We start from the raw sequence: 288358 nt of genomic DNA, 5'->3' as shown, positions 1-288358 counted from the left end.
ATGTGTAAGGGAGGTGGTAAGAATCGCAGTACCCTCAGGGGTAGGGACCTTTGTCTATATGCCAAATTATACAAAGTTTCATATGAGGAAACAAAGCTGCCTTTACTTCAGTACAAGCATTACCTGGAGAAGGGATAAGCCAATCATGGACATACACTAGTTGGGAGGCTAAGTAGTAATATCAAAAATCTGCAAAAGCCAAACCGGTCATGTGTGTAGGGAGTTTAAGGATCTCCAGGGCTACTCTGGGATGTTGGTGTCGCCACAGAAAGTCTCGACAAATAGAATCCAGCTGTTTGAAAAAATTTAGAAGAATTCTACATGGGGAATTAGCCACAGATAAATGCATATTTTTAAGATCGGATTAGTTTATCATTATGGAAGGGTGTTTCTGGACTACATAGGGTATGTATGTTTATTATAGGTGAACTTACCCTTTAAAATAATGAAAGAACAGCATTTATATACAACTACATTCATATTCAAATCAAAAAGTCATCATTTTATTGTATTCCACACCCTCCAGGAGATTATTACATCTGGCATGGATATAACATTTCAGCAGCAGATTGTCCCTTAAGATTATTTTAAGATGTTGGCAATGGTGATAGAAGGTGCTGAATCAGCACATTTTACAAGCAGCAAATAAGTCTTGAAAGTCCTAGCACACATATCCGGATGACTCTGTACATATCATACATGGAGATATAAAAGGGTTTAGGAATCCCCTGTGTGCACCCAGCACCGTTCCGTTATACAGTTCCCAGCTGTTCATATTTTTGCTTTGTTGCTCAAAAATGTGGTTTCCTGTCTAGATTTTGATAGAGTTGTTGGAGATCAGTTTAATGGTCACATCCTGTTACATTTGTTTACGTATTGTTAGCATGTAGTTCAGTTTGTTATATAGAATGGATTGAACTGGTAACCAAGAGTAACTATGGATCATAACAAATCTTTCTTATGGATTTATCCAGACAAAAAACACATTACAGGGCTTATTCCAGGGAGATCATCCACAGCTCATTCCTTTATTAACTAGAGATTTGCTTTCCCAAACCCACATCAACTGTACTGTTCCTCTATTCATCACCTTGCCAGACTGTTTTTTTCATTCTGACACAATTGCTATTTATTCTCTCAATATGTACTTTCTGTTTATGTCATCAATATAAAAATGCAAGCTTCATGGGAAATATGTTAATGATTTAAATCAAAAGGTCCCAGCATACTAACTTGTAGCATATGTCTACAACTAGGAAGGTTACTGAAATCAGTTTCATTTCACCTACACATAATTTTTCTAGTATGTAAATCTGTATTTTCCAGTGACCAGAATGGCTGTTTGTTGACAAATTACACATGTACAGCAGTGGCAAAGAAATTCTATCACCCAGAAGACCACTATCTCGAAAAATATTCTATTATAATAAGTGAATATGTTTAATATATATATAATGGTAGCATTAATGATATGAATTCCTTTTTTTTTGTATTTCACGTGCCTTTGTTTACAGTGGCAGAAAAAAATAATATGAATGCCAGTATTATAAAGCTTAATTTTATTTCTGTAGGCAATTCATCACCTCTCCTTGTAACTCCTTGTACAAATATGTGAATTCAGAACCTTTTTTTTTTAGAATGTATAAAGCCTGATGAAGAAATCTGAATGATCCTGTAAGCTTGGATCTTTAATAACGTAAATTAGCCTATAAAAGGTATCACTCAAGCTCCAAACTTTCTGCATTAATTGATGGCTAACAAGGTGCAAGACTCTGCTACTGGTTTTTCATTTTTTAAGAAACAGGGTTTTCAGGATGAATATTGTATTCTGCTGTCAATATTGCTACCGTAGCTCTGCGTTGTCTGTCCACAATTCTTATTCTTGTCATTCTGTTTTGTTTTTCAGCCACTATTCCTCTTCACCAGGGATGAGCTTAAGGTCTGGTCCAAACTTTGGCTGTTTAGGTATTCAGATGTCATGTATAATAGCATTATTACCTTGGCCCATATACAGTGAAGGAAATAAGTATTTGATCCCCTGCTGATTTTGAATGTTTGCCCACTCACAAAGAAATGATCAGTCTAAAAATCAAATGGTAGGTGTAACACTGAGAGACAGAATAGCAACAAAAATTCAAAAGAAATGGATGTCTAAAAAATGTTGCACTGATTTGCATGTTCATGAGAGAAATAAGTATTTGATCCCCTTCACAAAACATGACTTAGTACTTGGTGGCAAATCCCTTGTTGGCAATCACAGAGGTCAGACGCTTCCTGTAGTTGGCCACCAGGTTTGCACACATCTCAGGAGGGAATTTGGCCCACTCCTGTTGGCAGATTCTCTCCAAGTCATTAAGCTTTGGTGACTGACGCTTGGCAACTTGAACTCGACGCCCCCCCCCCCCCCCCCACCAAATTCCAGACTCTTCTGTGTGGATTATACCATGCAAAAAAGTATAGGCTTAATTATGCAAAAAAAGGGTCTAGTATAGAATTTAGAGGACCATTTTTTTTCTCTTAAAATTCATACCAGATGTGAATGGTCTGGTATGAATTCAGAGGGAAACCCCTAGCCGTTATTTTTTTGGGAGTTATCCATTAACATTTATATCAAACCCTCATCTAGGTTAAGGGTCTAGTATAGATAAAGGAAATCCTCAGCTACTTTGTTAACAAACAGAATGAATTGGCTGAGAGCTGTCATTTTAGCAGCAATTTTAACACACTTTTTTCTGTTGGTTTAATAGGCTGTGTACATCACACTGATGTGCCCCTTCACAGGATTCACAGGTTAGGACATTCCCAGGTATGTTATTCAAACACTTGCTGACTGCCCACAGTACATTTACTGCAGACAGGCGGCAGGTACAGGTAAAGAGACATGTGGAATGTGGATCTCTGTACCATGTGATTAGCTGTAGTTAATCACAGACCTTTAGTATTCTGAGCTGTCATGAACTTAAAGTGGAGTTCCAGCTGAAAAAATAAAAAAAGTCAGCAACTACAAAAACTGTGGGACTTTTAAAATACAGCCACTTACCTGTCCCTCGGTTCAGCAGTGTCCTCACCACCGCTGGTTTCACCAGCCGTCTTCTCTCCCTGGCGCCAGTATCTTTAGTGTGGGTACCTGGCAGCTTGTGGCTTCACAGCTGGGTGCCCACTGCGCATGCACAAGAAGCGTTGTGCTTTGTGAATGGCCCCGTAGTTGTAAGCTGTGTACCAGGGTGGGCTCCCCAGGAAACAGTGAAGTCACGAACGAGGAAAGCAACCCCAACACCAGCTTTTGCCACAACAGAATTTTACTTAGATGTGGCAAATAAACACAACCACAAATGCTGAGAACATACAATAAATTTACACACACCCAGTCCAAAGGCTGAGACCCTTGTGCTGCACAGCACGGCGCCTCCTGATGGATGAAGGTAGAAGGTGTAGTAATTTACCTACTGGCGGGCACAACTAAGCTGCCACACCTTACCTGTTATTACCCTAAAAGAGCAGGAATCAGTGTATGGGTGTACGGTATGGGCTAGCCTGCGGTGCAGCACAACAGCTTACAATCTTACACAAATCTACAGTATTCCCCCTCTCATAACTGGTCCTGTAGCATGTGCCTGAGTATTCCTTCTGAGCAAAACTCCAGTCTGGCTTGAGTTTGTGAGATGTTATCAGCTCTCTAATGTGAAATGTCACTTTAAGTTATGGAGTCCTTCCAATGATCAGTAATAACACTTGTGGCCGGACACAAACAGAGACCCTAACTAACTAACTATAGGCCTGGACTTGGTCTCTAGGCGCCAACACTGAAATGAGGTGCGTGCACGATCTTACTGACCCAGGTCTGCTTTGCATCCGCTGGTGACTCTGAACAGAACAAATGTCTCTCCAACAAGCATGCGGTAACGCAGTGTATGTTGCTTTGTTCCTCTTCTCTCATCAGATTTTCCTGGCAGCAATCTTCCTTTCTCTGAACAGGATCAGGGTCTTGGACACAATCAGCTTCACTTAACTGCAGCTCTGGTTACTGAGGGATGTTCTCACACCTGGATGCCATCAGATTCTCTGCTCACACGGCTCCTGCATTCACCATCCTCCAAAACATGGCTGCTGTCTCTCTCCTTCCTGTTCTCTAAACTCTGTGAAAAAACCCCACCTCTTCATGAATATAGAAATATCTATGCAGTCTGAGGCTGTGTTAGGAAAACAGTGGCATCTTGTGGCTAAACCGCAGAATGTCACTCCAGAACATTTAATTTACTCCACACAATAATTTACTGCACACAAACAGTGTTCAAACAATAAGAGCTGTTTCCCCATCTCACATAGTCTTCTGGGACCTGTCATGTTTCCCAGAAGACAACGGGGAGGGAGGGGGGAGAACCTAGGTGATCACAGCAGACGTCGGACCAGGTACCTGTCAAATTCGGGTACCCACTCCCCCCTGCTCCCCAAAGGTGCCAATCCTTACTGGGGAGCGGGGGCCAAAGCATTAAAGTGGAACTTCCCCTTTTGGGTGGAGCTCCACTTTTCAATTTATTCATGAAAGTTCAAAGCATTGCTGGTAAAATGATTTTCATTGTACCAGCAATCAAAGTGTCAAAAAAGTCCCTGATCATCCTCCCCCCAGAGTAGTACAATGTTACTATGGTAACATTGAACTACTCTGATGAAAATATAAAAAAAATAAAAAAATAAAAAATAATGTTAAAAAAAAAAAAAAATATTTAAGTATTTAAAACTTTTTGCAGTCTTTCTTTTAACATGCTGTCACCAGTTAGTGTCCAGGATCACTGCCCCACCAGTCATATCATGACGCTGTGCTGTGCTGATGACAGTATGTAAAAAAAAAAGTATGAAAAAAACTAATTTTATTTAAAATCTTCATTTTCCAAAAAAGTGTGACAAAAAATTACAACGTCAAACAACTCATCATACATCTTACGAAATACTTCAGTAATGGGATAATAAAGCAAGCGCTAATGCTAAAACCAAATATATAAAGTAAGCAGCTGAACACACTAAAAGGTAAACCACACGCCTTCAAATGAATCAATAAAATAAATATTGGTGCAGCGCTAGAAATTTATAAAAATTACCAATTTCAGTCACATAAACGCATGTATGTGATGAATGCATTTTGCTTATGACATGTAATAAAACAGCAATTGTGGTCTAAAAATGAATGAATAAATAAAGATATAGGTGTCTATAGGATACGCATAATCGTGACATGCGTAGTGATTGTATAATGTCCAAAGTTTTTTTAAATCTGGTGTGATCTTCACATGACTTCAGTAATGTCCCAGAATGCTTTTTCTCCTAATCAACATACAGAATGCGCACTAACCAGATGTGCTAATAAAAATCGTGTTTTATCATGCCTGTCAGGCATACCCCTTTTGACAATGAATGCTGAGTTCGAAACGCGTTAAGGAGGAGCCCTTGCAAGCCGTCGGATCACGGGGATCCGACAGCCACTTAATTTTTCCAGCTGGTCAGTTATCCATGCGCATATCTTATGCGATTTGTATTGTGGCATTTTCATTCATTACTGCAGTTTTGTACGTTCTTTCAACCCATTTTTAAAGTATCATTAATAAAGCAATTTCTAAATACTACACTATGGGATACCCCTAATTTTTGCATTGAGCACCTTAAATCCCCTAGCACCATCTCCAGTGAATGTCCCAGCATCCTGAAGAAGTTGAGCTATCAGTACGGGCCATCACAACCTAGCACCCAAAGGGAGACCATCTACCCCCCAGGCTACATCCCTGACTACACCTGAGGGACCCGTGAATGACCAGGAGTACATGATACAACGTGCTTTTTATTAGCGCATCTGGTGAGTGCGCATTCTGTATGTTGATTAGTACACCCACCTAAGGAGAAAATGCATTCTGGGACTTTACTGAAGTCATTTGAAGATCACACCAGATTTAAAGAATTTTTGGACATTATACAATCACTACGCATGTCACGATTATGCGTTTCCTATAGACACCTATATCTTTATTTATTCATTCATTTTTAGACCACAATTGCTGATGTATTACATGTCATAAGCAAAACACATACATGCGTTTATGTGACTGAAATTGGTCATTTTTATAAATTTCTAGCGCTGCACCAATATTTATTTTACGAAATACTTCAGACTGTCTGCTTTTTAAAAAGGGGTAATTGTACTGTCCTGACATTTTAGTGACCTCAAGAAACAGAACGGCCATCAGTACATTTAAATTGATCAATTTTCAAATATATACCCCATAGTTTGTGGATGCTATAACTTTCCTACAGACTAAAAAATATACACCTATTGGTATTTTTTTTTACCAAAGACATTTATTTATTTATTTCAGGTACTTATATAGTGCTGTCAATTTACGCATCGCTTTACATATATATTAGACATTCACATCAGTCCCTAACCATGTAACAGCATGCATTTTGGCCTCAATTTATGAAGAAATTCGATTTTTTTTAATTTGGTTTTGTTTTATAACAAAAAATAGAAGATATTGGGATTTTTTCTGGTCTATTTTTGTTTATATATTAAAACCTAGTGGTGATTAAATACCACCAAAAAAAACTCTATTTGTGTAAAAAAAAATATATAAATTTAATTTGGGTATAGCGTTGCACAACCGTGCAATTGTCAAGTAAAGTAGCACAGTGCCGCATAGCAAAACATGGCTTGGTTAGGAAGGGGGTAAAATATTCCAGCATTCAATATCCAATTGCCTCTCGGGGGATCAGGAAGGAATTTTTTCCCCTTCAGGAGCAAATTGGATCATGCTTTGCTGGTTTTTTTTGCCTTCCTCTGGATCAACTGTGGGTGTAGGAATATAACTTTTTTTTTAATGGTTGAACTGGATGGACTTTTTTTTCAACCAGACTAACTATGTAACTACAGTTGTGTTCAAAATAATAGCACTGTGTTGAAAAAAGTGAATAAAGCTCAAAATCATTCTAATAGCTTTTATTTCCATACACACAAATGCATTGGGAACACTACACATTCTATTCCAAATCAAAACATGAAGAATAATGTATCAAATTTGTGTTGTTCCTCTAAAAAAATTGAAGAAAAGTGAATATTAGTCAGTTCAAAAAAATAGCAGTGTTTGTATTCTTCTTTACAAACTCAAACATTCACTATATAAACTGAAAAATGTTTGAAGATTTTGCTTTCCTTTGAATCACTTAATTAATATTTAGTTGTATAAGCACTGTTTCTGAGAACTGCTGTATATCTGTGTTGTATGGAGTCAACCAACTTCTGGCACCTGTGAACAGGTATTCCAGCCCAGGATGATTGGACTACATTCCACAGTTCTTCTCTATTTCTTGGTTTTGCCTCAGAAACTGCATTTTTGATGTCCCCCACAAGTTTTCTATTGGATTAAGAGCCGGGGATTGGGCTGGCCACTCCATAGCGTCAATCTTGTTGGTCTGGAACCAAGATGTTGCTCGTTTACTGATGTGTTTGGGTCGTTGTCTTGTTGGAACACCCATTTCAAGGGCATTTCCTCTTCAGCATAAGGCAGCATGACCTCTTCGAATATTCTGATGTATTTAAACTGATTCATGATCCCTGGTATGCGATAAATAGGCCCAACACCGTAGTATGAGAAACATCCCCATATCATGATGCTTGCGCAACCATGCTTCACTGTCTTCACAGTGTACTGTGGCTTGAATTCAGTGTTTGGGGGTCGTCTGACAAACTGTCTCCGGCCACTAGACCCAAAAAGAACAATCTTACTTTCATCAGTCCACAAAATGTTGCGCCATTTCTCTTTAGGCCAGTCAATGTGCTCTTTGGCAAATTGTAACCTCTTCAGCACGTCTTTTTTTCAACAGTGGGACTTTGCGGGGGCTTCTTGCAGATAGCTTGGCTTCACATAGGCGTCTTCTAATTGTAACAGTACTCACAGGTAACTTTAGACCTTCTTTCATCTTCCTGGAGCTGATTGTTGGCTGAGTCCTTGCCATTTTGGCTATTCTTCTATCCATTCGAATGGTAGTTTTTTGCTTTCTTCCACGTCTTTCAGGTTTTGGTTGCCATTTTAAAGCATTTGCGATCATTTTAGCTGAGCAGCCTATCATTTTCTGCACTTCTTTATATGCTTGCCCCTCTCCAATCAACTTTTTAATCAAGGTATGCTGTTCTTCTGAACAATGTCTGGAATGACCCATTTTCCTCAGAATTTCAGAGAGAAATGCACTGTAACCAGCATGTACAACATTTGCTGCCTTCCTTCCTTAAATAAGGGCAATAATTGCCACCTGTTTTTCAAAGAATGAATGACCTCACTAATAGAACTCCACACTGCTATTATTTTGAACATGCCCCTTTCAATTAGTGATTCAATTACACAGAATCAGCAGCATGCATGTCATGACTGTTGGGTCTGTTGGATTTCTATTACTCTACTACACCTGCTAGTAAATCATTTGCCATTTAGAAATATAATTTCTACCAAAAACAGTGATTGATCAGGTTAGTGATGTCTGACTGCTATTATTTTGAACACAACTGTATGTCAAGTGGTTAATGCAATTTTGCATTTTTAATATTTAACTTTAGGCATTAAAAGAATAACTTCTTCCTGTCACACAGAATTTAAAAAATATATACCTGTATATTTTTTTTTCTGCTTTGGGACATGTCCGCCAGGGCAGTGCCCAATCCCCCCACTCCCCCCATCCACCAATTCAATTTGTTTGACAATCCCAAGCATATTAGCCTATAAAATGCCCATAACTCTTTTCTATGGAGTAAAGATTAGGCACCTGAACTACACGTTTGACTCATCACTATTCTTCCCCAAGGAATTCTTGCCATACTTTTTATACTTTACAGTTATAACCACAGAAACCTCTGCTTATGAAACCCCAAACAATGTGTCTTGTATGGTTACAGATCCTTCAGCTAAACAGCCACTAATATTTTGTTATCTTTGCAAGTTTGACAGGTCAACCAATTTACTTTTCATTCCATCATACTTACTGCTGCTTAACACACCCTGTGATAACTACCATACTATCTACACAGTATAGACAAAAAAAGATTAACACAAGACAATCGTAGCTATTGTTTTTGTAAGTGTAGCCTACACAAATAACATTTAAGCTCTATGATACTAATGTTAACATTATTTTATCCTCCCCCTGTATTTTTTGTCTATAATGTACATGCAGACCAAGCTGCTTTGATTGTTTATATGTGGTCAGCCTATAGTAGAGTTGACTCGTTCATGATTTGTATTCTTTATAGAGACCATTGTCATCACTTCAAAAAGCAGAAAAAATGACATCATGTAAAGAATTGATAACGGTTTGGACTTTTCCATAGATGTCAGAAAACCTACTAAATTCTGTAGGTTGGAGACATTCATTCTTAGACTTCATTTAGACTTTTGCATGGAAAACTGTGGGTCAAAAAGGTGCACAATTTTCAAAGCATAGTTTTGATGTGATGATAGACATCCCATAACTATGCAGTATTCAAACCACTCCTAAACTCCATTCTAAGGCCACATTCTCAAACGTGGCTGGTAATTTAAATACATTTTCCAAAGGAATACAATTTTTGGGAAACCCATATAGGTCTCAGTGATCCCTTAACGAGTAGTTGCAGCAAATGGAAGTATGCTGGCTAGTATATTGTGAAGAAACATCAGGACTGTTCCTCTCATAAGGCAGAATGATCATTCTTGAGGCATCCATCCAGGATTTTTACCCACTAGAGATCCCTTTACATGGTAGAGACTTGATAAGCAGCACTGTGTTGACGATTCTACATAGAGTATGTCCACCTTTGATGATGAGAATGGGTGGGGTTATATGCAGTGTGGCTATTTAGAAGTCTTTCTTAGGGATGACGATTTTAGAAATGCACTTGAAGAGGTGGACAAAGGGCCCTCCACAATCAACTAATTCTCAAGTAAACACTTATTCACTGTGTAGGCTGTAGATAGATACAGATTAGGAGCAGCTTCTGTGATGGCCAAAGCTTCTGATAGCCCATAATGTAAAACTAGGGTCAAACATTAAAAATTCCCTCCACTTCCTGTTTAAATGGAGTCAACCAGAAATTGGAGTAACATTTTGTATGTTTCATTGCCAGTCAGGCAAGGAGCAAAGAAAATGTTTGTTGTCCAGCAGCATTTACAGTATATTAAAAACCAGGAGCAAGATTAGAGTATCATCTTATAAAATGCCCTAAACACTTGCATTTTCTGTATATTGTTGATGAGTCTTCTAGTCTTCAGTAAATAAATGCATGGTCTGCTGGCTTTGTGAAAACAATCTTGCCTGCATGTGCCCCATTTCCCTTCTCCTATGATAACAGGCTTAATAGCGTTTTCCACTGAATTGTGGATTTACTTATGCTGACAATTAGAGAATACAAGACTTCCCGTTCTCTGTAAATGGAGTAGATGTGAACACTGCTGAATGACTTTGCCAGTCAGCCAACTTTGAAGTGCAGCTTCTAAACATCTTGATTTCATTTGACTGTAAAAACTGTTTAAGTGGATGCTGGATGCCTAGACAGGTACAGCTGTTTCACTATTTCACACCACTGTATATGCTCATTCAAATGTGTATATGATAGGGTTACAGCGTCTATAAATGTTAACTCATCTTGTGTCTGAAGACTATAATGATGTTTAAGTGGAAACACAGAGTGCATAGTGCATGCTAAAAAGATCTGCAATTTAGATTTGTGGCTGCACCTGTAACATTCCAGCCATTTTCCTGGCAAAAATAGACTAATTTTCATTTTAAAATGGGTCATCGCGTATTTGTCTGTTCTTATCAACACCTGCCTTATGACAAAACCTTTTGTTTTTCATGGGAAGCACCTTTATGTGTTGGCTACATTATTTTCCTTTTGTGTTGTTTTCATAACTCTGATTGCCCAACGTTCCATTGAACACCTTCTAGAATATATACAACCAAAAAAGTATTTTCCAATTTGTATGATTTGTGGAACATTTCTGTAGGCTTATTTAAAACAATATGCTTGTACAAATGAGCTCATGTTAATTTATTGCACACATGACATTTTTATGTATGTGTACATGTGTTTGTTGATTACCTCTGCAGGTGTGGTTTCCAGGTTGTAATTTTTCAAATAACTGCAAAGCAATTACAACGAAGCAAGTCATCTTTAGCCATATATATTTCATTTTTAATAATGTTCTTCTGAAGCCCAACAAAGTTTGAAATAGTTATAAAAAAGGGACACATGCCAGGATGTGTAGAAAAAAACAAGGTAATAACATGATTGCTACTTTGTAATATACGTTATTGCACTTTATGTTTAAAACAGATCATCGCAGGATATTGTCCATATGATACTCATGTTCCTTTTTTGGGTGGATGTTAGTGTAATGAAGATTGCTGCTTTCTTAAAAATGTTGGGGATTTGGGCAGAAAGACATCTGCAACTGAGATCTCAGGTGTGCCCATTTGCAGCAGCCCTTTTAAAGGGATGTCACTCTTCCTGTTGACTTTTTTAGTTTCTTTCCATTATGGAAATTTGAGGAGGGCAAGGAAGGTTTAATTGAGTAGTTTATCTGCAGTTCTCAGGGGATGAACAAATCTAAACATCACTTATAAGTGGGGTGACATGGGCTGTAATTTTTCCTGGGTGGAAGGGGTTTAGCCCTGGATAGGTAACACACAGAGTGCAGTGGTCAGGAGTAAATAACACACAGAGTGCAGGGGTGAGGAGTGCAGAATGCACAGAGCAACAGGGTTAAAAGTGCAGAACCAGTACAGATCTCCTGCCCCTAGTACAGCATCTCCTGGTAAAGATCACCTTTTAATACAGCTTCCCCCCTGTAAAGCTCAACCCAGTACAGATCTCCAATCCCAGTATAGATAATTCACCCAGTACAGATCTCCAATCCCAGTATAGATAATTCACCCAGTACAGATCTCCAATCCCAGTATAGATAATTCACCCAGTACAGATCTCCACTCCCAGAATAGATAATTCACCCAGTACAGATCTCCACTCCAAGAATAGATAATTCACCCAGTACAGATCTCCACGCCCAGAATAGATAATTCACCCAGTACAGATCTCCACTCCCAGAATAGATAATTCACCCAGTACAGATCTCCAATCCCAGTATAGATAATTCACCCAGTACAGATCTCCAATCCCAGTATAGATAATTCACCCAGTACAGATCTCCACTCCCAGAATAGATAATTCACCCAGTACAGATCTCCACTCCCAGAATAGATAATTCACCCAGTACAGATCTCCACTCCCAGAATAGATAATTCACCCAGTACAGATCTCCACTCCCAGAATAGATAATTCACCCAGTACAGATCTCCACTCCCAGAATAGATAATTCACCCAGGACAGATCTTCCCCCAGTGCTGATTTTCCTACCCTTAGTAAAGTTCTCCCCAGTACAGTCCCTCCCCCACCACATATCTTGTCCTCCAGTACAGATCTCCCCTCCCACACACTCCCCTTGCCTCCATGAAACATATTCACTAACCAAACCAGGCAGTTCAGAGTGAGAGTAAGTCCTCCCCTAGGTATGTCTCAAGTGACCAGAGCCAAAGAAAAGAAAAGGAAATCTTTGCTCCTTCTGAACTGCAGCTGCCTGTGTCAGACAGCAAGAGCAGCAGCTGTATTGTATAGTGCCTTTCAGCTCTAGCAGACAGCAGCAGCTGCACTACAGTTGTGTTGGGGGGATTTGGACTCCTTATCACTCTCCTTATCTATACCCCTGGTCTGGCACTTTTAAAGTAAAGTCCTCACAAAATTATTGGTGAGAATTTATTTAGGAAAGCGCATATTGCCATCTGCTCTTCCTTACAACTTTACTCAACTCCACAATCTACATTTTTGCCGCACATTCATAAAATTCAAGCCACAATATTTAACCTTTAGTACTTCATGGAGTTATCTCTGCTTAGCAAAGCAGTGATTGGAGGAGAGCTGGTCACATGACTTTGACAGATTATATGGTTACCTCTCTTTAATGACTTTTGAGAAAGGCAATAACCCAATTAAACAGGCTGTAGCTTGAGAACACCTGCTGGTCCAGACCACTGCTGTCAGGTACAGGAATCACTTTAACAAGTCCAAGATTGGCTTTAGCCTAATCTCCTCCCTTAGACCACACCCCTTTTATGCATTTCACCCTGATAGGGCTTAATCATAGAGGACCTATCAGGGTAAAATGCATCAGAAGGGCGTGGTCTGTAGGAGGAGATTGAGCTGAAGCCAATCCTGGACTTGTTAGACTTGGTTGACACGAAGGGTATGCAGCCCCCCCCATTCCTCTCTACATTGGATGACTACAAAATACTGTTGCCTTAATTGTAAAAAAAGTTGAAAGTATTGTTCAGTTTAGGAAATCATAGCTGGTTGCAGATTTTGATTTTTTTTAAATTAAAGCTTTAAAAATGGAAACGGTCTTTTTAATTAACAGTAAATACTTTTTACTTACTAAGGCCATACATTTTATAGGCAGTATATAACATGATTTTTTTTCTTTACTATGTAAAAATGCAGGCATATGGCCTGTTATTACCCCATTTCAAACATGGACTGCTCTACAATACACCATGTAAATGAATGCAATCAGCGAAATCTTTAGACACAGTAGACTTGTTTTACCAGTGTGAGGACATAAAGTGAAAGTGATTGCTGTCAAATCTCCTTGCTGAGCTAGAACATTATTCTGAAAACTCATACTGAAAACTCTCTATCTGCAGATTCAGTGTGACAGGTTAAAAGTTTGTTTAAGGGGTCATAATTGAAGCTCACATTTCACAGTGTGAGACTAACAGACTCATTCCAGCCTTATCTTAAGTTTGCTATAAATGTATGAAAATGTGTGTTGCCTCACAAACTGGAATGCTGGTTCAGCTGTTTAGCTTTTAATATATGAATTTATGCTGAGGTCTGAGTTGGGAAACACTCTGTGCTAGTTTTCGCCAGAAAAATAATAATTGATAATTTCGTAACTGGATTTGAGGAAAGCCATGTAAAGACCAAAGCAAGCTGTCACGAAGAACATTATGTAGCATATTGATTATTTAGCATTCTTAATTGGGGGTATATGAACCCCTGGAGTGCCTTCAACCTAATGCTGTGGGACCTCAGGGGCTGAAACTAGTATGGCCAAGCCAATCATAATACCTCCTTCCTAACTCCTCCCCTTTAAAAGATCACAAAAATTGTCCTAAAGGCCAGGAGCATGGGATTTGTTTCATCTCATATGTAGGAGAGAAATTCTTATTTATACATGTGTACAGAGATTGTTACCCTGAATAAATAACTCCTTTATGCTGAGAGTCGACAATTGTTGAAATATCCAAGTGGTCATATTGTTTGTGAAGCCACATTTCTAATGATATATACTGGGACATGCAGGAACAGTCCAACAAAATTTGGCCTGCACTTTTATTCATTAAAGCAGAGCTCCACCCAAAAGGGGAAGTTCCGCTTTAAGCCTTTGTCCCCCGCTCCCCATTAAGGATTGGCACCTTTGGGGAGTAGGGGGGGAGTTAGTCTCCGAATTTAACAGGTACCCACTCCCATTACCACTGTGATCGTGTAGGCAATCAGAAGCGGAAGTTGTCCTCCCCCCTTCCTCCCCGTAGTCTTCTGGGACACGTGACATGTCCCAGAAGACTATGGGGCCATTCACAAAGTGCAGCGCTTCTCACATATGCGCAGTGGTCAACCGGATGTGAAGCCACAAGCTGTCACAGCCGGGTGCCCACACTAAAGATACATACAAAATGCATCCGGAATGCATCCAGACTACATTTCTATGGTGTGAACCGGCCCTAATTCAGTTTCAGCTCAGGAGGACTTTGTATAGCAAATCCATAGCATAAAACAAACCAAGCATCTGCTCATCCCAGTCACTGACTAAACTAAGGTCAGTTCCTGACTAACAAGCTCTTAACGCAGCCTTACAAATGGAATCTAAAACTGCCTAGACCTTCTGTAGGTCGGAATTCCAGTTAAGATGAAAAATCACGTTATCTACATATTCCAAAGCAATTGCTTTGTGGGGACTTAGGAATACCTCCCATTAGTCTTTGGTTACCCTTGACAATATACTTGATCTGTCAAAATCTCATAAGGATCACCTGTATGAAAAAACACGTGGAACAGCTTTTTTCACTATAATCTCAGATGATGTGTTTCTGAGAGGGATTGCTTTTGGCAAAATTACCCTCTGTGCTCGGTGGGTTGGCCTTAACACCAAGCATCCGCATATATCTGGCCCTGTGTAAACTCCCTGCACACTATCATCATAGTAGCCGGCAGGGATCTGTAAGCACCTGATGCATACTTGTGATCGGGAGCTTTTCGATCATGTGACTGCTGTGTCACATGACCCCAATACCTACCTCCACCTCCTGGCTTTTAAAACTCTTAAAGGCCTGGAAGGTGGTCGGCAAGAAGTGGTTAAGGAATAGCAATATGTGTTGTGCCCCAGTGGACTTCAGCATTGGCCCCAACCACATCAATAACAACCATCTCAAAAGGCACATCAGTTCTAGGAAAGGGTACAGTTGACTTTGAAAATGTGTTTGGGCTTCATTAATATTGCTTCCTCCATTTTAGATTCAAACTCTTGAATCCCCCCCACCATGTAAGACACCTGAGTACATATACACTATCCACAATTCTGCCATTATATATCACACACTATATTGCCAAAAGTATTGGGACACTCCTCCAAATCATTGGATTCAGGTGTTCCAATCACCTCCATGGCCACAGGTGTATAACATCAAACACCTAGGCATGCAGACTGCTTCTACAAACATTTGTAAAAGAATGGGTCACTCTCAGGAGCTCAGTGAATTAAGCGTGGTACCGTGATAGGTTGCCACCTGTGCAATAAGTCCATCTGTGAAATTTCCTTGCTACTAAATATTCCACGGTTAGTGGTATTATAACAAAGTTGCAGCAACTGGGAACAACAGCAACTCAGCCATGAAGTGGTAGGTCATGTAAAATGAAAAAGCAGGGTCAGCGCATGCAAGTGGAAGCAACTGGGAACAACAGCAACTCAGGTTACGTAAAATGACAGAACGGGGTCAGTGCATACTGAAGTGCACAGTGCACAGAAGTCACCAATTGTCTGCAGAGTCAATAGCTAAACATTTCCAGACTTCATATGGCCTTCAGTTTGGCACAACAGTGCACAGAGAGCTTCATGGAATGGGTTTCTATGGCCGAACAGCTGGATCCAAGTCTTACATCACCAAGTGCAATGCAAAGCGTCAGATGCAGTGGTGTAATCCAAGCCAACACTGAACTCTACAGCAGTGGAGAAGTGTTCTTTGGAATTATGAATCAATGGTAGCTGCCTGACTGCATTGTGCCAAGTGTAAAGTTTGGTGGAGGGGGAATTATGGTGTGGGGTTGTTTTTCAGGGGTTGGGCTTGGCCCCTTAGGTTTAGTGAAGGGAACTCTTATGATGTCAGCATACCAAGATGTTTTTGACAATATCATGCTCCCAACTTTGTGGAAACAGTTTGGGGATGACCCCTTCCTGTTCCAACATGACAAAGCAAGGTCCAAAGACATGGATGAGCAAGTTTGGGGTGGAGGAACTTTGTCTGGCCTGCACAGAGTCCTGACCTCAACCTGATAGAACACCTTTGGGATGAATTACAGGCTGCGAGCTGGGACTTTTCAGTACCTGACCTCACAAATGCGCTTCTAAAAGAATTGTCAAATATTCCCATAGACACACTACTAAACCTTGGGAACAGTTGCCAGGAGAGTTGAAGCTGTTATAGCTGGAAAGGATGGACCAACTCAATATTGAACCCTACGGACTAAGACAGGAATGCTATTAAAGTTCATGTGCTTGTAAAGTGTAAAGGCAGGTGTCCCAATACTTTTGGCAATATAGTATGTATGTATGTGTGTATATATGTATATATATATATATATATATATATATTTTTTTTTTTTTTAAACATGTTTGAATTATACTTTCTCATACTAGTCTGATGTGGTAGTTTGATGTGGAGTTAGGTAGTATCTTTTGGGTTTTTGGGTAATCTGCTTTCTAATACTCATAAATCAAATATCTTATCTAATAGTCTCGTGAATTTTGTTTGACATATCTTTTTAGCATGTTAAGAGTGATTTAAGGGGGTTCTTTTCTCTATAGAATAAGAGAGAAACCCCAGGATTCTCTACCCTGTTATGATTTTATTTAGCTCCTAATTGCAGCAAAATTGATGAAAAATGCAGCAACATGTCTTTGATTATATGTACTGGAGAGGTCAATTTATTATTATTTTTTAAATTTTGGAGCGTGTTATCTTTTTTACATTAGATAATAAGACAATTAAAATTAGCGTATAAAGCTTGGAAATGCAAGAAAAATAAATTAATACTGAAAAATAAGACTTTCTTTTTCTATAGGGTCAAAGGTTCTACAAGCACATACTTCTATGTGTCTGCAACCATCAAACATTTCAGGCATAACGTACTATGAACATATTTTTTGTGCTACCCTCATAGATTGCCCCTGGATTTCACAGGTTTTTTTCCCAAAACAGTGCAAGGCAGCCAGGCACACAGCAACAGTCCATTCACTCAGTAATCAGTCTAAGGGTTATCTTTTTTTGGACATTTATTTGCTAGTAGAAACTTGGAAGGGGACTTGGGGTGATGCGAGATACTCTAAAATGGAACTGTATTGCTAGGAGAGGATGCTACTTAGAAGTAGTAGCACTAATGTAGGTAGACTGGAATAGTCCACGGTTTATGGCTAGGGACCATGAAGCAGTATGAGCATAGGTAAAGACAGACTGGAAACGTTCACGGATCACAGCTGGGGACCATGACGCAGCTTTAGCACAGATAACAGGCTTTACTTATTGGATCCTAGTATAAAGACAGTCCATAGGTGCAGCCTCTTGCAATGTATTCCAGTATTCAGTCCATAGGGCTCCACAGCAACTTTCCAGAATGGATAAGAATGTTGTTAATAGATGGCTCCAAAACTGACTCTCTGCTACTAACTACCCTGAGGTGGTGTCAAAAATTCTTGCTGTAAGGTTGGAATTTCACATGCAATTTTTGATTTTACTGTCTTAACAAACTTACACAATTCATGGCTTATATTGGAGACTACAAGCACCCATTTGACAAATTCAACCCTTATTACACAAGTATAATTCCATTTTTGTCACCATCAGGGAACTTGCATTGAGAAATGGCATGGGCATCTCTGCTGTAGCGAGTGCTTGTAGACTGAAAGTGGTTTAGAATGAGATGGCAGAAGATAAGCAGCACTGAGATATGACAAGGGATGAAAAAGGTGAAAACAAGTATTTTATTACAAAAAATACAATTTTTTATTATACATACCTCTTTAGCAATCTATGGGATTGATTTACTAAAACTGCAAAATCTGGTGCAGTTGTGCACAAAAAACCTGAATGCTGATTGTTTATTACATAGAGCTGCAATAAATTTTGCACTCTCCAGTTTTAGTAAAGCAAACCTTAAATGTCATTCAGTTAGTATTTGCATTTACTTTACATTTGGTTATGGATTAATACACATTCTTTTTGTTTTTTTTCACTACTTCAGTTCCAATTTAGTGCATATACACTTACTCAATAGGACAAGTACAATGTTGATGTCAAAGTTGAGTAACTCATAGTAAAAAATCAGAAATATTTTATTAACTTATTTTACTGCATTGATCATAACAACATTGCTTTTTTGTATTGCCTTACTGGGAAATGCTGAGCATTGGCATGCAATGTCTTATTGTAAATAAATATTTTATAGGTTTTCCCTCATTTTAAACTAGAATCAGAATATTTAATAAGATTCAAGTTGCAACTGAGAATTTTGTTCGGTTGTTAAATAATACATGAGAACATCTACTAACTGTTGCATTGTAAAATGTTTGTCTCTGTTACAGATTTTATGAAACACGGATATTTTTCAGTGAGTCTGGATGAAGCATCAATCATCTGGTTCAGTCCATTTCTCAGAGGGACCTGTTCTTAGGTACTTACAATTATGTACAGATTCACCTATCTCTAAATCATATTTGGGGGAAGAGTTTTGTTCTCAGTCCTAAACTCCAGCATTGCTAGAGATTCCACTTCACGTCCCAGGGTAATGTGTTCCAAGTCTTAACAACTATAACAGATCCACCATATGTCATGGAAATCTCTCAGGTTACTAAGCCCATTGCTCAACTTTTTCTTAATGGGGCTGTTGAATGATTGAACAATGCTCCCACTAAAAAAACTATAACTGTATAGAAGAACCACAGCAGTGATAACATGTACATATTCCACATATTACATTGCTGTCATAGCCTGATACATCTAGGAGGGAGAACACACCCTGTGGATCCATTAGTATCTCTACTTATATAATTTAATGTATTTTATTTCTACACCATACAGTTATTATATCCTGCACCCCCTCCCCCTTCCATATTCTCTGCTCTTGATATTGCTCTGTGTGTGTATTATCAGTACTCTACATCTGTTACATATCACCATGATACACCAGAGAGTTCATTAATACATAGTTTACTTTAGATTTATATTTATAACACATTTCTTACATCACATGTGCCTCAGTATAACCAAAGATCAGCTACTGATTCCACAGTAGTACTTACACTGCTAATAGAAGTATATGTCTTGGCAAAATGCCATTGACATGATTTATGGGACTCAGCAGGAATCCGTCCTTTAGAACTTGTACCCTGTGAAGGGTGTCAATGTATTGTACTAGTGATAAAAGGCCTTTCATTATGATTTTAGTTAAAAAATGTATTTTTTAAGTATAGCTAGAACCAGATCTGTCTGTCCACCTATTTGTGTATTTGCCAGTAAGGATGAGATTCAAGTTCGGGTCAAGTATGGGCAAATCTAACCCATTCACAGCACAGGGAACTAAAGATGCTGTTTGATTCCAAAGCAAATAACTACCAATATTGTACTTCCTTGCCTTTGAACATTTGAGCTTTGTTATATGCCAGTCAGCTCACCATAAAAGGCTAGGTACCCAGCAACCATTTGTCAGTGTGTGTTTGTGTATCAGGGATAACTGACAATGTGTTAATAGGAAGAGACATTGGTTGCTATACAGTGGTACTATACAGTGCTGTAGTGTGCTACATCACTGTGAATTGTGAACATGGTGGTTTACATATTATTGTGTACTCCCAACCTACCCTTCCCCAATAAATGTTATTGTTGGGGTTTAGTGTTTCATTTTTTGTTTTCTGAGGTATATTTTATTTGATATTGCTCAAGCCTTTTCTTTTTTTTTCAGGGTCCACAGCTTGAACTTATTACTGACACAGACAAAGCTGCCCTATGCAGTACATCACTGCATACTTGAGTGGTAAAGTACTGTACACCAAATCACCACATCCTCATCCCCCTATTGTCATAACTGACATGAAAATTAGACAATCCCCTTTATTTCAAAATGGCAGGTCTAAAGGGAGAGGCAGAGGTTCTGCATGTGGAGGCAGTTGGTGGCAAGCAGGTTCTACAGGAGAAAGCAGTGGTTGGGCTGTACCATTGCGTGGCAGAGCACATCTGCCTTTTCTTTTCTGAGAGTGGTCATGGTTTACAACCATTGCAATCAAAGGAGGTATTTAAATGGCTGACAAAGCCTTTCTCTTTTTCCTCTTCCTAGGTGCAGAGCAGCAAGTTGTATGCAATTTCTGTAAATGCACCTTCTTCTTCCCCCCTCATCCTTCTCCTATTCTTTTCAAATCTTTTTATTGAATTTTAACAAATATATCAAAATAGAAATGATATCAAAATAGAAAATAAGTACAAGCAAATCTAAGTACAACGATGACAGCACACTCATATTCCTGAAAAAGCATTCACATATTCCATCAACTTTGGTATGCTTGGACATAACAAATCAGCAAAAGCATAGTTAACATTAAAAAATAGTAATAACAATTTAGGCATATAGTACCGGCATACTGTACACAGTCCATCACAAATATCTCGGGAGCGTAGACCCGGATATAGTCCGGCTCCCAGATAATATCGACTCAAAAAAGAGAAAAAAAGGGAGGAAAAGAGAAGAATAAAGAGTTGAGAGTTAACAGAACACAAATTCGAAAAGATATTTGTTCTGACTAATACGCCATCATCCGTGGTTGTGTGAATGTTGTAATCCAATCCTATATATTCACATTATGTAGCATAAACATATCTTTCCAACAAGACCATCTTAAGTCAAATAGCCCCATGTTCTGGGAGGAAATGGCAACAGCCCTCTCACAAATGTAATGGGAATGCACTCTGTGAATAGCATCAGATATGGTAAAGGTTTTAGATGATTTCCAAGCAGCAGCAATTAGAAGCCTGGCTACAATTAGTATATGGCCAATTATTGTTCTGAATTGCACGGGAAAAAGGTTTAAGGTGAGATTTAGTAGTGCCAGGTGGGGAACTGGACTTGTAATCATCCCAGACACCTGAGAAATTAGCACGAAAACGTCTTGCCAAAATTTATGTAAATAAGTACATTTCCACAAAATATGTAGTAGATTGCCCTTTTTTGCCACAATTCCTCCAGCATAATGGTGATGCATTAGGGTACATCTTAGATAGTTTGTATGGGGTAAGGTAGCTAAGGTACATGCTTTTTAGACAACAGTCCCAATGGTTTGTGTATTTGGTAATACTCATATTATTGCTCATAGCAGCATTCCATTCATCTCGGGTAAATAATTTTTATAGATCCCTTTCCCATCTACCTATGCAGTTCAGGATGGAAGTGTAATTTTCGTATGGAAGAAACTTGTAAAACCATGATATACCTTTTTTTAACCTAATAGGTTTAGATAAAGCATGCCAAATTTTGGAATCTATATCTATCCACTTCCTTGGATTCGTTAGATGATAGTCTCTAATTTGTAAAAAGGGGTACATGCCACTTCCCAGCACAGTACCACCTATGTCAGTAAATTTATTATATTTCAAGTCCCTTAAAGGACTTGTATTAAGATTGGGAATAAAGTGTTCATAAGCTATTAAAGGGATATCCATTCTAAGCTTGGGAGAGGAAGGGTTTAGTTTGTTCAGGCCTATTGTCCATGCTTCAAGCGTTGCTGAAATAAAGGGAAGAAATGTATTTAAAAGTTTAGGCATAATGGTTCTGGCTAACAGTAGGACTTGAAGGTCTTTATTGGGGACTGTATTCAGTTCTATTTGTACCCATAATCTATCCAAAGGGATAAACCAAGCTGGAAGTTGGTCTAGAAGAGCTGCATAATAGTAGGTAGAGAGTATTGATAAGCCCATACCTCTGTTAGATTTATGCTTAGTGAGAGACAGAAATGGAATCTGTGTTTTTTTCCCTTTCCATATATATCTTTTTAATGTCGCTTCCAACTTCCTGAAATAGGTATGAGGTATAATGATTGGAATTAGAGATGAGCGAATTTCTCAAAAATTCGATTCGGCTGATTCGGCGAATTCCAGTATGAAATTCGATTCGATGCGAATTAATTCGCTACGAATTTAACTTATTAAAAGGGTTTCTAGGCTTCAGAGAGCCTTTAAATTAGTGCAGAACACTGTACCTTTAATTTAAATGCCCTTGGAGATGAAAACAAATGGAAACAAATAGATACAATGTTTCAACCGCTGTATGGAGTGAGTGTCCCAGAACTGTCATAAATAGTCTATTTCTGACAGTTCTATGACATTCCCTCCATACAGCGGTTTCAACCGCTGTATGGAGTGAATGTCCCAGAACTGTCATAAATAGTCTATTTCTGACAGTTATGGAACATTCACTCCATACAGCGGTTGAAACATTGTATCTATTTTTTTCCATAAATGACATTCTGCAGATACACTTAGAGGAGCGCTGCAGATACACTTTTTGCCGGCTTGGAATTATTCTTATTTTCATCCTACTTCTTCTTCTTCTTCTTCTTCATCCTCATCCTCTTCTTCTTCTTATGAGGATGAGGATGAAGAAGAAGTAGGATGAGGATGAAGAAGAAGAAGAAGTAGGATGAAAATAAGAATAATTCCAAGCCGGCAAAAAGTTATGATTATTTATATGTTTAATTAAAGGATTTTGTTTATATAGTTATTGTATTTGATGGTGCCCGGCCCGATTACAGCACTAGTGACATCAAGTCAGAGTAAAAGGGTGTAAATTTTGATAACATAATATAAGCAATATGTCCTGGATATATATCCTTTAAACAGGTTTTAATGTGTCTCCTGACAATTGCACACTCACATTGCCAAAGATCAATACAAAGCGTTTTTTTAAAATTATGTGCCCGCGCACAAAGACAGTACTCGCCGTTCCTCTGATGTTGGCGTCGTGACGTCAGAGCCCCTCCCCTACGCGTTACGCCACAGGGTCACGTGGCTTCCTCAGGGGGATGTGATACGACGCCATGACGCTGTCGCCCTTATATAGGCCATTTCAGCGCCATTTTCCCGGAGTCCGCACGGAGGCGGCCATCTCTATGGGGCCAAATACTTGTTAATAGTCCTGCGATATATACATCTATCCCATTAATAATAACCAATTATTAATGGGATAGATTCAATGACATCTAGGTTAGGTGAATACATTGATATCCACTTACAGCCATTAGTCAAAAAAACCACAGCATACCTTAAAGATACAAGACACATAATTCAGTTGACTCAAAATATGAAGGCAAATAAAAATAAAATACTAAGCACAGCAGATGTCTCATCCTTATACACCAATATAAACCACGAAGGAGCAATAGAGGCAGCCAAATGGGCACTAAAAGATGACTCTGCAACCTCTAATAGGCATAGAAGGTTCATCATCAAATGTCTCAAATTTTGTCTATACCATAACTACTTCTGGTATGGTGATGAATATTTTTTGCAAATAAGAGGAGTTGCTATGGGCGCTAAGTTCGCCCCTAGCATTGCCAACCTATACATGGCAAAATGGGAGGAGGAATACATATATAGGAATCTAAAAAAAGAAATACAAATATACAGTAGGTACATTGATGATATTGTTCTAATATGGGATGGTAAAAAGGAAGACCTAGAGGATTTTTATGAGAACCTCAATAAGAATGAAAATAACATAACCCTAAGCTGGAACATAAATGAAGTGGCTGTAAATTTTTTGGATATACTAATGGTAAAAGAAGGAAATATGATATATACAAAAAACTCCTTTAAACAAACAGACCGCAATGCTTATATACCAACCACAAGTTGCCATTATCGTCCCTGGATTAACAATATGCCTAAGGGTCAATTCATAAGGCTTAAAAGAAATTGTACTAAAGAAATTGACTATAGAGCACAAAGTGAAGTACTAAAACAAAGATTCATAGATAAAGGATATGCACCGGACAAAATAGAGAGTGAAAGAAATATAGTAGGCCATATGGATAGAGACATGATGATAAGGGATAAACCCAAGATAAGCACAAAAAATATTGAGGTACCAGTAGTCTTGGGTTACAACAAACAATATAAAGCGGTACAAAAAATCATTTCCAAACACTGGAAAGTTCTAAAGCTAGATAAACATCTAAAAGACATAATACCTGATAAGCCGAAATATATATACAAGAAAGCACCAAATCTGAGAGACAGACTAGTAAAAAATATTTTGGAACCTCCCCATTCTAAGATTACCAGTTTATTTCAGGGTGTAGGTTTTTACACATGTGGACGTTGCTACAGCTGCAGTAGGGTTCGTAATAACCCCAGGCGAAGATATACATTCAGTAATACCAATAACAACAAAGAATATAAGATCAAACAATTCATTTCGTGTGATACGAGAGGAGTCATTTACGCTTTAAGATGCCCTTGTAATCTCATATATATAGGCAGAACCAAAAGAGCTTTGAAAGAAAGGATTAAAGAACATGTATACAACATAAACAGAGGTTACAAGTATCATCACGTATCACAACATTTCCGCTTATTCCATAACTCAGATGCTTCCCATTTACAATTCTGGGGAATAGAAAGGCACATTAAACATTGGAGAGGGGACAATATAATTAGAGAGATTAGTAAGAAGGAGTCAAAATGGATATATGAAATGGATTGTTTGGATCCAAAAGGCCTGAATAAGGAATTTGACTTATCCTGTTTCATCAGTAATTATTAATGAAGAGTACATCACTTCAGGAGACTTAGATAGATACATAATATTAATAGTATGCCGGGACGGCTGTGTGTTCATGTCCACGCACATATCTATTTTTATGTGGGCGGACATGCACATACAGTTACAACGTCATTGCGGCAGTAACTTTAGTTAAGAGTGGTGCAATTGATGGTAATGGCTTTTTTTAGATCAACTTGAAATATAAAAATATCTTCTGACATCACATATTTTCCATATGTAGAGTGAAATATAATTAAACTATAAAAACATAGTATAACATCCACATATGTATTGTGACAGGACTGAATGACCAAATAGTAAGGGGATCAAATTTTTATTTTTATTTCAATTTTATTTCATTTTATTTTATTCTATTTTATTTTTATTTTTATTTTATTTTATTTTATTGTATATTTATTTTTACTTTTATTTTTATTTTTATTTTTATTTTTATATTTATTTTTATTTTTATTTTTATTTTCATTTTTATTTTTATTTTTATTTTCATTTTTATTTTTATTATTTTTATGGTTTATATTTATTTTTATTTTTATTTATATTTCTTTTTATTTTATTTTTATTTTAATTTTATTTTTATTTTTATTTTTATTATTTCTATTATTTTTATTTTTATTATTTTATTTTATTATTATTTTTATTTTTATTTTTAATTTATTTTATTTTATTTTATCTTATTTCTATTTTTATTTTTACTTTCATTGCTAATTTTTTAATAAAAACATTCACACATAATTATTCACATTATTAATTTTCCCCTATAATCTATCTAATTAGTTCCTTCTTGCAGTTATATTTTAAAAGTACTGAATAAAAACTTTTTTAAATTTAAATGGTGGCACTACAAGTGCCATGATTATTTATATGTTTAATTAAAGGATTTTGTTTATATAGTTATTGTATTTGATGGTGCCCGGCCCGATTACAGCACTAGTGACATCAAGTCAGAGTAAAAGGGTGTAAATTTTGATAACATAATATAAGCAATATGTCCTGGATATGTATATATCGCAGGACTATTAACAAGTATTTGGCCCCATAGAGATGGCCGCCTCCGTGCGGACTCCGGGAAAATGGCGCTGAAATGGCCTATATAAGGGCGACAGCGTCATGGCGTCGTATCACATCCCCCTGAGGAAGCCACGTGACCCTGTGGCGTAACGCGTAGGGGAGGGGCTCTGACGTCACGACGCCAACATCAGAGGAACGGCGAGTACTGTCTTTGTGCGCGGGCACATAATTTTAAAAAAACGCTTTGTATTGATCTTTGGCAATGTGAGTGTGCAATTGTCAGGAGACACATTAAAACCTGTTTAAAGGATATATATCCAGGACATATTGCTTATATTATGTTATCAAAATTTACACCCTTTTACTCTGACTTGATGTCACTAGTGCTGTAATCGGGCCGGGCACCATCAAATACAATAACTATATAAACAAAATCCTTTAATTAAACATATAAATAATCATAACTTTTTGCCGGCTTGGAATTATTCTTATTTTCATCCTACTTCTTCTTCTTCTTCTTCTTCATCCTCATCCTACTTCTTCTTCTTCTTCTTCATCCTCATCCTCATAAGAGGAAGAAGAGGATGAGGATGAAGAAGAAGAAGAAGAAGAAGTAGGATGAAAATAAGAATAATTCCAAGCCGGCAAAAAGTGTATCTGCAGCGCTCCTCTAAGTGTATTTGCAGAATGTCATTTATGGAAAAAAATAGATACAATGTTTCAACCGCTGTATGGAGTGAATGTCCCAGAACTGTCAGAAATAGTCTATTTCTGACAGTTATGGGACATTCACTCCATACAGCGGTTTCAACCGCTGTATGGAGGGAATGTCATAGAACTGTCAGAAATAGACTATTTATGACAGTTCTGGGACATTCCTTCCATACAGCGGTTGAAACATTGTATCTATTTGTTTCCATTTAGGATACAGATGTTTCAACCGCTGTACATGTGAAGAAGCTGTCAGAGAACTGTCAGAAATAGAGGAACTCTGCACATACACTTTTTGCCGGCTTGGAATTATTCTTATTTTCATCCTACTTCTTCTTCTTCTTCTTCATCCTCATCCTCTTCTTCTGAGGATGAGGATGAAGAAGAAGAAGAAGAAGTAGGATGAAAATAAGAATAATTCCAAGCTGGCAAAAAGTGTATGTGCAGAGTTCCTCTATTTCTGACAGTTCTCTGACAGCTTCTTCACATGTACAGCGGTTGAAACATCTGTATCCTAAATGGAAACTAATAGATACAATGTTTCAACCGCTAAACATGTGTTCCTTCTGTCAGAGAACTGTCAGAAATAGCGGAGCTCACTGCAGGGACACTTTTGCCGGCTGATCGGGAAATATTCGATTCGCGCACCCGAAGTAGGCAAAATTTCGGATTCGACGCGAATCGAATATTTCCTGAAATTCGACTCGAATTCCGGTTCGCCTGGTTCGATTCGCTCATCTCTAATTGGAATCATTCTAAAATAGTACAATAATTTGGGAAATATCAACATTTTGAAAGCTGCTATTCTACCTATCCAAGAGATTTCAAATTTTTCAAGTCGATGCAATTCCACTAGGATCAACTGGTACAATTTTTCATAGTTATCTTTAAATGTGTTAGAAGAAGGGGCAGATATACATATACCCAAATAATCTAATTTCTTATTGGTCTAGCTTTAAGGGAATTTATATTTAAGGTATTTCAAGGGGCCTCTTGCCACAGCTACTGGTAGGACGCAGGATTTTGTGTCTAGATACTTCCAGTGGACTCTATCGAAGGCTTTTTCAGCATCCAAAGCTAAGGAAACAGCATGTGATCTACGGGTTTCAACAATCTTCATCAGATTAAGTATTCTATGGGTGCCATCTGCTGATTGTCTATGCTTAATAAGGCCTACTTGATCAGCTTTAATGAGAAAGGGGGTTATATTTAATAGGCAGGTTGCTAAGATTTTGGCATAGATTTTAAGGTCCTTGTTTAATAGAGATATGGGCCTGCAATTTTGAGGGTGGTCCTGAGTCTTCCCTGGTTTAGGTAAAGTAACAATGATAGCCTTTAACATCTCAGGGGGAAAGAACGCCGTGGTCACAGCTTCAACATAAGTTCTTTTAAGATGAGGCAGTAATGTATCTTGAAATTATTTCCAATGTTCAGCAGAGAAACCGTCTGTCCCCAGCGATTTCCCTTTTGGTAATGCTTTAATAGCGACTATTATCTCACTCTCCATAATAGCTCGATTAAGCTCCTGTAATGTTTGGTGGTCTAGTTTAGGCAGTGGTAGATTCTCAAAGAAACGTTTAATCAGGTCTAAAGTAGGCTGAGGAGTATTTGGGTCATCTTTAAGATTATACAGTTGAGAAAAATAGGAGCAGAAGGCGTCCACTATTTTGTTGGGATGATAAGTTAGTTTATTCACTATAGGATCCAACATAGAGGATAGTTTAGATTTAGATTGTCTAGCATTAAGGTAGTTTGCAAACATTTTACCTGTCTTATTTCCCTGAGTATAATACGTAGCTTTAGCCCGCTTAAGATTTTTCCGATGTCTTAGCAGTAGGAGATTCCTAAGTGCAGGTCTATTAGTTTGTAGTTCCCGTAAAATATTAGGTGATAAGGATTGTTTGTGTTGGGATTCCAGCCTAGCTATTTTATCTATATTTTCAGAAAAGGCTCGATTCCTTCGCCTTTTTTCTTGAGAAGCCAATTTCAACAACAAACCCCTACAATAACCTTTGTGAGCGCACCACGTGCTGAATACGTTTGTATCGGGGAAAAGATTCCTGCAAGGATTTAGTGAGAGGCAGAATTAATAAACATAGAGGTATCATTATGCCATAAAAACACTGGAGAGAGAATTTTAAGGTCTTTTCTATACTCAAAGATATAGGCGTGTGGTCCAACCACATCACTGGGTGTATTTCCACTTTAGAAACATTTTGCAATAATTGGATATCCGTTAGAAAACACTAAATTCTTGAATAAGATTTGTGAGGGGCTGAATAGTATGTGAAGTCTTATTCAGATGTGTGAAGACATCTCCAAGCTTCTTTTAAGAGAGGAGCCAAAAAATGTCTCAGGCTTCTGGAAGGGCTCGAGATGTCCAACGCTTTGTTTATGATAGCATTAAAGTCACCACAAAACAGCAGAAAACCCCTCTGGACTTTCGCAACTTTTTTTCTTAGAGAGTTCAAAAAAGGAATTTGGTTGACATTGGGAGCATAGATGTTCACAATAGTATACAGAATATTATTTAGTTCACAAACTATAATTAAGAATCTGCCCTTACTATCCACCACCTGTGAGAGCAATGAAAAAGCAACAGAATGTCTAACAGCAATAAGAACTCCGTATTTCTTTTCAGGGCCGTTAGCTGTAGAAATATGTGGAAACAGTCTATGTGAGCAACGCAGTGCTTTAAGAGAAGAAAAATGCGTTTCCTATATGCAAATCACATCCCCACAAAGCCGTTGTGCTTCCTTCCACATCATCTGGTGTTTGTAAGGGCTATTGAGACCATGGGCATTCAAAGAGACACATCCTTCTCCTATTCTAATCACATCATAGTTTTGAAAAATTACATGGAGGAGTCAGTGTAAGTCATTCATCACACCATTAGTTGCTAAGATCTTGGTCATGCGCAGGATTTCCTCATTTTAGATGCTGAGGAATCTTTTGCCAGGTGGGAAAGATGAAGGATGAGGCACACTTGTGGAACACAGAGTGCTGCCCTATGTGGTGTCAGTAAAAGCACAGTCACTTCTATTCCTTTCTCCTTAGTAACATCATCCTCTGACTACTCAGAACCACTAGTCCACTCAAGCTTCCTAGAGCCTGTGTATCAGGTCCTGGTTTGCCGACTGGTGGCACTGTGCCTCCCTGGGCAGAAATCTGTAGTTCTAGTGTCCACCGGCAGGTGTCTCCTAGCAGTCAACAGATTCCAGCAATTAGCTCCACCTTGCCCCAGCGTCAGTGTTTTGATTGCCTTGTTTGCTGCCAGATTGACATGCCTGTTTATCCTGCTCTAGTCTTGCACCCTGTACCCTTAATGCTGTTCCCCTTGTTCCTGTACCCAGTTCTGATTTTCCCATTTTCCCTGCATTGCTGATATTTTCCTGTTATTTTTCCTATATTTTGTACATATTTTACATAATTAGCTTATTAGGTTTCTGTTATTTAGTTAGGCATTTGACATTCAGTTATGCTATGTTTACTGTTCACTGGTGTGTGGTTATCTTTTTTTTTGCTGTAAATAAATCTCACTTTAAAGATATATTTATATGCTCTGATCCCAGTTTCTTTGTGTAGCTTACACAGACCTGATCATCTCAGCTGCTGAATCCTGATACTATGCAATGGCCCAGACAAAATGCTGCTACATTGTCTTGCAGCTGGTATGCCTGGGGGACAGGAGCCATATACTGTAACACAGGAGTCTCCAAACTTTTCAAACAAAGGGCCAGTTTATGGTCCTTCAGACTTTAAATGGGCCGGAGTGTGGCCGGTGGGGGTAGAAAATGTTTTGGGCCCAGCATCAGTTAGAATAAACATGGCCTCAGGGGTGGGGGTCAGTAGGAGGAAGAGTACTGCCCCATCATTGGTATTAATGGGAGGAATAGTACCCCATAAGTGTTATCAGTGGAAGAAATAGCGCCCCATTGTTGGTGTTAGTGGGAGGAATACTGCTTCATATCATTGGGAGGAATAATGCCCCAAGAGCTGGATAAAGGCTAGCAAAGGGCCATATTTGGCCCTCGGGATGCAGTTTGGGGACCCCTGACATAACACACTGGGCCAAAGATTCTGGCAGTCCTCCAGGGCAAGGTTGACAAATGGATAACCCCACACTATCTTCTACCAAGCAAGGTCATGTGTGAGAATGACACCAGACTGCTGGCTGCACTTCAGCAAGTAGAGTTCAAAAATATACTTAGTCTGTTACATATTCTTAAGCTGGTAGTGCAGTGGTTCTTGGTTGGTTCCCTGGTTTCCATGAGGTACTTCATCAGGCCAGTAGAGTGTGTGACAATTTTAGGTGGTCATACCCTGCAAATGTTTGCCTGGCAGAAATACAGTAGTAACACAAGCTGCCTTTTAACCACATATCATCACATAATAACATATCATAACATCTCCACGCACCAGAACTCACCATTGGCCATGCTGCAGCAGCTTCACTGGCAGCAGCAGTCCCTGAATGTGTATCTATATGAGTATAGTATAAGGCTTTTGGGAGCTAGGGCTCTTTTCATCATGCCAGTGGCTTTTGATTCAGGATGCATGCAGTATCTTATCACCTTCTGAAGAGGTGACCAGAATGGTGGGCCACAACGAGGTAGTAATTTGTGACACAATCCCTCTGGTGTTCCTCCTGAAATGCAGGACTTTCTGCTGTTTCAGACCTACTAAGGCAGAGGCAGCAGTAGGCAGAGGAGAAGTACAAGGAAGAAGATGGTTGGAGTGGTGGCAGTGAGGAGGACAAGAAACGGGACAGTTTTCCAGGGGGCTGTTTAACCTCTCCCACAAGGAGTTGTATGTGAGTAGGGAAGATGGTTAAGGATACTGTTGTCCTTTGTGACACTGATAGTGCGGTCCCCTGCTGCTGGCTGGGAATTGGCTAATTCATGCCAAAATGCCTGTTCAAAGACCCCAAGATTTATTGTGCCACTTACAGTTAGTGCTGCGGAAGAACTTCTTTTTTGCATTTTCTCATAGTGATGGTGGCTGGCCCAGTGATGATTTTAAGACATTTTATCAACCACAGAAGCTCAAACTGAAGCTCTCCAAAACCGAGTTCCTAGTCTTCCCCCCTGGCCCGCGCACCCCCCCCCCCACTGACTTCTCCATCACATCCAACAATGCCACCATCAGGCCCACCCCGCAAGTCAGAGTACTTGTTGTCATTCTTGACTCCAATCTATCCTTCCAGCTCCAAGTCTAATCGCTAACAAACTCATGCAGACTCCACTTCCGCAACATCTCCAAAATACGCCCATTCCTAACCCCAGAAACCACTAAGCAACTCATCCACTCCCTCATCATATCACGACTTGATTATTGCAACTCCCTCCTCACTGGCCTGCCTCACCACAGGCCATCCCTGCTTCAGTCGATCCTGAATACAGCGGCCAGACTCATCCACCTTACCAACCGCCACCCCCCTCTGCCAATCCCTCCACTGGCTTCCGATTGCCAAACGGATCAAATTCAAAATGCTAACACTGATGTACAAAGCTGTTCATAACTCTGCCCCAAACTACATTACTGACCTAATACCCAAATACCACCCAAAACGCACTCTCCGCTCCTCACAAGACCTCCTTCTCTCTAGTTCCCTGGTCTCCTCCTCCCATGCCCGCCTCCAGGACTTCTCCAGGGCATCACCCATCCTCTGGAACTCCCTACCCTAATCCATCAGACTATCACCTACTCTCCTCTCCTTTCGGCGCACCCTGAAAACCCACCTCTCCAGGGAAGCCTACCCCGCCCGCTGTTAATTGCCGATCTCCTCCACTCTTCCTACCACTCCATCCCCCACAGCTTTTCCTCCCGTACCACTATCCCCTCCCTCCTAGATTGTAAGCTCCAAGGAGCAGGGCCCTCGAACCCCTCATGTATCGCATTGTATTGTTATTGTACTGTCTCATCTCCCATTGTAATGTACAGCGCTGAGCGAACTGTTAGCGCTATATAAATACTGTATAATAATAATAATAACCACAGCAGGCAAGCCTGGCTGTGCCTTAACCATTCTTCGAAGTGAGGAAACCGTGGACTATTAGGTGTCCAGGCTGGACCACTGGACAGAGCTTGCAGAGTACATGCTGGAGCTTCTGGCTTGCCCCACAGCCAGTGTTCTACCAGAGAGAGCATTCAGTGCAACAGGAGCGTGTTACAGAGAGGTGAACCTTCCTGTTCCTTGACACTGTAAACTAGCTATAAAAGCCTTTTTTTGAAGTTGTAATGAATCACATTAAAGTAAAAATAAAAGCAAATATAAAAAGGGGAAAAAAGAGGGGAAATGTAGGGAAGCCGGGGAGTCCAGTAGAATACAAGAAAAAATGATGAGGTACCTCCAGGACAATTGGGAAGGGTGCTACCTAAGGCAATACTATAGAAAACAAAGGAAAAAAGAAAATAGTCTACACACCTAAAAGTCTAACCTCAAAACCTATTTATTCATAGAAAACATACAAAGTAAAATCACATTGCATCGGGGACCTGGTGCTCATTCCCAGGCATCAAGACTCCCCACCCCCGGCATGGAGGGATCCTCCCTCAAAAGAGACTCACTGATGGTGCATGTTTTGTGTTTTTTTTCAGGGGTTAGGAGGGTTGTTGAGGGTGGTTGCGGTACTTGGGAGGTCCATTTGGGGGTGTTTGTGTTGGGGGGGTGAGTTGGGTTTCCATCGGGGAGGCGTGGGTGTGGTATGCACACAGGGGACACTCTTTGCACCATCAGTGAGTGTCCTTTGAGGGAAGTTCCCTCCATGCTGGGGGTGGGGGGTCTCGATGACTGGGAGTGAGCACCGATTTCCGGATGCAATGTGATTTTACTTTGTATGTTTTGAGGTTAGCCATTTAAGTGTGTAGCCTATTTTCTTTTTTCCTTTGTTTTCTATAAAAATAAATCAATTACTTATCCAAAAAAATGTGATGCTAGACCACAATGTTGCTGATGCTGTTCTGTAACCCAACATACAGCTTAAAGTGGTACTAAAGGTAAGACATTTTATTACTTCATTTCATTCCCCGCATTAAGGTAAAAAGTGTTCCAGTACGTATCACCCCTCACCTTGCTTTATACTTGCCTTTATTGATCCAGCACTGTACAGCCAGCCATTCCCTCTTCACACAGGGACAGAGGCAGCAGCAGGAGACATTGGCTCCTGATGCTGTCCATCAAATCCTGTGAGGAGGGAGTGGGTGGAGAGACCAAACCATGCTTTGTGTATCAATTGAAGCACTCAGCTTGGCTTAGGATCCAGCCCGTAGGTGTGCCCCCATAGGAAGCAGTTTCCTATGGTGGCGGACTGAGAAGAGGAGGAGCCAGGAGTGTGAGCAGGCAGGACAGGAATAACATATTCCCCTGCTGGAGGCAGAACAGAAACTACAGAGTAATGCAAACCCAAGCCCACTAGTAATTTGGTAAAGTGGAGCCCATTACTTACACCATTTGGTGTTTAGGTGAATTAGAAGAAAGTGCTCTAGATATGCATTGCCCCCCACCCCTGAAAGGAAACCCTTGAAAGAGAGCATTGTCTGCTTTACGGTACAGTAATAGAACCTAATAAGGAAGCATACTACTTCATTATAAGGCCAATGATGCTCAAGGAATGGGAATTTTCACCCTATATTCCCTTGCGATATTAAAAGCTAGATCCCCAATAAATCCTGCCTGTTATTATTATTATCATACAGGATTTATATTGCGCCAACAGTTTGCTCAGCGTCTGTTGATGCTTTGGGCATGTTCCTCCTATTGTGGAAGCTTTGGACCATTTTACTAGTTCTCTGAACAAACTGGTCTTAGAGAAGTGTGGATCAGCTGCCTTCCCTGAATTTACGTCTGGAGGTAACTGACCTGATCAACGTGAGTTCTCATTTGTTCCAGAGTCTGAGAATGCACAGGGATGCATTCCTGTGCATGACAGTAGCAGGTCCTACTTTCATCTCTGCTATATTTGAGTGACAGGCTCATTCATTCATAGAGTTGAATGGAGCCTGGCACTGGTGGAACAAATACCCATCTAGCTGCCGAGGAAGAGCAGAGTAGGGAACTGTGACTGCAAAATGCAGCTGCATGCTCTTTTTGATTAAGACTTTATTAATCTCATAAGCCTTCTTACACAGCCTTCATACCATATCACTTTGTCATTCTCAGGCTTCGTAACAAAGTTGCCTTCCGCTAGTAGTAATACAGCCATCCATACTTAACATACGTGCTACAGTGTAGTCAGAACAAAACTTACATATTGCAAAATGCCACTTATGCTGGTGAAAACTGGCCCCTGTTTTCACTCACAAAAGTGTGAATCAACTTTTAGGGCCAGTTCACACTACATGTGTTTCAGTGTGCTTTTTTCTGCATCCAAGACGCACAGAAAGTAGGTTATATGGTTGTCAATGTCATAATTCACATCAGTGCTTGCAGTTCCAGTACGTTCCGGATGCAGAAAAAAAGTAGAACAGGCTGCATTTTTCCTGCACAGAACTGCACTGGAATGCGGTAAAACGCATAAAAAATGCACCGGAACGCACCAAAAATGCACTAGAATGCACATGTCCCCATTTAAATTGAAGAAGAGAGGGGAAAAATTACCTGGAATGCATCAAAAATGCACCAGAACGCATCGAAAATGTACAAAAAACGCACCAGAATGCGCCAAAAATGCATAAAAACAGCACACGGGGAAACACATCCGGAACGCATCTGGACTGCGTTTCTATAGTGTGAAGGGCCCTTAGTCTGATATCATGTACAATTCAGAGCTTATCCAAATGGTTAACAAAGCATTCACAGGTCTGGTTCCAGCATAGATAACTCAGAACACAAAACTGGTTGCGCAATTGCTTGTATTGGTACAGTTTCAAATTGGTCTTAGGACCAGTTCACACTACATGCGTTTCAGTGTGCTTTTTTTTACATTCAAAACGCACAGAAAGTTGGTCATATAGTTGGCAATGTCATAGTTCACATCAGTGCTTGCAGTTACAGTGCGTTCTGGTTGCAGAAAAAAAAGTAGAACATGCTGCAGTTTCCTGCACAGAAATGCACTGGAACGCATCAAAACTCACCAAAAATGTACTGGAACACACATTCCTATTTAAATTGAACAGAAACAGAGGGGAAAAAATGTACTGGAACGCATAAAAATGCACGAGAACGCATCAAAAACGCATAGGAACATGACAAAAATGCACCAAAAACGTGCATGCAGAAACGCATTTCAAAAAGCATCTGGACTGCATTTCTATGGTGTGAACCGATCCTAAAGTAAATGAAGACATTTTCTGGCATATGGCCTAGAGACCTGGAAGTGATTTATGTGATGTAGAACAGATATTGCCTCAGACTGGTAGTCTATGATTGTTTTTTCTGTATTACATATGAAGTATCAGACTTCCTCATGCTGCTACTAGAAATGGCTGGAAGAAATGTATAAGGACCAGTTCACATTAGGAATTGCAGAGGAATGTGCTACATGTTCCTGTGCGATTTACATGCAGTTCAATGAGGTACAATTTGAGCCCATTCATTTTTAATGGGCTCAGATCGCACCACACTGCACCAAAAGTAGTTCACGTTATTTCTGTTCCATGTGATTCCTTGCAGACAAACACATTGTGTTTGCAACCTATGTTCGGGGTGTCGTTAAAGTATTACTAAACCCACAACAGTAAAATCAGTCTGTAATTGCAGTAAAGCATGCTTGTTATACTCGCTCTGGCACCTAAGGGGTTAATACTCTGCATTGTGTAAAAAGGCTGTTTGATCCTGACTTCTCTTATCGCCCCTTCTTTCAGTGACCTCCTCTTATCTCCTGATAAGACATATCATGTGGAGACACTCTGCACATGCTCAGTTTGGTGTGTATTGCTAGAGAGTTTTTTTTTTTCTTGGGAGGGTGCATGTGATCAGCACAAGGCCAATCAGCACTGTCCAGACAGAGGGTCAGGAGTTCTGCATCCTCCTAGAGCAGAATGAAAACTCCTCTTACAAGCTTTAATCAGTGCTCTGCTGAACACTGATAGAAGTCACAAGACTGCTCTATTTGCTGATGAGAAAAGGTATTTAGCATTTTATATTTCCTAAAATATTTGCATTTCCATGTTCTGTGTACTTTGGGAGATCAGACATAGTGAATGGGTTTAGTAACACTTTAAGTTAATATTGACATCTGCTGAAGATCTCAACTGCATTGCATTTTGAATGTGGTACAGGAAACATGCATGGAACATCGGGTTCTGGTGTGAATGGAACCTAAGGCCCCTTATGCACGGACATAATAGTTTACTGATATTTATGTGCAGGGTTTTTGTGGAAGAAATACCCTTAGTAGAAAACACAAGTTATGTTCTGTAAAGACCTTGCATACTGTGTATGTGCATACAGGTGCATGTGGGCTGCCTGCGGGGTTATTGATTTCTTCTGTGGGCCGGTTGACTCACTCTGCACATGGAGTACCTTTGCTGTGTCGTGCCCATCAATGGTCCTCCAACTTAGAAATGGACCATTGAGTGAATAAACCGGACTCCAGTTAACCCTCTAGACCTATGGCAATGTACACCTTAACTGTATCTGCTGTATTTAGAAGGGACATCCAAGTGACAGAATGGGGTCCTGCTGTGCACCTAGCACAGACCTCATGTGTGCACTCAATTCTCCTTACTCTTTAGTACCTGGCAGCTAAACGCTGATCTGCTCCTGTTGCTATAAGAGGCAAACTACTGGGGAGTGAGCTCCAGAAGCAACCCCCTCACTACTGGAGGATACCTCACCTAGCATAGGTAACATGCTTCATGACAGGCTGCTTGTGGTGGCTACTGGTGTCTAGTTTCTCTCGACAACCACTTTCTTTTCTCCTGAACCATGTTGATTATGGAAGAGACTGACTTCATACCCCAATGTGCTTTAACTGACTCAAGCTTCAGATGTCTGTGTGTAGTGTGCCGGTTAGTTTCATACACCCCTTTAGAATGACTTCAGACCAGGCAAGATAATGGTTCAAACAACTTTACTGATAAATTCAGCATAACAGTTTAATAGGCAAAGAGACTTTTACCTAACTAACTCTAACTGTGGCTGCCCCAGCATAACTACATGGGTAGAGTTCATAAGTGGTTAGTCCAAAGTGGCAGTAGTCCATGGTGATCGTGTCCTGACGAGATGGTGTTTTCAGGGTCCCAGCAAATCCCTCAAATAGCGTTGCTACTGCGACTTCCAGGAAACTATCTGAAGATCAAAAATTAGGGAAAAAAGGGGAAACAGGGAAGCTCATTCACTCACTAAGCATATAAATGAGGCGCCACCAGAATATATGGAAGGGTGTCACCTAAGCAACTAGCAAACAAACGAAGCAAAAAGGCTACACACCTAATTGGCTAACCTCAAATAAAGTTTATTGTACAACAACCACATAATATGACATCGGAGATACGACATACAGATCCAACATCACAATGGGCACCACCCCCCAGAGATGAAGGGACCCTCCATGTGGGACATCAAAGATGGAAGAGGTGTGCACTGGGTCTAACCTACCCTGATGGTATAATCCCCCTATGAACCAACCCCTACCAACCCCCACCCTACCAACCTTCCCAACCACCCACCGAACCCCCCTAAAAAATTATCTGAAGACCCTCTCTCTCCATTGAACCTCTCTGGGATCCAATACCCCTTTACTTTTATAAACACACAGGACAGGAGGACTGGGTGCAGAAAAGCCTGCAAACTAAGCTTTGGGAAGGTGGCAAATGACTTAACCCCTTCCCCCTTGCTTGGACAGCCATAACTAGCTATCCCCCAGTAGGCAACCTGCTTACACACGTAAACATACGTATGCACATAAGTGCTTCATTCATCCTCTTCAAGCTGCCAGTGTTGCAATTTACACTTGTGCACGCATACATACTTGCATACACACACACATACAGTACTGTGCAAAAGTTTTAGGAAGATGTGAAGAAATGCTGTAAAGTAAGAATTCTTTAAAAAATATGTATTTGAATTGTTTATTTTTATCAATTTACAAAATGAAAAGTGAGCGAACAGAAGAAAAATCTAAATCAAATCAATATTTGGTGTGACTACCGTTTGGCTTCAAACTAATATCATTTCATACACTTGCAGACTTTGTACACTTGCAGAAAGTCAGGGCTTTTGTAGGGTTAGAGTCAGGGGTATGATTAACCAATTATACCAAGCAGGTGCTAAATGATCATCAGTTTTATATGTAGGTTGAAACGCAGTAATTAACTGAAACAGAAACAACTGTGTAGGAGGCTTAAAACTGATGTGAAGAATGGCCAAACTTTGCTACTAAAGTGAGGTTGTGATAGACAGCTCCATGTCACAGGTCATACACCATTGCAAGACTAAGCACAGCACAAAATACAAGGTAGTTATACTGTATTAGCAAGGTCTCTCTCAGGCAAAAATGTCAAAGCAGACTGGGGTTTCAAGATGTGCTGTTCAAGCTCTTTTAAAGATGCACAAAGAAATGGACACAGTAGTCAGCCAAGGAAACGTAATGCAACAGATGAAAGACACATCATGCTTACTTCTGTTCAACATTGGAAAATGTCCATCAGCACAGAACTGGCAGAAACCAGTGGGACCCATGTACACCCATCCACTGTCTGTAGAAGTCTGGCCAGAAGTGGTCTTCATGCAAGAATTGTGGCCAAAAAGCCATACTTCCAACTTGGAAACAAAACTAAGCAACTTGACTATGCAAGAAAACATAGGGACTTGGGTACAGAAAAATGGCTGCAAGCGCTCTGGATTGATGAGTCAAAACCTAAAATATTTGGCTGTATCAGGAGGCAGGTTGTTTTCCAAAGGGCTGGATACCGTACAATAATGAGTGTCTGCAGGCCACAGTGCAGCATGGTGGAGGTTCCTTGCATGTTTGGGGTTACATTTCTGTGTATGGAGTTGAAGATTTGGTCAGGATCAATGGTGTCCTCAATGCTGAGAAATATAGGTGCATACTAATCCATCATTCTATACCATCAGGGAGGAGTGTAATTAGCCCTAAATTTATGCAGCAGAGCAATGACCCCACACATACAGCCAATGTCATTAAAAACTATCTTCAGCATAAAGAAGAACAAGGAGTCCTATAAGTGCTGGTTTGGTCTCCACAGAGCTCTGATCTCAACATCATTGACTCTGTCTGAGAGTACACAAAGAAACAGAAGGATTTGAAGCAGCCTACATAGATAGATCTGTGGTTAGTTCTCCAAGATGTTTGGATCAACCTATCTACCAAGTTCCTTCAAAAACTGTGTGCAAGTATACCTAGAAGAATTGATGCTGTTTGAAGGCAAAGGGTGGTCACACCAAATATTGATTTGGATTCCTCATCTGTTCATTTACTTTTCAATTTGGTAACTGATAAAAATAAACCATTAACACTTATTTCTATAGCTGTCTTCATTTATTTCTTCACACCTGCCTAAAACTATTGCACAGTAGTGTATGTGCATACATTACTGCACTCAAATGTAATTTTTTATGGTTCTGAACTCCATGCTGAATTATGGATATTAAAACAGCTGTGTGCATTGTCCCATGGACCACAATGTACCTGATTTCAGATCCATAAACAGAAAATCCTACATGGTTTTAAACATTGCATTTTGTCTGTGTGCAAGAAGCCAAAACCGATCTTCCTAAAAAGCTGCTTTTTACTTTTTTTTGCAGAACACACACACTAAAGATATAAATAAGTATATCTGTGAATATATTATTATTAATATACTGGAGTGATATAGCTCCACCAGTTTGCGCTGCACTTTACAGAATAAAGGAAGACAGTACTGTTAGCATGTAATTCAGTCTAATTCAATACTTTTTCTTCACATTTTTTGTTCTTCACATTCACTTTTTGTTCACATACAAACTATTGAGCAATGTGAATAAGATACACTTGAAGAAAGAGAGCATGCAAATAGACTTGGTGCAGTATGTGGGTGGTGAAATAATAAAATCATAAAACAATAAAATAGTAACAATATTTAAAACGGTATCAGCATTTCCTAAGGGCAAAATGCCCAGAACCTCTGAGAACAAAACAAATAATGCTGAGCTGTGTTAGATTTCATCAATATCCTTCATGTTCAGTTTTACCACCCATGAAGCGAATGCAGTGTTATGTAAGAAAGTCTTCTAATTCCTCTGTTCAAACATTAATAGGAACCAATGCATTTTGGAAAATTTAACACTGTATTTGATGATGGGATGAGTTAAAACTGAAGACCAGGCAAATATCAGAAGAAATACATACACTCATTAGCCATTTTATTAGGAACACCTTGCTAATGCCAAGAAAATATCCCCCACACCATTACACCACCACCACCAGCCTGAACCATTGATACAAGGCAGGATGGATCCATGCTTTCATGTTGTTTAAGCCAAATTCTGACCCTCCCATCTGAATGTCGCAGCAACCAGTCTGCCCATTCTCCTCTGACCTCTGACATCAACAAGGCATTTTTGTACGCACAACTGCCACTCACTGGATATTTTCTCTTTTTTTGGTCCATTCTCTGTAAACCCTAGGGATGGTTGTGTGTGAAAATCCACAGTAGATCAGCAGTTTTTGAAATACTCAGACCAGCCAGTCTGGCACCAACAACCATAAAAATGTTCAAAGTCACTAAAAACCCCTTTCTTCCTCATTCTGATGCTCGGTTTGAACTTCAGCAAGTTGTCTTCACCATGTCTACATGCAAAAAATGCACTGAGTTGCTGCCATGTGATTGGCTGGTTACCAATTTGTGTTGCCAAGCAATTGAACAATTGTACCTAATAAAGTGGACAGTGAGTGTATATGAGAGCTGTTTTGCCTTTCTAAATGATTTGTATTTCTGTCTATAAATTCTTGAGATTTACACAGCCCCATTACATAGCATAGCCCTAAGGATGGCACCATGATCTCTGTTAAATTACAGTAAGATAGAGTGGTGTCTTTTCCCCATCTCCAGCGTTCGGACTGGACAATGAAAGACCAGTGGCAGATGGATGAGGTTATCTGTGTGCCCCCTCCTCCTATCAGTTTTTTCTATGTCAGCTCAATTGCATTCAGCCCACTTTATTAGTTTTCAGTACTGCCCCCACCCCCCACCCCCTTGCCAGTCTTGGTGGTGCAGTATACGGAATATCTAGAGGCTGATACCAAGTCAAATTCTGGCACCAAAGCCAGCCATAGACAGTTCGAATCTCAACTGGCTCAGCAGAGACCAACCAAGATTTGAACCATGTATGGGTAAGCTGAATGTTTGCAAGTTGATAGATCAATCAACTTGGGTACAACCAGCCTGTCGGATTTACCATACAATAATTGCTAGTGGCTTATATAGCCACTATCAGTAATGACTGTATTCTCCCAGTGGGAATGGATCCCCCTTCCTTTCCTTGAACGTGAGGGATTTCCCCATCAACACTGATTGTTTTCACAGAATGTAACAAGTTCTGGGAATGGGGGAGAGGCAGATGAATGGCAGGATCTTCTTCCCCTTTTAGATCTGTCCTTGAGATGTGTCGGCCCTCCAGTCATGTTCTGCTCTTTTTGGAGCGGTTCATCTGCCCCTATGTATGTTTTTCAAAGTCATGTGACATGGATTGAACCAGTGGTGAGTTTTTTTGGGATTCTTATTTTTTTGTTCTTTTTTGTTTTGTTTTTTTTATATAACAACCTGGTCTCTCCTCAGATAACTTTCCAGATACCATACCTTCAAACTTTGTCATCTCCTGTAGAAGTGAACATTGCTTCACGAAACGCATTGAGATGTTGTGCAGAGAGCTTGTGCTATGCAACTTATAAATCACATAGATGTAGCTTCATTATTTGTTTACACTTTATGCAAATTTGGTATTTGATGTTTAGCAACTTTCTGGAACATTTTAATATGTCTTTTTTTCTAATAATAACAATAAAGAATGTGACTTTTTTAAAATTACACCTCAGTGTGCCTCGCAAAGACCCTTTGGCAATTTTTCTTCTTTTTTATACTGTCCTTAAGATATGTTCATGTAATTAATATATATATATATACAGTGGGGATCGAAAGTTTGGGCACCCCAGCTAAACATTTGTATTAATGTGCATAAAGAAGCCAAGGAAAGATGGAAAAATCTCCAAAAGGCATCAAATTACAGATTAGACATTCTTATAATATGTCAACAAAAGTTAGATTTTTTTCATCATTTACACTTTCAAAATAACAGAAAACAAAAAAATGGCGTCTGCAAAAGTTTGGGCACCCTGCAGAATTTATAGCATGCACTGCCCCCTTTGCAAAGCTGAGACCTGCCAGTGTCATGGATTGTTCTCAATCATCATCTGGGAAGACCAGGTTATGTCAATCTCAAAGGTTTTAAATGCCCAGACTCATCTGACCTTGCCCCAACAATCAGCTCCATGGGTTCTTCTAAACAGTTGTCTAGAAAACTGAAACTGAAAATAGTTGACACTCACAAAGCTGGAGAAGGCTATAAGAAGATAGCAAAGCATTTTCAGATGTCAGTATCCTCTGTTCGGAATGTAATTAAGAAATGGCAGTCATCAGGAACAGTGGAAGTTAAAGCAAGATCTGGAAGACCAAGAAAAATATCAGACAGTACAGCTCAAAGGATTGTGAGAAAAACAATTCAAAACCCACGTTTGACTGCACGATCCCTTCAGAAAGATCTGGCAGACACTGGAGTTGTGGTACACTATTCCACTATAAAGAGATACTTGTACAAATATGGTCTTCATGGAAGAGTCATCAGAAGAAAACCTCTTCTACGTCCCCACCACAAAAATCATCATTTGAACTTTGCAAATGAACATATAGACAAGCCTGGTGCATTTTGGAAACAAGTTCTGTGGACCGATGAGGTTAAAATTGAACTTTTTGGCCAGAATGAGCAAAGGTACGTATGGAGAAGAAGGGGCACAGAATTTAATGAAAAGAACCTCTGTCCAACTGTTAAGCATGGGGTTGGATCAATCATGCTTTGGGGTTGTTTTGCAGCCAGTGGCACAGGGAACATCTCACGAGTAGAAGGAAAAATGGATTCAATAAAATTTCAGCACATTTTGGATGGTAACTTGATGCCATCTGTGAAAAAGCTGAAGTTAAAGAGAGGATGGCTTCTACAAATGGATAATGATCCTAAACACACCTCAAAATCCACGGGGGATTACATCAAGAGGCGTAAACTGAAGGTTTTGCCATGGCCTTCACAATCTCCTGACCTCAACATAATTGAAAATCTATGGATAGACCTTAAAAGAGCAATGCGTGACAGACAGCCCAGAAATCTCAAAGAACTGGAAGACTTTTGTAAGGAAGAATGGGCAAAGATACCTCAAACAAGAATTGAAAGACTCTTGGCTGGCTACAAAAAGCGTTTACAAGCTGTGATATTTGCAAAGGGGGCAGTGCAAGATATTAACTCTGCAGGGTGCCCAAACTTTTGCAGACGCCATTTTTTTGTTTTCTGTTATTTTGAAAGTGTAAATGATGGAAATAAAATCTAACTTTTGTTGACATATTATAAGAATGTCTAATGTGTAATTTGATGCCTTTTGGAGATTTTTCCATATTTCCTTGGCTTCTTTATGCACATTAACACAAATTTTTAGCTGGGGTGCCCAAACTTTCGATCCCCACTGTATATATATATATGCACTAGGGTCGCTGGTTTGAATCCCAACCATGACAATACCTACACGGAGTTTGCATGTTCTTTATGTGCCTGCATGGGTTTCCTACAGGGACCATTTTTTCCTCCCACACTCCAAAGACATGCTGGTAGGTTAATTGGCTCCTGTCTAAATTGTCCCTAGTATGTGTATGTATGAATGTGAGTTAGGGACCTTAGATTGTACGCTCCTTGAGGGTTAGGGACTAATGATGATGTACAAAAATATGTAAACTGCTGCATAAATTGACAGTGCTATATAAGTACCTATAATAAACATACAGGTAAATAAATTATACAGTATATGTATTTTTCTTTTGTCCTGAAATTTGTAGGGGTTGATTAGAAAGTTATGAGTTGCTCTGAGCAGTTTTATGAAGGTTTGAGAATTCTAACAGAAGAAACAGCTGAGTGCCAAATTTGAGTTCCATTAAATTGTCACACAAACTTTATATATAGACAGTGAAGGCATAAACGATGGATGTGACATTACTAACTGCTATTAAAATGATATAGACTAAATGTTTCTGGACACTAAGGAATAAATGACTTAGCAGCTGACTGTGGAAGGGTCTTTTCTTACATGCCTGTTCTTAGCCAAGAATCTGCTTGGAGCACTGCTGGGGACAACATACAGCTCTTAATGAACTCTTTTGTACAGACATTTTTTCCACATTTTGGTAATTTTTTTTTAATATTCTTTTCTCATTGAAGCTGATTTTTCTTTTCTGCAGCTGCAGTCACATAACTTACCTGTAATGATGAATGTCCTCTTTACAGTCCTGAACTTCCGGCACTGTGGGGGTTAATAGTTTGAGGTTCAACATTGTAGTACTGTGACTTGGAATGGACCTTTATGACTAAGCCCAGGTGGGCAGGGCAAAACATGTCAGAGGGCGTGGTTTGTGAAGTAGTGATGGCTGTGGCCACCCAACACTTGTACTACATTCGGGTTGGGCTGGGAGAGCGGCTTCCCTGATGTTGTACATTGCAGTACATTGAAAAAGGTCCAGACAGGCAGCCGATCCTTTCTGTCCTCCACTGAGGAAAGACCTTGCATTGTTTTCACGGAATGTAACACAGTGCTGTGTTATTTTAACTGACAATTTGATCACCTCTGCAGTTTTTACTTTTTGCTCTATAAACAAAAAAGACTGACAATATTTTGCAATAAAACACATCCAAAAAAAAAAAATCTAATTTCTTTATAAATGTAGGCCAAAATGTATTCTGCTACATATTTTTGGTAAACAAATTCCAATAATTGTATATTGATAAGTTTGTGCAAAAGTTATAGCGTCTACAAACTATGGTACATATACTGGAATTTTTTTTATTGTAATTTTTTTATACTAGTAATGGTGGAGATCAGCAACTTATAGCGGGACTGCGATATTGCAGTGGACATTTTTACAATAACTTACACTTTGTGGGAACCAGTGACACTAATACAGTGATCAGTAATAAAAATATACACTAATCACTGTACTAATGACACTGGTTGGGAAGGGGCTAACATCTAGGGTGATCAAAGGGTTAAGTGTGTGCCTAGCTATGTGCTTGGTGTACACTAGGTGGTGCTTTTATTATGCGAAGTGATGCATTGTGTTCTCAGTTTTGCAGAAACGCACAATTCATGACTCTCCCATCACAACAGAACTGTATCTATGTAAACATAGACACAGCTCTTTTCTTCTTCCCTGACCAACGATCTGCCGGTGCCGGTGAGCAACTGCTCGCCGGGACTTGTAGATTGGTTTGTGCTGTGACATTTCACAGCAGAAGCGATCCTCTGGTGGCACACGCACGGCCTTGTGTGGTGGAAGTGCAAATCGTGTGTATATATACAGATGAAACTCAAAAAATTAGAATATTGTGCAAAAGTTCATTTATTTCAGTAATGCAACTTAAAAGGTGAAACTAATATATGAGATAGACTCATTACATGCAAAGCAAGATAGTTCAAGCCGTGATTTGTCATAATTGTGATGATTATGGCTTACAGGTCATGAAAACCCCTAATCCACAATCTCAGAAAATTAGAATATTGTGAAAAGGTGCAATATTCTCGGCTCAAAGTGTCCCACTCTAATCCGCTAATTAAGCCATAACACCTGCAAAGGGTTCCTGAGCCTTTAAATGGTCTCTCAGTCTGGTTCAGTAGGAATCACAATCATGGGAAAGACTGCTGACCTGACAGTTGTGCAGAAAACCATCATTGACACCCTCCATAAGGAGGGAAAGCCTCAAAAGGTAATTGCAAAAGAAGTTGGATGTTCCCAAAGTGCTGTATCAAAGCACAATAATAGAAAGTTATGTGGAAGGGAAAAGTGTGGAAGAAAAAGGTGCACAAGCAGCAGGGATGACCGCAGCCTGGAGAGGATTGTCAGGAAAAGGCCATTCAAAAGTATTGGGGACTTTCACAAGGAGTGGACTGAGGCCGGAGTCAGTGCATCAAGAGCCACCACACATAGATGGATCCTGGACATGGGCTTCAAATGTCACATTCCTCTTGTCAAGCCGCTCCTGAACAACAAACAACGTCAGAAGCATCTTACCTGGGCTAAAGAAAAACAGACCTGGTCTGTTGCTCAGTGGTCCAAAGTCCTCTTTTCTGATGAGAGCAACTTTTGCATCTCATTTGGAAACCAAGCACCCAGAGTATGGAGGAAGAATGGAGAGGCACACACTGCAAGATGCTTGAAGTCCAGTGTGAAGTTTCCACAGTCTGTGTTGATTTGGGGAGCCATGTCATCTGCTGGTGTGGGTCCACTGTGCTTCATTAAGTCCAGGGTCAACGCAGCCGTCTACAAGGAGATTTTGGAGCACTTCATGCGTCCTTCCGCAGACGAGCTTTATGGGAATGCTGACTTCATTTTCCAGCAGGACTTGGCACCTGCCCACACTGCCAAAAGCACCAAAACCTGGTTCAATGACCGTAGGATTACTGTGCTTGATTGGCTAGCAAACTTACCTGACCTGAACCCCATTGAGAATCTATGGGGCATTGCCAAGAGGAAGATGAGAGACATGAGACCAAACAATGCAGAAGAGCTGAAGGCCGCTATTGAAGCATCCTGGTCTTCCATAACACCTCAGCAGTGCCACAGGCTGATAGCTTCCATACCACGCCGCATTGAGGCAGTAATTGCTGCAAAAGGGGCCCAAACCAAGTACTGAGTACATATGCATGCTTATACTTTTCAGAGGTCCGATATTGTTCTATGTACAATCCTTGTTTTATTGATTGCATGTAATATTCTAATTTTCTGAGATTGTGGATTTGGGGTTTTCATGACCTGTAAGCTATAATCATCACAATTATGACAAATCACGGCTTGAACTATCTTGCTTTGCATGTAATGAGTCTATCTCATATATTAGTGTCACCTTTTAAGTGGCATTACTGAAATAAATGATCTTTTGCACGATATTCAAATTTTTCGAGTTGCACCTGTATGTATGTATATATATATATATATATATATATGTGATTTTGCACAGGAATGCCACCCAGTAGCAGTAGCTATAGGGCGGAGTGAAAGTGGTTAAAGTGCACCTGTGCCCAGACTATGGAAATTATAGTACTTATATATTCTTCTGCTTTCATAAAAAATTGCTGGGTGAAATTTGAAGATTAATTTCTCCACAATGCACATAGGTACAGTGCTAAACAAGGGCTTTTAACGCACCTTAACTGATTGCATCATGTTAATATATTAGTGTGCATAGTCTGGGCACAGGTTCACTTTAAAGGAAACATGTACTGTTAGGGAAAGTGCACTAGCCCCCCCAGGTAAACTACCCAATTTCCCCTCCTCAGTGACCTACTTGGGCCAATGTCATATTAGTGATCCTGCCTGTCTCTGGAAAGAATTTACCAGGATCAGGATTGCTCTGCAGGACACAGCAGGGCAGTGAAATACTCATCTACCTGTATATGTCTTTTCCTTACTGACTGGATGAGCAAAGTGTCACTCTCTCGTTGCCAACTTACATTCTGCAGAGTTTTTAGGCAAGTGAGTGTTTTTCGTAAAGATTATAGTAATTCTGTCACTGGCCTTTTTTTCAGACATCCACTATCTCCTGCGCTCAAGGACTCTGACCAAAGGAAGATTATTTAACGAACAGTGTGTTCATCCAGTGCTGATCAAAGGTTGTGCAGCTCTATCATGAAGCTGGGGAAGCTTGATAAAACTGTAGAAAGGGATAAAAGAAAGAGCGCACCAACCTTGCGTATTACCTCAGTAAACAATGGATAATTTTATTGAAGAAATATACTCAGAGAGTAGCGAGAAAACAGGCATAAAATAACCATAGTCCACACAGGGTTACAAGTCACATGCAAATTCCATCCAAAGGGGAGATACAAGCTAACGCGTTTCGAAGGGTAATCCCTTCTTCATCAGAGCTGGGTTTGACAGATAGAAGACCTCAATTAGGCAGAATTCATATAGCTAGGAGGCATTCAGCCACTGAGTGTCAGTATTTCAGCCTGTTTGGCCCACTCACATAGCTGAATGCCTCTTAGCTATGTGAATTCTGCCTAATTGAGGTCTTATATCTGTCAAACCCAGCTCCGATGAAGAAGAGATCACTCTTCGAAACCCCTTGCCACCAACAGGATATCTAGAATGACACGGGCCTTACCTGATTATTGCAGCTGCAGCCTTCTGTATAGTATACATCCTGTATGGCTACAATCTTCCTTGCTGCCAGCGTTACCTGTATAGTGAGACCCTACAGACTTCTGCAGGGCCATTAGCTAAATGTCTGTAGTCTCAGAGCACAGCCCACAACTTCTGATGTGCATGCTTAAACTGGCCATAGACTGATCGAAAATAAGCAGAGACCGGATGAATTCCAATCATCCAGTCATCATCCAATCCATTCCCCCTTGACAGAAGTCGATTGTTCGATTGACATGTGTCAAAGGGGCATGCTGTAAAACTCTTGTCGATTAGCAGGTGCAGCTGTCAGAACACAATGTTCCGGCAGGGGGGATTCCTCCATTCACTTTATTTATGTGGATGGAGGAATACTTTTTTTTTTTTTTTTGTGTTCAGCCTCCTGACTGAATAAAAAACAAAAAATGACCCGTCTATGTCCAGCTTTTTTCTGGGTCAGTAATGCAAAAGGTTTTGAAGCCCCTGGATCAGCAAGCAACAGCAAAATCAAAGGGTGCAGGGGTGAGAAAGCCAGCATATACTAGGAAGACCCTATAAGGAAGATATTTGTCCATTGCACAGTGCTGCCTGCCTCATCCAGCTTTGAATATTCTCTGAAACGTAACCAAGAAAAAAAGTGCCATGTGGGTTTAATGCCCTGGGATGTGTGCTTTACATTAAGGCAAATGATTTGGAGTTTGTCTATGCATGGCTGCAGAAGCCAGATGCATGTCTCATTGGCAAGAAATGCTTTCCTGTTTATGCAGCCCAGTCTATAACTTTATTCCAGGCAGATATTGTGCTAATTGAAACCAGGGACAGAAGGCAGGGGAACCTGCAGCATCTGAGAATAGCGATGTGAAGTTGTTTCCAGACGTAGAATACAACTGCAAAAAAGCAGGAAAATCTGAAACAAATATAAGAGTTAAAGTCCTTCCATGAGAAGACTATAGCATGAGGAGAATATAGGTAATCTAATAAGATTTTAAAAGGTAAGTTTATCCAAAGGTAAAAATAGATGATTGATTTATCTTCATTTTAAACCATTGATATATATGAAGTATGTGTGAGTGTGTATAATATATACTGTACATATATATTTATTTATAATGTACAGTATATACACTATATTGCCAAAGTATTGGGGCGCCTGCCTTTACACGCACGTGTACGCACATGTACTTTAATAGCATCCCAGTCTTAGTCCCTAGGGTTCAATATTAAAATTTGGAGGAAGAATGGTTATGTTGGTTTGACCTCTATCTTTAGGCAAATTGATACATATAGGATCCCCATTTGAGGGGTGTACTCACTTCTGTGAGATACTGTGTATATACAGTATATATATATATATATATATATATATATATGTGTAATATTTCCTCCTCCCCAATCCCCCACTCGTGACTTTACCATTAAGATCAACACCACAACCATTGGTCCTTCCCCTCATGCCAGAGTGCAAGGTGTATACTCTGACCTCTCCTTTGGGCCCCACATCCAATCACTGGCTAAATCCTGCCATCTCAACCTTCACAACATTTCCAAAATCCACCCCTTTCTGACCAGTGTCACCACAAAACAACTTATCCACGCCTTGGTTATATCCTGCCTTGATTACTGCAACTCCCTCCTGGTCTACAATTACACAGGCTATCCCCCCTTCAGTCTATTATGAATGTTGCTGCTAGACTCATACACCTTATCAACAGATCAGCGACTGCTGCCCCTCTCTGGCAATCCCTTCACTGGCTCCACCCAACGTATAAAATTCAAAATACTAACCACAACATACAAAGCTATCGACTGCTCTGCTCCTCAGAAGACATCTTGCTCTCTAGTACCCTCGTCACCTCCTCCTACGCTCACCTCCAGAACTTCTCCAGAGCCTCTCTCATCCTCTGAAATTCCCTACCCCAGTATGTCCAGTCAGCCACCACAATGTCTGCCTTTAGGTGATCTTTCAAAACTCACTTATTCAGGGAAGACTACCCCACCTCCGCCTAGAAACCCTCCGCCTAGGAACTGTACTTGAGTCACCTCCATCAAATCATCCCCTGCAGTTAGCATCTTTTGTACCACCTCCCCCTTCCTTTAGATTGTAAGTTCCAAGAGCAGGGCCCTCCTATTCCTTCTGTACTGAAATGTACTGTAATTGTACTGTCTCCCTTTATATTGTAAAGCACTGTGCAACCTGTTGGCGGAATATACATCCTGTATTATAATTATTGTAATAATACAGGATGTATACAGGTATAGATGAATCAGAGTGACTTGCGAGCCACAGGTGTGATAATTACTAGAGGATCGCAAACATGAAACACATAACTACAACTGTGTTGGAAATATCTACAAATATATGTTGCGCTCCTAAATACTTCTCAATAAATAATAATTAAATTATTACCATTAAATTAATTCAAATTATGATACAAATAACTAATAAAAGTGTATAAATACCAAAAACATTTTAAATAGATAATTTCAACTAATCAATCTCCTCCAAATAAATATCAAAATAATTCCACATGAAATACTCCTCTAAAAAATATTTTACCAAGTGCTCATAAATCATCTATTAGTGACATGATGTACTTACTAATACCCTCAATTTCATTTATATTCATAATACCCTCATTTAATATAATAAAAATAATAAACCAACTAGTAACCCTCAACTAAAACGCATTTAAATGATCCCCCATAAATAAAAATAACCAAATGCTCATAAATAATTAGTAGTGATTAGTATGAATCCAAATATCATCAAAATAATAGTCCCATTGAATAAACAATTGTTTATATATAGTGACTTGGTGCTTGTTGTTCTTCAATTTGTGACTTTTGTGAATCCTTCAAATAGTGAAGATGTGCGCTCACCTCCTTTGATGCCTGCAATTAGGCTATACACGCTTTCGGTTCACTTTCCCTGGAACCTGCTGGACATATACTTTTGCTGGTAAAATTGTGAGATCCTTCCTTTAGGAGTAATGGATGTATCCTCTGGTGGCTGATTATCCCCTCAGGGATTACACACTCCTTTTGTTATCTCAGACCTCCTAATTATCCTCTCCTTGTGTTACTCCGCATGCAGGAAGAAATAGAGGACATAGTGCTTTACCTTTTAAAAACTTTTTATTCCCACCATCCAAGTATTAAACTCACATTAGACAGGTTTAAATAACGCAATATCCCATTGGAAATCCTCTGCTGGCCTCTGAGTCATACACCTGCCGTCTATCGTGTTGTGCAGCTCCTCTCCGAGTGATGACGTAGCCCCTCCCCTACGCGTTACGCCTCCAATCACGTGGCTTCATCAGGGGGTTGTGATAGCCTATCTAACCAACTAACCAATTTCTAATCAATGATGGAAGAATTGTGGGAGAAATATAATTGAAAAAGAAATGTGCATGAGCTGTTATCTGGAAAGAAAAGGAGATTCTCAGACACAAAATTCTTTTCTCAGGTGAAGTTAAAAGTTGGTTGGTCGCATTTCAAAATCAATGGTGGCACCATCGGATTACAAAACACACAAAATTTCAGATTTTTTTTTATTGAAAATTAGTTCAGAATTTGACCCATGTATGGCTTGCATTACTGTTCTCCTATACAGAATTTCTCTTCAGACTTTTCCCTCATGTTGGTGAGTAGGTTGATCACATTTTACCTGTAACCTACAAGAACTTTTAGGAAGTTTACTCGATTAAGCAAGTCAGCAATATTGATTATTTAATCAATCAATCAATCAATATACAACAGTGCCTTTCAGTGTGCTAATTAGCATAAAATAAAATACATATACCCACACTGACTGAATCATATTGTTCACTATTTAATACCAGAAAAACCCTAACAGAAAGGATCAACAGTTTGGCTGTGAGAGACACATGGTTTTAGAACAGGTGATGCTGAGAAAGGCCCATGTTTAGTGCTTTACCTAGTACATAAGAAATGGCGTGTGTGTCATTTATCTTATATCTTCTTGGGATTTCATCTGCTTCCTCAGTTCAAATTACCAACTAGGACATTACCTGTATTGAGTTTGCATGTTCTCCCTGTGCTCTGGTTTCCTTCAATACTCCAAAGAAATGTTGGCAGGTTAATTGGTTCCTCTCCAGGTAGGGACCATAGATTGTAATGTCCTTGACAAAAGGGACAAATGTTAATGCACAATATATAAAGCACTGTCATAATTACAAACAGCAATTACATAGCGAAAAAAGACACAAGTCCACCCAGTTCAACCAACTATATAAGTCCATCTAGTTCAACCAGTGCTATATGATACCTATAATACATAATTTGTAAGTAAGTAATTAATTATATAAAGTGGTAGCTTTTTCTCTTTTGTATTGTTTCATATAAGCTGGAATTCTCCTTTAACTGTAGTTAGTGTATTACGGTCTTCTTAAAACCAGTGTACCCAAATTGGAAATACAGCAGCACCAGGAATAAAGTTTACATTGTATTCCTTATATAACATACACTTAGGGCACAGAAGATGCCTAAGTAACAGTGAGTGTTATTACGGTTGTTTAAAATCTATACTAACAGAATAATATACTGTAATACTATATCTACTACCTGCGTAAAATGCCACACCCTAATCAATTGTATAAGTGACTGTGAAAATGCGACCCAGTCCTCATTAAGAACACATTGATACTATGCCAGCCGCCCACCTTCTGCTGATTCTGATCAACTGGGCTTATGATCTAAAACATCTTTCTTTGCTTTATGTTTCTGCCTGAGATGTCCAGGTTCACATAAATACGTACAACAGTGATTCTGTGTGTTGCCAACATTCCTACAGGTAATAGAGAACAGGCTTATTTAAAATTCCAGCTGGACAGTAACTGATCTGAAAATGACTTTCAGATGCATACTACCAAAATGTTTTGTTCTATGAAAAAGATAAAAAAGAAAATTACCTGTTTTTCAGAGAGAACCTTCATGATGGTGTAATGTACAGTATATTGCCAATGTAATTTTACATGTTACCATTTAAATGAATCAGTCATTTTTAGAGACACCCAGCTTGGAAAACCCAAACAGTTATGAGGAAGTGGTCTTCCAAACCCAGGATATAGTGGAAGGCTAGACAGAGGACTCATTATTTTTAGTGCCCAGAACTGCAAGGTTTGGCCATAGACAGACATATTTTCCTGGTAAAGGAAGGAAGGATACATCTGCTCATCCTTGGTTGTACCTACTACAGCTGCTGTCATTAGCACAACTTACCCAGTGAAATGTGGCACATGTCCCTTCTCTGTTTTGGACTGTTCAAGTCAATCTCTGATGCTTTCTTATATCGGAGGTGCCTTATACTGTATGCTCCAAATGTCTCATTGTTATTGGCCATATCCTTGCCGAAAGGTTGCACTCGGCATGTTTTTGGAAGTATAATTTGGTGTTTATGGCCAGCTAAATTCTTACAAGGTTTTCCTAGGTGCCATCAGCATAAGTTAAAGGTAACATACAGAGCTTTACAGATATTTTACTTTACTCCACAATCTATCATCTTTCTCTCATAACAGATAGGGGGTCCCTCTTTAGTGCTTCATAAGTGTTGGCATTCTGTGGGAAGAATGGTAACTGTAGAATTATAATTGTGTGCATTCATGATCAGAGTGCATCGCCCCTTGTCTGCTAGCAGGATGGTGGTAACGTCTTCAGCGTTACAGAACAAGTCCAGTTGAATGTGACTAACTACCACTAGCTATTTTCCCAAAAGCACTGTAGTTTTCCATTTAATTATTTATGTCATAGAAACAGGAAACAAGGAACAAAACAACTATTATATGGCCTAAGTCCTGACCCTGATTAAAGAAGGTTTGTTGCTTCTTCCCATTGTATCAATTATCTTTTTTAATGGTACTTTTTTTTTGCTGGAGGAGTTTTTTTTTAAATTATATACTGCTTTTATGTGCTTGTTAGCTGTCATAAACCACAAGAGGATGTCATCATAATATGTTTCTAAGCTTCAAGAAGGTTTAACAATCACAGTTTTGTGATGACATACAGTACAGTTTTGTGTATACATAGGATTTTAAAGTGGTAGTAAACTCAGCCAACACAAATGCAAAAAAAATATTATATAAAGAAAAGTCTTGTATTATAAGTATTTTCTCCATTAGTTTCATTTCTGCCTTTCTCAGCCAAAGCCTGTGCCATCTTGGTACTTCTTTTCCACATCCAGCTTCCATCCCTTCTCTAAGAAGATGGCCATAACCTCGCACGTGCGCAGTATGAATTAGCCAAGCCTCGCTTTCATTCTCAGTCACTATGAGAACATAGCCCTGATTACTTGATTTCAACTGTACCTGCTTTACTTTTCACCCCCTTGTGATGTAGCAAGTCACATTGGGTTTTTAGGGTATGTACTCAATGCTGCTGAAAGTGGAGGACCTGGGCATGGCATGGACTAACAACACAGAGAGTATGCCGTGAATCACAGCCTACAATGTGCATGTGCTGGTGATGCCATTAGAATGAAGGTCGCTTGAATTGTGTTGAATGACACAGGATAGACAAATTGTAAAGACAACACGTGGTACATTGGTTATTAATTATTTCAAGAGATGAAAGTAGAAATGTTGAGTTTACTACCACTTTAATAATATGTCCCAGGTCCTTGTTCAAAATTGGCATTTGATGCACAGTATTAAAATACGTTTTCCCTAGGAGATAAATCAGTGCATTGCTTCTTGTTCCCACAGTGGCAATATTTCCCTCGTTTAACAGGACAGTGCGCACACTATAATGCTGGTGCTCACCACTAATTGGAATTCTAGATGCAGTAGACGCAAACTGTCCTGGGTGACTTGAACAGGTGATGGCAGGGATGTGATTTTATCTTTGCTACAGTAAAGATGGAAGTGCCCTGCAGTATTTTTTATGGGAAGCTTGTTCAAAATTGTCACTGGGGCCACAGGAATTTTACCTTAACTCCTGTGTAACATGAGAGGTAATAAAATAGAATACCTACAAATTTTTAACAGACATATTGAAGTTTATTGCCTCAAATGCTCTGGTTTCAGTTTATGTGTATATTCCTCTGGAATTCCAATGCTCTACATAAAGAACTCAAACTCCATCTTGCAGTTGAACAACCATGTTTTCCATTTTCTACAATAGATCAAGATTAACATACAACAGATTGTAGAATTTTTGTGCTTTGCTCCATGGTTTTCAATGTAAATTCCATGTACTGCTTTAGCCTACATGACTGTCAGCTCTGGTTTCCTTCAGAGGACTTGGCAAACTATACAGTCATTGAGAGCAGCCTTGCTTAAAGTTTTGAAACGATTTGAGTTACCAACTGGACAGGTATGTTTTCATATTCATCACTTTTAATTATTCCATGCCAGGACTTGTGCACTAATCTTGAAATCTATTCTTTAAGGCTTCACAGACTACCGGCGTCATCCTATACATTTAAGTTTAGTTTAATTTATGTCTGGCAAACGACTGAGAAAGCAATATTTTACAGCCTTCCCTGTGGCTTCAGGATTGATCTTAATTGCTGGTAAGGTATTCAGAATGTTTTAGCATACAGTACGACAAATGTAGCTAAGATTATGTAAATTACATTAGGGAGCACACAAAATTCATTGATACATGGTGAAGAGATACATATCTATGTATGTATATGAAAACATAATACGTTTCAGACAGAACTGAATTTTTCCTGTTTTTTTTTATTTTAAACAATTCCACAAATGTTACATTTCTTTGGCTATTCTTCTGAGGATTGTAGAACTAGTACAACATGCAATCAGATATCTGAATTGACATTGATAGTATTTACTAATGAAACCATTGGCAATAATTCTAACTTCTACCAGGAAATTGGAATAAAAATATATTATGCCCTTCTAGTAAATAGCAACACTTGCAGCTGATATACTGTAGATGAAGGAACTTCAGGTGGAATTACCATTCAGGTGGAAAGGGGAGCTCCAGAAGTTACTGAATTTCTGAAACATTTATTCTAGTCCAAGAGTGTACACTTTCAGTCTGCACGGAAATGATTTTTGGGCCCTGACTAATACTATTGTTACATATGCTGATTGAATTGTAAGATCAAATAAAGATCTTTGAGGAAGTGCTAGTTTCATGCTAAAAATAAAAAAGCATAATGATATCTATGTTTGTAATTTGATAAAAAAAAATTATTAGGAGATAAAATAGCTCATCCATCTTGCACTGACCCTAATTTGTCACTGTCACATAACCATACCACACACACTAAACTGTATCATAACATTACAGCAAATTACATAAATCAGACTGTAATGGCAAATTACATCAGTCAGCAGCTGCACATTATATCACCCAACAAGAATATAGACTACAGTAGCCTATTAAATTACTCTCCAAAAACATTTACATTTATATTATCTAAGGCCACCAGCCTCTGTAATGGAGGTTACTATAAATGCCCTCATTACACTGGTGGCCAGTGTAAATGTATCTGTTACATTTGTAACAGTGTAACTCCTTGTTACTATGGGGGTCAGTATAGATTCCCCTATTACATTGGTGGTCAATATAAATTCCTTTGTTTAATAAGAGGTCAGTATTAATTTGTAATCATTATACTTGTACTTAGCATAAATGCCTTCATTTCATTAGTGTTCAGGGGCATTAGGGCTGTTTAACAGTGGTTCAATAAAGTTCCCTCAATTATTGGTGTTCAGAAGAGAAGGCCTCATTATACCGAGTAAAGGGCCTATATGCTTTGTTGGTGGTCAGTAGCTACTTTACCTGAAACAGAAGCTTCTCTTGATATGCTGATTCCTGCACCCTCTGGGCCAGTACTTTGAGATACCATTAATTAAGGCCCAAAGACCTGAAGCCTGGCCAGGATACTTTCATTAACTGAAAGTACTCTGGCCATCCCTCCAACCCCGTTCCCCCTTACTCAGCTACCCCCTCATCACCCCTCTCCCACGGCCCCACCACTGCTCTGACCCCCACTTCCACCCCACCCTACATTCCTCATACTGAAGCCCCCCCAACACTCTGCACCTTTAACCTTACTACCATCGAGGAAGTCTCCAAGATCCTCTCTGATGCCCGCCTCACCACCTGCCCCCTCGACCCTATCCCCTCACAACTCCTACAACCTCCCTCCCCCTCCATCCTACGCTCCCTCACCCACATCTTTAATCTCTCCCTCTCCTCCGGCACTTTCCCCTCCCCTCTGAAACATGCACACATCACCCCCATCCTTAAAAAGCCCTCCCTTGACCCCAATGACCCGAACAACCTCAGATCCATCTCCCTGCTCCCATTTACATGTAAACTCCTCGAGCGCCTAGTCTACACCCGCCTAAGCTCTCACCTCAACGACAACAACCTCCTCGATCCCCTACAATCCAGCTTCTGTCCCTTATACTCCACCGAAACTGCCTTACTCAAACTCTCCAACAACCTGCTAACCACCAAAGCTAATGGCCACTATTCAGTGCTTCTACTCCTTGACCTCTCTCTGGCCTTCGACAAAGTCGACCACCCCCTCTTCCTCAAAAAACTACACTCCCTCGGCCTCAGAGATTCTGCTCTCGCCTGGCTCTCATCCTACCTGTCACAACGCTCTTTCAGCGTTACCTATAATGCTACCACCTCCCCCTCACTCCCCCTCTCTGTTGGGGTCCCTCAAGGCTCTGTCCTCGGGCCCCTTCTCTTCTCCATCTACACCTCCTCCCTTGGCCAACTCATACACTCTCACGGCTTCAACTACCACCTCTATGCCGACGACACACAAATCTATCTCTCAACCCCCAACCTCACCCCCTCGGTCTCCGCCCGAATCACACACCTACTGAGCGACATATCAGACTGGATGTCGCTCCACTTCCTTAAACTGAACCTCTCCAAAACCGAGTTTCTTGTCTTCCCCACAGCCCGGACACCACCCCCCATTGACTTCTCCGTCACACCCAACAACGCCACCATCAAACCCGCCCCGCAGGCCAGAGTAATTGGTGTCATTCTGGACTCCAACCTATCCTTCCAGCCCCAAGTCCAATCTTTAACAAACTCGTGCAGACTCCACCTCCGCAACATCACCAAAATCCGCACGTTCCTAACCCCAGAAACCACTAAACAGCTCATCCACTCCCTCATCATATCACTACTCGACTACTGCAACTCCCTCCTCACTGGCCTGCCTCGCCGCTGGCTATCCCCGCTTCAGTCGATCCTGAATACGGCTGCCAGACTCATTCACCTTTCCAACCCCTCCATTTCCGCCACCCTCCTCTGCCAATCCCTCCACTGGCTTCCGATTGCGCAACGGACCAAATTCAAAATCCCAACACTGACGTACAAAGCTGTCCACCATACTGCCCCGTACTACATCACTGACCTAATATCCAAGTACCGCCCAGCACGCACACTCCGCTCCTCACAAGACCTCCTTCTCTCTAGTTCCCTGGTCTCCTCCTCCCATGCCTGCCTCCAGGACTTCTCCAGGGTGTCACCCATTCTCTGGAACTCCCTGCCCCAACCCATCAGATTATCACCTACTCTCCTCTCCTTTAGGCGCACCCTGAAAACCCATCTCTTCAGGGAAGCCTACCCCACCCCCTGCTAACTTGCCGACCTCCTCCACTCTTCCTACCACTCCATCCCCCACAGCTATCTCCTCCTGTGCCACCATCCCCTCCCTCCTAGATTGTAAGCTCGAAAGAGCAGGGCCCTCGATCCCCTCATGTTTTGCATTGTATTGGTATTGTTCTGTCACATGTTCTGTCCCCCTTTGTAATGTACAGTGCTGAGCGAACCATTGGCGCTTTATAAATACTGTATAATAATAATAATTTGGCTGCTGAGACTCTGGGGTCCATTACAAGCAGGGGCAGCCCATACTTGAAATAGGCCTCAAGACTCAAGAGGCATGTGAATAGATGGTATGTCTATCACTGGACACTTTCAAGGAACGAAAATACTTGTACTCTCATTAACAATACCACAAGCACTCACAAAACAAATATGTACAGTATCTGCAGTTTATTTATTGTGTGTCCTGAATATCTGGCCCTTAACTCTCACTGGCTAGTCCCAGAGCATGGACTACAAGAAATGCATATGTTGTTATTGTTGACCACCTTCTAAAATGTTAGCTGCCTGGCTGTCATGCTGATGCAAAGGCTTTAGTTTATTTTATTGGATAAATAAGTACAGTTATTCTTTATTTACCCCTCCCCAGCAATTCCCAAACTGCTGTACTTACCCTTGCTCTCTCCTACAAGATCTTTGATGTATGACACAGAGGGAGCCACCTATCTACCACCGTAAACTCTTTAGCCATTTTCTATCTTCCCCTAAGTATACGTGGGTAACATTCCATTAATCTCTAAGGAAAGACTGTCTATAGTTAGAATGCATAATAGATGTGGCTAAACCATGCACAAAAAAGAGTTATTTTTTGAGTCTTGACAAGCGACAAGTATGCAGGCTGTAAGCCATGAAGTTCACTCTGACTTCATGTACCATAAACTGGTTCTGGGTCAGTGATTCAGAAAAATTTGAAGTCATTGATTCAGTTTGACAATTAGGCAGCCAGCATTTTGTAACTGGAAGACAGCAATTGCAGCCTACATACCCTTCTCTCAGCACAGGTTTCTTTTTTCCATTTCTGGTCAATAGAATTGAAAGGGTCAGACCCCTAAATACTGATATTTCAGTTTTTAGAGAATTAAATTACTGACAATTTATTATATCTCTCAAAAACTGTTTGTGACATCTCCCAGTAGCCATTATGGGGGAATCCCACTCTCTCTGTTGAATATTTTATTTATTTTTTTATTATCACAAATTCAACAGAAGAAGCTGTAAGATAAAGTAGACAGCGAAAGCCAAAACTCCCAAGTGGATTGGAACTCTATGATTAGGTGCGCTTCAGCATGAAATGTGTAAATAATATCACTCCTCATTCTGTACTCTGGGGTTTATGGATTTATGCTCCCTGGACAGGAACAGAAGCCAGGAATTAGGGCAGGGAGTTTTTGCAGTATTCAGGGAATATCAACACATAAAGCTCCACCTATAACTAAAATACATTGTTTTAAACTTTAAAGCGTAGCTCCACTTTTGTTGAGAAAAAAAACCAATAGCCTCTGGGTGATCAATGTGCACTGCCTGGGTTTGAACAAACTTTGTTGCAGATTCCTACCTGTTTCTGCTCTGAAGAAAAAGCTGTTTATCTATGTCGATGCGCAGAGTGAATGCAAATGAGGATGACTTTTTCATTATTTATCAGCTGATGCACACACAGTGTTGTAATGAGCAAACTTACAGTGTCAATATTCCTTTAGCAGAGACTAACCCTTTGGGAGTACCTCATCAAAATTAATTTTTTGGTGCAGATGATGCCTAAAATCTGAATTGTATCTTAGTGTAGACTGCTGAGAAAATTAGTGAGCCAATCACACAAACTGTTATGATAGTTTTAAGTGCAGCTTGTTTCTGCATTTCTCCTGCTGCCTCCATTATCAACAGCGATAGTACAAAGATTCCAAACTGTCTTCATAACCATGTCAGTTTTGTGCATGTCAAGTTCCTCTTTGAAGAAATGCTGGACTGGGATATAGTATAGAGTATTTGGGTCATTATGAACAGCCTTCCAAAGCTACTGGACTGGGCTGCAGAAATACTGGTGGGTCGGTAGATTGTGACTTCTTCCAGGGGGGGCAGAGATTGATGTGGTTTAATGTTGCCTATAAAACACTGCAGCAAATATGATATAAATAAAAAAACTCCAATTCCAGAACATTACAATTAAGAAAACTTAATTATATTATTTGATTCTTCCACATTTCCCTCTTTTAATTAAAATAATATGGATACAAATGAGAGGAATATCTACAGCAGTTTATGACCCCCCCATATGTGCACATCAGTTTGTGAAGGATTCTTTGGGGCCAATTTAATAATTAAAAAAAAGAAAAAATAATGTGCAGTGTGGTGTAACTCTCAGTGACCAATAATTTATTATTAGTTTACTGTTGCCATGTCTGTGAAAGCTACATTCTATATTACTTAGTATGTATTACCTACTGGACTTTATTATATGAGACTAGACAAGTAATTTGTCAATATTATCATGGATTTTGTCTCATTCAACAATGGTATGATCAGGTTAAGTAAAGAAAAGGTAAGGTAAATAAAAAAAATCACACAACAGGGGTTTTATAGAAAGGGGCTTGGGGGGGGGGGGGTTAAAATATAATGAAGACATTCAGAGAAATGGGCTTTAATAAACTTTTAGAAGTTGGAAGTAAATGTTTTTCCTACAGAAAGCCGATTTCCTAGCCGATTAGGAGTATGTGTATAAAAGAATTGCTTAAAATGTATCTAATGTATAGCAGTTAATTCTCATAAATGGTTAAGAGCAATAAAAACCAACTGTCGCTTGGCTATGCTCACAGCCATTGGATCATCGCCTGATCTGACAGTTAATATTCCCCTCTATTGCTAGGAGGAGATGATACTTAAACCCTCACACTCTTTGCTACATAAGTGTACCAAACAAAAGTGATAGCAATCTCCATCACCATATGAATGAAATCTGGATTTGTACTAGTTTGAGATACAGTCCGTTAATAGCAGGAGACATATTTGTACATATGGCCAAAAAAAAGAAAAGAAAAACTGTGCCCCCATAATATGTGTTATCCAGTGACCAATCACCCTTTTACCTTCTTATTTAGCATACCAATCCCACCATGGGTACATAATACAGTGGGGCAAAAAAAATATTTAGTCAGCCACCAATTGTGCAAGTTCTCCCACTTAAAAAGATGAGAGAGGCCTGTAATTGGCATCATAGGTAGACCTCAACTATGACAGACAAAATGAGAAAAAAAATCCAGACAATCACATTGGCTGATTTGGAAAGAAATGATTTGCAAATTATGGTGGAAAATAAGTATTTGGTCAATATCAAACATTCATCTCAATACTTTGTTATATATCCTTTGTTAGCAATGACAGAGGTCAAACGTTTCTTGTAAGTCTTCACAAGGTTGGCATACACTGTTGCTGGTATGTTGGCCCATTCCTACATGCAGATCTCCTCTAGAACAGTGATGTTTTGGGGCTGTCGCTGTGCAACACGAACTTTCAACTCCCTCCAAAGGTTTTCTATGGGGTTGAGATCTGGAGACTGGCTAGGCCACTCCAGGACCTTGAAATGCTTCTTGCGAAGCCACTCCTTCGTTGCCCAGGTGGTATGTTTGGGATCATTGTCATGTTGGAAGACCCAGCCACGTTTCATTTTCAATGCCCTTGCTGATGGAAGGAGGTTTGCACTCAAAATCTCACGATACATGGCCCATTCATTCTGTCCTGTACATGGATCAGTCGTCCTGGTCCCTTTGCAGAGAAACAGCCCCAAAGCATGATGTTGCCACCCCCATGCTTCACAGTAGGTATGGTGTTCTTTGGATGCAACTCAGCATTCTCTCTCCTCCAAACACGACGAGTTGTGTTTCTACCAAACAGTTCTATTTTGGTTTCATCTGACCATATGGCATTCTCCCAATCCTCTTCTGGATCATCCAAATGCTCTCTAGCAAACTTCAGACGGGCCCGGACATGTACTGGCTTAAGCAGGGGGACACGTCTGGCACTGCAGGATCTGAGTCCCTGGCAGCGTAGTGTGTTACTGATGGTAGCCTTTGTTACGTTGATCCCAGCTCTCTGCAGGTCATTCACTAGGTCCCCCCGTGTGGTCCTGGGATTTTTGCTCACCGTTCTTGTGATCATTTTGACCCCACGGGGTGAGATCTTGCGTGGAGCCCCAGATCGAGGGAGATTATCAGTGATCTTGTATGTCTTCCATTTTCTAATTATTGCTTCCGCAGTTGATTTGTTCACACCAAGCTGCTTGCCTATTACAGATTCAGTCTTCCCAGCCTGGTGCAGGTCTACAATTTTGTTTCTGGTGTCCTTCGACAGCTTTTTGGTCTTCACCATAGTGGAGTTTGGAGTGTGACTGTTTGAGGTTGTGGACAGGTGTCTTTTATACTGATAACAAGTTCAAACAGGTGCCATTGATACAGGTAATGAGTGCAGGACAGAGGAGCCTCTTAAAGAAGAAGGCACAGGTCTGTGAGAGCCAGAAATTTTGCTTGTTTGTAGGTGACCAAATACTTATTTTCCACCATAATTTGCAAATCATTTCTTTCCAAATCAGCCAATGTGATTGTCTGGATTTTTTTTCTCATTTTGTCTGTCATAGTTGAGGTCTACCTATGATGCCAATTACAGGCCTCTCTCATCTTTTTAAGTGGGAGAACTTGCACAATTGGTGGCTGACTAAATACTTTTTTGCCCCACTGTATGTATTTAAAAAGTGGAGTCTGATAATAGCATAGAATGTATGAATATGCGTTGAACATAAGGTTCTCAGTAAAGCAACATTTGTGCATAACTAAAGTATTACCCACAAGTATTTAATGGAGATGGTACCATAAATTTGGGCAGAACTGGCTTTACGATAATGGCACTTGTACTATATTGTTGTCCAGTCATGTACAGTGCTTTCATTCATGGGTTACTGTCATTTGTAAATAAATAATAAACATTTTAGCCCCTTACTACCCTTATTAATTTTATTAACTTCATTCCCTTCATCCCTTAGCATTTTGTTGATTTTATTTTTAATCATTTATTTATAAATATTTAAAATTTGCATTGGTTCCTGTTGTAGAATCACATTTTAAAAAATTGCCTTGTACTAGAAGTTTGATTCTAGTGCCTTTATACAATTGCAGAATATAGATTGTATTTACCTCTAATTAGTTTTTTTTTAAAACCTAAAATGTATAAATACATTTTTACTTAACACATATTTTCTTTTTTTACTCCCTTCCCTTTATTTTCTTTTATTTATTTCAAGCTCTGGAAAAAAAAGGGTAAGATTAGTTAAATGTCTGTCTCAAAAAAAAAAAAGCAAAGTACTTGACCTATGATTTTGGTTAATCAGTCTGGTGCTATGAACAGGAATGCAACTTTGCAGATTTTTAACTGTGTTATAATGGTCAGACATATGTCTATGACTAACAGACTGAAAGTAATCATCATTGGGGCACATTAACTGAGCAGTAAACTCTACACACGTGCGCGCACGCGCACACACACACACACACACACACACACACACACACACACACACACACACACACACACACACACTAAGCTTCCACAATGTTCTGCATCCCTAATTCTAACTTTTTAAAAAATGACTATTTCACTAGCTGCCACACCCAGACAAGAATGTAACAGAGCTTTATATTAACAGAGCTAGTATACAGAGATTCACCTTAATAATTTTTAGGATACAGGAAATTAAACAAAAAAATATTTTTACAAAATAGACATAAGCAAATGTCAAACAAAGGGAATTAAAAGTGAAAAAATACTTAAAGCTGACCGACCCCACCAAACTGCAAGGGTTAAATGTTTGTTTAGTCTAGGTGGGCATAGATAGGATGTAATACCTTATTACTAGCAGCTTTCTTCACCCATGGTACTGTCACCTCTCTAAGGTGCTCTCAGCTATGGGTCTCATGCTTGCCTCTTCCACGTACTGTGCTGGGTTAATAATCCTGCACTGTTTGTAATAAAGCCAAGGGACTGCCCACAGCTTTGGGTAGAAGAGAATAGTGCTGGTGCAAGGAACAGGGTAATTAATATATTTTATCCCTGCACCAATACTCTTTACAATTATTTAACCTTTGCTGTGTGTAGGGGCCCCACTGCAAGGGTAGATTTTGTCTAAATCCTAGAGCTCAATTTTAGGTAAAGTTTGCCTGGCATATTTTATGTCCAAAGAAAGGGTATTACAGAATTAGCACACCAAATCAATAGGCCTGAGGAGTGTGATGTTGAGGTGCTGGAGTGGTTTATTGTGCTTCAGAGGACACACCCTTAATGCCAATTATCCTAAGTACATCCAAAGTTTCACAGTCAGACTAACAGCATATTATTTATCATAATGAAATTACAATTTATTACACACCAAATTTGATATATTCCTGATGTATGTTTATCCAAATAAATCTAATATGACTTTCTAAACCTTGGAATATAGACATGTATGGTGTCTATCAAATTGGTATCTTCCTATACTTTTGTGTAGCCACTTTTTACAAAGGTAATGCCATCACAGCAGGAATTATGGATTGTGGATAATGTTTGGCTCTGATATAAAAAAAACAGACCTAGATTGTGTATGGCTTAGTTGTTCTGACAGACTATTTGGGACTGGGCCATTTATGACAGTCCTCATTAGAAGTCTTTTGAAGTCCTTGCTAGTATGGGTTTATGGCATTTCTGCATTATTAATATCAAATGCCTATTAGACTGGGCTGTTTTTTGCCAACTCCAGTATACACACTCCTCAATTCACACATTCATGGTAATAGTGAGTTTTTCACCCCAGGAAACGCAGTTTTCTCCCCAGTATTCAAAGCACCACTGAGATCTGCTCTCAAGCATACATACTCCTCATTTCCCAGTTTTCATCACAGTAGATCTGCATTCCAGTTGACAGACTCCTCACTTCCAAGTATTAATTGCACCAGTGAGATCTGTGTTAAAGTGGTTCTAAGGGCTGAAGGTTTTTTAACTTTATGTATTCTATGAATGGAGGTAAAAAACCTTCAGTATGCATCTTCCCCCACAGCTACCCCCCCCCCCCCATACTCAATTGAACCCAATTCTGAAACAGTGATGTGCATGAGAGCTGAAGCTCTTCTGGGCCTCTGCCTCCTAATTGGCTGAAAAACAGCAGTGGAAGCCATTGGCCACTGTCAATCACAGCCAGTGAGGAGGGAGCGAGGGTGGGGCTAAGCCATGCTCTGTGTGTCTCATACACACAGAGGTGGCTTGGGAGTGAGCAAGCGTGGATGCTCCCTGAGCAAGCAGCTTGCTATGGGGGCGCTTAGCAAGGGGATGGAGCCAGGAGCGCCAGCAGGAGACCCGAGAAGAGGAGCATCGGGGCTACACTGTGCAAAATCAATGCACAGAGGAGGTAAATATGACATGGTATTTCTTTTTTTAATCTGTACTTTTACAATCACTTTAACACCTTCTTGCCCGGCCTACAGCAGATTGACGACCGGGCGGGACACTCGCTGTTGTGACTGGGAGTCATATGACGTTCTGTCAAAACACGCAGCGGCGCGATCTGTGTCCATGGGACACAGCCGATGACATATCATTACACCGGCCCATTGCCAGTGTCATGTGACTGCTGTGACCAATCACAGCAGATCACATGTCAATTGTATACAATGGATGGCTTCCTGCACTGCCATCCATTGTATACAATTATGTTGTTAGCTGTGACTGGTCAAGGCAGTCATATGATACAGACAGGGCCAATCACAGCCCATCTGTATCATGTGATCAGCTTTGCCCAATCACAGCTAATCACAGCAAAAGACTGTATGAATCAGTTTCATTCAGTAACAATAATTGCAAATATTATTATTATTATTATACATTGGTATTAGCAATCATAACGTGTTAAAAAAAAAAAAAAGAAAATCCTGATCACTTGCCCAGAGTAGTTCAATGTTTCTATGGTAACATTGTATTGCTTTGGTCACAGTGTGCTGAAAAATAAAATAGTAAAAATTTTTTTAAATGTAATAAAAAATAAAAAAAATAATAGAACCATTTGGAAAAAAAAAACAAATTCAATTATTATTATGATTTTCACCAAAGAAATGTAACAGAATACATTTGATCTAAATTTATGAAGAAATGTTATTTATTTGCAAAATTGTATAACAGAAACAAAGAAAAGTGAGTTTTTTTTTCAAAAGTTTCAGGGTTTTTTTTTGTTTTATTTAGCAAAAAATAAAAAACTCAGTGGTGATTAAATACCACCAAAAGAAAGCTCTATTTGTGTGAAAAAAATGCTAAAAATTTCAAATGGGTACAGTGTTGCATGACCACGGAATTGTCATTCAAACTGCAACAGCGCTGAAAGCTGAAAATTAGCCTGGGCAGGAAGGGGGTATAAATGCCCTGTATTGAAGTGGTTAAAATGAAGTTAATCATTCTACAAATGTTTTTAACAAGACTCTCCCTGTAAAATCAAACTGCTAATAAATGGATCCTGCCCAAATAAAATCAAATGCTCAGCTCTTTAACTGCTGAACACCACTGTCATGCAGAGAACTTGCTACCCAGAGACTCTCAGAAACTGACACTTCTAGGAGTGTGAAATTCCTCTTTGCTGTGGTTCCTCCTGCCAACCCTCACTTCACTACAAAACACAGTAGTCACATAGAATCGGATGGAGTAGCCACACCGTGCAGTGGTGTTGAGCTCTAAAGAGTGCCCAGGCGGTAATTTCTCTGTACCCATAGACATGTTAAGTGTTTATATTCTCAAAGAATATTAAAAAGACAAAGGTTTGCTTTCCTTGGGAATTCTTCATAGACAAATGTGTATGTTTCCTTATATGAAAGAATGATACATTCTGTGTTAATAACTGGGAAGTATTTATTATGTGAGTGTGAGGTAGGTTGCTTACAGGCATAGTGTGGATCAACGAATACTGCATATGGCCAATTCCTTGTTTATAGTAGGAATGTCAGCTGTTTTACTGGATTAGATAAATTTTGAGTAACATAAATAGACATGAAGCCATCAAGAGGTTCACAAGCACGAACCAGCTGTGATTCAAGCACACAATACTTTGTATATAACAGTCAATCGCTGCTGATAAAATTGACATGTAACATGTCACAACTTAATGATACGAGATTAGGTGGCGTGCGCTTTGTTTTATTAAAATACCACCATGGGATTTTAGAAGCAACTTCATCTGTAAAATTCTATATTTTTGGGATAAACCTATTTGAGAATGAACACATATTGTACATTTAAAGGTTTTATTACTGAACTGGTATGAATTGGAATTTTTGTTATTTAAATACACACTCTTTTAATCAGAATATTAGATCACAAAAAGTTCGACTAATGGAAGTCAATCTGTAGGTTTAGAAATCAGAAGAAATAAAACAATTTTTTGGAGACCCCCAGATCACCCTAAACATTTGTATTTAAAAAACCTTAAACTGAAACTCCAGGAATTATCTTTATCACAAAATTATATGGTCCATCTTGGCTCATGGTAGGCCTCCATATCTAACATCCGGAAGGCCAGAGATAGCTAAGATCTCCTGCGACTTCCTCTTTGAAATGCACACAGGCAGTCACTTGCTCACCATTCTGCTCCCAGAGAATGACATACTCTCATGGGACATGCAGAAATATCACAAGATTATTGAACATTTCCAAACTCATCGCATGGAGAACAGGAGGCCAGGCGTGATTCAGGCTTAGAAAGCTTCAGGAGACTTTGTTAAGTTCCCCAGGGACCATGTTGAAATATAGGGGGACTTTCGAGCATCCAGAGTAACTTGACAGGCCTGCATCAGTTCTGTCCATAAATCCAAATATCAGTTAGTTCTGCTCACCATCTCAACATCACTGTTTTCTTAAAGTTATACTTAAAGCTATTTTTTTTTGTTTAACCACTTCCCATCCGGCCCATGTATATAAATGGCCGGACGGGAGCAGTGCAGGGGCAGGTGGTCGTTTATAAACGTCCTTCCCACTCCCCGCCTTTGCGCGTTGCCTGGGAGCACACGGCGCCGCAATCCAGTGACTACTGTGTCCAGAGCAACGATAGCTGCACGGGACCTCTGTGTGAGGTCCCGATCATGTGATCACTGATTGGCCAATCAGTGATCACATGAATAGTAGTAAGCAAGATGTCACTTCTGACATGATTGCTTACTACGTGTAAAATCTGTGAATAATCACAGAGATCACATGGTACAGGGCCATTCACAACAGCCATGTACTATGTGACAAGCTGTGACCAATCACAGCTCTCACAGTATTTCTCAATGGCTGCAAGAATGCAGCCAAAGAGAAGGAGAAATGATTGCTTTTACAGTAATTTTGGGTGTAAAAGCAATCAGTGTAAAGAAAAAAAAAAATCTTCATCACCCCCCACAAGTAGTACAGTGTCATCATGGTGACACTGTACTGCTAGCGTGACTGTATGTAAAAAAAAAAAAAACATAAACAATAATATAAACATGTAAAAACAAATTTAGAAAAATTATAATTAAAAAAATTTAAAATTAAGAAAAATTTGTATAAACTAATTTGATTTGTTTTTTTTTTACTAAAAAAGATAGCCGAATACATGTTGGCCAAGATTTATGAAAAAAAGATTATTTATTTTGCAAAATTTTATAAGAAAAACACTTTTTTTTCAAAATGTTTGGACTTTTTCATTTATATAGCAAAAAAATAATAATCCCAGTGGTGAATAAATAACATCAAAATAAAGTTTTATCTGTCTCAAAACAATGCTAAAAAATTCATATGGGTACAGTGTTGCATGACCACGCAATTGTCATTCAAAGTGTGACAGCGCTGAAAGCTGAAAATTGGCCTGGACTGGAAGGGGGGTAAAAGTGTCCGGACTTGAAGTGGTTAACATAAAATAGAAATAATACTTGCCTGCTCTTTGCAATGATATTGCACAGAAAGGTCCCTTATCTCCTCTTTTGGAAGTCCACCACCAGCACTGTCATCTCTATCCTTCAGGTGCCTCCTTAGCAAACTGTTTGCAAAAGAATGCACCTGTGCATGTGCACGTCTGAGCCAGGCTGTGTGCATCCATAGACACGCACGGCCCCAGTAAGCCGTAGCTCCTTCACAGGAGTTTGATCTTCAGTGTGTCCTGTGAAAGTAGGAAGTGAGAGAAGTAGTGCTACAGCTGGGACAGCGCAGGAGTGGTGACATGAGTCAGGTAAGTGTTTAGGGACGGGGGTAGATAGGACAAGTAATGGGACCATTTTTACCTTAATGCAGAGAATGCAATAAGGTTAAAACAAAACTTTGGTCTTTAGAATCATTTTAACTTCTACATGGAAGGAATGGAAAACATAAGGGTTGACAGATGAGAGCAGCTATGTGGAGGTCACCAAAGAGATCATAAAAACCTTGTTAGTGCCCTGCTGGCACTGGCCTACAAAGGAGCCATGATGTCTATAAAAGTAATTAGGATAAGTATGTCTGGTGCCATTTTTAATAAGTCACAATATGAAAACAGTTCCACATTGTGTAAAGTGAATTCATAACTCACTAATATTTTATCTGAAAATCAATCTTACAGGTCTGGAATTTGATGTTGTTTAGTTAATTCAGCTGAAATGTAAATATGTGTGCATATAGAAAACAGGCTGAGAGGTGGCATGTGACTTGGTGTATAGACAAATGTATGGTGACATTGAAACTTGAGCCGTGCCAGCCCCGGTATCTGACTGCCTGCCATAACCAGTATTTACCAACTAATGATGCTGACAGCTTGGCACAATTTCTTTAAATATAAAATGAAAGATGTAAGTGGTTTATATGAATGTATGGAATGATTGCTTTTATATTCTGCTCTGCGTGTCCTCATTATGGAGCTGAATTGGGATATACTGTATAGCAGCGATCACTAAATGGCGGACCACGGTCCGAGAGCGAACCGAGCAGCGCTCCCGCCCGGACCACCAGCCCGCCAGACTAGAGAGACAGATCTGCTCCTCAAGAGGGCGGTCATCCCGGCAACCAATGCCATCACGCATGCGCCCCGCCCCTTGCAGCTCACTGTCTCTCCCGACTCCTGCTCCCTGCCTGCCCATAAGCGCGCACCCCACCCCCTTCAGCAAGGATCCTGGCAAGTTCCTGCCTCCCGCTCTTGTCTACCCTCAAGGAAGGGTGTGTTCTTTCTGAGGGACCTTTATGGGCACATTTATATTAAGGGGCACTCAGATGGGCACCTTTAATGTTAAGGGGCACTCTGATGAGCACAACATAGAATGTGCCCATCAGAATGCCCCTTAACATAAAATGGGCCCATCAGAATGTCCCTTAACATAAAATATGCCCATTAGAGTATCCCTTAACATACAATGTGCCCATCAGAGTGACCCTTAACATAAAATGTGCCCATCAGAGTGCCCCTGAACATAAAATGTGCCCATCAGCATGCCGCTTATTTTATGTTAAGAGGCACTCTGATGAGCACATTTTATGTTAAGGGACACTCTGATGGGCACACTTTATGTTAAGAGTCACTCTGATGGGCCCATTTTATGCTAAGGGTCACTTTGATGGGCACATTTTATGCTAAGGGTCACTCTGATGGGCACATTTTATGTTAAGAGTCACTCTGATGGGCCCATTTTATGCTAAGGGTCACTCTGATGGGCACATTTTATGTTAAAGGTCACTCTGATGGGCCCATTTTATGTTAAGGGGTACTCTGATGGGCACAATTTATGGTAAGGGGCACTCTGATGGGTATCTTTTATGTTAATGGGGCACGTTATGTTAAGGTGGCACATATGGGCACATACTGTGGAAAGGGGCACTCTGATGGGCACATGTGATGGAAAGGGGCACTCTGATGGGAAATATGATGTAAAGGGGAACTCTGATGGGGAAATATGATGGAAAGGGGTACTTTGAGTGTAAGGGGGCACTCTGACGGCAATACCTGATGTAAGGTGGCAATGTGATGGGGATACCTGATATAAAGGGGCATTCTGATGGGGACAACTGATGTAAAGGAGCACTCTGAGGGGCACACCTGATGTGATGGGAATACATGATGTAAAGTTACACTCTGATGGCAACACCTAATGTAAGGGGGCACACTGATGGGCACACCCTATGCAAAGTGTCACTGTAATAGGAGAACCTTATATAATGGGGCACTGTTATGGGGACAACTGATGTAAGGGGGCACACTGATGGTAGACACCAAATGTAAAAGGCCCTTCTGATGCAGAAACCTGATGTTAGGGGGCACGTTGATGGGAATGCCTGATGTAAGGGGGCACTCTGATGGGAATGCCTGATGTAAGGGGGCACTCTGGTGGGAATGCCTGATGTAAGGGGGCACTCTGATGGAAATGCATGATGTATGGGGGCACTCTGATGGGAACACATTACTTAAGGGGTGTTCTGATGCAAATGCCTGATATAGGGGGGTACTCTGATGGTGGCAACTGATTTATGGGGGAAGTCTGATGGTGGCACCCAGTGTAATAAATTACTCTGGAGTGGAAACCTGATGTAATGGGGAACGCTAATGGGGACATTTATTTTTGGACCTCGGCCAGAAAAAGATTTTAGTGACCGTACCTCCTTGAATTTTAATTCAATACCCAAGCTGTATAGCAACCACTGATTTTTATGTGCTAAAATAGAACTAAAGGCAAAATTTTTTTTACAAATTTTTTAGTAATTTGGGATATAGTAAGGGAGGGTTGCCACCAGTGTCCCATTGGGGAAATTTCCCTGCACTTCTTGTCCCATAGCCAAAACAGGGAGTTGGAGGAAATCCCTCCAAAGTGAGGGAATCACAGGTTGTCACCAGGGTCACAGGAACTAGTGTCCCCATTGAAGATTAACTGTCTGTTTCTGTTCTGATGAAAACCCCAATTTTGTGATTTTCAATGTAATGGTAAAAAGGACAAATAGAGAGGGTGATCCTCCCTAACAAATGCACAGACAGCAATCAATTCCTGACAGGTGTTCTAATCCTTCTTCCCTCTATCTAAAACTAAAAAAAGGTTTACCTTTAACCTTTATCTTACAGTTCTTTTTAGTAATATGGTGCAAAGAACATTTATGTGCAGTAAACCCTATCACCAAATCAATCATTTTCCAGCTACTTTGTGCAGTCAAAGCAACGGAATGTGAGATTTGAATATCTAAATTCTATATTTGTCTATTGCACTAAAGAATGACATTCCATGGTGTAATGGGATGTATAATTATAGCTGGTGTGCTATAGTAAATTGGACTGCCTATTACTAACTTGTTAACTGATAGTGAAGAAGCTATGAAACACTAATGAGGTCTGCCTTGTGCTATCCCTTACTATGAGCCAGCTACCTGGGTACTGTGCAATAAAGTTAATCCTGTGTTAGGAACAAGATGAGGCTTATACAAACACTGACTAAGACTTTCTCGAATTTTTTTTATTTAATTAGTGGTTGGATGGGGTATATTTTGTCCACCTACACTTTTGATTTAAACAAAACAAAAGACAAATAAAAAAATGTACGGAGTAGTAAAGTGGTTTTAAAGGAAATACTTTTTTTTACTTTTCCCTGCATTAAGGTAAGAATTGTTCCAGTAGTTGTTTTGCCCTCCTAGCCCCCCCCCCTTTATACTGTACTTACCTGAGCCTATCTGTGCTCGTCTGCAGCAGGGCTGGTCTCTGTTCCTCTCCTTACAGGACACAGAGGCAGCAGTGGGAGCAATTGGCTCTTGCTACTGTCAATCTAATCCTGTGTGGAGAGAGAGGAGGGCAGAGCCAAACTGCTCTATGTGTCTATGAACTCACACTACTCAGTTCAGGAGCGAGACCACAGGTGTGCGCCCATAGCAAATGGCTTGCTATGGGCACACACAGAAAAGGAGGAGCCAAGAGGGGACCCCAGAAGAGAAGGTTTTAGGGCCACTCTGTGTAATACCATTGTACAGAGCAAGTAAATATAACATGCTTTTTATTTTAGGAAAAACTGAGCTAAGCCTTTACAACCGCTTTAAGTGCCACAATCCACATTGACCAGATTTTAAGTTGACTGTAATCACATTAGAGAAGAGTTACCTGTATTTTTCGTTCCATTAGACGCACCTGACCAAAAGACGCACCTATGTTTTAGAGGAGGAAAACAAGGAAAAAAATAGTCTGAACCAATGGACTGCAGACATAGTACAGGAAATGACCAGAGACTGCGGACATAGTACAGGAGATGACCAGAGACTGCGGACATAGTACAGGAGATGACCAGAGACTGCAGACATAGTACAGGAGATGACCAGAGACTGCGGACATACTACAGGAGATGACCAGAGACTGAAGATATAGTACAGGAGATAACCAGAGACTGCGGACATACTACAGGAGATGACCAGAGACTGCGGACATAGTACAGGAGATGACCAGAGACTGCGGACACAGTACAGGAGATGACCAGAGACTGCATACATAGTACAGGAGATGGTCAGAGACTGCAGACATAGTACAGGAGATGACCAGAGACTGCAAACATACTACAGGAGATGACCAGAGACTGCGGACACAGTACAGGAGATGACCAGAGACTGCATACATAGTACAGCAGATGACCAGAGACTACGGACATAGTACAGGAGACGACCAGAGACTGCGAACACAGTACAGGAGATGACCAGAGACTGCGGACACAGTACAGGAGATAACCAGAGACTGCGGACACAGTACAGGGGATGACCAGAGACTGTGGACATAGTACAGGAGATGACCAGAGACTACGGACATAGTACAGGAGATGGACCAGAGACTGTGGACACAGTACAGGAGATGACCAGAGACTGCGGACATAGTACAGGAGATGACCAGAGACTGCGGACATAGTACAGGAGATGACCAGAGACTGTGGACACAGTACAGGAGATGACCAGAGACTGCGGACATAGTACAGGAGATGACCAGAGACTGCGGACATAGTACAGGAGATGACCAGAGACTGTAGACCTTTGGGGAGCGGAAGGGGGGGAGCGGGTACCCAAATTTGACAGGTACCCGCTCCCACTTCCGCAAAGTTGTCCTCCCTCCCCGCCTTCTGGAACAGTCCCAGAAGACTGCTGAACCATTCACAAAGCGCAGCGCTTCTCGCACATGCGCAGTGGACACCCGGCTGTGAAGCTGCAAGCTGGCACAGCCGGGTGCCCACACTAAAGATGTTGGCGCCAGGGAGAGAAGATGGTAAGAACACCGCTGGACCGAGGAACAGGTAGGACCAAGGAGCAGGTTCTGCTGCACAGAAGAGCCGAGCGTGCAGCCCGATATTCTAACACGGCAGCGGTGGGAATACCGGGCTGGCCGCTCCATATTCGCTCCATAAGACGCACAGACATTTTCCCCCTTTTTTTGGGGGGGGGAAAGTACGTCTTATGGAGTGAAAATACAGTATATTAGGTTGGTTGCTTAGTATATTGCGCTTTGTACATGGTCATTGATCTCGAGGCTGGATTTTCCTGAAACACATTTCTACAGAAGTCATCTTGTAGTTTATTAATATTAAAATTACCTTTCCATTTCAATCTGCAGCTGCTTTAATTTTCTGTAAAATTCAATGCAACATGACAACCTGCAGGTGTTCTGTATGATGTCAGCATACACAGTAGAATGCCATCAGAAATGTCACCTCCTGCTTGTGTGATTGGCTCACTGATTTTCTCAGAAGTCTGCACTAAGATACAAGTCCGATTGTAGGCCCCATGCAATAGGAATTTCAGCTTTGGTGAGACACTACCCAAGGGTAAATAGGAACTATGGTCTCTTTTTTAACAAAAAAAAGTCAGCAACTACAAATACTGTAGCTGTTGACTTTTGATAAACAGACACTTACAAGTTCAGGAGTCCAGCGCTATCTTCACCTGGGCCAGTTCTTCACTGGCTTTTGGATCCCCAGCACCAACATTTTGGCCATTGGAATCCTTCCTGCTGTTTCACAGCTGGCTCCCCACTGCACATGTGCACATGGTCCTGCAGCTTTCTGGGACATGTGAGGGGTCTTGGGAGCTTCTGGGCGAAGAAGGCGGGTCGAACTCAGTTAGGTGAAAAATGAGAAAGTGGAATCAGCAACCTGTTAGAAAAAGATACCCACTTTTATGTGAAGTTCCACTTTAAATGCTTCTAAAGTGATGCTGACCCTGCAGTTATTCTCATTAGAACACCAAGAGTGCACCAGGTGGTTATAGTAAACAAGACCTTCCCAATCAGATTCAGTCTGCAAACAGCTATTTCTTCAGAGCAACAAAAGGTAGGAATCTGCTTCTAAGTCTGTTAAAATCTCTGCAATGCACATTCATCACCCAGAGGGCATTGTTTTTTTTTTTTCAACAAAAGTGGAGTTACTCTTTGATTTTTGCTCAACAACGCTTATCTTTGCATCTTCATATAAAAATAAATAAATAATTATTCCCTTTGTTTCCAGTCATGATTCAGTCATTTTTTATATTGTTTTCATTCTTTATCTTCGCAGGTATACAACAGACAAACATGACAAAGAAATGAAACAATGTGCCAGTCTCAGCCTACGCTCTCTCACTAATCCTAGCCTCTTTTCTTGCCTTCCTGAATAAGCTGCAAAACTGAGCAGAGTCAGATACAGCATTTTTACTGCTAAGCCTTGTATGTCCCTGTAGGATGATGTAGATCTTTCAACATCCCCTTCCATGCTAATCCCCTTCTATTCCAATATGATATTGTTCTCTGTTAGCAGTTATATTCTGGATTTCATCACTTTCATGTTCTTGGATTTCCAGACTCCATAACTCAGACTTTACCGTCTAATATGCAAAGTGCTAGAGGGAGCATATACTGAGTCAAGACTAGAGTATTGTTACTCGAATATGAACTGATGTGTGCAGTGAACATCCTTGATGATGATTTTTGACATTCTCTAGAGCAAATGGCTGTTTGAAGGGACACTCTAACATATTTTTAAAGACCAGAAATTAAGATGTTGAATTCAGCATCCATTCCTAACAACTGCTGAGATTAAATCAAAGGATAAAATGCCCAAAGACTGTATTTTGTGCAATGATTCATTGTCTAAGATGATTTAAAGCCTTGGGTTGGAAATCTTGGAGATGCTTACCATTGCACCTTCTCAGTTTTGCTTACAATTGAACGAACTGAAACTTGTTGTATTTTGTGTGCTCCTATTCATTGAGCTGACTTCATAATTCTGATGATGTCTATGATACTTGCCTAATTATGTACTTGTATCCTGCCATAGCTTTGAACTGGTTTGTACAATTGTACAACTTATATTTAACAGCTTTCCCGCCACCCTATAGCACAAATATTGCTACATGGCAGCAGTGGTGCATTTCCAGGTATTCACGACCTCGGCTGTCAATCACCGGGTCCTGGCCAGTACTCTCCCCTGTCAACTCCTGCACACTTCTTTGTATGGCTCTGCTTAGCAGAGTCATACAAAGCAGCGTGCTTACAGTTGAAAGCACAGACACAGCTTATTGTGAAACAGCACACAGTTAACTCTTTGATTACCCCACATGTTAACCCCTTCCTGCCCAGTGCCATTAGTACAGTGTCAGTGTTTTTTTATTAGCACCGATCACTGTATTGGTGTCACTGGGGATGTTAGTGACACCAAGTCAGTTCCCTCCAGTGTCAGAATGCCAGCTGCAGTCCTGCAGTTCCTCTATAAGTCGCTGCTCGCCGCCATTACTAGTAGAAATAAAAAATTCCAGTATATATACGTCCATTTGTAAACTCCATAACTTTCACGTAAACCAATTAGTTTACACGTATTGGGATTTTTTTTAGCAAAGACATGCAGCAAAATAGCAGAATACATTTTGGCCTAAATTCATGACAAAATTAGATTTTTTAAATTTTTTTACTGGACATGTTTAATAGCAAAAACTAAAAAATATAGTTTTTTTCTCAAAATTGTTGGTCATTTGTTTTTTCATAGCACAAAAAATAAAAAACACACAGGCGATCAAATACCAAAATAAAGCTGTATTCATGGGAAAAATGGCGTCAATTTCATTTGGGTGCAGCGTCGCATGACCGCACAATTGTCAGTTAAAGTAGTGCAGCGCCGTAATGCAAAAAATGGCCTGGTCAGGAATGGGGGTAAATGCTCTGGAGGGCAAGGGGTTAAATAAAGAAATTACAACAACAAAAAAGCCTTGCAGTGTGAAATCACTGTGCTGTGCATTAAAAAAAATTATTTATGCACATGATTTATATGTAGTAAGCAAATACAGCTGCTGCTATATAAATATACAACTACAAATTTAATACAGGAGAAGGCTTATATACTGTATATTTTATATATATATATATATATATATATATATATATATATATATATATATGTGTAGGTGCCAACTGTTGTCACTGTTTCATGTGTATGTTGATGTATGGCAGCTGTGGGGTTAACTTTGTGCAGTGGTGCGTCAACCGGAGTCTAAGTTGCATCTCCTAGGAAGTAGTAGGAAGACCACAAATGATGGATGCAGAGTTGCAGACTACTTGAAATTGGACCTGAAGCTGTGAAAGTACACAGAGATTATCATCAGAGCTAAAGGTATTTATTTATTTATTTCAGGTACTTATATAGCTCCATCTATTTACACAGCGCTTTACACATATATATTGTACATTCACATCAGTCCCTAACCCTCAAGGGGCGTACAATCTAAGGTCCCTTACTTACATTCATACATACACATATTAGTACACACACCTTTTCCTCTACTTAAGCCTTGTCACAACCTAAACCCTAATCTCAAGTATGATAATATGCCTGCAATGTGATTGTAACAGGAAAGGTGTTTATGCAAGAATGCCTCTGGTACTGAACTGTGTATATGTGTCAAGAGATGATCTTCAATAAAGAGATTCAGTTTATTTAACCAAGTCTGGTCTGGTCACTGAATGGAGAACAGTATTGAATGTAACATCTATATACAGTAGATAGAAAGAGAAGCAGCCAGTTTGGGACAGGGTGGTGGTGACTGGTGAAGAAATGTTTCACTTGGAAGGGTGGTTTGGTGGTTTTCTAAACATGCCCTTCTCAGTGGTAGGACCCTATCCTAGGGCCACAGTACAGAGCTTTTCCATGGACTGGGCCTAGACCATGGTAAAAGCAAGACCTCACAAGTGAATGGTGTCCCCTTCCATGACTATGAGTGAGTGGTGAAGCATGACAAATGCATTATGTCAGAGAAATGAGGAAAGACAGCTAATATTGTGTGCTGTAAACCTCAAAATCTCTCTGTAGTCTAGTGCCAGGACAGGTAGGAACAAACCGATGATACCAGCTGCAGAGAAGACACTATCCTTTGGGTGTGAGGTCTGGTAAAGTGATATGGCCTTTGGCCTCAAGATGGCATTGACCCACACAAGAGTGAACATAGAATTTGGTCATGTTGGTTGCATGCAGTTCTTCTTGTGACCACCATACCAACAATCATATGTATGTGAGCCGCTTTACCTGTCAAAAGATTTGTAATTACTGTGTTCTCTGCTCCAGTAAGCATGTTTACTTGTTTGACCTGAAACAATAAATGTCCTGATCAGGGGCGGACTGACAACTCATGGGGCCCCCCGGGCAATAGGGAATCATGGGGCCCCTGTGTCCTTGCCCACACTCAAACCACACCCAAAAAAGCCTATGAAAAGGTACCAGGGGCATCTCATGGGGTCCCCTACTGACCCCAGGCCCTCGGGCAGTGCCCGAGTTCCCAAGTGGTCAGTACGCCCCTGGTCCTGATAGGCTTTGGGTGCTTCTGTGTATGTGATCATAAATCAAGTTGGAATCTGGAACGTATACTAGTTCTGTGTATAGTATCATTGTAAGTTCAGCCAAAATGTTATTTTTATTGTTGGTAGGGTGGGGAATGATTGAAACCTTGGTCAGGTTTTACTGCAATATAGGGCTCTGTTGGAGATATAGTATTACCCTGTATTCATTCTCATGGTGCCAAAGGTTTCATCAGAAGGAATGAAAGAAAATTTCCAATAGAAACACATGCAGCTATATACCTTTCCTAACTCACATAAAAAAGGGTTTTTATTTATATATGTGTCCTTCCTACAGATTTTCCCTGGCTGCTGAAACTGTTGTGACAGAAAGTAAAGGATCGGGATAAAACTCTAATGGGGCCTCAGATAGCAGTAGCACTAGCCAGAGGTTCTACCTTTATTTAAGCCGGCCATACATGGGTCGAAATCTGAAAGAATTTTCTTTATAAAATCTTTTCTAAGAATTTTCATTCAAATTTCGTACCATTGGTGGGCCATCGTTGAAGTTGAGTGATCGGGCATGTTGGAAATTTTTTGAAAAATTAATGAATTTCTAATCAATGATGGGAGAATCGTGCAAGAAATATAATTGAAAAAAAAATGAGCTGTGACCTGGAAAGAAAAGAAAATTCTTGGCCACAAAAATTCTTTTCTGTAGTAACATGTGAAATTGAAGGCTTGGTTGGTCAGATTTCAAAACCAATGATGGCACCATCGGATTACAAAACGCACAAAATTTCCGATTTTCTAAAGAAAATTTGTTCGGAAATCAACCCATGTATGGCCTGCATTACTCTATCTAAGGGCGCTTGCACATGGGCCAGCTGAGCCTAATCAGTTAAATTCTCAGAGTATTTTCTCTGTCCTAGAAGCCCAGGTGCAGCATACAGCCTGTCACTGATTTGAATGACTGTAGGCTGCTGTACTTGTGTATCTTGGTGCTTTTATAAAAACACAAATATAGCGTACTGGTAGATGAAAAAAAATTAGAACATTTTTGGTTGGATAGAAAATTTTAATAAACACATAACTTAATATTATATTTGTGCTTGTATTTCAGCTGGAATATATTACTAAAAATAACATTGTTTATTTGAGTAGAAAGCACAACATGTCTTTCAGTATGATAGAGTTTGTAGTTTTATTCACCACCAATTAAGGCTACAAAGGGGCTTTCCTTTATTTAGCTCTGTTAATAATTTATTGTTTTGTTCCCTCTTGTAATATTTTACCATCTGACATCATTCTTTAAGGAATAAGCATTTTTCTTTGTATTCAATTGCTTTAAAAAAATGAAAGCAGAAAAAAATTTATTTTCTTTTTACTTTCTGGTCTGAGGATTTTACTACCCACAACTTTTATTATCTTAGGCTTTTGCCCAACATTCGGTTTCTAGAAAACAGTGTCAGCTGTCAAGTAATTATTTTGATGTTTCAGGCTGTGCAAAACAAGCTTCCTTTATGTGATCACATTCAACAATGAATCATGTTGCAAATATTCTCTTAAACAGAGGAGGCAGGCAACCCGAGCCTTGCTTACCTTTCTCTGTGAAAAAATTCCGTAAATCACATTTGATAAGGAAAATTATGGAACAGTGTGCCTATGTACACATCACTGCAGACACTTGGTTGGGGTCATTTAAAGGAACTCTAGACCAAGTATTAGATACATACTTGGAGTTCATTACTATGTATACTTTGACTAGTAGGTGAGTAGTGAGCACTACGTTATAGTGGCCACCATGCTACCGAAAGTTTACCTTTAAGTAGGCAAAGTAGCACATTTTCTGTCCAGACTGCACCATACGTTGTCAGTATCTACTTTTCCTGTTCTCCTGTGTCATCTAAATCCATTGCCAGACCTTCCCCAAACCCCCCCCCCCCCTTCCCAGTTGTCAGACCTGGCAAATGGCTGCTGGGTTTTCCTTGGTGCTTTAGTGGTGGGTCAAAAAGGATGGAGCATGAGATGGGGAAGTACAGACAGCTGGTACAGTTCTTAGGCAGTGGCTCAACATTTTATAAAATGCTCCCATTCTATTGCACAACTCATACCTTATACCCAAAGACAGAATGGGTACTAACAGGGTATATTGAAGTGTACTGGATACCCAAACAGATTTAGATTGATTTTGCTAATTTTTTTTCTGTAATTTTGTTTTGTTATGGGTTGCTGTGGAATGAACATTGGCTGTATTGTTATGTAGACTAAGCTTTACCTGTATTTTCTTCAATGGTGTGAATGCAGTCCAGGGATTTATTTTTTCACACAGATGTGTTACTTGCTACTAAGTAATTATGGATTGAATTTTGATTTCCAGTTTCTCTCTATATATTATGAAGTGTGTATCTTTTTTTCATTGTTTCTTGCCTGCAGAAGGGCAGACTGTGCCCCAAGCTTGTATAACACTGTTGATTTATATTTTTATATTTTGATCTTCTAATAAATCTTCCTGTATATGTATGGGTTGTCTAAGTCCACCTTGTTGAAAACTACCAGCTTCATAAATTGCATTGTTATAGTGCTGTTTGCTTTAATGAATCAGTATACCCTCCATCTCCACATGCATGGGAGACAAAAGTAAATGTTTTTCAGCCTCTTACTTTTTTTTATATTTTTTGCTTAGCTCTGTCTGTTTTCCCCAGAAAGACAAAACTGCCACAGTCCCAGCCCCCCTGCTGGACTGGCTCTCCCAGTCACTGGACCTTAAATCTTGCACCCATTCTAATGCAGGCCATAGATGGTTTGTTTATCGGCCGATTTTTCGTACGAGAAACAAAACATCGGTCATTCTGTTGCCACCAATGATTGCGAAAATCATCAGTTTTTCACAAATTTTCCAGCATGACCGATAAAAGAAATGAGGAGGAACCGCAAAAATCGGCCGATGCCATTTCCCCACTAACAGTGCGAAAATCGGCCGATTATTCTTTCGGACAAAAAATCGGCCGATAAACGAACCGTCTATGGCCTGCATTAGACCTCAAACACACTGGCATTTAGTCTCGGTGCATGAGGCTCCAGCGTTCAGCCCTCTGACAGCAGCCTGTCAAACTCTGAGTGTCTGACAGCTGCTGCAGTTGGGATTGTACCTAATAATATATACATTTAGGGTAGTATGTGCCCAGGAATTAATGCTGGAAGGCCAGCAGGCTACTCTCATGAGTGGGCAACAAACCTATGTCTTCTAATAAAATACATTCTTGAGCTACCTGTTCTGATAGCTCAAGCACCTTTTAATTGTCACAACTATCAACCATCCCTTTTGTGATCCCAATTGTTGTAATAATGACTATCTTTTTCCTGAGACCTCTATGCCTGGCTTAAATACTGACAGACTTACTGATGACAACTTTCGTCAGATAGCTGAACTTACCAAACATGAATGTCTTTATTGTATGCAGAATGCTGAGGCAATACAATAAGATGCTGTAAAGTTGACATAGTCTTTTAGGCGGTCAGAAAATGAGTATTGGCTTTCTCAAACCCAATGTGTGTCTTGAGAGAGAAAAGGATTACAGAAGCCTACACAAAGGAAAGGGAAATGACCTAACAAGAAGGGGAAGGGAAAACAAAAAACAACATGCAATACAAAAAATGTACCAGAAAATAGCACAGGCTGTATACTCAAATACAACTGCATTGTCTCGGTGTTATGTATTGCATTTTCACAGTGACTGCAAGGGTATGTGTGATACACACACTCACACACACATATATATTTGTTCCAAGTTGAGTAGCACAGCAGGCTAAGTAGCCTAAACTATACCAGCAACTTGATTGCTTCCAGGTCACCAATCTATTGTCTACTCTAAAAAGGAGTTGCAACAACAGATTAGACATTGCAATGCAGAACCAATTTGGATCTATTCTTTTCAAATAATGTAACATTGATCAAAGTTTTTGGCATCCTTATTTCTTTCAGAGCTGGAAAAAAGAACAGAGGTGCCTGAAGCTGCTTTCATTTACAGCTATAAACACACATGTTCATGTACATAAACACATGTGTACATGTACACATATGCATGCACTTTCACATGCAGGGGTGTTGCTTTAACAGATATGAATAATACAGTCTCTCCTACAGAGTTTGCTTACCATAATTAAAAAAGCTATAAATCTGGATTTATACATTGGTGTTGTGTTAATGAATTTTTATTAATTTTTATTCATGGTATTTTCTAAATTGAAAAATCAGCATCGAATTTCTGTTTACCATTTATTGGAGTCACCATTTGGCATAATGTACAACCATGTCCATTTACTTACTGTATACATTTCTATTATTTTATAAATCTTAAACATCCATTATGTTATATATTAAAAATATTACCCTTGAAACATGTTGATAGATTCTTGATAGATTCTTTCATTGTAACAATCATAAATCATACCTGGACTGATCCCTATGGCTTGGCCTTTTCACCCTTTTTAGTTACACAAATTAATGGTGCCCTATAACGCTTGCATTGACCAACCATGGCGCACCACAGTGTGTTGCTGTGTGGTGTAAATCCAAATAAAAGGGTCAAATGGAGATTCTTGCGTGCTGAGATATGTTGGCTGCTTTAAGATAACACACAATAATGCATGACATTACATGCTTCAATGCACTGCACACGTCTGAAGCTGACTTACAGCAGACTTCACTATGGAATACTGGGAAGCTGTGGCTTTAACACACAAAGGTAAAGGATCGACGGCATTCTTATGAATATACCGTCTGTTCACCACATGCTTTGCAAACAACAGCTGCTCAGAGTATTTTGTTTAATATCAAGAAGATAAATGAATCCTTTGCAATTTGTCAAATATTTACTTTCAACATCCAAAAAAATTGGGTTTTAAAGAATGCTGTTCTGGAAACAAGTCAAAAAAATCATCGGAGACATTTTTTAACTGTACATCTTTATTTGGACTTCAACTTAACTGTCCTTGAAAAAATGTTTCAGAAAAATGTAATAAAAAACATTACACCTGTTATCAAAACACAAAATGTGGAATCTATAAAATCACGCGGTCACCATTCTTCACTAGACAAAGAAATGTTACTGCACTTTGAAACAGAGATCCTTTTTCCTGGATCAACAACAAATCTCTCTTCTAAACCCAAGGCAAAACAAAACACAGATTTTATTTAAACATTAAGGGTATTTTAAAGCAATTAGTGAAAGTACTTGCTATACAAGGGTTGGACAAAAATATGGAATTGCTACATGATTTGCAGGTGTCAAAATGACAACATGTTTTGCATTGAAAGCAGAAGTGATGCAACATTCTTTTGCCTCTGCTGTGTGATGAGACACCTAGCTAACATCATTCACTGCATACGTTGCTAGTGATAAAAAGCCATGTCAGAGCTTACTGAGCTTCAAAGAGGGCAAATTGTTGGTTCCTGCTTAGCTGGTGCCTCTGTGACTGAAGTTGCAAATTTATTTGCTGTGTCACGAGGTACAGTATCAAAGGTTATGACGGCATATACAGTTTCTGGGAAAACGTTGTCTAATAAGCATAAGCGTCGTTGACATTGTCAACTGATCGAAAGAGACAAAAGGACATTGCGCAGGATTAAGACGGGAATAAGAAAATAACTGCTGCAAAAGTGACTGCAGAATTCAATCTCAGTCTTCCAAAGCCTGTGCCACAAAACATGTGCGAAGGGAACTCCATAACCAAAACATTCATGGGTGAGCTGCAATTGCCAAACCACTAGTGACCAATATTAATGCTCAGAAGAAGAGAGACTGGTGCAAGACCCATAAATCGTGGACTATCAATCAATGGAAGACTGCAATATGGCCTGATGAATCAAGCTTCACACTGTTCCCAACCACCGGATATGTTTACATGTGGCAAACACTGTCCCAAGCTTACAACCAGGACTGTCTTGTGCCAACAGTAAAGCATGGTGGCGTCACAATCATGGTTTGAGCAGCCATATCTTGGTATTCTGCAGGCCGCATCATCATCTTGAAGGGTAGAGTCACTGCCAGTGACTATGTACAAATGTTGGCCATTCATGTGCCCCCCATGGTGCAGACAATGTTTGCTAAAGAAAGATTGTTTGACGAGCATGCAGACGAAGTCACGCACCTTCCCTGGGGTTGCAGTCACCTGACTATCATAGGTCCACTATGGTCAATTATGTAGAACAAGTTTTGGATTCGTTTTACACTTCTGGTATCTCTGCGAGAACTGGAACAATGATTGCATAAAGTGTGGTATCAGATTCCATTATCCACCAACCAAGAGTTATATTTGTCAAATCCCAGGAGAATTTAGGCCGTCTTTGATGCCAAAGGCAGTCCAAAACCACATCAGGTAATGAATTCCTTCTTTTTCCTGGGGTTTCCCTAATTTTGTCCAAATATATATATATATATATATATATATTATTTTTTTTTCACAGATTCACAGCTCAAACTAGAAAAGGGATAAGCAGCCAAGGAACACAAGGAAACCAATCACTTGTGCTAACAATGAACATGCTGAGAGGAGGAGAGAGAGTGAACTGGGCTCATCAATCTCCCTTTTCCCTTTCACTCACTGTCCAATCAAAGACTGAGAAAGGTATAAAACCTAATTAAATTACTGCATAAAAGAAAAGCTAGATCGCTAGTCTGGTTCTGCTGTCATAGCTGTGAAAATCTCAGGAATCAATGGGCAAAACTAAAAGTTTTTTGCCATATAAAGCAGCTATTGAATTTCATCTGTGTGTGTAGCTGTATGCCTGGAGTTTAGCTTTGAAGGGTAAGACTAGGCATACAGAACAAACGCTGGACTAAATACCAAAGATTTGATATCTTTCCATTAACATAATTAATCTTACCAAAATACTTCTTAAAAGAAACCATGAAAGCTGCCGCCTGACGTGAAGTAAAGATTAGGGGTGCAGGTATTATGACAGGAAAATATTATTATTATTATTATTATTATACAGTATTTATACAGCGCCAAAGGGTTTGCTCAGCGCTGTACATTAGCGAGGGGGGACAGAACAAGAGACAATACAGTACAATACAATACACGAGGGGTTCGAGGGCCCTGCTTTTTCGAGCTTACAATCTAGGAGGGAGGGGATAGTGGTACAGGAGGAAGTGGCTGTGGGGGATGGAGTGGTAGGAGGAGTGGAGGAGATCGGTTGTTAGGTGAGGGTGGGGTAGGCTTCCCTGAAGAGATGGGTTTTCAGGGTGCGTCTGAAGGTGAGGAGGGTAGGTGACAGTCTGATGGATTGGGGTAGGGAGTTCCAGAGGATGGGGGAAGTCCTGGAGAAGTCCTGCAGTCGGGCATGGGAGGAGGAGACCAGGGAGCTAGAGAGTAGGAGGTCTTGTGAGGAGCGAAGGGCACGGGTAGGGTGGTATTTGGGTATCAGGTCAGTGAGGTAGTTTGGGGCAGCGTTGTGAATGGCTTTGTATGTCAGAGTTAGTAATTTGAATTTAATGCGTTGGGCAATCGGGAGCCAGTGAAGGGATTGGCAGAGGGGGGTGGCAGATGTGGAGCGGTTGGTGAGGTGGCTGAGTTCAGGATAGACTGGAGTGAGGATAGCATTTGTTTGGGTAGGCCAGTGAGAAGGGAGTTGCAGTAGTCCAGGAGTGAGATAATGAGGGAGTGTACGAGTTGTTTAGTAGTGTTTGGGGTGAGGAACGTACGTATCTTGGAGATGTTGCAGAGGTGGAACCTGCATGACTTTGATAGTGATTGGACATGAGGTTGGAAGGAAAGGTTTGAGTCCAGGGTGACACCCAGGACTTTGGCGTGTGGGGTGGGATTGATGGTGGCATTGCTAGTCGTGATAGAGAGGGTGAGGGGGGGGCGCGGGCTGGGGGGAAAACTAGGAGCTCGGTTTTGGACAGGTTTAACTTGAGGAAATGGAGCGACATCCAGTCTGATATGTCGTTCAGGAGGTGGGCGATGCGGGCATAGAGAGAGGGGGTGAGGTGAGGGGTGGAGAGGTAAATTTGTGTGTCGTCGGCATAGAGGTGATAGTTGAAGCAGTGGGAGTGTATCAGTTTGCCAAGGGAGGAGGTGTAGATGGAGAAGAGGAGGGGTCTGAGGACAGAGCCTTGGGGGACTCCAACAGAGAGGGGTAGCGAGGAGTGCAGTTTAGTAAGGAGGAGGGGGTGGTCGACGGTGTTGAAGGCCGTGGAGAGGTCGAGGAGCAGGAGGACTGAGTAGTGGCCATTAGCAGCCCATTAGTGATTTTAAGTAGGGCGTTTTCGGTGGAGTGTAGGGGACGGAAGCCAGACTTATTGATTAAATATAATCAATATCCTTTTACAGGCAATGATTTATTGATTGATTGATTGATTGATTGATTTGAAGCAACATGGTCACTTGAAATGACTTGAGTGCAACTTGTTAAGTAAAAACACAGTGAACTATATAAAAAGTACAAACTACTACAAAAACTGTTATCTATTAACAACTATAGACATATGTACACAAATAAGTATTGGCACAAACTGGAGCCCAAGGGTGTAACTCTATTGAGGTTGCATATGGAGATGACGTCATCACAGGTCTAGCCCGATGAGATCATCATAAAGCAGGGGATGCTCCTTCATCACTCAGGCATCATACCCATAAGCAGTGGATGCAGAGGAGAGCCAAACATCTGTGTAAAATTCTGTCATTGGGGTTGAAAGTTTGAGACTATATCCCAGGCAGGGAGCCTATCCAGGGGAGAAATACAAATGAACAGGACTACTCATAACAGCTACCATGCATGATCATTTTAAAGAGGACCTGTAATGTAGAAACTGGGATCAAAAGAGCAAAGGACTAGTTAACAGTAATGTCTGTAAGATCCTTGCAGCTTATCTTTTTCCCATTCCTGATTTACTATGCTTTGTCTCACACTGTGTCTTTTTGTGGAGGTGGCCATTTTGATAGAGGAGCAGAGCTTTGCTTCTTCATGTCAGAGTTGTCTGCCCTGATGACTAGTGCAGAAGAAGCAGCAGGTGGCAAAGAAATCACAGATCCACATAATAAATGAAGCAAAAGCTGGAACTGGAAGTCCTCAGGTACAACATTCTCTCCAGCAACGAGAACAGTACAGTAGTAACATTACCAAATCTCAATCCAGATCTCATGTGATTACCGGTCACAGGTACAAGTGCCTATGACCTCACATTGCAGATATACAGCTATAAAGCTATTGCTACAGGAGTGCCAAGGCACAGTACATGTTAGAACGTGCTATCATTTTTCAAAAGGAACTCAAGGCAAAAGGTACCCTTTCGAGGTACTGCTTAGGCATAATTAACTATATGTTTCCTGTAAGACAGCAAACCTTAATTTTTTGATTAGGTCTATTTCAACATCATGATGGAAAGCCCATGCAATTCTGAGAATGTTTGTGTTCTGAGCTATTTGTTCCAATACAACATTTATACATCAGCCATCAGGGACTACTAGGTGGATATCGGATGTAAGGCAATCTCCACATTTTGACGCCTTTGTATAAAAAGTATTATACCTAAGTGCCGAACATTGTATTATAGATGTCATATTATTTACAGTATTGTGGTGGTATAGTGTGGCAGTATTTTGGTGGTATAGTTCATACACCTCTGCTTCATAGTCGGTTTTACTAGTAACAGGGCTAAGAATTGGTAAGATAAATGTTATACCAAGCAAGTTTGGAAACCCAAGAATGTACTTAAAGAGAGAAAATATAATTAATACATCTTGGAGGCAATGTAGCAAGTAAAAAGGTTGTCAGAAAATAGACATCCACTGAAAATGCATAGAGTACATGAAACATAAAAGGCCATGTAAAAAAATGAAATGAAACACATGTAGAATATGCTAATAGGTACAATGCACAAGCGTAACTGCAACTTTCCACCCAGAATTATGCAGAAGTCAGAATTTAGTCTGCAAGACATATAAAAGGGACATTAGTTTTACATAAAACTTTGAATTGCATGATTTTTAGGAAATGCCTACAACAGTTTTCATGATGTACAACTTGGGTGGTCTTATGGACAAGAATTTATAAGCTATGTTTCCATCCACTGTTCTCTGGATCTTACATAAAAGCAACCAATCTGCTAATGATAACCATTTAAAGTAAAGTTCAGATGATCAACATGTGTAGGTGAAGTAATGCAGTCGTTGTAGATATGACTCAGCGCTAAGCTCAAAATTTCTTTCTTCTCTTTGTAAAACCTCAGCTCTCTGCCAGCTTTTCTGGATTCCTCTAGCTCTCGAAGAGCAAGCTGAAGCTCCTGAGATATGACTCCTGATGTCTCTTCTTCCTTCATGATCCAGTCCAATGCCATGTGGCTTCTCATCCGTTCATCTAATGTGTACTGGGAGTAGTAGGCAATAACCTCCTGTATTATAAAAACAAAATTTGTTACTCAAACACTATGCTGGGTTATTATCAATATGTAAGCAGGGCATGCAATCACAATTCACTGAAAGTTTTCCTTGGCCTTTTACAGTGTACCTTGGGAGAGCTTCTATGTAACATTCATATTCACTTCCAATAAAAGCAGTGATCTCTTTATGTATAGAAAAATGTATCTGATCACCAAGTAATAATTAAAATGGGACTCCAATGAAAACTTTGTAGGAACCTTGTGAAGTTTTTATTGTTGTTTTCCATTAGGGAGATTTCCCTTCCCCTCTTGTTTCAAAGACAAGGAAGTACTTCTCTTTCTCAAAAGTGAGGGAAAATCCCACTATTAACAGTTGGTTCTGATACAAGTATCCACTTGGAAAGATATCTCCTTTACTTCTGGCCAGGTGACAACCGTAACATTTTGTTTTTCTCAGCCCTACCTTGCTGGTACCAATAGTCAACCCTTTCCCACTATCCAAAACTACATTAGTAAAGACATAACCCTGATATCAAAAAAGATGACAAGAAAAAGTAATTGCACATAAAGTGACAGTTGTATCACAGGTTTAGTTAACAGTAAAGTCTCAGAGAAAGAGACCTTTTGTGAACGTATTACTACACCTAGTACGGATGACTATGAGAGTAGTTTGAACTGTAGGGACTCCAACAATAAGGACCAGGCTAAATAGAACTGCAATATAAAGCTGTTTATTAAGCTTTGTGCAGTAAGTAAAATGATGTGTGATTGGTGGCTGATAGCCCTACCATCATAAGCCATGGTTAATTTAGCTATACAATATAATTATAATATTTAAATAGAAGGAGAGCTGCATATCTCCAAAATTTCAGTTTTTCAATAAAGTATAGTTTTATTTCACTTGAAGAAGTCTTGTGAGCAATATATTTCAACAGTATTCATATGTAATAAAGTTGATATAGTCCTATGCAAAATGTTCTAAAATTCCCAAATTTTCCTGGCCATATTTATAAGCTTTAAGGTATCTTTTCCTAGGAATCTATCTTGCCCATTTTAACGTATCTGTGTTTTATATTCATTATTTTTTTATTAGGTTTTCAAAAAAGAATATTATCCATTCGCTTTCTTTGGCTACTCAATGAGCAAGTGAATTATTGGTTAAAACATATATATAGGTGAATTCTGTTTAGTTAAAACTGGCAATATGACAATACTGTTAGAGCAGACTAATAGACTTCTGAAACATCTGCATTCTTAATTTGGTCTTTCATGTTCAAATAATAAACAAAGCGAACAGTGAATATATTTTTAGTTACAGATCTAACTGAAGAAAATTGAGACCGTGCCGTCTCCGACACATGGTTTGTGTAGGGCATTCTTCCACAGCACACATGGAATTTATTTCAGATTTTCAAATAGATCCAAAACAATGGTGATTCAGTGACTGAAATACAGGATATGCTGCAAAGGTTTATTTTATAAATCCAGGACAAGAATAAAATAGCATACCGAAGTTTCGTTAATTAATTAAAAATGCATGTTCTCTGTTCGATAAATGGTGGCAAGGCTTTGGAGCCAACAGTACACACACATAAACACCGCATATGATAATGTGATGCTGAGCGCACACGTCAAAACAACAGCCCAAAGTAAACGAAGACTATTTAGTTCCTCCACTTTTAGTTGGTATACTGTAATCTGAAAGCTATAGAAAGACGGAGAGTGCACATTAGACTTAATTTGTAAATAACAAAACTGGCTCAAAGGAGTATAATATATGGACATATTAATTGCGGTTAATTTGGGGAATGACTATGATGGGTTGGATTGTGCAATATCCTTAAACATTTCATTCCTTTCCTACAAAGTCTGAACAATAGTAGTCTTTAGTTATTGTTGTAATGATCATTTGGAGTAGATGCCCAGAAAGTATTGATGGGACACTGCTATTGTGTTAGGTCGAGCTGAGAGTTTTAAGCCCAACTCAAGCCAAGCATGTTAATTCATTTTGGATAGAACAGGGATGGGTTTGAGTCTGTTTCCCTATTGGGTAGATTTCCCACATTTTCAATAGGAATAGAAAATAATGAAAAAAATCCCTTTAAGGATAACAAAAACACACTTTTAGTATATTAGGGGAGGGTTAAAGGATAAGTTCACTTTTTGTAACAGGTTACATGTTACCCCCATATTCAGGGTGTAAAATGTAACATGTTACAATTGTACCGGCCCCTGCACCCCCCCCCCCCCCAATCCCCTGTTGTGACAGCTAGCGGGGGATCTTTGCCAGCCCAGCTGCACTATCCATTCACAATTCACAGTGGTCTGTGAACGGGAAGATTGCAAATCCCGACAGCCTTTATGACTGTCAGCTTGTAGTGCTCAATGAACTACCACAGTGCTGTTGAACACTGTGGGAATTCATTGATTCTTCCTGTCACTGTAAAACTGTCTGCCCGTCTGAGGTACAAACAGACGGGTTACATTGACAGTCTGCATTTATTATTGTTTGTTTAAAAGAGAACTTATCCTTTAAACATTTGACAGTTGTTTTATAGCAGTATCTTTCTGACCAGGAGACATTCACCCTGACGATTTCTTGTACAAACTCATAGGAAAAATTAGTGTGGAAAATGTTCACAATGGGGATCACAGACAGAAATAGAAGGTCAGGAGAGGAAGTAGAAAGCTGACATGCATTTTTATTCTTCCCTACATGATTCAAAACTAAACAAAAAATTAAATTGGGAGGAGGTAAGAGTCAGGGGTGTCAAACTGGCAGCCCTCCAGCAGTTGCGAAACTACAAGACTCATCATGCCTCTGCCTTTCGGAGTCATGGCGTGTAGTTTGGCAACAGCTGGAGGGCCGCCAGTTTGAAACCTGTAAGTTAGTGAATAAATCTCTACAATTCAAACATGATATTATGACAATAAAGTATAAACAGAGCTTACCTTCAGTTAAGACTACAGATATCTAATATCTGTCTCTCAGTGTCACAATACACCTACCATTCAATTTTTAGACTGATTCTTTGTGCGTGGGCAAACATTCAAAATCAGCAGGGGATCAAATACTTATTTCCTTCACTGTATATGTACTTATTTTTTAATGTTTTATATAGCTGTATCTGCAAAAGGGGCTAGCCTGAAGTGATCTAGCAGGACTTACATTTCTGACTAAAGTTTCACTTTAAATATTTTTTTTTATTCCTAAAGGTTCAATAACTAGCCCATCTGGGGGAATAAGATCAATGCATACAACAAAGCATACAGAAATAACATTGAACACAGGAAACGTTGGCTTAGTGTTTAAAGCCACTATACAAAGTTGTTGGTTGCTCACTTTCAGGGCTGTAGTTTAGCATGGGCTGCTACATGGGTCTTTAACATGGGTAGAGGAGAGAGTTTGGGAAGCAGAGGTAAAATACAGAAGATGGGGAATAGAAGAAGAAGAGGAGGTGGAGGAGCAGAATACAGCCAAGGCAACAAGGAAAGAAGGGGGGGGACCAGGGGAGGTATAAGGAGAAGAGAAGAAGGGACTAGGGGTTCCTCCTACTGTGGCTCATTTCCAAAATAGAGAAATGCACTACATATAGCTAAGGCTAAAAGAATTCAGGGATGAGAGGGCACAAGTAAGCCAGGGATCCCAGATTTCAAACATTTATACTTAGAGTCCTGAAGAATACTGGACATCTTGTTGATAGGCTATGGTTTGTTTAGCTGCTAAGAAAAGGTAGGTGGCCAATTTCTGCTAGGAGGCTGTGAGCTCAGAAATTGAGTGATGCAAAAGGGCTAACCTCAGGTCTCTCCAAACAGTAACATGTAAAAAGGTCTGAAGAAGGCCAAAAACTTTAGGCCAAAAGCAAGGACATTTTGAGCACAAACACAAGTGTGTAAGAACTGAAGCATCTGTCACTGTAGAATGGAACTTCTTTCATAATGTGTGCAGGAATCCAATACCATCTCAAGAGCATCTTATAGGCCAATTCTAGGATTGTTGTGTTGAAGGAGCAGTTAGGGATTCTGGACCATTTTCCCTTGCTTTTGCATTTGTTTCATCATATGCCAAGTTTGAGCTGCCCATGTTTGTGCCAGGTTTACTTTGAAACTCTGGACAGCTTTAGGTACCATGGTCTGTGAAAGTGTTACATTGCTGATTTGCTGGAGGCTTCTAGTTATTTTCCTTCTTGTAGGTTCAAATTCAAGTAAACCTGTGAGTTTAGGTGGTACAAGACCCCACTTCTCACTTCTTGCCCTAACATCACAGACCAGTTAAATAAATAAAAGTTAAAGTTAAATAAATATTGCATAAATGTACTGACTTTACAATACTAGATTTCTTCTTACCACACAACCCTTTTTTTCCTTTTTCATAGACCCATGTTTCTTCTTACCTCAATAAATTAAAAAAGGTTTCACAACTAATGTACCCTACATTTTTCATACAGTAAAAGTACCTTACCTCAAAAAATATATATCCCCCCCCCCATGCTCCCATTCTCAGAGTATCAAGATCATGGGCACACCCCAGAACTTTCTAGGCCTCATTAAGCTTCACCTGCTATGACTACATTCATGTTGGATTGTATATACTTTGGAGTTTGCTGTTTAAATTACCGATACCTGTACTTTGACCTGTTCTTTATTGTTGCCAGTACATTGCTCTTATTGCCAGAATTTACAAAAAAAAAAAGGGGGGGGGTCATCTCACCTTCTAATATGTTCCAAGTCCATAAAGCAAATAGCGAACACAACTACTTTAACAATCTGGGTTGTATGGATTCACACAAAGATTTGGAAGGGCTAAAATTGTGTAGGAAGGGCTTAAATGGTGTAAATAAAATGGTTTAAATGCTGTTCCGCCCTATTTCACGTGCTGGTTACTTGACCACATATTTAAGTATTTGGTCACAAGATAGGTGGTGATATTCATAACAGTTTTCCAATCCTTAGTAATGGTCTATAGAGACCTCTCTTCTCAGATCCTCCCAATCTCTTCTCTACCTCTGTTCAAAGTGCTGTATTTTACAGCTTGTCAGACAGTTAAGAAAAAAAGGGGGTGGAGAGCTGAAGTTACACACTGCAGGGAGGGGAGCTGATTGGAGGAAAGGGACATATTCTCCTCCACACAGCTCACAGGACCAGACTTTCGGTTGCCAATCTTCTGGAGATTCCTCCCGTCGTCATATTTCTCTTGGTGTCACGAAAACTTGTCAGAAGAGATTCACGCTAATAACAGAGGAATGAGCCAGCAGACAGAAATGAAACTTAGTGCACTTAAGTGAGACAAGTACACTCTATAGAGGGATATGCTTTGTTCACATTTCATGTCTGAGGTTTACAATCAGTTTAAGAGCTAGATCCGCACCCTACTGGTTGGATTAGCAACGCAATAGGAAGAATAATTATTCACTCCAGAGTTGACTAGATCTATGCAGAAATTTGGGGCACTTTAGAGTATTAACTGTGAAAATTATATCTACTTTATGAGAGTCCCATGTATGATCAAAAGTTCGTAAACCAACTCGGGTTTAAAAAATTCTTTATTATGTTTTAAATGTAATATACAGTATGCAAATAAAAATTATATGTTTAACAAAATATTTGGCTGTACATCTATGAGTAGCACATGAAAAGTCCCATAGTTCATTTTTCTTTGTTGTTATTATTAACAAATAATGAATAAATTAAGGGATGTGGTACAAAATTATCTACCGTGCCAATTATTTGCTTTACTACATAGCTCTAAGTTACCATTTGAGTATGGGTTCTATTGTCAACAGTCCAGTTACATCAAAGATAAAAACTGTTGATTACCTGTTAGGTTTTCAATTTCTGAAGTTGAATTATCTTTTCAATATATTTTTAAGACTCATTATGCTGAATTCTTAAAGCTAAAAGCATGTGTTATTTAAAATGATGATTATCTTCAGCTCTCACTGGCAGTAAATGTCAAAAAAGAAAGGACAATATAGCAAGTAAACAATGTTTGGAGAATTGTACCTACTATTTTATATCTTGGTCACTTTGAATTTGGAATGGAAGACTTTGTCAACAAGGTATTAAAAGAGCAAGTCCTTTGAGAGTTAATGAGTGGAACACAGGGAGCTGTTGTTATTATGAAAAAACATAGACTAGCTTTCACAATTCTGGGTCAGAAGCCATAATTATAGCAGGTGTTGTAGTGACAAGTTGCTTGGTGCCATCCCAAGACAGGATTTATTATAAATAAATAATTTGCGCTAGTAAATGTGTATAAATATATAAATATATATAAAGAAATCATCAAATCATAAGTCCAGAAAAAAATATATATATGCCAATACCACAAAAAAAAAATATATAAAAAAACTTTTAAGTGCAAAAAACTTTTGTGCAAAAAAAGTGTCTAAATATGAAAAATTTCACCAAAAAACCTTGATAATATAATGGCAGATCATCCATAAATATATCTTCAGAAACGGAAACTCTGCAACACACCGATCCTCATTGATCGAAATAACAGGATGAAAAACTTTGTAGTTAATCGAAAATCCACTTCTCCAATAGATAAAGGACCACCTTCAAACGTATCCATGGGGGGAAATGCCAAGCACTCGAGAGAAACAGAAAGACTTCATGGTGCAATATTATAAAAACCAATTCCTTTATTAGGTACTCATTGCACTTACTCAAGAGGTGTCCCAGCCGACACCAGCATCAACAGCATAACAGCAATCACATAAACGAGCCTGGCTACTCAGCACATGCGCAGTAGCTGGCAGCCAAAAACGTAATGACTTCACATCAATCAAGCTCCGCCCTACGCGTTTCATCATCGACGTCCTCCGCTCCGTGAGGACGTCGATGACGAAACGCGTAGGGCGGAGCTTGATTGATGTGACGTCATTACGTTTTTGGCTGCCAGCTACTGCGCATGTGCTGAGTAGCCAGGCTCGTTTATGTGATTGCTGTTATGCTGTTGATGCTGGTGTCGGCTGGGACACCTCTTGAGTAAGTGCAATGAGTACCTAATAAAGGAATTGGTTTTTATAATATTGCACCATGAAGTCTTTCTGTTTCTCTCGAGTGCTTGGCATTTCCCCCCATGGATACGTTTGAAGGTGGTCCTTTATCTATTGGAGAAGTGGATTTTCGATTAACTACAAAGTTTTTCATCCTGTTATTTCGATCGATGAGGATCGGTGTGTTGCAGAGTTTCCGTTTCTGAAGATATATTTATGGATGATCTGCCATTATATTATCAAGGTTTTTTGGTGAAATTTTTCATATTTAGACACTTTTTTTGCACAAAAGTTTTTTGCACTTAAAAGTTTTTTTATATATTTTTTTTTTGTGGTATTGGCATATATATATTTTTTTCTGGACTTATGATTTGATGATTTCTTTATATATATTTATATATTTAAAAACATTTACTAGCGCAAATTATTTGTTTATTGGTACACTTTATATATGGTGATTTTTTGCAGCTGGTACACTATTAGTAAGTTATATAATTTTGACCATAGGCGCTATTATTAATTTTTCTTAGGATTTATTATAAACCTATACTTGTCACAGGACAATAAAACCATTTGGGAATGCACAGTGACGACTATGTATTTATAATAAATCATATCTTCATGCAAGAATAGGGTGTAATGGTGAGAATCTTTTAATGTATTATAAAAGAATCACACATCCCTTTACCTCAATGGGTCAGTAAGAAATGTCGAAATCTTAGTGTGAGATACACAGAAGGAATGCCCGTTCCAGCCTTTCTCTGGTCAGGTGTCTGATACCCCCACACCCCATTCATGGGACCCAAACTAGTGGATCCAAAGCATGACTCTAGCCAAACAGCATTGGAAATGGCTTGGACTAGATATTTACTCCATGAATGATCAAAGACTGGTGACAATCTTTATTGCCGGTTGTCTACCTTCAAGATGGAAAAATACTGTTTATTTGTCTAACCCAGTGCTTCTCAAATTTTTCTTCAGTCAAGGAACCCTTTAATATTCTTCACAATCTTGAAGCACCCTTTAAAATTCTATACAATATCGAGGAACCCTTTTTAAATTCTGCACAATCTTGAAGCACCCATCACAAAATGCAAAAAAACGAAACTAACAGTTTTAATAACACAGCAACATTTGCACATGTAGGACACCCAACATTAGATACGATTTGTTCTTCCAAAGCAAACACACTTTTGCACACTGGCACTGACTAGTATTCCATTGTTTTTCTTCTCTCTCAGTTTCTCTCACTCAGATAGTGTGATCCCAGTGCTCACTGAGAGGGGCAGGAAAAGGGCAAGCAAGGATGCTGTGCAGGTGCCCAATGTCCTTCTTATCAACTGATGACATAATTGGCTGATATGTTGCCAGCCGCTAGAAAGTTGTAATGGTGCACAATGACCTGTGGATTATGTGTGAATAATGGCAAGCTTGGTCCACCTATTGGCTTGTATAGAATGTTTGGGCAATTTTTGGTCATTTTGTCAAGGGACCCCTGAAGAAACCTGAAGGCACCCCAGGGTGCCTGAGCACCCTGGTTGAAAAAAGCTGACTGAAAAATTATCATTATTGCATTATAACCCATAAATGTTGTAAAGCTTTAAGAAGTCTATTGAAATCTACAAATTGTTTTTCAGGAAGTTATAGCTTTGTTATTAGAGATACTTTTGATTAATTTTAAACTTTGCTTTTACAATTATTTTTATTTGACTATCTCAGCAATAACTCACACATACAAACCAATGTTCTGTATCATATTTAAACTACAAAGCAGATCTTAAACAAATATAATCATTGCCATATGTTGTTTAATCACTTTCCAGTTTTTCTTAGCTTTCTTCTTGGGTCCAAATAAATCCAATTAAATATGAACATAATCCTCAATTGATAATCTAATCACTCTATTTATGCATCAAACCCATCTTCAGGAACAGTACTAAACCTTCTATGATCTCTTGCTAACACGTTTCATATGTATCTTTAGCCACATAAGGAGTCAGCACTGAGATTAGGGGTATCACTTTCTATGTTTTTAATGGACACATGTTCATGGACTTTCATCAGTGTTGTAACTATAAATGATTGTGTCTAAGAAAAATATTATTATAAGGTTCCCAGATGTTCTGCTTCATAGATACTGCAGCGACTTGTTTACTCTGATTCGCAGATTCCAGATAATGAGGATGACCCTATTCTCAGACAGTAACAAACTTTGCAGCAAACTAATTAACGTTATAGATTTGAGCATTCTGTAGGAAGAGTAGATTTTTTATGTCAATGATGGTGGCAGTGGGGTGCTAAATATTCAGGACAAGAAAAGGCAGGAGGGTCAGCTTGTTTTGGCAAGAAGACCTATTAAATGTCATCAAGTCAGGTGCATTCTGAGCATGTCTGGATTAATCATTAAAGCCGAAATCTGAAGAAAGTAAAAATCTTCCCTAGCAATGGGGTTGCCCCCAAAGGTTAAATGCTCATTTAGGTCTAGGGGACTAAAAAAAAAGCAGTTTTATATACCTAATTCTCCAATCCTGCAAGCTCTCTCCACACTGCTAGACCTGTTCCACCAGCCTCTTCTCACCTATGCTCTGGTTGCTGCAGGTCCACTGCAGTCATCAATTACAATACAGATCCTATGGCTTTGCATTAGATGTGAGCACACTGAAGAACAATACACTCCCAGAGCGTAGGGCAGTAGATGAGCACTGCTGTTGCTGCTGCAGGGGTAGTAGAGGATCAGGTGAGTAAAACTGCTTTTCTCTGTTCCCTAGACCTGAACAAGCATTTAACCCCTGCAGTGTGGGGGCAGCCCCCTACAAGGGTGGAATCTTACGTTCCCTGGAGATACGCTTTAAAGAGCAACTCCACTTTTGAGAAAAAAAACATTTCCCCCCCAGGTAAACTTTGTATCTACAGTATATCTAAGGATTTTAACAAACTGTTGAAAATTCATACCTGTTTCTGTTCTGAAGGAATGACTCTGAATGGGAGTGAATAATTAATTTTATTCAGCTTTCGTGTTATGCTAAGAAAAGTTGCAGTATCTGCATCCCTTTAGAAGTTATTAACCCTTAGGAAGTTTCTTGCCAAAAATGGCATTTTTCTTATAGAGAATGCCTAAAATCTGACCTATCTTAGTGCAGAGTTCTTTACTCAAGCTGGAAATTAAATTCCTTTGGGTTTTCTGTACACCAATGGTGTATAGAATGCCTTTAGGTTGCAATATTGCATTGAATTTTATAGAAAATTACAGTGCTGCAGAATAAAATGGAAAGTTGATTTTAATAACATTATATTACAATATGGCTTGTGTAACAATTGCATAAGCTATATTATTTTGTATTTGCTACATTTTTTTCCATGAAGGGAAGTTGCCCTTTAAGCAAAATCAGCACATGCTTAGGGCACCAACAGAAAGGGGCACCACTGAGTTTTTCTCTTCGCTATCATGCCCCTAAAGGATAAGTGCACTTTAAAGTGCTTTTATTGTTTTTGCTCGCTGGCCGTGAGCTAACCGATTACACCCTCCCCTTTCATAGATGTACGCTTACCGAGTTTATTTACATCCCATGCTGCAAGTCCTCTCTCTCCTGACCGTGAAGGGACATTGCGACTCCATAGGCTTTTATGGGGTTTGTTTACCTTTGTCTCCTGGACAGGATTTTTCATATTTGTTAAAATCAAAGGGAGAATTGTTAACTTAAAAAAAAGAAAAAAAAATGTTTTATTTAATAAAGTTGTGTGTCTGGTCTGGGACTGACCTGAAATAAAATTGAAGGTTTATACACTTTCAAATTTTTATTTTTCTTGGAGAACTTACTGTATTGGGGGGAATTCATTAAATGGTCTTCGCTGAGAGTTTAATTAGGAAATCACCAGATTAAGGTAGTTCCTATCTCTTTTACTTTAGGAATCTGACCACAAATGGGTGGTAGTTAAGATCAATTCTGATTTGGTGTACAAAGAGCCAGTGTGGCATTTTGTGCTGGGAAGCTGTTATGAATGTGATAGCTTCCTGCACAAAGTCACCTGGTTGCTTTGAAGCTGACTTCATAACAACCAATGACTCATTCCCAGCCCCATTCAGCTGCTGGCTGGAAGAGGTAAAAAGATAACAAAGGGGTGGGATGCTGGCTGACATTTGACCGTATCCAAGCTAGCATGGCTAACCATGCACTGAGGCCAGAAGGTCTGTGGTATGGATAATTCAAATTCAGTGCTGCCTCTGCCCCCCCCCCCCCCATCCTGCTTCCCCCATTGCAACTGATTCATGTAACTCTTCTGACTTTTGTCATGCAGAGAAGCAATGGAGTTCTAAAGAGTGCCTGCAACACTCTTTATTAATTCCAGAGATTCCAGAGAGTCCTAATGTCTTTTCAGTTAAGCAATATAGTGGCTGAGGGGAGCACCATGGTTGGGCTTTGCTTGGGGAATCAGTCTATCAGTGGTGCATTGCCCTACAACCAGGATTGATTCCTAGGTTTAAAGGAGACCTATGGTTAAATACTAAGAACTTTGCTTGGGTGGATAGCAAAGAGTAATACAATGACTAAAATATTGAATTATTCAGAAAATGCTGCTCCAGGCTTCCTTCAGGGCTGTTGACCAAAAGACTAGGCATTTCATTATGTGATTTCTGCTGAATGGGAAGTTAAAAGTTCAGATTAGTTGATTCTCCCCCTCAAGAAAGAAGACAGCCAAATGCTAGGCACATTAGATATGGGACCTGAAACTTTAATATAACATCTTAGTATGGGTTCTCTTCAAGTCGGAATAGACAGGACGCAATCTTAGATCTTTCCTTTGCAGGGTGCTTGGCAGGTTTGCAAGGATCCGAATCATTGACATTGAGAACCTGATGATATGCTAGGCATTAAAGTGGAAATCCTGTAATATACTCTTCAGTAATAAGCAGTGTTTGATTGTCTGTGATATGTATCTCAAACAGTAATGAACAGTAATGAAAAATCACTTGTATTCAAGCTTTGTGAAAGCAGGACAAGGCATGTTTCTAGCCCTCAAAGCAGAAATCTGGCCATGTGAATTTTTAAAACAGAATAATATTTACCTTATCAATTTTAGATTTATTTTGATAATGAAAAGGTTAAAATCATGTCAGTTTTTTTTGTCTGTGTGGTGCTTTCCCTTCAATTTCCATGTTACAAAGACACAACATGAAGCAAGAGGAAAGGAAGGTGACAGTCCCTAAAAATTTGTGTTCTCAGCACTTTTTGTTCCACTGATAATGGTTGCCAGTTCAGTTAAAGAGGGTGAATCTCCCCAATGGAACACCTTTCCCCATGCTATACAAAACTACAGAAAATAGTTTTGGCCTCAGATGTACCTTTGTATTCTTCATAGCAGGGGCGGACTGACCATTTGGAAACTCTGGCACTGCTTGAGGGCCCAGGGTCAGTAGGGGGCCCCATAAGATACCCCTGGTACCTTTTTCATAGGCTTTTTTGAGTTTGAGCAAGGACACAGGGACCCCATGATCCCTTATTGCCCTGGGGCCCCATGAGTTGTCATTTCGCCTCTGCTTCATAGTACATTACATTTACCATACAGGTTTAAATAAAGCTGAAATTGTAATTCCCCTTGAATATACAGTACATTCAATAAGATATCTAGGACTTTACATTTGTATCACTTGGTTCTTGTTGAGCATGAAATGAAAATATGAAAGCTTGAAAATAAGAAACCATGTAAATGCTTTTGGAAAAAAAAAACAAATCAAAGGGCTCAAACACATATATTTTAATATCTTCACAATGCTTTGATTTGTTTGTACATTTGTGTTCTGCAGTTTTAATAAATGATGGCTTTTTCCAATATCTTTTTAGTAAGATCTGAGCCAAACATTAGGGATTTTTACCACCATTGCCAGTAACTATATTTTTCCATGATTTATGTACTTAAATGTAGCATCTGTTTTAGGAACATGTTTCATATACTTTTCCCTTAAGAGAATTCCTAATTACAGCTTTGTAGACAATATCAGCAGGGACAGGCTGCAATGGAATTATGCCATACCATGACAGCACAGACCTTCCAATAAGTAATGTTTGCAGAACGCTCCATGTGCCATTCTACAGGTTCAGTAAAATTCATACTGAATTAGAAACAAGCTATTTATTTGTGAGCAGTATATTAACTTGGCACACACATTATTTTTGTTAGGTGGATACCAAAGGGTGTGAATTTCACAAATATATGCCAAATCTCTACAAAATAAACTGATTGGGAAAGGAGCAGAAAAACCTGATGTAAATTATATTAGTGATTTTCTAAAAAAGCTGCAGCTAGTAAAGTATTGGTAGCCAAAGCGTTTTAGTTTTATGACTAAGCCCTGAAATGGGTGAAATACATTTGAGGTGTGGCCTCGGGTGGGAGGTCTGCAGTGTGCTCCGTATATTATTTCTGTATGCTCAATAAAATCCACTGGACTTTAATATCATTGGCACTGGCAAAATGTAATTGCTGTGTGGCCTGCTTCTTTGGACTTGAGTGCAGCTTGGACCAGGTGTGGGCTCATGGGCTTTGCCCAAAACTGTATTGCAGGACAAAGGAGCATTTTTGGGGTGCTTTGAGGTGGTGATACATACATTGATCATAACATTTTGGTTTACTTTTAGAGAAGTTTGACTTTTAAGGTGCTACTGGTATGTATACAACATGCACATCAATGGATTATTGTTTGTTCATGCATCTAGTTCAGTTTTAGACAAGCCTAAATAATGGTTGAAAACTGCGTTAGTTCTTCTCTTTAGAAGACAACAAGAACTGAGAAAAAAAATCGGTTTAAAGTGAGGACAAACCACCTCTTCCATAGTTGTCAATGGAGGAGGTGTTTCCATATCAAGATTTTTCTCACCTTCTGTTGGTAGTCATTACCAGGATAAATAGAGAAGGTGAATTTCCCCAGCAGTCCCGAGGTGTCCTGTACATAGCAATAAAAATCTGGCAGAAGTTCTAGTCCCTCACCACTCTATAAAAGTCTAAAGCCCACAAAAAAAAAAAAACTTTGGTGTTGGTTATACTTTATAACCACTCTAAGCATATCTAAATGCTGTGACATATTGTTGAATAAACCTGTATACCTGTCATAGCAGCTGGCATTCATTTCTGATGACACCAATGAAAACAAATGTATCAAACATTGCTTTACAATAGTGTACTTAAAAAGAAAATAAAGTTTTTTTGAGAGGTATTGATGGTAGAAGAGGCTCTGTGTGTCTCTTCTGTCATTAAATAACCTCCACTGCTAGTACTATGCACATATGTGGAACTTCCATCATCCCAGCCCAGCCAGTAGATAGGTTTGAAGATCCCTGGCCTAGAGGAGCTTCTTATAGCAGAAGGAGCCCATTATAGCAAGAGCTTCTGGGGGCCCTAAACATTTATCTGTGCTTTAAAATATTGTGCTGTGTTGGTAAAAAACAAAACTCTAAAATTTACTGTTTAACAAGTCAATTACTTTGTGCCTATTTAAAGGAAAATTGAACTGCGAGAAATACATGCAATGTATTATGTGACCTTCTCCTAGTAATGATAGTTACCTGGCTGTCCCAGACTTTGATACTTTGAGTCACTGAAATGAAACAAGCAGACTGAACTCAAAATTCCTGATCTGCATACATGTTCCAGGTGAGCACCTCAGAAAATATTGAAACCATTGAACTACCGGTAGCATGACAGCCAGGCGCTTAACATTTTCAGTAGGAGTGGTCAATGACATGTTATGCACTTATTCAGTAGTTACAGTATAACAAAATGTTTTCACTGGTAAATTTATCAAAACAAAGGAGACAAAAAAATTATATATATAACTTAACAGATAATTAGGGTTTACACACACTTAAATAATTTAGAACAAAGAAAGGTATATATAATATTCTTATGAATATAAAACACCCCAATACTCAGCCCTGTAACCATTAAAGGGGACCTTCTAATTCTGCGATTTTTCACATTTACAATTACTGTATATGTAAAGCTGTATGCCACACCAAGGTTATTTTATTAAAGCTGATCTCCAGTTCTTAGACTCCTCTTTTTCTTTGTCCGTAAGCTTATTGCTAGGAGGTGGATTTATGACGAGTCTATAACTTTGGAAATGTGGAAGAGGTTGGTTAACTTAACTCTGCCTTTCCACTCTATAGGATGACAGATGAGACCCGTGGTTGTTCGAAATTTTTTTTACAAAGGTCTGGTTTCGCAGGGAGGACTCCTTAGCGACCCTGGCTGGGGAGCCATCTGATTGAGTACGTATAGTGTGAGTCAGAGGGAGTGAGAGGGTTCATTTGTAGAATATCAGATGGGCAGTTGTATTCCTAGGACCTATGTATAGTTTCTACACAATTTTCTGTCTTGTTTCTTGCTTTTAACATCTACTCTTGGCTTAGTTAAAGGTTCAATTTAACTGCTTCCCATCCGCCCTAGAGCATAAATACTGCTCCATGGCACGGATGCGCAAAATCACGTATATAGTATACGTAGGGGGTAGGGGTCACGCGCACGCCACCATTTTCAGCCTCAGCTGTCAATCACCCTGTACTGGCTGGTGATTATTACCAATGGGGGAGAGAACTGTATTGTTTACAAAACAGTTCTCTCCCCTGTCAGCTCCTGCACATTGCTTTGTATGACTCTACATAGCAGAGCCATACAAAGCAGCTGAAAGCACACACAGCACATAATGTGAAACAGCACATAGTTAACCCTTTGATCACCCCACATGTAAAACCCTTCCTGCCCAGTGCCATTAGTACAGTGTCAGTGCTTTTCATTAGCACTGATCACTGTATTGGTGTCCCTGGGGATGTCAGTGACACCAAGTAAGTCCCCCCCCCATTTCAGAATGTCTGCTGAAGTCCCACTATAAGTCGATGATCGCCACCATTATTAGTATATAAAAAAAAATTCCAGTATATACAGTATACCGCCATTTGTAACCACAATAATTTTCACGTAAACCAATTAATTTACACGTATTGGGATTTTTTGTAGCAAAGACATGTCGGAGAATACATTTTGGCCTAAATGTATGATGAAATTAGATTTTTAAATTTTTTTTTATTGAACATGTTTAATAGCAACAAGTCAAAAATATTGATTTCTTTCTCAAAATTGACAGTCTTTTATTGTTTTTAGCGCAAAAAATAAAAAATGCACAGGTGATCAAATAAAACTAAAAGAAAGCTCTATTTTTCGGAAATAAAGGACGGAAATTTAATTTGGGTGCAGTGTTGCATGACCGTGCAATAGTCAGTTAAAGTAACGCAGTGCCGTAGCGCAAAAAATGGTCGGGAAGGGGTAAATCCTTTGGAGGGCAAGTGGGTAAAAATGTTTTATAGACTGAAATGTATACCTGAGCTGTGAGCTCCTTTCTGAGCAAAGACCTGTTACGATGTCTGCTGATATGTTTGTCATTCTAAAGATCATGTTCGTCTTACTCTGTGTAATATGACCTTTACGGTTCTGGCTTTGTACCTAACTTTGTATAATATGTTTGTACATTTTTTTGTCTGGCAACAATAAAAAAAAAAAAAAAAAAAAGCTGAAACCCAGGATAGGTACATATTGTTGACATGCAAGCGGCATGCGTATTCTTACTTGTATCTTGGTGTGTTTTGTGTATTTCTTCCAGATCTATGTGGATATCCACTTTAAAATGTAGTGTCTGTACAGCGACCAACCACTGCTGCTTTGTCTACTTGTGCAGGGTGACTGGTCTTGTCTCCACCCCCTCCAGTAATTTTCTGCAGGCAGCCTGTAGTGGGTAGGACTGTTAAGTCCTTCCCACAACACAAATTACAATCAGCATGATGATGTCACTGCTACGTTTCCAAGATAATATTTGGGTTTGTACAGGTTATTGGTGCAAATACATTATATTTACTGTAGTTATATTTACTGGAGTTCAGCTTTAAGCATTCTCCTAATCTATAGCATCTATAGCGGTGCCATTGCACATGCAACAAATTAGCCTGGGTGTGGTTTTTCAGCCATTACATTATTTTCTCGTGTCACAAAAATATGTATGAGAAGATATAAAAAAACAGAGCAAAGAGAAAAAAATTTCATCTAAAATAGTTCTGATAGAACTGTACAAGTTACAGATGCTTCTCAGTAAAGCTTTTGGATTCGAGATCATTGAACAGATGCATTCTGGGTATACTTTGTAGATGAAATGTATGCACTGTGTGGTGTATTCTTACCTGACGGGAGCACTTTGTGTCTCTGAGTGCTTTAAGACTTCCGTTCCAGTGAAGAAGCTGGAAAACGATCATAAGTTCCTAGAACAAAGAGAACTTATCAGCACATTTATCTGTATTTTTGAACAGGATTAGTCACTTAGGTTACATCTACTTGTGTTTTATTGTATTGTGTAATAAAAAAGAAATCCTCCCTGCTGAGTTTTCAGTCTAAGGCTCCATGTACACGGGATACTTCTGAACAATGGAAACTGACTGCTGGAAAACGTAGGTTAAAAAAAAGTCTACTTAGCCGCATTTATGAGTGTTTGCATTTAGAAGCGTTTTTTAAAGATAACCTCAGGAGACGTTCCAAAATGCCCAGAATGCACTGAAAAACAGTAAAAAATTAACTATCTCAGACAGTTTGAGAAAAATAGAGAGCAGAGGCATAGAGACCAGTATTTGTTGAGATTAGCTGTCTTTTTTTTTTTTGTGGTGTTTGGATGTGTTCCAGCTCATTTCTGTGCAGACATTATTGCAGCAGTGTCTAATATATTTTCTTTCATGTGAAACCTCAAAGTATGGTGTACCAGATCCATTTGAGTACCGGGAAAACGCTTTGCATGCATTTTTCATGATGAAAAAATGCTCTGGACAGCATCTGGAAATGGAAGAGTTAAAAAAAAATTGCAAACGCTTATTAACGCATTTACACACGTTTGAAAAGCTGATAAAATCTACTCCTGAACACAAGTTTTCTGCGTTCAAAAAAACGACTGTAAACTCAACTGCCTGTAAATGACTGTAAACGACATAGTGTACATGGACACATAGGAAAACATTAGGGAGAGTTCAGGGGCTGCTGAAAAAAACTCTGAACAGCTCCTTGTGACGAACGCAGCATCAGACCCCTGACCTTCACACCAAAATTGTGACAGAAGGACCAGCAAATCTAAAGCCGCGATGTCACGTGCGTAATAATGCCGCGCCCAGCTGCACCCTGCACAACGATTTTCCAGCTAATTGGACCACACTCGATGTACCGGCAGCCTGGGAGCAATTGTTACTGGGTCAGGTTAATTACGCAATTAACCCTTCACACTGTCACCACCTCCTTTTTGTACAGAGAAAGAGGAAACTTGGCAATATCAGCAATAACACTGTGATGGTTGAGATAATCGTCTGTATAACACTGTCACCGCAGACATGTTATACAGAGGGTTAAACAAACACAGTAGCGCTCTTTTAGAGGCACGGATTCGTAAATTGCATTAAGGAGCTTTAGAAACAGTTCAACACTTTCAGAAAGAAAGATTTATTACTAAAAGGTCAAAAGGTTGCAATAAAAACATTTACAGAAAAAAGATGTAACCAATATGTATATATATATATATATATATATATATATATATAAAAATACAGAGAACACCAGCACAGCAAAGAGGTAACAGAAAGGAGGTTAAAGGGTTACAGTACTTGCCAATCAGCCTTGGGTTTTCAGATCAAGTTTCAGAGCAAAAGGGCTGTCTCCTAAGTTGGTTCTGATGTTAAAAAGGGAGAGATCTTCAACTTAACTCTCTTAGGCCTGACAGCCCATTTTGTTGTTCCCTAGCAGGGGGTGTCTCTGAAGTCAAGGACCAATGCCCCATTTAGGGAGGGAAGGTCTGGGCAAAGACCTAAACTAGAGCCAAAATCTTTCATAGCTCATATTTTTGGCTCATAACTTTCCCTAGGTACAAGTAACACTTCGCCTGCGGGTAGATTAATATGCAGACGCATTTGAGGAATGATTAGATATGAAATATGAAATTATACACTGAATGGTTCAAGTGATGTAATTTTCTGCTTTCCTAGGTATTCCAGTCAGGGAGTGTGACCTATCAAACTGTTTATCTTATCGTGGGCAGTCTGAAGATAGGCCTGGTTTATATGTACTTCTCTCATATTCCAAGATATGAGACATAGGGGAAAAATGGATTTTAAAAGTGTTATCTGGTTTGTGCTCCTCTGGAACGTCTTTGAACTCCTGGGAAGGCTTGCATTATCTTTTACGATGTGCTAGATTGCACAGCTTTCTTAGACAGCCAGGCACTCAGCTCAGAGAGTTGGTATAGCTCTGGGCTCCCTGCTGGGCTCTGGCCTGCCTGTGACACTTCCAACACCCACACCGACCAGATGTCACTGTGGCTCTCAGAGAGGGAGGGGGAGAATGAGGGGAGACATGGAGAATTCTTAACAAAATGGAGGTCCACGTCTGTCTCTGTGTGTACGCTTGCTACACTCCTAAATGTGAGTTTATCAGCTGCAGTGTACATGAGCCCTAACACATGATTCACAGACATGGACAGTGACAGTGGGGTTGGTTTACTAAAGGAAAATAGGCTGTGCACTGCAAGTGCACTCCAAGTGCACTTGGAAGTGCATTTGCTCCTGCAGTTGCTTGAGATCTAACGGGAACATGGAAGGAAAATAAAAAAAATTGCATTTTTGTTTGCACATAATTGGATGAAAGAAATCAGCAGAGCTTTGCATCATTTCAGAGATTCCCCTCGGATCTAAAGCAACTGCACTTGCAGTGCACAGTATATTTACCTTTAGTAAATCAACCCCAATGTGTGTAATGTGTGTGAAATTCACTTAAAATGCACTGCATGCAAAACTCCAACTTGGGCCTAACATGTTTCAAAACTCAAAAAAAAAAATGGAACACGTTAAAGTTTACTAATCTTTAGATGTGGTAGTTTTCTTTTCCCCCCATGTTTTTCCTTTCTTATTTTCACCAGGTAACAGAAGTTATGTCCGAGGGTGACAATGCTCGCTCGCTGCACTTTATCGACTGTTGGGAGTTATTGTTGTCATCCAGGCTGTGCTCCTGATTTGAACTACAAACATGTCTTTCTCTCATCACCCAAATAGTAGGTAGTGGAGGAATAAACAGTTTACAGAAGATAACTTGGAATTAAGATGTTTGTGCTTTTCATTAAGATCACAGGAAGTGACAAGGACATGGCTTTTTTGTAAAATCAACAGATATTTCTGTACTTGAAAATATTCTTAGCCTGGAAAATGAATGCAGCCACTCCATCTAATAAGCTGCAATATATTACATTGTTGTTCTTGGGTTTAGATGTGCGAGCCAGAACTTTTTTGCTGTGTCCCAATATGGAAAATTTCTTAGAAAGAACAAGAAGTCAGAAAAAAAATGTCTGCTCACTTGCATATTTCATAGGTATTATGAAGAGCAAGAAGCATTTCAAAGTTGCAAACATAAAAAGAAAATGGTGTTGCGCTTCTATACACAGTACCTAAATACACTTAAATGGCATAATTAGTGCATAAATATCAAATGAATTCTAACAAAGAAAATATATAATCAAGAAAGAACAATATCATGTGATAATATGCAACAAATATATATATATATATATATATATATATATATATATATATATATACACCGGTATGTAAACGAGAAATAAACATCACAATTTTTTCACCTATATCACCTGTATTACTGTGGAATTTTTCACTTGTTTGAAGAGTTCACATGGGGACATTTGTTGCTTATCATTATTATATTATTTAGTGGCACATTATTTGTGGCATTACGTGGCTAGTAGGGGTTTTTTATGTTTTTTATTTATTTATTTTGCAGCACATTGTGATATATTGTCTTGACACTTTTTTGTGTTTGTGTTTACACAAATAAATCCCAATTAGGGATTTGATCACATGAGTTATATATTGTTTATTTTGGTCACTTATCACATTTTGTAACACATTCATGTGGAAGGACTTTGTGTGGTCCAAAAGGTTTGTTTTAAGTCAGGCCTTTATCCTGACAGTCTCACTGTATATTATTCAAGCCAGTTGTGAGTCTTCTGGTCACTGCACTTTTTTCGGGCATATTTTATGCCATTTATTTATCACTTTATTTGTAAATTGTCACTTTTTTCCCCCTGATTTAAGGGATGCATGTATATTGTCTCACCATTTTCGTCAGTGTGTTATGTTTATTTCTCCTTTACATATATATATATATTTATTTATTTGTTGAATATTATCACATGATATTGTCCTTTCCTGTGTTACACTTTAAACTCAGAGATTTTAACCATAGCATATTTTTATGATAGTGCTTAGTAATCCACTGTGATGTTAAATATCCACCTTCCACTGTGCTTATTGCAATACAGCTCACCCATAGAAATCTGGAATTAAAATACAAAATTAAAAGTCAGCAGCTACAAATACTGTATCTGCTAACTTTTAAAAAAAGGACACATATCTGTCTAGGAATCCAGTAATGTCCCAAGCCGAGCCAATTCTTCAGCTGGCTTCAGGTGCAGGTGCTAGCATCTTAGGTAAGAGAAACTGGCAAAGAAGCCTTCTGGCTTCACAGCTGGTTTCCTACTGCGCATGCGTGAGCTGTACTATGCATTGTGAATGGTTCTGCAGTCTTCTGAGACCTGTGATGTGTCCCTGAAGGCTGTGGAGGGAAGGAGTAGGGGGCGATCTGACCTGGAAGTGAGTGTGGGTACCTGTCAAAACTGCTCCCCCCCTAAAAAAAGTGGCAAATGTGGGGAGAAGGATGCAAACAAGTGGAAATTCCACTTTTGGGTGAAGTTCCGCTTTAATATTTCTTTGCATATTAAACAGACTAACAAAATTGTACCCATTCCAGAACAGTGATGTGTTTAAGCAGGCAATAACTAGCAGAGGAATGGTCAGGGTAAGATAGAAGCCAGTCTGGGGGATTCATAAAGGGTGTTCTAGAATTCTGTTGGGGCAAAGGACCTCAAAAGTGGCAGTGCTTGTGCCTGATTCATGTACCTCTCAAAGGCAGGTACATCAATATCCATACTGGATACTCCATCCTTAGTATACTCACTCCACATCCACATCCACTGTGCCCATCACACTCACAGGTGCATGGCTGAGTAGTTTTGAACTAGAGATGGGTAGAGCTTGATGGAGAACTGGGAGACATTGCTTTTATTGACAAAGCACGGCAGTGGGCAGATCCATAGCCACTATTTAGTCCAATTGTGGCTTCAGGATCTGCCCACTGCCACATGCTGTTAGTTACAGGTAAGGCAGAACTGATGAAGAACTAGTCTCAAAGTTCCCCATCAGGCTCCATTCACCAACAGGTGTAGCAGCCATGAATTTAAAGTGGTTGTGAAGACTGATTTTTTTTTACCTTTTTGCATTCTATGCATGAAGGTAAAAAACCTTCTGTGTGCTGCTCCCCCCTCAGCCCCCCCTAATACTCACCTGACCCCCCTCTCGATCCAGCAATGTGCACGGGAGCCTCAGCTGTCCCAGGTCTCTCTCTCCTCATTGGCTGAGACACAGCAGCGGGAGCCATTGGCACTGTCAATCACAGCCAGTGAGGAGAGAGCGAGGGGGTAGGGGCTGAGCCGTGGTTCTATGTCTTTTATGGACGCATAGAGTGGGGCTTGGGAGCAAGCAGCTTGCTACTGGGGGCACTGATCAAGAGGGAGGAGCCAGGAAAACAGGAGGCAAACCTGAGAAGTGGAGGATTGGGGCTGCTCTGTACAAAACCATTGCACAGAGCAGATACCATGTTTGGTATTTTAAAAAAATCCTTTAGTATCACTTTAAGTTGTTGGGTGGGCACAGGCTGATGGGGAACTCATAAAAAAAAAATACACAGAATGCAGGCGTCAGGGGTGCAAAATGCACTGGGTAAAGGGGTAAGGAGTGCATAATACACAACGCGCAGGGGTTAGGAGTACATAACACACAGAATTCAGGGGTCAGGAGTGCATAACACACAGAGCGCAGGGGTCAGGAGTGCATAATGCACAATGCACAGCAGCCAAGAGTATGTAATAAACAGATTGCAGAGAACAGGGGTGCAGGCATCAAGACACAGAGCGCAGGGATCAGGAGGGTAAATTGTACAAAGTGTAGGGGTCAGGACTGTGTAATGCACAGAGTTCAGACATCAGGACTGCAAAACACAAACAGCAGAGGGGGCAGGATACAGAGTGCAGGGGTCAGGACTGCATAACACACAAGAGCTCAGGGGTCAAGAGTATAGAATGCTTAGAGTTATGGGGTCAGGAGTGCAGAAGCAGTTCACATTTTCCCCACAGCACAGCTCCCTCCAAGTACAGATCCATCCTCCTAAGTACAGCTCCCACTAGTACAGACCCCCCCCCCCCCCTTTTAGTACAGCTTCTTCATAGTACAGATCCCGCTCTTTCTCTCTTTATACAGCTCCCTCCAATAAAGATCTACCCCCAGTACAAATCCCCTGAATAAAGCTTTCCCCACCTCCTTATTAGTGCAGTTCCTCCAGCACAGATTTCCCTCCCCCTTAGTATAGCTCCCTTCCTGTACAAATCTCCACCTTCCCCAGTATAGATCTCTCTCCAGTACAGATCTCCCCCCAATACAGATCTTCCTCCCTTTAGTACAGTTCTCCCCAGTAATGACCCTCCCTTAGTATGCCTCCCAGCACATATCTCCCCCTCCAGTACAGATCAACCCCCATTACAGATCTTCCTCCCTTTAGTACAGTTCCCCCCGAGTAATGATCCCCCCTTAGTATGCCTCCCAGTACATATCTCCCTCTCCAGTACAGAGCTCCCCCCCCTTCATGAAACACACTAACCAGTCAAACCAAGCAGTTCAAAGTGGGGGAGTCCTCCCTCAGCTGTGTCTCATATGACTGGAGCACAGGAGGAGGTAAGGAAATCTCTCCCTCTGAACTGCAGCTGCCTGTGTATAGAAAGTATAGGGTAACAACTCTATATCAGACCTGACAGACAGTAGGAGTAGCAGCTGCAGTTTACAGTGTCTGTCAACTCTAGCAGACAGCAATTGTTGCATCACATATGCTTTGGGGAGGGAGTTGAACCCCCTTATTCCCTCTTATTTATGCCCCCAGACATAGAACATAACCGATAACATTGTCTGTTACAACTATAAATGTTAAAGAGTATCTAAGGAGTAGGGGATAGCTAAAGTCCTAGTTATTTTCTTTTTTGCTGTCCATATACCTTTGGTGTGATTTCCCTTCACTTTTTGTCCTGGAGACAAAACTGGAAGAGACACGAGATCCATCCTTAGTTGTCACCAGAATACCAGTCCAAAGCTAAGAAAAAGTTCTGGATTTAGATACTCTATTATTTTTCATATCTACATTAGGTTATCATCAATCTTTGCAGGTATAAATATAGATTATTTCTATAGTCCATTTATTGGCAGTAAACTTGCTATTTGCGATTCTAAGTACTCCTCATAAAATGTCCCATTCAAGTGTCATTAACCCCCACATCATATAAAACTATCAGTAAATGCTGTATTACGTGCTGGTCATACTCACTCATTCACTATGGCAGTGTTTCTCAACCTTTTTTCAGTCAATGCACCTTTTAGAATTATGGACAATCTCGGGGCACCTTCTAAAATTATGGAAACTCTCGAGGCCCCTTCTAAAATTATGGAAAGTCTCGAGTCACCTTTAAAATTATGGAAAGTCTTGAGGCACCCTCTAAAATTATGGAAAGTCTCGAGGCAACCTTTAAAATTATGGACAGCCTCGAGGCACCACATTCTGAAATGTAAAAAACTGTTCTAATAGTTTTACATAATGCGTCAACATCCACACATGTAGGACACCCAACATTAGAGGTGATTTATTCTTCCAAAACAAATACACTTTTGCACACTTGTACTGGCTAGTGTTACAGTGTTTCTCTTCTCCCTAAGTTTTTCTCCATCAATCAGCTACTGTGACCCTAGCACTGACGGACAGAGTCAGGGGAGGGTCAAACAAGAATGCTGTGCAGACGACCAACATCCTCCTTATCAACTGATGACGTCATTGGTTGTTGGGATGCTGACGACTAGAAGGTTGTAATGGTGCACAATGAAAACCTGTGGCTTTGTATAACTAAAAGGCAGGCTTGATCCACCTCTGGCTTGTATATCATTTTTTGGGATATTTTAGGCATTTTGCCAAGACACCCCTGAAGAAACCTCAAGGCTCCCCAGGGTGCCTGGGCACCCTGGTTGAAAAAGGCTGCACTATGGGATTCGTTTTCTCTATTCTGCATAAAACCTGGCTGATCCTGCTGTTTTCTATCTCCCCCTTTTGATCATGTCCCCAATGCAGTTGGGGATTTTGTAGAGCAGTGTTGACAGCTAAAGTAGTTCACCAAAGTTTTCAGCAAATTTCTATGCTGAGTATTTCCTCCCTATCACATGTGAGCAGCCCATGTGACTTTAAAGTCACACATGTGGGCATATACACACAATGGTAAATGACTGTCCACTCTCTAACGCCTCCTCTGTATCCACTACCCAGCTAAACACAATGGGGGCGGGATATTACATCTTGATTTATGATGGCTTCATCTCCCTGTTATTCTAAGACACAGGCTGGAGGAGTGAGACACAGCCTGTGACTGGCAGACAGCTCGCCCCCACACCATGTTATTGCAAAAAAAAAATAAAGATTTGATTATATATATACTGTATATATATATATATACACACACACACAATATCTCACAGAAGTGAGATCAGCAAAATCAGCAGAGGATCAAATACTTATTTCCTTCACTGTATGTGTGTGTGTGTGTATATATATGTATACACACACACAGTATCTCACAGAAGTGAGTCCACCTCTCACATTTTTGTAAATATTTTATTATATATTTTTTGTGACAACACTGAAGAAATGACACTTTGCTACAATGTAAAGTAGTGAGTGTACAGATTGTATAACAGTGTAAATTTTCTGTCCCTTCAAAATAACTCAACACTCAGCACATTAATGTCTAAACCGCTGGCAACAAAAGTGAGTACACCCCTAAGTGCAAATGTTCAAATTGGGCCCAATTAGCCATTTTCCCTCCCCGGTGTCATGTGACCCGTTAGTGTTACAAGGTCTCAGGTGTAAATGGGGAGCAGGTGAGTTAAATTTTGTGTTATCGCTCTTACTCTCTCATACAGGTCACTGGAAGTTCAACATGGCACCTCATGGCAAGGAACTCTGAGGATCTGAAAAAAGGAATTGCTGCTCTACATAAAGATGGCCTAGGCTATAAGCAGATTGCCAAGACCCTGAAACTGAGCTGCAGCATGGTGGCCAAGACCATGCAGCAGTTTAGCAGGACAGGTTCCACTCAGAACAGGCCTCGCGATGGTCGACCAAAGAAGTTGAGTGCACATGCTCAGTGTCATATCCAGAGGTTTCCTTTGGGAAATAGACATATGAGTGCTGCCCCATTGCTGCAGAGGTTGAATGGGTGGGGGGTCAGCCTGTCAGTGATCAGACCATACGCCGCACACTGCATCAAATTGGTCTGCATGGCTGTGGTCCCAGAACGAAGCCTCTTCTAAAGATGAGGCACAAGAAAGCCTGCAAACAGTTTGCTGAAGACAAGCAGATTAAGGACATTGCTTACTGGAACCATGTCCTGTGGCCTGATGAGACCAAGATAAACTTATTTGGTTCAGATGGTGTCAAGCATGTGTGGCGGCAACTAGGTGAGGAGTACAGTCAAGCATGGTGGTGGTCATGGTCTGGGGCTGCATGAGTGCTGCCAGCACTGGGGAGCTACAGTTCATTGAGGGAACCATGAATGCCAACATGTACTGTGACATACTGAAGCAGAGCATGATCCCCTCCCTTCGGAGACTGGGTCACAGAGCAGTATTCCAACACTATAACAACCCCAAACACACCTCCAAGATGACCACTGCCTTGCTAAAGAAGCTGAGGGTAAAGGTTATGGACTGGCCAAGCATGTCTCCAGACCTATACCCTATTGAGCATCTGTGGGGCATTCTCAAATGGAAGGTGGAGGAGCACAAGGTTTCTAACATCCACCAGCTCCATGCCCAAGAGGGTTAAGGCAGTGCTAGAAAATAATGGTGGCCACACAAAATATTGACACTTTGGGCCCAATTTGGACATTTTCACTAAGGGGTGTACTCACTTTTGTTGGCAGCGGTTTAGACATTAATGGCTGTGTGTTGAGTTATTTTGAGGGGACAGCAAATTTACACTGTTATACAAGCTGTACACTCACTACTTTACATTGTAACGAAAATGTCATTTCTGCAGTGTTGTCACATGAAAAGATATAGTAAAATATTTACAAAAATGTGAGGGGTGTACTCTCTTCTGTGAGATACAGTTTATTGATATTAAATATTTATTTTTACTCTGTATCCTGATGGCTGTTTTTGTGACCAATTTAAATATTTAGAATATTGTGGCGTCTAAATAACCAAACTATAAAAGGTGTTGCCCGCATTAAACCAGGCAAAAAAGTTGTCAGATGCCCCTATAAAGTGAAACACACTTAAACAATAAAATATGTGAATAGGTAGGCACTATAACAATTACAAACAATAAATTATTAAAACAAATATGAATGATGCAGTGAACTCTCTACATCATCTTTTAGATTATGTTCCTATATAAAAAACAATGTGTAGTGAACTTTATAGTGACAGTCCCATGAAGATGTAGTCCCGTAGACCAAAAATGTGCTCTTTCACCACGTGCAGACAATAAGTGAATGGCTCACTCACCAGAAAAAATAGACCCTGGTTAAGGTGGTTAGATACGCTTTGTTATCATAGATGTGGATGACCAACAACAGGGTCTCCTAAATCAGACCCCCCAGTCTCCTAGTACGGGATAAGGATCCAAGAAATCAAGGATAACTGCCCCTGGTTGGATGGTCATATACTTCTGGATATGTTAACAGTAGATAGATTCAAGAGTCTCCTCAAAGTTAAGGTGGTGCTCCAAGTAGCTAAAATAAACTGTAGTGGTGCCCTAACAACAGGCAGCAGTTTATGCGGCATGTGTAGATGTAAATACCAATGATATTGCTGGCGTGCGCTCCAAGCCTCGCTTTTGATAGGCCTGATCTGACGTCACGGGAACCCGGACATGACAGGATCATACTTCTACGTACGTTTCGCCCGGCGGCGTCCTCAGGAAGTGATGTACCGCCATCACCACAATATTTGCGACAAATTGGTAATAATATATTATAGCCGCATAAACTGCTGGGGTTTTACAGAAATTGGGACCCTTATTAAAATATAATTGTGTACAAATTCTATAAAATCAATAATGGATAAAAACATACATCTTTATTTGTATATGCACTAAAGAGTCGTAATGCATCATAGACAACCACTGATTGGGAGTGCACCCTAAAACACAACCAAAAATATTACCAAAAATGGAAATAAAGAATAAGAATAAATAAAAACTCGTGAAAAAGATGAAAAATAAATATAAAAATGAAAAATAAAAATTGAAATAAAAATAAAATAATAAAAATTTAAAAATAATAATAAAATAAAAATAATAATACAAAATACAAATTGAAGGATGAAAAATTAATAATCATATTAAAAAAAAGAAAAAATATATAGGAAAAAAGGAAAATTTAAAAAATAATAATTTAAAAAAGTTGGAATAATGAAAAAAAAATATAGAAAAAAATGAAAAATAAAAATAAATAAAAAAAGGAAGAGGAAAAAATTAAAAATGAAAGTGAAAAAATAAAATAAAAAAATATATAAAATAAAAAATACATAAAATAAAAAATACAAATACAAATGAACAACCAAATATAAATGTGTATATATGGAATCAAAATTATTTAAAATTATTTTTAGAAGGAATATAAATACTATGTATATCATAAGTATGAAATTTAGGAGAAAAAAGGGGAAGGCCTTCTGGATCAGTCCATGAGCAGATAATATCATATGTAACTTAAGTATTATAAGTACTATATACCCATGGTGCCTGGCACTCAAATAAATGGTACAATGAACAATGATACTAACAATCTAACGGATAGGGGCCATATGTAGGAGGAGTAGAATTGTATGTAGGGCAGTCCAAAAATGGAAAACCCTAGGTCTAGATGGAGATAGAGAGCCAAATGGCATTGGGGGCATGTTAATTATATTGAAGATTAAATATGTAAATTAAACCCTAGGAGTTTCCATATATAGACAAAAGGGCCCAGCCTAACTAAGGGTGAACCCTAATGGTGGACACTGTCAAAAGGATTACCACAATTGGTATACCCCTAATAATCGGTAAGAAAACAATTAAGATCTATATCTCAATTTAATCCATTCGGGCCTAATGTCTGCAATCTATGAATCCACTGGGTTTCCATCTGTGAAACCTTTTTAGTCATATCAGTACCCCTCCAATATTTTATTGATTTTATCTATTCCCAAAAAATTTTAAATTCTGGAGTCCCTATTATGTTTCAGTCGGAAATGGTTAGATACACTATGCTGTTTGTATCCATTCTTAATATTCGTAATGTGTCCTCCTATACGAGTGGATAATTTCCTAGTTCTTCCAATATATTGCAATTTACATGGACATGTAAGCAAATAGGTGGCATATCTTGAATCACATGTGATGAATTTCTTGATGTCAAACCTTTCACCTGTTACATGTGATGAGAAACTGTCAATCCTTCTGCTTTTGTCTATAATAGTCCTACAAGCATTACATATCCCACATGTATACAAACCTGTAGCATCCAAGAATGTGGAAGGCCTCCTAGGTGGTTCAATCACATTCTTGGAGATGATATGACTAAGACCCAAGGACATTTTGTATATAAATGTGGGTTTCTGAGGTAGAATCTGTTTTAAAGTATGGTCCCTCAATAAAATAGGCCAATGTCTACCAATACTCTTTTCCAGTTCCCTATACTGTAGATTAAAGCCTGTGATAAATGCCAAATCTGCACTAGGTGTTTTCTTGGGTTTAGGTACCAGTAGTGTGTCCCGATTCATATTTCTTACTTGGTCTCTTGTTTTTTCTAACTCTGTTTTCTTATAACCTTTCTCCAGAAATCTTAATAATAGTTTCATTGATTGCACCTTAAAATCTTCCCTCTTACCACAGTTTCTCCTAGTCCTCATAAATTGACCTTTAGGAATTGCTCTCAGCCACCTCAGATGGTGGCAACTTCTTTTTCAGATGTATCCATTTCTGTCAGCATCTTTAAAATATGTTCTAGTACCCATACTTTTCTCACTTTTAAAAAATTTCCAAATCCAGAAACTGGATAGCCTTCCTTCCTATGTTACCTGTAAACTTAATACCAAAGGCATTATTTTTCATGGAAGATAGGAAGCTCACGAGTTCCTGCATTTCTCCCTCCCAAATTATAAATATATCATCGATATACCTTCTGTACATTTTTAATTGTGGTATTTCTCTACAAAAAATGTCTTCACATTTATTAAAAAAAATGTTCGCAAAACACTTGGGACATACCTTGCTCCCATCACTACTCCTTTGATTTGGTTAACCATTTCCCATCCGGCCTATGTATATAAATGGCCGTACGGGAGCAGTGCGGGAGCGGGTTGCCATTCATAAAAGGCACCCGCCATTTTAGCCTTTGCGCGCTCCCTGGGAGGACACAGCAGAACACTGATCGCTGTACAGGACCTCTGTGTGAGGTCCCAATTCATGTGATCAGTGATTGGCCAATCAGTGATCACATGAATAGTAGTAAGCAAGATGTCACTTCAGACATCATTGCTTACTACGTGTGAAATCTATGAATCATCACAGAGGTCACATGGTACAAGGCTATTCACAACAGCCTTGTACCATGTGACAAGCTGTGACCAATCACAGCTCTCACAATATTTCTCAATGGCTGCAAGAATGCAGCCAGAGAGAAGGAGAAATTATTGCTTTTACAGCCTTTATGGGTGTAAAAGCAATCAGTGTAAAAAAAAGAAAAAAAATCTTCATCACCCCCCCAAGTAGTACAGTGTCACTATGGTGACACTGTACTGCTAGCGTGGCAGTATGTTAAAAACACCCATAAATATTGATATAAAAAAATAAAAAAAAATGTAAAAAACATTTTTGAAAAATTATAATTTTGGTAATAAACTAATTTGGGTTTTTTATTTTTTACTAAAAAGATAGCCGAATACATTTTGGCCAAGATTTATGAAGAAAGATTATTTATTTGCAAAATTTTATAAGAAAATCACTTTTTTCAAAGTTTTTGGACTTTTTCATTTATATAGCAAAAAAAAAAAATTCCAAATATATATGAACAAATGCCACCAAAATAAAGTTTTATCTAACTCAAAAAATGCTAAAAAATTCATATGGGTACAGTGTTGCATAACTGCACAATTGTCATTCAAAGTGTGATAGCACTGAAAGCTGAAAATTGGCCTTGACAGGAAGGGGGTAAAAGTGTCCAGACTTGAAGTAGTTAAAAAAAAATCTCCATTGTACCAGAAATAATTATTGGCCATCTCCAAGGCCTCTAATATAAATTCTCTCTGAGGGGGTGTCATATTAGAATAACTGTGGAGTGCCCATTTGGTTGCATTATGTGCATCCAATTGTTTTATGTTTGTGTACAGGGATTCCACAGCTACTGTGACCTACAGGGTTTGTTCTGTTATATCAATGTCCTTCAGTAGATTAATAAGATCCCTACTATCCTTGAGATAAGCCTTACCCCTCAAGCCATAGGTTGGAGAAAGAAACCCAGATACTCTCCCATTCTGGAGTAAAGTGAATTAATGCTACTAATAATAGGTCTTCCCTGGGGAGTAGTTTTATGTTTATGTATTTTTGGGGCCTGGTATATAACTTTGGGTACTAAATATCTAGCCTCTTTTTTATCTATAATTCCATGTTTGCTTCCTTTTTTTGACCAGTTTTGTTAATTTACCCTTTAATGTTATATAATTTGTACACAATTATGTTTTAATAATGGTCCCAATTTTTGTAAAACCCTAGCTGTTTATGCGGCTATAATATAGCATTAACAATTTGTCTCGATTTGCCCAATCAGCCATGTTTGTGGAGTTGTCCAATCAACATGCTTTTGTTCCTATTTAATCTGCCCAGTGATTGCGGTACGGTACTTCCTGAGTGGTCTGATTTAGGAGATCCTGTTGTTGGTCGTCCACATCTATGATAACAAAGCCTATCTGATCACCTTAACCGGGGTCTATTTTTTTCTGGTGAGTGAGCCATTCACTTATTGTCTGCACGTGGTGATAGAGCACATTTTTGATCTATGGGATTACATCTTCATGGGACTGTCACTATAATGTTCACTAAATATTGTTTTTTGTATAGGAACATCATCTGAAAGATGATGTAGAGAGTTCACTGCATCATTCATATATTTTTTAATAATTTATTATATGCAATTGTTATAGTGCCTGTAATGGAAGCGGCGTCAGACCCCAGCCCTTCTTGCCAAAGTCGTGACTGAAGGACTAGCCAATCTAAAACCGTGCTGTCATGTGTGTAACAATGCCACGCCCAGCTGCACTCTGCGCAAAGATTTTCCAGCTAATGGACCACAATCTGTGTACCTGCAGCCTGGGAGTGATTGTTACCGGGTCAGGTTAATTATGCAATTAACCCTTCACACTGCCACCACCTCCTTTTTGTACAGAGAAAGAGGAAACTCGGCAATATTAGCAATAACACTATGATGTTTGAATAATCGTTTGTATACACAATGTCACCGCAGACAAATGTATGCAGATGTTTAAAACACACAGTAGCGCTCTTCAGAGACAGGGGTTCTTAGTTTGCATTAAAGAGCTTTAGAAACAGTTCAACACTTTTCAGATAATAGGATTTATTACTAAAAAGGTCAAAAGGGTGCAATAATAATATTTACAGAAAAAGATGTAGCCAATATATATATAAAATACAGAGAGCAATAACATAGCAAAGAGATAACAGAAAGGAATTTAGAGAGGTAAAGTACTTGCCAAAAGTCCTGGGTTAAGCAGCTTTCAAGTTTCAGAGCAATAGGGTCCCTTATCTCCCAAAGTTGGTTCCGATGTTAAAAGGGAGAATTCTTCAACTTCAACACGACCTACTCAACGTAACTTAACTCTCTGCTCTAAGCATCACAGCCTTTCTAGGAACTCAGCAGGGTGTCTCCTTGAAGCAGAGAACCAATCGCTTCATTTGGGGAGGGTGTTGCAGGCGGAGACCCAAGCTAGAACCAAAATCCCTTGCAGCTTATATCATGACCCATAACCTACCCTTGGCGCATGTAGCAGCCTAGCCACTAGTAGATTAATATGCAGAAGCATCTGCTGAACGTCTAGATATGAAATATGACATACCTGCTTGAGACGGTTAAGGAGATATCATTTTCTGCTCTCCTGTAGATGTCAGCTAGGGGGTGAAATATATCAGGTGACTTGTATTAAAGTGACCGATCTGAATATATGCCTGGTCTCCTTGTAAGTCTTCCATATTCCAAGATATGAAATCATAGGGCAAAGTGGATTTTGAACATGATGTCTGTTTTACGGCTTATCTGGAATGTCTTTGAAGCCCAGCGAAGGACTGGTTTATGGTTTTACGATCCTTTTCCAAGCAAGAGTCTCGCAGACAATTGGGGTTTATTACCATGAAGCCCTCCCACTGTGCTGTCTGCCTGTGATCTCTGCATCATGCAGACCACATTCCTGAGGCAGGGGGGAAATTGGAGGGAGGCTGGTTTGGGAGTAGAAATGATACAAGGACGAGGCCTTTGGTAAAATGGAGGTTCGCATCCATCTCTGTATGCACAATTGCTACAGTGCCTACCTATTCACGTGTGCTGTGTGACAGCTGTATATTGATTAGGAAAAAAAGGGAACTTTTTTTTTTTAATTAAAATAATTACAAAGCGATCATTCATATACAGAAATAGAATGAAGAATGTAAATTAAACAGTGTGTGTTTAGTATCATTTTAAGCAACAATCTGATTGGCTCATAATATTCATATGCTATTTAGTGGCACAACTCCTACAATGTTGCTTAAAATCTAATATTGTATAGTAGAGAAGTATCTAACAAAGCATTCAGGAGTATCATTCATCATGCCTCTTCCCAAACCATATTCTCCAATCATCATAGTGCAGCAGGGTTGGCAGGAAATACAAAATCCTGTCAATCAAAAATAAACATTCTTGCCAGTAATCATTATTTTCTCCTGAGGTCTATGCAAATACCATCATCTGGCAAACAACACGAACTTTCTCTGCTTCCTCAGTTTCTATCTAACCTTTCCATACAATGCATTCATTGTTTCACATTTATAAAACATACTAAGTTACTAGCAAGCTATACTGTCCAAGAATGCTTTGATTTCTTATACGTCCTCAGCTAATACAAAAAACAATTCAATTACCAGAGATTAAAGAAGAAAATGAACATGAAATACCACTGGATGTCAGGGTAGATTTCAAATGAAAGTTTTTTTTTCTTTTATTTCATTAGAAAAATCACTGTAGCCGCAGAATTCTGGTTCTGAAACCTACCACAGTTTTTCCTGAAAATAATACTCTTCCTTGGCCCAAACTGTGAATTTCTGTGTGATGAGATGGTGGTCTGTTATTCTTTCACATCTAATTGTGTTTTCTTTAAGACTGTCAGTGCTAGTGCCAGTGAAGGGATTGTATAACATGAATAATACATTGCCTTAATGCAGCCATTATGATGCACACTGAGTAGTTTTCATATGGTGATGAGCTGCAGCTGCCCCTATACAACACATGCTACACATCATGGCATTTCAATAATGTCATCTCACCACCTGTAAACAATGCTGAAAGGTATTTAACAAATGCTAGATATCGTTATGTTCAACCAATACTCTAATAATGCCATTCTCTGCACTCTTCACTGGTGGTTTGAAGAACATAAAAATAAGTTATTGAGCTCGTGGGTGGCCCTGCGAGTAAGGAAGGAAGTGACACATTTATAACTGAGAGCACAAACACATTGCAAAGTGATTCTTTTATTGCAAGCATTAAGTGGTTAGACCTTATCTGATGCATATTTCTGAAATCAAGAACTATACTTACTGGTTTACTTAATCCGTACTGGCTAATGGATAAATATATCTGCTCTTAAAAACTCAAGCATAAGGTTTTTTGTTTTTTTGTTTTTTTTGGGGGGGGGGGAGGGGGGGGGGTGCTAAATCCTTTATTTCAATAGCCCATAAGCCCAATAGCCCATAATTTGCATCATACAGTTAGATGTGTTTTTTATGTATTCTGTATCTATACATTTACATGATACAATTAGACATCTTCTGATTCCATTTAAGCAACAGGACAGTAATATACAGTGGGTAAAATAATTATTTGATCCCCTGCAGATTTTGTAAGTTAGCCCACTTACAAAGAAATTAAGGGTCTATAATTTTTATTATAGGTGTATTTTAAACGATAGAGAATATCAACCAGAAATCCAGAAAAGACACACGATACAAATGTTATAAATTGAGTTGCAGTTCAGTCAGTAAAATAAGTATTTGATCCCCAAGCAAAACATCACTTAGTACTTGGTGGAGAAACCCTTGTTGGGAAGCACAGAAGTAAGATGTTTCTTGTAATTGGTTACCAGGTTTGCACACATCTCAGGATCTTACAGATCTTTTCTAAGTTACTTGACAACTCGAAGTTTCATCTCCCTCCATAAATTTTATATAAGATTAAGATCTGGAGAGTGACTCCATGACCTTAATGTGCTTCTTTTTGAGCCACTCCTTTGTTGCCTTGGTGGTATGTTTTGGGTCATTGTCATGCTGGAAGACCCATCCACAACCCATTTTTAGTGTTCTGGCTGAGGAAAGAAGATTCTCATCCAAGATTTTACAATCCATGGCCCCATCCATTGGCCCCTCAATGCGGCAAAGTCAGCCTGTACCTTTAGCAGAGAAACAGCCCCAAAGCATAATGTTCCCACCTCTATGCTTGACTGTAGGGATGGTGATCTTAGGGTCATAGTCAGCATTTTTCATCCTCCACACACCACGAGTCGAGTTAATGCCAAAGAGCTCAATTTTGGTCTCATCTGACCACATCACTTTCTCCCAGTCCTTCTCTGATTCATTTAGATGTTCATTGGCAAACTTCAGACAGGCCTGTATATGTGCCTTCTTGAGGAGGGGGACCTTGCGGGTGCTGCAGGATTTCAATCTATGACAGCGTTTTGTGTTACCAATGGTTTGTTTGGTGACTATGGTCCCAACTGCCTTGATATCATTCACAAGCTCTTTCCGTGTAGTTCTGGGCTAATCCCTCACTTTACTCATGATCATCCTTACCCCATGAGGCGAAATCATGTACGGAGCTCAAGACCGAGGGCAATTGATGGTTATTTTGTAGTTCTTCCATTTGTTAATAATCGCTCCAACAGTTGTCTCCTCACCAAGCTGTCATTAGGAGCACCTTCTTAAATTGCCAGGACTTATCTGTGTACCACATGAGCACATAGCCAGTCTGTGGGAGCCAGAATTATTGTTGGTTGGTAGGGGATAAAATACTTATTTTACTCACTGAACTGCAACTCCATTTATAACTTATAACATTTGTATTATGTGTCTTTTCTGGATTTTGATGAATACTCTATCTCTATCATTTAAAATACACCTACAGTAGGATAAACATTATAGACCCTTCATTTCTTTGTGAGTGGGCAAACTTACAAAATCTGCAGGTGATCAAATAATTATTTTCCCCACTGTAGCATGATGATGTATTTTGCTCTTTGGATATATTCTATTATCTTTGTGACAGGTATGAGATCTGTCTTATCCATGTATGAAATTATCATTTAAAGTGGAAGTCCTGTCAAAAGCTAACTAAGGCTCAGCCTACTCCCAGTCCGATTCTAAGCCTATTAAAAGAAGATCTGTATACTTACCTATTCTGAATCAGCTCCAGTCTCATGATCTCTCCAGCAGTGGCTTCTGTGTAGAGGAAACATTTTCGACAATGGCTTCAAATGCTTAGGTATGGCATCAACCATAGGCCTACTATGGAGCATGCAAGGCTGTCTCTCCTTTACACTGAAGCTGCTCCTGACAGCTTGGAACTGGATCAGAGTGGCTTCAGAATAGGTAACTATGCAGATATTTTCTTTACATGACTAGATAGAATAGGTTTAGAATGGGGTGCGAGTAGGTTTAGCCTTAGTTAATTGTTGACTGAACTTCCACTTTAACCAGTTCCACACCACCCTATAACAGAAATACTGCTACAGGGCGGCATGGGTGCACGAAATCATGTATATATACGTGATTTTGCAGTTCCCTGTAGGGGGCCATTCGTGGCCTCGGCTGTAAATCACCGGGTCCCAGCCGGTGATTACTCGCAGGCACCCGGTGATTACAGAGTATCTCCGACGGGAGAGAGACCCGTATGTAAACAATACAGATCTTTCCCCTATCAGCTCCTGCACACTGCTTTGTATGGATCTGCATAGCAGAGCCATACAAAGCATTGTGCTATCAGTGAAGCACACACCCAGCCCCCACAGTGAAACAGCACACAGTTAACCCTTTGATTGCCCCAGATGTTAACCCCTTCATGCCCAGTGCCATTAGTACAGTGTCAGTGCTTTTTATTTGCACTGATCACTGTATTGGTGTCACTGGGGATGTCAGTGACACCAAGTCATTTCTCCCCAGTGTCAGAATGCCCTCCGCAGTCCCGCGATAAATCGCTGATTGCCACCATAACTAGTAAGAAAAAAATAAAATTCCAGTATATATACCGCAATTTGTAAATGCTATAACTTTCACGTAAACCAATTAATTTACATGTATTGGGATTTTTGTTTTAGCAAGGACATGTAGCAGAATACATTTTGGCCTAAATTTATGATGAAATTAGATTTTTTTTTTTTTTTTACTTGACATGTTTAATAGTAAAAAGTCAAAAATATAGTTTTTTTTCTCAGAATCGTCAATATTTTTTTATTTATAATGCAAAAAAATGCACAGGCGATCAACTACCACCAAAAGAAAGCTCTATTTGTGGGAGAAAAAGGATGTAAATTTAATTTGGGTGCAGCATTACATGACCGCGCAATTGTCAGTTGAAATAATGCAGTGCCGTACAGCAAAAAATGGCCTGGTCGGGGGGGGGGGGGGGGGGGTGGGTTAATCCGCTGGAGGGCAAGTGGTTTAGTAAAATCCATATTGTATATTCTGCAGAATGTTTTGTGGTATATAGTTGTACAGGGTATGACAATAGAAACATGTATACAACCATAATTCTCAACTGTCCCTCATTTCAAGGGACTGTCCTATATTTTAAACACAATCCCTCTTTTGTCCTCTTTTGTCCCTCTATTTGGTCTAGACCTCATTAAACAATATATATTTTTAACAACCAATATTCTATTATGCCAAATCTTTCAGTCATCCTCTAAATTCTTACTTTTGTTGATTTGGACAGCCAGTATGAAGGCGAGATAGTGGTTTTATACATATTCATTCTTTACAATCTATGTAAATTGGGAGCATGGCAGGGGTGTGCCTTTTGCCTCCATACAAAGGTATTCCTTTCAGAAAGTTTGGAGGAATGATACAACGTACAACAAAGAGGGATATAGGACATTAATAGGCCTATTGTATCTCATAGATGAGTTAAGTAAAGCATAAGGGGTAGTTGAAGCAAGAATTTGACATATTTTAATGTACGTCAAATACGATTCTAACATCACTAACTTCAGGGTAGTTATGTAGTGATGTCATTGGTTAATTGCAATGGTTAGGTTTAGAGACTAGCCCATGGATAGGTAAATAGGATACATGGGAGGTTACATATGGAGTACAGCTTTGCCTAGTAGGTGAGGGAACAGTGCATCTAGGCTGGTAGCAAAAAAAGTATTCATGAGTACTGTGATAGTAGTATGATATTGGGTGTAGGGTGGGTTAAGAAGAGAGGGATGATGAGAAAGGGACAACAAGGGAAATATTTTTGAGAGGGTGGAGGGGAATGGGAAAGCGGGGGAGGAGGGGGGGGGTCTCCTTTCTGCCTCGACTCTGCTTGTAAGCTTCTAAAGTGTATTGCTTTCATACACAGGTAGTTAGAGAGGTGCTGTCATTCAATGTCTATCTCAGAGTTTCCTAATTCTAGAGAAGGCGCAGGTGACTCGGTGACCATATACCAACCCCTACAACTGATATACTAATGAAAATAGTGAGTGTTATCATTTGACGTTGGTCTCTAACCACTGTTTCCAACTTTTGTAAAAGGTATAGGCGAGTCATTGATTGTCTACCAAGCCATACAACCAATATACAAAAGGTAGTGAAAGCGGCACCATCATTCAGTCTGACTCTTCCTACTCTTTACCAGATCTATCTATCATCCACCTCTCACCCAGATCTCCTGCTGTACCTACATTGTAAATAGGTTACACAAAAAAAAACTATGGTCACAGATAATCCAGTGAGTATTTCTCACCAGTGCTTTATATACAATAAATGGTTCTAAAACCACATATTTTTTCCTAATCACTTAGGTTGGTTACTAAAAGGATTTTTTTTGACAATACATTTTTCCTCCTCTACCTGTGTAAACTCAATCTGTAGATCATAATTATATAAATACCTAGGAAAACAGATAGTAAAGTCCTGCTGAAAACCAGCAAGCTGAATCACTGTGCAAGTAATTTACAAATCTCTATTACATTACAAATACTGGTCCCTTTATACATCAAGGCCTAGTAGTAGCATAAGGTCCTGCCCTCTGTGTCTTCACAACAGTAGGAAAACTATATCCAATGTGAGTAAAAGTAAAAGGCGTTGGCTGGACTTTTGAGGCACACCATACACGCATAATAATAGTTTTAAATTACATAATTCTTAATTTGTGTACATGGATAATTAACCACTTGCCTACCAGGCACTTATACCCCCTTCCTTACCAGGCCAATTTTCAGCTTTCAGCACTGCCGCACTTTGATTGACAATTGCGCAATCATGCAACATTGTACCCATATGAAATTTTGGTCATTTTTTTCTCACAAATAGAGCTTTCTTTTGGTGGTATTTAATCGCCACTGGGTGCTTTACTTTTTGCGCTATAAATACAAAAAGTGCAAAAAATTTGAAAAAAAAAAGTTTCTTTGTTTCTATTATAAAATTTTTCAAACATGTAATTTTTCTCCTGTGCGTTGATGAGGCAGCACTGATGGGCACTGATAGGCGGCACTGATGGGCACTGATAGGCAGCACTAAAGGGCACTGATAGGCAGTACTAATGAGGTGGCACGGATAGGCGGTACTGATAGACAGCACTAATGAGGTGTCACGGATAGGCGGCACTAATATGCAGCACTGATAGGCGGCACTGATAGGTGACACTGATGATGGGCACTGATAGACGGCACTGACTGGCATCACTGCTGGGCACTGACTGGCTGCACTGACTGGCACAACCCCTGGGCACTGACTGGTGGCACTGACTGGCAGCACTGGTGGGTGGCACTGGTGGGTGGCACTGGTGGGTGGGCACAGGTGGGTGGGCACAGGTGGGTGGCACTGCTGGGCACAGGTGGGTGGCACTTCTGGGCACAGGTGTGTGACACTGCAGAGTGGCACAGGTGGGTGCACTGCTGGGCACAGGTGGGTGATCTGCTGGGCACAGGTGGGCGGAGCTAGTGGGCGCACTGCTGGGCACAGGTGGGCGGAGCTTGCGGGTGGCACTGCTGGGCACCGATCATCAGGGCACTGATCATCAGTGCCCTGATGATCGGTGCCGATCCCCGCTCTGACAACTGCCGGTTCTCGGCAGTACTTTCCTCACGATCTGACAGCGTGAGGAAAGTGCAGCCGAGAACCGGCACTTGCATTTTCCTCTGATCAGCGTGTCATTGGACACCGCTGATCACGTGGTAAAAGGCCGCTGTGATTGGCCTTTTACCACATCACGTGATCAGCTGTGTCCGTAGGACACAGCGATCACGGAGATCGCCGGGTGCGCGCCCCAGAGAGTGCGTTCTGGGAGGACGTCATATGACGTCCACCCAGAACTGGCCGGCCGCAGTGTAGCCGTCATTCGGCTATCTGCGGTCGGCAGGTAGTTAAAATGATACATAAAATGTACAGTATCTGTATTGACCCATTATTAAAATTACCTTGCTATATTATCCGTAAAAGTAACCAAAATTATGTCAGCTGAAGTGCATTTTGTGTATCAAACAGCACTGTCTGCATCTGAATGGACAGAGACAGGGGACCCAAATTTCAACTGATCAATAGTGGGAGACTGTTGAGAGAGAGAATTAGTTTTTGTGTGAACAGACAGAGTCTGAGACAACAAATCAGAAGTGTAATCTAGAGATTGAGAACATCAGTCTGGCTGACAATGTACAGGGTTGCACAACAAATAGCCAAGAGGCTGGAAATGTTTAGAGATGAGCGAATTATTCAAAAATTCGATTCGGCTGATTCGCCGAATTCGCGGAATAAATTCGATTCGAGGCGAATATATTCGCTGCGAATTTAACTTATAAAAAGGGTGTTTCTAGGCTTCAGAGAGCCTTTATATTAGTGCAGAACACTGTACCTTTAATTTAAATGCCCTTGGAGTCTGCTGGGGAAGAGAACTAATACTGTCAGTCAGTATGACATGCAGATGAGTGCCGTCGATCTTAGAATCACCGCACACTTCACTCATTTGGGCAGTCACGGGGCCAAAACCCCCGATTGTGGAGCCACAGTGTGGCGGTGGAGGCAGCAGCAATGGGAGGCCATACAGCACCCTATGACAAAATGGAACCCACCAGCAGTGTGAGGAGACCTGAAAGTGGCACATGGCAGAGTGTGGCGATGGAGACAGCAGCAATGGGAGGCCGTACAGGGACCCATGACACACTCTGGACCTGGCAGCAGCATGAGGAGGTGGTACAGGGGCCCATGACAGATTACGGGCCTGGCAGCAGCAGTGGGCGGGCGGTGGATGCAGCAGTATTCGGAAGCCAAACACAGGCCTCGGTTAAAAAGCGGAAGCCGTCAGCAGCGTGAGCAGACGACAGAGGCACATGGCGCAGGGTGGCGGTGGAGGCAGCAGTATTCGGAAGCCATACACAGGCCTAGGTTAAAAAGCGGAAGCCGTCAGCTGCGTGAGCAGACGACAGAGACACATGGCGCAGGGTGGCGGTGGATGCAGCAGTATTCGGAAGCCAAACACAGGCCTCGGTTAAAAAGCGGAAGCCGTCAGCAGCGTGAGCAGATGACAGAGGCACATGGCGCAGGGTGGCGGTGGAGGCAGCAGTATTCGGAAGCCATACACAGGCCTCGGTTAAAAAGCGGAAGCCGTCAGCAGCGTGAGCAGACGACAGGCACATGGCGCAGGGTGGCGGTGGAGGCAGCAGCAATGGGAGGCCATACAGCACCCTATGACAAAATGGAACCCACCAGCAGTGTGAGGAGACCTGAAAGTGGCACATGGCAGAGTGTGGCGATGGAGACAGCAGCAATGGGAGGCCGTACAGGGATCCATGACACACTCTGGACCTGGCAGCAGCATGAGGAGGCGGTACAGGGGCCCATGGCAGATTACGGGCCTGGCAGCAGCATGAGGAGGCGGTACAGGGGCCCATGGCAGAGTGGCGGAGCGTAAGCAGCTAAAATTGAAGGCCATACAGAGGCCTATGTTAAAAAGTCCCCCCAGCAGCAGCGTGGGGAGACGACTATCAAGAGTCCAATGGCAGAGTGGCGGAGCAGAAGCAGCTTCAATTGAAGGCCATACACAGGCCTAGGTTTAAAAGTCCCTCGCAGTTAATTCCAATAACGAACTCTACTCCTCCGTGCAATCTACTTACGAGACCCTGGGCAGGTCTGGGTCCAATTTGTGGTAGAGACTGGTTTTGTTCAGCCATGCTTGAGCGAGTAATAACAGGTCTGTGCTGCCCTTTGGTGTCTGGCTTAATGCGCACAACACTGAACGTCCCAGCGTTTGTCAACAATTTGCCGTTAAGTGATGCAAACCCGCTGAACCACGTTCATGAGGAGCCGGTACAGGGGGCCATGAATCAGTATGGACCTGGCAGCAGCGTGAGCAGACAACAGAGGTACATGGCGCAGGGTGGCGGTGTAGGCAGCATTATTCTGAAGCCATACACAGGCCTAGGTTAAAAAGCGGAAGCCGTCAGCAGCGTGAGCAGACGACAGAGACACATGGCGCAGGGTGGCGGTGGAGGCAGCAGCAATGGAAGGCCATACAGCACCCTATCACAAAATGGAACCCACCAACAGTGTAAGGAGACCTGAAAGTGGCACATGGCAGAGTCTGGCGATGAAGTCAGCAGCAATGGGAGGCCGTACAGGGACCCATGACACACTCTGTACCTGGCAGCAGCAAGAGGAGGCGGTACAGGGGCCCATGGCAGAGTGGCGAAGCGTAAGCAGCTTAAATTGAAGGCCATACAGAGGCCTATGTTAAAAATAATAACATGTTTGGGGCATGATTCATGGCGGATTTAGTCAGTTGTGTCAGGAACTGGTGGTTTGAAATCCAGACTAATCCACGCCTGATTCATTTTCACAAAAGTGAGTCTCTCCACACTTTGGGTGGACAGTCGTGTCCTCCGCGGAGTTACAATACCTCCTGCCGCACTAAACACGCGCTCCGATGCCACGCTACTGGCCGGGCATGACAGCCTTTCAAGGGCAAATTCAGCTAGTTGGGGCCAAAGGTCAAGTTTCGTTGCCCAGTAGTCAAGGGGATTGTCTACCTCGGTTGGCAGGGTGCTGTCCAAGTAGGCCCGAGCCTGTTGTTTGAGGTTCTGCTCCAGGTCCACCTGATGCTGCTGCTGCTGCGGCTGGTTAGTAGTTTCCTCACTGCGCTGGTGAAGAAAGCTACTCATCATCGACTGCAGACTGAGGCAGCCGCTGCTGGTGGAGCTGCCACTGCTCCTACCACCCCACCCCTCCCCTGCTGCCATGGCAGCGGAACGCGAGCACACAGGGCCCACAGTGTCTGAGGATGGACGTTGGCGCAGAAAGGCAGAGACCAACTGACTACATAGGTGGTTTTTATAGTACTTTATTTTGGCCTCCCTCTCAGCAGGTGTGAAAAAGGCCACCATTTTTGAACGGTAGCGAGGGTCCAACAAGGTGGACAGCCAAAAGTCATCCCTCTGTCTGATGGTTATTATTCGGCTGTCGCTACGCAAGCAACCGAGCATGCTATGGGCCATTTGTGCCAAGGAATGCGAGGGACTCCCTGCCTCCATCTCCACAGCATACTGCCACGGTGCGTCTGGGTCCTCTGTCTCCTCCTCCTCCTCTACCAGATGCTCCTGCTCCTCCACTCCTGTCCGCTGAGTGGAAAAACCACCCATTTCACTCAATAATTCCTGAGCACCAATGTCCTCCTCTACCTCCTCCTCTTCTTCCTGTCCTGCCCCCACAGGGGTCATGTGGCGTTGAGATCTGTGCGCCACGTCTACCGCACCCTGACCAGCCATTGTTAACAGCATTTGTTCCAGGACGTGCAACAGAGGAATGACGTCGTTCATCCCATAGTCCTGCCGACTCACGAATAGCGTGGCCTCCTCAAAGGGCCTGAGCAAGCGGCAGGTGTCACGCATGAGCTGCCAATGGCTGACATCTAAGTTACACAGGGGAGTACCTTTATCCGCTTGTAACATCAGGAAATCGGTGATGGCCTTTCGCTGTTCGTAAAGGCGGTCTAACATATGTAGAGTTGAATTCCACCTTGTTGCAACGTCGCAGATCAGGCGATGCTGTGGAATTCCGTTCTGCCTCTGCAGCTCAAGGAGGGTGTGCTTTGCGGTGTAGGAATGGCTGAAATGCATGCAAGGTTTACGTGACATTTTAAGGATGTCTTGCAGTGGGATGGTGGATTTTAGGAACCGCTTGACAACCAGATTGAACACGTGAGCCATGCATGGCGCATGGCACAACCTTCCTTGACGCAGAGCAGACACCATGTTCTTTCCGTTGTCGGTCAACATGGTTCCGATTTTCAGTTTGCGCGGAGACAGCCATCTGTCGATTTCTCTGTTCATTACACTCAGAAGTTCCTCCCCTGTGTGACTACGTTCGCCAAGGCATACCAGGTGCAGCACAGCGTGACACCGTTGCGCCCTGCACATGTGATATGCCGGTCGGGTAATGGGACTTGGCACGGGGGTGGCGGCTGAGGACACGGCGGAAGAAGAGGTGGTAGAGGCGGACATCTTTGCTGGACCAAGGACGTGCAAACGTGGAGGCAAAAGCGGCGTGACCTGTCCAAGTTGCTGGTGCGGCTGTGCCGGCACCACGTTCACCCAGTGGGCCGTAAATGACATGTACTGTCCCTGACCGTAGTTACAGCTCCACACGTCGGCACTGCCGTGCACTTTGGCAGAGACCGACATGCTCAAAGACTGGCCCATCATCTCTTCTACATGTGAATGCAGGGCTGGCACTGCCTTTTTGGCGAAGAAATGCCGGCTTGGCACTCTCCACCGCGGCTCGGCACAAGCCATCATTTCTCGGAAAGGTGCTGAGTCCACCACTTGGAAAGGGAGGGACTGCAGCACCAGCAACTTGGACAGGAGGACGTTCAGCTTCTGCACCGTCGGGTGCGTGCTCGCAAACTGTTGTCTCTTGGAAACGGATTCCAAGAAAGACTGCTGACGGAATCCGTGAAGAGGAGTAGCAGGAGAAGGAGCATCTGAACGAGCGGAAGATGCCAACGAGCGACAATTCCCCTCAGCAGAGGTGTTGGAGCCTTGACTGGCTGATAGAGGGCGATTGACGTCGGGTGACGGAGCAAGTAACGGAGCGGGTGATGGAGCGGGGGCTGGGGCAGGCAGAACCGCCGTATCTTTATCACGGTTTTCCCAGGCCACCGAATGGCGACGCTGCATATGCTGACGCAACGCTGTAGTCCCAACAAGGGCCCCCTGGCCACGCTTGACTTTCTGGCCACATAGTCGACATACGGCTACGTTTACTTCCTCGGGCAGCTTGACGAAAAATTGCCACACCGCCGAGTAGGAAACTTTGCCCCCGCTACTCCTCACTGGCTGACTGCTACTTCCTCCGTGCACACCGGCACCACTACTGGCCGTGGTGGTAGGCTGCAGTGGAGCTGGTGCTCTACTCCGTGGCCGTTTGCCTCCACTGACACTGCTGCGACCCTGCTGCCTCCTGGGCAACTCACCGACTGTTTTGCTCGCTGGCAAGCTGGCACCCTCTTCTCCTGATGATGCGGAAGCAATAGCCTGATGACGACGAGGCTGCCAAGTGCGATCAGCCTCATCATCATCAATTAGGGTCTCCGCCTCACTACTAGCCCCCTCGGCTGCGTGTGGGTCAGGAGACAGACCTGTCTCTAGATCGGCTACCGAGCCACTCTCCTCGCCAGTACTTCTTCGCCTGGCTGCTGAAGAGGCGGAAGTCTCCCCCCGTTCCTGACCGCCCTCTGTTAGCTCTTCCTCACTGTACAGTGGGGCTGAGCCCACAGCATGCGATACTTCACTTGGTGAGGGAACACCAAAGGACAGGGGCAGGTAGAGGACACGTGATTTCAGTGGGCTTGCTCCCGGGCCATGCCAACTAACGGTTGTGTCTGACGTACCCACCGACCGTTGGCTGTAGGTGTCAGAGGTGACCAGGGAAGAGGAAGACGACCGAGCCAACCAATCGATGACGGCAGGGTTGTCGGTGGAGACACGACCGCTGGATGACACCGGGAGCACTGGCCTCTGGCTGCGACTAGTGCTGCCTCGACCCCTTCCTCTGCTGCCACGTCTGCTCGCTCCTGAAACATTGCCTCCTCTGCCACTCCTCTGCATGTTGTCTGACATACTCTTTAATTCAATAAGCACCCCAAACATAAAACAGGATTTAACTCTTTGAACGTACAATAGTGGTTGTGAAGCAGAAAGTAATGATTCTGTGTCCCTGAGTAACAATTCTGTGTCCCTGAGTAACGATTCTGTGTCCCTGAGTAACGATTCTGTGTCCCTCAGTAACAATTCTGTGTCCCTGAGTAACGATTCTGTGTCCCTGAGTAACGATTCTGTGTCCCTGAGTAACAATTCTGTGTCCCTGAGTAACGATTCTGTGTCCCTGAGTAACAATTCTGTGTCCCTGAGTAACGATTCTGTGTCCCTGAGTAACAATTCTGTATCCCTGAGTAACAATTCTGTGTCTGTCCCTGAGTAACGATTCTGTGTCCCTGAGTAACCATTCTGTGTCCCTGAGTAACGTTTCTGTGTCCCTGAGTAACAATTCTGTGTCCCTGAGTAACGATTCTGTGTCCCTGAGTAACGATTCTGTGTCCCTGAGTAACGATTCTGTGTCCCTCAGTAACGATTCTGTGTCCCTGAGTAACAATTCTGTGTCCCTGAGTAACAATTCTGTGTCCCTGAGTAACACTTCTGTGTCCCTCAGTAACGATTCTGTGTCCCTGAGTAACAATTCTGTGTCCCTGAGTAACAATTCTGTGTCCCTGAGTAACAATTCTGTGTCCCTGAGTAACAATTCTGTGTCCCTGAGTAACGATTATGTGTCCCTGAGTAACGATTCTGTGTCCCTGAGTAACAATTCTGTGTCTGTCCCTGAGTAACGATTCTGTGTCCCTGAGTAACAATTCTGTGTCCCTGAGTAACGATTCTGTGTCCCTGAGTAACGATTCTGTGTCCCTGAGTAACGATTCTGTGGCCCTAACTCTGTCCCTAATACAGACAGGTCTGTCTCTCTTGAATGACCGGAGGCTAATGGAGAATTCTAAGATGGCCGCGATTTATAGCTCCACCATTACACAGTGCTGGCTGGCTGGCTGCTGATTGGCTAATGCGATCACATGTCATGAATGAATGCATTATGGGTCAGCGCGCCTTGTCTGCGCGCCTTCCCAGAGATCCCCGCTCCGTCGCCACACATGTCGCCGCCATTTTTGGGAAAATTCGATTCGTGCATCCGAAGTTTGCTAATTTTCGGATTCGGCGCGAATCGAATTTTTCCTAATCTTCGAAACGAATTCCACTTCGTCATGTTCGATTCGCTCATCTCTAGAAATGTTCATTGGTGAATTACTCTTTAGCATCCCCTGCGTGAGAAAATCTTATATTATTCTTCATTGTTCACCAATAAAAGTGAGCTGGAAACTTTAAAACACAAGCTGGAGAGAGCACTAAGTTCTTGAAAGGTATCTGATCCTTACAGTATGTAGAATAGAATAGAATATTTGCAACAAGTGTTATAGAAACAATTAATTACTGCATGGTTCATTAAGGAGAAGATTTTCCTGCACAATTGCCTCAGTCTGCATGTATTCCCTTTTTCTACTTTCTTTGAATCTGAGACTTATTTATAAATTAGTATTGCCATGCAGACTTCAACATTATTCAGCTCCATGAAAGTGACCAAAAACATAAGAAGCCAAAGGTTCTTTCATAATAACAGAAGTGAATTTTGTTTTGTGTAGATTAGTATTAAGGTTTAACACACAAACATATTAGTATACAAAATATACCATATCCTACTTTCAAGATTTCAATGATATTAAAGGTCACTCCTATTTTCATTTTACAATTTTCCATTTACAGTTACAGGGCTATTTTAGTTTAAAGGGAAAAGTACTTTCAAATGAATAAAAGTAAATATTCCACTGAGTAATGGTTGACTAAAGTCAACTTTAATTACAGCAATATAAAATCCATATATCTTCATGGACAGATGGGTGTGGGCAAAATGTGTTCACTATACCCCCTGTTGGGTTTCATTTTCACTTTTCCCAAAGGGAGAATTTCATAGTATATTTTTGGCCACTCACTGTACTTGCCTATTAAGGCTTCAAGGTGAGGAAAGAACTAATTTCCTGCTAGAAAAATAACACGGAAGGTTAGTTTACCTCAGAGTACATTTTACATTTCTTTCTGTTGTGTTTCATTCATGGGCATTAGATATTCCAACTTCAACTTACGCACATTAACAAGTCCTATCGGGACACAGCCATCACACCTTACATAACCAGAATCCGAGCTTTGGAAATGTTTATTTAAACTGCTCTGATAATTGGCCAGTGCATTTTTGGATCTAGATTTCTTCTCCTTTACAATCATCTGGTGCCTGTGTTTAATGCTGGCACCACTTGCGTCTCTTTTATGTGGTGTGCAGAGAAATGTTTAGTATTGGGACAAAGTGCACAGCTAAATGGTTGCCTTGAATTACATTTGTTATACTAACTGCACAATTATTCTTTTGCATCCTTATATTTCCCAAACGTATAGGAACCTTTAAACTATGCTTGGCCGAGTTTAACATGATGTCTTGAGTTTCATGACTGCCTTGTAATGGGTTCTTTGACATGGAGATGTCTCCAGAAACCAATGATTTTTATTGGGTTGGATTTCTATTTTTGTTTTTGCTAAACAAGGCATGGTTAAGGGGTTACTGGACCCCAAGCAATAATCCTATTACTGAACCCCATATTTTCCAGAAAACATGAACAGCATTCACAAATGTATTTTAGAAGTAGTGTGTGCGTTTTTGTTGTATTAGGACTTGTCACAGCCTGAGCTTCAGCAAAAATTAGCAAGGCATTAATTCAATACACAAATACATTGCCACTATACACAATGTCTGATCATCAAAAATTTTGGATGTTGTAGGGAAGGGTTAAATCCTCTATCAGGTTTTTATTTCTCTCATTGTTTATTTATTTATTACAGGCACTTATATAGTGCCGTCAATTTACACAGCGATTTACATAAGCACACACATCAGTCCCTAACCCTTATGGAGTGTACAATCTAAGGTACCTAACTCACAATCATACATACACATACTAGGGCCAAATTAGACAGGATCCAATTAACCTACCAGGATATCTTTGGAGTGTGAAAGGAAACCAGAGTACCTGAAGGAAACCCACGCAGGCACAGGGAGAACAGGTAAACTCCAGGCAGGTGGTGTTGTGGCTGGAATTTGAACCAACAACCCTAGTGTTGCCAGACGGAAGTGCTAACCATTTAGTCACTGTGATGCAAAGAATTTCTCTCACTTCCTGAGAGATGCACACAGAAATAGAACTGTCAGGATCTGGATCTGAACCCAGGAACTCTGTCATGCCTGGCAGTGGTGCCTCCTACTGAACCACCTGTAGCTCTGGGTAGCTCCGTCCCTGACCTCTTGGTCAATCTTCTTTGATACCCAGTTTATTGCTGAACCTCTTGCTCCTCCCTTGAAATTTCTATTTAAGCCATGTTTCTGCACTTCCTCCTTTGGACACAGCTGATCACGGATCGGGTAAAGGGCCAATCACAGCAGCCCTTTACCATGTTATCAGCTGTATCCAATCACAGCTGATCACATGTAAACAGATTTGCAGGTTATCAGTAGTCTTTTTCTCACACAATGTGTCTATGTGAGGAAAGGAGAGCCGATAACCAGCAAGGCTGTCAATACATTGTTTACAATGATAATCAGAGCACTGAGCATTAATGCCCTGATTATCAGTGCAGTCTTATCAGTGCCTATCAGTGCAGATCATTGTGGCTTATCAGTGCTCATCAGTGCCGCCTCATCAGTGCTCAACAGTGCAGCTTCATCAGTGCCCATCAGTGCAGCCTATCAGTGTCCATCAGTGCAGCCTCAACAGCATACATCAGTGAAGAAGAAAAAGTACTTATTTGCAAAACATATGTATCGCCTCCTGATGATGTCAGTATGATGAAATGTACGTTGAGGCGGAATTACAGGAAGGAACGTTGGTATGTTGGAGACACTCAGCTGCGGTGAGAGGTCCAAGTAATCGGAGGCACTAATAGGGTTTGCGCTTGTAATGGTGAAGCCAGTGTTGTATGATAAAAATGCTACATAAAATCTAAAGGTGCACCTTCCACCTTCTAATTCTGGCCACAAATTGAGACATTTTCAACTCAAATGAATCTTTTCATGTTTAGAACTTTCTGGCATTATAAAGATTCTCACTGTTTTCCATGTCTTACTACTAAAACCATTTCATGAAAATCTTTTTCTGGGAGAGTTCTTCCACTCCCTATATCTATTGATGTACATGGTAAAAACAAATTTGTGGTTGAGAAAATTGCTGACTCCAAGATGTTCATAGAGAAATCACAATATGTGGTTCAATGAAAAGGATATGGGCAAGAGGAAAATTCTTGGGAATCAGAAAGAGAGTTCATGCTCCTAAGCTGAGAATTTAATTACAGATTTCATAAGACATCCTGTGGCTGTCATGGGGGGAGGAGGGTAATTTCAGGATCTAGATCCAAACTCAGAGTCTCTATTGTGTACGGCAGTGGTTCCTCCTATTGAGCCACCTGCAGCTCTGGGTAGCTCTTTCAATGATCTCTTGATTAATCTTCGTTGATTTCTAGTTTGCTGAATCCCTTGCTCCAACCTTTGAAACGTCTTTCTTTCCAGTTTATGTGTGCTTATGCTAGTATCTTGCTCTTTCTTGCTGCTGATACTCTGTGTCCTTATTTAACACTACTTGTGTACCAACCTTTGACTAAACATTCATCAGCCACTCTTTATATTTCTCCACTTCTAACCATTAACTACCAACTTGTCTGGCTTGATCTCTGAGTATGTATCTGCTTGCTCCTATACTGCTACTGAAACCTGTTATTAACCACAAACTTGCCTTATGTTTCAGGCATGACAAGAACACTTTTATTGTAAACTCTGCCAAACCTTTATTGGTTTCTTTGTCCCCACTAGTGATATACTGCTTAAAGGCTGGTACATACGGTACACACAGGCCGAATACTGACCAGTATTGGCTGGTTCATCCTGTCCGACAGAAGCCGGTCTAACGTTCCAATCAGTGCTTGCAGCCATTGGCGGTGGGGGGGGGGGGGGTTGTTAGTCCCCCTGTCAATACACAATTGCTCAGCAGGAGAGATCGCCAAACTAACATCACTTAGTTAGTATGGCGACCTCTCAGTTTTTTTTATTTGTTCAGCCCGCTGGTTTGAACCAAAAAACTTTCTGTGTGTGCTGTAGTATTACTTTCTGTCTTTGTGACACTATTTGTATGAGAAAACGTGACAGAGTGGCACTGGGACAATAAGTGTGTGTGTGGGGGGGGGGGGGGAATCTCTCCAAAAGGAAGGGTACAGATGAGAATAAAATGGCATATATATATCCAGAACTACAAAGAATACATTTAGGTTGTAGTCAGGGTTAAATAATATACATTAATATGAAAGTTAAAACAGAAGATCTTTCCAATAAAGATGATATACACTGCTCAAAAAAATTAAAGGAACACTTTGAAAACACATCAGATCTCAATGGGGAAATATATCATGCTGGATATCTATATTGATATAGACTGGGTAATGTGTTAGGAACGTAAGGATGCCCCATTGTTTGATGGAAATTAGAATTATCAACCTACAGAGGACTTAATTCAAAGACACCCTGAAAATCAAAGTGAAACAATGATGCAGCAGGCTAGTCCATTTTGCTGAAATTTCATTGCAGCAACTCAAAATGATAATCAGTAGTTTGTATGACCCCCACGTGCTTGTATGCATGCCTGGCAATGTCAGGGCTTTCTCCTAATGAAATAACGGATGGTGTCCTGGGGTATTTCCTCCCAGATCTGGACCAGAGCATCACTGAGCTCCTGGATAGTCTGAGGTGCAACCTGGCAGCGTTAGATAGACCAAAACATGATATCCCAGAGGTGTTCTATTGGATTTAGGTAAGGCAAGCGTGGGGGCCATTCAATGGTATCAATTCCTTCATCCTCCAAGAACTGCCAGCATGCTCTCGCCACATGAGGCCGGGCATTGTCGTGCACCAGGAGGAACCCAGGACCCACTGCACCATTCTAGGGACTGACAATGGGTCCAAGGATTTCATCCCGATACCTAATGGCAGTCAGGGTGCCATTGTCTAGCCTGTAGAGGTCTGTGCGTCTCTGAATGGATATGCCTCCCCAGACCATTACTGACCCACCACCAAAACGGTCATGCTGAACGATGTTACAGGCAGCATAACATTCTCCATGGTTCCTCCAGACCGTTTCACATCTGTCACATATGCTCAGGGTGAACCTGCACTCATCTGTGAAAGGCACAGAGCACCAGTGGCGGACCTGCCAATTCTGGTGTTCAATGGCAAATGCCAATCGAGCTCTATGGTGCCTGGCAGTGAGCACAGGGCCCATTAGAGGACATTGGGCCCTCAGGCCACCCTTATAAAGTCTGTTTCTGACTGTTTGGTCAGAAACATTCACTCCAGTGGCCTGCTAGAGGTCATTTTGTAGAGCTCTGGCAGTGCTCACCCTGTTCCTCCTTGCACAAAGGAGCAGATACCGGTCCTGCTGATGGGTTAAGGACCTTCTACAGCCCTGTCCAGCTCTCCTAGAGTAACTGCCTGTCTCCTGGAATCTCCTTCTCCATACTCTTGAGACTGTGCTAGGAGACACAGCAAACCTTCTGGCAATGGCACATATTTATTTGCCATCCTGAAGGAGTTGGACTGCCTGTGCAACCTCTGTCGGGTCTAGGTATTGCCTCATGCTACCAGTAGTGACACTAACCCTAGTCAAATACAAAACTAGTGAAAAACAGTCAGAAAAAATGAGTAGGGAAAAAAATGTCAGTGGCCTCCACCTGTAAAGCCATTCCTTTTTTGGAGGTTGTCTCATTGTTGCCCATCTAGTGCACCTGTTGTTAATTTAATTAACACCAAAGCAGCTTATACTGGTTAACAACCCCCTCTGCTACTTAATTGATCAGATCAATATCCCAGGAGTTTAATTGACATTATGCTATACTCTGATTAAAAAATGTTTTTTTGAGCAGTGTAGTTGGGAGCAGCAGTCACCAGTAAACAATTACCATGTCAGCTTCTGCCAATCAGTTTTTTTGTATTGCCTAATCTATATCTTTGTTATTGATTGCTGCTTTATTACTGTATAACCAATGCTATTCGATTTGTTTGTAGTTTGTCACTCATAATTTGTGCATTTGGTTTTAAAAAGAAAACACAAAAATACAAATATAAAATCTTTTAAAAAATGCAAACAGTGTAAGTACTAAATTTGACTTAGTATCAGCCTGTAATAGTCCCTATATATGAGGAAAATTCAGCACAAGGAGACAAAAAGTGATAGAAGTTACAAGAAAAATCAGCTCCCCTGTTCTGTCAAACAGGACTGTGCTGTTTGGCAGAGCTTTGTAATCTCAAACCTGGACGGATAGAAATATAAATCCTTTGGAAGGTAAAAAATCTCTCCCACAGTTTTGCTCTTAGCTAAGAGTTGGCTACAGTATTTGTGTTAATTAAAGATGTCAGCTAACACTTGGCATTTTTGTTCATTTTAACAGTCACTGTTCCCAAATTCAACAATGATTTTATAAGCAAGTTTAGATTGTTGAATTGCAAATGTATGAATTTGGTAAACTGCAGATAAAAATAATGATTGGATCCCAAGGTAACAATTTTCTAATTCACTTTACAGAATCACAGCTAAAATAGTTTTAATACTAACCTGAAATTCCAGCATTGTTTTGCCAAGGTTTGTCTCCAGCATGTAATGGTAGGCACCAATACTTGTACTTGGGTCATCAGCATCATTTATATTCCCCTGAAACATAAAACACATGAACTGTCAGGATGTCTGTTCAATTTATTCTATGTTTTCTATGATCTATTTAGCCAGATTGTGCAAGCTTTTCATACCACTCCTCCAAATGTTTGCCTCAGTTCTAATCAGTGTCAGAAACATATTTCAGCATTTATAGCCACACAGGTAACTCAGACCACCTTAATCTAATCACCATGGTGTCATACAATGTCAGGGAAAATGTTGATTGTTCAAGATTATGATGGGGGTGTGAACAGTTGTGAAACCACTCAGATCTCATTTACATAAACTATCACCATGCCACCTTTCACACACCTGCTGTGAACTAAAGAAGGCACTTGGATGAGTGGTAAATTGCCTTCAATGTTACAGAACACGCTCAGTTGAATGTGACTAACTGCTACTAACTTAACCATGACCTGGGTAAATGAATACCTTCACAGATATCAGGTTCGTTCCACAAAGACAACATACCATAATTATGATCCTTATTTTAAAAAAGTGACCGTTATTTTTACCTGAGTCCAATGAGATAAAAAAATTATAGCCACTTATTCTAATGGCTGTCAAACAAATCTTAGCCAAAGAATGGGAATTAGCTGTGACCAGTGTGGCACAAGTCAAAATGTCTTGATCCATGTCAAACAAGAAGCTTCCAGCACTGCCATGCACAGATTCTATAAGGTCTGGGTGCCCTGGATAACACATTATATGTCTGTGGATTTTGACCATACACTCGTGACAGTTTAGGGGATTATGGCACAAAATGTGACCTACCTCAAATGCTCCTGTCTCCCCCTCCACCCCCTGTACCTTCGTTCTCTTTTCCTTTTCTCCATCCTTTTCTCTATTATCCTTACGCTTCTCTTTCTATCTGCCTAAGTACGGATGTCCTGTTCTCTCAATGCCAGGGAGCCCAACATTTTTAAATTGTACCACCATATGATCAGGGTTGTTCAACTATCCAACGATGGACCAGATTAAAGATAGGTTATCGATAAGAGTGTTATCAGTACTTGCTGTGTAAAAGCTAACAACTGTACTGCTACTCAGCCTTATGTACCTACTTGATTTTTTTAGTTGCAAATGTTTCTTTGATGGCTTTTTTATTATGTAATCTTGTACATAGTTGTACTTCCTATGTAAAAGCAATAATAACCTTTAAAACATAAATTTTCAGTTATATGGCCAGAAATAGAAATCCTTTTCCTTCTGGTAAATTTTTTTGAATTGAGCATATTGAAAGGTCTGAGTAACAATGGTGGAAGGCCTTGGTTATATCTTGTAAACAAAGTACCAATTGGTTGCTGTGGGTGCAGAATGTAGCTGCGGGCTTATTTCACTTTTATAAGATGTGCCAACATCTTACCACATTTGTCCCCATGCTGGTAGACCACACACAGCAGGGAGTCTTTATGTTTCAAGTAGATTTGGCCTAGCCGATGATGTAAGGCAGTGCAGTGTTGGACGAAAGCCAGGAGTGGTGATGGGTCCCTGGTGCACTTATGAATCACCTCTAATGTGTGTATATCAAAGAGTAGAACTGCTATTTTGGCCATTTGTTCCTTTTCATATGTGTGGCTTGGACAATAAGGGTGCCTGGAAGCACACATTTAAGAGCTTTCACTTTAGCTGGGGCAGCCTAGGGATCAGCAAGGTGATCAGCTACAAAATGTTGAATGGCTTGGGAGATAGCTATATGAACAAAGCGGCCTTTCAGTGAGTTTGTGGATACTTCAGCAGAGGAAATTGTGGGACACAATAAGAATGTAAATTTGGAAGAAAGAAGGATGATATTTAGAGCATATTTGTGGGCCAACATGGGTTGCCAATCAAGGAGACAATGAAGAACTATGAAGTTATCAAGTCTATTATACAATGAATGTGGATGGGAGAAAAACTCAAACTCCTTAGCTGTATTATATATATATGTATGAAGATTCACCAAAAATTAACTAGTTAAAGATAGTGAAAATGTTTACATAGTATGTTGACAGAGGACAGGGAAGCATTAGGTCTCTTAGTAGTGGCATCTATCTGCTATGTACTATGTAAGTGAAAGCCAAGGGCAAAGTAAGAAAATCATGTATGTACATAGTAAAAACAGATGCAAAACCCAAGTTTAAAACTTGATAAATCAAAATAAACAAATAATATTCTTCCAAAGGCAATAAATATATATATATTTAAAAAAGAAATTGTATTGTGTTTTTGTCACAAATCCAAGGAGCAGGGCCCTCCTATCCCTCTTGTATTGAACTGTATTGTTGCTGTATTGTCTTCCGTTATATTGTAAAGCGCTGAGCAAACTGTTGGCCCTATATAAATCCTGTATAATAATAATCATGAAATGAACCAGTGGGTCTCTTGAACCTAAAAGTACCAAGGACTGACGTTGTTATTAGGGCAATTTGTAGATCACAAATATCTTTGCCAAGAAAATTGTAATTTTATACAATTTTAATGCATTTTGTTCTGGAAGAACTGGATGGATAGCAGCATAACAGCAACAAAAATACGGTGGGCTGCCAGTGGTCCATGGAGGTACTTGGAAAACACTGAAGTGGAACATACTATGACCACCACACCCCTGGGAAGCATAAGACTACCACAAGAAAGTATATGTAATCCTTGACTGGATGATTTATACTGCAAAAAAAATGCTACTGCTAGGGAGACTGGCTCTTCCCCTGTGGAGCTGGTGCAGGGTTCCACGTTTTGACTTATCACGAATCTTCCAAAATGAGACACACACACACATGAATCACCAGGTACAAGAGTTTTGAAATTACAGTATTGTGACAATTTTTTTTCAAATTCCTTTTTAAGAGCCACCTTTTTCATTGGAGTACTGTGCTGTCTGTCTAATCATACACAGTGGCAGCAGCAGGCAAAGGAACTTTGCATTTGGGAGCAATAGTGATTTATTATAAGGCCTGGGAACGGCTTGTTCTTCAACATGAAAAGAACTTTGTTACAGTGGCTTTATAAATTCAATTCTACATTTGGAAATATATTCCTGGCAACATAAATAGAACATAAGCCAAACTGTAGAGCCATTAACCAATAATGGCAGCAATAAGAAAACTTATTTTGGAACAACATAAATTCGGTCTTATAATATGTGCTGAGAGAGGTTGCATATACAGATTCTCTCTCCCTATCTTTAATCTGGTCCAGCACTGCCTAGATATTTCAAACACAATGCCAATATCCAAAACATCGAATGTTATTTCTGAAGGGTGCTTTTGTATAGAATTTGGAATACACCCTGTTTATAATTATATTCTGTTTATACTGAATAGGCAATAAAACAGCAACTGGCTTAGTTTATACTGTTAGAAGAAATCTCTCCTAATTTATTTGCTCAACAATATGTGGAATAATGCACTCATTGCTTCTTCCTGGACATTACTATCAGATGTCAATACTTACTGTTGTGTATAATAGCACTCTGTGCTTTTTTTTTTTTTAAAGTGGATTACAGTGCCAATGTCTTAGGAAGAGGCATTCAAAACTTATAAATGTGTGTCTCACCTCGTTAAATAATTGAAAATTTGAATGCATTTAGTTTCTTATTTTAGGATAGTAAGGATTGACAACATTTTTGTACTAAAAAGATGAAACAATAGATTCTGGTGGTAGCCTCCCTGGCGGTATTCCCGAGTGTAGCTCAGGGTACAGTTTCAGTACCACAAGCGGTAACCCCGAGCTACTTACCAGTGCTGCTCCGGGATCTGTTCTTCTCTTACCTTGTCCTGCGCTCCTGCGATGTCCCTCCTGCAGTGTCCCTGGCAATGTAATCCGGCGGATGTCGGCATCTGTCATCTGGGTTCCGTCCTCTACGAACGTCGAGACGTACGGGGGACGGAACGGCGGGAAATTTGAAAATGACAAAAAGTGACATTCACAAAAATCACTAAAACCACATAGTAAAACTTTACTGTACCAAACCATTTCACATACATTTTGTCCCTAGTGCTTTGTCCTGTGCCCTGCCTTCATTTTTACTGTTCTTTCTGCCTGGAAACTGAAAAATGTCCATGACGTCCAAAAAGCGTCCTTTTAGGTCAAAAGCGGTTTTAGACCAGCTAGAGAACAGCGATAGTAAATTAGAACTACTTGCAGAATTGAGTGATAATGATTTGTGGGGAAATTCGTCATCAGACACTGAAAATTATTTTGCGACTTTGCTCAGTGATGTGCGAACTTGGCACTATATTTTAAATTTCAGTGTTTTTGGTTTGATTATATTATTGAATTAAATGTATTATTATTATATTATTATTTTTTATGATTATTTATTAAATTATAATTTATGATTTCGTGTTTCAAGTTTTATCCTACTCGGGATGTTTACTAGACTCTTCTTCGGACAGATTTCAGTGAGTTATTCCTAAGAATTACAGGCCTACAATACAAAACGCCAAATTTCCATGCAAAGTAATGGTACCACTTTCAGCACCAAATATCTGAAATAATCATACCGCTAGGGAGGTTAAAGGTCTTTGTCACAGAGTATCCCAATACAAACAAGGAGGTAGGTTTACATTGGAGAGAGGGTTCGAGTAACAGGGAGGTTTATTGTGTGGATTAGTGGGTTAAGGTTACAGGGAGGGTTAGTGGTAGAGGTACATGAAGGTTAATGCAGAGAATAGTGTTAGGGTTACAGAAAAGGCCAGTGTTATGGTTAATTATATATGATACAGAAGGTAAAGATAAGTATTAGGATTACATGGCCAGATAGTTGTTAGTGTTGCAGGAAGGTTCATTGTTATGATTACAGGGAGGGTTTGTGTGAGCAATAGCAGGGAAGCCATCAGAAAGTTTGGGCCTCTCACACAGCTTTTGGCCTGGCTAACTCCCCTACCCCAGGCCTGACCACTGATATATTCCCATATAGCAAAGAGACATCCCCATCCAGCAAAGAGACATCTCCATATAGTAAAGGGACTCCCCATATAGCAAGGAAGCAGCCCAATCCAGCAAAGAAACATCCCCATCCAGCAAAGAGACAGCCCAGTCCAACAAAGAGGCAGTCACAGCACAGGCCCACATCCAGCAACATTGTCAGTTTATTGTGATGTCTACAACTTGTATCCAGACCAATCCACAGTAAGCACTGAACAGTCCTGCAGGCAGCTCCCCCACACTTATACACATTCAGCCCTCCCCCACACCTGTACACACTCAGTCCCCCTTCACACCTGTATGCACTCAGTCCTCCTCACGCCTGTAGGCACTCACCCCCCCACCACACCTGTATGCACTCAGCCCCCCTCACACCTGTACACATTCAGTCCCACTTTACACCTGTACACATCCAGCCCCCCTCACACCTATACACTCAGCCCCCCCATCACGCCTGTACACACTCAGCCCCCCTCACACCTGTACACACTCAGCCCCCCTCACGTATATGCACTCAGCCCTCCCACACCTTTACACACTCAGCCCCCCTCAGATTTGTACGCTCTCAGCCCCCCTCACCTGTATGCACTCAGGCCCCCTCACCTGTATGCACTCAGCCACCCTACACCTTTACACATTTAGCCCCTCCTCACACGTATGCACTCAGTCTCCCCTCACATCGGTATGCACTCAGCCCCCTCACACCTGTACACAATCAGGCCCCCACACACACACATCTGGAAACACACACACAGCTCTGGCCCCCCTATACACAAACAGCCCTCAACTCACTTATACACACACAACCTCTACTTGTAAAGGAGGTCTTCCTAGTTCCAGCTCTTGCTTACACAAAGCTGACAGGTTACCTGCTGGGGTTGCTTATAATTGTCTACTATATTGATATGGTTTAAACCTTATTTACAAAGGAAAACAAACCTTTTGCTGTACCTGCTTAAAAAGTGTTAGCTCAGGTTGGGCTGTAATTGCCACTGCAATGGCATCATTGTCATTGGAATAATGGTCATGAGTGTATTTAGACATAATTATGCCCTATTCACATCTGAATGATGATTCCCTATTGTACTATCTATCCTCTTTGTTAATTATTTCAGAAAAAGAACCTCAATAATATGCTACTGGAGAGAGCATACAGTTTCATTTAAATACGGAACTACTTTTTGACCGCACAGGCCTCCAGGAGAAATAGTTTTATGTATAATGAAATAAAGCTCTTTGACTCTTCTCAATATCCCCTGCGTTATCCTACCCTAAAGTTCTTTGGTTGAATTTTTATCTTTAATTGTTCAGAGATGCATAGTAGAAGGAAATTGTCATGCTCTAACCATTCTGTCCCATGCAGTGACCCAGAAGTCCCTTATGGTAAATACAGTTTTGGTTGTAATGGTTGTCACCACTCTTAGTAAACAGGGTAGGGGGTCAAAGTATGGCTGTGTGTGACAGTAATTTAGAGTTATAAGCCATGCCAAAAAATGTATAGACATCTTACAACCAAGCACCCATCCATCCAGCTGAGTAAGGTGCTCTGTACAACCATGTAAGTTAAACATGACCATACTCAACAAACACATTCAAATCTGTTTGGAAAATCTCCATTAAATCTCCCGACTATTTAGGGCAAGGGACTGACTGGATACAAATTGAATGGATACTTTAAGTAGTTCCTCGTGTTACATATTTTTGGTAAATCTAAAGGAGACTGCACAAAGATTTTACAGTCAGATATAATGTGTATGGTGAGCTTTAAAAATGAGCTCTGAGCATAAGTATTCCACTTATAATTGGGTGAGGACAAGAAGCTAGATAGGCAAGGAAGTGTTTAATTTACTGTACACTCCTATGCGCCTGACAAATTCAGATTCTGCTTTGTTTCTGAGATGTGTCTTATTTGTAATCTTTAGTATGCATCAGGGTCCCAGGACATTGTTTTCCTCTTGAGTGCTGATAGTGCCTCTTCTGGGAAGGCTTTCCACCAGATTTGTGAAGTCAAGTACTGATGTTTGATGAGAAGACCTGGCTTGTAATTTATTCCAAAGGTGTATAATAGAGTTGAGGTCAGAGCTCTGGAAAGGCCTGCCAAGGTCTTCCACCAAACTCGCAAACCATTTGGTTGATTTACTAAAACTAAAGAGTGCAAAATCTGGTGCAGCTCTGCATAGAAACCTACCAGCTTCCAGGTTTTCTTGTCAAAGCTCAAATGCACAAGCTGAAGTTAGAAGCTGATTGGCAACCACACGCAGCTGCACCAGATTTTGCACTCTCTGGTTTTAGTAAATCAACCCCATGTCTTAATGGACTGGACTTTGTGTACAAGGGAAAAGTCATACTGGAACAGAAAAGGGTCTTTCCAATACTGTTGCCAGAAAGTTGTAAGTAGATAACTGGTTAAAATGTCTTTTTATTCTGTAACATTTACAAAAACCTCTACTGAAAAACACCTGAACTCGGTAGATTCGAGACGTGTCTTTTGTTCATCCACTAACCTTTACAACAATTTAAATCTCATAACAGTTGTACCCACTTCCCAAGGTGTTCTATTGTTTAATAAAAGGTTTACATATAAACTTGATTTAAACATTGCGTATGATATGTATATATTCTCATATCATAATTTAGCCTTGTAAATCACAAAAGAATGACTTAAGGGAGCCATAATACTGCATGAAACCAAATGTTACACTCAAGGTTTGTTTTGCCATTGATTTATTTTCACTTGATATTGGATGGTGATTTCAAGTAATTTATCATTTTTATGGTGATTTCCATGGTTAAATGGAATAAACTTTGTAGACTCGTGGGCGCGACTTTCCTCTGGGATATCTAAAAGCCAGCATAAATATTTCAGCGGCACAGTGTTAATGTGGCTGGATTGAGATGCTATAAATTTTCAGATGCATTTTGAGCTGAAAAAATACTGGCCAAAGGGTGCATGACCTAACAATATTTGCAACAGCTGAGTATATATTCTACAAATCCATTGTAGGACATTGTAAGAAAAGTTGTAAAGGGTGCTGTTGCCAGAAACTGATCTGCTACTAAGCAATGTAACATATAACTTAATTGTTATGCTACATATAAATTACATCATTGCTTACTGCACATCAAAATTTGTTCTGCTTGGTCTATAACTTCTGAGATAAAGTGCTGAGTCGGCTATTTAATGTAATATACTATGTACTATAAAAGAAATTAAAGTACTGAACCATGTGATGTGTTCAGATTTATTTACAGGACCACAATCATTAAAAAAATTGTATTTTGATGACTTTGATAAATACATGTAATTAATGTAGGTTTACAAAAGCTCCCAATATTTCAGACTTTCAGATTTTATTATGTGCTGGTTTATTTAAGTTCTATTTTATTGAGGCTGGCTCTATAGACCTATGACAACCATACCATGGCATTTTTTGGTTGGTTACAAATCAGCTTTAGGCTCCATGCACACTGGGCGTTTTAATAACGCTGGTAACATTAGCTGTGTAAAGTCACGTTAAAAAAGTGAGTTTTTCAGCGTATTTTATTGTTTTTGCATTAGCTTTTAGTGGCATTTTGCCGTGTTTTTTGTGTTTGCGGTTTTAGCATTTTTTAACCCAAAAAAAACAAAAATGCCGGTTTGCCGAGATTTACTGCGTTTTGCAGCATTAGAGCATTTTTACAGCTACAAAACTCCTCTAGAAACCCACTAGTTCTGGGGGTTTTTTTCCAGCCAAAAAATGCTGATTGCAGTCCGTGTGCATGGATACATAGGATAACATGCTGGGGACTTTACTGGCTGTAGAAAAAAATGTCAAAAGCCAAAAACAGTAGCTGTCCAGTGTGCATGAGGACTTAAAGGAACAGTTTTAGTCTGGGAGAAGGTTAGGTATCAGGTCATGAGTTAAGAACAGGGAAAGGATTGGCTTAACTGTTAGGATTAGGTAAAAGCCCAACTTCAGCCACATTTTTAGAACAGAGTGAAAAAGGGTCAGAACTCCTATTGTGTTTATATGGCTTTTTGAGACTCCATAAGTGAAATTTCTCTTATGCCCAACTCCAGCCAGAGTGAGAAAGAGTCAGAACTTCTATTGTGTTTGTATGGCTTTTTGTGACTCCGTAGGTGGAAATTCCCCTCACTTTGGGGTTGATTTACTAAAACTGGAATGTGCAAAATCTGATGCAGATTTGCAGTGAAACCAATCAGTTTCCAGGTTAACATGAAAATATATATCTGATGCTAAGTCCACTAAAATTTGATACTTTGCCCCTTTGTCCTCAAGACGTGTCTACCATTTTTCACATTACAGTAGCAGACTATATACATCTGGCCTTATGTGCACCAGCACAAAACCTCCATCCTATAATTCACTTTGTGGTTGAATTTTGTTTACACACCACCCACAAGTTAAATACAATCTTGCAAACAGTTAACTATCCAACAGTTATTACTGCAAGGTCAAATTACTTCAATGCAGAAGAAACATAAAGCATTGCCAATTCCTTATATGAGCTGTAAACCTCACAGGAACTGCTTAACAAGGGAAGGATTACAATGGCTCCTCTCACTGCATTGATCATTACGATACGGTGATATAGAGAATGTGAACGAAATAAGCAAAGACTCTGCTGGGAGGCTTTAACTGTAACCGTTAACCTAAGAAAACATCATACTGAAGCTTTGAACATTGTCCTCTAAACCACAGTACTTAATTAGGCATTTTTAGGATGACGGTACACAGAATGAATTAAGGGGTATACTATTCTGTTGACACCTTACAAATCCAAGATATGTGTTTCCTAAACAGAGATTGGCAGGAACCCCTGATAAAACTTGACCTGATTTTGTTAATGAGAGGGATTAAATTGCCAGAAATGTTATCCAACCTTTTTATTATTCAGTTTTGAGTATATACTTTCCTCTGATTTAGAGAGAAGGTCAGTAAGTTTGACATGGATATGTTCAGTGTTATTCTTATTCTGCTCATGGAAGGATGAGATGCAGACTTTTAAAAATCTGTCAGAATCACGGGAAATATGGTTTTGTGCATAAACCTGACTTCATTTCTGTCTCTCCTCAATTCTTTATTCAGATTCAGGAGATAAACAATGGCTTGTACAGAGGTTATTGATCTCTGTGTAATAAAAGTCTCTTGTTTACATAGCTGCAAAAAAACAGATGTCTACAAATGAACATAGGAAGGTCCATTGTGGCTTACATGTTATTCAGTTTATATGCATACTTCCATCCTTCCTACATTATTCAGTGTAAACTTCTTCTTTTTTGTTTAATGCTTCTAGAAGTATGACCTATGGGGTAGCAGGATGACCCATATTTAACTTTGTATGGTCATGGAAATGTTTCCAAGATATTCAAAAGCAAACTAAGAATTATAATTTGTTAAATATGTTCCGTGTCTGCTCCTTTAACAAGACAAGAATACAAATTCAGCCAAATACCTTAAAAAGTTCAACTTAAGGAGGATAAGGGTTGAGTCACTCTACCTAAAGTGGTTGTAAACCTTGCATATATCCAGTGACGTGATTGGCCTCAGGTGATACACAGAGATGAAACAAATCCTCCTACAAAGGTTGTACCTGTTTATCTGCAGTCTTCTCATCTCAAAATATGTTCAAAGCACAGAATTTATAAAGCTTATATTAGCTTTCAGAAATCAGGGAGCGGAGAACTGAAATTAAACACTGCAGAGCTCAGCGAGGAGAGCTCTGAGAGCTTATTGGAGGGAAGGGACACATCCCCCTTCACATACCACAAGGGAACAGAGTTGAGGCTGTCAGTCACAGGCTGTATGTTGGAGGTCCCTCCCCTGTCATCTTTGTTTCTGTTGGTGTCAGGAAAACTTGTCAGAGGTGAATCAATGGAGCAGCAGGCAGAAATGACACTTAGGAGAATATGCTCATATGTTTATATTTCATGTCTGAGGTTTACAACCACTTTAGAACTTCTACATGTACAGTATTCAGGGGAATACCCATGCCCACAAAAATCTTTACAAATAGTAATCCCAAGCAAAAGAGATCTTACTGACACTGTGCAGGCCAATAGACCAAATCTACAGTATGCAGTGCAGTGTTCTGGCAGCAGTACTGCAACTTCCCATTAGCTTCCAGAACAATATTGAGTTAGGTTGTGTTTCTTAGCCATTCAGATGAAGCCTTGTATTTTTATTAATGAATACAAGGCTTCCTCTGATTGGCAAAGGTGGAAGAGCAGGCAGATATTGTCACATTCTTTAATTCAGCAGAAAAAATACAAGGCTTTCTCTGAATGGCTGACAAGTACCCAGCTTGAATGGATTTTGTCCAGGCAGAAGATGGGAACTCATTCATACTGCTACAGGACACAGCACTGCATACTGTATGTAACTGATGCTGATGCCAACTCGGCCCAAACAAACTATTTAAAGTGACAGGAAACCTGGACTGTGTTTTTATTTTGCTGTGTACTGTCTCTGTGTGGGGGTGGCCATTTTGGTAGAGGAGGGGCCTTTACTTGCTTGTGTCAGAGCTGCCTCTTTGAAGACTGATGAGCTAATGACTGAATATCAAAGAATAATCAAGCAGGAACACATCACGAAAGAAGCAGATGGAAGTTTATTCTTGCACAGGACGTTCTGAGGTACAGCTTCCTCTCCAGGAAAGACCCCCCCATCTGCACACAGCTGACCCCTCTCTAATTCCATGCTGGTATAAAAAATAAGAAAACTTACCTGAATACCCGGTTTACTCACCTAAATCTGTAGTCATGAGTCTTCTCTCTTTTTCTCTGCACAGAAGTAGGGTCCTTGCTTGGGTGTTCACTCTCTACCTGTATGACAAGGTAACTTTTTATTGGCTGTGCAGCAGCGGGGTCCTCGGGAGACAGATGGGAGTAATGATATTAGATTGAGAAGACCAGCTGGTGCAGACACAGCTGTAGTGCTGAATCACTGGTACCACTGAACTCTGAAACTATGGATTTGGAGCAGCTATAAAAGTGCATCACAAGGCATTTTTCCAAAAATACATATTGAATGAGAAAGAGGGGGGTGAGATGGGGGGTTGGAAGAGGTGAAACTTTGCCTGAAGAGCTTTAATGTCAGAACACATTTTAGAAGCCATTCATGCAGATATCCTGGTAATTAAAACTGGTTCTCAAACTTCTTCTTTGAATTGTATATGTCCCAACAGAATAGAAAGAATATTACATTACACTGGGGGAGTTAAGGAAGTGATCTCTATGAGAAGATACAAATATATATTGCAAATGAAACTTATTTTGGTGCCAGGTACACATCTCTTTAATATAGTGAGCGCCAAGACACCTCTTATAGCCCAGAGTCAAACAAGACTAGAAGTTCTTGTTCTAGCAGATCTGTCAGTGTCCAGTCTCTACTGCCAGTAACAGGATCAATTTTCTGGTTTTGTAAATGTTTCTTTAATATTGGTACAATTATCACAGGCAAGTTCTCACACTAAACTTTTCAATCATCTGGCCAGTGCTGATGAAAATACAGAGTAGTTGCCAGAGTATAAAAACCACTTTAAACATATCCTTATATTTGTCTTGGATTATATACCAATGGTTTTTCTCAGCTTCCACAAACTAATTTCAGAACAAACCCATTTGAAATAATCCACTCTGTCATTTATCAGATTCAGGAAAGTTAAGATGGTACAACATTTAACAGTGAGGAAAAAATTAATACATTTGCCAAGTCGAAATAAACAAAATATCATTGTAAAGATAATGTTAACGCAGACATCCATATTATTCATATTGACCCTACCATGGCCTCAAAGATGAGGAATGCCACAGAACATTACTTGGAGGAAAAATATAGTTAGCCCCAGGGGCGGACTGACAACTCATGGGGCCCCCGGGCAATAGGGGATCATGGGGCCCCTGTGTCCTTGCCCAAACTCAAAAAAGCCTATGAAAAAGGTACCAGGGGCATCTCATGGGGCCCCCTACTGACCCCGAGCAGTGCCCGAGTTTCCAAATGGTCAGTCCGCCCCTGATTAGCCTGTGTCACCTCCTCCCATGCTTGCCTCCAGGACTTCTCCTGAGCTTCTCCCATTCTATGGAACTCCCTACCCCAATCTGTCCGACTATCTATCTACCTTTAGATGATCCCTGAAAACCTTTCTCTTTAAAGAAGCCTATCCTGCTTCTACCTAGTAAACTGCCATTTATTTCCTCCATCAGCTCACCCCCCCCACAGCTATTACCTTTTGTATCACTCAACCTTTCCTCCTAGATTGTAAGCTCTAATGAGCAGGGCCCTCTGTTTCCTCTTGTACCAAATTGTATTGTAACTGTAATGTCTACCTTCATTTTGTAAAGCGCTGCCAAACTGTTGGCGCTATGTAAATCCTGTATAGTAATAATTTAAAAAAAGTTAACGCAGGACTGATAGGAATACTGTCTAAATAAAATTGTTCACTTATGGAGAAACTACTGCCACATTAGCAGCAATTGCTGATCAACATGCAGTTGTACATTATAGATACATTATAGATGCAGTGGTGAGGAAACAGTAAATTTACCCTGACTTCCACGTGTCTTAATATTAATATAGCAAATGTATTAGCCAGGATATATTTACTAGATAAATTGGCGTACAGTATAGAGAATACGGTGTGGCTTCTTACAACCTCTACTAAGTACAGTAAAAAATGTATCATCCAAATATCCAGGAAAAACGTATTTCAGTGCTAAAGTCCTATTAATATACAAAAAATTACTTTGAGAGGGGCTTTAGTTACAATGCCTCTCCAACACTCTCTGCTTTTGGGATACAGAGCTAGGTGTATCCTATACACTGCCAAAAACTCTTTCCTCAACAAACAGATAAGTGCGTTAACAGGCAGCAGGAATCAGGCAGTTTCTTCTGCAATTTCTACTGAGAGACAATTACATGTAATTCAGTTAAAATGGAATTGTGATCAAAATTACACATATGAAATGATGCAGTCTGTACTCCTCCACGTAATAGAGTTTTATTGCCTGCTGATGCTGCCATTAGATCCATTGATTTTCCACTTTCTGTAATAGGATAATAGCACTGTTGGTCCTGAAGTGATATCATGCAGCAGCATTTTTACCCTGGGGACAGGGTAGGCTTGGATGGCCTAAATCCAGCTAACATTTTTTAAGCATTTGCAACAACAGAATTCTTTTAACTATCATTTTAATTGGACAGCTTGGCCTACATGTAAAAGTGAAGGAAAAGTATAATCCCAGTTAGCAGAATAGAATATTTTCTTTATTATCCATTGAGGGACAACATTTGAACATAATTAAGCAGTCTAGGATTATACTGCCACCTAAAGGAGAATTGGACACTAGGCACTAAAAACAGAAGGCCAGCCACCTAGATATTGGAAAAGCTGGAAGTCTCTCCAGTTAGCTGAGTGCAGATTCCGAAAAAGCATTAGGTATATTGGTGCTCGCTCAGGGGCAAACCTGTCTCTGTACCAGTTAGCACAGGACTCCATTCTTCAGGACAGGCCAGTGTATCTTGGGATCTCTTGCAGAATTTCAGGGCCAAAACCTCAGAAGTTCAAATGTCTCCATCTCTGAAGGCTCAATTGTTGTAAGTGACTAATGGAGTTCTTTGCTATGTGCTATTTGAGACTGAAGCATATGCAGTTGGCTGGGGGCTGTGTAGGGACTTAATAATGCAGCTGAGTAAGGAGCCACAGGCCATCTTTTCAGCAGCACTTCTGCCACAGGGGCATTGCGCCCTCCCCCTTTGAACAGCTTTCCCAGAGAGGCAAGATGTGCAGAGGATTTGGTGTGAGCTTGTTCTTGTGGTCTGACAGCAGGTACCTTTTGTCTGCACTGATACGGCACCATGCTTGAGAGCCAGCTGCTCACTGATCCTGGTAACCTCCAAAGTATTTTATGGTAGTGTGTCATAATATAATACATTGTACATGGCTGACTCTGCACGGTTATGTGTTGTTTTCTTGCAGGAGTATGGAAGTGCTGTGGGACTAGTCTTTCTCCAGCTTTCATGCAGACAGGGACAGCTGTCTCATTTTGCTTAAAAGAAACCTGGTTACTACAACAGCAAACCTCCCTGACCTTGAACTCCAAGGTGTCAATCAGGCTGTGGGCCTTGGAGTACTTTGGATGGATCTTGCACATCAAAAAGTCATCTCAAATTTCATCACAATGCTTGGAGTGCTTGGGCCTCCTCTTTCATCCTATGTCTTCTTGCCTTAGGATACATTGATGAAACTACAGACTCAGGTTCAGCAATTTCAAACCCTCCCTGGAGAGTAGTGATGGTCTACATATTCAAGTCGAACGTTGACAGTGCATTGTGATTTCCCAAAGCATAGCACCTGGCCACAGGTCAGGTGCTATGCTTTGGCCAACCACAGGGCATGAGGATGTCACAAGGGCAGGGGTTATCCCGCAGCTGTCAGACGGCAGGAGCCAACATCGAGGGCGTTGCATATTTTTTTCTCTTTTTCTTTTTATGGGTCGACGGTGGCAGCGGGCATTGTGATTGATGTTGGATCTACTTCAGGGGACATTCTTTTTCTTTTTCTTTTTTTAATAAAGGACTTATCAAAGACTGTCTACTCTAATTTTTTACACTACACTATTTTTTTGTGAATAGGTAGCAGTACCATGTACCTCATACTCATTTACATGGGGGGGCGGATATGGGGGCCCCCTTGTTAAAGACACAGACCCCCACAACCACCAGCCAGGATTGTTGGGAAGAGGCCCTTGTGGTCCAAAGGGTCTGGTATAGATAAGGGGGGGACCCCGTGCTGTTTTTTTTGTTTGGTTTTTTTTTATATAAAATGTCATTTTTTACAAAATGTCAGTCCTGCTGCAGCAGGTTCTATACATTGTACAGATGTGCAACTTTGCAGGAAGTTTAAGAGGACCCCCCAGGCATCATATTTAAAGGGATTTTTCAATTATTTTTTTTTTAATTTAAGCAATGAAAAATGACTGCTCTTTAAAAACATTACTTTTTTTAAAAAAAGTTCACTGATTCATGTCCCTCAGGGCAGTGCCCGGGTCTCCATACCCCTTTTATAGCCAATAACTTGCATATACTATAAGCCTTCAAAATGGGTACTTTTGAATTTACAAGTTCAAGACCCATAGACTTGCATTATGTTCGATGTTTACGGTATAACTTTCTTTAGGTTCGAATGTTCTATCGCGAACTGAACAGGGGAGCGTTCAGACCATCACTGCTGGAGAGATGCATGCAAGTGCAGGGATTGATGGTATCCTCTAAAATGGTTCCCTTGGCTCTAGTCCATTCAAGGCCTTGCAACAAAACATTCTCAAAATGTGGGTCAAATTCAGTCTGTCTTTGTACAAGGTAATTTGGTTACATGCTCTAAACAAGTCTTGTTGGATTCTGTGCTCAGCGTTATTGGAGGGAAGATTTTTTTCTCTCCATTAAAATGGGTGATTGGCATGATGAAAGCCAGTTTTCTTGCTGGACCAGAGTCCTATGCCCTCAGTCATATCAGGGTTGTTGTTCTCCAGAGCAACTAATACTTTTAATCCAGTGTTTCTCAAACTTTTTCAGTCAAGGCAACCTTTAAAATTATGTACAGTCCCCAGGCACCCTTTAAAATTATGGACAGTCTTGAGGCACCCTATTCTAAAATGGGGTGCCTGAAGACTGTCCATAATTTTAAAAGGGTACCCCATTCTAAAATGTGAAAAACTATTCAAATAGTTTTATATAACGCAGCAACATCCACACATGTAGGACACCCAATATTAGAGGTGATTTAGTCTTCCAAAGTAAATACACTTTTGCACACTGGTACTGACTTGTATTCCAGTGTTTCTCTTCTCCCTTAGTTTTTCTCCATGACTGAGCTATGTGACCCCAGCACTGACGGAGAGGGGCAGGGGAGAGTCAAACTAGGATGCTGTGCAGGCAGCTGACATCCTCGTTATCAACTGATGATGTCATTGGTTGTTGGGATGCCATCAGCTAGAAAGTGGTAATGGTGCACAATGAAAACATGTGGCTTTGTGTAACTAAAAGGCAGGCTTGTTCCACCCACTGACTTGTATACAAGTTTTGTACATTTTGCCAAGGCACCCTCTAGAAACCTCAAGGCACCCCAGGGTGCCTGGGCACCCAGGTTGAGAAAGGCTGTTTTAATCAATATCCTGGAGTTTCAGCATTTCATTACTTTACTAGACCCAGTTCTGACAATTCGTTCAGTCCAAAATCAAATCAGACAATGCAACAACTATGGCCTATAATAATAATCAGAGAAGTACAAGAGTGCTTTGGCATCAGTGAAGTAGATTCTATGCTGTCTTGGGCTTCACATTCCAGCAGTCTCTGCAGTACACAATTCTGGAGTGGAGAACCGACAGGCAGAATTTGTCTACAGATGTCAGAACATCGGACAATGGTCTTTCCATTCAGAGGCATTCCGAGACATACGTCAGCATTTGGGGGACACAAGAAGTGGACTAGATTTCTCGGTTTAACAAGAAGCTGGAGACATTTGTTTTCCAGAAGCAGAACCTGATGACTGATACAACAAAAGCACTGATGGCTCCTGGTAATCCTTGCCGTTCCTCTGCTGTAGATTTTGCCTCATTTACTTCAAAGTATTTAGGCTGTGAGCATTCTAGTCATTTTCATAGCTCTGGATTGAGTGCGGTCCACCAGCCTTATTTGGCTGTTAGTTGATACTTGGTGACAGATCACCATGATACCAGATCGCCAGATCTATTATCAGATAGATCTTCTACCCTGCATTTGGATTCAGTTATCCTGATGATGTTTAAAAATCGAAAGGAATTTTACATTGAGTACAAATATCCTGTTTTCATTGGTGAACAAACTCTGGGGTCCAGAAGCATCTGTGCCAAGGCCAGTAATGGCAAAAGCTGGGGAACAGTTATAAGATGATTATATGTGAAATTTAAATTTCTTAGGTAAATCCACTTTAAATGTGTAACTCAAAACCTTTAACTTAATACCTGCAAAATGGTTCCTGTCTATTATTTTGCAGTTTGTAAGGGATATATAGTATGTGCTATTTATAAAAGAAAACTATTGCCAAACTAATGACTAATCTTTTCAGTGAGCATTGTTTTTCTCAGGTTACATACATGACCGAGAACTATAAACCCGGAAATTCCTCACCATCTAATGAGATCTTTAGATAATTACTCCAACATTTTTGGTATAATTACAATTTATGTTTATGAGTAATACCTTTTTTATGTCATTCCTTCAATCATTACCATATTTGCTTTTTAATACTCCTAGGAGAGTAAAAGCTAGTGATGGACAGAATGTCATTAGCAATCGAATCTGTATATTGTTACTTTATAGACCATTGTATGTCCTACACAAACTTTTAATTATCTATGTGTGGGTTCCTATAGTCCTATAGTGGATAATTATAAAATTAAATGAAGAAATTGTTTCTACTGGCAAACGTGAGAAGCAATAAGATGAAATGATTAAACAGAAATGTATTATGTGGTGCCAGTCAATAAAGTGGATCTAAATAGAATTAAGTTTATTCTCAGTATGGCTTGTTAGTAGTAATAACAGGGTTATTTGAACAGCATGTTTAATCCTTTCACAACACAAATGGGTGTGACAGGATCCTAAGTGAATACAAGGCAAAGGGAAAATTTTGCTGAGGTGACCCTGCAGCAATGGTTTCATGGGAGTCAAAATAGCCATTAAGTACCTGAAAAACTCTCAGTGGCACCAACCTTTGTAAATATAATGAAATTTTAAAAAAAGAGGGGTCCAGTTTTTAGAATGACTATCCAAAAAAGGAATGGGGAATGCAGGAGCCTCTGCAGGTGATTACATAAAATGAATTAGAAACAAAAGGGAAATCTTTACTATATATTTTTTATAAAAGTCATCTAAAACTAACATTATACTTTACATACATAAAAGCTGATGATTAACCTTTTGCATGCAATTTAACTGCCAAAATTTAATTGGAGTTAAGCTTTCCTTACAATGTAAACAGATTAAAAAATATATTTAGGATATTTTATAAAATAATCTGATAAAGACTAATATGGGAAGCTGTTACTTAGAACACCACTAGCTAGACAAAAATATGAAAGTAATCCAGGACAATTCAAACTGACTTTTGATCAAAAATATATAAACAACGGTTATCGTCTGAGAAAAATAATTGCCAAATCAACCAGTTGATCAAGACTTTTAGGCAGCTAAAGTTTGCCTTTCCCAGTACAGACTAGAAATGGACCTGTCACCTACAAATTTCTGAGCATCCCTTGTGGTTAGTAAGACTACCTATCACATTAAATAGACCAATAGAGAGGCTGAAGATGTGGTAGAGGGCAAGGTCAAGGCCAAGGATAATCTTCTCAGGAAAGGTAAATATTTTCTTATACGCTTCCACTACCTACACTTTTAGATTAATTTATTGTATTGGCATGTAGTGTTCACAGAAATAAACATCTCTTTATACAATTTTTTTATATTGATAGAAAAAGAAAAACAGGCTTCTAGTAAGAAAGGGGTATCACCTAATTCTAGAGGAATTTAAAGAAAGCAAAAAATGCACCAAGCTGACTTTTAAGGCACCCACACAGTGATATATAAAAAGTTTATTGTTTTATTGTACACATATTCAACTACAAGAATAAAATTATAACACAACCATTTATAGCATCAACAATAAATTAAACTTACCCGTATTTTTTTCTCCGTAAGAAGCACTTTTTCCCCCCGAAAAAATGGGAGAATATGTCTGTGCGTTTTACGCGAACATGGAGCTGCTGGACTGGTATTCCTGCTGCCGCTGTGTTAGAATACAGGGCCAGCTGCTTGGCTCTACTGTGATGAAGAACCTGCTCATTGGTCCTACCTGTTCCTCCTTTCAGCGGTGTCCTGCTTTCACCAGCCATCTTCTCTCCCCGGCGCCAACATCTTCAGTGTGGGCACCCGGCTGTGACAGCTTGCGGTTGCACAGTCGGATGCCCAATGCGCATGCACGAGAAGTGCTGCTCTTTGTGAATGGCCACCTGTAGTCTTCTGGGACCTGTCACGTGTCCCACAAAAGAAGTACGGGGAGGACAACTCCACGGAAGTGGGAGCGGGTACCTGTTAAATTTGGGTACCCGCCCCCCCCGCTCCCCAAAGGTCTGCAGTCTCTGGTCATCTCCTGTAATATGTTCGCAGTCTCTGGTCATCTCCTGTACTATGTCCACAGTCTCTGGTCGTCTCCTGTAGTATGTCCACAGTCTCTGGTCATCTCCTGTACTATGTCCACAGTCTCTGGTCATCTCCTGTAATATGTCCACAGTCTCTGGTCATCTCCTGTACTATGTCCACAGTCTCTGGTCATCTCCTGTACTATGTCCACAGTCTCTGGTCATCTCCTGTACTATGTCCGCAGTCTCTGATCATCACCTGTACTATGTCCACAGTCTCTGGTCATCTCCTGTAGTATATCTGCAGTCTCTGGTCATCTCCTGTACTATGTCCACAGTCTCTGGTCATCTCCTATAGTATGTCTGCAGTCTCTGGCCATCTCCTGTACTATGTCTGCAGTCTCTGGTCATCTCCTACAGTATATCCACAGTCTCTGGTCATCTCCTGTACTATGTCTGCAGTCTCTGGCCATCTCCTGTAGTATGTTCGCAGTCTCTGGTCATCTCCTGCAGTATATCCACAGTCTCTGGTCATCTCCTGTAGTATGTCTACAGTCTCTGGTCATCTCCTGTACTATGTCTGCAGTCTCTGGCCATCTCCTGTAGTATGTTCGCAGTCTCTGGTCATCTCCTGTACTATAGTAAACCTTTTCCTTCTCCTATATTCCAAAACCCATATATGAATAAAAATATACCCTATTCCAATCAAATCAAATAAATGCTCCAAAATATTAAAAATATTATTACAATAATGAAATAAAGTAATAAAAGTCCAATCAATCAATAGTTCACCAAAAATATCGCAATCCAGTGTGTTGAACTTTCAATTTCCATTCCAAACCTCGTGATACCTCAAAGGTAATACTTAGAAGGTAATACACTATTGTAGTTTATATTTTTTTCGAGGTATCATAAGGTTTGGAATGAAAATTGAAAGTTCAACACACTGGATTGAGATATTTTTGGTGGACTATTGATTGATTGGACTTTTATTACTTTTGGACATTATTATTTTATTATTAGAAATATTTTTAATATTTTGTAGCATTTATTTGATTTGATTGGAATATGGTATATTTATATTAATATATGAGTTTTGGAATATTGGAGAAGGAAAAGGTTTACTATTGTATCTGCTTTCAAGGATGAAAGTTTTACTTTTCTTTAGGGGTGATTGTAGTGGTTATTTCACTCATTTTAGGGTTTGCCGAGGGATTATTACTATCTCCTGTACTATGTCCGTAGTTTTTGGTCATCTCCTGTTCTATGTCCACAGTCTCTGGTCATCTCCTGTACTATGTCTGCAGTCCTTTTGTTCAGAATATTTTTTTTCTTGTTTTCCTCCTCTAAAATCTAGGTGCATCTTATGGTCAGGTGAGTCTTATGGAGCGAAAAATGCAGTACTTGGAGGATGTGTCACACTCTCAGTACATATAACCATATATTCATATAAAGCAGTATGTACAATTTTGTAGCATGCCATTGTAATCGCTCACGTATGTCACAGGTTTACTTTTTAGCCAATAACTTGTAGACAACAATAAGTGATCTTTAGGAAAAATTTGACAATATCTATCATCTCTTATTCTGTTACAAAACATGCTGATCTATGCAAAGTTTACATAACAGCCATCATCAAATGGAAACTGGGTTCGCAGATTAGGTCAATAGCTTCTGACAGCCACCAAACAATATGTTTTAATACAGAATTGCAATGAAGCTCATAAGAACAGTGTCCACAAAGCCAGATCTTTCCAGTTGAGTATTCCTGCATTTTCTAGAAAGTCAGGTGTCCCCGAGGAACAATATTTGTGAGGATCTGTTGATAGCTACAGTGCAAACCATGGCTGAGTTTCATTTTTCCAGCTATACTACATTTACGTGGTTGCTGTGTAAGTAAAGTCTGTAAGTAAATGTGTCACAGACTCTGTGTCTCCTCTGCATAATAATCTCATGCACACTAACTTTGAATAAAAAAGGCAACACATTCCTACTTTCCCCCAATAATGGTAGGAACGCCCTGTAAAATAAAAAATGTTTTCGCTCTACCAAGTTCCTGAAAATGTAGTTACCTACAGAAATTTGTAATAGGGTAAGTTGCACAACCCAGAATAACTAAGTTACATGTCAAAATTTCAGGGCGTACAAGGCACTATAGGATATTGAACTAACTTTATTAATGCTGAATGTTTACAATTGAATTTTGGCAAACAAAAAAATCCCATGTAGTAAAAAGAGAGACGCAACTCCCTGTTTTAGTCCTGGAAGATTAGGAATAGGAATAAATTTACCTACACACAGCAGGCTCCATCTCAGAGTTAGTTCACTCTGCAGAGTATACCCAACCTCAAGAGACATCCTCACCCTTTAGTATTCACACTTCAATCACCTACACTGCGTTTTGAGCTGTGTCCACACTCACTGGCCACTTTATTAGGTATGCCTTGCTAGTGCCAAGAAAATCTTCTCCACAACTTTACACCACCACCAGCAGCCAGTTGGTACAAGGCAGGATGGATCCATGCTTTCATGTTGTTTACGCCATACTTTGACCCTACCACTTGAATATCACAGCTGAAATCGAGACTCATCAGACCAGGCACAGTTTTCCCAATCTTCTGTTGTCCAATTTTGCTGAGCCTGTGCATATTGTAGCCTCCATTTCCTGTTCTTAACTGAGAGGAGGGGCACCCACTATGGTCTTCTGCTGCTGTAGCCTATCTGCTTCAAGGTTCAACGTATTGTGCATTCAGAGATGGTATTCTGCATACCTTGATTGTAATGAGTGGGTATTTGAGTTATTGTTGACTTTTTTTCATCTCGAACCAGTCTACCCATTCTCCTCTGACCTCTGACACCCACAAGGCATTTTCGGCACACAACTGCTGCTCACTGGATATTTTCTCTTTTTGGGAGCATTCTCTGTAAACTCTAGAGATGGATGTGTATGAAAATACCAGTAGATCAGCAGTTTTTGAAATACTCAGACCAGCCTGTCTGGTACCAACAACCATGCCACGTTCAGAGTCACTTAATCCCTTTTCTTCCCCATTCTGATTCTTGGTTTGAACTTCAGCAAGTCCTCTTCACCAGGTCTAGATGCCTAAATGCATTTGAATAGGTATACCTAATAACATAGGCTGGTTATAATGTCAACAGTGTGTGCACCAATTCACACTATGAATACCTGTATCCAACTCTCTCTGAATAGTCTGCGCTAGCTTTTGTGCGTCTGTTTTTCCAACACTTTTCAGTACTTGCCTATTAATATGTTCACACTTACAACTGGTGTTATTTCACCACAGTCAAAAGTCAAATTCATACTTTTCATTCAATGCTGATCAGTGCTTGAAGAGAAGTAACTCATTTATAAGGATCTAAAGGTTGTCTCCCTCAAATGTCTGTCCACACTGTTTCTGTTTTCTTCCCACTTTCATTTCCTGTTGTCCACGCTGTAATCTGCTAATCTCTGTCCACTATTATCCCCCCTTCCACCTGCCTCTCGATCTTTATCTTCCTACTGCTGCAGCTCCAGTGCTCCCCTTTCCTCCTCAGGCATCAAGCTCTCAGTAACTGCTGGTATGATGCTCTGCTGCCACTTTCAATCTTTAAAGTCCACTTTTGGGAACATGTTACATGTTCCACCCATTTTATAGTGACTGTTGGCTTGTGGTTTTCAATGAACTACCACGGTGTTTTGGAGCACCATGGTAGTTCATTGAATCTGCCTGTCATTATATCTGCTTGCCTGTACATCCCATATGGGCAAGCAGATATACTGACAGATTTGCAGGAGACCTGCATGGTATCCATGATCTACTGATCACTGGTGCAATGCTTTACAGGCTCCTGCAGACAAAAATAATAAATGCACATTTTTTTGTTTCCTGCAAAAAAAATGTGCATTAATTATTTTTGTGCAATAAGTGAACCTATCCTTTAAAACAGTGCTTTCTTTCCAATGGGAACGTGGGGGGACAGAGTTCTGGCACCTCCAACACTGAATGTATGTAATGGATGCTGGGGTGTGCTAGAGAGCCAATTGATGCTGGCTGCTGCGGGATCTATTGTTGCATGTGGGCCTATTGTTGAGGGAGAGGTCTATTGTTGCTGGGGGTATCGGATTTTGCTGGGGGGTCAATTGTTGCTGAGGGATCTACTGTTCAGGGAGGGTCTATTGTTGCTGGCTTCTGGAGGATCTATTAATGCCAGCTGCTGGAAGAGCTGTTGTTGCCACTGGGGGTCTACTGTTCCTGGGGTGAATCTGTTGTTGCTGGGGGGTATTTTGTTACAGAGGGTCTATTGTTGCTGGGAGGATATGTTGTTCCTGTGGGGTCTATTATTGCTTGGGGATCTATTGTTGATGGCTGCAGGGGATCTATTTTACTGCTTTTCTTATTATCACAAGCAAATTCTATACAAATTACTCCACAAAGCACCACAAAATTATACTTGGCTCTGTAGTTTCTAAAAGGGGAGGTACTGGGAGATGGGTAGGGGTTAGAACCAAGTGACAGTGCTTGGAGGTGGATAGGGGGCAGAGACAAGGGATGACTTGAAAGACGTTAGTTCCTGCACCTATTCTCAGAGAAAAAAACCTCTGCTTTAAAGTATCAGTAAACCCAAAACAACAACAAGCATGTAATGCTTCCTTGTATTACTATTAATTATCCCATGAATGCAGTGTATTATTATGCTTTGTAATTTATACTCACTCTGTAGTCCCTGATACTAGAGAGGTGGTATCATTACGTCTTCAGTGCAGGACTATGACTCACAATTTGCATAGAATTATTATTATTATTATTATTACATCGAGTTTATATAGCGCCAAAGGGTTTGCTCAGCGCTGTACAATGGAGGGGGGGACAATACATGGCACAGTACAACAATAACAAACAACGTACGAGGGGTAAGAATCCCATTCAGTAATGCTTACTGGCCAACTCAATGGCTATGATCATATACCACAGTACAGTGTCTTCATTGTCCAAAGAACCACCCATAACTGCCCAGAAACTACACTTTAGTTCAAATAAATCATGGGACGTAGTTTCAGGAAATGATGTGTGCAGCACACCTAAACTTCCTCCTGGTGCCCCGGACTTTCAAAAAGCTTAGGATGGAATGATGACATCATAGTGAGAGATACCATACTAGTGGGATTTGATTTAGCCCTGGAACTGAGCTTTAAACTTTATGTTACCTTTGTCAACTAAAATGGTTTTGGGTCATTTTTTTTTATATTTAAAGTCATTGTAAAGGCTGAAGGTTTTTGCCTTCATGTATTCTATGCATGAAGGTAAAAAACCTTCTGTGTGCTGCTCCCCCCACAGCCCCCTCCCCCAACACTCACTTGAGCCCCCTTTCGATCCAGTGATGTGCACGGGACACCTGATGTCCCAGGTCTCTCTTTCCTCATTGGCTGAGACACAGGGGTGAGTGCCATTGGCTCCCACTGCTGTCAATCACAACTAGTGAGCCAATGAGGAGAGAGTGGGGGGTGGGGCCAAGCCACAGCTCTATGTGTTTTATGAATGCATAGAGTGGGGCTTGGGAGTGAGCAAGCACCAGGTCCCACATAGCAAGTGGCTTGCTATTGGGGACATTGGTCAAGGGGGAGGGGCCAGGAGCGCGGGTAGGGAACCCGAGAAGAAGAGGATTGGGGCTGCTCTGTGCAAAACCACTGAGGTAACCATTTGTTATTAAAAAAAAAAAATTCCCCAAGCACTAAGAATTATCTAAAAAGACAGCACAGCAATAGGCACTATATCCTTCATTGAAATCCCTAGAGCCATGCAATGAAGCACAAGAGTGCATGATTAACTCAGCTTGAGCTTCAGCAAACAGTAAGCTCTTATACAACAAAGAAAATGAAAACACTGAAAGGAATCTGAATCTCCACCTGATGGCTAACAAGGAGAATACAAAATATTAATATGTAATATTTATTTGCCTTACAAAAAAAAATGTATTTTTTAGGCCAGGCTATAATAAAGATGGAGAGATCTACAAAATTACTATACATTCCCTATAAAGAACAAAGCTGTATTCTTGCTATACCTGCACTCAGACATTATCGTACCGTCCATCAGAAGCAGACCAGAATTAGATTAGAAACTGTAGCATTCCAAGGACTGCTGGTTTTAGTTCCAAAGCTGCCCAGAAATGTTTTCTATCAGGAAAATCTGTATGGCATGGTGCCACCACTGTACATAAAGTAAATCAAACAGGCTTGTCTGAGTTAAACTGTGCCATTCAAAATAAAGGCACAAGGCCGGGCAGACTTTTAGAAGAAACCATACCTGAAATGTAAACGTTTCTTAGGTAAACACAAAAATTTCATCCAACAAGCACTGATTCCGATCTCAAGGTAATGTATGCATTTGCATTTGATCACCGCAGTCTACTGTAGAAATTCTCATTTTCAATTGCTTACTTGGAATGGCTCCATCTCTTCCAAACTTCACATAATACTTTAAATTGAAGGGATTTCTTTTGTGTTTGGTTAAAACACAAATGTTTTATCAAAAGAATTGTGAGCTGCTTGACAGTGAAACTATTTTTGTTAAATTCTATGCAACCTCTAATGAACTTCTTTTATTTGCTCCCTTTTGCTCTGTTAAATATACAGTACCATTGAAAGCATTTTAATATCTGTTCAGTCAAAAGAAATACCTGAGCTTGTCGAAAATTCGGGCTGAACAAAAAAAAACCTGACAAGATTGCTGTACAAACAGTGTTAGTCCATCAATCTCCCCCTCTGTGCTATTGTGTTCTGACAGGGGGGCTGCCCTCCCGCCAGAACACACCGGTCAGCGCTCTGAGCCATTTTTTGGCCATGCCCCTGAGAGAGAATTAACCGGCTGCCGTACACACGGGCTGAATGTTGCCCGGTTTATGGCCGATATTCAACCCGTGTGTATGGGGCTTTGAAGTTGTTATTTTTCTTCCCAGTTCTTTTCTTGGACTACAGAAAAAATAGGAAAAGAAAAGGGGGATCTAATAGGGGCCACCCCTTTTCTTATGGGACTGTGGCAGGGAAAAGATTCAAGTACCCCCGCTGTTTTTATGCAGTGGGGGAAAATTCTGGAAGGTCAGCAGGGTTTTATGTTCCCTCATTAGTGTGAGGTGAAGAAAAAAATGTTAAAAGTTTCAAGCCTCCCATTATGTATTAATATAATGGGGGAGCTTCTAAAAAATGGGAGTTTTTAGCCCCCCACTACACTTGGACATTCCTGGAAGGAAAATTGACCAATCAGTTTAAAAATAGGAGCGAAAAGAGGGCTATAAAAAAAGGGTTCTGATAGCGGAGGAGGCAGAGGCCTAGGAGGCATCTCTGTGGTGCTCCCCTTCCACCCGCCCACTTTTTGGTTGTCGCGGTCAATTATTATTGATTGAGTAACACCTTTCAAAGGAGGACGATTACGTAAGTATATTTGTTTGAAAGAAGATGGATGGTTAGATGGGTATGGTTGTTAGGTGTTATTTTAATATTTACAGCTTGAGTCGTAGTGACTAAGCTGGTATTGAGTAGTATTGTTTAACCTCTTCCAGTCCGGACACTTTTACCGCCTTCCAGACAGTCCAGGCCAATTTTCAGCTTTCAGTGCTATCACACTTTAAATGACAATTGCTCGGTCATGCAACACTGTACCCATATGAATTGTTTTGCATTTTTTTGAGACAGATAAAGCTTTATTTTGGTGGTATTTATTTACCACTGGGATTTTTATTTTTTTTTGCTATGTAAATGAAAAAGTCCCAAAATTTTGAAAAAAAGTGTTTTTCTTATAACATTTTGCAAATAAATAGTATTTCATCATAAATCTTGGCCACAATTTATTCTGTTATTTTTTTAGTAAAAAAAAAATAACCCAAATTAGTTTATAACCAAATATTATAATTTTTAAACTTTTTTTTACATTTTTTTTTTTTTTATTATTATTTATGTGTTTTGTAAATTTATGTTTACAATATTATGATTAAAATAAGATGTACAAATAAAGAGTTATTATAAGAATTTATAATAACATTTATATCAATAATAAAATGGCCGCAACCAAGTTAGTACCAAAACAAAAGTGGTCTTTTATTTGTTAAAAAATAATAATAAATCATACAGCCTACAAGTCCTATATTGCCTATGTTGAGTAATAGCTTATGGGTTGAAAAATAAAAATTTACCACATCCCACATAATTATAACACAAAGACAAAAACAAGGATATTTTGAGTTTTGAGTCACCCAGACAGTGCAACCATTTTTGTACAAAATAAATAATAATAAAAAAACTATTTAATGGTATCATTGTAAAAGATACTAAATAACACACACACACAGATATATATATATATATATATATATATATATATATATATATATATATATATATATATATATATATATATATTTAAATTGTGTTATTTAATAACTTTGAAAGTGATTTAAAGTGATACCAATAAAATTGTTCAATTTTTTTTTATAGTAATGGCTATGGTGCCGGGGTACCTCAAAAGTCCGCTATCGTCATTATCATCTTTGAGATATCACTATATTGTGGAGATGAGATAAGGAAGGGATTCTGTATTTTAGCAAAAGACAACTGGGTAGGACAGAGGCTGTGTCTTTTAAATTCCTGTCTACAAAATCCTGTGTGTTTTCAGCCTACAGCAAGAAAACAAGAACTGAGTGCATTCTTGGCAGGCCAACAGGTATTTCTCTGTACTTGCAGGGTCTTTAAAAAGGACAAAATGGGCAAGTGTGCACATATTTTAGAAATGTACTGCATATGTATTTTTTTATTTTGCCCTGACATATACTTTATCAATACAATGCTTTCACGCCACCTTATAGCAGATATACTGCTACAGGGCAGCAGGGGTGCACAAAAACATGTATGGTGTGCGAGCACAGCCATTCAAAGCAGTATGCTTACAGTGAATCACACTGACACAGCCCCTAGTAAAACACTCCTTGCACACAGTTAACCCTTTAATCACCCCTCATCTTAACCCCTTCCTGCCCAGTGCCATTAGTACAGTGTCAGTGCTTTTTTTTTTAGCACTGATCACTGTATTGGTGTCACTGGGGATGTCAGTGACACCAAGTCAGTTCCCTTCAGTGTCAGAATGTCCGCCGCAATCCCGCTATAAGTCGCTAATTACTGCCATTACTAGTAAAAAATAAAAAATAAAAAAAATTCAGTATCTATACTACCATTTGTAAATGCTATAACTTTCACATAAACCAATTAATTTACATGTATTGGGATTTTTATTAGCAAAGACATGTCGCAGAATACATTTTGGCCTAAATTTATGATGAAATTGATTTTTTAAATTTTTTTTACTGGACAGGTTTAATAGCAGAAAGTCAAAAATATTGTTGTTTTCTCAAAATTGTTGGTCTTCTTTTTCATAGTGCAAAAAATAAAAACCACACAGGTAATAAAACACCACCGAAAGAAAGCTCAATTCGTGGGAAGAAAAAGGACATAAATTTAATTTGGGTGCAGCGTTGCATGACTGCGTAATCGTCAGTTAAAGTAACGCAGCGCCATAAGGCAAAAATGGCCTGGTCAGGAAGGGGGGTAAATCCTCAGGAGGGCAAGTGGTTAAAGGGAACCTGTCATAAATGGCATAGGGGTGTTTTCATTATTTAGAAGACTGCGGATTCCTGGGCTGACATCCTCTGTTTTCACAGTTTTTTGGTGTCCACACTTTATTTAAACGTAGATTATTTAGAACAGTGACAGTTTTATTTTAATCTACACTACAAATACTTATTATTATTATTATATACGATTTCCATAGTGCCAACTTTACAAAAATAAAGGGAGACAGACATTTACTAACCAATTCAATACAAGAGGGATCGGAGGGCATTGTCTGTGAGAGCTAACAATCTAAACGGGAGAGGCAAGTAGTACAAAAGGTAATAACTGTGAGGGATGAGATGGTGGAGAAAGTAAAAGTTCAGTTTTTAGGTGGCGGAGGAATAGGCTTCCCTGAATCCCACTGGTTACTATGGTGAAGACTTTTAGGGTATGTTTACACCAGCTTTTCATTGCAGCAGCTGGTGTGATCTGTGCAGTCTGGTTGGATCTCAGTGCATTGCACTGTTCACGTTTTTTAAAAACAAACTTTATTAAAATGTCACAAAGACATTTCACAAAATTTAATTGATGCAGTTTGAGACAGTGGATTGCCTTGCACTGTACAGTACTTTTTTTACCACACACTGTCCACACACCACCACAATGCAGTGGAGTGAACCAGGCAGGCATTTTCCCTTGTCAAATGGTGACACTCTACTGCCCAGATTGAGATTTTGCAGGCAGGATATCTGTATCGCTAACATAGCGCCTGCCTTTTCAATCTTCATCACGAGACGGCACTAAATGCGCATTGCGTGTGCATCATGGCGCACGTGTGTGATGAAGTCACAGCGTGTGCATGATGATGTCATTGCACTGTGGGTGGCCATTTTGGCTGCCTATGTTATAAGTTGAGGAGACGGGCTGATATTCAGCCATATTTGCCATGTGCGCTTTATTTTGTTTAGTGCACAGTTAGAGTTTGATTTCTTCACTACTCCTGACGAAGCCCTTTACTGGGGCAAAACATGTTGAGTTAGTTTGTTTTTATTTTTTCCTTTTTGAGAGTACACATGGCTTCATGTAGAATGGTGCCCCAATACTCCAATATGCTATTGGATATATCTATTTTACTTCAACATAGTCTTTGTAGACAGACTGAGTTATTTTGAGGGGATAGCTTTGACCTCTTTGGGCTGTATGTTTTCCTCTCCTTTTTGGAGTGCTGATGGTGAGAGTTTTGACTCAAATTGATCGCCTCAACAGTTTTAATATCCTATTATTTGTTTGTGTGTATCCTCTGCAGTGCCAAATATGATTTATGGGGGGCTAGTCTAACAGTGAGATAGTAAATGCAATCGCCACCACTGACTAGTGTGCCCAGTTTGGAGTGAAATCTGCCCCCTTGCAATATTATATTGGTATTACTAAGCAAGAGGTATCTTCATGTGTTGCTCTAATTTTTGATCTGTGTGGGAAAATTTCTATTTATCACAGTATAGGGCCACCATTTTTTTAATCTTTTGATTTTGATGCTGTTTTTGGTGAACTATTTCTTTTATGGTCCCAGTTTGGGACAGAATAAATTGGGAAGCATTAATATTTTCCATTCTTCTATTCCATATTGGTGGTTTATGGTATGTATAGAGTCTTCCTTTCTAAAAGTATTAAAACACACACACCAGTTCTACCATTAATTTAAGTCCTAATAAACGTTAGACTGCTTGTTCTCCCCATGGCTTTGGTATGTAGGTATGTGCACCCCATTTCTGTTTAAGTATATACGGTGGGACTAGCCACCCAACGCAGTCCTACTGCATCTTGTATCTTGTGGGAATGTACCCTTAAGGCTCCTTCTTTCTTTGCATTCTGAACACAAAACACTTGCTGAGCACATACAATATCTTTATCCAAATACATGTATAAGAAAGGAGAAAATACGAATAGATTGGAGATTTGAATTTATGATGCTTATTAAGTAAAATCCTTTCAGAGACAAAGGGGCGATTTAGAGGTTTTGGATTAAAAAGTGAAAGCTTTAGTGGCACTATTATTTCTTCATTGTGTATAATTGTATTAGTGATTATAAGATGCTGGGTAACTTTTCTTACTAATGATTAACATGTGAAAGAAAAAAATACTATTAGAACACTTGTGCAGGAATTAAAGTAAAGCAAAGTCACATGCCTAGTTACTATTACGTAGTTGAATGTGAAACTTTTGAACCACATTCACACTTTTGCATTTTTGTCTTATGTAAATCCCAACTACAGGCTGGGCACCTGTACATTTATTGCCCCACTGTTTTGTAGCAGTCCCTCTTTCTCACCTTTATTTTATATAAATGGTTTATAGATATCATGCATTTCCTACAGTCTTTGGTCTGATCAAGCTACATCTTCCTTCTCTTCTTCCTTTGGTAGTGGGCAGTAATGATGTACTCACTGCAGCAATTGCTTGTGAGTCCATGGTGGTTTGTTGTTTCCCTAGGGTATGTGTCCATGACACTAGGGATGAGTTCATACCAGACCAAATCTTGAAGGAAGCAGTCATTCCCACCCAATCAACTGCAGCCAGGGCATTCCCAACCCTGCAGATGCACCTACACAAAGAGGCAGGGATGCGTGGGACATGATTGGCCTAATATGGCTATATAATCATATTAGGTCAAACCCAAACTTATCCTTACTTGACACCCTGAGCTCACAGGAATTGAAACGAATGATGCTAGCTGTCATTCAGCCTGGAAGAGGACCGGCACTGTTTTGCACAACCGTGTGTCTGCAATAGACACATTTGGCAATAGGGTAAGTATTGCAGCAGGGGTGCTTTTGAAGGTTTCTCCTTAAAGTGGAGTTCCACTCACTCTGTAAAAAAATAAAAGTCAGCAGCTACAAAAACTTTAGCTGCTGACTTTTAAAAAACAGCTACTCACCTGTCCCACGATCCCGTGTTGCCCCCGCCGCAACCTGTTTCACCGGCCGTCCTGTATTCCAGTAGGCTGGCATCTTCAGTATGGGCACCCGGCTGTGACAGCTTGCGGCTTCATAACTGGGTGCCCACTGCGCATGCATGAGTAGCGCTTCGCTTCCTGAATGGCCCCGCAATCTCCCGGGACCTGTCATGTGTCCCACAAGACTTCAGGGAGGGAGTAAGAGGAAAACTTCCGTTTCCGATCGCCTAGGCAATTGCAGCGGAAGTGAGAGTGGGTACCATTCAAATTTGGGTACCCGTTCCCCCCATCCCCCACCCCCGCTCCCCAAAGGTGCCAATCCTTAATGGAGAGTGGGGGACCAATCTTTAAAACGGAACGTCCCCTTTTGGCTGGAACTCCGCTTTAAGCTGACTTGTAAAAAGCAGGATTAATTTGCATTCATAGTACTATTTGTCATGCATTGTATTGCTCTGCATTTTTGCAGACAGTGTGTTTTATTTTTGCTGCATTTGAAATTCTTTTATCCCTTTGAACAAATCAATGGAAATGCACAGTTAACGAATGGTATACAAATGACAACCACATAATAAATCATTTGTAAATGCATTGTAGACACATATCAAAAGCAATCTTTTCTGAGAAAGTACCTAAAAACGTGCTTTCTCACGGCCACATTTGACTGACTTCTGAATTTAATGCCCATGGACACTTAGCCTAGCCTTGGCTAATGGTTAGCCTAAGTATGGTTGGAAAGATTTAACCATGTTCTTTCACAGTTCTCTGATGACCAAATTATATGTTCTTTTAAACCACAAACTTTCTTATAAGTAATGTTTGTTTTTCAGATTGGCTACAGAACAGCAAAACCTCAGTGATATAATGCATACAGAAAATGATTACAGACAATCTCCTCTTTAGACCTAGCTATAATTTCTAATTTTACACTGAAGCCAACAAGGAATATAAAGGGCAGTGTAGACACACACTCTTGGTGAGCACTGAATGGAAAGCATTGGAACATATTCAACATAATGTTTAAGTGCAATAACCCATAGCAGTTATTCAGAATCCATCTTTAACTGGTCTCTCTTCAACAAAGTGAATTCTAATTCTAGATATGGGTTATGAAATTTAAAGTGGAAGGAAAGCTTAACCTTAGCTAGGCTTAAAAATGCACCACCCACCCTGTGTAGAAAATATCTGTATACTTATCTATTTTTAATCTGCCCCAGTCCATTTATGTGATTACACAGCTCTGGCTTTACTGCGCCATAGAGCACTCAATAACAGCTGGGAATTCCGGGAGTCATGATGTCACTTTAAGGCTCCCATGGGCCAGCTGCTGTCGGTGCTCCCTCCTCTCCCCTGCAGCCACCGCAGCTTACTGACACAGGGAAGACTGAGCTGCAGGATCATGTGATTAAATCAGAGCGGATTCAAATTTTAAAAGTCTGGAACGACCCATTTTCCTCAGAATTTCAAAGAGAAATGCACTGTAACCAGCATGTACAACATTTGCTGCCTTCCTTCCTTAAATAAGGGCAATAATTGCCACCTGTTTTTCAAAGAATGAATGAGCTCACTAATAGAACTCCACATTGCTATTATTTTGAACATGCCCCTTTCAATTAGTGATTCAATTACACAGAATCAGCAGCATGCATGTCATGACTGTTGGGTTTGTTGGATTTTTATTACTCTACTACACCTGCTAGTAAATTATTTGCCATGTAGAAATATCATTTCTACCAAAAACAGTGATTGATCAGGTTAGTGATGTCTGACTGCTATTATTTTGAACACAACTGTATGTATGTGATCTGGCACAGGGGATCCACCAGCCTGCAATATATCTGCATGGGCCGCTCAGTAAGAAGTTAATATATACATTATTTTAAAATGGGGAGGGGTGTGTAAAATTTAGGAAAATGTATCAAAACAAAATGTTCGAGGGGCAGTGCTGATCTCTAAATAAACATTAACAATACTGTCTCCGTTACCTAAGCCAAAGGGACTGCTAAACTGTCAACTGAACTCTTAAAGCAGACAATCAAAATCATTGATAATTAGGTAGAGGAGTTCTTTTTGAAAGAGTGGTCACTGTAAATAACAGGAAGCATTCACTTAGCTACTAATACTGTCCAGTACACACAGCAACTGTGCTAAAATCAGAAAGTTCACTCAATATTCTTTAATATTCCCTGAGGAACAAGAACACACATGTCCATAGAGTGTAGCAAGGAATGTACATCCTGAAGTCTGTGTTCTGTATCATTCTCCCTTTTTTCCTTCCTGCATCACCTTGCTTTCTGTATGTGAAATACAGTAATTGATGGTTTTCCAGTATCACAATTGATATATACAGAGAGGGAAGGCCAAAGAATGGACTTTATAAGCACTGCAACAATGTTTATTAAAATTTTTACTTTCTGGAGTAAACACAAATGTACAGGAATTCGTAAAAACATCTGCAGAGGGTGTAAACCCCCAATGGGATGATTCACTGTGTGCAGTTACAAATCTCGTAGATACATAAAATGTTGACGCATACAAATATACTGTATCCTGGGAAGGATATAAGGAGATATAAATCTGGTAACAGTGACCATAGTGATTCAACATGTTTCGCAATGAGAGTTCCGGAGTTAAGAGAAAAGTTGGTGTAAATTTGTACATAACATATCATGTTTACCCATCATTCAATGTAAAAATATTTTGGGTATATCTTAATTCACAGGCATCATAGCGGATGGGTTGGGGAGGGGGATCTGAGCCCTCACAGCCAGGGCAAGTCGACAGGGGGATCCCAAAAGGACCGGACGGACCGCAGACAGCCCCACAGAGGACTTCCTGACATATAAAATATATGCAACTGTTAAGACATAAAAGAACCTTCCTAGATAGTACTAAAAAGTAGATGATAGTAAGGTTTGAACTGACCTTCCTACAAAAGGTATAGTAATGTCACCGGTTCTGGACCGATAAGGCCACATAGAGAAGCATGCAATCGTATGAAATAATTGGGGAAGTATAGTCATATCACCAATTCTGGTCCAGACAGAGAACGTGCGTCAACCATTGGTAGTAATCAATGATTATAGTATGTAAGGAGATCCCTAAAAAAGTGATCAGATGGCACAGACAAAGAATGTTTCATCATTGTAGTGTCACGAAACAATATAGGTGACATTTGAGTATACCAGTGGCGGAAGATGTAGCAAAATGTATACTAACCTTCCTATGTGCACATTTTGCTACATCTTCCGCCCCCTGTATACTATATATAACTATAATAGCGATATCTTCGCAAAACATTATGAGTCTCTATGGTCACTGATACCGGATTTATGTCTCCTTATACCCTTACCGGGTATATTTGTATGCATCAACATTTTAAGTATCTACGAGATTTGTAACTACACAGAGTGAATCATCCCATTGGGGGTTTACACTCTCTGCAGATGTTTTTACGAATTGCTGTACATTTGTGTATACTCAATAAATTAACAATTTTAATGAACATTGTTGCAATGCCTATAAAGTCCATTCTTTGGCCTTCCCTCTCTCTGTTTGTATATACAGTCAGGTCCATAAATATTGGGACATCGACACAATTCTAACATTTTTGGCTCTATACACCACCACAGTGGATTTGAAATGAAACAAACAAGATGTGCTTTAACTGCAGACTGTCAGCCTTAATTTGAGGGTATTTACATCCAAATCAGGTGAATGGTGTAGGAATTACAACAGTTTGCATATGTGCCTCCCACTTGTTAAGGGACCAAAAGTAATGGGACAATTGGCTTCTCAGCTGTTCCATGGCCAGGTGTGTGTTTTTCCCTCATTATCCCAATTACAATGAGCAGATAAAAGGTCCAGAGTTCATTTCAAGTGTGCTATTTGCATTTGGAATCTATTGCTGTCAACTCTCAAGATGAGATCCAAAGAGCTGTCACTATCAGTGAAGCAAGCCATCATTAGGCTGAAAAAACAAAACAAACCCATCAGAGAGATAGCAAAAACATTAGGCGTGGCCAAAACAACTGTTTGGAACATTCTTAAAAAGAAGGAACGCACCGGTGAGCTTAGCAACACCAAAAGACCCGGAAGACCACAGAAAACAACTGTGGTGGATGACCAAAGAATTCTTTCCCCGGTGAAGAAAACACCCTTCACAACAGTTGGCCAGATCAAGAACACTCTCCAGGAGGTAGGTGTATGTGTGTCAAAGTCAACAATCAAGAGAAGACTTCACCAGAGTGAATACAGAGGGTTCACCACAAGATGGAAACCATTGGTGAGCCTCAAAAACAGGAAGGCCAGATTAGAGTTTGCCAAACGACATCTAAAAAAGCCTTCACAGTTCTGGAACAACATCCTATGGACAGATGAGACCAAGATCAACTTGTACCAGAGTGATGGGAAGAGAAGAGTATGGAGAAGAAAAGGAACTGCTCATGATCCTAAGCATACCACCTCATCAGTGAAGCATGGTGGTGGTAGTGTCATGGCGTGGGCATGTATGACTGCCAATGGAACTGCTTCTCTTGTATTTGTTGATGATGTGACTGCTGACAAAAGCAGCAGGATGAATTCTGAAGTGTTTTGGGCAATATCATCTGCTCATATTCAGCCAAATGCTTCAGAACTCATTGAACGCCGCTTCACAGTGCAGATGGACAATGACCCAAAGCATACTGCAAAAGCAACCAAAGAGTTTTCTAAGGGAAAGAAGTGGAATGTTATGCAATGGCCAAGTCAATCACCTGACCTGAATCCGATTGAGCATGCATTTCACTTGCTGAAGACAAAACTGAAGGGAAAATGCCCCAAGAACAAGCAGGAACTGAAGACAGTTGAAGCAGAGGCCTGGCAGAGCATCACCAGGGATGAAACCCAGCGTCTGGTGATGTCTATGCATTCCAGACTTCAGGCTGTAATTGACTGCAAAGGATTTACAGCCAAGTATTAAAAAGTGAAAGTTTGATTTATGATTATTATTCTGTACCATTACTTTTGGTCCCTTAATAAGTGGGAGGCACATATGCAAACTGTTGTAATTCCTACACCGTTCACCTGATTTGGATGTAAATACCCTCAAATTAAAGCTGACAGTCTGCAGTTAAAGCACATCTTGTTCGTTTCATTTCAAATCCATTGTGGTGGTGTATAGAGCCAAAAATGTTAGAATTGTGTCGATGTCCCATTATTTATGGACCTCACTGTATCAATAGCTTTACTAGGATGTGGCACTTGGGAGCTCTGATCATATCCCCACAGTCATCACTCTGTGTTGGATACTGTAATTTTTCCAGTATCACAAGCAGGCATGTTCCAGGATCACAAGATTACAGACAAAAGTCAGTGGGATGGTCTGGAGCATTACTGCAATTCCTGCACGAAAATATAAACTAAAATACAGGCTGTGCTCATTGTAGGTATACATTTCTGACAATAGTTTACCTTTAACAAATTAATGGTTCATTAGAGTATTGGTACAGTTTAGGTTTTTTATCACCATTGGAGAGGGATGTGACTCACCCATGCCATGCATTGCCTATGGATGGCAGATAAGGGTACATGGTGGAAGGCCACTGATAAAGAATGGAGTATTAAGGAGAGAAGTGAAAGATGAACAAGAGGACAGCAAGGAAGTGGAGGAGGAAAAGGAAAAGTATATGGGGGGAGGTGTCTGGTGAGGAGGTCAACCAAAGCAGACAAGAGTCTGAGTGGGAGGCTACTATTATTAACCCAAGAACATTAGGAGGTGAGGAGGAAAAGTCAATCCACGCAAACCACAGGTCCTACAGTTTTTTAAAACTTTCATCAGTGTCAGCCAGGAGTTCCTCCATCCTCATAATGCTGTTCAATTCAGCTAGCCAATCCCTAATCATGGGAACAGTGGTAGATCTACAATATCTAGGGATCTAGGCATCAAGGCATAACCCGCTAAATTAAATAGCAAAACTTGCCTTTCTTGATTTTTTAATGGATTCTGATACTATTGACAGGACAGCTACCTCTGGGGTTTCTGACTATGTTCTACCTATCATTAAATAGCTCGAATATCTGCAGAAAATGTAATATAAAAATAGCCTGGAATTGGGCTTTAAACTTAATTTGTGCAATCACAGTTGCTCAGTATTTTAGTTTCTTTTAAGTATAAGAACCCCCTTCTCTGCCAGTAAGATCCTGTATCTACCTTGTCTGAGTTAGACATGGACTTGCAGGTCCCTATAGCCTGTTAGTGCTTCAAGCATCAAACTTACACTGGTGGAGGCCACTGCTTCCTGGACACTTTTTGTGATAAACTCCTGTGTAATCCTCCTGGTAGGTAATTCATTGTAGAGGGAGTTTATTAAAGCCACTTTAGCTGCATCTCTTCGTGCTTCTGCCCTGCTGGTGCAGTACTGTGAAAAAAGGAAATATATAAATAAGATATTTGAGATGTACATCAAATTTTTGAGTAACTATAAATAACTGAGTTCTGTAACAAATAGGGTATAGGGCCAACAGGCCTCCCAAACATCACCTTAAGGTCAAACTTCAGTTTGGGTGACAAAGAAAAAAAAACATGCCTTGCAGCTGCATGTAACAGGGGGGAGGGGGGCTGGTGACAACTTTGGCCTAATATGGCTGCATGGCAATATTTGGACAATATCATAGGTCATCAATACTCCTGACTGTTAAGTTGCAGGGTATGCCTTCATGATCATCATCTCAATACTGTAATAAGAAAAAGTATGTCATTTGCATCCCTGTAATCTTTAAGAGTTTAAAAAGCACCTCAGTAAAATTAAAGGCTTGTGTTGATGTGCTTTAGGTTTTATGTTGATACCAAATGTTTGACATCAGTTTGGGATGCTTCTGAGATCATTCAGAATTCATAGACAGGTGCATTTAATCTGCAGGTGACATTCTTCTCACCAGCATTGGACCTTGTTTTTGCATTCCTATAGCCCTTTTTGGGAAAGCAAATTCCACTAGAATCAGAGAAAAGCCCACTGACACAGGTGCTCTCCTATTGCAGGAGATGCCTTTGAATTCAAGGAAAAGCATACCGACAAATATACCTCCCAAGCTGAAACAAAGCAAAGCATGTATAAAATGGAATTGTAAATGTAGCACCCTTCTAGTTAGCTAGGGGAGCTCAAGTTTCAATTGTTAGTCAGAGGTTGAATAGCAACCTGGGTGTGATAGCTAGCATGGTCAAATTTGGGTCAGAGCTGAGAGGCTCTGCACACTAGCTCTCTGAGACTTCCCCCTGCACTAGAACTTTGGAGAATGTTCTAGAAGCAGTGGGCATAGGTGCGTGGCTAGTCTGCACTCTCAAGGGTTTCTGGACAATCACCAACAGGAGGCTACGCAAGGGGCCGCCGTGACAGTTCTTAGGAGTGACTGAGCCTGGTCAGCAACAGGAGAGTTCAGGTGGAAGATGGAGAGGAAGTGAGGCTGGAGAGCAGTAGCCTGGGATGGGGCCCAGATGGAAAGGGGCTCACCTACAGGCAAAGGACCTTGGAGGGAGAGCTCAGGACTTCACCAGCCCCCAGAGCGAGGACTACCTGTGCAGCAGGGAAGGAGTGGCCCAGCTAGAAGGCCTGGTAGTAGCCACCAACCCAGCAGCACAGGAGAAGGATTGAGTGCATAGACCTGCACCCTCTGGGCCTGTAAGTGGAATGAGGCACTATAGTGAAAAACTGGATTAGCTATCTCACCCAGGACTGTTTCACACTGCAGTGGCAGGCACTAAATCCCCTGCTCAGGGTTCACCCAGAGCAGCTGGATAAAGGAGCATCTGGGGCCTGGGGTGATACTACAGGAGATGCTGCCTAGCTCTCCAGGAAGACGAATCTGTTCTTTTTGCTGTTAAGAGACTTGTACATAGTTCCAGGGATGCTGTTTTTGGTTGCAATTCCCTTTTGGCATCCCATACACCCCTTACCCCATCCAAGTTAATCCCCAAATATAATGTAAAAAAAACACACTCAAGGACTGGTTACTGTCTCCTGGATGCAAGTCTATTTGAAAAATGCATGTTGCCTGGCTGTGAAGGACTATAGGGGGACACAACTTCAGTGACTCCTAAGGGGGTAGTTGTCAGGAAAGGACTCACCGCTGGTGGTGCTGTGGCTCACCTGCTATATGGTTGCAGTACTGGGACTTACCAGCAGATGCCTTTCAGCAGCCAGGATCTCACCTCCTGCAATCAAGCCATCACCTGAGGCTGATTGCAGGAGGTGTATTTAAACAGTAACCAGGACTGCAATCAGTGCCTTGATGTGGTTTTCCCATGAGCCCCTGTTGTCCTGTATCTGTATCCTGTCATCTACCTGCTTGATTCTCCTGCTTGATTCTGACTACGATTGAACTCTGCCTGCACCGACCCAGCTCTCCTTTTGACTATCTGCCTACTCCTCTGTACCTGATCCGCCCGATTGATCCTGACCCAGCCTGCCTGACCATTCTACTTCTCAAGTCCTGACTACACCTTTATTTCAGAACATATATATGTTAGTTGAAGGTTTGATTTTTGTTAGCATTGTGCGTTTTTGTATACTGGTGTAGTTCTCAATAAATTATATTATCCACATCACTCCTGAAGCCTGATATTCCCTGTGTCAGTCCACACATCTCTGGTCATATCCGGGTTACTGACAGTAGTGCTACATAAATATATTTAAAATTAAGATGTATGTCTGGCCAATTTGTTTTTGGTTTGGATGGGGCAGAGACGTTTTAGAACCCCTGTCTCATTTGTGATGCTGTCAAGGGCTCTGTTAGAAATATTATCCTTTGCTTCCTATTGTGCTGAGAATGTTTTACCAGACAGGCTTTCCCAATCCAGGTGCCTACACAATTAATTCTTAGCTCTGGTGAAGGGGGAGTGCTGAGCCCCCAAAGCGCTTGGCTATTGCAAAATAAAATCTTTCAAAGGACTATACAAACTGGTGTGGCACTCCCATGCTTTCAAAACTCCTTTGGGGGTCTAGCAGAACCCCAGACTTTCTGGTGAGCAGCCTCTAGGACCACAAACCACCCATCACGTTCATAAGGTTCAGCGATCCTACATCACAAAAAATACCAGATGGGAAGTGAGGGGAAGTCTCCAACAGTAACATAAATAAAAACTAGTGGATGGATATTCTAGAACTCCCTGTCAATTGTTTATTTCTGTCTTGGTCCCCTTGCCAATTTTCCCCCACATCCTATTTGGTTCCTACAAAATTGCCATAAAACTAACAATGATCTTCACATCAATTAACTTAACACTCCAAAAAGGTATTTAGCCTAATGCATTCATGTAACCACTTTACGCCATCCGCACGCATATATGTGGCCTTTCAGTGGGTGGGTCTTAACACTGAGTGGCGGCATATATGTGGCCTTGTATCAAACAACTTACCGTGCTGAGAGTGCGCTCCCTGCATGTTCTCAGCATGGTAGCCAGCAGGGATCGGTAAGTTCCTGATGCATACTTGCCATTGGGAGCTTTCCAATCATCTGACCACTGTTACAGCCAATTACAGGGGTCACATGACCTGAATGCCTGCCTCTGACTCCCAGAATCTAGAAGCTGTTAAAGGGCCGGGAGGCATCAACATGAAGGGGTTAAATAGCTAATAACACAGCATAATAAGTTTCCCTTTAGTGTGAAAAATAATATTAGCATGCGTGTATCTAAAAGTTTTTTTTTTGTCATTTTAGAGTTGTGAGGAGTTAGATCTTGTCAAGATTTTTATTGCTGTCTGTATCTGCACTGAGGAAATTCACCCCTCTATTTGTCCTGGTGACCATTGTCTCAGATAAGGACAGTGTAGCTTATTAGTACGCTAGTAACACAATACTGCACTGTGATTATACTTTTTTAATTGCTCTAACATTCAAATTTCCAGGACAAGCTTTCAGAGTATATTCCCTTCTTCTAAGGTGCAAGCAGTAAGAAAAATCGAAAATCGAAAATTTTGAGTAGCCTAGATCAGAAATCTTCCCATGGGGACAAGTCTCCCAAAAGGGACACAGATGGCATAAAAACAACCTTTGTCTCTCCATTTAAAATGAAATAAAAGATTTAGCTTTCACTATGCTGTAAAATATATGTAAATCCTAGCAATAAATTTCTCTTATTTGTCTCCATTTGGTGTGTACACCATTGAAAAAAAAACAACATTTTTTGAAATCTGTTTGATTAATGAAAGTCAATACCCGTTGATTCTGACAGAAATTTCGTAAACTTCCTGTGCTCTCTGCCTCTGCTGACTGTTGTAACCATTTCTGTCTGTGGTATAACTTCCCCCTGCATGTGTCACTTCCTGTTAAGAGGTGCTACATGAAGAAAGAGGTTGGGCCTCCTGGTCTTCTAACGGTGGAAAGTTGGGAGTAAGAGCTAACTTAGGGCATGAAACATCGCAGCACAGTACTGCACGGAAAGGAGAAGTATGGGTAGAGCTTATTTGGCTATACTTCTCCTATAAATCACAGGAGTGTCGGGTTTTTTTTATGCACTCCTGTGACCTGTTTTTAGCTGACATCACAGACCTAGTCCAGGCTCTGGAAAGATCCCAACAATATGGTCAGGATCTGCCCAGAAGCTGGACTGGCAGCTGATTCAGAGTCAGCCGCTTTCTCCCCTCCCCAGCCTGATGCTTCAGTGAGCACTTGAAAGGCAGGGCAGAGAGCCGTGGCTGATAGTTAAAGTTGTCTGCTCAGAGCGGAGGGGAGAACTGAGCTATCAGTGTTTTTTGATTACTCAGTCTCAGTGCAGAGGCAGCGGGGGACATTGATCTGATGCTGCATCCACCAAGGTGAGTATCGATTTTTTTTGGAAACCCCGTACTTCTTTTTAACAAAAGAAATTGGAAAATGTTATGTTTGCTTGAACTTGCACCATTTTGTGAATTTGATTGAAAACAATGAAAACCAGTAAAATAAATTACTAGTTAAGTGAATTGTCTCATCTGTTTTACTTATGAAGAGATTGAAAATGTGCTTCTACAGTGAATGGGGATGGGGATTGAAGTGTAAACCTTTATGTTAACCTTCTGGGTGATGGAGAGCAAGACGTAAATGGAAGAAGGACCAGTCAGCTCAGGAGAGGATGCAATGGTGGCTGGGAGGATGGAGGTTCTGTAGGATGGGTAGACTGGTGGTTGTATGGCTTGCCCATGGGAGCAGCAGGGTCCCTATATTATGGTCTGCTGTGGAATGGAATCCTCGTAGGGACTGGGCATAGACCATGGTGTGCAAGGCCTTGTGAAGTATACAGCAGCTTCCCTCCATATCTTCGGGCTGGAGAATATAAAGTGTATTGTGTAACGCATGTAAAAGAGCTGGTGGAAAGAATCTATGCTCAACGTGCCATCTCCCAAAATGTCTCTGTAGTCAGTGCTAGCACAGGTGTCGCTGGCAAGTGAAAAGGCACTATCCTTGAGGTGTGGGGTCTGGTGCAGTAATTTGGCCTTTGACCATGAGGAACACTAACTAACACATGGAAGCAATACCATCATGTTGACAGTCGAAAAAAAAATTCACAGCATGCAGTTCATCCAAGCTAAAAAGCTCTTCTATATTCTTAAAACACTTCTTGTCCTAAAGTGTAAACACCTATTCTCCGCACGTACATTATAGTGAGTGAGTGTGATCACTCTAGGACAGGGAGTATGTTACTAGCAGGAGCACCGGGTGACAATAGAGAAAAGAAAATGAATGCAGCCTCTGGTAAAAGGTAAGTTGCAATATATGACACGTTTATTTATTTTCCTAATATTTTAGTTTAGCTACACATAAATGCGTACAGTATAACAGTGAAATGAATGCAAATTGTTCCCAAGGTAGTCTTCCCACCTGCACATGTGCCTGACCCCCAGATTTTACTGGGTGCAGCACCACTGTGTTACGAGTCCTATGATGTCAGTACCATGCTTTAGTATCTTCAGAATCATAACATTAACTCTGGTTACTATTAATCCCAACAAGTATGAAATGGGATCGCTGCCTTCCTATTCAAACAAAGATAAGAGATTAGCTAAACAATACCTTCTGGCATACAGAATAGGAACATATGTGCTGCAGACAGTACCTCCTAACATGAGGCCAGCCCTATTTCCACCTTGGCTTCCTCTTCTCCAGCTTTGAACTTTATTCAGCTCAATCATATTTCCTGCTTCTCTGTTCTACCTTTATGGCACAAATCTTTTATCTGCTTCCTTCTTTATATCAGTACAACAGGCACATTCCAACTATTTTTTCAGGATGTTCTCTGCAGATCTGTATATTCTCCATCTGCTGACACATGATTCGAATCACTCTATACAATAACTTAACCCAGGGTGTGCGGTCAACATGTAGATCTTCTAAATCTGGAGCGATTTCTGTTATCTTCAATGTCCTTTGATCTGGTGGTAAACTGTGCTTCTCTTCTCCCTCGATGAGTGGGGCATGTGTCATGTTGATGGATGTTTTTTATACATACTGATGATGGTCTATGATCTAGCACAGATTCCATTAATGAAAGCCATTCTGTAGTTTTTTTTCCCAACCTAATAGTGTTGGGGGTCAGATTGTAATGTGATACTAGCTGGAAGTTCTTGTCAGAGACTATATATACATATAGGAAAAAGAATGTATGTGGACATTTACATAAAGTCCACTTCATGCTGTAGTGCTGAAATTAGCTATCTACTTAACCATGACATATTTGAATACCAAAAAGATGAATGAAATGTGTTTTACCTTATTATATTCTTATGACCCTGCAAAGGAAGTAAATATTTTACACTGGGAGATAACCATGAAGCTATTTATAACTGGAATTTTACTTATTAAATGCACTTATATAGCACTGTCAATGTACACAGCGCTTTACATTCACATCAGTCCTTAACCCTTTGAGGACCATAAGGTTTTGGAATGCCAAAAGAATCAATTTTTTTGTTTTTAAAGTTCATACACTTCAGTTGCTGTAACTAAGCCATTTCATGAAATAATTGGCAAAAAGCTAGATCCATTTGTTGTTTGTTGATAAGAACTAATATTTTGACTCAAACCAAAAAAAAAAAAGAGTTTTAAGTTCTTAATCAGATGATACACGCAATTAAAAACATGGGACAAATACGTCCCTTGGTCCTCAAAGGGTTAACCCTCAAGGAGCTTACAATCTATGGCCCCTAACTCACATTCATACATACTAGGGCCAATTTAGACAGGAGCCAATTAACCTACCAGCATGTCTTTGGAGTGTGGGAGGAAACCAGAGTACCCAGAGGAAACCCACTCAGGCACAGGGAGAACATGCAAACTCCAGTCAGGTAGTGCTGTGTTTTGGATTAGAACTGATGACCCTAATGCTGCTAGGCAGAAGTGCTAACCACTTAGCCACTGTGCTGCCCATATTAAAGGTTTCATATTGGATGAAGGATGATGATGATGATGGTGATACCAGTGCATGTTAAATTAATAGTTTAAGCAAAATGGCATTTTGACTGGTTGTCTTCTTCCACAACAAAAAATGAGATAGCATATTACCAGTGCTTAGTAATAAAGTTCAACCCTGAGGACCTTCACTGATCTTCATCATTACTGAAACTGGACATGTATGGCTTTCTACACATTGGGATTTAAGAGCTGAAGACTATGTTTATTGTATTCAATATATAGTGATCAGGTCACTTGAGATTTTTCCTATGTAACAACATCAAACTTGTTGTGTTGCCACCTAGTGTTCATCATGATATGTTACATGTGGTAGTCATACTGTCCTCGCATGCAAATAATATTGTAATATTTACTTTTGCTCTTATTAGCAATAATGCAGCCAATATACACTTAGAATCCTAACGCAACCGTACAAACCTATTGGAGTGCCACCTTCTGAATTCTACAGTATTGTACATGACATAATGTTGAATGTATTGTTCCTTAAACCCAAAAACAAACATTTATTATTAGACAGCTTAACAAAATTGTAGATGTGGTGGCTGCATTTGTTTTCTTTTTTAGGCTTTATTTTCACCCGTGTTCCAGCCTTTAAAGCGGAGTTCCAGTTACACTCTAAAAAAATAAAAGTCAGCAGCTACAAAAACTGTAGCTGCTGACTTTTAAAAAACAGCCACTCACTTGTCCCAGGATCCTGTGGTGTCCTCCCCACAGCCCATTTCACTGGCCTGTGTTCCCAAGGCAGGCATCTTCAGTGTAGGCACCCGGCTGTGACAGCTTGCAGCTCCACAGTTTCTGACCTGTCACATGTCCCAAAAAACTACAAGGACGGGGAGGTGGGGGGGGTTCAACTTCCACTTCCAATCACAGTGGAAGTGCGAGCGGGTACCTGTCAATTTTGGGTACCCGCTCCCTAAAGGTGCCAATCCTTAAAGGGGAGCGGGGGACCAGTCTTTAAAGCAAAACTTCCTCTTTGGGTGGAGCTCTGCTTTAAGTCTGTTGTTTTTCAAAAGCACACGCTGTCTTGCAGATTTAACAGTTACAGAGTTGAGGCAAGGCATTTAAACACTGGCAAGCTGAGGCAAGACATTTAACACCGGCAGGGTTGCTTACAATGATCAGCTTTTATGTATTCATGTAAAAACTGTATCCCAAAAAATAAAAAAAACTGTTGCTGTAACTGTTTATAAAGTTTTAGCTGGAGTTTGGCTTCAATTTGTTAGTGTATCTAAATCTGCTAGTACATCTAAAACTCCCCTACCCCCTGACTGACAATGCTGCTGTCCAAAGGCACCCCCTGTGCTCATTCATCCAGAGTGGGGGCACTCTAATGCAGGAGGTGTGTTATTGGCCAGATCACCAGGTGAAAACTGAGGGAAAAAAGTCTAAAGAAGAAAAACATATGCAGCCACGACATCAAATGATTAGTAAGCTGCATTATATTACATTTTTGATTTTGGGTTTAATACTGCTTTTATTTCCCCATGTTGATCCTGCAATAATGCACTTCCTATCCTAGGGTGACAAAATTCACTTGCTGTACTATATCTATTAAATTGCAGTACTGTCACCCAAGGACAGGAACTGTGTTAGAACTACAGTGCACTAAAGCTGGGTATACATATATAGTTTTTTGGGGTTTTGTTCTTATGCAAGTAATGAATTGAAAAAAAACAAAAAAAAACCTTACAGATCCTTTCAGTGACCCAAACGATATGTGATGTAGGGATCTCTCCTGCTGTTCTATTGTATTCTGACAGGGGGGACTCCCCCCCCATCACAATACACGGATCAGAGCTACAGCCATTGGCTGCATGCACTGATCAAATGCTGGTTTTCCCAGCAGGAGGGTGGTTCAACACAAGTCAGTCATTCAATTAACAATGGTACACCATTTACCCCTCTTTTCATCTCCATAGTATGGTGGAAAGGTATTTTGCAGTCTACAAAGATTGCTGGGGACAATGCTATATAGGAACAATGCAGCACAGGCAGAGTGCAAGTTGTTATCTCACTAGATTTTTTGCAGAACTAAAAAATTTTTTTTAACACTTAAGGAACAGCCAATGAAACACTTTCATTGGTGTATTTTACAGACCACTGGGGAGCAAATAAGAGAAGTTCATTGTTAAGGTTTATACAAACAATCCTGTTTTAAAAAATTAACTCAACAGGTACAAATATCACAGCTGCTGATATTTAATAAATAGGTAGTTATCAGCCCAGGAGTCCAGCATTGTCTTCACCAGATCCAATTCTTCAACAGGCTTTGGATCCTTGGCACCGCCATCTTGGATGTGGAAGCCGGCTGTGACATCCTGAGGTCTCCAAGCTGGTTCCCCACAGTGCATGTGCAAGATCACATGGCCCTGTCAGACTGGCCTTGCAGCCTCCTGGAATGTGTGACATGTCCCAGGAGTTGGGGGCAGCCAACCTGATGTAAATCTTGCCCAGGCACCTGTCAAAACCAGGTACCTACTCTCCCCCCAAAAAAAGTGTACAAAAGCTGGGAAGGAGGAGAAGAGGAGGCAGGAAGGTGGAACCTCCCCTTCAGAGGCGTGGAGTTCTGCTTTAAGTAATACAGTGCATTGCATTTTTGATATTTATTTGTGATGGAGAAAGAATGATTCAATAATAGGAGAGAGTAGAGCCATTTTTCCTCTTCAGATAAATGTATAAGAATTAGGATGGATGTGCTCTATTATTTTTGGGGTCGCTTTCTGAGACTGGAGGCCTCATATTTTCATTGATTCCTGGGGCCTGGGATTGGTCAGAGCTGCAGTTTCTGGGAATATTGTTCCTATATCTCTGTGATGCTACATAGATGCACATCGTCTAGAAAACAATTAATTGCATTTGGATTCTTAACTAAATAACGCAGCTTGTTTTTAACATAAACCACCTGGCCGGTCTGTCAGAATGAGATTCTATATTATCCGGTAGAGATGGACTAGTCAGTGAGATCATAAACAGCATCTTCTAATCTACACAATAAACAAAGTCATTTTATAAAGCATGTTCTAGAAGATTGTTTCCTACAGCTCAATTTAAAACCACAAAATGGTTTTAGGCCCCTTTTGATCTTAAACTGCTTTGTCCTGTACAGTAGCCCAAGGAGACAGTTGTTTTGTTTATCAGGCATTGTACAGAGAAGCATACAGTTCCATAGGATCTCTGAGTTTCAGCTGAGCTATTGGTCTCATTCACTTCAAGCCTCCTTCTCCTTTGTAATATTTAACCTCTTATTCTTGACTAAGGGCAAAGTCAGCACAGGAATGTTTGCACCAGGATGTTAGATTTACATTTCTTTTCCTTTTGTATAGAGTAAGGGAGGGTTATAACCACTGTCAAATTATTCCTTTCGATAACGTGCTGTCACACGAAACGCGTCAGAGAGGAGCCTTGCCGTGCTGATGTCACGCCGCCGAGGCCTCATGTTGGTCCGGCGGCCATCTTTAGTTCACAAATGTAGGATGGATTTCTTTTGATTCTACTTGAATTACTTTGCCCATTATCAATAAAATTACTACACTATATGATTCCTGTCTGGTGGCCTGGTTTACTGAGCCATTTTAAGGTGGAAGTTTACCATCTAATAGAGCCGTGGCTGAATTGGGGATTAAGGAACAGTTCCTTCCCCAGCCCCTGTGCTGGATTGGTCTGTTGGACGTGTGGAGTGTTTACCCTGCTGTATGAGTGTGCCAGAGGAGCCCCCTTGTGCTCTTGACCAGATCCATGATGACCACCAGGGTTCTGTTTGGAAATTATTACTACATGAGCATATGACTTGCGCTTCTGGTAAGAGCAAGCACATATTATTTGTTCACCACCTGAAGTCACGAGCACTGGAGTCATTCCTAATCCCAGTCACCAGAATCACTATTTGAAATTTAGTTTGAAATCGTTCTGATTCTCATCCAGTCACAATTATACCTGATTACGGATTATTGAGCACTTTTGTGGCACTTTATGAACTTTATTTATTCATGTTTATATCTACCTTTTGGTGCAGTATTTGTGCACTTATTTTGTTCACTGTTCATATTTCCATCCAGTCACAACATTACTGGATTATGTCTGCATTTTGTCTAGCACTCTTAGGCACTATATATATATATATACGGTGGGGATCGAAAGTTTGGGCACCCCAGCTAAAAAGTTGTATTAATGTGCATAAAGAAGCCAAGGAAATCTCCAAAAGGCAGCAAATTACAGATTAGACATTCTTATAATATGTCAACAAAAGTTAGATTTTATTTCCATCATTTACACTTTCAAAATAACAGAAAACAAAAAAATGGCGTCTGCAAAAGTTTGGGCACCCTGCAGAGTTAATATCTTGTACTGCCCCCTTTGGCAAGTATCACAGCTTGTAAACGCTTTTTGTAGCCAGCCAAGAGTCTTTCAATTCTTGTTTGAGGTATCTTTGTACATTCTTCCTTACAAAAGTCTTCCAGTTCTTTGAGATTTCTGGGCTGTCTGTCACGCACTGTTCTTTTAAGGTCTATCCATAGATTTTCAATTATGTTGAGGTCAGGAGATTGTGAAGGCCATGGCAAAACCTTCAGTTTACGCCTCTTGATGTAATCCCCCGTGGATTTCGAGGTGTGTTTAGGATCATTATCCATTTGTAGAAGCCATCCTCTCTTTAACTTCAGCTTTTTCACAGATGGCATCAAGTTACCATCCAAAATTTGCTGAAATTATATTGAATCCATTTTTCCTTCTACTCGTGAGATGTTCCCTGTGCCACTGGCTGCAACACAACCCCAAAGCATGATTGATCCAACCCCATGCTTAACAGTTGGACAGAGGTTCTTTTCATTCAATTCTGTGCCCCTTCTTCTCCAAACGTACCTTTGCTCATTCTGGCCAAAAAGTTCAATTTTAACCTCATCGGTCCACAAAACTTGTTTTCAAAATGCATCAGGCTTGTCTATATGTTCATTTGCAAAGTTCAAACGATGATTTTTGTGGTGAGGACGTAGAAGAGGTTTTCTTCTGATGACTCTTCCATGAAGACCATATTTGTACAAGTATCTCTTTATAGTGGAATAGTGTACCACAACTCCAGTGTCTGCCAGATCTTTCTGGAGGGATCGTGCAGTCAAACGTGGGTTTTGAATTGTTTTTCTCACAATCCTGCGAGCTGTTCTGTCTGATATTTTTCTTGGTCTTCCAGATCTTGCTTTAACTTCCACTGTTCCTGATGACTGCCATTTCTTAATTACATTCCGAACAGAGGATATTGACATCTGAAAACGCTTTGCTATCTTCTTATAGCCTTCTCCAGCTTTGTGAGCCTCAACTATTTTCAGTTTCAGTTTTCTAGACAACTGCTTAGAAGAACCCATGGTGCTGATTGTTGGAGCAAGGTCAGATGAGTCTGGGCATTTAAAACCTTTGAGATTGACATAACCTGGTCTTCCCAGACGATGATTGAGAACAATCCATGACACTGGCAGGTCTCAGCTTGGCAAAGGGGGCAGTGCATGCTATAAATTCTGCAGGGTGCCCATACTTTTGCAGACGCCATTTTTTTGTTTTCTGTTATTTTGAAAGTGTAAATGATGGAAATAAAATCTAACTTTTGTCGACATATTATAAGAATGTTTAATCTGTAATTTGATGCCTTTTGGAGATTTTTCCATCTTTCCTTGGCTTCTTTATGCACATTAATACAATTTTTTAGCTGGGGTGCCCAAACTTTCGATCCCCACTGTATACATATATATATATATATATATATATTTACAATCATATTTATAGTGCAATATATATATTGTTAGTGCAATATTTTCAGTGCAATCGTTTTATAATTTCATGTTTATCATTGGATATAATCATTCATCCATTCACTATATATCTCGCTACTGGATTTTGGTTAGTTTTTCTATATTTTATTAGCGCTGCATATTGCTATATAATTTTATTAGAGGATTTAGGGGTTCTATCCTTTTATGCTAGCAGCTTTTTTATGTGAGTTTATTGTGCGCTCACCTATTCTTTATTTATTTATTACTGTCAATTTATTGTTTGCCATCGGTGTCCCGTTGGAGAGATTTCCCTTCACTTCCTGTCCCATAGCCAAAACAGATAATCCCTGCAAATTAAAGTAATTCCTTGGGGACACCAAGGTCACCAGAATTAGGGTCCCCATTGGAAAATTTCCCCTCTATTACTTTTCTGGAGACACCCCAAAATTTGGGGTTTCCTTTATTTTTACTTTCAATGATAATGGTAAACAGGACGAATAGAAAGGGAGAATCTCCTTAACTGCTTCCCCGCCACCCTATAGCAGAACTACTGCTGGCAGGGCTGCACAAAATCATGTATATATATATATATATATATATATGTGTGTGATTTTGCATTCCCGGGTAGGGGACGCGTGTGCTGCCCTACCCGTTCTGCCATTGGTGGCTAAAGCTGTTGATCACCGGGTCCTGGATGGAGATTCCCCGCTGGCAGCCGGCGATCACCGAAGAACAGTGAAAGGGGAGAGGTCTGTGTGTAAACAACACAGATCTCTCCCCTGTCAGTACAAACAGGCTGCTTTGTATTGCTCTGCCAGCAGAGCAATACAAAGCAGCTTGTCTCCCTAGTAAAACACAAACAGCACATAATGTAAAGCACAACACAGCACATTTTTATTAGAACTGATCACTGTATTAGTGTCATTGGGATGTCAGTGGCAGTTAGTCAGTTCCCCCCCAGTGTTAGAATGCCCGCCACAGTCCCACTATAAGTTGCTGATTGCCGCCATTACAACATTACAACATTACAAGTATACAACAAAATTAAAAATCCAGTAAATATGCAGCGATTTGTAGACGCTACAACTTTCACACAAACCAATTAATTTACACGTATTGGCATTTTTTTTAGCAAAGACATATAGCAAAATACATTTTAGCCTAAATTTAAGACAAAATTTGATTGTTTAAATTTTTTTTTACTGCACATGTTTAATAGCAAAAAGTCAAAATTGTTGGTTTTTTTGTTTATAGCGCAAAAAATAAAAAACACACAGGTGATCAAATACCACCAAATGAAAGCTCTATTTATGGGGAAAAAAGGACATAAATTTTATTTGGGTGCAGCGTTGCATGACTGTGCAATTGTCAGTTAAATTAACACAGCACCGTATCACAAAAAATGGCCTGGTCAGGAAGGGGGGTAAATCCTCTGGAGGGCAAGTGGTTAAAGGGGGCACAGACAGCAATAAAAAAATAACAGTTGTTTTAATCCATCTTCACTCTGTTAAAAAAATGTCTTTAAAGTACAAATAAACATGATATACTGTATATCCACATGTAGCTTTTACTGAAATCTCATAAATAGATGATGCTTATCTAAGTTGGATATCATATAAAGCCATGATGACAGTTCTACATGCTGGACGCAGCTGTGAAATGATAAAATATTAAACCAATTTTAATGCCAGACCAGTGGAATAAATAATTAATTACAAAGAAAAGCTCACACACGGCGTCCATAAAAAGACATTGAACAAAGTTTTTTTTCTCCTCCAGACTTATGTATCTATTGCACAACTACTGCAGAGAGAGAGGAGAAGCTGAAACTTCTGCATTCTATTTTCCAGCTGTATTTTCACTTTATATCCTGTAACAAAAAATGATCCTCTTCCTTCACATCCCTTTTCAATCAATGCCTGCTGTTTGAGCTTCTAAGGCTGTCTTTCTCAACCTCTTTACCCCAGAAGAACCCCTAAATTAATTTTCAGGTCTTAAGGAACCCTTACAAAAATCAATTAATTGTGGGTCAATGGTAAAAATGCCCTTTATGTTAGTGGTCATTATGCAGAATACAACCCTTACAGTGGTGTTAAAACTGCCATCCTAACCTCAGCTAAAAAGATAATCGGTGTCATGCTGCTGGCTTTGGCAAGTGGCATTAGTCTGGGAATTATACAGGCACCATCAAATAAAAGGTCAATCAGACACAGCTCAAGGAAGTCCTAGCAACTTCTGGAGAAACCCTAGAGTTTCATGGTACCCCATATGGAAGAAAAATATATTTGAAATCTATTTTAAAAATATTTTTCTCAAATATATTGACATATATTTGAAATGCTACAATTTTGGCCATATCAATAAATAAATACATTAAAAAAAATGTTAAAATTACTTTTTATATCTTAAAAAAAATCTGAAGAATATATTTAAAAAAAATATATTTTTAAAATATTTATTTAAAAAATATAATCTTCATTTTATTTTTAACATATAAAAAAGTCATTTTAACATTTATATATATTACATATAAATGCATTCCAAAAATGTAGATTTGTATTTCTAAAGACATACAGTATATTTGAAATGTATTTTTAAAAATATTTTTCATATATTTTGTAATAAAAACGCATTTCAACATGCAGTATATATAATATATATATTGAAATTTATTTTGAAATATATTGAATATGGCCAAAATTGTAGCATTTCTAATATATGTCAATATATTTGGGAAGAATATTTTTAGAATATATTTCAAATATATTTTTCTTCCATGTGGGACCCTGGTTGAGAATCGCTGCTCTAAGGCCCCAGTTACATGGGTGACTTGGGGTGATTAAAGCAGGCAGTTGAGCTGTGGTTTTACTGGCCCCTGACCACCCACCTAATAGAGAACGCTCTGGGTCTTACACATGCCACGGCCATGATGCTTTGCATCACAGGCATTCGACAGACAATATCTCTGACAAATGTGGCCATTTCAAATGAAGTGCTTACGGTTGCTGCACAGTATTTACTTAGGAAATGGAAAAAAAAAGAGGCATTCCGGTTCCCGCATTATCACCTCCTGAATGCCTAGCAGCAGCTGCTGCTCTACTGCCCTCTGAAAATAGATCCACCTTGGATTACTTTTCAGAGGGGCCATAGAGAGTGCTGTAGGTGTGAATGAGCTCTAAGTTTGAAAAAGTGACATTTTAATTCTAATGAATTATTTTACAAAACATAAATGTTTACGTTTAAATATACTGCTGTGATGTTTAAGCAAAATGTTAAAATATTGGAGCTCTCCACTGGTTTATAAAACTTAAAAAAAGATCCAAATACTTGGCAGCAGCACAAATGAAAACTATGAAAGGGCTATTACCCACTGTATGAACAGAAAGAACAATGCTTATTGGCTGCTCAAATTTGCCAACTTGATTTTAACATCTATATGTGCTACAGTAAGCACTTCTGATACTCCTACACAGTTGCCACTGATCAAGAGTCTCCTGTGCATTGTTGTGGATCCCAGCGTCTGCTTCATTTTTTTATCACTTGCCTAGGTTAGGCTGTGTTTGGCAGCCTTTAGAAAGCAATGACTCAAAAAGACTGTTCATAATAACAAGCATAGATGTTTTGGTCCCCTAAAATAATGATGGACAATATAATTTGGGAATAGCTTCTATTACAATAGAGAATAATAAATGAAGATTGGAGGGCAATCTTTTTTTTTTCTTTAATGCGCATATGGTTTACCCACAATGTAGACTTTTACATGCAGCAAAGTGCATAAAAATTGCTATTCCATGTTTTGGTTTTTATATTTTCATACATTTCAGTGTCCAAAATTAAAGTGATATTAAAGGCAAGATTTAAAAAAAAAAATAACAAACACGTCATACTTACATGCTCTGTGCAGTGGTTTTGCACAGAGCAGCCCCAATCCTCCTCTTCTCTGGTCCTCTCTGGTGTTCCTGGCCCCTCCCTCCTGCCAAGTGCCCCTAGAGCAAGCAGCTTGCTGTGGTGGCACCCAAGCAGGCTTGCTCCCGAGCCGCTGCTCTGCATGTCTATTCACACACACAGCTGTGGCTCGGCCCCAACCCCTCTCTCCCCTCATTAGCTCACTGGCTGTGATCAACAGTAATGGGAGCCAATAGCTCCAGTTGTGATCAACACAGTTGTGTCTCAGCCAATGAGGAGGGAGAGTCCTCAGATATTCAAGGATCTTGTGCACATCGCTGGATCGTGATGGGGCTCAGGTTAGTATTAGGGGGGGCTACCACATGCAGAAGGTTTTTTATCTAAATGAATAGAGTGCATGAAGGTCAAACACCTTGAGCCTTTACAACCACTTTAAAGTGGAACTTCACTCTCTCAATCAACATTAACATCGGCTTTTGACTAGACTATTCTCTGTGTTATCCCTTTATCTGACCTCCCGTTGCTGAACCCGGCTTGTGACCTGTTATTCTTGTCTACCAATCTGTACTGTCTGTCCCGTTGTTATCGACCCGGTCTGCCCGACTACGCTATTGTCTTCTGGTTCCTACCAGCTATACGCCATTGGCGGCGGCCATTACCGCAGCTGGGGTGTCTTGGGGGCCGCGACCTGGTCCCTGGGTGCGTCAAGTCCATCCCCACCATCAGAGGCCCTGGTGAAGGGCAGCCTGGGACTTAGACTCCATGCCCTGAGGGACTCCGGTCTGTGGGTGGTGGTTGTCGTCAGTTGGTGCGTGACCCTGCCATTAGGCCTGCCTGTCCGTTCCTCAGCTCCTGCCCTGACACTACACGAATGCCATGAATCCTGACGGTGCAGGTATGCCTTCGCTTCCCATGTTAGTCGCCAGACTTGATCAACAGGATCTCCTGTTGGATCAGTTCGCTCAGGAGCTGCAGACTCTGCTTGCACGCACCGAGCACCTTACGCCTGGTGCTCTGAGGCCGGTTGTCACTCCGGTGGTTGCTTCCGCTGCTGCTCCGGCTGTTGCGCCTACCGCCGCGGCTGTTGCGGCACTCGCGGTGCCCAGAGTTATGACTGGTTCAGCCCCTCTTCCACAGCGCTTTGGGGGTGAGCCGAGTCAGTGTGGTGGGTTCCTCAACCAGGTGGGCATTTACTTCGAGTTAATACCATACGCTTTTCCGACTGAAAGGTCAAAGGTGGGTTTCCTAATCTCACTGATCTCAGACAAGGCCTTGGCCTGGGCGAATCCCTTATGGGAGAGGAATGACCCGGTGATTCACGAGTTTTCCGGTTTTGTCGACGCCTTCCGTAGGGTATTTGACGTGCCGGCTCGCTCCACCTCGGCTGCCAAGCTGCTCATGTCCATGCATCAGGGGTCACGACTGCTTTTTCTCATGGTCTTTCAGATGCGTTGAAGGACTAGATTGCAGCCAAGGAACTGCCTGTGGAGCTGGAAGCACTCATTTCCTTCCTAATCCTGATTGACACCAGGCTCAGGGAGAGGCCTTCACTCAAGGAACGCCTGCGGAGGCCTCCCAACCGACTGGCGCCTGCGTTTTCTGTCCCACCCATTCCTCCCTCTCCTCCCACGCCTCCTGGGGATGGCTTGTCTGGTGGTGAGCCCATGCAGCTGGGGTTTGCTCGCCTTTCCGAGGGAGAGCGGGCCTCTCGGCGTCGGGAGGGTCGCTGTCTGTACTGTGGCCTTGGTGGGCACTTTTGGCAGTCCTGTCCGGTCCGTCCGGGAAATGCTCGCACCTGAGATCCTGTCGGGGACAGATCTTGGGTGGAGTCTCCTCGTCCCCAGCATTCCGCAAGGATAAACCACTGATCTTCGTTGTCCTCTCTTTGGGCAGAGGGCTCGGTGACGGCCCAGGCGTTGGTAGATTCTGGGGCCGGCGGGTTGTTTATGGACAGCTCGTTTTCCGCCCAGCACTCCATTCCCCTGCAGGCTCGAGCTACCCCATTGGTTCTCGAGGCAATAGATGGCAGGCCCCTGCAACCGTCGCAAGTTACCCATGAGACTCTGCCGGTTGAAGTAGCTATTGGGGCAGTTCACAGGGAGTTGGCCTGTTTTCAGGTCATTTCTTTGACGCACTATTCAGTGGTTTTGGGGTATCCCTGGCTCCAGAGGCACAATCCGACCTTTAATTGGCAAACGGCCGAGATTCTCTCGTGGTCTCCACAGTGTGGGGCCGGGTGCATCCGTTGCTGAACCCGTCTTGTGACCTGTTATTCTTGTCTATCGTTCTGTACTGTCTGTCCCATTGTTATCGACCCGGCCTGCCCGACTACGCTATTGTCTTCCGGTTCCTACCAGCTATACGCCATTGGCGACGGCCATTACTGCAGCTGGGGTGTCTCAGGGGCCGCGACCTGGTCCCTGGCTGCGTCAAGTCCATCCCCACCATCAGGGGCCCTGGTGAAGGACAGCCTGGGACTTAGACTCCGCGCCCTGAGGGACTCCGGTCTGTGGGTGGTGGTTGTTGTCAGTTGGTGCGTGACCCTGCCATAAGGCCTGCCTGTCCGTTCCTCAGCTCCTGCCCTGACAATTAACTGTCACTTTCCCGGAGCTAAAGGATACTTTGTTTCTTTTATCTTAGGAAACAAACTTAAAGGAAACATTGTTTCTTTTAACTCGGGAAATAAACTAAAAGGAAACTTTCTTTCTTTTAGCTAGGGAGAAAGTGACAGCTGATTCTCTGAGCTGTAGTGAAGAAAAAAAAAGCTGCTAATTACATTTAAAAACCGCAATTGACCTATAGTGACAGATTAATTGGTTTTCAGTGCATTTCTATGGGAAACAGCATTTCGGTTTCCGAATTTCGCAATTAGAAAGTAATGGGAAATCTAAAATTTTAGAGCTATCACTGGAATAGGAGGTGAAGGGAATCTTCCAATGGGAACATTTGTTCCAATGACAACTGTCTAAGAGGGGAATTTGTAGATATTTCCTCTAACTTCCTATTGCATCTCTCTCTGGGACAGGAAAAGAAAACTCAACAGTACAGAGACAGCAAATAATTACTTTATTCTGCATCTGGTGTGATCATTAGGATCTCTTCAGTTCTATCTGTTCAGTACACACCCTGTTCAGTAGTACCAAACCTTGACCAAGGGGCCCTTTGAACCCCAAAAATATGTTGGCAACCTGAATAAAATAAATCTGGAAATTATGCATTCTGCTTTTGGTACAAAACCTTTGGTCATCCAGCTGTTGAGGAACTACAAGTCTCATCATGCCTCTGACTTTGGGAGTCATGCTTGTAACCATCAGCCTTACAATGCCCCATGGGATTTGTAGTTTCGCAACAGCTGGAGAGCAACAGGTTGAACATTCATGACTTAGCTAACTCTTAGCTGACTTAGCTGAATGATTACATTTCATTCACACAGTGTAGACCAGGGGTGTCCAAACTTTTTTCAAAGAGGGCCAGATTGGATGAAGTGAACATGGTGGAGGGCCGAACATTTTTCCGAACATTCTTTGAACCATTACAATTAAATGCAAATAAATTATTTTATGCCAAGTTAATTGCAAACAACATACTTTTCATTCATAACATTAAGATCAACTGACAGCTGAGTTTTCACAATGTATTGAAAATAAATTTAAAAAAAACTTACCTGCACTAATGTGAAGGGTGAAAAAGGTAGCTGGAGCTGAAGTCTCTGCTCGGCAGCCGGGAAGAGAAGAAAAACACACTTCACGCTGGAAGCCCGACCCTGACGTCACCGCCCTCTGTCGCTCCCAGCGCGCCGCAGTCACGCATGCGCACTGCTCTCAAGCAGAAGACTGTCTGCCACAGAAGGGAGGGCCGTGCGACAGCCGCATTTACACAGACCAGGGAGAACGCGCCGCAGTCAGGCATGCACACTGCCCTCTGCTCTCAAGCAGAAGACTGTCTGCCACAGAAGGGAGGGCCGTGCGACAGCCGCATTTACACAGACCAGGGAGAACGCGCCGCAGTCAGGCATGCGCACTGCCCTCTGCTCTCAAGCAGAAGACTGTCTGCCACAGAAGGGAGGGCCGTGCGACAGCCGCATTTACACAGACCAGGGAGAACGCGCCGCAGTCAGGCATGCGCACTGCTCTCTGCTCTCAAGCAGAAGACTGTCTGCCATAGAAGGGAGGGCCACATTACACAGAGCAGGGAGGGCTGTTGGAGAGCCGTATTAAACCGACCCCCGGGCCGTAAATGGCCCGCGGGCCGGACTTTGGACATGCCTGGTGTAGACCATTAAAATGATTAACTTATTTTTAGCTAAATACCCAATTATTTGCTGCAAAGTACCAGGCACATGATCCGTACAGACTGTAAGTGGTTCTACAATTGGGCAGATGTTTGCACCAAATTGTGTAAGTCTCTGCCCCCATTTTCTCTGCCATTTTGTGTCATACTCCTGTCCATAGACCTGCTCTTGACATCCCCATTCACTTCACTAGAATTTCAAAAGATTTCTACGACATCTGATGTCACATTTGACATACTGTCAGAATTCTTCGCCACAGAACGCCACACATTAGGAGTAGACTTTCTGTAGTCATTTTTGGGCAGAACACAAATGCATATCTTTTAAAGCAGTAGTAAAAAAAAAAGCTCTAAAAAAATCTTTTCCTTGCAAGTTAAGAGCATAATGTGCTAGTATGCATTGCATACTAGCACATTATGAAAGACTTACCTAAAAACAAAGCCCTCCAGCAGAGCACTGTCACAGCTCCCCAAGGCTTTCATCTTCACCTGGTCTTCCTTCCGGGCTTGTGAGCTTCAGCCATCTGGTTGCCCAAGCCACGATGTCGTCACTTACGCGCATGCGCGAACATAGTTTTTGGCCACGACACTGCTCTCTCAATGGTCGGCACACCATCCATTGAGAGTGCAGTGCGCATGCGCTGGTCACTTCAACGGTACTTCTACAGTAAATATCTCCTAAACGGTGCACATTTCGGAGATATTTACAGTATCTACAAGTAAGCCTTATTAAACGCTTACCTGTAGGTTAAAGGTGCAAAATAAAGTTTACTTCCACTTTAAGCCATCTTTCCTCCACACCTTTACTCCTATCTTTGGGAGCACCACAGAATTGGGACTTCTTCCCTACATTCACTAAGTCCACAGGATTTAGGTTACATCACCAAGTAGGATCAAGGTGTCTTCATTAGTATACCAGTCTCTTCCCCATGTCCCTTCTATGGCTCTGCCTAGCTGGGCACGCTCCCAGTTGGCACACTCATTCCCAGGCTTCACCATTACTCACATCAGAGTAATGGTGAGACTCTGACCTAACCTCCAAGGCCTTATGGACCCCACTACAGGGCTTGCAGAAGATGATCAGGGGAGACAGGGCAATTACATCTGTTCCTACTGTGTTCTGTACCATCTCACCTGGGACTTCAGCCCTGCAAATGGCCCTTTAGGTCAGTACTGCAGTAGATTACATCTTGGCAGCTCTGGGGTGTTTGGCTCCCATGCCCTGTCTAGCACTAGGCTCCTCCCTTACTGGCATTTATATGGGCACTAACTACACTCTTGACATCACTAAGGAGGGACTTTTCTGAAAGGGGACCTAACACCAAATTACAACCTTCCCTTACCATACTATACAGAGAACAGAGCCATCTAGTAGCAAAAAATCTAACTGCTACAGTACGATCCTCCTGCGTTCCTAAATGAACACTACTACTGAACGTGGGGAGCTGCTAGCTCCCAACCATATACCAAATGGATAGAATAAACAATAATATATAAACTGGTGCAGTGCTTACCCTAATAGATACAGTATCTACTAATGTACACTGTGAATATTATCGTGAAGTGAACTGATCCACTCAGGGATCTAAAGTGAAAACTAAAAGGTGACTGAACATGGTGCTTTAAAAGGAAACAGTAAAACCAAAAAGTCCAAATGAGACTAAAATAATGTGAAAAGACAAATAAATGGTATGTGACAAATCCCTTAAATTGGGACCAATAGCTCACAAAATAATGTCACAGTAGCTTAAAATTGCCAAAAAAGGAAAAAAAATTAAAAAAACAAAGTGACAATAAGTGAATCCCTATTGATTTTGGTTTCACTGTTTCCTTTTAAAGCACCATGTTCAGTCACCTTTTGGTTTTCACTTTAGATCCCTGAGTGGACCAGTTCACTTCACGATAATACTCACAGTGTACATTATTAGTTGCGTATTAATAATTACTATTGTATTTATGCATTAGTAGATATCTATTAGGGTAAGCACTGCACCAGTGTATATATTGAAAAAGCTAACTGCACCTGACAACAAGACTATTTTCACTTTACACTAGATCATTCTGGGAGAAGGGACTATCATGCACCTCCACCATCGCTGCTTCCACACTCAACTCTCTCACACCACCACTGTAACTCAAGGTGGACATACACAGGGAAGGAGAACATCAGTGTCAATCTAAGCTACATTGCAGCTGTAGATCGTAAGAACAGCAGTAACTGTACAAAGAGCAAGAGCCCAAAAGAAAATGAGGGGAGGTGAGGACTCATAACATAGCAACTGCTATTTGACCAGGGAGTCCATGATTCAGGTTTAAACACAGCCTTCAAGCCTTTTTGGAGAGAGAAGTAACTAAATATACTGGAAGAAGAGAGGACTGGGAAAAAGGGAAAAACATTGATTGGTATTCTTCTCCATTAGTGAGTAGACCAAACTTTACAGTGTTTTTTTTATGAATTTAATGGAAATAGACCTTTTTCAACCCTTGTAACTTACTGAGATGAAAGATGTATTTACAAAATATTTATAATGTGATTATCCCTAAAAGCTACCCAAAGGGTATGAAAATTGAGTTACACACCAATTAACACTTCCAGTTTCTGTAAAACAATGCTCAATTACAGTTCACCTATACCCAACAGTATAACTCTGAAGAAGGCTAATCACTTTCAGATGCAAGAAAGACTAAGTAACTGCTCTTACTAGACAAAATGAAAAATATAGTTGAAAATCTGTTCTAATAAAATTCTTTGTAGATGTAACATATTCAAGGTAATTAATGTGTATGTACTTGTGATGTCATGGATACATTTCCCTAACTTGTTGCTGCTTAAAAGTACACTCCAAGAAAAATGCAATTTTTAAATTTAAAATGACAGCCTACCTGTCCATTTTTTTTTAAAGCCAGGGGTGTCACTAGCATGGAGCACCCATGGAATGGGCTCCACATCGGTTGTTGAGTGCCCTGGCTCCCAATGCCCTGACCACCCACATTTTTTTTCTTTAATCTGCATGCTGCTTCAGCGCCTGCTCACTTGTCCCTGGAGTGTCTAGGGGTGTTCATAATTCTAACAACACCCCTGTTAAAGGCAATACTGTTGTGCACTTATCCACCAATTGCCTTTGTTGGTAATCTGTTGATCTGAAAAACCCTGCTAGTGATGCAGGACAGGACTCCCTAAATACCCCATTGCAAGCTCCTTTCTGTTTTTTTTCACACATACAGAAAGTCAGATGTGAAAAAAATCATAGTATTAAAAGGTTTTACAGAATTCTAAATAAGATTCAAACATGCCTTAGAAGTATGCCTGGGGCACACATAGAGAATGTTGCATAGCACAGACTTGAGAAAATACAGTCCCAGGTGACCCTGTGAGGAACTCTCTGGATTGATGTCTCCAATGGAATACACAAGACTCACATTAAAGTAAAGTAAGTGCATGCTATGTGCATGCTTCAGTGTAGTTACAGTGTTTTAGTTTGAATAAATAATGCTTGAATTGGAGTTTTTCCTTGCATCAGTCCCCGAAAGAACATTATGGTGCAGCTCTGCATAGAAACCAATCAGCTCCCAGGTTTTATTGCCAAAGCTTCATTGAACAAGCTGAAGTTAGAAGCTGATCGGCTACCATGCACAGCTGTGCCAGATTCTGAGTGCACCAGTTTTAGTAACTCAACCCCATGAGTTGTATGACTTGACCAGGCACATCTAGCCAACAGCTCTAAGGGTTGGACATTCATTGTTCAGTTTAATATACTCATTCAGTTTTTACTGTCCTCCCAAGGCAATGGCTACTGAGTACACACATTTGCAACTTATACTTTAATACTATGCAAGCCAGTCGCCCTGTCACACAGCCAAAACACTGTTCCAAAGCTGGATCATTTCCTAACATAAGGCCAGCATCATATGTCTATGGCCAGTTTCATTTGGATCAGAAAAATGTATCATCTGGGCAGTTCCACCAACTGTGCTTTAGAAAGTCTGTAATATTGCCCCTTCTAAAGCAATCATTGGGGTAGATTTAGTCAATTTATAAAGACTATTGACTTTGCAAAGTGTATTTTCAGATTACAAAGTAAATATTAACTCAGTGAATAAGGTGAACCTATATATATTCACGTCAATCGTTCAGTTATACACAAACAAAATGCCTTCCAGATGACTGGGCATATAACATGAACATAGCCTTTTTACAAACTATTCAAACATACACTTTGAAAAGTGAGTAAACTTTCTCTACTATTTAAGTACATCAACCCCAATGTATATTAAGGGGAGATTTACTAAAGCTGGAGAGTGCAAAATCTGGTGCAGTTCTGCATAGAAACCAATAAGCTTCCAGATTTTATTGTCAAAGCTTAACTGAATGAACTGAAGCTAGAAGCTGATTGGCTACCATGCACAGCTACACCAGTCGCTGAGTTCTCCAGCTTTAGTAATCCCTATACTTTTATTACAGAGGTCAAAAAGTATCTCAATTCAATGTAACAACTAATCGAGAGGCAGACATTTCACAAGAAGTCATTCCGATATGCGCACAAGTATGCAAATATTTTGCATTATGGTTTATTTGGCCAAGGACAATTCTTTCCTTAAAAAGGCGTTTATGTTTTGCTTATATCATTTTATATGTTATGTACGGTTACTATTACTACATAATAAAAATAACAAGAGAAGAATGACATAATTACTATTATTTTCTTTTTTTGTAGATTGTTTTTCTTGCATACTATTTCTCAAGTGGTTTATAGTGATTTCCTTTGGCTGCTAATACACTTGGAATGATTTATTAGTTAGGAAACATGGGCTATGCTACAAAAGTAAGTGAACTGAAATGAATGTACAGCCAATAGAAGTTCTCTTCCCAGGTGAGAAATATCTAAATACACTGTTTGAGCATTACGGACTCTTTCCAACAGGTACATCCGGTGATACAGTCTGCTGTGACAGGAAATGTCACTGTGAAATATAGGGATAATATATTTTCCATGGCCTCTCTTTTTTACATTATGTGTGTATTATGGTCTTTGGACTAGAAGCTTGAAATCTCTCCTTTAAATAGAGTATATAGATGTGTATGCACATATACACAATATAGTGGTATGTGTGAAAACATGTACATGAAATGTCACTAAACTACATCAAACCCATGTGAAGTACCAGTGGTATTAGGTTTAAAGCCTATGAAAACCCAAACCAAAATTGCAATATATTGCAGCTCACCAGTCTTTAGATGTAGTTGTTGCATTCATGTGTCCTTTTCAGCAAGTACAGAAATGCTTATTTATCTTGTCACTTCCTATAAACTTAAAAGAAATCACATTGAACCTTATCTTTATATTATAAACTACCAATCCACTATGTAATAGCCAAGAACCAAGGCAGACATGTTTGACGTCCAGCCTATGTGACAACCAATGAACCTACTTATGAAGGATTATGAAATGTGTTTTTCACAGGATTTTCAGGTGGAAATAAAGAAAAAAAAAGCCTGAAAAAAAAAAGAAAAACAAATGCAGCTGACATCCAAGGACCAGTGAGCTGCATTAAATCAAATTTTTGTTTGTGAGTTGAAAAAATTCTACAGAGAAGCTCAAGGCACCTACAGTATATTGTAGCAATACCTCTGCAGAGGATGCAGCTATTAACTGTCTCTTTCCCAAACAGTACAGGGGCCACCAGTCCCCCAAGCAGTAGTCCATTCATTCCTGCTCCAATAAACAGTCTAGGGCAGGGGTGTCAAACTCAATTTCATTGAGGGCCTCATAAGCATTATGGTTGGCCAGTTGTATCTGTAAGATGGATATCCACAGTCCCCCATCTCCCCTTACATTAGATGTCAAAAGTCCCCCCACTCTCCCTTACATCACAGTGCACCCCCTTCACTTGTGCTCCTTCTGGGAAGAAGCTGGGGCGAAAAGAGTTTGAAATATGTTCTTTTACAATGATGAATGATATATTTATAACCTGGTATTCAAATATAACATAAAGACCTTTCTAAAAAGATTTCTGAGACTTTATAGATTATAAAGTCTTAAATTATTTCAAGTTCTATCAACTAAGACAAGCAAATCCTGGAATACAATTCAAGAAACACTATACTTCTCAATGCAGTTCTGAAACAAAAGAAATATGCATTTCTGCTGTAAGGGGCACTGCAGGGGAGAGGCTTCAGTTTAGTTTGCTTGTGGGCTCCATCTTGTACCTCCTACAGTTGGGTGATTGTTGAGATACAGTAGATGATAGTTTCTGTCCTCATCTCAGGCCTTAATTGACAGATAAGTGTATCTTTATAACCTTTAACTGCTTCCCATCCACCCTATAGCAGAAATACTGCTACAGGGTGGCACGGGTACACAGCACAGCCATCCAGAGCAGTGTGATTACAGTGAAGCACACTGACACAGCCCCCTAGTAAAATACTCCCTGCACACAGTTAACCCTTTGATCGCCCCACATGTTAACCCCTTCCTGCTCAGTGCCATTAGTACAGTGTCAGTGCTTTTTTTTAGCACTGATCACTGTATTGGTGTCACTGGGGATGTCAGTGACACCAAATCAGTTCCCCCCAGTGTCAGAATGTCTGCCGCAGTCCCGCTATAAGTCACTGATCACGACCATTACTAGCAAAAATAAAAAATTAAAAAAAATTCCAGTATATATACCGCCATTTGCAAACGCTATAACTTTCATGTAAACCAATTAATTTACAGGTATTTTTTTTTTTTTTAGCAAAGACATGTAGTAGAATACATTTTGGTGTAAATTCATGATGACATTAGATTTGTTAAATTGTTTTACTGGACATGTTTAACTACTAGCCTACAGGGCACTTATACCCCCTTCCTGCACAGGCCAATTTCCAGCTTTCAGAGCTGTCACACCTTGAATGAAAATTGCGCGGTCATGCAACACTGTACCCATATGAAATTTTTATCATGTTTTTGAGACAGATAGAGCTTTCTTTTGGTGGTATTTAATCACCTCTGGGATTTTTATTTTTTCTTAAACAAACCAAAAACCAGTGAAAAATTTGAAAAAAAAACGTTTTTTCTTAGTTTTTGTTATACAATTTTGTAAATAAGTGATTTTTCTCCTTCACTGATATGCGCTAATGAGGCTGCAGTGATGGGCACTGATAGGCTGCACTGATGGACACTGATAGGTGGCACTGATGGGCACTGATGAGGAGGCACTGGTAGATTGCACTTATGGGCATTGACAGGCATCACTGATGGGCACTGAAAGGCAGCACTGATACATGACACTGATATATGGCACTGATAGGCGGCACTGATAGGCAACACTGACTGGCACAAGTAGGCAGCACTGACTGGCACTGTTAGGCGGCACTGACTGGCACTGATATGTGGCACTGACTAGCACTGATACGTGGCACTGATAGGCGACACTGACTGGCACTGATAGGTGGCACTGATTGGCAGCACTGATAGGTGGCACTGATTGGCATAGATAGGTGGCACTGACTAGCACTGATGGGTGACATTGAAACGCAGCTCAGATGGGCACTGATATGTGGCATTGATGTGCACTGGTATGTACTGATATGTGGCATTGATGTGGCACTGATGGGCACTGGCACATGGCACTGATGAGCACTGACTGCTGGCACTGATGGACACTGACAGGTGGCACTTCTGGGGCCACACTGATCATCAGGGCACACTGATCATCAGTGCCCTGATCATCAGTGTACATGTCCCCTCCGTGGAAAGCCGATTATCGGCTCTCCTCTCGAGCTGTCAGCGTGACAGCTCGAGAGGAGAGAAATGCCGATAACCGGCATTTGCGTGTTTACATGTGATCAGCTGTGATTGGACACAGCTGATCACATGACCGAGCCGACAGCTTCGGCTCTTTCCGTGATCAGCTGTGTCCGAGGGACACAGCGCACCGGCGATCGCTGCGCTGCGAGCTCCCTGAGCAAAAAATAAAAACTACACAGGTGATCAAATACCACCAAAAGAAAGCTCAATATGTGGGGGGAAAAAAATGATGTAAATTTCATTTGGGTGCAGCATTGCATGACCGCGCAATTGTCAGTTATGCAGCGACGTAATGCAAAAAATGGCCTGGTCGAGACAGGAGGAAAATCCTCAGGAGGGCAAGTGGTGGTTAAAGGATTCCTAATAATAATGTTCTCTGCCTTCACGGCATAATGTTTATCCATAGTGTTCTCAGTAAATTGTTTTTTATTTTCCTCCTCTCAGTAAAATGGTGAGACCAACACATAGAGTTTGGAAACATTTCCACAGTGCAATTTCTCCTAAAGCTGCAATTTGAAAATATTGTAAAAAATATTGTAAAAAGAAATATTATTTTCCAAATGCTACAAGGATGACAAAACACATCTTTGAATGACAGAGGTGTCCTAAAAATATTTAAAAAAATACTTTATGAAATAAAACGATGAGGACCATAATGAAAGTGCAAGCAACTTTTCCCTCTGGAGATCTCTGTCCAGAAACTCTATTGGTGTTAGGGCACAAATCTGGTTTAGTTTTTTCTATGTTGATGGTTTCTTGCTTTTTGTGTTGCTTTTGAGAGAGGGGGGAGGGGGTTACCTGTTCTTATGTATAGTTGAAATGTTCTTAACATATGTAGTCCTTGTTATTGCATTTGTAATAAAAACTATGATTTTAAAAAGTAAGTTTAGTTTATTTACTGAATAAGCTGTACTTTTATTTTAAGCATAATACTTTTATATACACTGCATTTCATGTTCCCAGTGTAATAAAATGACTTTCAATGTATGAAACTACTCCACACTGAATGTTTTTAAAATTTTTCTGAAAATTTCCATTATTACTGTAAAAAAAAAGGGGAAAAAAATGTTTTTTTCTAAGTCTACTGGTATACTCAAGACTAGATCCCTTGTGGTGTGGTTCTGTAATCGGTTCTGAGCAAAGTCTATTCAAGTTCTTTGTCTTGGCATCTCTAAGGCCTCTGGAGCACCTGTTCAGTCCAACGGCTGCCAGAAAGCAGCAGCCCCTACATCTCTGGATCCTTTCTGGAGAGAAGGAACCTTGCTCTCCAGTGCCTCAGACTATTTATCTACATTCTACCCCCCTTCTGGACGCTTCCCCTCCTGAGATTGGCCAGAACCTGATAAATATTCAAGTTGGTCAATTTGAATCTCCTGCCTTAAGATCTGGAAGCTTCTTCTAGAGGCAGGGGTAAGCAATCAAACTCCCGGCCTGTGAGACCCTGAATAGGCCAGAACAAACAGCTACTGCTCTCCTGAATACAGAAGGAGCCAAAGCTAAATTTGCTTAGCAACCTACGCTACAACGAGGAGTCCAAACTATCAAAATAAAATATATAAATGATATAAATCATTGGTTTATATGCGCAAATTAAGACAGACACATAAATATAATAAAAACATGTAATCTATTTTATTATATGAATAAGCAAATAAAGCACTTTGGTATCCATGAAGTTATTATCACATTTGTTAGTGAGCATTGAGCACCTTATTTAATCAAGCCATTTTTTTATATATCACTTATCACCTACATTATCCCCACAGCTAAGAATGTCTTTATTGCAGAAATGCATGGAAATGGAAGCAGACAAATGAACATGAAACACCATATAGGTAGAAAATGATTTATATCAAAAGCTATTCTAGAGGGTTGGAATGGATGATTGTTACTGAATCTGGATCAGGCACATTTCATATACAGGGTGTACCTAAAGTCTGGACACATAGGCAAAATCTATATTGAGAAAAAAACAAATAGTGATATTTCCTATATGTCCAGACTTTAGGGACACCCTGTACATAAAAGCTGCACTGCTTGGGAAAAGAAGATTGGGGCCAGAGATTGTCATCTTTACACACAGACCCCAAACAAATATAATAGGAATGATTAAGCCATGTGAACTTTAATCGCTCCCAACTGGCCTATAGCAGAAGTACTGTTACAGGGCGGCAGGGATGCGCAAAATCCTGTATATATACACGTGATTTTGTATTTTACCGGTAGGGGGCATGTGTGCGCGCACCCTACCCGCACCGCCATTGGCACCTCTATTGGCATGTTAATGACCGGGCTGGGACTCGGTGATCGTTGGCAGAACTGACAGGGGAGAGGTCTGCCTACACAGTAAAACACACACAGCACACTATGTAAAACACACACAGCACACAGTTAACCCTTTGATCCCCACAAATGTTAACCCCTTCCTGCCCAGTGTCATTAGTGCAGTGTCAATGCTTTTTATTAGCAGTGATCACTTTATTAGTGCCACTGGGGATGTCAGTGGCAGTTAGTCATTTTCCCCCAGTGTCAGAATGCCTGTCGCAGTCCCACAATAAGTCGCTGAATGCCGACATTACTAGTAAAAAAAAAAAATTTCAGTATTTATACCTCCATTTGTAGATGCTATAACTTTCACGTAAAACCAATTAATGTACATGTATTGGGATTGTTTTAGCAAAGACATGTAGCAGAATAAACTTTGGCCTATATTTATGCCGAAATTTGATTTTTAAAATTTTATTATTGGACATGTTTAAGAGCAAAAATTGTTTTCAAAATTGTTGCTAATTTTTTGTTTATAGCCCAAAAAATAAAAAAAACAGAGGTGATCATATACCACTGAAAGAAATTTCCATTTGGGGAAAATAAAGAAGAGAAATTTAATTTGGGTGCAGCGTTGCATGACCGCATAGTTGTCAGTTAAAGTAACGCAGCGCTGTATCGCAAAAAATGGCCTAGTCAGGAAGGGGGGTAAATTCTCTGGAGGGCAAGTGGTTAAATTAATAACTTGATCGACTGAAAATGTTCTATTGATTTCTGTTGCTCTTGCTTTCATATGAGTTTGTGCGCTTTCAAATGCAATTTGCACAGAATCGCATGACAATGGAAATAACATTTACATATGTCAGTAGTACTTGATCACATCAATGCAATGCAACTGTGATGTGACTTTGGGGAAGGTATCTGTGCAACTTTGGTGCAATGCAGCACAATTTTATATCCCATAGATATGAATGAAGATGCACCAAAAATGCATGTACGTGCATTTGTTTCGCATTTTTGCCTGCGGTTTTTGTTGGTTGGTTAGGAGCCTTCATCTGTCGGCATCCTCACAACTACTGACTCCTTGTTGTAAGAGCAGGGATGAATCATTGGTTGTTAAGGAGTCGTTGTCCTAATAACTAGTGAACCATCTCTGCTGTCAGCCAGGGGGACTCCTGGCTTACAGTAGAATGTAAACAAATAAGCTATCAGTAAAACTGGAAAAAAAAAAACAGTGTGGCAGTCCCCCACAAATTCCATACCAGACCCTTATCCAAGCATGTAGCCCAGGAGTCCAGGAAAGGAGGAGAGACGAGCATGTGACCCACCTCCTGAGCATACCAGGCCACATGATCTCAACATGGGTGGGTACTTTGTCAGTGGGGACCCTCCTGGCAACGCACCTTCTCCCCATGTTGATGAGGACAAGGCCCTCTTTCCCACAACTCTGGCCCGGTGGTTTTGAGGGTGTGGGGGGTGAATTATCAGATATCCCGGCCACCTCAAGTGAATGAGTATAGGATACATAGTAACCCTACTCATTCCCCAAAAAAAACCTGTCGGCCGCCAACTCCAGACCTCTCTCACTGCTTGCCACCGCTGAACGACAGATCCACCCTCCCACACTTACTGTATATAAATAAGGGGTGGCGTAAATGATGTCACAAGGGGGAAGAGCCACCCAGTGATGTAGTTTACCATATATAGACAGGGGGGGGCCGGGATCTGAAGACCCCCTTGTTAAAGAGGGCTTCCAGATTCTGATAAGTCACACCCCAGCACCCCCACAACCACAGGGCCAGGGTTATGGAGAACAGGCCCTTGTTCTCATCAACATGAGCAAAGCACCTCTGGTATGTGGCCTGGTATGGTTTGGGGGAACCGCACACTCATCTCCCCCTTTCATGGCATAAGGAGCTGCATGCTCAGATAAAGGTCTGGTATGGATTTTGGGGGGACCTCTTAACTTTTTTATTTTTGGAGTGGGGTTGGACCAGGGGCGGACTGACCATTTAGGCACTCGGTCACTGCCCGAGGGCCCGGGGTCAGTAGGGGGCCCCATGACATGCCCCTGGTACCTTTCATATGCTTTTTTTGGGTGTGGTTTGAGTGTGGGTGAGGACAAAGGGGCCCCATGATTTCCTAATGCCCGGGGGCCCCACAAATTGTCAGTCCGCCCCTGGGTTGGACTACATTCTGCAGTCCGCAGGGAATCCCCTGGCTGACAACAAAGATGAGTGATTGGTTGTTAGGACCTGGCTGGATCCTTAACAACCAATGACGCACCCTTGTTGAGTCAAAATGCCGTAGTAAATAAAATAAAATGCATTAACAATACAAACAAGTCACACTACATACTTCCATTGAAAATCAGACCATATAGCAGCTGCACTAATGTGAACCTAGCCTTAAAGGACATTGGAGTGCTATTGCACTTTTATGATAACGGTGATCCATCTAATATAAAAGTTTCTACCCCAGCCTATCTCACCACAGTAGCACTTAGAAATGCTTTTTACACCAGGGTTCTAGAATGACAAGAATAAACTAATCTCTTTCTAAACTGCTTAATCTATATGAATTCATACTATGTGATTAAAATAAAATAGAAGACCATTTTACATTTTCATTTATACAGTGTGGTTAATTTACAAAAGGCAAATAGGCTGTTCACTTTGCAAGGGAATTTTCCATTAGCTTAGTAAATGTAGTGAAAATTGACTTTGCAAAGAATATCCAATTGCATGTTGGGAAAAAAAAAATGTTTCTTTGCTTGTGCATGACTGGGTGATGGAAGTCAGCAGAGGTTTACCTCATTAACTATGGGAAAATACCATTGCAAAGTGAACATTTCCTTGCAAAGTGAACAGCGTGCTCTCCTTTAGTAAATGAACCCCATTGCTTAACACCAATATATTATATACCTGCAATGTGGAACAGAAATTCTAGTCAACTGAATAATAACATAAAACAGAGCAGATCAGAGACAGTTGAAGAGGCTTAAACCTGATCATATATAGGACAAGAGATCATCAGAAATAAAAAAAAATCTGAATGAAAAAAGTAAAAAACCTCTAATGTTATTAGAAGCAAAAACATCTGCTGAAACCATAAAGCAGTGAGTGGCTGAGTTCAGGAAGAGGGGAGCCAAATGTCAGATCAGTTGGGGCTAGCGCAGGTCTTACTGTGGGAAATGGAAATTGTTGTACGGTTTCATGACCATACCATGTGGTTTTGAGGATTTACAAGACAGCCAAAAATGGCACAGAACTATTTTTAAAAGCACAGACATATAATATGTGCTGTCAGTAAAAAATGGAAGGATTAGAGGATAAGTCACCCACCCAACACAATCTAACCACAAATAAAGTATTTATATTCATAAAACATCAAACTACAACTCTTAAGTAAAATTGTACATAACACCCAATAACATATAGCATAAAAAATGTATTTTTTATCAAAACATAAAAAGTATACTTTGAAGTAGCAAAGTACACTTTGAAGCAATCAATACTATCTTATTGACAGGGAGCATTTTCCTCATCTACAATACTGATTTTACATTTTGAATGTATATAATATAATTCTATTTATTCAAATTCAAAATGTTGGTATTGATTCTCATTCTTGATAATGTTAATGATCTAACACAATCATGTGATCTGCTGGCAGTTTTATTAAAATGTTCTTTAAATTTATGTACTGTTATATTTGAAGGTTTTAAACCAACGGCTTGTGTTGTGATAACTGTGGGTATCTGCAATGAAACTGTATCCAGTGATAATGGCCATACCGTTATAAGACTCCACTATTGCTTATGTTTTATTGCATGGTTCACAGTAAAGAGTTCATGTAAAGAACTGCTGTTCCGAAAAAAATGAACAATCATCCATTCCAGTTATAGCTTAATGATCAAGAATATTATTAAATCCTTTTAGAATGCTGCATTGCACGAAAGAGTAATCAGCAAAGCTGTATCTATCCCCGAGGGAAAAATACTCCTAGGAATTCCTTAAATATAATATATTTTTGGCTTATCATGTTTATCTGAAATGCAACAGACCTTTTCTACAACTTTCCCAGGATCCCAGACAATGCACAGTTTGGAAATGAATACTACACACAAAAAAAAGCTTTTCACCATTATTACAGAGAATCCGTCTTTAATGAACTCCCCATAAAATATATGGTCTACAGGATTATGGCAAATGTACTTTTTTAATGATATAGATAACTGACATTCCTATTGGGGAGCCTTATATTAGCTGAGCTGTACAGCAGCCGAGAAGATTCCATGTCTGAGATGTTACAATTGCAGAATTAATTTTATGTTTTATATCTTTTTAAATGAAGCGTCAGCTTTTAGTCTTCCCTCCTCAAAACTTCTACACTGCCGGGCAGATTTACAAAAACGGGTGCACTCAGAATCTGGTGCAGCTGTGCAAGGTAGCCAATCAGCTTCTAACTTCAGCTTGTTCAGTTAAGCTTTGGCAACAAAATCTGAAAAGCTGATTGGTTCCTATGCAGAGCTGCACCAGGTTTTGAACTCTTCCATTTTAGTAAATAACCCCCACTGTGTACAGTTATTAGGCATGTGAGTATTTTGACCAAATCATCATTTTATGCATAGTATACAATTCCATGCTATATAAATTTGAATGCTTATTGGATTTAAGCATATCCAGTGATGTGTATTTGTGTAATGAGGGAGGATGTGGCCTAAAGAGATCAACACCCTATAGCAAGGTGTGCATAATTATTAGGCAGCTTCTTTTCCTCAAGCAAAATGGTCCAAAAAAGAGATTTGACTGACCCTGAAAAATCAAAAATTGTAAAAAGTCTTTCAGAGGGATGCAGCACTCTTGAAATTGCTAATATATTGGATTGTGATCACAGAACCATCAAACGTTTTGTTGCAAATAGTCAACAGGGTCACAAGAAACGTGTTGAGAAAAAAAAAAGACACAAATGAACTGCCAAAGATTTTAGAAAAATCAAATGTGAAGCAACAAGGAACCCATTATTCTCCAGTGCTGTCATATTCTAGAACTGCAACCTACCTGGAGTGCCCAGAAGTACAGGGTGTATAGTGCTCAGAGACATGGCAAAGTTAAAGAAGGCTGAAATCCAACCACCACTGAACAAGACACATAAGCTAAAACGTCAAGACCGGGCCAAGAAATATATGAAGACAGATTTTTCAAAAGTTTTATGGACTGATGAGATGAGAGTGACTCTTGGCGGACCAAATGGATGGGCTCGTGGCTGGATCAGTAATGGGCACAAAGCTCCACTTTGGCTCAGATGCCAGCAAGGTGGAGGTGGGGTACTGGTATGGGCTGGTTTATTGATGAGCTAGTTGGACATTTTTGGGTTGAAGATGGACTCAAAATCAACTCCCGAACCTACTGCCAGTTTTTAGAAGACAGTGTCTTCAAGTAGTGGTACAGGAAAAAAAGTCTGCATCTTTCAAGAAGCCCATGATATTTATGCAGGGCAATGCTCCATTGCATGCATCAAAGTACTGCATGGCTAGCCAGTAAAGGCCTGAAGATGAAAGAATAATGACATGGCCCCCTTCCTCACCTGACCCAAACCCTATTGAGAACTAGTGGGCCCTTCTGTAATGGGAGATTTACAGTGAAGGAAAACAGTACACCTCTCTGAACATTGTCTGGGAGGTTGTGGTTGCTGCTGCACAAAACGTGGATCGTCAACAGATCAAGAAACCACAGACTCCATGAATGGAAGGTTTATGACTGTTATTGAAAAGAAGGGCTATATTGGTCACTGATTTTTTTTTTAAATGTCAGAAATGTTTATTTGTAAGTTCTAAGTTGTTTACTATTCTCACTTTACCAGATGAAAATGAACAAGTGAAATGGGAAAATTTTCATTTTTCATTTAGTTGCATAACAATTCTACATACTAACACTTTTACTTTCCTAAATATTCAGGTTTGAGGTCTATTAACATTTTGGACTGACCAAGAGCACTGTAGTTGTTCAATAATAAAATGAATCCTCAAAAATACAACTTGCTTAATAATTCTGCACACAGTGCACAAAACATTACGTACATTTAGTTTCTAACAAAAGTACAGTTTAGCACATTTTCAGACTGTTTTCTTGCACTAGTGTTTTTGAAAAGCAACAGAAATAAATGGATAATTCTTTATCCATATGGGTGTTCACTAATTATCTCTTGTGAAATCGGCCATTTGTGGCATGGCCAAGCATTAAATGGCTGGTTATGTGTCGGTACTTGATGACTGATCCTTTTGACGTGGCCAGTCTTCAAATGGTTGATACTGGGTCAGCCCTTGATGGCTCATTCTTTTGGTGATTTTGTCTCTTTTTGTCATCACTTGTTTTCCATTGCAGTTAGTTTGAGGGTGTAAATATTTACAATCTTTGTTGCTCAACTCCTTTGTTTTTCATTTAAAGTCTACCTGCTTTTACTTTGTTATTCCTGACTGCATGTTTGCACTCTCTTGTTTTGAAGTTTTGCATTGGTTACTTCTGACAATATCCCCAACCATGCTCAAATCTTGCTTTGGTACCTCTTAGACTACATTGGTTTTGCCTTGGTAGTTTTATTAGCCCCCATATACCAGTTCTTATAACAAGCGAATAATGACCATCTTCTAGGACTGCCAGTTCTTTCCACTCCTACAACTCACTGTATATTAAAAGATAAAACCCAGGAGCAGACTATTGGAAGAATCAGGCCAGATCTGGTTACCAAAAGATATGTTTTCCATTAGCATATTGATGTGCCCTGGAATCTAAACCTCCCAGGCTACTCTACAAGTAAGAAATCCAGTGTGCAGGCATGCACAGTTTCACTGCTTTTGTCTGGTGACAGAAGAATGGTGCATGAGGACATGAGAGCACAGAGCACCATGCTTATATCTGCTTACAAAAGATTTGCATGATCATGAAGCCACACATAAAGCAGTTCATTTTCATATTCATTATACAACTAATAATGCAGCTTGCACATGGAAAAACTAGAAAGCAAGCATCCTGTATGTAACTTGATTTTAAGTAATTCAGGTGTTCAGTTGTATACTGGAGTGCTCTTTTAAAGTGGAACTAAGGTAAAAATGTACAGTTTTATTAGGCAGAATATACTTGCTTAAATGCCTAATATACTTGCCTAGCAAGCTGAGAATTAATTGGGGATGATGCAACTTCAGTGCACATGCACATGAGTTAAATCATAAGTGGCTAAAGACAGAAGACACCAGGCTGGAAGAAAAAGAAGGGAAGATGATGGAGGCACCCATAGCAGTAATGGAGGAGAGCAAACTCAGATGGAAGTCTGCCATGATGCGCAAGCATCTGTGCATACTTACATATTGAGGGGAGAGTTCCCTCATATCTGGCAAGTTTAGCCTTAGTATACCAAACTCATTAATTTTAGTCATGTTCCACGCAATGGATTTACTATATCTATCAAATCACAGTTCTCTTAAATGTACATTCCTCACTATTCGCTGAGACTGTGAAGAAAAAACAAGTGGAATGGAGCATATGATATCTCATCAGCTGCCAGTTTAAATGTGTTATTTATTTGTTGTGTGAATGCTGCCTAGTCCTAGAATGCTGACTTCACCCAAGCGTGTGAAAAATACTGCAGCTGCTGACTTTTAAGAAACAGATATTTACCAGCCCAAGATGCCCCGGTGCTGTCTTCTCCACAGCCTATCCTTCTCAGGACTTTGGATCTTCATTGCCACCATCATGGCTTCAGGAGCCAGCTGGTTCCCCACTGTACATGCCCAAGATTGAGGGGTGCAGGACAACTGGTCACGTAGTCTCCGGAGAAGTGTAATATTATCCCAGGAGGATGTTGGTGGGTAAGGGGTGGTTGAGGGGAGATGGCCGTGGTGATGTCATCCTCTCCTATCTAAGGACTGAGGAAGTGGAGTGGGTACCATCAAAAAAAGGGATTTGCTCCCTGAAAAAAACCTGCAATTTTGTTAGAGGATGAGGGGAAGAAGAGAACGAGAGTAACTATTATTTGGGTGAAGGTCTGCTTTAAAATGTAATATAAAACTTGACTCTATGATGTGAAGCTCAGTCATCCAAAATCATATTTATTTTTAGTGGAAACTGAAGCTTGGACAAAGTCAGAAAAATAAATAATGAAATATTCCCTAAAGAGTGAGGCCAAAAGTAGTAACTAGTTCTGCATTCCATGGTCACAGAAGTTGATAATATAGAACCAATATTTACACTGTATCAAAACAATCACACTTATTGGAATAACAATGATTTCTATCAACAAAACATTTCCTACATTTATACAGAAATAATTGTGTATGTATCAAGATTAAAGGAAATATTTACATAACAGTACTTCTCTAGCCACATATTTCAACAAGGCATCAACATATCAGGAGCAGTGATGTTTTTATATACAAATATGATTGCTTCAGAATATCTTTGGATCTTTACCAAGATCATCCAGATTCAGTAAAAGCTCCAGTTTGTGAGTACAGGTATTCAGTAATGGCTAAGAGAGGTCTTAGTGAATGTTATAACACACATTTATTAAAGCAGAGCTCCAGTCAAAATGTAAAAAAAAAATAAAAAATGTCAGCAGCTACAAAAACTGTAGCTGCTGACTTTAAAACAAAAAAGAGACACTCACCTGTCCCTCGATCCAGTGGTATCATCACTGCAGCTGGTTTCAGCGGCCGTCCTCTCTCCTTGGCACCGTCATCTTAAATATGTGTGGGCAACTGGCTGTGATAGCTTGTGGCTTCACAGTCGGGTGCCCACTGCGCATGTGCGAGTAGAGCTCCACACTGTGAATGGTCCTGTAGTCTTCTGGGACCTGTCAAATGTCCCAGCAGGTCTACGGGGAGGGAGGACAACTTCCACTTCCCATTGCCTAGGCCACAGGTGTCAAACTGGTGGCCCTCCAGCTGTTGCCAAACTACAAGTCCCATGAGGCATTGCAAGATTGACAGTTACAAGCATGACTACCAAAGGTAGAGGCATGATGGGACTTGGTAGTTTTGCAACAGCTGGAGGGCCACCAGTTTGACACCCCTGGCCTAGGCAATCGCAGCAGAAGTGGGAGTGGGTACCTGTCAAAATGGGGTACCTGCTCCCCCCGCTCCCCAAAGGTGAAGCAAGGGATAAGGCCTTAAAGCAGATGCAAGCAGCCATGTTTTACTGGCATATGTTATACTAGCTCACAAAGCAAGAGCAGCTTGTTTAAAGCCAAGTTCCAGGGAGGCACCTAACCAGAGTATTTAAATACATATACAATAACCTTTACCTTCCAAAGGATTTGTAACTTTGTGAAGTCAGTATTGTGATCCAGGCACCACTGACAGGCAGCATAGCCAGGGCATTGACCCCCCTTGCAGCAATATCACAGCTTGGTCAAGAACACACCCCAGCCATTTGACTGAACAGTGAAGCAGCAGTAGAAAAGTGATATGGCACCAGTATACTAACTCTCCTCAGCACATTCCCTGCCAACACATGTGCATTGTAGCTCAGAATCATAGCTCCCATAGCTCAATACACATTTGACATACATACATTGAATGCTTTTACCTACCAACAATTTGCAATTCTAATTAGCCAGTCTTATGACCTAGACATCCCCATCAAATAGCACAGCCATCTCATGGACCTCTCTGCAGACTACACAGTTAATCAATACAATGTGTAATTGGGTAATAAAGGAGCAGCAACAAAATCATGAAGTGAGATGCTAAATGATCGACGAGGTGCCAAAACATTCTGTAATTTCACCTACATTTACATCACATACAAATTGGAGGTTTCCTTGATTAAGCCATGGTAAACATGGCACTTAACTATGAACACGATAAGTTTTCCAACCCATTTCATTCTGCAGAATGCCTATCAACATAAAGACAAGAGTAGAGCTACATACTAAACGTCATTCATAATATCTTCCAGAGAAATGTATAACCTGATATACAGAGTAGAAATTCAGTTAACAGTTCACTGATCCGTAAACTGTAACCAGTAAGGTCTTAATTACAAATGAGTGAATTGATTCAGTCCACTGGGAAAACTGATCTATGCAGTGAACTGTGAAAGGGTCTTTTGGACCCTTTACAGGGTAATTTCTTTATCATGGAAGCACAACTTGCAACTAATGATTACAGGGCGGCGGTTGGCTGTGCAGGCGATCCAACAGCCATACACTATACAGCTAATAATGTTTGGTTCAGTAGTTGGTAGAGGGAAGGATGGGTTTTACTACAGATCTTCTATAAAGAAAGACAGCCATGGGGCAGAGTAGCAACACTGTTCTTACATACTTCACTGAATGTCTAAGCTCGGCACTGTGAAAATATGCTAACAGACAGAGGGGAAAGATTTAACTTTGCCACAGTTAATGTGCATACCAATAAAGACAGTTAAATAATGCAGGAGGAAACACATACAATATTAAACAAATATATTTTTACCATTTGACCTACTGATGAATTTGTATTAGTGCATGGAATATATTCTAGATAACATAAAAAAGCTAGGCTTTGCCTTTTCAGTTTGTTAGGTTAAAATGGTACAATATTTACACTAAATTTTCATTTTTTAATTTCATTTCAAAATGTTATACTCTAAATATGATATAGTTATACAGTTTTATAGCACACAAAAGACTGTTATGTCAGAAAGGATGAAGCTTACTTGACTAAAGTATCTCCAACTAATTGTGTGTGGATGAGTAAGGATGGTAGGAAAGGATGTGCTCCTTTGTGAATCCAATCCTAAAGTAGAACTAAAAGGCAAACTTTTTTTTTTTTTTAAATTCAGGATGGAATAATGAAGTGTTATAACCCCTGACATTTTTTGTCATCTTTGTCCCATTAGGGAGTTTTCTGTTCCTGGGAATTGCTGGTTGTCACCAAAATTAGTGTCTCCATTGGAAGACTTCCCCTCTATTCCTTTTCTATTAACAATCCCAAAATTGGGATTTTTTTCTACTTTCGGTGATACCAGTAGAAAGGAGAAATAGAGAGGATGAATCTTCCCAATGGGGGCTCAGACAACAATGAAAATAAGAAAGGTGTTCTAAGCCCTCTCCACTCCATCCAACCAAAACAAAAAAACGGGAAAAAAAAAAAAAAAAAACCTTTGTCTTTAGCTATAACTTTTCATTTTTACTGATAAATCTCAGAGATGTGTAGGACCTGTGACTCTTTGGCATAAGTCTCCTTGTTCATTCTGGTTCTCTCTGTAGATAGCAAAGAGCTAACACAAGGTACAAATGAAAGAAAACATGCTCTAAGGGAATTGTGGAAGCAATCACTGCTAAACTCCTGCTGAAAAGGCTACATAGTTACTTGGCTGCTAGTTGACACTCTGTTCTGTATTTAAGCCACTGAACTAGAAACATTGTGTGGATTGGTCCTCAGCTGTTCAGGGTTAGTTTTGAAGGTCAACGTAACAGCCAGGCAAGTAGCATTTGCAGAATTACAGGTAAGCAATGGCAGCCTCCGTGTCTCTCTTTTATAGTCTTTAAAACTACATGACCCATTCCAGGAAGTACAGAATATTCTGAAGCTATACTTCTTGATGAGTCATCTGGAATTTAGGAAAACCTTTCCCAAGAGTTCACAGACTAAACCTAGGTGAATTTAATCAGAAAAGGGAAGAGAATTGTACACTCTAAAAAATAACTCAAGCGACCTGTTACCACCACTTAATTAAATGTGTATTTCCAAGATAAAAATCCTAATTTATTGGTTTAAATAAACTTTTTCATTTAAAAACCTACTTTCATGAGTTGTGTTGAAATGATAATGTTGGAAATTACATCAACTTAATATTGTGTGTCATGTACAGTTACATTTCTGCATTCATTGTTGTACAATGAAATTTAAGTTAAGGTACCTTAATAAATTTGACTTGGTAACTTAATTTTGCTCTACATTGAGAGCTGCATTGCAAGTCTCCACCCCCATTCACTTAACACAAATCAAGTCTCAGTTGTTTCAAAAACTGTTCCTTGAACTTGATGGACTGAAAGCCAGTGCTAAAGTAATGGGTCTCAAGTACAGTATTCTCTGAAGAACGTATGTGTTCCATAGCACAGTCATACTCAGATGACATTTTTCACTTTTATTTCAGTTCACAAAATGGTTGTCGCAGGGTAATGCGGAAAGAATAAAGCAAATTGTAAGAAAGCTCACAAAATATCAACTTTCAATATCCTCCAATAGCTTCACTATATTGCCACAATTTGTTGCACAATATAGCAAAGGTCTTGTAGAGAAACAGTTTCTGCACCAGACAGACAATATTAAAAAAAATCTTAATGCAAAGTGCTTACTCATTCATCAGTACAACTTTAAGGATTTGATTTTGGTGTGCAAAAAATGTCAATTGTTTAACAATTGGATTGTTAGGCCTTGGTTCACACAATGAAGTGCATGTGAATCACAAAGGAACTGCAACACATTCTTGTGCAATTCACATGTGGTTCAGTGTAATGCAATTTGAGCCCATTCATTTTGAATGAGCTCAAATCACACCACATCGCACCAAAGACATGCATGCACCAATTTTTGAACCACAGTGCAACCAGATTGCATGTTTTGTTTTGTACCATGCAATCTGGTGCCGGCAAATGCACTGTGTTTGCAACACTGACATCCACTACAGACTGCAAGGGTAGTGCGATTTGAATGTGGTGCGCGAAATGCACACAGATTGCGGGGTTTCTGCAACACATTCTAGTGTAAGCCTAAACTGATTAATTCATTTTTGAAAGCTAGTATAAAAAAAACAAAGCTAAAAACTAATACAGAAAACCAATTTGGATCAACTTGATTTTTAACTGCTTTTTAACTTTAAAAAACTTGCTCATAATTGTAGCAATTAAGTACACGTGACTTGAAGGTTTCTTAGAAAAACTGGAAAAACTATTTGAATTAACTTAATATGTTTAAGTACTCAACTTAAAAACATGTGTTTATAATGGCAGTAATTAAGTTGGCGGTAAATAAAAATGCATTCATTTCTATCAGAAAAGCTAATTACCTCAATGCAATGTAGTTTGTTGCTTCAACTTAATTTCACCAGACATTGTCATAACTTAAAAAGCTTGATGCAAACTGTTGCGTTAATTTTTTTTGTTGAGCCAAAACATTATTTTTTAGAGTGTAGGAGAGTGCTTTGTACTTTATGAAATAGGAATGTTGGAAGGGAATACTTGGGCAAGACTTAAAATTACACTTTATAGAGGATTGGGGGCAAATTACACTAACATCCCCTTCTCCAACATTTGCCACTTGATGAGAGGGTTTACCTTTTAGGATAAATGAACAATATAATTCTCACCTGAAAATTACCAAAACAGCTTCCTCCTGGTAAGGTGACATAACAAACAAATGGCGGGTCAGGAGATGGGACAGATTCATAAGCCACCAAGCTTTCACTTGGAAAAACTGCTTTTCTCTTTTCTTTGTTCTCCCAAAATTCTTGAAGTAACGCAACTACATTTACTGTAAAAAAAGAACAAATATAAAAATGAATTAGCCTTTTCTCCTTTATAGTACAAAAATACATCTAAGGGGTATACCTGATCCCGATTAAACAAAAAACACTGCACAAGCTACATTATATTTAGAAGCCAAGAGAAAAAAAGATGTTCTGAATGACTAGTTTTCCATGGGGTTCTTTTCAACCTTTTCCTGACTTTCTATATAAATATGACATTGATCCAATTACTTCTCCAGACCTAAAGTGGTTATAAACCCTTGCATTTACCCAGTGTAGTGACTGGCCTCAGGTGAAACACAGAGATGAATCAATTCCTCCTACATAAGTTGTACCTGTTTGTCTGCAGCCATGTATACATCTGCTCAAAATAAAGAATTTACACAGCTTTTCTATGATTTCAGAAAGCAGGGGGTGGGAAGCTGAAGTTACACTCTGCAGATATCAGAAAGAGGAACTCTGAGAGCTGATTGGAGGGAAGGAACACACTCCCCTCCACATAGCACACAGAAACAGAGATGAGGCTGTCAATCACAGGCTTTGTTCTGCAGCTCACCCACCTGTCACCTTTTTATCTCTTAGTATCAGGAATTCCTGCCAGAAGTGACTCGTGCAGATAACAAAGGAACAAGGCAGCAGAGTGAAATTACACGTAGGGCTCATTTACACTTGCTTCAAAATGTGGCATTGGACACAATTTTTTTTTAAGAATACTGAATACCAATCAAAGCATTTCTCCTTAAGTAAAATAGTTATCTTACATTACATTACTGAGCTGGGGTTCTACTGGGCCCCTTTAACACAAACTGAAAACCAACCCACACAGGTCATTTGCCAAGCTTCAAAAAAGTATTACCAACGCATCACAGAAGCATCACCAAAGAATCACAAAAGCATTAAAAAAAGCATGTTGGAGCGGTAGGCGCTTAATGTGTATTAAATTCGAAGCAAATGTAACTGACCCTCAGTGCTCTGATCTGTGCTCTGCTTATTGAAATATATCCCCACTATTCCTGTGCTGGTGGCAGCTGTAAAATTATGGATTTCCCATAGTTTTCTATACTGGAGGCAATGTTCATCAGGACAAAGCAAGAGGGTGAATCTGCCCAAATGTAACATAGACAACAATAAAAACCTGACAAGGGTTTGAACACTTACTCTATCCTCTACAAAGCAAAAAAATGTTTAGTTTTAAATACAGTTCAACCTAAAAAAAATTACACTAGTTACCTTATTTGGCAGCCTGCTTAGAAAATAGAAAAATATACACTGTTCAGGAGCATTGAGAACCAGAGTTGAAGAGTGCCGGCCAAAAGCAGGCAATCAGATTTCATTTGACCTGCCGTAGTTTTGAACAAAAAATAATACAATTTGCTATAAGCATCACTTTCCTTTACCTCCACTTTTTAGAATACCCTCATATACAGTATTAATATGTCATTTATCGACCAGCGGCTACGTCCTGATTTTTAATAGTCTTTTCAACCTCATTTTCTGGCTACAATGAACTATTTACATTTCCAGAAGGGAAGCGGTTGAAAGGGGAATATCATAATATCAATTTAGCTTTTCATATTGATGATATCAATAAACACTGGTTTTGGTTTGGATCTGTGAAAAGAATGAATGACTGGAACAGAACGTAAAGTTGAAAACATCAATAAAGGCTTACAGAATTCCTGTTGGAATCATTTTGGCTTGGCTGCCCTGGAGCCAAAGGAATTCTTCAAGATATGTGTATTAAATAAAAAGTCTCCTGATGAATCTGATCGGCCTGTAGGAGTAAGCTCTGAGGATGTCTGAATGAGTTCTGTTCACCTGGAACATCAAAAGGTTAATCTATAAAAATGTCAAATAAACTACAGTTAAAATCTGGACAGGAAACTTCCAAGCCCATGAAAATCATTTTCAGCTGTTCAAATTTCCATCTGCAGATTAAAGTGGAGCTCTAGCCAAAGCCCTTTTTTCCATTTTTCAAAAAGTAGGGAAAGGATAATAGTAAAACCACGGTCAGGTTTTATGGCTATGACCATATTTGTAGGATTTCCCTTCACTTCTTGCCCCAGAGGCCAATGCCAAGCCATAAAATTTCGGGAAATCTCTTTAATGCAGACACAGACGTGAAAAAACCCGACAGAGTTTCTATTTTAACACTTTCCCATTTTACAACAAAATGCCTGTCTGTTTGCATTGCAAAGATTTCCCTAATTTGCTATTGCAGTGTCCGCACAATAAAAAAATTCCCCAAAAGAAAGTAGTAGTAGCAGTAAAAAAACCAATAGAGGTTGTAACCACCCCAAATACTTTACAAAATAAAAAAAGGTTTGTCTTGGTTTATAGCCTAAACTGGTTAATGTATACTAGCCAAAAAGAGACTCTCTAACACAATAGGTAGGGTCTACCAAATACATAGGTCCAAACAGTAAAGTAGCAATTAACACTAGACCTTTTTTCTTCTGCAATTAATTCATCCTAAGAAGAGTGATCTATTTTGTTAAGCATGTAGAGAAATGACACTTCCTGGAGTGTCGGATCCTCTAATTCCAAGACTACCTATAGCCACTCCCCCATCACTGTATTACTGCAACAAGCCTGAAAATCAAACTTCACAGATGTTTTGGTATTCTACCACAAAATGTTTCTCACATTGTGAACTGTATAAATAGATGCCATTGTCCAGCATAGAGGTTATTTCCAAGCAACCCAATTTTACAGGTCTAGAGTGAGTTTTATATGATTCTCTAAACCAGTGTTTCTCAACCTTTTTTCAGTCAAGGCACCCTTTAAAGTTATGAACAATCTTGATGCACCCTTTAAAGTCTCAAGGCACCCCATTCTAAAATATGAAAAAAACTATTCTAATAGTTTTACCTAATGCAGCAACATCCACACTTGTAGGACACCCAATGTTGGAGGGGATTTATTCTTCCAAAGCAAATACATTTTTGCACACTGATACCGAATAGTATTCCAATGTTTCTCTTCTTCCTCCATTTCTCTCTATCACTCAGCTAATTTGATCTTATTACTGACAGAGAGGGGCAGGGGAGGGTCAAACAAGGATGCTGACATCCTCCATATCAACTGATGGCATCATTGGTTGTTAGGATGCTGGAGGCTAGAATGTTGCAATGATGAACAATGAAAACATGAGGCTTTATGTTATACGGGCAGCACAGTGGATAAATGGTTAGCACTTCCACTTGGCAGTACTGGGTCGTTGGTTCGAATCCCAACCACGGCACCACCTGCCTGGAGTTTGCATGTTCTCCCTGTGCCTGTGCGGGTTTCCTCTGGATACTCTGGTTTCCTCCCACACTCCAAAGACATGCTGGTAGGTGAATTGGATACTGTCTAAATTGGCCCTAGTATGTGTATGTATGAATGTGAGTTAGGGACCTTAGATTGTATGCCCCTTGAGGGTTAGGGACTGGTGTGAATGTAATATATATGTATAGCTCTGCGTAAATTGACGGCGCTATATAAGTACCTGAAATAAATAAATATTTATGTTTATGGTAGGCTTAATCCACCTGCTGGCTTGTATACAATTTTTGGGCAATTTTTAGGAATTTTGCCAAGGCACCCCTGAAGAAACTTCAAGGCACGCTAGTTGAAACAGGTTGCTATAAATAGAGAGGCAAATCAGAAAACCACTTCCACCCATGTTTAACTATGGCTGAGTAATTATTTACTCTGAAAATGAAGTAAAGATTTAATTCCATTATGGTTAATGATAAATAAAGAACTAAATATGCTTCCTGCATAAAATGCATTGTAGGTAGATGGCCAAAGAAACCCATATAAACAAGCTGAAGTGATGCCAAAGATTGGAGTATTACTTGCTTCAATCAAATGAAGAGTTTCTAGAGGAGGGATAAGACATTCCTCTGACCACTGGAAGCCCTCAATAAAATATGCAAAGTTAATGTCCTACTTGTTGAAAGATTTCTGAGAACAGACTGCAGTCATAATGGTTTTTAAAGTGAAACTACACTGCATTTGAGGACCACAAACCAAAAGTGCTATTTGATTCTTTAGTAATATTCAACACTAATTCACCTATCCATCCATATCTCCATGCTTTATTTTGCTGAGAAATCACTTTAACCACCTTCTGCCCGCCATATAGTAATATGACGGGCGCAAGGTGGTTCTCTCGTTCTGGGAGGATGTCATATGACGTCCTCCCATTCTCACTGCGCATGCGCGGCTCAGGGAGCGCGCAGCGCGGCGATCGGCGGTGCGCTGTGTCCTTCGGACACAGCGGATCACCGATCACGGAAAGAGCCAAAGATGTAGGCTCGGTCATGTGATCAGCTGTGATCAGCTGTGTCCAATCACAGCTGATCACATGTAAACACGGAAATGCCGGTTATCGGCATTTCTCTCCTCTCGAGCTGTCACGCTGACAGCTTGAGAGGAGAGCCGGTAATCGGCTTTCCGTGGAGGGGACATGTACACTGATCATCAGGGCACTGATGATCAGTGTGCCCTGATGATCAGTGTAGCCCCAGTAGTGCTGCCTGTCAGTGTCCATCAGTGCCTTATGTCAGTGCTCATCAGTGCCTCGTGCCAGTGCCCATCAGTGCCACATATCAGTGCCTACCAGTGTACATCAATGCCACATATCAGTGCCCATCTGAGTTGCCTTTCAGTGTCACCCATCAGTGCCAGTCAGTGCCACCTATCAATGCCAATCACTGCCACCTATCAGTGCTGCCAATCAGTGCCATCTATCAGTGCCAGTCAGTGCCGCCTATCAGTGCCAGTCAGTGCTGCCTAGCAGTGCACATCAGTGCCGCCTATCAGTGCCTGTCAGTGCCGCCTAACAGTGCCAGTCAGTGCCGCCTATCAGTGCTGCCTATCAGTGCTATATATCAGTGCCATGTATCAGTGCCATGTATCAGTGCCCGTCAGTGATGCCTGTCAATGCCCATCAGTACCACTTACCAGTGCCTCCTCATCAGTGCCCATCAGTGCCACCTATCAGTGTCCATCAGTGCAGCCTATCAGTGCCCATCAGTGAATTAGAAAAATCACTTATTTACAAAATTTTATAACAAAAACTAAGAAAAAACATTTTTTTTTCAACATTTTCAGTGGTTTTTGGTTTGTTTAAGAAAAAATAAAAAACCCAGCGGTGAATAAATACCACCAAAATAAAGCTCTCTCTGTCACAAAAAAATGATAAAAATTTCATATGGGTACAGTGTTGCATGACCACGCAATTGTCTTTCAAAGTGCGACAGCGCTGAAAGCTGGAAATTGGCCTGGCCAGGAAGGGGATATAAGTGCCCTGTAGGCTAGTGGTTAAAAAAAAACCCTAGCATTTCAGGCTGTGGCTATCTTGAGTGGCTATCTTGAGTCGTGGCTGTCCTTATCTCAGGCATGCAGGCAGGAGGGTGTGCTTAGCTGAGAAAACCCCTCCTGAAGACTCCTGGGATGTATGACATCATTTGCCTAGGCCTGGAAACCAGGAAGCAAATTAATAAATTTTAAAAAGTTTAAAACGAGTATATATGATATATTTTCCTATCTAATTACTGATGCTAGCAGCATAACGATTAAAAATAGTCCATGTTGATTGAGAGAGTGAAGTTCCAGTTTAAGGGTAAAAGGGAATTAGACTGTCATACATAGCTGCTTCCAGCTGTTGAAAGAGTTGGAGAGAACACTGTGGGGGTCCTGCCTGCACATGTTCGGGGTTTGGGCAGCATATAACTGGCCCTCATTTCCTTTGAAGCATCTACCCTATCTATGTACAACCTAAATATTTAGACATATTCATCTGTTCCAGTCCTTGCATTACTATCCTATGAGAAGGTTCTGCAAAATAATCTGGCTCTTGTTTTATTTTTCTCCTTTTTGGAAAATTACCATGTTTTTTACTACAATAGTAATAATACAGAGAACGTAACATAATGCCAACAATCTGCAATCACAAGGCCAAACAAATAGAAAGATGGGATATTTCTGCCAATGGTCACTAAATGGATACTGGAAAACAGTTTTACAGTTTTTGACAATGGAAATGGAAATCAGTTTACAAAGCAGAGTTTGGATACAGTACATAGAGATCCATGAAAAATCTAAAATTGTTGCTGAATACTGATCAGCAAACTGATTAAGAGTTCTATGTATTAACCTCCCTGGCGGTATTCCCGAATGTAGCTCGGGGTAAAGTTTCAGTACCACAAGCGGTAACCCCGAGCTACACTCAGGAATACCATGCGGCGCTGCTCCGCGATCCCTCGATCACTTACCTTGTCCTGCGCTCCCGCGATGTTCCTCCTGCAGTGTCCCCGGGAATCTCCTCCAGCAGATGCCAGCATCTGTCTTCTGGGTTCCGCCCCCTGTGAGCATAGGGACGTACGGGGTAACGGAACCGGTGGGAAATTTTAAAATGACAAAAAGTGACATTCACTAAACACACTAAAATCACATAGTAAAACATTACTGTATCAAACCATTTCACATACATTTTGTCCCTAGTGCTTTGTCCTGTGCCCTGCCTTCATTTTTACTGTTCTTTCTGCCTGGAAACTGAGAAATGTCCATGGCATCCAAAAAGCATCCCTTTAGGTCAAAATCAGTTTTAGACCAGCTAGAGAACAGCGATAGTAAATCAGAACCACTTGCAGAATTGAGTGATAATGATTCGTGGGGAAATTCGTCATCAGACACTGAAAACGATTTTGCGACTTTGCTCAGTGATGTGCGAACTTGGCGCTATATTTCAAATTTCAGTGTTTTTGGTTTGATTATATTATTGAATTAAATTATTATTATATTATTATTTTTTATGATTATTTATTAAATTATAATTTATAATTTCGTGTTTCAAATTGTAACATACTGGGGATGTTTACTAGACTCTTGTTCGGACATATTTCAGTGAGTTATTCCTAAAAAATTACAGTCTACAATAAAAAAAATACATATTTCCATGCAAAAAAATGTACCCCTTTGAGCACAGAAATATGGACATAATCAGACCGCTAGGGAGGGTAAAGAGATCCTGACATAAAAGCTGTTGCAGGTGTAAATACCACATACGTACAATAGCCTCCAAAACCCTCCTACTCAGATGAGACTGACAGGCAAAGTTTCTACACTTCTGGTTATGTCCAAGCTAGCCACTATGCCCCCCCCCCCACCACCACACACACACGCTTTCCAATTAGCCAATCACTATTGGCAACCTCTCTGACCAATAGGAGTGTGCAAGAATCAGGAAGGGGCAGACAGGCTTTGGTTGTATCAAGAAGTACCAAAGCTTTGCCTGTCACAAAAGCCTGGGATTCGGCCATGAAAAAAAAATGCTTGGGAGGCTACTGCAGGTATGTGCACCTCTATATACCTGCATGTTGTACCTTTAGCATTTTTCTGAAGACATATTCTTTTTTAAGTGTTACATTATGTCTCTGAAACCAACTCTGCTTCCTTTGCTGCATGTTTATAGCACAGGTAGGCATAAACTTTTATACACAACTTGCACATAGATGTTTTAGGCTTGCCAGCAAGTGGAATTTGTAACTCTGGGGGTACTATTACTTCAGGTGCATTTCCGACTCAATTTAAATTACATTTTAATACCTAATAGATCACACCTAAACAAAGAGCATTGTTACTAAACCCAGGGCCCTGCACTCGCTATATCTGGTCTACCACAGTACACAGAACATGAAAATGCAATCATTATAGTAAATATAAACTCCTAAATACCTTTCCTCATCAGCAGTTAGAGCAGTCTTGTGGATTCTATCAGTGTCCAGCAGAGCACTGGTTAAAGCTTGTAGGAGGAGTTTTCATTCCTCCTTAATTGTCCTATGAGGCTACATAACCCCTGACCCTCTGTCTCGGCAGTACTGATTGGCCCTGTGCTGATCACATGCACTCTCCCAAAAAAACCCCCAAAAAAAACCTCTCTAGCAATACATAAACTGAGCACATGCAGCTTGCCCCCAAGGCTCTGTTCAATCAGCAAATTGATTGGGGACTGTGGAAGAAGGGGAGGATCAGAGAATACAGAATTTAACAGCCTTTTTACACAATGCAGGGGATTAACTCCTTCGGTTCCACAATGAGTATAACAAGCATGCTTTACTGCATATACAGACTGATTTTACTGTTGTGGGTTTATTAACAATTTAATTAAAAAACTATGCATTTGTTTGTAAGTCTTTCATACACAAGGACACAAAGCAAGACTCAAAGTCTCACGGATGTTTGTTGAGAAAATGCTGTGGTCAAATACATCACTACTTAGGCAGTCCAAACCAACCTGTTCTGGCCCCCTGGTTCTTGCAGATAAGTATCCAAGGCATTAAAATTCAGACATCGGGATCTTGCAGATTAATTTACTTTATTGGATCTACTTGTTTTGGCCAGCAGTAAGGGTAAAGAGGATGTAAAACAATGTTAAAGTGCTGACATATTGTGATGCCTGCAAGTACCTCTATTAGTCTTCAAACTGATCCCTGCGTAGTCCATCAGATCATGCTCAAAAATGAATATGGGATTCAGGAATTGCCAAGTTGAATTTTACCCCGTAATGCCACGCCTCCTGGTCCTTTAAGGAGTTTCTGATGCCAGGACACGGGTGGGGTTTATGATCAAGTGATCACCACGATTGGCTGTCACAGCAGGTACATGATCAGAAAGCTCCCAATTGCATGTAGCAATTGGAAGCTTTCTGTTAGGGGCTGGTAACTGTGCCGGGAGCATGCAGGGTGCACACTCTTGGATTAGGTTTGATTACATTTGGGTACGCAAATATGCGGCCTCTCTGCATCAAGGCCCAACGGCCAAGATTCTGCATATTTGCATACTCTTGGCAAGAACAGGTTAATGATTTCCCCTGACAATCCAGCTTGTCATGAGGGAACACTGGCACATTTGGCTGCTGCTCCACTCACCTTTTCAATGTTATTTTCTTAATTTGAATTTCTTAATTCTCAGTAAGCTTCTAGCTTTGATTCAATCTGAGGCTTCACCTGTTTTGCTGGATTCACTGGATTGCTGCTCTGCTGGTGAATTCTTCCTGCTTGACAATCTGCCCCAACTTGCTGCTGCATTGCTTCTGGATCACTTTCCTGTATAATTCTATTACTTGACTTTTGCTATACAGCAATTCCTCAGTAATGCTTCTACAGTACACCATACTTTGACTACTGCAACTAAAACAGAACTATTTCTTGGTTAAAGACATATGATTTTCACTGGAATATTGCAATGCTGCAGCCGTTCCATTTAATGCATAATAGCACAGGATGCATTTTCTTCTCTTCAAGTATCTGTGCAATCGCTATCCTTGCTGTTCGGTGCAAGGCTGCCAGTCCATCCTGCACTGGCTTCAACCTCAAAAGGCTGCCTTCACTTTCTCATTTGGTCACCACTTTACTTCCTCTAAGGCTGACCAAACCAGGGATCCTAAACAACAAAATGATGACATTTTCAATCAACCTATCCCTCCAGAGTACATGTTGTTTGACATCCCATGTTTCTCAAGCAGAGGAGGAGGCATCTTTGTTTTTTAGAGTTTGAACTACAATGTATGCCCTGCTAATATACCCACTCTCTGTGCCTAGGTCAAAGTCAGAAAGGATCTTTTGATAGCTTTTGCTTCTGGCTTACTATCTTTGTTGTTCTTGCCCTCAGTTCTGCCTTTGACACTCTAGGCCGTAATCTATTACTTTCTTACCTTGAAACCATATTTAGAGTTTTAGAAATTGCCCTAAAATTGATTTCCTTCACATCACTCTCACTATGTCTCTCTTGGTGGATTCCAGTTTGACGTTGACCTAGTATTCCTCAGGGCTCTGTCTTGGATCCCTTACTTTTTAGCATTACTTTTTAGCATTAACATTTTTCTACTTGGTCAGTTGTTATTATTACATGACCTCAAATTGCAATTGCACTTGTATGCTGATAACACTCAAATATACATCCACTCTAAAATAGATTCTAATTTGCCTTTTTCTCTCCTACCCTAATGTATCTGTGACATAAAACATGGATGTCTCAACAGACTGAAGTAATTTTAAACAAATTTCAATAATGTAGCGCTTCTCGCTTAAACATAGTAAAATCATAAAACACAAAATACCTAAAAAAAAATCAGTACAAAAAAAAAGGTATACATATACTGTATGTGGTCATTAACGATATACCTATTTTCTTATTAAATACAATAACCAACAGTGAATCTCATATACACCACATAAATATTATATATATTTTTGAATACATTTCTATATTCTGTATGAAAACAAATCTCTATATGAAGATATACATGAATAAAAAATATGTCTCAATATACGTGAACCACTTATCTTAATATGAAACACAGTCTATGTAGCAATTCATCCTCCACACTTCACCACTGTGTCAGGTGATAAGCTTCTAGCTATCCTAATCTGCACTTTATTCCACACCACCATGTGTATTGAAGGTGTGCTCTCACATTCTTAGGTGGATTTAGATTTAACCTGAGGTCTAATACAGCTTAAACACCAAGGCTCCAGGGACCCCTCACACTGCAGCAGCAATCTAGCTCTCTTCAATGTCCCATCAGGGGTTAGATGCTCAATACACAAGGACATATGCAGAGTACAAATAGTGTAGTATGTCTTTAAATTTATTGGCAACAAAATTGGTTACACTCACTTAAAAACATTGTGCATTGGCTTTTTAATAAGGGATACACATGCAGAAAACATTACATCTCCTTCTCCTGTCACTCTCTGACCACTGCTCCTATACACAGAGTTCCACCCAGCGTGGCTGATCAATACAGTTGGAATGCGCTAATGTGAATTTAGGTAGCCCAGCAGGTACACAAACCATAGTATGTCCAAAATTCAGTAGACATGATCCTGACTAGGTCTAGTGCAATTGATTGTATTACTCCTATCCTCAATTCCTTGCACTGGCTACCTGTCAGTTTCTGCAATGACTTCAAAATCTTCATGTTCACCTAAAAGGCTCTGCATGACTTGGTGCCCCATTATAAGTCTAAACTTTCATCACTCTACAAACCTCCCCACTCCACCTCGTAACTTTCGCTCCTTTAATTCTGGCCTTTTGTGTGTCCCTCAAACCTGTCTACACTCAAGGCCTTTTTATGTTATGCCCTAAATCTCTGGAATTCTCTTCCCAAGAACATCAGAGAGTCACCTACTTTAAATTCTTCCAAATGAAAAGTGAGTTCTATTTTCTTTAGACAAGCTGTCACCTAACTGGTCTTTTTAAAAAGTTAATTTTGTTGTTTTTCATTTGCTTTTAGTTTCTTTTGTAAAGTGCTTTGAAAAGGTACCTTTACAGGCACTATATAAAATAAGTTTAATATTATTACTAAACCACACCCCTTTATGGTTCCATACTGCAATATACTGACAGACAGTGGAACAGCCTTTTTTTGCAGCTGGCTAACACACAACACCACATCCCCTTCAATCACTACATCCCCCTCATCCCCTTCAATACTTACATAGCAAGACTTGGCTCAACACTGAAGGAAAGCTGAATGTAGAAGGTACTTTGATAATGAGCCCTGTGAGCCTTGAGGCAGAATGGAAAATCCAGATAGAGCCCCCCCAGCAGAAATACCCTTTAACTATGTATATGTTGGATGTACTAATCTGAATTCATCTGGAATAAATTTGACATAGGTTCAGAAATTTAAGCTAAGTGCAACAGATATAATTTACAAAGCTTATAGCAGGTTTTGCTCATTGAGGGGTTAAATGAATACACTTTTGTGTACTCAATATGTCAAAATTCACATTATAAATCCCATATTGCTATTTTATGTTTAGAATTAACTGGACCTTCTAAGCCTATTTTCTTCACTCTGGGTGGTCTTGTCAGTGAATATAACAATTTGGCTTTGACTTCCTCGTCATTATAATTTTTTTCTATGAGTTATGGTCTTAAATTATTGTGCAACTATTGGAGTCATTTACCTTTTTTATCTGTGGACAACTAAAATTCCTTAATTATCTTGGCTAAGTCATAAATCATTTAAAGAGAAACTGATCTTTGTAAACTGTGCTCCAATAAGACAGGCAGAAGGCTAATCTCTAGTATTGCCTGTGGTCTCAATGCTTCCCATTACTGATTTACCATGCGACTGTAGGCACAGGCAACCTCACACACCATCAAGTGCAATGTTACTTTTCTGGAGGAATTTAGAAAAATGTACATTTAGGCACAACTAAAGTGATTCTAAAGGCTTTTTTTTTTTTTAAGAAAAAATAACATATGTCTATACTTACCTGCTATGTGCAGTGGTTTTGCACAGAGCAGCCCGGATGCTCCTCTTCTCGGGTCCCCCGCTGACAATCCTGGCTCCTCCCTCCTGTCCGGTGCCCCCACAACAAGCAGTTTGCTATGGGGGCACCCGCTGCTCTGTGTGTCCATTCACACATGGAGCCGCAGCTTGGCCCCGCCGCCTCTCTATCCTAATTGGCTCACTGGCTGTGATTGACAGCAGTGGGAGCCAATGGCTCCTGCTTCTGTCTCAGCCAATGAGAAGAGGGAGTCCCAGGATAGCTGAGACAAATCACTGTATTAAGAGGGTGCTTAGGTGAATATTAAGGGGGGCTGCTGCACAGAGAAGGTGTTTTACCTTCATGCATAGAATAGAATGCATAGAATGCATGAAGGTAGGTAAAAAAAAACTTGAACCTTTAGAACCACTTTAACACTTCCAGATTTTCCCTGTATCATAGCAAATCCTGAATCTTTGAGTGCAGTTCCACTGCAAAGGTACTACTCTGTGTGTATCACCACCGCCAAAATGTGTAGCCTAGAAAAAAAGTGTTTTTATTTCTACATGTACCCCTGTCTACCCATGCGATTAGTCCTGATGAACACTATATTCAGAATAGAAAGTGAGGGGATTTGAGCATTTTACAGTTGCCAGCTGCACAGGGATGATATATTATGATAGGGACTCTTCTTCCGGTCAGTGTCAAAGGCAGGAATTTGTTTTACTCTTTGGAGATTGACACTTACTCCCTGTGGAGCCAGGATGTACAGAGCAGTCTCATCTATGGGAACATGAATGGTGATGGCATCTTCAAGAAAAATACACCTTTTTTGTCTTTGTAGCTCTTCATACGTCTGTGCTCTTTCTGCGTTTATTTTAGCAGCACAGTAAAAAAAAAACATCTTAAAATATTCTAAGGGAGCTTGTTTCTTTTGGGAAGCTGTTTTGCAAAGGAAAAGCAGCTGGAATCACAGACATAGAGCTATGAATAGGATCCAATGGCCAGCTATCACAGCCATGTCACATTCTTTTTCAGCCTTTTTCATTGCATTCAGATGATTTAGGCACTTGCTGTAAAAAAAACAGCAAGGACATCCCATCTTTTTTTTCCCAGAAAACGAGCCAAGACTTTGTAAATTTAAATGTTCTGGGAATACAATTTTAGCCAATTCTAACCAGTCAATAAAAAGACCTCAGTTGCTTTGAGGAATGGTGAACTTGTCCTTAAATCTTTTACTCTAGAGTATTTCATGTGCCTTTAATTCTGTACATCTGTAGTCAACACAGGAAGGCATTATAAATCACAGAGGCCTAAATTCTGAGCCATAATCAATGTGAATTCTTGCTGAAACTAGCCCTGCCTGAACCTTAAATCTAATCCCTTATATAATCGCATAGAACTATTGGGGCGTAAACTCTTAACCCAATAGTTAATGCTTAAGACCTAACCTGACCCCTAAAGTGCAACCTTAACACAAACCTTCTCCCCCCTAACATGTTTAACACCCATTCCCCCAAGAATAATAGAGTTAATTGTTAGATGAGAGGTCACCATATAACTTTCTCTTTGATAACCTCACTGTTACCCTAATGGTACAATTTAACAAACCTACATAATCCCTGGCCCTAACACTAACCTGACGTAACCCCTTCAAAAACCCTAACACTTTACCTGGAACCATACCTTTGTCCTATGATGGCAATCCTTATAGCTTGTCTTCAAAAATACCTATAATAAAGGTTGAGTGGTCTTTCTGACTTTTTTGCAGTTGTGCTGCTTTTTTGCTTAATCTGTTTTATTGAGTTTTTGAGATGGTACAAAATACAGAAACAAGAATCATAACATACCCATGAAGTACAAACATATCAGGGTAGCGCAAACATACTAAAGCCTGTATATACAGGTTATGTATAGCATAACCACAAAACCATACACAAACAAGCCAGGATGCATGCAAATAAGATTAGCAATGCTTCGGCCAAAGCTTAATGAAGTACCTATTAGGTATGATAACATGAATTAGAAAGGTGAAAGACAATACAATTCTCTACAATAATACATCCAAGTTAAGGCAGTTATAGTGGACTGTCGGACATAAAAGTCATCACTGAAACCAAGCGCAACATCATATGAAATGGAGAACATAAAAAAGATAGCATGAGAGGAAAAAAAGATAAAAAGAGAAAGTAGGGAGAAAGAAAGAAGGAAAAAAAGGGAGGGAGGAGTGGCCAGAGGTACAACATGGGGGCACGAATTCATAAAGGATCTTGACACTGGGGTCGAGTTTAAACCTTGATGGAAATTAAAGTATCAAAATCAAAAGAATACCAAAAATGTTTCCACACAGTCCAGATAAGACTGTGCAATTCAGACTTGTCTTCATCCAAGGCAACTATGTTTTCCAGATATTCAATATTGTTAATTTCACAAGTCCAGGAAGCCATTGACAGGGGTCAGGTTGATGCCAGCATCTGTCAATGACAGATCAAGCCACTGTCAAAAATTGCCTAATCAGACTTTTCCTAATTTATTTGTAGGATTCTGGCAACAGAGACAATACCGTAAGTTGGGGCTGGTTCGGGTAAGCAACACCCACCAGATCCTTATATAGTCGCAATTTTCTATTCAAAAAAGGGACAATGTGGGTGCAAGTGCCCCAAATATGAAGCATGGTGTCAGGAGCCTGCAAAAATCGCTGGCACATGTCAGGAATGGCAGGTTCAATTTTTTGGAGTGTTGCAGGGCAACACCGATACCACCTAGTTGCACTGCATTTTGAATAACAGTTAGCAGTAACTGATGTGTATTATTTGTTGCTTTGTTGTTATTATTTTGCAAGAAATGTCAACATTGATGATAGCATTACTATATTAGCCAAAATATAATAATATATTTTAGTACATTTAACTCAAATCACCTGTTTTTACTACCAATAATACAGTATATCATACCAACTTGCACATTATGACCCAGTGAAAGATGACCAAATAACATACAGAACATTTCATCAAGGCCTCATAGGACCACTGTGAGAGATTAATATTTTTAATTAAGAAAAGACATTTCCAGTGATAAAAATGTAGCAATAAATTGTCCCAGAACTGACCCCTATTTAACTCTTGATTAATAAAGTCCCTTAGCTATAATATTTCATACAAAAAAAAGTGAATTGTTTCCTGAATAACGTATGAATTTTATGAGTCATAAATTAAAAATGTAATAAGCGAATGTCTGCAGCCTCTTATCAGATAATGTACTGGTTGTAAATGTTTTGGGATGGTGCAAAGAACCTTAAGTATGTTTTTTGCAAGCTCAACATATTCAAAATATGAACTTTTTAGGAACCCAAATGTTTAAAAAAGTGAATTGATCTTCTTCCATGATTTTGTTTGGCTCAACAATAGAACTACCTTATAAAGTGCAACTACAAACTGAATGCACATCAAAATTATTCTTCAATATCATAAACTTTGCAAATTCAGGCAGTTGAATGAAATTGTATAGGATATATAAGACTCAGGAGAACTCAAAACACTATTACCTGAAGGGAAATCCTTTAGTGTTCATCAGATATTTTACATTTAAAATTGCATAAATAAATACACTGGATCTGATCTATTGTATGTTGTGTACGATCAGATAAAAGTATTATTCCACATTCTTAACTTCACCAAGACGATCAGGTATACATTTTGGGCTTTTTCTTATTGCCTGTGATGGAAGGTTGGGATCAAATCCTTCTTTTCTGAGTTAACCACAGGCTTGTTTTTCCAAAACACTTCTTCTCTGTAGTTGGTAAACCATGTGCCTACTACATAAAGCCCTACTCCATCTCTTTTCCTGATAGTTAATTGTCAAATGCTGGACCCTCTTTGACCAGTAACAACTGTCTGTAAGGTAATTTCACATTGGAGATTTCCTCTATGTTCCTGTTGTTTTTACATGGCAGAAAATTAAGAAACTTTCCCCAAAGTGAGCCCCAAAAAAATCCTCTATTTTATCCAAAAGAAAATATATGTTTTTACTTTTGATATACTGTAATCTAATCTTGGAGAAATGCAGAGCCCTGTATAGAGATCCAGTATCATCCAATGCAACAAAGGTGCTGATTTAAAGACAGGTGAAGAAAATACCTATACGTTACTAACAATGCTAGTTTATGTACTTTGGTAATCATGACAGATTCACTTAAAGGTCATTTGACATTTTAAGGGAACAGCACCATAACCAAATCACCAGGTGAACGCTTACAAAATTACCAAATTGTTACAGTAAAATCATTTTGGAGTCCGAAAGTATATGTAATCCATAACTGGACGACATTTAGTTTTCTAAAGCACAGTGTATAATAAGCAATTGCAATTTTCTTTACAATAAAATGCTGTTTTCACCTTTTATTCACTTTTTGTTGTATCTCAGAGTCTTCTTAGATGAAAACTTCCTGTCGACATTTACACACTCCAGCAGTGGCTGCATGTCATTGCTCAGGACAGGTTTCCCGATGGTGACAACAGTGGACCATGACTGCGTAATGGGCATCAGCATGGTTGCTTTTAGTCTACACATGTGACATGATGGCAGTACAGATGACAAAATGAGGGACAGAGCATTGTCATCCCATAACAGGAAATGGCTGAACAAGAATGGTATTTAAAGCTACATATAGAAAATAGAGATAACCAATGGAGGAATTTGTATAAGTTCATATCTATTATTGCAACTGCCCTATATTTCAAGAAACCTCTCATTTCCATGCAAGCAAAAATACTGTTTGTTTCATAACTAACTTGTAGCGTATTCTGCATGGCATCCAGGACAGCTCCACTGAAATCTGTTTAAATCAAATTACACAAAGGCTGACTATTCTAGAAGCTGTGGTTTCACTCCAAACCTAAAACTTGATTGACAGCCAGTTTACAGAAACACACTTTTGTTCGAGTGTGCTGTGTCATATATTTTGTCTATTTGCAATAACAACCAGAATATTTCACTATCAAAGATAAACTCTTTGGTAATCCGGTTAGGAAAATCTTGGCTCTGGCTTTCTTGCTTTTATCTCCTTAATACATTCAAGGTATGGATTCCACACTATAAAAACACTGGTGTGTGTGTGTAGAAATAGTTGTTACAGAAAATCGCTTTGAAGTCTATGCCAAGCAGACTTTGTGGTTCTACTTCATCAACTGTCTTTATGTATTATTTATGCACTACTACATTTTTATGTACTGTTGATATCAAACTTTTATTAGTAAAAACAAAAGAGTGCTGGAAATGTAAGTTAAATTGTATCACTGGTTAGTCTTCAAGCTTTGAAACATGCACTAGAAACATGCTATTTCCTTTAACACATGAAATAAAAGTTCAAAGCCTCACTCCAACTCCTCTCCCCTTTCTGCTGATATCCCTGCTACTATTAACAGCAATTACCTGCTGTCAAAATGACACCTAGGAATTGCTATGGATTACATAGCATGAGCAGCTTTCAAATTGCAGCTATTCCTGAGAAAAATTGCACCTTCAGATAGTAACTACAGTAAAACAATGCAGACTATTTCATTCACATATATATCAAAGGCATGACCTTCGATCTGCATATGACATCAGTTAAAGAAACTTTAAAAGTAAAAAATATTTTTTTAAATAAATGTAATCCAAGTCAGTTGTTTATTAACCTATAGTTAACCCTAATTAACTTCTTCCCCATTTTCCCTTAGCTATTATACTTCAGAATTTTTTATTTCTATTTTTTTTTACCATTAGTATTTAAACTTTTTTTCCTTTTTGTTTTACCTGTTTTAAGCGTTGCATAAAGAAAATAAAAAAGAAAGAAAAACACTATATTGAAAATAAGAGTGCCTGTTTTATTTGCAAATATTGTTGCCTTGCTTATTGTATTATATAATTTTAAATGGAACAAAGTATACAATAAAAAGTTAACTTTTTATTTACAGTAGCATGACTTTTTATAAAAATGAGGAAGGGTTGTAACAGCGCAAACACTGCAAAGTCCTGGGAAATGGTAGTATGGGTGATGGTGGTATTAGTGGCTACTGTATGAAGAGCGTAGGATTCCGTGTGGCACTGAGGGCAAGGCTTCCAAATAAGCTGTAGCAACTTCTGTAGATGAGAAAAAGGAGAGAAGCGCCTCTAAGTGCAATAAGTCTTTTAATTCAAGTCTAAATGTAGAAACACTCACATGTGTGAAGTAATCATAAGCATAAAAACCGTGGTTAACAATAGTTAACGATGGGGTGGTAACCCGGGTGAAGAGCCGTCATCTCTCTGCGATGTGGGGAGGTCAGCTCTCGGCTGGAACAGCGTGGTGGCTGGAGGGGGAACAGCGGTGAGGCCAGCCTTCATGCACGTCCTCCCTCAAAGCCGGATGCAACGCACGCTGGAACGTAGCGGCGGCGTGGCCGTGATGACGTCAGATCCCAGGGTGCACTGCGACGCGTTTCGGAGCATGCACTGGCCGTGGAAGGCGGAAGTGCACTCCTTTTTCAAGCACTGCCTTCCACGGCCAGTGCATGCTCCGAAACGCGTCGCAGTGCACCCTGGGATCTGACGTCATCACGGCCACGCCGCCGCTACGTTCCAGCGTGCGTTCCATCCGGCTTTGAGGGAGGACGTGCATGAAGGCTGGCCTCACCGCTGTTCCCCCTCCAGCCACCACGCTGTTCCAGCCGAGAGCTGACCTCCCCACATCGCAGAGAGATGACGGCTCTTCACCCGGGTTACCACCCCACCGTTAACTATTGTTAACCACGGTTTTTATGCTTATGATTACTTCACACATGTGAGTGTTTCTACATTTAGACTTGAATTAAAAGACTTATTGCACTTAGAGGCGCTTCTCTCCTTTTTCGCATGACTTTTTATTACTGACACGTTTTAAAATAAACACATTTTTTGTATATAGATTACATAAAAAATAATAAACGCTTTGCAAGACCATATAATGAAAAGGAAGCCTAGTTTGTACCAAAAAACAATGCATATATTACTTTGTTATCTTATAGAAAATGTACAAATCACTGAAAGTGCTTGTAAACCCTTACATACCCAGTAAAGTGACTAGCCTCTGATGAAACACAGAGTTGAAACAAATCCTTCCACATAAGCTGAACCTGTTTCTCTGTAGCCATCTCTTCTCCAGATCCATTCAAAGTACACAGATCAAAGGCTATTTTTCAGCAGCAGAAGGAAGTGGGCATATTCTGACATAACACACACACTACACAGAGCTCAATGTAATTTGAGAACTTAGTGGAGGGAATGGGCACCCCCCTGTATACAGGCTCATAGAGAAATACAGTTGTGTTCAAAATAATAGCAGTGTGTTGAAAAAAGTGAATAAAGCTCAAAATCCTTCTAATAGCTTTTATTTCCATACACACAAATGCATTGGGAACACTACACATTCTATTCCAAATCAAAACATGAAGAAAAATATATCAAATTTGTGTTGTTCCTCTAAAAAAATTGAAGAAAAGTGAATATTAGACTGTTCCAAAAAATAGCAGTGTTTGTATTCTTCTTTACAAACGCAAACATTCACTATATAAACTGAAAAATGTTTGAAGATTTTGCTTTCCTTTGAATCACTTCATTAATATTTAGTTGTATAAGCACTGTTTCTGAGAACTGCTGTACATCTGTGTTGCATGGAGTCAACCAACTTCTGGCACCTGTGAACAGGTATTCCAGCCCAGGATGATTGGACTACATTCCACAGTTCTTCTCTATTTCTTGGTTTTGCCTCAGAAACTGCATTTTTTATGTCACCCCACAAGTTTTCTATTGGATTAAGATCCGGGGATTGGGCTGGCCACTCTTTAACGTCAATCTTGTTGGTCTGGAACCAAGATGTTGCATGTTTACTGGTGTGTTTGGGGTCATTGTCTTGTTGGAACACCCAACTCAAGGGCATTTCCTCTTCAGCATAAGGCAGCATGACCTCTTCAAGTATTCTGATGTATTCAAACTGATCCATGATCCCTGGTATGCGATAAATAGGCACAACACTGTAGTATGAGAAACATCCCCATATCATGATGCTTGCGCAACCATGCTTCACTGTCTTCACAGTGTACTGTGGCTTGAATTCAGTGTTTGGGGGTCGTCTGACAAACTGTCTCTGGCCACTAGACCCAAAAAGAACAATCTTACTTTCATCAGTCCACAAAATGTTGCGCCATTTCTCTTTTGGCCAGTCAATGTGCTCTTTGGCAAATTGTAACCTCTTCAGCACATGTCTTCTTTTCAACAGTGGGACTTTGCAGGGGCTTCTTGCAGATAGCTTGGCTTCACATAGGCGTCTTCTAATTGTAACAGTACTCACAGGTAACTTTACACCTTCTTTGATCTTCCTGGAGCTGATTGTTGGCTGAGTCCTTGCCATTTTGGCTATTCTTCTATCCATTCGAATAGTAGTTTTTCACTTTCTTCCACGTCTTTCAGGTTTTGGTTGCTATTTTAAAGCATTTGCGATCATTTTAGCTGAGCAGCCTATCATTTTCTGCAATTCTTTATATGTTTCCCCTCTCCAATCAACTTTTTAATCAAGGTACGCTGTTCTTCTGAACAATGTCTGTCCTCAGAATTTCAGAGAGAAATGCACTGTAATCAGCATGTACAACATTTGCTGCCTTCCTTCCTTAAATAAGGGCAATAATTGCCACCTGTTTTTCAAAGAATGAATGACCTCACTAATAGAACACCACACTGCTATTATTTTGAACATGCCCCTTTCAATTAGTGATTCGATTACACAGAATCAGCAGCATGCATGTCATGACTGTTGGGTCTGTTGGATTTCTATTACTCTACTACACCTGCTAGTAAATTAATTGTCATGTAGAAATATAATTTCTACCAAAAACAGTGATTGATCAGGTTAGTGATATCTGACTGCTATTATTTTGAACACAACTGCATATACACAGCTGAGGCTGTCAGTCAACTGCTGCATGCTGGAGGAGGTGGGTGCCTACAAATGCATGGTGCCTACAGTGAAACATGGTGGTGGCAGTGTCCTCCTGTGGGGCTGCATGAGTGCTGCTGGTGTCAGGGAGCTGCATTTCATTGATGGCATCAATAATTCACTACTATATATTGAAAGAGAAGATGCTACCATCACTCTGTGCCCTTTGTCATTGTGCACTTTTCCAACATGACAATGATCCAAAACACACATCTAAGGCCACTGTTGCATTTCTGAAGAAGAACAGGGGGAAAGTGATTCAGTGGCCAAGTATGTCTCCTGATCTGAACTCAATCGAACATCTATGGGGAATTCTGAAGAGACAAGTTGAGCATCACTGTCCTTCCAGCATCCAGGCTCTAAAAGAGGTCGTTCTTGAAGAATGGAAAAAGAGAGCTGTTGAAATATGTCAACTTGTGCATTCCATGCCTAGCAGACTTGGTGCTGTCCTTACAAATCATGGAGGGCATACAAAATACTAGATGTAGTAGTTTTTGTTGTGGGGTGTATTCATTTGTGCATCAACTAATTTGAGTAAACTGAAGATTTTGTAATGTAAGTTATATTATTAACCTTACTTTCATGTAATAAGCTAAAAAAATGTTCTATTGAACTAAGTTCTGTCAAAATTGTGGAAACTGTTCTTGTGTTTATTGAGATATTGATTAAAATCTTATATATATATATATATATATATATATATATATATAAATATATATATTTATATACACACATACATACATACATACATACATACGCGTGCACGCACGCACGCACACACCGCTCATGAAAAGTAAAGGAACATTTTGAAAACACATCAGATCTCAATGGGGAAAAAATATCATGCTGGTTATCTATGCTGATGGAAATGAAAATTATCAACCTACAGAGGACTGAATTCAAAGACACCCCAAAAATTTAAGTGAAAAAAATGATGCAGCAGGCTAGTCCATTTTGCTGAAATTTCATTGCAGCAACTCAAAATGGTACTCAGTAGTTTGTATGGCCCCCACATGCTTGTATGCATGCCTGACAATGTCAGGGCATTCTCCTAATGAGACAAAGGATGGTGTCCTGGGGTATTTCCTCCCAGATTTGGACCAGGGAATCACTGAGCTCCTGGACAATCTGAGGTGCCACCTGGTGGCATCGGATGGATCCGAAAAATGATATCCCAGAGGTGTTCTATTGGATTTAGGTCAGGAGATCGTGGGGGCCTTTCAATGGTATCAATTCCTTCATCCTCCAGGAACTTCCTGCTTACTCTCGCCACATGAGGCCGGGCATTGTCGTGCACCAGGAGAAACCCAGGACCGGACCCACTGCACCAGCGAAGGGTCTGACAATGGGTCCAAGGATTTCATCCTGATACCTAATGGCATTCAGGGTGCCATTGTCTAGCCTGTAGAGGTCTGTGCATCCCTCCATGGATATGCCTCCCAAGACCATCACTGACCCACCACCAAAACAGTCATGCGGAACAATGTTACAGGCAGCATAACGTTCTCCACGGCTTTCCAGACCCTTTCACGTTTGTCACATGCTCAGGGTGAACCTGCTCTCATCTGTGAAAAGCACAGCACCAGTGACGGACCTGCCTATTCCGGTGTTTAATGGCAAATGCCAATCGAGCTCTATGGTGGCAGGCAGTGAGCACAGGGTCCATTAGAGGATGTCAGGCCCTCAGGCCACCCTCATGAAGTCTGTGTCGGATTGTTTGGTCACAGACATTCATTCCAGTAGCCTGCTGGAGGTCATCTTGTATGGCTCTGGCAGTGCTCATCCTGTTCCTCCTTGCACAAAGGAGCAGATACTGGTCCTGATGATGGGTTAAGGACCTTCTATAGTCCTGTCCAGCTCTCCTAGAGTAACTGCCTGTCTCTTGGAATCTCCTCCATGCTCTTGAGACTGTGCTGAGAGACACAGCAAACCTTCTGGCTATGGCATGTATTGATGTGCCATCCTCGAGGATTTGGACTACCTGTGCAACCTCTCTCGGGTCCGGGTATCACCTCATACTACCAGTAGTGACACTGACCCTAGCCAAATGCAAAACTAGTGAAAAACAGTCAGAAAAGATGAGTAGGGAAACAAATGTCAGTGGCCTCCACCTGTAAAAGCATTCCTATACACATACACACGCACAAATAAGTTGGAGGTATTTGGTGGTAAGTGAAATAAGGTGGAAGGTCACTAAATATTCTCATGTGTAAACACCAGGCTTTTTGCAACAAAGAAGAAAACTGAGATACTGGAAAACATAAAAAACTGACTCTAAAGCTCCACCTCCTAACTGAGCATAAATTAAAGGGATGGTATAATTTGACAGGTTTGTATTTAAAAAATATATACAAAAGATTTCACAGATAAATATATAATACAGTATAGAGCCATCAAAAGAAGTGGATTTTAGTGAGTGTTTAAGATATTAAATATGAAAGAGTTTTCTTAGATTAAAGTGAAATTTCACTCTCTCAATCAACATTGACTATTTTTAATCTATATGCTGCCAGCATTAGTGAATAGATAGGAAAGCGCATTATATTTGCTTGTTTTAAACTTTATTTTTTTTTTTTACATTTCTTCAGTTACTTACTGGTTTCTAGGCCTAAACAAATGATGTCATATATCCCAGGAGTCTTCAAGAGGGGTTTTCTCAGCTAAGCACACCCCTTTGCTTGCATGCCTGAGCTAAGGGCAAATGGATTCCAGGAAATGAATGCTGCATGAATCATCTGCTCTTACTCAAGATCGCTATGGAAAGAAATGCTAGAGAGCGTCTGGATGGAGAAGTTTGCTTTAATTATTAAAAATTAAACACTGTCTTTGGTTTGTGGTGCTCAGATGCTGTGTGGTTCTGCTTTAACCACCTCCCACCCGCCATATAGTAATATGACGGACGCAAGGTGGTTCTCTCATTCTGGGAGGATATTATATGACGTCCTCCCATTCTCACCGCGCATGCGCGGCTCAGGGAGTGCGCAGCGTGGCGATCGGTGGTGCACTGTGTCCCTCGGACACAGCGAATCACCGATCACGGAAAGAGCCGAAGATGTCGGCTCGGTCATGTGATCAGCTGAGTCCAATCACAGCTGATCACATGTAAACAGGGAAATGCCAGTTATCGGCATTTCTCTCCTCTCGAGCTGTCACACTGGCAGCTCGAGAGGAGAGGAGAGCTGGTAATCGGCTTTCCGCGGAGGGGACATGTACAATGATCATCAGGGCACTGATGATCAGTGTAGCCCCAGCAGTGCCACCTGTCAGTGTCCATCAGCACCTTGTTTCAGTGCTCATCAGTGCCTTGTGCGAGTGCCCATCAGTGCCACATATCAGTGCCTACCAGTGCACATCAATGCCACATATCAGTGCCCATCTAAGCTGCCTTTCAGTGTCACCCATCAGAGCCAGTCAGTGCTACCTATCAATGCCAATCGGTGCCACCTATCAGTGCTGCCAATCAGTGCCAGTCAGTGCCGCCTATCAGTGCCAGTCAGTGCCGCCTATCAGTGCCAGTCAGTGCCACCTATCAGTGCCAGTCAGCGCCGCCTAATAGTGCCAGTCAGTGCCGCCTATCAGTGCCAGTCAATGCCACCTATCAGTGCCGCCTATCAGTGCTGCCTTTCAGTGCCCATCAGTGATGCCTGCCATAGCCCATCAGTGCCACCTACCAGTACCTCTTCATCAGTGCCACCTATCAGTGTCCATCAGTGCATCCTATCAGTGCCCATCACTGCAACCTCATTAGCGCAAATCAGTGAAGGAGAAAAATCACTTATTTACAAAATTTTATAACAAAAACTAATAAAAAACATTTTTTTTTCAAAATTTTCAGTAGTTTTTGGTTTGTTTAAGAAAAAATAAAAAACCCAGAGGTGATTAAATACCACCAAAATAAAGCTCTATCTGTCACAAAAAAATGATAAAAATTTCATATGGGTACAGTGTTGCATGACCGCGCAATTGTCATTCAAAGTGCGACAATGCTGAAAGCTGGAAATTGGCCTGGGCAGGAAGGGGGTAAAAGTGCCTGGTAGGCTTGTGGTTAAAACAGTACAGGAATTGTCAAACACAACACCCTGTGGGATCACATTACATATCAACTTGCAAACTAAAACAAAAAATATTGTGGACAGAGTTTAAAGTATTTGTCCAGTCAAAGCTTTTTTTATGCTTTGGATAGTTTGGGAAAGAGTTAAAAAGCCCTGTATTGCTATCCAGAGACCAACTACAGAGATTTTCCCCTCACTTCTTTTTCATCTGACAACAGTTTCACTAGAAGTGAGTATTCTACAGTAGAGTAGAAAACTAGAATCTCTGTCCAATTTTACTGATATTTTTCTGTTGCGGATTTTCCCCCATTTCCTGTCTTTGTAAGGACAGAAAGTAAATTCCAGATGGCAGTAAAACCCTAAAAGAGGTTCCAACCCCTCTCCCTCTATGCAAAATAAATAAAATAGCCAAACTGAAATTTCACATGTAAAATCATAAAAAAACTCGGGAAACCCATGCATACTAGCTCTGCTAATTTGCATGTAGAAAGATTCTGATGATCATGTCATAAATAAATAAAATATTTGGTTCCCAGTTGTAAAAGCTAAAATATAGCCAGGTATGTTCAATAACGGAACTGTCTGCATGTGAGGGCTTGCATACGGTATCCTAACTGCTATAAAAACTCAAAACATTACTCAAAATCAGCCAATGAAAAAAATAAAAACATTTTTTACCATGATAATGTGTAAAACTGGAAGACGGCATCTGTTGAATGTAATGGTAAAAGCATACATTCAACAACAACAACAACTACTACTAAAAAAGCAACACAGTATGTTGCGGTTGACATGCTGAAATACGGGTCTCTTGAGGATGGAAGATCTCCATGAACTCTAGAACTTGCTGAGCTGGCCTATGACATACATTATACCCCAGTGCCTTACATAGAGTAGAATACTCTTATCAGTAACGCCAATGATTTATCCACATTAGGTGCTAGCAAAATAAAACACCTAGCTCATTCTCTCCTTAATATAAAGCACAAATGCCAAACAGGATTATTTATATTGCTCTCTAAGAAGCCACAACCAAGAAATTTACAATGGAGACTAGAGTGATAAAGGAAAGACCACAAGTGAAGCATTTGAGGTTGAAAATCCAATATGAAATCTATTACATAAAGAAATTCTTTTGTGAAAGGGCTCCTAAGGCTAGATTACATTTCTTAAATCAATCTATGGCACATAATCAGTAAAACCATATCATTTAAACATAAAAATTGTAAGCGCACCCTGCTGCAGCTGTATCCCATTAGACATTGTAACTTAAAGCACAGTTCTATGAAGCTGTAAAAAATTGACTTCATACTAAAAAACATATTGCAGAAGTCCGTACATGAGCGCGACAGAATGAGGAAAAGTGGTAGCCACAACTTTCTGTTCAGACACCTTCAATATTGTGATTCTATCCAAAACACCTAGGAGAAGGATGTTTCTTTTACTTAATATACATTAATAGGCAAGACCTTGAGACATAATAATTACAAAAAAGAATAATATGAAAATTCCATCTCACCTATAGTAAATACTACATGATCAAACTCCATTTCTAAGTATCTTTTATTTTAAATATATCGACATGTGTGCATCGGTTGTGATGGTATAAAAACTTTTTAAAGGTTGATATGATAATAAGCAATGAAAATATGGATCTCTTATATAATTTATCCAAGAGCAACAATAATATTAACTTCCACACCACTTCTGGTGAAATTAGGTACTGCATACTGACTGTTGAGATATACTGTAGCATCGTGTGTAAAGTTGATACAACAAAGAAAAATTTTCACTTTGCAAAGTGAAAATGCTAAGTACTTTTATTTTTACATGCACATTATTGGGTATGTGAACATAGCTTTATCTTATTCAGTAAGCCAAGTGGACTTTGACTTTGCAAAATTAACATTCTCTGCAACTTTGGTACAACAACATCCCCAAAAAAGGATGTAGTACATCATGTAGGCATAAAGCACACATAGCTCTTATAAACTAGCTTTCTAAAACCTGCACACAATTCAGCAAAATGGCTACCTATACTTTGAATGAAGCCATTTAACATTATCTAATAAAAACCCTATCTGAATAATACAGGAATGCAAAGGACTTGGAGTGAAAACTTGATGCACATATTCAAAAATAGACAACTTACCAGGAGCTAATTTTTGACTGGCTGTAGCTTTTTTTTTTAAAATAAACATTTAATACAGGGCACCCACATGGCACTGGTGGGTTTTTTTTCCTTTCTCATTGTTTCACCATCAGTATGTCAACAGAGGAGGTCACATTCTTTCTCATAGCCAAAAGTAGTTCCAATGGAATGATGGAATGGTATTTTAATAGTCCTTTAGAATGCTTTCTACCTTTTTCTCTGTAGTATGTAAAGCATGTGAACACACTTCCCCTTCCCTTCTCTAGTATAGTAACAAAGATTATTTATAACCTGTCACAGAACATGTACACACTAAAAAATGACTGAACCAATGCAATGTGGGAGTGATTGTCGGGTAGGTCATTTGCCAAACATGATGACCTGCGACACACCATCAGCCTTACTTACTGTATTTCAGGGTGGATAAAAATCAATGATTTTTTTAAAAAAATCAAAAAAATCCGATTTTTTTTATTTAAATCGGATTTTTTTTATTTAAATCGGATTTTTTAAAATAAAATGCTTTTTGAGGAAAATATATTACCATCCAAAGGTCATTCCATCATGAAATAAAGATTAGTTTTTTAACTATGTAGAATAAGGCTGTATATGTTTAATTTTTTTGGTAAATAAATTCCATTAATCCATTCACAATGTCATGCTCTTCCAGAGGTTTTTGTAAGATTATTGGGCAGTTTCTCTGCCTACAAGATATTATCACAGATGCTTGGTTTACTTTTGCAGTTCTCAAAACTGAATTTGACTCAGCGGAGATCACATGCCTCTTCTTCACAGCAAAAATGTTATAACATGAACAGAGTTAAGAAAAAGACCTTAATCCTAACTTCTACAAACCTATGAATACAGAATCAACCTCCTCAGTGCTAAGTTTCAAGAAGTTCAGTGAATAGAATAGAAACAATATTTTTCTGATTGTTTGGAGTGGAATAGATCTGCACTAGAAGAAAGTGAAACTAAGTGTGAGGAGGAAGGGGCTGATAGTCTAAGTTTCTTAAAATATATATATATTTTGTTTAGCCAAATTAGTTAACAAACATGGATGTTTGTTTAATAAAATAACATATGCTGTAATGTTATTGTTTCAGTTGAATAAATCTATTTAAATTGTTATTATTAAGGTAATGATTATTTTTCTCCTTCCTAAGTACAACAGAAAAGTTGTCCAAATATGAATGATTAACCTATTAAACTGGGGATAAAAAACTAATATGAAAAATTGTTATTATAAAAATCTTCATCTACTTGCATATTAAAGTTATACCAGCAAGAATTAGTCTATGTAGAAAACTATGATTTAAATCAAGCCTTACTGACTAGTGATTTAAATCGTGATTTAAATCGTGATTTAAATCAGTTTGATTTAAATCAAATCCACCCTGCTGTATTTCAAATCAAAATGGTCTGGATTACCCCAAAGCTACCACATTTAAAAAGTAGATTCCTTTCAAATCTTTCAAATCTTATAGTAAAAATATTTTAGAAAATGCAAGTGTGGATTTATCAAAATAGACTTAAAAGTAGAATTGTCCTTTAAGGTCTACATAAGCCATTGTTACCACATACCTTACCTGGATTAAGTTCATAGGGAGCCCCCAAAAAGCATTTTATAAAGTTTTTATTTCTTTAGTTTATTGAATTTTTTACCAGTTATAAGCATACAGGTACATAACCACACAGTAAACAAACTACAGCTACCAAGACTTCGGTAGGAATAATGGAACATAGTATGCATAGGTGCAGGGGCGGACTGACAACTCATGACTTTCAACTGTTGGGAGCTGAGAAAGGATATAGAAATATGTCAAGGTGTGCAGGAATTATAGCAGGGAGCAGGGGCGAACTGACAACTCATGGGGCCCCCGGGCAATAGGGGATCATGGGGTCCCTGTGTCCTTGCCCAAACTCAAAAAAGCCTATGAAAAAGGTACCAGGGGCATCTCATGGGGCCCCCTACTGACCCCGGGCCCTCGGGCAGTGCCCAAGTTTCCAAATGGTCAGTCCGCCCCTGCATAGGTGCATCCAGTGTGACCAGCAATCTCCCACCCCAAGCACAATGAAAACTGTTGCATTTTTAATGGAGGGTTTGCCCAGCACCCCCACCCCGATCAAACAAAAGGAATACACACAGTCAATTACAAAGTAAGGTATTAGATTGCTCTGTAGCACTAAGAGGTTTTTAACATGGTATTAGATAAACAGGCAAAAGGGAAGGAGTTGTGGTTCCATTATTAAAATGTCTGATATGGAGCCTCCAAACAAAAAAGACATCATGTCTAGCGAACCCAAGGCTATAGCAATTTCAGTATCTATACAATCATGAGATATAATGTGCACAAGGTCATGCTAGTAAATATAAAACAATACAGTTAATGCAGTAGAAAATGAAGCATTATGGCAACAGAGCTCTGCATTTAAGGCAGAACACATGTACATAATACAGGAAAAATGTACCTCTGTTCAAGTTAGGACAAAGATTGACAAAACTTTAGCATATAGTAATATTTAGATTAAGAGATGATTGAAATGATGGGTGCTGATCTGCGTGCCATTTAAATTAAACCAGTTCAGTAGTTCAATGATTGAGAGCAGATTTTCTTGAATAGAATAGGAATAGCTGAAACCCCTGTCAGTTTTTTGCCATCTGCTTCCCATTGAGAAGAATTACTTTCACACATCCCAATACACACAAATGAAAATAGGAGTAAATCTTTTCAAAAGGGAAGGGAATCCCCTCTCAGATTTCCCATTGATTCTTGTTCCAGTGACAACTTAAAATTTGGGTTTTCCCTCACTTCTAGTCTTGGTGGCAATAGCCACCAGTACACTTAGACAGGATGATTCTCCCTAATGGAAAAACAGACAACAATAAAAACCTGACAGGTTTGGCAACTGTGACACCTCCTGGAGTAGCCCCCAAGCTCATTTAACCCTCTAGCTAAGCAAATATTTTGGGTGGCCAACAAATGGGCCCGGGCCTAGAACGGCGAGAATGGTCATCAACCTTCTATCTCCTCTCCCTTCTCTCCTACTACCACCTCCCCTATACAACTATATTTCTCTCTCCTTACTCCTCCCACCTTTCTACTCTGTCCTCTTACTCATTGTCTATTGCAATCAGTATTGCTATCTGGGGCAATTGTTTTACTCTAACCAAATTTGCGATACAGGCAATACAGCTACCAAGATGCTTCTGGGTGACTGCAATGCCTTACCAATGCATCTATTTATGACTCCTTGGGGTTTATTTACTAAAGCTGGAGAGTCCAAAATCAGACTCCCTTCTGCATAGAAACCAATCAGCTTCCAGGTTTCATTGCCAAAGCTTCATTGAACAAGCTGAGGTTAGAAGCTGATTGGTTTCTATGCAGAAGGGAGTCTGATTTTGGACTCTCCAGCTTTAGTAAATAAACCCCCTTGTGTCTACATAATCATTTTTTTTTTTAAATACTGTTCATGTCTTTTTAATTGATACAACTCAAGGCATTATACCCGAACATGCTCTTTATTTCTATGCCCTATGGATAGCATATAGCTTGCATGTCTGATATTACTTATGATTGCTATATGTTATCCCTATGTCTCTTTTGTACTATCTTGCACATATATATTATTAAAAAGAAAGTAAAAAAAAAAAAGTAGCCCTCCCCTACTCTATCCACAAATAAAAAAAAGGATTTAGATATACTGTACGTTAAGCTTTGGGATGCTATATGTAATGTAGATGATAGATTTAAAGACTTGCTTATTTTAAATGGCATGTCTTCTGGCATATTTAAGTAAACAAATAAGATATATGTAAAATAGATTTTAGTTAATTGAACAAAACAGGGCAACGATCTGTATAACTTGGTAAAAGAAAATTGAATATTCTAGGATTTATAACTACATACTAAAAGAGTAAAGTAGAAAAGTCTTGCTAAACAACAAGGGAGGAACTGCTGTTATTCATGACCTTGTACTTCTTCTTGTTAGCCCATTATGTGTCTTCTCCAAGCCCGTGTTACAATCTGTTGTCATATTATATGACTACAGTTTACTTTGTTTCCAAAGTGGTTCCTGTCTTGCTATCTTCATTCATAAAGGCTGCCATTGCCAGACATCCAAAACAGAGTGGATCAACCCACAACAATCAATCATTTGGTTTACTACAGGAAGTTTCATCCAAAAAACAATGAATTCTGAATGGCCGCTATGTGCTACTACTTTTTCTTTGGTAAACAATTTGTCAAGTCCATCCAGTGTTCTAGAACAGACAAAGCCTTCATATAAATCTGAACTCCATACACTTTGCAAATACTATATACAACAATTCTAGGCAACATGAATACAACAAATTTACGCATAAGTGAGTAACCTAAAAAATCTAAACAAACTATTACAGTTTAACAGGTAGTTTAATCTAGGCAGTGCATAGCTGGATGCAGTTCTACTCCACTTCTCTCCAATGCGTGTTCCACAGCATTTTTCTGAAAATCAAAAACAGCTGGTCAACTTGTATCCTTTTTTATAAGAACACCATGGAAAACAATCCTTTGAAGAGTCTCTTTCTGGTTTATATAGAAGGTGCTTTCAATTTAATTTACAGTACCAGTGTTTCTAGTTGCCCAGACACTGGATGTATTCAGTGAATTTATAGCATATAATGATGATGTTCTGGCCTCTGACCTACTATTTAAAAGAGCAATTACTGTGCAGGATTATTGCTGGTGCATATACTTATCATGCAGTAATAATTATATGTCACATTCCCTGAGAGCGAGATACTTGGAAGAAGCATTGTGCAGACCACAACTGGGATATTTCCTGGGTCAGATTCAAAATAAAAATACTTGAGGTACAGCTCGACAGATGTTCCATTAGTGCTAATCGCATTGTGGTTCATTAAAGAGAAAATATAATAATCTGTTTATAAGTAGGGTTTATTTTGCCTTTAACGGGCAGCAAAACATATGGACCTGGTTTACAGAGTATACAAAGTATGCACTTTCAGCATATTTATTTTATACATTATTTTGTTGTGGGAAGACATAGTGGGCTCTTCTAAGGCAAGCATGCAGACCCAGCATACACAAGAATAGCAATGGCGCCAACGCAGAACATGCTGCCACTCAAATAAAACCTGAGGTTTTCAGGTAAAACACCTTTAATTACAGCATACATTATATTTATATGGTGAGCGCTGTAGATTCAATGGTTTCAATGCCCCTTTTGTCTTGTGTTCTTTCCATGGGTGAAAAGATATGACTGAGTGAGCCGACCTTGAATCCCAGCTTCTTTTTATTTTTTATACAGTTAACAGGTCAAGGCTAAGAACATAGCCCTACTTACTGTGGCAAAAGTGATGGCAATTAGCCAAGTTCCTACTGACACCAGACAAACATTCCAATGGCAATTTCAATAAATGTTCTGAGATAGTATTTCTGTGCCCTTATCCTCTTGAAGAATGTTCATAAAAATAGATGGAGAACTCACATTTGTGAAAGTGTAGAATTGTGGCCACAGAGCTGAGCTCAGGCCATCACAGCCAATCTTTAGTCTTAGCAGTCACCTAGAATCCTCCGTCACAGAGACTTAACCGTGACTCTCGCCTCTCATCCAAAATGAGATGTAGGTTATTATAGGGTTAGTCTACCTAAAGCTAATATTTCATTTTCTATAAATGCTGTAGAGATAAGCAACCTGACAATACATTATATCTCTTGGGGGTTCTACTGGTGAGATCTCAATGTTCATGTTATTAAGTATGCACACAACTATGGCTATTATGAGGGGCTACAACTACAGGTGCAATAGCAGATGCTGGAACATGCAAAGATTAATGTGAACACCCATTGCTCCCAGGTGGACAGGAATTGGTTCAAAAATGATGGCAGGGAAATCTGGTTGACAAACCCAAACATTTTGGTGTGCATGAAAATATTGTGGCTTGCTAAGTAAAGATTCACAGATAGCAAAAGACAACAAAATGACTCAAGATCAGAATTTAGTAGGGTTGATTTACTAAAGGCAAATAGACTGTGCACTCTGATCCAGAGCTTAGTAAATGAGGTAAAGCTTCACTTTGCAAAGAATACCCAATCACATAAAAGGAAAATAAGAAAAAACAGCATTTTTACTTGCACGTGACTGGATGATGGAAGTCAGCAGAGCTTCTGTACATTTACTAAGCTCTGGAGCAAATGCACTTTGCTAAGTCCACAGTCTATTTGCCTTTAATAAATAACCCCAGTGTATTCCAATGTAGATTTACAACATTCAAAGGATGTTTTTTTCTGGTTTCTTGCAAGCCAAAAAATGATTTGTTTTCTTGGCCAGTATGATACCTGGAACTAAACAGACTAGCACAGTAGAGCAGGGGAGTATCATTGCAAGGAATGAAGTATTATACATTTAAACATAGGGGGTGTACACCAGAAACAACTTCATAAGACTGGATGCTGCAACAATGCAACAATTTGATATTACCCCTTTTCTGTTTACACTTGTTCTTCAAAAATCACATAACCTCAAAAACACCAACAATACACAAAATATACACCATGGTTACACCTCAGACAGCATAATTATTTGCTCCTATTAAAGAATAATTCAGCAATGTTAGGCATTACTGTCCTTTTAATCACTGACCTATCACCTTTTATACTGCATAGTGGTGGTGTATCGAAGTTAAAATTCTGGTGCCAAAACCGAAAATTCAGGATGCACTTGGATGAAAACCGAAACGGACAGTTTTAAAAATGTAAATAACGTGGCTGGCGATTTTGAATTGAAGTCAAAGTGGGCATTTTTGCATTAGAGTCTACAGGATGCAACTTTCCATAAAAGTCTATGAGATGTGATTTTGCATTGAAGCCAATAGGAGTCGCTTTTGCATTGAAGTCCCTAGGGGGCGTTTTTGCATTGAAGTCACTAAGGGGCCTTTTTGCATTGAAGTCAATGGGTACATGACTTTACATAAAAGTATATGTGACGTGATTTGGATTGAAGTCAAAGGGGATGCGACTTTGTATGAAAGTCAATGAGATGCAATTTTGCATTGAAGTCACTAGGGGGCGTTTTTGCATGAAAGTCTATGAGACATGACTTTGCATGTATCGGCACCATTATTGGCAAAATGCTGATAACACTATTTTCGGACGATATGTTTCGCCAGCTGATATATTGGTGCATCCCTACTGCATAGTGCAGATCAGTGATTTAAAGGGCAAGGATGCTTGAAATTGATTGAGTATTCTTTACTAGGAGCATGTAATTATGTTCTCTGTGTTGTAATCCCTTTGAATATTTTGTGTGTTTTTGGCGATATACCTGGTTATGTGCATAGACTACTATCTTTACCTGTTGGTACTTTCCACCCTCTAAAACCATGTGTTTTCTTCCATTGTAGATGTGCATTATTCTTTAACAGAGGAAAATAATTATGCTCACTGTGCTGTAACCCTTTGTATATTTAATATATAGACATACTCCAGAAAAGGTGCTGGTTGACAGTTCCATAAGCAGGACCACATGAGTTGCAATAGCCAGCTTTCTAAAATGCTTCTATATAGATGTAAGTGTAAGTTTTGCTCTGACCTAAGCACTGCCTCTTATTTTTGGAAATAACAATGAAATTCAGGATACACAGCTGCTTCTAATTATTTCTTATATAACAGAATATGGTTTTTAGACACACCCGTTCAATCACCATTATTACTGTCACACATCTGTCTTTTTTTTAATGAACAATAATATATGCCAAGGTTTTGTACTCAGAGTTTATGAAATGCTCCTTTTCCTGTTGTAAACAGCTAACACTACACTGACATCCTTTTCAAAAGGGTTTCTCAAGCTAAAAGCAGAGGAGCTCTAATTTTGACCTTTCTATGTAGAAAAAAGAAGATTCCACGGAAGGACAACCAATGGTGTCCTAGAGCCCTAGGTGAAGTAAGAGACTACTGGAATACTGGGAGTACCTTGAACACAAGAGCACAAAAGTTGTACACACAACAACACCAAAACAGAAAAATGGCAAAAAAAACTTCTTCTCTGCATTAGGGCTCATGTCAATGGGCATTGTGTTTCTGCATTGGAAAGCACATACAATGCAGATCAACAAAAATCCACTGACCTGCCTTGCATTGTGCTGCATTTCTTTGGATGCGGCTATTGTCCTATTGAGGTGTGTTTGGACTGCAGCAGAGCAGGTCGAATGGAGCCTTCTCCTGCCATTTGTTACATAGTTCCATAGTTAGTCTGGCTGAAAAAAGACAAAAGTCCATCTAGGTCAACCATAAAAAAATAAAAAAAATTAAAAATAAAGCTATAATCCTGTACCCACAATGGATCCAGAGGAAAGCAGAAAAACCCAGCAAAGCATGATTCAATTTGCTCCTGCAGGGGAAAAAATTCCTTCCTGGTCCCCCGAGAGGCAATCAGATATTCCGTGGATCCATGGATATTCCGTGGATATTTTGTGGATGAGTTACATTCTGTGTACCTAAGAAACAATCCAGGCCTTTTTTAAAGCAATCCACTGATCTGGCCAGAACCAACTCTATTGTCTAGTCTATTCCACATTTTCAAAGATCTTGTTTGAATGGCAAATACAGCATTCGACTGGAACACCACACCCATTCACATGAGCCCATCAATGCATGAAAGTGACATATCAAACAAGCCAAAGTCCTCAATGGAAGCTGCCATACAGTATAAGAGAAGTTTAATGAAGGTAACAGGCTTAGCCAAAGTGCATCCCATTCAGGGGCGGACTGACAACTTATGGGACCCCCGGGCAATAGGGGATCATGGGGCCCCTGTGTCCTTGCCCAAACTCAAAAAAGCCTATGAAAAAGGTACCAGGGGCATCTCATGGGGCCCCCTACTGACCCCGGACCCTCGGGCAGTGCCCGAGTTTCCAAATGGCCAGTCCGCCCCTGATCCCATTCACAGAACTCTGCATCCATGAGCAGTGACAACAGCTTTACACAAGCCCAATATAAGCATTTTTGCTGTTCCAAAGGAATCCATAAATTAAGCCCTGAGGAAGGAGGAGGCAATTACCCTGAAATGTGCTGTATAAACCTTTTATCTGTTACCTTCATTACTTCATAACACTTCTCAAAGAAACCTTTGAATGAGATGTACTTTTGCTAGAAGGCACTCCTCCTTAAAATTATTCTAAAGGCTTGCTTGTTTTTTAAAATAACAAACATGTCTATACTTATCTGCTGTGTGCAGTGGTTTTGCACAGAGTAGCCCAGATCCTCTTCTTCTCGGGTCCCCCGCTGCTGCTCCTGGCCCCTTCCTCCTGTTGGGTGCCCCCACAGCAAGCAGCTTGCTATGGGGCACCTGCTGCTCCGTGTATCCATTCACACACAGAGTTGAGGCTAGGCCTCACCCCCTTTCTCTTCTCATTGGCTCACTGGCTGTGATTGACAACAGTGGGAGCCAATGGCTCCCGCTTCTGTCTCAGCCAATGAGGAGAGGGAATCACGCAATAGCCAAGACTCCAGTGCACATCACTGGATCGAGAGGGGGCTTAGATGAGTATTCAGAGGGGGCTACTGCACAGAGAAGGTTTTTTACCTTCATCCATTAAACATTGAGCCTTTACAACCACTTTAACCATTCAAGGGTCTCCTGCTGAAATTTTCTCACTGTCATGTCAGGGAGGCAGCAGTCCAAGACAGCAGCAGAGTCTACTTGCATTGCCCCTGCATTGGGTATCAAACCCCCAGGAAGGAATTACTACCACAAAAATATATCTATCCATCAGTCCACTGCTGTCATCCACACACACCAGATGATAGGTGAACATTAAACTTTTTGACCCAGAGGTCATTTGAAGCCTAGAAGCCCAGACCAAATGTGACAATGTCAATATGCTTTGGTTAACATAATAATAATGTTAGTGGCTATGACTGTTTTCTTACCTAGATATTGCTTACTTTTTTTTAGGTGATATACTGTATAATGTTTTAATTTGGTACAAAGTGTTAAAACACTTTTTAACATAGCAAAAAAGCATAACTAAAAAAAAAACTAAATCTACGTTTTAATCACATATTTGTGTCAAACAATTACAATATTAAACAAGAACATACTGCCATATATAGGCTGCTGTAGCTTCTGCAAGTTGAAACCATTTTTCTCTGAATGAAGTCTTGCTATGTCATCGGTGACTATGGCACAGGGAACATACTGATGACATGACTGGAAATCATTCTGATTGGTTTTGAGTCATTAGTAGGGATGGTAGTTCTAGGTGAGTTTAACAGTTAGTAGCTCTGTAAAGTGTAGGCTGGTAGCTGTCAAATGGAGGATGTTTATTAGTGTATCCAGAACATGGGGTTTAATGCTGAAGAATGTTAATAAATGGTTTGTGGGTGAAAAGGGGTTAAAGGAAACCTGTTGGCTGTTTTTGCTGACCCCTGCTTATGACAATAATAGCTCTCTGTCTGCCATGCTGCCCTGCTGACTTTAATATGGTTTCTAAATGTGGGACCTGGAATGTGTGCACAGATCAAGAGCTGTGATTTTTGCTCTGGTTCTTTTTTGCTGCTTGCTTGTTAAAGGGCAGCCAGGTAGCTTCTGTTTTAGCTGGAGCTCAACAACAGGAGCCTAAATATTTCTTGCCATGTAGTTCTTGTAGCATGACATTAAAGTGTTACTAAACCCACAACAGTAAAATCAGTCTGTAAATGCAGTAGAACATACTTTTTATGCTCACTGTGGATCCTAAGGGGTTAATCCTCTGCATTGTGTGAAAAGGCTGTTTGACCCTGTCTTCTCTGATGCACCCCTTCTTCTAATGTCCCCGGTCCATCTGCTGATTGAACAATGCCTTGGGGGCCATCTGCACATGCTCAATTTGGTGTGTATTGCTAGAGTTTTTTTTTCTTGGAGAGTGCATGTGATCAGCACAGGGCCAATCAGCACTTTCTAGACAGAGGATCAGGGGTTTTGCAGCCTCATAGGACAATCAGGGGAGAATAAATGAAAACTCCTCCTACAAGCTTTAACCAGTGCTCTGCTGGACACTGATAGAAGTCACATGACTGCTATATACTGCTGATGAGAAAAGCTATTTAGCAGTTTATATTTACTAAAATAATTTGCACTTCCATGTTGTGTATACTGTGGGAGACCAGATAGAGTGAATGCAGGGTCCTGGGTTTAGTAACACTTTAATGTTTATCACAACTATATGTCCACATCTATTTCACTGGTATGCTTGTTGATGTTCATGTAGCTCTATTAAATTTACATTTCAGCAGGAATAAGTGAATTATGTTTTACAAAGTCATCAATTGCTTTTCTTATTCCAATAGCACCAGGATAATAGGAGACAGCTGTCACTGTGTGTAAGTGGGAAAGAAAACTGGACAAGTGCTTAGTGCTCCATAACAACTGAGGCTGTCAATCAGAACAGTACAGGCCACAGGGGAGATGGCTGGTTATGACTCCCAAGTTAAAGAGCTTTTCTACATCTTCACTGAGAGCAAAACCCCCCTCTAAAAGAAAGTTCCACTCAAACACAATATTTTTGCATTTAAACTCACTCAGGAGACATGAGCTACCTGCTGCATGGCTTTCATTTTCATCCAGCCATTTCATTTGTGAAGCTGCCTGCTGCTCTCACCAAATCCCTATAATGTTATTACATACTGAATGAAAATGAATCTACGTTTGCAAAAATACAGGCCGGCGTGTTCCCTGATTATGAACCTATTCAGGAGACTGCATGGTGCAGGATTGGTAGAGATGAGCTTAGATGTGTTCTGATGTTCCTCCAAATTCACATGACCATGCCCACCAAGAAGTTGTCACCTGTAATGGGCCAATCATCTGCAGCCGAGATCTTCCCCACCCCATGGCTGCACATACTGTATATACACCCCTTGTATACATACGTTTGTGGGGCCAGGGAATGACCCCGCTGCAGATGATTGGCCCCCCCGTTAGAAGTGACAACTTTCTGGGTTTGGAAGAGCATCCAAAGATGCCAGAGCTCATCTCCAATAACAAGAGGAAACAGCCCCACACAGGAACATTGTGAAAAGCTTTCTACATCTGTCTCTAATGTAAAATTCAGATTAAGGTAATTAAGTGGTCCTTATGGCTTTAGCACAGCTGGAGCTCATTTACACCTGTGTCAATCTTTAAAGAGTAATCCACAGTGGATGGCTTTTCTGACAGTAGTGCTGGCATGCTGACAGGCATTCAGGATATACTGCCACCTCCGGAATCTCTGCTTTTTATCACAGCCAAACATGCTTTTTGAATGGGAATACTGTGCCATAACCGCAAGCCAAATGCTAAGTTTGTACCTTGAATGGGTCAATGGTGCTGTTCACTGAACACATCAGGAGGGATAATATTTGCTGCACTGTGACGCAAAGCACTGTGTCCACAGCATGTGTACAACCCTGTTCAACAGCCTTTGTAGCTTAAAGGGCCGGAAAAAACTTCTCAACCATCCATTTTTTAGTGTCCCCCCCCAACCTAGCCCCAAGTACTGCACACCCCAGAGTGACACCCACCTACCCCAAGCACTGACACCCACCTACTTACAATCACTGATATCCCAAAGTTACACTCACCTACCTTTAATCACTGATATCCTCCTACTCCAAACTACTAAAACCCCAAACGGACACCCAGCTACCCCCAACTGCTGACAAACACTTACCCCCAACCACTGAAATCTCAAATTGACACCTACCTAGCCCCAACCACAGACACTGCAGACTGATACCCACCTACCTCAAAAACTGACATCCCAAATGGACATCCACCTACCCCCAACCACTGACACCCCAAACTACCACCCACCTATCTCATGCACTGAAACCCACTTACCCCAAAACACTGACACCCACTAAGCACTAACCATTGAACCCCCCCCAAACTGACACCCACTTAGCCCCAACCATTGACACCTCAAACATGGTGTCTCAATGTCAGTGCTCAGTGGTAATAATAACAGAGCCCCAGCATTAGTGTCATGTACACATCAAACCTTCATGGTCTTAATGCTTGTTAAAGTGGATTAAAAGCCTAACTATAACTATTCCTAAACATGTTCCCTACCCCTCCTCCTACTTATCCTGTATAAAAAAGGTGTATGTACTTACCTATTTTTCATTCACTCTAGTCATGTGATCATGCAGCTCTGGCTCCTCTGTGTTAGTGACTGGCTGCTGCAAAGGAGAGAAGGGAGGACCAACAACAACTGGGCCATGGGAGTCCATGGGTGATGTCATTGAGCGCTTCTTTACACATAGGAGTCAAGACTGTGGCATCACATGACCAGACCAGATTGAAAACAGGTTAGTACACAGGTCTTTTTTAAGCAGGTTAGGCAGGATAGGTAGGAGACGGGGGTGGGAATATTTTTATAAATAGGCTTTTCTTCCACATTGAATTCCAGGAATTCAACCAATTTGTAATCAGACGGTCTAGCAGCAGGCTTCTGGAACTACAGTGATAGCTGACTTCTGGGAGTTCTATTAACCTGTCAGATATAATAATAATAGAGATTGGGCAGCACAGTGGCTAAGTGATTAGCACTTCTGCCTAGCACTAGGGCCGTCGGTTAGAATCCCAACCACGGTAATATCTGCCTGGAGTTTGCACGTTCTCCCTGTGCCTGTGTGGGTTTCCTCCAGGTACTCCGGTTTCATCCCATACTCAAAAAATATGCTGGGAGGTTAATTGGCTCCTGTCTAAATAGGCCCTAGTATGGGTATGTATGAATGTGAGTTAGGTACCTTACATTGTAAGCTCCTTGAGGGCAGACTGAAGTTAATGTACAATATATATGTAAATTAATGGCACTATATAAGTACCTGTAATAAATAAATTAGTGCAGGTGTCATACACCTCCTTGCAGAGAAATAAAACAAAATCCACCATGAACAATAAGTGAGGTAATCTTCATATAAAGTTTCTCCAAGTGAAAAAAAGACACACTAAGTTCTCCCAAACCAATGCCCAAATCAAAGGCTTACCGGAACAAAATGACCCTCAAAATGAGAAGTCATATAATGCTTGGAAGTAATTTGCTCAGATCTTGAACATGTGATGTTACCACTTCATTCCATCATATACATCGGCAACCACTCAGGGGAATCTAAAGCAAGCATGCATGAGAATGATGAGTGTAGAGAAATTCAACCACCATCTCTAATTCCATTGGGGTGATTGTGTGAGTTGCCTGTGGTCTCAAGCTGGTCAGGCAGTGGGCTCAGCTTGTAGTGGAATTCTGGGACAGTCTACAGTCAGTGCAGGTAGCATGCAAGCATAGTCCAAAACAGTTCTGAGGTCAGGGCAGGTGGTGAGAAAGTGTAGTCCAGTAAGTAATCCAAGGTAAAGTCCAGGTGTCCAATCCAAAGAGTAATCTGGGTACAGGGGCAAAGGCTGGCAAGAAGAGAATCCAAGAGAATAACTTATGATTGTTTTCCTGCCTGACCCAGATCTGCTATTATCGTGGATTCCCTTGTTGTTCCCGCTTGGCTCGAACAAACTATTGTAAGTCATAGTAAAGCAGGAGTTAGACTTTCAACTGTTGGGAGCTGAGAAAGGATATGGAAATAGGTCAAGGTGTGCAGGAATTATAGCAGGGAGCAGGGGCGGACTGACAACTCATGGGGCCCCCGGGCAATAGGGGATCATGGGGCCCCTGTGTCCTTGCCCAAACTCAAAAAAGCCTATGAAAAAGATACCAGGGCATCTCATGGAGCCCCCTACTGACCCTGGGCCCTCGGGCAGTGCCCGAGTTTCCAAATGGTCAGTCCGCCCCTGGCAGGGAGATATCCCCCTGCTATAGCAACCTAAGAAGCTAGTGGAGAATGTAGCACTGCAGATTCCACCCATGACTCATATTTCACTGTTGGGAAGACTAGCCCTTTAATAGAACTCATTTCCAATGCATGAGATGACAGTGATGCAGGAGTTCCTCAGGAAAATAGTTGTCTTAGAGTGGCCCTCCTCAGCCTTTTTAAACACAGGAGCCCTTGAAATACATTTTCAGTCTCAGGGAACCCCTACTAATAATTACTATATCAAAAGATCATAGTGGATTAGTGAGATGGCCACTTACAAGAATGCTTTTTACATTTGTGGTCATTGAGAAGACCCTCCCCCTTACAGATAGCTAAAAAGATCATTGTTCAAAGTGGGTCATAGAGTCCCCCTGCTTAAGAAAAGCAGTCAGTGAATAATGGAGCCCTTAATGATCACATGTGACATGCTTGGGTTTTCATTAATCCATTTGGCTGAATTTGCTGCCTCACAGGACAAAGAAAGTTCTATAATCACTTCTATCTGGGCCAACCCATACATGTGGTAGTAGGCCTGCCTGTGTTTGAGAGTCGTATACTTCAGCAGAAAGCATTAACTAATGCATGTATCCACAAAAGGTGTCCTGTCAGCTTTCATCTATCTCGTACACATAGGGTCTGAGCATATCATCCCTAAGCAGCAGAACAGCCCACAGTGTCTCCAACTCTCTCTCCTGGACCAATAAGATCCACCCTATGGCCTGGCTAGCTCAGTCAGTAGAGCATGAGACTCTTAACCTCCTCGGCGGTATGATTCTTTCTGATTTTTTGTGCTGAAAGCGGTACCATTTTTTTGCATGGAAATATGTAGCTTTTTATTGTAGGCTGTCATTTTTAGGAATAACTCACTGAAATCTGTACGAACAAGAGTCTAGTAAACATTCCGGATATGATAAAACTTGAAACACGAAATCATAAATTATAATTTAATAAATAATCATAAAAAATAATATTATAATAATATTAAATTTAATTCAATAATATAATCAAACCAAAAACACTGAAATTTGAAATACAGAGGCAAATTCGCACATCGCTGAGCAAAGTCGCAAAATCGTTTTCAGTGTCTGATGACGAATTTCCCCACAAATCATTATCACTCAATTCTGCACGTGGTTCTGATTTACTATCACTGTTCTAAAACGTAAAGGGACACTTTTTGGACGCCATGGACTTTTCCAAGTTTCCAGGCAGAAAGAACAGTCAAAATGCAGGCAGGGCACAGGATAAAGCAGTAGGGACAAAATATATGTGAAATGCATTGAAACAGCAAAAATGAAATTTTTATAAAATTTCAAATTTCCCACCGGTTCCGGCGCCTGTACGTCCCGACGTCACTGGGACCGGAACACGGAAGCCGGATGCCGGCATCGGAGGAGATGGCCGGGGACGCTGCAGGGGACACATCGCAGGAGCGAAGGACAAGGTAAGCGCTGCAGGGACCCCCTGAGCAACGCCACATGGTAAGCCCGAGTGTAGCTCGGGGTTACCACTCTTGGTACTCAAATTTTACCCCGAGCTACACTCGGGAAAACCGCTAAGGAGGTTAATCTCAGGGTTGTGGGTTCAAGCCCCAAGTTGGTTGCATGACATTGTAAAGTTTTAGGCGGAGCTTATTGGTCTGGGAGAGGTTGCTGGAAACACTGTGGGCTTCTTAAGTGAGCCATCCCCGAACGGTGATTCTCATCTAATTGCAGCAGTGGTTCTCGGTTTACTGAAGGTGCGTATCTTTCTCAATTTACAACATGAGTGCAATATTTTTATTTATTAATAAAGGAAAATAATCAGTGAACACTACTGAGGCTCTTTTTTGTTGAGCTTAAAGGTTAAGATCCTACCGTAGATTGTACACCCCTTGAGGGTTAGGGACTGATGTGCATGTACAATATATATGTAAAGCGCTGCGTAAATAGACGGCGCTATATAAGTACCTAAAATAAATAAATAAATATGTGAACCACTGATTATGCAGAAGAAATGATGGGGAGAGAATCCCTGACCGGTGTGCTGTTTGAATCTATCTGGCAGAATTGGGTATTCTGTGTCCTTTGTGCGAATTTGACCTTTGTAGTGAGGGTCAAACTACAAGGTCAGAGTACACCTCCCATGGAGGATTCGTGTCACCCATCCTGTGTTCAACTTATTTTGTTTTGTCACCCAGAGCACTGATTAGGTCACATTCTTAACTGAGCTTTGAGCACCTTATTTTGTTGCAGTTTTCTCATCATTTATTGTGCATTTTACTATTTATTCAAGACCAATTTTTCCAGCTTTTGTTAAGAAAACAACATGGGTAGCTGGGCACTGCCTTGGGGGACCTGTACCAATGTAAAAATGTTTTCTCAAAATACGGTTCCATGGTAGATGGTCTTCTAATGTGGCTTAAAGAGCAACAATTAAAATTATTATGATTATTATTAAAATATATAAGACTTGTAAATTGTACCTACAGGTAAGCTTACAATACGGCTTACCTATAGGTACAATAAAAATCTCATAGATGTGTGCCATTTAGGAGATATTCAAAACTTCAGAAGCCAGCGATGTCACCAGCACATGTGCACTGTACTCTTTTTTTAGGGAACACGGAGTGTGCTGCAGGGCAGAGTGACCGTTCAGCCACTCGGGCACTTCCCGAGGGCCCGGGTTCAGCAGGGGGCCCCATGAAATGCTCCTGGTACCTTTTTATAGGCTTTTTTTGTTTGCTTTGAGTGTGGGCAAGGATACAGGGCCACCATGATCCCCTATTTCCCGGGGGCCCCATGAGTTGTTGGTCCGCCCCTGGTGTGTTGCTAATTCAAAGCGCTGTGCTGTGATCGTGACTCCAGGTCCTCTGGGATCCTCTCTTCTCTACAACAGCACAGCTCACCTGGTGTCTCTCTCTGCTTATCTTTCTGTATAGCAGCCTTCTCTCCTTTCTTTGGCTCCCTGCAACATGCAGCCCATGCTGTGTGTCCACTGGGCAGGGCTAAAAGTAAAGTCGTATAGGTAGCAAATCAGGTTTCATCACTTTTCTAGCCAAGCTGTCCATTCATGGCCTGGTGGAGGAGGAGTAAGCTGCTAAAAGGATGGCTGCGTTGTGTGGCTCCCACCCCTTAAAATGGTCATCAGCATGTGCCATGGGTGGACATTCTGCAAGAGTGTTGGACCTCTAATCCCCAACCTTCTATACATCCCTGGGATGTTAGAAAGAGATAGGCTCCTTTCACACAAGAGGCCCACCTGCCTTCATCCATACAATCACGTTTTTGCTAAGAAAAAATGCATTCAGTTTACATAAGTTTATCCATCTTCCATTTAATTCTGTTCTGTTTACATCTGTTTTTCATCCATTTACATCCGTTTTTCATCTGTTTACAGACAAGCGAAACACCTGTGTGAAAGGGGTCATAGCTGTTATAGGCCCCTTTCACGCGGGCATTATATTTGTCCGTTTTTCATCCATCTGTTCATGGATCAAAAATGGACATCAGTGCATCTCTATGGAAAAACAGGTGATCATCAACATCTGTTTTTTGGAATGGATCAAAGTCCTATGGCCCCTTTCACCCAGGCTGTTTTTCTCATCAGTTTTTTTAAAGAAAAACGTATCAGTTTTACGTCAGTTGTACATCAGTTTTTACATACGTTTTCACATCCACTACCAATGCAAAAATGGACCGTTTGCCCGTTAACATCCATTTTTCATCCATTATGTTTTTTAATGGAACAAAAATGCAGACTTGTTCCTTTTAAAAAATGGACCTGACTGGCAGCGGACAAAAAAACTGATGTAAATGGACAACGTCCGTTTTTTATCTGTTTGTCCATTGAAATGCATTGCTCTCTGTTTATCATTCATCAACAGACAGAATGCCCATGTGAAGAGGAGCCTATTTTTGTTTGGTTACAAAGACAGAACAGAAGAAAAAGTGATGTAACGAGACAAAAGGTCCGTATTTGCATTGATAGAGGGATGTAGAAAAAGTGATGTAAAAATTGATGAAAAAACTGATGTAAAAACTGATCCCTTTTTTGTTTGAACAAACGTGACTGAACTGATGAAAAAAAGGGAACGCCTGTGTGAAAGGACCCATAGTAACCCACTGAGATTGTCCATTCATTTATTTTTCATTATAATGATGGTCTTATATTCATAGTAGATGAAGATTTGGAGGCTACAAAATGGGATGATAACCTATAAAACAGAATGATTACAATTTACTGGCAAAAAACCAACTCAGTACTTTTTTGGATTTGACTTTAAGAGATGTAGTTCATAACAAGACAGTTGAGATACAGTATACAGAAAACTGATCTCTTGGTATGATATCCTTCAAACAGTGAGTTTTCACCCAATACATGTCAATAAAGCAATTTCAAAAAGACAAATTATTAGAATAAGAACGAACTATGCAAGCACTGAGACAATTGAAAGAAAATATAATGCTTTGAGCCGGAGATTCCTAGGGAAGGGGTATTGCAAAGACCAATGGAGAAGGCATATAGGTTTGCATAAAAAAAGAAAAGAGATGATCTATAAACAAAAATACAAAATAAATCAAAAAGGGAATGTAGGGATCTGCTACCCTTTCCTGTCATTATTTGAAAATGCCTGGGCTGCTGATATGTATGCACTTCCTGTCTTTGGGTTGTTAGGTTGAAAACCCCAGAAGGGGGATATGGAGAGAAAGATCTGAGACCACATGCCCAGTCCATGAAAAAGCTGCTGTCAAATCTAAGCCAGAAGGTATTACTAGGCAAGCGCTCCTCTTATGTTTAATAGTTTACTTGTATTAGTAGATTAACTTTTTTTTGCAATAAAGTTTATAAGCAGCTCTTTTAGTTAACCTTGTCCCTTCTGGTCTAAGATTTTATAGCTAGTTTTAGCTTATGGATTAATAACCAACATAGGCTAGAGCCTGGTTAGGCATCTGACAGCAACCTCTGGTAATTAGAGCTCCAGTTTCATGACAGATTAGAAACTACTAGAGACTAAGATGCAGAGTAGATGGGCGACTCTGAATTCCAGTGCCACGCCACAGTTTCTGCAGGTGAGAAGTTGTATTCCAGGCTGGTTGAACATCAGTTGGAAGGTCTCCCAATCACCACTGATCTTGCCTTCAAGTATCTGATACAAAGAAGGACATTAAATTGCAATCATCTTCAGGGGCCCCTGCAAATGAACTTTGCTGCAAAATTCTTCTGAAAATATCTTTATCAATAACTGTATATACCCAATATACTGTATGTGCACAATTCTACCAGGATTCTTGTTGGGCCCTTTGCTGATAAAACCTGTTTGTACAGTGGGGATCGAAAGTTTGGGCACCCCAGCTAAAAATTTGTATTAATGTGCATAAAGAAGCCAAGGAAAGATGGAAAAATCTCCAAAAGGCATCAAATTACAGATTAGACATTCTTATAATATGTCAACAAAAGTTAGATTTTATTTCCATCATTTACACTTTCAAAATAACAGAAAACAAAAAAATGGCGTCTGCAAAAGTTTGGGCACCCTGCAGAATTTATAGCAGGCACTGCCCCCTTTGCAAAGCTGAGACCTGCCAGTGTCATGGATTGTTCTCAATCATCGTCTGGGAAGACCAGATGATGTCAATCTCAAAGGTTTTAAATGCCCAGACTCATCTGACCTTGCCCCAACAATCAGCACCATGGGTTCTTCTAAGCAGTTGTCTAGAAAACTGAAACTGAAAATAGTTGACGCTCACAAAGCTGGAGAAGGCTATAAGAAGATAGCAAAGCGTTTTCAGATGTCAATATCCTCTGTCCGGAATGTAATTAAGAAATGGCAGTCATCAGGAACAGTGGAAGTTAAAGCAAGATCTGGAAGACCAAGAAAAATATCAGACAGAACAGCTCGCAGGATTGTGAGAAAAACAATTCAAAACCCACGTTTGACTGCACGATCCCTCCAGAAAGATCTGGCAGACACTGGAGTTGTGGTACACTATTCCACTATAAAGAGATACTTGTACAAATATGGTCTTCATGGAAGAGTCATCAGAAGAAAACCTCTTCTACGTCCTTACCACAAAAATCATTGTTTGAACTTTGCAAATGAACACATAGACAAGCCTGATGCATTTTGGAAACAAGTTCTGTGGACCGATGAGGTTAAAATTGAACTTTTTGGCCAGAATGAGCAAAGGTACGTTTGGAGAAGAAGCACAGAATTTAATGAAAAGAACCTCTGTCCAACTATTAAGCATGGGGTTGGATCAATCATGCTTTGGGGTTGTGTTGCAGCCAGTGGCACAGCGAACATCTCACGAGTAGAAGGAAAAATGGATTCAATAAAATTTCAGCAAATTTTGGATGGTAACTTGATGCCATCTGTGAAAAAGCTGAAGTTAAAGAGAGGATGGCTTCTACAAATGGATAATGATCCTAAACACACCTCGAAATCCACGGGGGATTACATCAAGAGGCGTAAACTGAAGGTTTTGCCATGGCCTTCACAATCTCCTGACCTCAACATAATTGAAAATCTATGGATAGACCTTAAAAGAGCAGTGCGTGACAGACAGCCCAGAAATCTCAAAGAACTGGAAGACTTTTGTAAGGAAGAATGGACAAAGATACCTCAAACAAGAATTAAAAGACTCTTGGCTGGCTACAAAAAGCGTTTACAAACTGTGATACTTGCCAAAGGGGGCAGTACAAGATATTAACTCTGCAGGGTGCCCAAACTTTTGCAGACGCCATTTTTTTGTTTTCTGTTATTTTGAAAGTGTAATGGATGGAAATAAAATCTAACTTTTGTTGACATATTATAAGAATGTCTAATCTGTAATTTGCTGCCTTTTGGAGATTTTTCCATCTTTCCTTGGCTTCTTTATGCACATTAATACAAATGTTTAGCTGGGGTGCCCAAACTTTCGATCCCCACTGTATATAAATAAGGGGTGGCGTAAATGATGTCACAAGGGGGAAGAGCCACCCAGTGATGTAGTTTACCATATATAGACGGGGGGGGGGGCCGGGATCTGATATTAATCTTTTTTTTCATAAAGCTTATGTTATTTCCACACTGATGTGCATCTGTATACTTATGAATAATGTCATAGGCTGGTTATAGTAGTTTCTCTGCTCCCAATTACTTTTATTAGATTACTTATTCAGGAAAAGCAGAGTTTGACCATCTGGTGGAGAACTACTAGAGCCATAGATCTGGAACAAGGTGTTGTTGTCAGTTTCTAGAGAATCCACATACTTCAAATATTGTGTTATTCAGAAACATGTAATGTTTTAACAATCAGTTAACAATACCAGATATGTAGTCTAAGTACTGATATGTAATAAAAGACAAATATAGTGTGTGGGTAGAACCACCAGAAGACCTTGTGATCCCTTAAGAGATTATATTTACAATATCAAATCTGCAAAGGAAACAAATGTAGCAAATCAATTAAATACCCCTAGCACATACTCCCTTAAAGTACAGGTGATATACAGAACAGATAGTCCCATAAAAGGATATACTATCCTACACTCAGTAGGAAAGACGTATTCTGGGTTTATAATGAACTCTTGTACACGCCATATTTTGGATTTTGAATGGGATGTCATTCACTATTATGTGTAACTGTCTGGATATAAGTTAGATAATGCAAACCCCCCCTCCCCTTCTATCTCCCTGCTCACTACATTTTTTTAAAAATTGTTTTCCCTTTTCTCCCTCTTCTCCCCATTTTTCTTCCTCTTGCCCTCCTCCCTCCTTTCCTTTTTCTTCCCCCTCCTCTCTCCCACTTCCTTCCCCCTTTCCTCTTACCTTCGAATTTCCTGCCTCCTCTGTTCATTTATTCCCTCACCACCTTTTTCATCCTGCCCCCCTCCCCTTCCCTCTTCTTTATTGTGAATCATAGTTATAACTTCAACCCTGCTCCAGTACTCTATTATCATAACTAATCCCCTATTAATCCCATATTAAGGAGAACATGTCAAAGGAGTAGGCAAGGTTCTGCGGTGTGCTTCGTGTCATAGTCTGTATTTGTGAATTTGCACCACATATATTAAAGGCCCCTTTCATATGAGCAGTCTGATCAAGTCTGCCTGCCCATTTTTTTTTTTTTTAGGTGGACCCAATCAAGCCCTGCATTTTCCTTTATGGGTAGTCAGATTTAAATGAACTTGTGTCTTTTTATGCCTGGCTACCTCTGATCCGGCAAAAACAAATGGATGGTGACCTGTTCCCCTCCATCTGGTGGATCGGAGGGTAGCCAGGTATAAATGGACAGCTGGTCCGTTTACATTTGACTGCCCATAGAGAAGAGCAGGCTGTGTCTGTGTCCACTCTAAATAAGTGGACCGGACATGGTGCTGTCATCCAGCTGCTCCGCTCAGCTCAGCTGGGGGTCAGCAGACTGAAGCCCCTACTGAGCACAACTGGGTCTGGCCCACGTTAAAGGGGCCTTAGGGAGAGGGAGCTTTGACTGATTAAATCATGGCTATACAGTGGGCACAGGTTAAGTGGCTCCATCAAGAGTGGCTACAAGGAAGGGAAGGAAAAAGACTTAATTGAGGCATCTCAATGACTCGAGGAAATTCAACCTTCAGAAGAGTTGCCTGAACGCCCGCCTACCCTGATGTAATTTGTCACAGCTTTATTGGTCGTAGGACCCTGCCAGAAATTAACATTGCTTTAATGGATTATGCCCTCAATTAGAATTTTTCGTCAGCCCAATGCCTGTTTGGCACTGATGGTAAGGACAGGCACTCACAATATAACTGGGACTGGCACTGGTTATTTGTTATATTTGAAAATTTAAATAAAGCTGTGGCCTTGTGGTTTTCCAACTTAATCAGCCTATGTGTCATTTTTAGGCAAAGCATGGTTTTTAGTGAGTTGTGACCGAACCTATGCTTCTCAGCCGTCATGAATATCAAGAAAAAAGTGCCGCCTATTTGTTTGGCTCTGGATACTGTGGGGAGAACGGATTCCTGTGGGTATGCACTTGCAGCTGGAATTGTGTTCGACGATTCTTTGTATGACATGTATAACTAGTTTAGAATTAGTTCTCTTATCAATAACTATGTTTTATAGGACTAGACATTTCATGATGGAATCAATAAATAGAGACAGAAGATTAAAAAAAAAAAAGAATAGCAAATAATTTGTAAAAAAAAAATAAATAAAAAAAACTTGATCATTATCACTAGGTAAAGAAGAACACAAACATTTGGGGGAATGTGCAGGCAGCTGCTGTGGTATTAATTGTACTGGTGCTGTCTACTGCTGATTGCTTTATATTCAAAACATAGAGCTGTACAGACTGTGCATGTCTCCTTTATGAGCAGACTTACAACAGGCCATGTCACCAGCAGATGCTGGTTTCCCATGCTTTTCAGGGCATAGAAGAAGTAATTGCACATTTGGCACCCTTAACTACCACGTGGTCTACCATGGCTGTTGTATTGGCTCTTTACCAAATACTTTCTTCAAAATTCACTTGTAGAAGCATGACCATGTAATATAATCACAAAAGCAATGTCAAGAGCGATAATAAAGTAATCATGAGTCTTAAAAATAAATATGAATTTATTTTACTATATTCTAACCTTAAACATCATCACTATATGTCAGCTGAGGTCAAGCAAGTTATGTATTTATAAGAATGACACTGCAATTTAAAAGTTTTGCAAGTTACTGTAAAAAAGATATAACAGGTGTACATAATCTCTGTATTATACTGCCCATCACTCAGGATACAATGATTCTAAACAATAAATCTCAAGAGATGAATGTGTTTCTGCATTCTTGTCTTTGCCTGTCTTGTGTGCACAGATGGATTTAAAAATGTAAGATATCTGGTGCCAATAAAAGCCATGGCACAAAGCGGAGCACAGACCACACACTGAAAGTCAGACTTGGCTGGTACCCTGGGGAACCAATGTTCTGCATTGTTAAATCAAGAGCAAGTATATCACACATAATTCTTAAAACATTCAACATGCAATAAATGTGCTTGCTGGCAAAACAAAAAGGAAACCCGGCTGAAAAATCTCCCGTTGCAGTAATACCCCACTGCATAAATAAATGTCCACAACATTTGAATATCACATGAGCTGCAAAACCTATTTCTGATGTAGAAGGTCTGGTATCTGCAATCTGAGCAATTAAAAATAGAAGATGCCCTGGGTCTAAAAAAAAAAATATGTACAGCAGACTTTCTCATTTTTTTTACCTATAAGAACCCCTGAAATAATGTTTAAGTCCCAGGGAACCCCTGCTAAACATGATTATATCTACAACTGATATTAGTGTGAGTTGTAGCCATAATAATAAAGGAATGTGATGTACAGTATATAGTGTATTTGAAACTCAAGGAAGATCAGTTTGTACATGCCCTCTGCTTTATAGCCACACGGGAATATTTTCTATCCATGGTGGATCACTTTTTAGGAAGAGGTAGAGCAGTGGCTTTCAGGTATAGAAAAGGTAATCCTGCTACCTTCTGAATGTTTTTTTTTTGTTTGTTTGCTGTTTTCAGTCCCAAGGGGAATTTGTATTGAACTATGGTAATGTAGATGCGAGCCATATGTTTGCCTCATGATTGTGGAGCAGTGTCATTGACCTCAGTGGACACATTTGAAAGGTGGTGCCACCTGTCATAATTTACGAACCAAGTTAAATTTACTTTGGTTCCATAAAGCAAAGCATGGCAACTGTATGTGTCCCACCCCCTTGATAGCTGTAGTTGGCTTTAGGAGGGCAGTAGGGGGGGGCTGTAATAACCCGATTCAATTGCTTGTGTTTACTACCCCCCACATCCATGTAAATAACAAAATTATCCTCATCATAGAATTAAATTAATCATAATAATGAGCAGATTAGAAACACAGTTTAAATTGTAATGTCACCACACATTGATGATCAGTGGAGAAATGTTCCTTTAAGATAGCTATAAAGATAACAGGTGTTAGTAGTTACTTACCTAAGAGATAAGAGATGAGGGGATCGTTTTCAATGGTCCCACACTGCTGGTTCTGCTAGGTGATGGCCCCAGAATTATGTATTGTCAGGCAGGGGATTGCCCACTACGTATTGCTCAAGTAACTCTTAGTAACCTCTGGAGGAACCCCAAGTTCCACAGAATCCTGGTTGAAAAGGCTGGTATAAAGCATCAAAGCAACAACAGCTATGAAACTTTGAATGGAGTTATTCCTCAGAGCAACCAATTAAGTTCTCATAAATCAACCCTAGAAAACCATCATCTGGTTGTTATGATTAGCATTGCCGTGTCTCTTTGTTCCAGTTTTTATAAATTAGCCTCCTATAGCACACTATGTTTGGTGTATAGAATCTACGAGGCGGTATCAAAAAGTTTTGAGACTAGTTTTGTAACACACCAACAGATGGCAGCACAAGGCTGCATGTACAGTCACAGGGAGTACCAACCTTCATAAGTCAGTTTGCCAAAAGATATCGTCCTGTGTACATCAGGAGCTGTGCGACTCGTGCTACTCTGACCATGCTCATCACCACTTCTGCCATTTCATCATGGACAGCAAGTTAGAACAAACAGCAAAAGTGAAATTCTGCGTGAAACTGGGCAAAGCTGCCATAGAGATGCTTGACATGATTCGGCAAATTTACAGCAACAAGCTGCATGAGTTGTTCGAAGTGTTTGAGTGGCACGCATGCTTCAACAGTGGAAGAACATTGCTGGAAGACAAGAGATCAGAAAGACCTTCAACTAGCTCAACCTCTAAAAATGTCAAAACCATTTAGCAGCTTGTGCATGATGGTCATGCCGGTGTGTCATGTGGAACAGTCCAGGCAATCCTCACGTGTGATTTAAACATGCACCGTGTTGCTGCCAAGTTCCTCCCCAGGCTGTTGACCCAGGAGCAGAAGGAACACTGCGTCAAAGTCTGCCAAGAACTCTGTCAGCATACCATGGATGACCTGTCCTTCAGTCGAGGATGTCAAGGATCATTATTGGGGACAAAACTTGGGTATACGGATTTCACGCAGAATTTTACGTGTGCTCTTTGTTCTAACTTGCTGTCCATGATGAAATAGCAGACGTGGTAATGCACATGGTCAGAATAGCACCAGTTGCACAGCTTCCGATGTACACAGGAAGATGTATTTTGGTGCACTGACTTATGAAGGTTGGTGCCCCCTGTCAAACTAGTCTCAAAACTTTTTGATAACACCACATATAGCCAAAGTGGCACCCTTGTTCTATGTAATTAGGTAGCAATTATCCCTCAGTTTCAATATAGGATTTGATGCTATAGGCAACAGTTTCATAACTACTCAATACCTTTGGTCCAACTTTCCTAAATCAATCTCTGAAAATAAGTATCTGTTTGCCATGGAAAGCAATTCCATGTTTTCATGCTTTAGATAGCCACTGAAATCGACTGATTTTGAAAGAAATATTCACAAATATGTTGAAATGAACTTTTAAGCAATCAATGCCACCAAGCTTGGTTGCCTACAGCAATCTAGGGCTAGCTAATACAAACTATAGCCAAAGTGGCATGCTGCTCCCAACCAATCTTTATTTTTCATATATGATTTATTGTTATAGGGAACAGTATAACATCCACTCTAGTTTGTTTAGTCCAGTTTTCATAAATCAACTCCAGAAAACTGACATCCCATTGCCATGGAAAAGAGTTTCATGCCGTTTTTTCAACAGTTTTCATAAAACAGACTACATGTCATCAGGCTTGGTCGCCTACAGCACATTAGGTCTGGTGATGAAAACCAATAGCTAAAGTGGCATGGCTGCCCCTAGCAATCAGACAGCTATTAACCCTCCATTTTATTATATGATTTGTTGCTACAAGCAAAAGTTTCATTTTCACTCTAGTTCCTTTGGTCCAGTCTTCATAAATCAGCTCCATTTAGGCTGGCTGGAACTAAAGACCATTTGGACCATTGCCCATAGTAATCATATTCCATTATTCACTTTTCCGATGGAGGACAAACTACCGAAGACAATGTCATGTTGTTGGTGGGGACAACAACTCTTTTTCTGCTGTTGCTCCTTTTCCACAAATCAGCCCCAATACCACCACAATGTTCTTTTATGAATTACAACTTCCTGGATTATTGCTGTTATGATCCATACACATCTAGGATAAACTAATCCTCCAGCATTTCCTTCTGGAACTCCTGTATGCGGTCACACACATACTGTAGACTGGGGGAGTCTTATAAGGAATAGATTGATTTCATTAACAGTAACTCACATTTTTCTGAATAAGAGAAACATCTCCCACTCTCAGCCTGGGGGGCAATAGGATATTACTGCTTAATAGGTGCAATAAGATAATGTTTACTTTCTAAACATTCTCTAATGAAGTTCTGCACTGTTCTGTTTTCTCAAGACAAATATATGTTAAACAATTCCAGCAGAAATTGCAATAAAACCATGGACCACCAGAAGCATGTGGAAATAATTATAAGAATAAAATAATAATTATACTAATTTAATACCAACATACTCCAACTGTCTGTCTATACGTTGCTGTAACCAATCAGAAATAATGTTCCATTTGCTTTAACTCTACTAAAATAAAATCATTTGTATGTGCTTGCACCTTGCACATCAGCACTGATTTTTACTCTACCATGTTAAATAAGCTCATGCGTGTGCCACGGTTGGGGCTCCTATTTTAAATTTAATTTATTTGGGATGGGAAAAGATGGTATTTTTATGCACAATACTGAATATATTAAATCTGTGCATAACAGCTACTGATTTATATGTTTGGAACTGGGAATGACTTTAAGTGTGGCTGCATTAGTTACAGTAGAACAATGGCTATAATATTGATTTTGTTTTACCGCAAAGGAATGATAATGTAATAGTTAAGTCACTTGTGTGAATTTCGGCATCCTTACAATCTGTGGCAACCTGTGGCTTGCCAGCTGCTAGCTGATGTGGCAATAAAAGACCTCGAATGTCCTGCTAGAATGGGAACCGCAGGATGTCTGTCATTATGTATTCTGTAATCAAACACAAAGCCAAGTTCTAGTATGTGTGGATACCCTTTAAAATGTGCAAGCATTAGGCAAACAGACATAACACACTCATTTGTATGTATACAGGTTATAACATTATACTCTGAATCCATACAGGAATATTGCATGGCCTGCCTGCAAAGAAATGCTGGGGGTTTTAGTTCCACAACAGGTGGTAAGCAGCTTGAGCACATTTTAAGGTGGCCATAGACAGGCAGATATCTCACCAAGAATAATGACTGGAAAGACATCTGGCCATTCTCAATTGCATCACAGAACTTCCACAGTCTTCTTTCGGCTGAATGGATGCAGCACACGTGTTGATAAAGCTCTGTTCCCCTTTCACCATAAAAAAGGAAAAGCATGGCTATATCAGTCATAGAAAGATTTTAGAATAACGCCGACAAAAGTTGTGCAGCAATGATTGGATTGATGAATCTAATGCTGGCCATACATGCTGTGACTTAAATGATTGAATTGGCAAACAATTGAATAGGCATAACTTCCCTTCTAATTAATTTAGACTTGATTTAGATTGCATTAGATCAAACAGAATCAATCAGCCAAAATGGCAGGTTGTCGATCGTGTTGCATCGATCACCAGCTATGTATTCAATCATATTTCCATCTACAGGATTACGAGGCTGCATGGTGCAATCAGTAATTTATGATCGCATCAACCATCAATGGAAATCCACTTCACCATGTGTTTCATATCGTATGAATAGGTTGTTGACTTTACATTGACTGGAAAAGAAATGGATCATTTATCAAAGTGCATACATCAGATTGTCACCAAACAATGGCAACTAAAGAGTGAGCTCTCACTATATAGACACTAAAAAAATACAACAAACATTACAAACCATAGCAAACTACAGTAGTAGCTGTTGTGCAATAAAGAAACAAGTGAAATGATCAACAAATCACTATCATGTCAAAAGATGCTTCAAATGTCCATTTGACTTCTTCTCCATCGCACAGTTTTATAAGTTTAGAAACAATCTAGAAACAGTATAAACGCTTGCGGAATCCCAAGGTCAGAGTTTGAGGACGTGGACTATGTCATACTTACAGTCTCTGAAGACCAGGCTGGGGTCACTCTGTGGCAGGACCTGGGTGACTAGAAGTTGTAGGGAGTCCAGAGTCCTGTCCATGGTGAATGTGAAGCCTTGGAGCTGCATGCACACAGTACTGTCCTCATGCCTGCTTTATCCCATCCCTCCGCTGAATGTGTGCACTTCATTGATGCTCTGGATTACGGAGAAATCTCTTTTAACATCTGCCAATCAGACATAGGCCAGAATCTAAAGACCCTCAGGGGTCCTCCTCCCTAACTTGCTTATCTTTGTTGTAGGCTGAGCTAATTAGCTGTATGACTGGCTGACAGATTCATTCCCACTGCTTCTCTCTGTGAAACACACCCACCTACAGGCTGGATGGAGAAAGCAGCAACAGCAAAGGCATTCCTCTATTCAAACTCTTTCAAAACTCTGCAGCTGAATACGAGACCATCGGAACAAACCGCTATTGTCATACTTTTAAAGGAAACCTGTCATGAGAGAAACATGGGGCGGCCATGGCGGAGCTCTCCTGCTGATAATGCTGCTGGTCTGAATGTCAAGTTCAGCATCTTGCTTCAATACATGGGGGCACTTAACCAGTGTTACCAACCTCCCACAGTATTTTTTACTGACATAACATGGAAAATTTACTGACGGAGCTCATTTTTGTTTACTGACAACCTGAATAATGACACTAACAACTAAGGCAATGAATATTTAACCTCTTGCCCTCCAGGGGATTTAGCCCCCTTCCTGACCAGACCTTTTTTTGCGATACGGCGCTGCGTTACTTTAACTGACAATTGTGCAGTCATGAAACACTGCACCTAAATGACGCTTATGTCCTTTTTTCCCCACAAATAGAGCTTTCTTTGCGTGGTATTTGATTGTGCGTTTTTTACTTTTTGCGCTATAAACAAAAAAACATTGACAATTTTGAAAAAAAAAACAATATTTTTGACTTTTTGCTATAAAACATATCCAGTAAAAAAATGTAAAAAATCAAATTTCATCATAAATTTAGGCCAAAATGTATTCTGCTACATGTCTTTGCTAAAAAAAAAATCCCAATACGTGTAAATTAATTGGTTTACGTTATAGCATCTACAAATGGCGGTACATATACTGGAATTTTTAATACTAGTAATGGCGGCGATCAGCGACTTATAGTGGGACTGCAGCTGGCATTCTGACACTGCGGGGAACTGACTGTCAATGACATCCCCAGTGACACTAATACAGTGATCAGTGCTAATAAAAAGCACTGACACTGTACTAATGACAGTGGGCAGGAAGGGGTTAACATCTGGAGTGATCAAAGGGTTAACTGTGTGCTGAGTGTGTTTTACTGTGTGCTTTACTAGGGAGGCATGCTGTTTTGTATTGCTCTGCTATGCAGAGCAATACAAAGCAGCATGCTGGAGCTGACAGGGGAGAGATCTGTATAGTTTACATACAGACCTCTCGCCCATCAGTGATAGTCGTCGATCACCAGGTGCCGGAGGAGAATCTCCAGCCGGGACTCAGTGATTGACAGCTGTAGCCACCAATGGCAGTATGGGTTGGGCACGCGCGAACCCTACCAGGAAATACGAAATCACATATATGTACGTGATTTTGCACAGCCCTACCAACTTATCACAGTATTTGTGTTATAGGGCGGCAGGGAAGAGGT

At 40.2% G+C, this 288358-nt stretch overlaps 1 protein-coding gene across 1 annotated transcript; it reads right to left on the bottom strand.

The window, feature by feature from the left end:
* Positions 1 to 84901: 84901 nt before the first annotated feature.
* Positions 84902 to 287093, bottom strand: LIX1 (limb and CNS expressed 1). Its single transcript, XM_089679122.1, has 6 exons — positions 286695 to 287093; positions 229163 to 229326; positions 184642 to 184782; positions 145655 to 145750; positions 108312 to 108389; positions 84902 to 91102 (listed from the first exon to the last, which is right to left on the bottom strand). The coding sequence occupies exons 1-6, from the start codon at positions 286801 to 286803 to the stop codon at positions 90818 to 90820; spliced, it is 873 nt and encodes a 290-aa protein (XP_089535248.1). The 5' UTR covers positions 286804 to 287093; the 3' UTR covers positions 84902 to 90817.
* Between the last annotated feature and the right edge of the window lie 1265 nt (positions 287094 to 288358).

The sequence above is a fragment of the Staurois parvus genome, unplaced genomic scaffold (assembly GCF_062004578.1).
Source record: "Staurois parvus isolate SC_StPar_1 unplaced genomic scaffold, SC_StPar_1.0 ptg000218l, whole genome shotgun sequence".
Lineage (NCBI taxonomy): Eukaryota > Metazoa > Chordata > Amphibia > Anura > Ranidae > Staurois > Staurois parvus.
The sequence above is the reverse complement of the archived record's forward strand: the minus strand, read 5'-3'. Positions and strand labels throughout refer to the sequence as shown.

What these genes read in the sequence shown, in the direction of transcription:
- LIX1 (XM_089679122.1), bottom strand. Translation starts at nt 286,803, where the DNA reads ATGCAGCTCCAAGGCTTCACATTCACCATGGACAGGACTCTGGACTCC. An exon ending in CAGCCTGGTCTTCAGAGACT is followed by an intron (nt 229,327 to 286,694) that starts GTAAGTATGACA and finishes CTTTTTTTACAG; the next exon opens with TAAATGTAGTTGCGTTACTT. An exon ending in AAACAATGCTGGAATTTCAG is followed by an intron (nt 108,390 to 145,654) that starts GTTAGTATTAAA and finishes TCTTTGTTCTAG; the next exon opens with GAACTTATGATCGTTTTCCA.